This window comes from Melanostigma gelatinosum, assembly GCF_949748355.1.
Source record: "Melanostigma gelatinosum genome assembly, chromosome: 4".
Taxonomy (NCBI): Eukaryota; Metazoa; Chordata; class Actinopteri; order Perciformes; family Zoarcidae; genus Melanostigma; species Melanostigma gelatinosum.
The window spans coordinates 18,979,826-19,225,411 of record NC_136637.1 but is presented as its reverse complement, the minus strand read 5'-3'; the positions used below and the strand labels follow the sequence as shown (position 1 = coordinate 19,225,411).

The following is a 245,586-nucleotide window of genomic DNA, read 5'->3' as shown; positions in this document are numbered from 1 at the left end:
GATCGCTTAATTGACTTATTGATTCATGGTTGCAGCTCATATAGGTTTTCCAATCCAGCAAGCCAGTGAGTTAGAAAATATACATTCATAAACCAGTGAGCAGTCCCCATATTGTCTAATAACCTGGGAATGTGTGATTCCGGAGCAGAGAGATGTTAATGGTGTTGAGAGAACACAACAGGGCTCTTCGGGGAGCCGCATGTAAATCTCTTGGCTGATAAAAGAAGCAGACAAATAACAACATTCCTCCACAACAGACAGACACACAGGCTCATGTCCCCTGAAACAGAGTAAACAGGGGCTTCTTTGGCCTCGCGGATGGGGGACTGACAACACATAAAGCGGCTGATTCAGAGGAACTGGTAATGACTTGAACTTCGTCCAAAAAAAACCTAATTTGAAAAAGCTCCAGCGGTGACTATACAGGACTTATCCACCTACCTGAAGTTGTAGCTTCTCTTCCGCCTTCCTCCTCCTCCCCCCACCACAGGTAGGGTGGAGCTGTTTCTACCTGGACACCGGAGAGTGATTTAAAAAAAAGAATGGCGTTATAGTTGGACTTTGGAGTGCTCTCATCGACACGTATTGACCGTAAGTTCATCTTTGATAGTTTACGGTCGAATGAACACTTTATTAATCACATTGTTAAAGCTATTAAACAAGCTAACGTATCACAAAGGCTTCGGAGCGATGTCTTCTTTTTTTTGAACTGCCTTCGGCTCCGTTGTTGCTTCACGTGACGTTTAGAAAGCTTCCTTGTTTTAAAAGTAAAGTGTGTTTTTGTTTTTATGAATACTACTTAATGTTGATAACAGTGTAACGTTACGCCACTTACTTTGTTTTTACGTTCGTGGCGTTCTAACGTAAGCCAACATCAACCGTCGCTCGGTTTCTCAAAGTAAATGAACGTAACAAAATAAAATATTCGTCAAAAGTACATTTAATAAGAAACCCGTTTGTTACCGTTCATTAACTCGTACGGTTTATATTTGTTCAAAGGTCATTTCTGTGTCGAAACGTATCGGTTTCGATCAGCAGGTCGCGTTATGAGCCAGCCGCCCCGCTCAAACCGGGGACACCGGGAGAGAAAGGGGGAGAGAAACGGGGACCGCAGACAGGACCGAGACTCACGCGATGACAGACGTTCATCACCCGACAGGTGAGGTCACGTGCTGTTAGTAAATAACATCCTACCTGTGTCCTGAGTTCATACATACATTATTGTACAGTGTGTCATAAGTTCAGCCAATGTTCTCACATGCTAACTGTAGTTCACTGCGTCTTATATTATATATTATATTTAGTTTGTCAGATACCTCCTTGAATGTTGTCATTTGTTTTTGTGATTTATGAGTCCTGGCTGCTGTAACGCTGCAAATCTAACTAACAAAAGTATACAACAGCTTTTCTTACTATTAACTTCACCGATAATATTTAACATCGTAAAAGTCTGGCTTTAGCAATAAAATATTTTTCAAGTAAAATAAACCACTCAATTACAAATATATTTTTTTAATTGTGTTGTTCTCACAATGAAACAAAGCATGAAAAAGGTTCAGTTTTTCAGTGACACCAACAGCAGGCGGTAGATGACTTCCTCATGCATGTGTTTCTGTGCTCCAGGTCTTCGTCACGACCCCCATACTACCCCAGTGAGGCCGACTCCCCTCCCAGACATGCGCGGGAAGCCCCTCAAGTGGAGCACCACGAGTCCAAATGCACACACATTTGCTCCAGGAGAGGTGAGTCCGGATCCCGGTGGAAGTATCCGGCTTGGATCAAAGGAAAAGCTCCTCTAATAGAAGCCGCTGCGTCACAGGGCAGACCGTGGTTTCAGTCTCAGTTCAGCTCACACATGTCCCCACTTCTAGGAAAACTGGACGGACCGGTTTTCTGGTGTTTACAGGCCTCTTCTCTCAGAGTCATCGGCTGAGTAACTTTAATGAAGGAGAAAGCCGATAACCTGATATCTGAGTCTGTTAGATTAATCACATGCTCCTGACCGTTCATGTGCCAAAGTAACAAAAGAGTTGATCCTCCAGGAATGTTAACAACAGATTCAGGACATTCACACAGGAAGGAAGGACGGACGGACTCAACTATTAATTCCATAATAACCTTTTTTTGCATAATGCAATTAATTATAAAAGTAATCAATCATTGTGTCCCTGATTCTCAATGGGGTGCATGGACCCTTCAGGTCCTTTAAAGTCTAACAATTAGTTTACTGTATATATATACAACTTAATACGAGTATATTTTATTGTCTCTCTTTTGTTTTTCGCCCTTGTTTCTGTCTTTGTGTACACTGAAGGAACATCGTTTCTTTTGTACACTAAGTAGGCTGCTGTGTATAGAGAGAATAACAACAAACGGTGTCTTGATCAGATTGTCTGATCTTCTTCCTCACGCGTCTCTTGTGTCTCCCTTCAGGCATCGTGCTGATGTGCTCTGTGCTGACCAACGCCCTGGTCCTGATCTGCGTGGTCGCAGCTCAGATGGTGACTTCGGGAATGTCTTCCGCAAGCTTGGGCGGCTTTAACATCAACTCCAACTTCAACCTGCAGGGCACTGAGCTGCAGAGGGTGCGTCAGCTGGACAGTGAGTACAGCCAGATGAGGGCGCCAGGCATCTACGGCGGCATCCCCTTCAGCCTCACCATGGGGGTCCTCTCGCTGCTGTTCGTGGTCGCCGGGAACAAGCCGCCCCACCGCATGTCCCGGAGGCTTCTGTACGGAGCGCTGGTGTTTCAGGCGGCGGCCGCTGTGGTGTACGTGGTGGCCGTGGGGCTCTACCTCCAATTCGTCATCGGGGTCAACGCCACGGACGTGTGTCAGGAGCGCGAGAGGCTGTACGCCCGGAACGGCTACACCTGGATGAGCTGCGACGTGGGCGGGGCGGACGCCGCCGTGGCTCTGTTCGGGCTCATCACCGCCATCCTGTACACCGCCGGCACGGTGCTCACCTTCCAGACCATCCGGAGGGTGAGGAGCTACCTGCAGGAGCGGAAACGCAGAGAGGCAGAGAAGCAGCAGGCCCGGGCCAGCCCGCAGAGAGCCCCGCTGAGAGCTGACACCACCGCTGTGTGAGAGGTCACGGAACGGACACCAGATAAGATCCGTGTGCCGCAGCAGCCCAACGGCTCAACCCACAGCCGGGCGTAGCTCACTGTGGCTGCAGACCCTCAGAGCTTTCAGGGCTCCGTAGTATTCCATGACGATTATGTCAAAGATAGAAGAAACATTTGCTGCCCAACCATGTGTCCAGGTGAACGATAGTTTACTACACTCACACTCTAGTGAATGATGCTTATAGCTGCCTATTGGTTTTATATTTCTTTCACGCTTTTACACTCCACTGTGTCAAAAATCCAATACTCCACTCGTGGTTCTGATGAAGTTGCACGTCACTGGCTCTTTGAAGTGTCCGTGAATGTTTTTGTGGCTGGACCAGCTAACAACGAGCTTCCTCCTCTTTAGTTATGTGGGATCGTCAACGTTGGTCTCGGTGGAGCCAGGTAAACGTTTAGCTTACTCGTGATTCAGGTTCAGTCTGGGAGGAAGGTCATTTTCATGTTGGATTGGACCGAGTGCACTCAGGCAGGGATTTATGTAAATGTCTTTTAACATGTATAATTAATGTTTTAATCTCAAAGTTTGACTTTATAATGCACGTTTTTGTACAAGAATGTATCTACTCAAATTAAACCTCCATCAATGTGATTCTGTTTAACTGTTCCGTTTATGATTAACAGTGTGATGAACAAAACGACCTATAGGGAGCACCAGAACTCTGTGAAAGTCCTGCTGTCATGGTTGCGCTCTGGCGGCATCCTTCAGAGGACGCAGCCTTCATGGTCTGATCTAGAATCCCTGCTCAGGGGATAGATAGATAGATAGATAGATAGATCGATCTAAAAGATCTAAAGATCGATATGAAAAGAGAAACCATTATCAATAATGCTAACACAAGGATGCAAACTTAAAAGATTGACACATTTTACACAGCAGCATACACACAAATCATTTACATGTCTTATTGTGGGTTTAAATGAATAAAAGAAAAAGGTGACAGTCACAACTGTCATCTCTGTGACAGCAACAACAACAAATCAGAAGTGTATTGTCCTCTTAGTAAAAGTGTAGGATGAGAGCTAATGTAACCTCTGAATCTGGGAGCAGAAGGCTGCATTCGAAGGAGTCTTGGAAATGGGACCGCCTCGTGGCAGCCGCTGTGACGCAAGCGGTCTACAAATGCAGCCTCTGAAGGATGCAGCTGCTGGATTGGGACACAGCTTGTGCCCTCCAAAGGCTTCCTGCCAGCCATGACATCACCGCTCTACAAAAAACACCAAACATGATCTCAACTGTAGTGATTCTGAGCTTTTCTTGTGTCTTATGACATATTAAATTGACATGTTTTGGATGCTACATCATGCTTTGTACATCAAACAATCAATGAATTGAGATTATAACTGGTAGAGAAATCAATCATTGAATTATTTTAAGCCCTAATTTAATTTGACAACTACTGTCTTAATTGTTTGGTATATATAATGTCACAAAAGTGTAAAGGACATGCTCATCACCATTTCCTTAAACTCAAGGTGATGTCTCTAAATAACGTGTTTTGTCACCACCAGTCAAAATTCCCCCCAAAAAAGTCAGTTTACAATCACATAAAATAGCAGCAAGCAGTTCATGCTTCTCAATTGAGAAACTGGAATTAGTAAATGCTTGGCATTTTTTATTTTCTTTAAATATTACTTGAACAACTAATAGTTGCTGAAAATTCATGTTCCTTCAAACATGCAAAGTAAACCAGGCCAGGTCTTGGGATTATCCTGCATTGTTTTAAGAAAAATCATAAGTGACGTTTTAATGTCTTGTGCACCACAAACAAGATTCCGTCTAGAAAGCACACATTTGTAATTCTTGTCAAATAAAACCCAAACTATCTGCATGGCCAGATACCAAGATACGGTTGCATGAGAAACACATTGTGTGTGTGTGTGAATTAACTGTGTACTAAGCCTTTAAAAGCTCTTGACACAAACAAAACAGATGGCAAAATACAAGTACCCTCCCCCCCCCCCCCAATAATTCACAGTCAACATGTCGTTATCTGAAAACTTTAATTTATTATTTAGTAAAAGTAGCTCTTTTGTGCGATTTGGCATTAACAAGATGTCTGTAACACTGTTCTGAGAACATTCACTGAGCTGGTAGTCATTGTAGGATTCCCCCCCCCCAGCACCACTCTGCACTCTACTACTACCCTCCGAGAACAGAAACCTGGAATATCAGCCTTCTGAAATAATCATCTTTTCTCTCAGAGAATATTAGTACGCTTCAGTGACGAGGTCACTTTAAAGTATCAAACTCCTAGGAGTTAGTTTAACAGTCCCGCTAACTCCGACAACTGTAAAGGCCATCAGCCGCGACACACGGGAGAAATGTCTGCTACAACACAAAAACACACCGGTCCGTATCGCAAAGTACCATTTTACCATTTTACAGAGAATGCATCTCAACAGGCCAATGAAAAGCATTCAAAGTGCTTCTTTAAATGAAAGATATGGTCAAAATGAATTCGATGGGAAAGGTTGAATCAACATAAAGTGTTGTAAAAAATTGCATTGCGTTTCAAGGGGCATAGAGTCAACAGTAAAAAAATTAAGTGAACAACAAAAGAAAGCCATCCCAAAAACACAGCTTTTCTGGTCCAGAAGCATGTTCAGAAAAGTCTGAGGTGTTTTAGAGGGAGCGATACGACTTAATGCAGAGCATCAAGACGGACAGTCCAGATGACACCAGCTGTTGTAGAGGTGGAGCACAAGTTAAAGGGGTGTGACGAAATAGTCTGCAGGTTTCTGGTAGCTGTGTGCTGGCTGGTTGTGTGTTTGAATTTGCTGCTGCTGCTGCTGCTGCTGGATGATCTGCCGGACTTCCTCCTCCAGCTCTGGCGGGATGATGAGCTGGTCGTCGGGGTCCGGCTGGGCGGGAGCGTTGAAGTAGCCCCCCTGCTTCCTGACGGGGGCGTCGGCCGCCACCTCTATGAGGTCCTGGTTCCGTCCTTGGCAGGCCACGGAGCCGTTAGCTCGGGCCCTGCGGCCCAGAGTCCCCGACTGACCCTCCCCGCTGAGGCAGGGAGAGGAGGGAGGGACCGGGGAGGGAGACGGGGAGGAGAAGGGAAGAGGCGACGGCTCGTGGTGCGAGGCGACGGCGGCGGGGACGTACACGCTCGGTTGAGCGTGAGTGTGCGTTTGGGGCGCGGGGCAGTCGTGGCGGTGCAGACAGTGGACGTCGGCCTCCACCTCGACGCGGCTGCCGTTGGAGAAGACGCCAGCGATGGGCTCTTCGTCCTCGCTGTCGACCCCGTTGTCAGACAGGGCTCCGGAGAACTGTCTGTGGAAGCTCCCGCCTCCGCAGGCCGGTCTCCGCGTGCCGGCTCGCCTCAGAGGATTCAGGTGACACGCGAGGGGCTCGGTCTGAGGCGGCGGCTCCTCCGAGGACGCCGTCGATCCCACCTCGCTGCTCATCTCCGACGTGCTGAACTCGCTGCTCAGCTCGCTCGCTGTTCCCGATGAGGCCGGCGGCAGCGGCATGCCGGCGTCGCCGCTCGCCGGGTACGGGTGCGTGCTGGTGTGCGTGCCCGGGCCGGGACTGGGAGGGGGCGGCGGCGGCTCGCAGAAACAGCAGCAGTCCTCCGTGATGCTGAGCTGGACGACGACAGCGCTGAGGCTGTCGGAGCAGCCGTAGCTCTGAGCCAGAGTCACCAGCTTCTTGGCGGCGGCCAGAGCATCCGGTACGTTCCGGACCGCCTCCACCGCCTCGCTGGGAGACAACATGTCCCACAAGCCCCGGCTGCCCAAGAGGAAGAACTCGTCCTGCGGGGTGAGGGTCACCGTGGAGACGTGGGGTCTGGGGGTCACAGACGGGCACAGGAAGGAGTAACCCAGAATTCTGGTGGAGTCGGTTACGCCACTGACTTTGTTATCCTGTAGGAGAGTGAGATAAAGAGGCTGTTATCTGGCTTTGTTATGAGTCAATCTGCAAATCAATTAATCAACTCATCGTTTCAGCACTAGTGCACACAAATCACCATCAACAACACCTGGAACACGAGTTGGTCTTTACCTCGGTGATGATGGAGTTGTGCTGCCGGACCCTCTGGTACTCCGGCACCTCTTTGACGGTGTGTGTGGTGGAAAGTTGCATAGCTTTACCGTCGCGGCACAAAACAGCCTGGCACCTGCCGACGTTGGCGGCCTTCAGCGTGAAGCAGCCGCCGTGCTCGCCGGGAGCCACCGGGTCGTGTCTGATGTGACATAGAGCCGCTGAACCCCCCATCCTCTGACCCGCTGTGCCCAGTTTCCTGCAGGAGACCAAACACACAAAGACTCAGCAAAGGGAGCGTGTATGCTCGCCGTCACTGCGATGAGCCGCAGCAGCGTTTTCAGGAGGTGATTGTTTTACTCAAGCTGTGTGGTTTACCGCTGCATGGTGAGGAAAGTGTTGGTCATGTGATCCTCCTGCCTCTGGCCCCTGTGAAGCTCCTCTGCCAGCACGTCTCCCATGGTGCACTGCAGCAAGTAAGGCACCTCGACATTCTTGTCTCCGTCAAAAACTCCATACAGAGCTTCACGAATCCCACAGAAGCTGTCTAGAGCCAGAGCAGCCACACACAGCCTGAGAGCAACAACAACATCGTTATTCATGTGTAATGTAGCTTCATCTCATCCTGCCTGCTTGAGGTTAGTCTTAATTTAAATGTCTGAATGGTCCCAGCAGCTGCACGTCTGCAGCCGGTCCAGAATCCAGCAGCGGGTCTTCTGACCAACACTAGCTGCTAGAAACACGAGTGTAGTCCTGGAAGCACCGCAGGGGCTTTCACCACATTCTAAAAATGTGACATCTCGTTTATTACATTTCAAACCTTTGAGGTTTTGGTTCTCTTGTATATTTTCTGATCTTCAAACTCCATATTCTCAAAAACTGTTTTATCTGACAGATCAGCTGACTGGAAGTGTTTGAAGCTTTAACTGTTTAGCTGCAACGCCAAGGAGTCAAGTCAGCTGAGTCAGGGCTTTTTAACAAAACATTTGTTAAATGTAGATTCATATGAATTGGGATGTCTTTCATTTTGATTTATGCAGACTGACTTGTTTTTGACTCCAGAGGCCTCGGTGTAGCCGTGGCTCCAGACTGCAGGGGCCCCGTGGCTCTCGCTCACACACGGAGCAGAAGGGGATGGATCCACCCTGAAACATTTGATATTACTGCAAAGAGGAGAAATATAACAAAAAAAAGATCATGAGTCAATGAGTGAAATACATTTTCCACAGATTACTGATTATTATTGCTGATGCAGGATCTTTCAGGCTCATACTTGAGGAGCTCCAGGCTCTTGTGGTCCAGGTTGAGGCGAGGGTTGCCTGTGAGGTCCAGCTCCTGAAGCTTCTGAGGAAGCGTCTCCGGCAGAGTGAGCTCAGTCAGCTCGTTGCAGCTCAGGTCCACAAACTGAGGAAGCACAGCACAGAGAGAGAGAGAGACAGAGAGACAGAGGGTCAACTCACCTTGCTACATCACTACAAATTTGCATCAGACTCAGTGATGTTGTTTGTCCTTTTCTCAGCAGAATGCGCTGACTTTCCTCCTTTATTTCCCAAACTAATTGCACGACAGACTAACCTTGATCTCCGGCAGCTGCAGCACCTCGGGGAAGGCGTTGATGCAGTTGGAGTGGGCGGAGAGTGTGTGCATACGCTGACAGCTGAGGATGGTGGTGGGCACGGCCCTCAGTCTGTTGCCGCTCAGGTCCAGCTCCTCCAGCTGCTCCAGTCGGGCCAGTTTACTGCAGGGGGTGGAGGTACGGTTGTATCAGAGCACTGGCACTGCAGGCTGTATTTTTGGGAACCACATTTATCAAACTCATCCTCTCTCGTGACATAAACCTGATTCTGAAGGAAGGCATTTCACTTCTTCTTTTTTTTTTGCAAGCTCAGTTCATGTGCAGTCCTGCATTGTACCTGGCGGTGAAGGTCTGCAGCTGGTTGTAGGCCAGGTGAAGCACCCTGAGGTGGCTGTGTCCGGTCAGCAGAGGGACACACTTGTCTGTCAAGCTGTTATTGGTCACGTAGAGCTCCTCCAGGCTGCTGCAGCTGTCCTCCGATAGGCTGGCCGCAGGGAGGTTCTCCAGCTTATTGGCCGACACATTTAGGTATCTCAAGCTGTGATGAAATCCCAACAGAGAGGACAAACTTAGTACTTCAACAAACTACTTGACAAAAAGAACATTGCAGCTGGGATGGGGTGAAGTAGAGAAAGAAAGACGTGAAACACACGTGAAGAGACGAGAAATAAAGAAAGCGAAAGGAGAGGAAATAGACGTGCTGTGGAGTTGCACCTCTGTGCTTTGATGAACAGGTTGTGTGGGAGCTCAGTCAGATGGTTGTGTTGGAGGTCCAGGACCTCGAGCTGCGATCTCTCCAGCCTCTCAGCCAGCCGGCACACTTGGTTCCAGCCTGCCAGCAGCTTCCTCAGGCTCCCGCTGGACAGCAGCCTACACGACACACAAACATGCGTACTGTAAAGCTGTCGGTGTGAATGCTGATGAGGACAGTATTGTGTGTGTCCTTATGTTACAGCGACCCAACTTTAACTCCTATTCACTTTAAAGGTTCAACTCTTGAGGCACGGCTGGCTGGACAAGTGCATGACCTCGAGTTGGATGTACGTTGGTGCTTCATGTAGCCTGTAGCTGGACCACTGTCATCATACAGGTATGCTCTGTATGTGCAGCGTATTGCAGGTCAGCCCACTCGAAAATCACCTTTCCTCTTATAGAATTGTTGCACATCATAACCTTCACTGTTGTTAAAGTAATATGTTTCGCAGATTTTCATTGAAATAGATGTTTGTTGAGTCCATCGTGGAATGAGGTAACACATTGGTAATTGAGTCTATGGCCCACTGATTTATGTATTGCAATATTCATATATTTTGCAGTATTGTGAACTGGGTGCCTGTGGTGTCACTGTTAATGCAAACCTAACATTTACTGCTACAACTTCACATTAAAAGCATTTAACTGACAAAATAAAAGTGGACTTTTATTATGACGTAGTCACAGGAAATGGTCAGGGATGCATCGTTCTATCGTTCATCAGAAATGCGTCTACAAAGCGAGATGACGCTCATTGTTGTGACAGCGGATCAGTTTGAAACATTGCAGAGAGTAATGGAACAAGTAGGAGGAGCCACAGTGAGCTGTTAGATGAAGAGATGCATGGGACAAGCTCCTCAGGGAGGGAACACACTGCTTTTACTTGCACTGTTCAGTGTGCAACATACAATCAGATCAGGCCAATTGTTGCATGACTTCTTTATTAAAACAAAAATAGTTTGTTTTGGTAACCCAGTATTCTGGGACTTGTAGTATACAACTGTATTGCTGTCACCACCAGCAAATGAGGTGTTAACCACTTCATGTTGCACTACATTGCTGTGTACAATTTTTGTGAATTTCAATAGAGACAGCGCACAATTAAAAGTGATTGCACCAGAGTTAGCTCGAAGCTAATGTGCGTCTGTTGTTCCTGGGCAGGTAGACACAAAGAGAAAAGAGGAGCTAATGTTTTACTCACGTCTGAAAGCAGGCAAAGAAAGAACTTTGGCTACAAGAAGGCTCATCTTCTCCAAGCTTCATGTGTGTGAGATCGGCAGCTCTTTATAAGACGCCTTTAATAAATCTTTAATCATGTGCTATATGAGCCATTAAACTACTACATCCAAGCACCTGTCCACTTTCTTTTTATCTGAATTTGTGAAAAAGGTGTTTTTTGCGTTGCTTACTGTACAGGCAGCTCTGTAACAGAATTGTGGTTGATGTCCAACACCTCCAGTCTGCTGCTCTCACACACCCAGGCAGGGACACATCCCAGCTTGTTCCTTGAAGAAAAACAACACACAAAACAGTCAGCCTCCAGCGTACAACAAGCACATAGCCTTCTTATCCACGCAGTAAATAGGGCAGTGAGGTATTCATAGTCTTCATACCAGGACAAATCCAGAACAGACAGATTCTCTGGCACCGGCTGCACCTCCAGCAGCGTCAGCTCTACAAACACAGCATGCAGGATTCTTTACAATCTGCATCTGAATGTGTGTGTGTGTATATATATATATATATAGCTCCAGACATTATCTGTTAAACACACAGCACATAATGAATGTTCGTACCGTTGTGTGTGGCGTGCAGGCTCTTGAGGGCGTGGCCACTGACTCTGAGGAGGGAGAGTGTGTTTCTGTCGCAGCGGAGGAGCTCCAGCCTACAAAGACACCGAACATCCAGTTCCTGTAGCCCCGTGTCCCTCAGGTCCAGCTGGACGATGTGGACCAGCTGCTCCGAGTCTCCCACTGTCACCTTCTGAAGGCGGTTCAGCCTGTACAAGAGAAAGAATGAACATAAGGAGGCAAGAAGGAACTTTTTGAACTTGAATCATTTGGTTTCATTTTGGCTTCAGCATCTTGGGAGGTGTTCGATTACAGATGAGCTTTGTTCCAGTGTTATATCTAAACATGTCAAAGAGTCTGTGTGGATGTGTTTACCTGAGATCTATGTGGCGAGCAGGCAGCCACTGCAGTGCTGCCATATCCAGGACCGAGAGCTGGTTCCCTGCCAGACAGAGTCTCTCCAAGCCTCTGAGTTTCTCCAGGACGGGAGGGGCGCAGCTGAAACAGTTGAAGGACAAGCCGAGGTAGGTCAGGCCCTCCAGAGAGGCCAGCTCCACGGGCAGAGAAGCTAGGAAGTTACCGTCCAGGAGGAGAGTCTGGAGGCTGGACACAACAAGAGAAGAAAATATAAAAAACATGTCGAACATATAAACTGGACATAACCGCACACAATAAGTGCTTGACCCCAAATTCCCTGTTAATGCGGGGACAGCAACGGCATGACTCTGCACTCTGATCACCTCCGGGACAGGAGTCTGGTGCACAGCCAGTTGTTCACTTAACACAGTCAGGGATTCATCTGCACATTGAAAACAACTCCTGTCTGATGTCAGCAAAGTACAGCTCACTGAGGACACATTCCGCTCTTGGGCAAATACCTGTCATCCTCATTATCAACACCGTTATCATGAGTAGCTGAAGCCCAGAGGTCATCGTTTCTTTGGCTTTCAGCACACTTACTTGTGCATGGCTCCTACTTCAGCAGGCAGAGACGAGAGACGGTTTCCAGACAAGTTTAGCTCTGTGAGCGAGGTGATGTCGCACAGGGCCAGAGGGAAGTCTGACAGGGCGTTATTTGACAGACTGAGGCTTCTCAGTTTACAAAACCTAGAGAGAGTTAAAGGGGGGGGGGGTCAAGAAGAAAGGGGCAGAGAGAGAGGGATAAAGATATTAATCTCTCAGTGCTATAATAAGACTTGTCCTGAACTCTTTTAGTGACACAACATCGGCCTCATAAACAACGACGGGAGGACACATGGTCTCAAGGAAGCAGCACCATAGCACTCAAAGAACATGCTATTTAAAGCTAAATGTTTACACAACTAAAAGATTTCATCGTAGCAATGCAGCATGTGGTTTAGGTAGGTGTGTGTGTGTGTGTGTGTGTGTGTGTATCCAGTTCACAGAGGGGTCGGGGTGAAAGGCAGAGCCAGGCTCATGTCCTTCCCAGGGAGAGTCACAGGCACACCACCGGAAAAACACATTCCTCAAAACAGCGCCTGGGAAACGTGTGTTTATGGAGGAACAATGGCAGTGTATATACAGTATGAATCACCGCTGGCTGTCTTGGTGGTGCCCAGCAAACAATGTGGGCTTCGTAGATAACTGGGACACTTTCTGGGGAAAACCTGGTTTGCTTAGGAGGGACGGCATTCATCCTACTTTGGATGGAGCAGATCTCATCTCTGCAAATCTGACCCAGTTTCTGTATGGACCTGGTACATGACAACCCAGAGATCAGACCAGGAAGCAGAGTTGCAGTCTTACACACTCCTCTGAGCTTCCATTAGAGCAGTTACTTACGCAAAACCACATAGACTGTGTCTGCCCCACGGCCACTTAAATTAATTAAATAAAAAATAAACAATCGAGGAGTGAAACTAAATAACTTAATCCAAGTTAAAACTACCGCAACAGTACAACAAAATAGGATAATTAAATGTGGACTCTTAAATATCAGATCTTTGTCATCTAAAGCTGTACTAGTAAATGAGCTAATATCAGATCATCATATTGATTTATTTTGTCTTACTGAAACCTGGCTGAGTAATGATGAATATGTCAGCCTAAATGAATCAACTCCTCCAAGTCATATCAATACTCACATTCCTCGAGGCGCCGGCCGAGGAGGTGGAGTAGCAGCCATCTTTGACTCTAGACTATTATTAAACCCTAAACCTAAACTCGACTATAACTCATTTGAAAGCTTGGTTCTTAGTCTTTCACACCCAACCTGGAAAACAATACAGCCAGTTATATTTGTTATAGTGTACCGGGCCCCAGGTCCGTATTCTGAATTTTTATCGGAATTCTTTCAGTTTTTATCAAGTCTAGTCCTTAAAACAGAAAGTAATTATTGTAGGTGACTTTAATATTCATGTGGATGTCGAGAACAATAGCCTCAGTACTGCATTTATCTCATTTTTTAGATTCGATTGGTTTCTGTCAGAATGTACAGAAACCCACTCACTGTTTTAACCACACTCTCGACCTGGTTCTGACTTATGGCATGAACATAGAAGATTCAATAGTCTATCCACAGAACCCTCTTCTATCGGACCATTATCTAATAACCTTTGAATTCTTACTAACGGAGTGTACACCGTTAAGCAAGAGTTACTACACTAGATGTCTATCTGATGGTGCCGTAGCTCAATTTAAAGAAGCGATTCCGTCTGTATTTAACTCAATACCATGCTTCGATGTGACGGAGGACTCCTGTGATAACTTTAGTCCGACCCAGATTGATCATCTTGTCGACAGTGCTACAAGCTCACTGAGAAGGACACTAGACTCTATTGCTCCTTTAAAAAAGAAGTTGGTAAAACAAAGGAGGTTCGCTCCATGGTATAACCCTGAAACCCGCAAATTAAAGCAAACATCGCGAAAACTTGAAAGAACATGGCGTTCCACTAACTTGGAAGAATCTCGGTTACTCTGGCGAGACAGTCTTAAGACATATAAGAAGGCCCTCCGTAATGCCGGAGCAGCTTATTACTCATCGTTAATAGAGAAAAATAAGAACAACCCCAGGTTCCTCTTCAGCACTGTAGCCAGGCTGACAGAGAGTCACAGCTCTGTTGTGCCGAGTATCCCTATAGACCTCAGTAGCAATGACTTCATGAACTTCTTTAATGATAAAATTATAATTATTAGAGAGAACATTAATACAGGACACAACCACGACAGGAGGCAACACCTGGTCCAGGTGAGGGTTCCGGGACAAGAGGATGTCAAATGTGTACATATTGTAAAGCCCTCTGAGGCAAATTTGTAATTTTGGGCTGTACAAAAATAAATTGAATTGAATTGAATGGAGTTATTGTCATCAAGCAAACGTCTCGCTTCACCATAATCTTCCCTCGAGTGGCTACAAAGAAGCCAAAATGAGAGAGAGAGACATAAATTACTGCAAGTTAAATATTTGATCTAAACTTGTCATAAGCCTTGCACTTTTGAGCAACTAACATTTTAGCTAATAAGAATATACAGTATACGAGGTAAACATGTTCACCTAAATGCTACCAGCTAGTACTTACCTCAGCGCCATATTACGAGCACTTGACTTTAGGGGTTCACTGACTTTTTATTTAGCTAGAGAGCTTTTAAACTAGGATAATGCCACCAAAGATATATCTAGAAATACCACAAACATGACTCAGTTTTTAAGTCGAAACATAACTTCAGTCAACTCTTGCTACCATAGACGGCATTAATATGCAGAAACATGCAGACTTCATCTTTCAACGACAAGTCTCACCACCAAATGTGTATTGATCAGCCACTGAAAAACATCCCCAGCAAATATGCCATTCAAAGTGTATGACCTGTGTTTACAGATTTACATCTCTAGACTTATACTGCGCCTATAGTAGTGTTACTATGGTAAGGATGGCCTCTGATCAAAGTGAACAGGGTTACCCCGGTTTTGTACTTGGCGAGTCGTCGCCTCACGTTACGGCAGTCTTGAAAAGGAAGAAGTGAGCGGGGTGGGGTGGGGGGTGGTATTCAGTTGGTTGCGATCTGCAACTTCATCGCTAAATTCCACTAAATCCTACACACTGGCTCTTTAGGTATTTTGATGGGACACTTGTCTCTGAGCCGTTGACTAAAGCAAGTGAATAATGGGACAACCCCACTGACGATCTCTTGCACTGAAAATGAAGTTGCTAGACAAGACTGTGACATCAGCGACCCATTCAACAAGCACCTCTGTACGGTGGCTGGGCGTCAACTCCATCATCACCAGTGTAGCTCTCTTTTAATCATCCAAACCACACGGCCGCACACACATCATCTCTAAGTGATCTAAGCTGCTTCCTCTTTAGAGCATATGGTAGCTCCCTAAGACAGTCAAAACTACTGAGGGACATAATCAGAGATTAACAAAAAGGGAAAATTCTGCTTTCCATCTGCTGGCTCCTCCTACTGCCGTGTTCCTAAACACACAGGGTGGTGGTGGTGTTGGAGCAGTGAGTGAAAGTCACCTGGTGAGTGCTGGAACACCTTTGTGCAGGGACATGAAGTTGTTTTTGAGATTGAGGTGGGTAAGGTCCTGGCTGTAAAAGAGCTGAGCCGGCAGCTCCTCCAAGCTGCAGCACGACAGGTCGACTGAGTTCACCCTCTGGGAGGCAATCTGACAGAAAGGTGGGGGGGCAGTGACAGGACAACACGATGAGGAACGTGTTCTCACAAGAGGCGGTAAAGAAAGTGTAAAATCCTGCAAGATTCATGGAGATGAATCAATCTAAATTCTTTATTATGAAAGCAATGAGTCAACACTTTGAGTACCTTTGAGGCGGTCCTGTGCCAGCGGAGGTGCTCTGTGTACGAGTCGTAGCTGATGTAGTAGGTCTGACTCGGAGGACCAGCTGAGCTGAAAGCCAGACAGTGACTGTGTCTCCTCACGTCCTCCACCTGCTCAATAGGACGGATTTTAGTTTACTTGCAGCTTTGTCTAGCCTACTTGATGACTGAGAATTTAAAAAGGTGACACATTTCCCATCTCTGACCCTTTTTGTTTCCCCAAAAGTACATCCGAGTCCCGTACATCACATTCCAACTTTTGAGAACGCACACGCTGCCGTCCAGGTGTGATGCAAACACATAAGGGACAACGACAACCAACTGACAAATGAATTTACTCTATGACTATCCTGCACTGATTAAAAACCTAACAAACCCATTAACGAGATGTGTGTCAACTATTTCTTGGCTGATTCACTGATTCATTTTACATTACGGTGTTTGTATGGTTTGCACAAACAAGATACAGCATGTTAATTGGTGAGCTTTAGAGATGCTGGGAAATTAGCTTTGGTGAGAGCCAGGCTACCGGTTTAAGAGTTTCCACTGTTAATGCTAAGCTAACTGTCCAACTGCTCACGCTTCACATTCACTGTACAGATATGAGACAGTACAACTGTACATAATATTGGCTGTATAACAATAATACGGAGTTCTCTCTCAGTCCGAGTGGTTGAGCTGATGAACAGGTACTGAGCCAGAATACTAGCCAATCGAGTTTGAGACACGACAACACTTCAGAAAGTACCTTTCCTCCGATGAGAGGGAGGATGTGCATCTTGCCGGTGTGGGCGTGTTTCACAGACGACACGATGAGGCAGGTTCCACTCAGCGTCACCTGGCGCTTCGACCAGCGGTTCACCGGCAAAGCCAGCTTCCCTTTCCGCACGTTGAACACCCCAGAGATCTGCACACGCTCAGAACCACCCACACTCCGAGGCTTGCCTGGGGAGAGAGAGAGACAAAAACTTTGTTACATGAGAATAAAAGAGATGATCGTGAGTGCTGTGCTCATCATACACACTGTTTTGATTTTTAATAATGGCCTTTATGAACAAAAGAAAACGTTATTTTTAGCTGTCTGGGATTTTGTGAATCAACTCTCTCACACTGGGTTTCTCTTTCAGAAACTGAGCGCGACAGAGAGCTTTGTGGTTATGTAACCGAATTGTAGCGAATAGCCTGTGGGCTGAGAGTGTGAGCAGTCACTCAGGCATGAGTTGTTACATTTAACCCCTCGCTGTCACAAAAAGCAGCCACAGTTCAGTTACAGTCACAGGCTGAACCAGGGGATGGGCCAGAGGGAGTACGCATGTACGCACGCACGCACGCACTGAGAGGCCTGACATCAGATTAGCTGGTTATGTAATGTATTCTAACATCACTAACTAACTCCTCGGTTTGGATTAAGAGTTTCGTTTAGTTATTCTTTGATTTTAGACAGTATTCAATTGAGGCAAAGTTACTTTCTTCCTGTGGGAAGAATTAACATAGAAGAGTCTGTTCATTCTTGCTTATAAATTATATTCTCTCTGAACACGTTTCTCTTTTTGGAGAACGTCATGTGAGATAACCTCTCTGATTAGCGCAATTTTCCTGAATAAGATGCGCCGGTTAAAGTACAAACTCGCTGCCTAATATATGATTCCAAAATATCGATTTTAGGTCCTGGGTCCGGATCCAGACCGCGGCCCGCCAGTTAGAGACCCCTGCTCTCGGTTAATGGTACGTGTAGTGATCGTGTGTTTTTGTCTTCACAAAAAGGAGAAAATAAAAAAGTGTGAATGCTCTTTCAAGTAGATTTGAGACCGGTCAGTTTGAAACATTTCAAACAAGATTGAGAATGCAAGTTAAAATAACTTAGAATATATTCATTTTAGTAAATTTGATTTTCTGTTTCTTCCTCCAACATCCCGCCACATCTCTTTACCCTAACCGTATTAGCCGATGGTCTGACAAACAAGGTCAAAAACAATATTGAGTTGTGCTAATCCCATGAGAGATCAGAGCTGTTTTTCCATCCTCTTACCCTGCTCGTCAGCAAAACAGGATCTTTATCGATAACAACAACATCCACAGAAGAAGAGAAACAGAATCCACCCTGCCTCATGATTGGTGTGCCCAAAGAGCCCACCTGTTACCTCCAGATGTGTCTCCCTAGGCCTCCACACAGAGGGGTTGGGGTGGGTTTACAGGCAAAAACACTGGGTATTGTCCCACTGGGACAATTCAATACACTTGTTTAACAGTCTGACTGACCAAACACAATGACGGCACTCACGGGTACTCTGAAAATAGATGAACAATGAATGAGCAGAGACAGGCCGAGCGCAACTAAAGTGGCGTGGTGTAACTAACAGCTAATGGCTCAGTGGTGCGGTAGAGTAATTGGAAAGGAATGATAAAATAATAATGATGACAATATAAAATTGTTCAGATTGCCTCTTAAACATACAGTACATGCTTTGAGGATGATTCTTTATGGAATAAATCATCACCCACCTGTAAAAAAAATAAAATGTTTTGAATTTAGACTTTTATACAACTTTAGACTCACCAAAGTAGAAGCGTATCAGGCAACCAACTTCTGGATTCATCCCCTCCCCCTGCACCCTCCACGGGTCTTCAAATCCCAGATTAGTGAGGTACTCATTGAGTATCTGAAGAGGCCTCTCATCATCTCGCAGCCGCCGCACGGCTCCACCGTGCAGCTGGACGAAGAGGGCCGGTGTCGGACTAGCGATGACGGGCTCCGGCCATCCTCTGCTGCCCTCTGGGACCTCCGGGTCAGGCTGGGCGGACACTTGGCTGGACAGCGGCCGAGTCTGAGAGCTGCCGGGACATTTGGATGTAGGTTCGATTAAGTTGGGGGCCCCTACACCGTCACCAGCGTCCCCCAGTGCGGTTGTCACTTGGCTGGAAGCACTGCGGGGGTCCGCGGTGGACAGGCCCGCCTGCTGGTCTGCAGCACAGACACCGCCGGTTGGATGTGTTGGGGAGGAGGTGAGGTCCACTTCATCCGAGGAGCTCTCAAACGGGTCCGGTCCCTCTGTGGCGCTGTCACCGTTCGGACTCAACACCGAGGAGTCCGTACCCAAACCCAGTCCGTCACTGAGCGAGTCCTGGTGCTCCGTGCTCCTGGGTCCGCATGGGCTGAAGTCGTCACAGGTGCTGCTCTCCATATCTGAGCCGGAGTAGACCCCGTAACAGTCCGCCACACTGAGGCTCAAATCCACCCCAATGTCACTCAGGTAGACCTCCGATGAGGAGTTACTCGCGGTTTTATCATCCAACAAGTTAGAGGACAGTTTAGCATCAGTGTAATACGGTTTAATGTGTCCATTCTCCTCTGCTTTGGAGGTTTTGACATCCACGCTGATTTCATCAGAATGTCCATTGCTAGCTTTACAATTATCGTTTAAGTCAACTAAAGCGGCGGCTTTGCAGTTCATTCTCAACACGGCCCCAGCTTTGCTCCCCTCCAGCCTACTGGCCACCTCTGTAGCGGTGGTGTCCACTGTGCAGAGCACCGGTCGGGGGTAGGAGGGCGTGAGCCAGTCGTGGACGTGTATGCAGCCGCGCCGCGAGTCCGATCTAACCCAAGTCTTATCTGAGGCCTGGAGCTGCTTGGACTGCTTCTGCCGAAGAAAAGTCTTCCTGTCCAGGCTGAGGGTGCTCAGCGGCGAGGCGGAGGGTGCGGGACTGGCCGCCTCGGCGGAGGACACACCGGGTGAGCTGCTGGTCGGCGGAGCCCCCAGAGACAGATTCCGCTTGTGTCTCTGCCGTCTCTTGCTCAGCAAAGAGTTGACAGAAGCGGTGCTGTTGACAGACGTCAGGCTGTATATACTGGCCGTCTTAACGGCGGGAATGCTCATGTTTTTGGCCGCACTGCCGACAGCATTGGCCACTTGGTTCTGATAGATTCCGTTCCTTATCGCGATCTGGAGCAGGGAGGTGGCTGGGAGTCCCTTCCCAAAGAGTTTGGTCTCCGCGCCCCCACCGTCATCCTCCCCGAGTGAGGGTCTCTTTCCCGCAGACAGCGGTGTTAACGTTAATCCACTTGGCTTCGCGGGATTACTGTCACCACTAGAATCAAGTACCCCCTGTGGTGTTGAAGAAGTTGAAAGCGCTCCAGACTGGTTTTCCTTCACACTTTCCATCCTGATAGCTAGCAACGCCAGTTAGCGTCAGTTAGCTTGAACAGCCCGCAGGTGAATGCTAGCCCCCGTTAGCTCGCTCCACTGGCTCTGTTCTCCCTGGGTGTGTACGGCTCTACGTTAGCTTAGCATGCTAAAGTAGCGTGCGGTTTGTCCAAAAGAGTTGGTCCGCTACATCGTCCCATTTCGTAGAACACCCGTTAGCTCGCTCGAGGGAGCTAACCGGTTGGTCGACATTATAAAATGCTCTTTCTAGAGAAGGCGCGACTGCAACTGTACAGACCGATGAGAGAGTCAGCGGTACACCGCGGACAGGGCGGGTCTCATTGGATATGAATTATGACGCCTTTGCGTGCTCCCGAAAGCTCGGAATTTGTAACGCTGTGTACATGACAGAGGATCTGACTTCTCGACGTGGTTAAAGCATTGCTAAATAAAACCAAACAACTGTGAATATGCAAATTACCCGCAATGTGTATTATTTAGTCAAGAGCACAAGAACACCGACGGTAAATTAATAAGTTAGCCAGTAGTGGATGAAGTCGCCTACTCAGATCATTATTATATACAGACTATGCTCTGTACCCAGTGGTGGAATGTAATAGATTTAGCAAAAAGTGTTAGTAATTAGTAAAGTATATAGTTACTAATGCAGTCAAATGTAGCGAAGTCAAAAGTAGGCTACAACATTGTATTGTATAATACATATTTTGATATTCCAATAAATATAATAAACAGAAGATCCTTGTAGTCGCGAGAGGTAGTTCTGTCAACTACAGAAGCCACGAAGTACAAGCTTCATTGAGTTTGAAGGCAACATACAGTGCAGCTATACTTTATTATCTGGCTCCACCGGTCACATTTTAAGAGCATGTTTTTAAACCTAGACTGTGAGTATTGTTTAGTTTTATGATGTGATTATATGTATATGTCTCGAAAATGTATACAATTAAGCGTCCCCGACAACTCGCTGCATAGTTTATTTCTTGTCAATAAGACAACATAGAAGAGTTGTAGCTCGTCCTTTGGCGCCACCTAGTGTGGAAAAGGCCGTATCACGATGGATGGCGACCAGTAATAATTTAGAATCTGCTTATTATTTTACTCGTTACAAGTCAGTGGTGGAAGAAGTATTCAGATCCTTCACTTAAACATGCAAAGAGAAACCAGCTGCTTAAAGTTCAATATGTAAACCTGGAGAGGCTCACTCTATCCTGACAGACTCACCAGAGACTCTGGCCCTTTGGATGAATTTGCATTATGGTCGAACATATCTGATACAATCATTGATTATATGAAGTGCAGCCACAAGGTTTTTGATTTTGTGCCTTTTGTTTATGTGGGAGCTTTGTGTTTGTTTCAATAAAACTGTCTCTTTGGACACAATGAATCAATAAGGTTACAAGGATTGTATTTGTCATCGTACGACAGGGTTACACAACAACATTTAGATTGTAGTCCCAATTTGATACACGGGAAAGAAAAACAGCAAAAAACTATATTCTATATGGAGAATATATGTGCTTTGTTTACATTGCACTGCTACTTAGCACACTGATACAACACATCTTTGGTATGATTCAAAGTAGTTTCTCTGCCTTAATTAATGGATCAGGGGTTGGAGTGTCCTTGACATAAAACAGTTCATAAAATCTTTGTGTTTCTATGCTTCCATGGAGCACAGATAAAGTAGAGACCTCTCTGTTTATTCAGCCATATATGCTCATTGTTTTTAAGAGAGACGTGTCAGTGTGTTGTAACCGCCTTAGTCTTTGTCGATTTCTCATGCACATGCTGTCACATTGCAGTCCAACAGAGGGCAAAGTGCAAGCTGCACTGTGACTTTATAGTTCAGCCTGCTCTCTCTCTCTTGCTCTCTTTCTCCTCCTCCCTCCCCCTGTCAAGTCTCCACCTTGTTTTCTATACCAGTCAGACTTTCACTCACCAGGCGACATATTTGCTGTGAATTTCTTGTTTATTGCAACATCAGTAAAGGTAAGACCCCTTCCTGTTGTCTAAAATGTTTCTTTTTTGATTTAAAGTAATCAACAGCAATTGTTAATCCACTGAAGCTTCCCACTATTTCAGCATGGCCAGTTCACTGTTAATTCATGTGCGGCAAACTGGACATATTGCTTCTCCCTCCTTGAATGTTGACGGGCACTGATGCAAGTCCAAATCTGATTCTAGACCACCACTTTCAGTCAACAAAGGGGACATGTGACGGGTGGTAAATCTCTGGGGGATTATTGGTAAAAAGTGCCTCTCTGCAGATGCAGTACGAGGGGGAGATTAGCCTACTGACACATTAAGACACTGAGCCCCAGGAGACGTGTTTCCACTGGGATTCAGGCCATTTTAAGAGGCCATTTAATCTCGCAGTCTTAAAAGCCTACTTTTCTCAGGTCAAGTGAAAAACCCTGCCGGTGGGGATGTGATAATCCCATTTATTACTAATGCAAATGAACTTGCCTTGAATCAAGTGACATGGATTTGATACTAATTCGATGGACTTCTAATTGATTGAGATATCCTTGAAACAAGTCGAATAAAATTAAATGACATCATCCCGTTGGCGGATTTAAGTCAATGTATGAATTAACAAATAACTAAAAAGTCTATGTTGGGATCAAAGGAACTAAAGGGAGATTAGTTATGCTCTAATAAAAAGCCTTTAGGGAACGGGGGAAAGCAGAGACGGAGAGGATCTAAATGGAGAAGAAACTAGTGAATGACACAATCGCTGGTCACAGTGAGGTGTTGCTGTCAGCTTTCTGTTCTGGTATTCTGCTGACACTTTCTATTTCAAAGAATCTGTCGGTTGAACTACAGACACTCGGATGGCTCCATTCCTGCTGCATTTGAGAAGGCAGAGGATGTTTGTTATCCTGTCAAAAAAGAAAGAAACAAAGATGGCTCATCCATTTCAGAATGCCTTCCTTTAAAATGGGAAACAGAGACTATAATTAGAGTTCAAGCTCAAGGACATTGCTGAGCAGTTCTCCCTATAGCAACGTGTGTGTGTGTGTGTATATATATGTGTGGTTGAGTCACTCACTTCCATTTGTTTTTGGTTCCTCAGGCAGAGCTGACAAATTTAGATTGCAGCAAGTCTAAAAATGTTGAGAAAACAGAGCAGAAATACATCATTGGAGAGTAGTCAGTCATTAAGATTGTTTGCCTAACCCTGTCAACCGTTTCAGCCAGGACACGTCATACACGCTCAGACACAGAGTGAGGAGTACGTGTTTGTATCGTGTTTGTATTGGATCAGGTCTTTGTCATAGCACTTGTAATTGCTCTTTTTTAAGTCACTTTCTTTTTCTTATAAAACCAAAAGAAATAAGGGAACATGAAAAAGAAAAATAGCACAGTGATTCACTGCCTATTCCACAAAGAGTCGACCATTGTTTGTACGTTTTGGTGACATGGGGTACGCTACTGCATTTGTAACTTTAAAGGTACAAATTGGGGATATGAAATAGAGAGTTAGTACTTGTACAAGCTACTACCCCAGTGATGCGTATTTGTTCTCCAATATGTACACTTCTGATGTATGCCTCCTTCTGAGAATGTTGGTTACCTGCTCAGTTAAATGAAAGAAAAACTATTTAATTCAACTTAATTGTATGTCGTAAAAAAACCCCCTCTTCTTTGGAATTGGGATCAATAATTCGCTCCGTTCAGACCTCATGATCCTGTTCTGATGATGTCATGTTAAGTTTTAGACATTTGACCACCCTGACCATAGTACAAATGACACTATTTGGTTTAGTGTATACTCTGTCAGCGGCCAACATGATGAATCTGCCTACATGAAAGAATAACAGTGGAGCGGAACAGAAAAGGAGGTGCCAGGATTGAACCTGATCATTCATGCTGCAGTGGTTCCCAGTAGGTTATTCTTGTACCGTTGCTCTGGTGAAAACGGTTGTGTGTAATCGTGCTGGTCCATATCCGAAGACAAAGCCCAGAACTATGCACTCCATGGTTCACAGAGGAATACAGCAGGATATCACATTCTTTAGGACTTTAGGTCACATATGGTCAAAATAACAGTGACCTAAAGGTACTCTTAAGTGTGTGATGTCAATGTCAGGCCACATTTTCATATGGGGTTTTAAAGAACAGGTAGATTGTATGGATTATTCGATAATAATGTTCCCAGACAAATTTCCCAAAATGTCAAACTATTCCTTCAAGATTTTGGCCTTAATTTGTGTTAAAACAGTCACTTTGAGTTACTAATAATAACATTCATTTGCTAGCTGTATGTAAAATTCAGCTTTTCCTCACGTTGAAACAAGTTTCGCAAGAATGACTCAATTTGTATCAATGCTGTCGTTGATAAAATGATCAATTTTAAGGTCTTAGAAATCTTTCCAGCTCCTTTAACCTAATCACAGATAATAACCTTATCATGAGTAAAGAAGCAGAACTTAGTTCGTAGTTGGAACTTCATAGAAGTGATTTAGAGAATAACTTTGGAGATAGAGCCTCTCCCTTTGTTCTAATTATAGGACCGTCAATGCATAATACTAAAAATAAACCTTCAGGAAACATCAAAGTCATGTGAATAACTCACATTGTTATCAATCTACGGTCATGGTGTTGTGTCCTTATCACAGTCTGTGTTTTAGTTGATGGTGATGAGCAATGAGATTATCTGGTGTTTCTTCTGTGACTCATCGTCACCTCTGATCCGGTCACACGCCATAAAGAAGGTTTCCAGTGACTCAGCCTTTCGCTCAGTTCCTTGTTCTTTTGGCCTTGACCCCACTTTGTTTGAGCATCGCATCCCGTAAAAGTAGGATTACTAAGGCTGACCGGGTTTGAACTCGCGTACAGTATCTGTGTGGGCCAAAGATATTTAACATCTGCTGACCTGCAGAGAACATTCTCCCTTCCCCTGTGACTTTCATTCTTACACACCCTGCACGTCACTTCCCGTATAGGCTGCCCATATGACCGAGATCAGTCATGGAGGAACAGCAGCGAATCGATCTGACTTACATCACCGAACGCATCATCACCATTTTCTGCCCTCCTGGATGTCCAGAGAAGATCTACCTGCAGAACCTGCAGGAGATTATTCTCATGCTGCAGTCCAAGCATGGACACCACTACATGGTGAGCTGGAACACACACAAAGAGCTGGAAGAAACACTCAGATCCTGAGTAAAAATAGCAATACCACAGCGGAGAAGAATCACAGAATCAATATGTCTTGATTTGCAATTTCTTAATTTGTCCTTCCTCCTTCAGCTCATCAACCTCTCACAGAAAAACAAAACTCTCACCCAAATGAACCACAAGGTAATGATGCCAGTCCTGACTACCTATTTGAGAGGTAATGTGTTGAAGTGTATATGTGTGTGACAGTGTGTGTGGTTTGTCTGTCAGGTTTTGGACACAGGTTGGGTGGATCTCCTGGCCCCTGACCTGGATCACATCTTTAGCGTGTGCACGACAATGAAGAACTGGCTGCAAACACATCCGAAGCACGTCCTGGTGTTACACTGCAGGGTAACACGTCACTGGTTTCCTCTGCACACACTGACACTGACATCGTTTTTTAAAAATCAATCTATCGGTGAAAATGTTAAATTCATTCATCCTGATTCTGCGGTTGGACTCCACAGGGATGTAAAGGCCGGCTCGGAGTTCTGGTGGCTTCTTACATCCACTTCAGCAACATGTCAGCCAGGTAACACTGATGCCATGTGAATCCATTCAAATGGTGTGTGTGTGTGTGTGTGTGTGTGTGTGTGTGTGTGTGTGTGTGTGTGTCTCACCGGAGATGATGACGTAACCATTTACAATATGTAAATGATGTCACTGCTGACTAGTCTGCTACTAATCATCCAGATCTGTCAACATCAATATTGCATTTAAATTTGGCACAGATATTTGGGGTTCCCAAAGGATGAATGTGAAAGCGACTGTCTGTTGTTGGACATAGTGTATTTGCAGATCAAAGAGCGCTGACAGAACAATAGAGTGAACAGAGGCTGATTCACTGCACAACAGCCAAAGGGCAGGAACAGGACGGCTGATTGAGGAGACTTTGTACGAGACTGTTATTTGATTTTCGGGCCGGGATCCTGTTGCCGCTGGACACGAGCAAATTTATTGACTCTTGATTTACCTGCATGACAGAGTCTGGGCCTAGAAGACACAACATTTTTCACATTTTGGTGGAAAGCATTTTTGGAGCAAACATTACAGCCTTTGTGGTTGATGTGGCTGCATGTTTTCTATTTTATGGTTTAAATGTGAGTCATAAAAAGTTATTAACATCCTCTTTTGCATGTCTAAGCGTGGGATGATGGGATAGGTTAGTTCGACGCAAATCAATATCCACTGAAAATGCCGAATAAAGAGGAAGATGAGGTTGGTTTCTGCAGTGGTGGCGTGCTTGTGTACTGTTCATGGCTGACTCATTGATGACAAATGTCTGTGACCATTGTCCCTCTATGTGCTTGTGTGAGCGAGTGCAGGTATGCAAAGTTGTATACAACTGAGTGAAGTCTGATTGTCGGTTGGGGCTGACAGGTTTGAAAATTAAAACAAAATCTGAGCGGGACGTCTAAAAGATGTGAGTTTACCAGACTTGTAGCCCGCTGAGGGTAGTGGCTCAAGGCTACAGTAGCTGCTGCTGGGATAACACACACACACATCTCTGAGCTGTCAGACGTTGAGTTGCATTGTGGGTAATATATATTCATTTTTCAAGGAAGAAGAAAATGCAATGCAAAACAGATTTTCCCCAAATTTAAGCTGACATATTTGGTGCTCGAGATAATTCTGTGGTTGAGAAAACAATATCACCACAGGGTCTATTTCGTATGTTCTAGAGCTTTCAATCACACCACATGATCTTCATCTCTGTGGGTGTGGCTGCACAGCATGAGTTTTTGCTGAGTGGCCCACCAGAGGCAGGCATCTCAGAGATAGATATCTCAAAACCCTCGGCACATAAAAATAGATACGACTTAGATACGACTTCAGGTACGTTTAGGTGAACTGAGGAGTGTGAAATGCATCACCATCTGAATATATGCCTCTCTCTCAGTGCAGAACTTTCTCTCGACCACTTTGCCATGAGGAGGTTCTACAATGACAACCTCTCGGCTCTGATGACCCCCTCGCAAAAACGGTAAGAACAGGGTCTGTTGAGCAGGACCACTGCAGGTCAAAGGTGAGCTCTGGTTCAGGCCTCGGCCTCTGATCTTCGGTGTAGGCCGAGGAATCCGATGTGACTGTTGACCTCAGGGTGAAGGGTCACGAATCACCTGATTTATCCCCTTGTGAAATAGTTACTATAATAAAGCTACAATAAGGTATAAAACAAGGAGAATGACTCAATGAACACTTGTATCCAGTCACAACAGCATGAATGTGTTTCTCTGTGCTCTCCAGGTATGTGTGGATGCTGGGAAGCATGTTGAAGGGCGGACTGAGGATGTGTCCCTCGCCGTCTTTCCTCCTGTGTGTTGTTCTGCACGGTCTTCCCAAAATACGACCAGATGGAGGTAAGCAGATGTCTGAACTGAATATGAGGAAGCAAATAGCAGTAGCTGGCCATTGTACAAGCCCCCTACAGGGCATACACTGTATTCTTATTTACATCTTACTGAGGAAGAAAAAGGAAAGCTTAAAAGGTAAAACCTGTAACGTCCAAAAGTCGTCTAAATCAAGTCAAAGTCTCAAACAGCTCTGCTTTAATGACATGCTTCTTGAACAATGCTGAACATTTTCTTTCTCAAGTGAACGCCATCTTTTGTGATGAAAGTCTTCCTTTTCCCAGCATGTAGTCTGTTCCTGAGAGTCTACCAGAGTCTACAAGCTGTTTGCACATCAGCAGTCTAGTAAGAAACCACATCAGATCACATTGTAATCTCCTAACATGGCAGGATGTTATTCAGAACAGAATATAGTGTGTAATGTGTGTTTGTATCACTCTCAGCCATGTTAATGCAGCCCAGACAGACCGCCTCTACTTTGTGCTCCAGCCAGCTCAGCTGCTCAAAGGGGACATCATGGTGAGTGGCAATGTTTTCTTTCGATCCTTTAGGTTTATATGTAAAGGTATTGTTTTCTACTGCAGTATCAGGAACAAATTGTAAAATGTTTATTGTGAGGAACCATTAGAAGCCAACCTTGCAGAAATCCTATTTTACTTGCCTTTTTTGCGAATGTATCGATTATATTTCTGATGTATGTATTAAGGAAAATTAATATATATTTAAAAGAAAAGCTTGCCTATTGACAAATTTCACATTTTTTGGTTAAAAGACTTGGAATCAATTACGGTAGTTAGAAGTGTACCAAAAATCTGTCTCTTTCTTTCTATAATTTGCATCAAATTGCACAATTCTTTCAAGGACAATTCTTAGAAATTTTCCTAAATATCGGACCTGTAAAATTGTAAAGTCTTATATGTTTAAAATGTATTTAAAAAACATGACAAAATAAATCACAAATATTAAAGACATAAATACTCACAAATTCAAAATGAATAAAATAAAACATAGTTCAAACCTAAATTGACAGGCAGTGGTTATTTACTGGCCTCTTATTTCGCGTTAATGACGATGCAGCAGAAAGCAATTGTTCTCAGTGAATCTAATTAGAGCAGCACAAGACGTGTGTCATCTTCTGTCTGATTTCAGGTGGTTTGTTATGATAAAAACAGCCAGTCAGCCAGCCGTCAGGTCGTCTTCCGTCTCCAGTTTCATACGGGCCTCGTACTCGGACACGCCCTCACTTTCTGTAAGGCCGACCTGGACTGTGCCAGTGAAGGTATTTATAAGCTGCACACTGTTGTTTCAGCCACTATCACACTCTGCAGCAATATCCATCTCAATCAGTAACTAATAACTCCTTCAGTCTTCTTCCAATGTAAATAACACCTATCAGAACTAACCTTGGACCCTGTATCAGCTGTGCTGGTGTGCAGCTGTGAAATACGCATGGAAATAATGTCCAGTGTGCAAAGTTTAGTGTCCAGCTGTCTGATTTTGTTATTATTCCAGATGCCCGGTTCCCAGAAGATGGAAAAGTGGAGCTGTTGCTTTCCGACAGCCCTGAAAAGATTACAGGTACACTTCTTCTGAAGCAGTGAACTGAAGGCACCAGCACACACGGCTACAGTGAACTGGATAACAGAACCGTGAAAACATATGTCGGTGAAATGTGTTTCAGGAGTTTTTCAGAGGTTTTGCCAAGCTTTATTAATCCAGTATCCACTATATATTGGTCCAAGCTTTCATACTTTTATTGTTATTCAAAAGAAACACGATAGAAAGTCTACCGCTATAAGGCTCTGTTTAGCAGGTGTACACCATATGTACTATCTGAGCTCAGCGAGTTTGCTTGTTAACATTTAATAATTAGCATAGTACCCAAAAGACAGCTGAGGCTGATGGGGAATGTCATTGGTTTTTCAGGTATTTAGTCATCAATCAAAGCATTGGATAAATATTTTGACCTCATTGCGGCGCTATGGGAAAAGTCAGGGAAGCCGTTGTGATTCATCCTCTGGGGACAATGAATGTGTGAACCAAATGTCATGGAAATAGTTCTGATATTTGAATGGGGGTTAGAAACCGTGGGCCGACAGACCCGAAAAAATAAAGTTCTCCAGTAATTTAGGAGGTTTTGTTTATTCGCCTGTCATCTTGTCTGACCCCGTCGTTGGGAACCACTGCTCAAACTGACACATCCAAACACCTGGACACCCAGAACACACCCACACATGCACAAAAACCCCCCTCATCCACACACATGAATGAATGAATAACACAACCATCAAGTTTAACAAACAGTCACCCAGGTGGGGGCAGTGTTGGACATCGGGAGGAGGGCACGACAGCCAAACTGGCACTCAGCGCTCACAATCACACTCCTCGCCTCTCAACAGGAAGCAATATGAGGAGTTATCACACACACACATCTGACAGGAATTCTGACTGGAGATACTGTACACGCTAAAACACAGAGGCGGGCAAAACCAGGACACACACACACACACGCACATGCAAGACACCGACATTGAGCAAAACCAGAATTAAAGCTCACACTGTTTCTTAAATCAAACTTCAAATGAGCTCTGGTGTGTGCCGTTGCTGTTTAACTGACTCCTGACCAGGACTGCCTCTTTGTCTGCTGCTCTGTTTGTCATTTCCATGTGCAGGCAGAGAGCTGTGGGACAACGGACGCTGTGTGACGGTGGACTATGACACCTTAGACCCTTTGGTTCGACGAGATTCATACCAAGACACGGCTTCTCTTGAGACAGGTGAGCTGCATTCTAATGTTTTTATTCCTTTTCTTTCACTTTCTCTTCCTGTTGTTCTCGAGTCCCGTTGTGTTATTATTAGACACATTCGTCAGGATTCAACAGCAAAGCACTACCTTTGAAGACACAGCACATGATGGGAGGTAAATGAACGTGTCTGCTCTGCTCTTACACAATGGTGACCTTTACTCTGTTCCCATGGTGGCATTAGGTAAACTAGAATGCCAATCCAGGGCTGCTTCGTTTTGACTTTTAGAAGTTGTACCTCCTTCACCACTAATGATTTGGCCTCCATCAATTCCTGACAGGCTTGTCTGGTTCTTTAACTCTTAGGGCTCTCCTCGGTTGACGCTGCCTTTGGCGGCCAGAAAGGAGAGCGGTGAGAGTCAACTGAAACAGTACAACTGTGAGCCGGACTGACAAACACCGCTTTAACTACACACATGATTTCCAGTAAATGGTGTAAAACATGGAAAATCACGGGCATAGTCCTGCAATGATCCTCCTACTAATCTGTTTTTATACAATGGATCAAAAGTCTGCATGTAATGTAACATCAGTTGGTCTCAGAGTTGAGTCTGAACGAGAGAGAACTAGATCAGCTGAGAGCGCAGGCTTCCGCCAAGGCCATGCCCTATCTTGCACTGTTAATAAAAGTGAAAAAAAGAATTAGTTTCCACCCCGTGATTCGTATCCGCTCCACAGAAACAAACAAACAAAAAAACACATTCAGAAGGGCACAACCCCTTCAGTGAAAGAAATACATCAGTTAATGTATCTCCGGCTGCTCTCCAGAAGTCGTATTCCTCTGCGGGTGCAGATCCAGTCTGGGAGATGGTCTGTTTCGACTCTGGTCTTGGCTGTGGTCAGTGCTGTGGGTAATTGTCTGGTCAGCAGAGTGACAGTTTACAACTGTTGTGGTCATGACTGTTCCTGGGAATGGGCGTAAATGACGACTCAGCCAGACCAGACCCTTGTATTTGGAGGTGGCTGTTTGTCAAAGAGTTTCCATTTCGGTGGAATAACCGTTCGCACACACAGAAAAACACCAGCTCAAAAACACACATCCAGACAGCTGAAACAATCACTTAAAGCGGCGGTTGAGGTTTTAGTTCCAGCTGTTTTATGCCGCTGCTAAATCTGCTCTGCCAAGGCATGCCATTTAGATGGGCCGATCACTGGGGCAGAAATTCCCAAAAGTGGCACGCAAACGCACATTTACACACATGCTCACATGAACGCAAACACACACACATGACCATTACCTTTAACCGTCAGCACACACGCATGCAACATGAGCATAATGAGGGTGCCAGCAAGTTAGCAACGCAGCCAGTCGCAAGAATGTTGTTTTCAACCGCAGGTGGTTCTACTTTACCCTCTCAGCCCACTCACACCCCTCCCCTCCACTGCCCCTATCTCTCCATCTCCCCCATCTTCTTTTGCTCTCCTTTGCTTCTCTTCCCGTTCATCATGGTCTTCATTTTTTTCCAGCTGAAGCGTGTTGCTTTCAGGTTCAAGTTGCAGGTTGCAATTTGTCCAATCTGTCCCCTTCCCCCTTCTGCACACAAGTCTCTCCAGAGCCCGCCCCCATGTTTACATTCCCCTCTCCATATTTGGCCAGCTCAAGGTCCTTGTGCTTTGTGTTTCCCTTCTTGAAAGTGCATTGTGTGTGTGTGTGTGTGTGTGTGTGTGTGTGTGTGTGTGTGTGTGTGTGTGTGTGTGTGTGTGTGTGTGTGTGTGTGTGTGTGTGTGTTGCACACACTCTTCCACCGGTGTGCAGATATATGTGCTTCCATGCAGCCTGGTGAATGATCCACCCTTCGATTTCCTTCTATTGCTTTCCCTCTTCGACATGAAAATGCATGAGCGCACACCCTCTGCACAGCATTGCCTACCTGTGTCGGCCGGGACAGGATGCAGGGGGGAAAGAGGAGGAGGGATGAGGCAAAGCAAGGGTAATTCTGTAGTGACGGAGAAGGCGGGGATTGGTAGTGCAGGGACTGAGCAGGCGAGGAAGTAGTGACACGAGAGAGGGGAAAGAGAGAGGGGGGGGCGACACTGGGGGGCTGTTAGCACCTTAAGAGAAAGAATGTTCTTTCTTGTCTTCCTGTGGCAGCCTGAGAGGACGACAGCAGAGGAGCAAACTTCAACTAAGCTGGTCTGAATCTTCTTCAGCCTCCCTTTTTCCTCTTTCCGTCTGTCTCCTCATCCTTTTCATTCTGTCCTCGTCCTTGCCCCCTCTTTCAGCTTGTCATCTGTTTCTCTTTTCCTCTTTCTCTGACTCCGGAGGGAGGCTTCAGAGAGCATTTCCATCCTGTTTCTAGTCCACAGTGGGAACAGTGAAAGTTTACTGACGGACTGCTGGTGAGTAAGTGAGCTGCTTTTTGACGCTAGTTTGGTATTTTTCGACAAAAGTTCTTACACTCTTGGAGAAATTTACACAAAGTGTTTACCAGTGTGTGTGTGAGAGACCTAGGAGACCAGCTGTGAGGTTTTACCATGCATGTCTGGTATTTGAGTTTTATTGCCTCTCTGGACTTAAGAGCTGCTCATACAGCTCTGGTATGCTCTGTATGTATTGTTACGGTCACTGTACGAGGCACTCTTATCTCATTTGAATGTAACGACCTTTATCAGGAAAGGACTTGCTTGTTTAGTTCTAATACGCACTGTCTAGTACATTTAGCGGTGCAACTTCCTATAGTTTTCATTCAAGAAAAGTCTAAAACCAAAATGTATTCTGTTTCCTGTCATATTTGACAAAAAAAACAAACAGCAAATCTTTATAATTGTGAAGCAAGTACAAGGGAATGCTGGGCATTTTTCCATGAAAAAACGACTTCAATAATTGGTTCATTTGATTCATTTCTTTTGATGGAACAACTGATTAATCGATTGATTGTCCCAGGTCTAGTAGGTTTCCAACTTGCTGTAAGACTTAGAAATACACTCTCTTGTTGCACAAGACAGTTAAAGAGTATGTGTGTGTGTGTGTGTGTGTGTGTGTGTGTGTGTGTGCGCGCAATCAGCTCTATCTGACCTCAGGTACACGTCTATGATGGACGCGTCCTTTGCATGACACACACACACAGACAACTAAACACGCATGCATCCGTCAGCCTACACAAAGGGCCTCTGTGTTATCGACATGGAGTGTGTCTGAAGTGATGTCTGTGGTCTAACAGGTGGTGTTTGTGTGTGTGTGTGTGTGTGTGTGTGTCATGGTGAATCACATATAGTAGTGCAGGGATATATGTAGTAAGAGTATCTTCAATACAAAGGTGTTATTTGTGCTAAAGTTAAAAATGAGTTAGTTCGTCAAGATTTTACATTTAGCTTTGATCAACTCACTAAAATCTCCCCAATCAGTGTTCTCCGTGCAGCTCTGTTCACAGATTAGAGCGATAGGAGTTACAAAATGTTGATATGCTCCTTTGCTGTAGCTCACCTTCAGTTGTTACAGTGATGTCACAGCAATACGCTTTGTGATTTGTAAACATTTTGCCTTTAAGGCGACATACATGCACATAAACCACTAATTGGTGGAACTGCTGCATCCTACATCATTAAATATGAAATAGCAGTTTTGGGGGTTTTTTTGAGGTTGAAGACTCCCTGATTTCATCACGTCCTCCTCACATCTGACATCAAAGCGACACGCTTGCTTCTATAGGTCACCTTCTCATCTGTTTTCACTCTTCCGTCAACACATAAATCTTCTGCTGACCGCCGTCATTTTGTCTTCACAGCTCCACCTCACGTCCTGGACCCTGGAAATGGCAGTTTGTTTGCCAGAGTGAGGAAGAAGAGTAGTGAGGAAGGAGCGTCGTTCCGCCTGACCACCAGCAGCCCCAGCTGCAGTGACCGAGCACCTTCTGCCAGCAGTGACTCAGGCCTGTCTGTTGCGTCTCAGGGGTGGACCGGAGCCGGACGGAGCAGGGGGGCTGCACGGGACAAGTGTACCCAGGCAGGGAAGCTGCTCTCCGGGTTGGACTTTGAGATTGCTCAGCCTCTTCTGGAGGTCATGACTGAGCTTGCTGCGTCCAGCGGATGGGAGGGGGAGATGACTGGAGACGACTCTGAACTGGGACACGCTACCAATGGAGAGGCCTCGTCCAGCGAGAGGGAAACTGACATATTAGATGATGAGGACGACGTAGATGGCGTAGCACCTCCCGCTTCAGACATGCCGAGCTCAAGCAGCATCTGCTCCCTCTCCTCTGAGAACCTGCCTGAAACTCAGAGATCAGCCCACGCCGAGTACTCCACACACTCCTGGGTTCGGCAGCAGCAGATGGTTGACGTCGTCACTGACGCCTCCCTTCAAGTTGATGGGGAAGAGAGGTTGAGCCGGCTGAGAAAACAGAGGCCGCCGCCTCTGGTGGCTCCTAACACCCCACCTCGAGGACTCAGCAGCAGGGAAGCGGTGCAGAGGGGGCCGGCGAACGAGGATGGCGGGCACAACGTCACACAACACACAGATGTTACACGCGGCATACAGTCCGTTAGTACCGCACTCGCTTCATCTTGCCAAGATGAGGATTTGTCGTCGTTAACTACAGATATTGACGAGTCCATAGAGCAGCTGAACCTGCTGATTCTGGATCTGGACCCCACCTTTATTCCCGTTCCTACCAGCTGTGCCCCCCTGTCCCGCTCCGCCTCCCTCCACTCCAACGGCCTCAGCCACACGGGAAATACACATCTGTCAGGTAAGAGAGTGATAATGAGTGAAGCGTCACACCACAGAATAAAAATGCGAGTTTCAAACGATGCCGAGTCCTTATCTTGCCTAGCAGAATGGCTCTAGCGTTGGTGCTGTTGATCGGTTTGTCCACCAGGCTGAAATCTCCAACAACTATTGGGTGTATTACCACGAAATTTTGTACAGACAGTCATGGTTCCCAGATGATGAGTCCTACTGACGTTGGTGATCCTCTGACTTTTTCTATAGCGCCACCAGCAGGTTGACGGTTGGGTTTTGAGTGAAATTTCTCAACAACTCTTGGGTGGTTTGTCATGAAATCGGGTACACACATGATCCAATCTTTGGCTTCATGACGAAATACCTGCAGAACTACTGTCATTCCCATCCGCCTCAGCTGCACTTTGTGTACCTTGTATACCTGCTAAGCCTCAGCACATTAACATTGCTACATTAGCATTTAGCTCAAAGCCCTGCTGTGTTGAAGAGCGGACAGCGTGCAGTGGATGTTTACGAGGCTGATCAAACCTCAGCACTTATAGCCAACATTTTCTGTGTTGCTAAACACAGCTATCACTAAAAATGTACGTATTTTTGACCCTTTACCTTGGTTCAATATAACAGTACCTTTACACAGCTCTACTTAAAACATAGACATAAAACAGTCCACTGTAATACTGTGACTGGCTGAAATGCCACGCTAAAGAAAATACATGTGTGCCAACAAGCTGGCTGGCAGATGAAGCTTGTACGTTGGACGTGTTATATTGTGGCGCTCAGTACAGCCTGCACGTACAGAGAAACATTCATAACCCAGACCGAAGTACTGAAGCGCTGCCCGATTGTGGAAATCTACATCTGGGTTTGTTAAAGAACAGAAGGTGTGTTTGCTCGTGCGCACAGTGTTTGCTGAAAGGGTGGAAGCATGCGATTAAACAGTTAGTGAATATTCCTGCAATGTAACATGTGTTTGCCCTTCAATCCGTCTTATTGTGAATGGAAATGTACAGCGGTGGAAGAGAAGGTTACATAAGTGAAGTATGTGTGGAGAAGGAGCAATCTGACCTCTCACCTCAGTGAAGCTGTCATGAGCCCATAACATGAGAGAGCTCAAAGCAGATCTAGGTCCAGAATCAATCCACTGCATACCTTCTGATTAAACTATAACACAATAGTTAAAACCCTGACAAAGAACAGGAAGTTTTAATAGTGCAGGTCAACTATTTTGAACCTGGGATAAGGCAAACACGTTTAACATGTGTTCTGTATAACAGCAGCGGTCGGGGAGCCGTCGGGACTCTTAACTGTCGTAGTTCAGGATTTTAACATACTGGCCTATTCATCATTGAGACCTGCATGCCTGTTGCTTTCACAGCACATCAGGATAAAATTATTCCACCTTTTGTGACGCACCATGAAACCTAACAGACTTGTGGACGTCAAAAAAAAGAGCTGATTTTAAAATGATTCAGGCCCATCGGTCTGCAATCTGTCTGTCTGCCTCAAGGCCTCCGGATCAAGAAGCTAGAATGACCTCAACAACTTTGCCAGACTCTGTTGTGAAGCCTACAGACTGAAATTTACTATTACACAACATTGCCTAAAATAAATGCACCCGATTTCATTCTCTCCAGAATTGTCTCCAACACACCTGCTCATGCAATTCAGGCATTATGTAATTGGTTCATGATAGCCAAATACCTCATACCATACAGGCTACAATATAATCGGATGCAATTCAGATTTATTTCTATTATTTTCAACCTGCAGTCTGCCTGTATTGCTCATTCAGCTACAGAGCAACAGTTGTAATAACTGCGTGAACAAGTATCAATTCGACATGGAGCCAATAATGTGTGAACAGAGGGGGAAAGGTGTGTTTGGCTGTGCAGACAAATGATGACTTGATTACGACTCAAAAGTTTGGCACTTGGGACTTGATTTGGGACAGCTTTGTCAAGACCCGCGACTTACTTGCAAAACCTTTTAAAATCCTGAACCTGAACATGTCACAGTGATGATTCCCGTTTCCATGAGGTACGTCTGCCATCTTTGGCTCTCCATCACTGTTTCTTGTCCCCCCGCTGGCGCATACGGCAGATTTACTCCCTCTGATATCCACTGGGACGCAGCCAGGAGGAAGAGGCACATTTCTGGCGCGACCTCCACCCTTGATGTGACATCATCGCTTCCCGGCTCTTTGCATGCGGAGCAGCTGGTGCATCAAAGCTAACCCCGAGTGGGCCCGGTGGTTCTTATGGGAGCTCCTGACAGTCCAGAGCATCCGTGACAGCTCCTGCATCTTCAACCCCGCGGCCATGTGCCTCGCGGGGTTACATTACCGCTGACATTTAACCTCTGACCTGTTTTTTGTACAGCGCCAGGTCGATGAGAGGTCTGGTGGCTCTTCTCCCGATCATGGAATTTGAGCGCAGGAAACGGAGCATGTGTTTTTGTATGTATGTGGGTAGGCGAGTTTGAGAATCTCCCGAGGGCATGATTGAAGCACTACCACTAATATTTCACTGCTGAGTTACTGCAGCGGTTTGAAACGTGTGTTTTTCAAAGCCGTGTTTTGAGGCAGGAGTTTGTAAGTGATCAGGAATGCTTTTGAAGTTTTGACACAACACTTCGCTCTCCAGTGTGTCTGCATCGCGCGCTCCTTCCTCCTCTGTCTCTAATCTTTGGAGTTGAAGTCTTCAAAAGTGAATAGCCTCCTCACAAGTACAGCGGGTATCAAGTGATACTCGACACTGTACAAAAAAAAAAAAAAAAACACCCTCAGCTGGCCCTCTGGTGCAGAAGAGGAACCGGATTAGTTTCAGTTGGACTGGTATGCGAGCTTGAGATGCTCACAATGAAAGCGGAGTTCACAATGTTCCACATTGCTGTTTATAGTTGATATGCACAATTAAGCGTGGTCCCATATATGGTCGACCTCAATCGACCAGTGAGTTAAATGTTACGGTGTGTATTTGGTGTTTCCATAGTCTTCCAAGGTTGCGTTACAGTAACATTTGATCATTTCTGCAATATAACTTGTGTTCTAGCTGAGTACAAGAGCTGTCGAGAGTTTTACAAATTGTTCAGTGTTTCTAGCGTGATAACCTTCTAACTGCGCTACTCATGGCACAAGTAAACCAGCTACCAAGGCAAACGAAAAGTTCGTTCATTTTATGATTCTGGCTGTCAAGCTAAAAGAACTCAAGTGTTTCTTCCTTGCCTGATGATGGACTCTGAAAAGAGAACTGCGCCGATCGTCCGACAGATGTTTTTTTCCGACGACTCGCCATAATGTTCCACCATCTGGTCACAGTGAAGTCTTGTTTGGTCACACAGGGTCTGACCTGACGACAGGAGCTGCCCAGTGCCGTTTAGACGCTTTTGTCAGAGACAAACACGCTAACGCATGAACCACTGTCATCACCTTTAATTGCCATTTCCCAACAATGCGTCAGTGCTGTTTAATGCTGTGTTTGTGTTAGACCGAACTGTTTGCGGACATTTCATTTCATGGAAGAATGCATGACTGTGTTTGATTCGTTGGCTGATTATATTCCAGATTATAATCTGTCTGACTGTCTGGCTCTCCTTATCTGCCTCCCTCGCCCGCCCTCCCCTCTCTCGTTATCTCAGGTTGGAAGCAGCAGATGCAGGTCAGTGACGTGACGGACTACGATGGTCGCCATTCTCCAGGACGGAGGCGGGGTGGTGCTCAGAGCTTCAGAGGCTCGCCCGTCTGCACGCCCCCCTTCTCACCATCTCAGGTGATCCCAGTTCCTCGCAGACACTTTGACACAAATGTACTGTTTTCAGCAAGACAGCTGTTTTGAGAAAAAAAGCTGTTAAAATGTACACTATACCTGCTCAGCAGCAAACAGCAGAGAGACACAGTTAGAGACTCGCTGGTGAACATAGGGGAGCATTTAGCAGGAGTATGTGGAGACCAAACATATGTCTTGATTTTAAAAAATAAATAAAAAATGCATCGACGGGGGTTGATGGCTCTTGTAGCAGTCTGGAGCGCTGCTATCCGTCAGCTGCAGTTCCAAAAAGAGACGTAGAATGTCACATGCTAATTTACATACATGAGGAACTTGTATGATTGTTTTTTAAACTGTTTCTGTGCAATGTACTATGACACCTAAGAATCCTCACTTTAGATGTGTAGTTTCATGTGCAAATGTGAAAGATACCAAATTATCTTTTTGGTTATCTTGTAACAAGCAATATTTAGTTGGTAACTTTGCAATTGTTGCATGTCATTTTTTGGTTTATTAATGATGTTATTGCATCTCAAACTGCTGTTTGAATTCATGTGGATTTATTTACTTTTTTTATTGTTTCAGACTTATGCTTGAGCTTGTTTAACGTCGGTCTTGCATCGAATACAACGCCAATTTGGTCTTAATGTCTTGACTTGTCTTGAACTCCCAAAACTTCCAAAGACTGTGAATGTTATTGAACTACATAAAAGAAAAAGATGTATCACTTTAAAATCAGTTCAAATGTCTGTAAAGATTATGATGATGTAACTTTATCTGCATCTCTGTAGATGTTTCTTTTCCACCTTCCTCCCTCCCTCTTCTTTTTTTTTTGATGTTTCTGCTCTTGCACTCACTGAAGATACGGCTGGGTGGCATGAATGGCCAAACTGTTTACACCAAAATAGAGGCTGTAGCCACAGATCACAAGACTGATGTCTGCTGATGTGTGTGTGTGTGTGTGTGTGTGTGTGTGTGTGTGTGTGGGCTTCTTCGCCTGTAAGACTTACAAAAACATGTTTTTGACTTTTCCCCTTATTTTCTTTCTTACTTTCTTTTGTTCTGTTGTTCTTTTTTTAAAGCATGGACAGCTCTACAAAACCAACACTGTGGACTATCGGGGACAGACAGACAGCCCTGACATTGTCCCTGCTACTCCGTCCTTCCCAGTGTCTCCTCCGACGCCCTACGGTAAGAGATAAGGTCAGAATGGACACTTGATGCGTCTTGATGTGGGTGTGTCCTCAGTTTGGAATCTTGTCAGCGTCTGCCTTCTCTTCCCAGTGAAACATTTCTCAGAGTTGTCCCAGCTCAAGACTGGCGGGCAGTGGGACCAACACAGCTGGACACAAGGTACACTTCCCAGAGAGAGTGTGTGTGACCATATGCTGTACATGTATGTGTGTGTGTGTGTGTGTGACTGGCGAGACCATTAGAGTTTAAACGCTTGAGCTCCTGATTGCTGCCGGACAGGGTTCAAGGGCTGGCTGGAATGTCCTCTTGGCATAATTTACCATATACACACACACACACACACACACCTGTGTGTGTCTGTCCTTTGGCCTGTCCTTTGTTGGCTGGATGTGTATGTGGGCATGGCTCTGTTTGTGGTAAGTCGGGTCTGGCTTGAGGCAGACAGATGGCGTGTTTATTATTTTCAGGTTTGAGGTAAAAAGCGGTTGGATGAGTTGATAAAATGGATTGGGACATCCATGAAGGGACAGCTGATACTGGACTCTAATAATAGTTGACGGTAACAGAGGAAGAGACCACTGCAGGCAGGATGTCCACTCACTTCCTGTTCTGGGAGGAGAGGGGAGGGTCTTTTGTTACTGGGACATCCTGCCCGAGGAGATATGTACCACACAGCTGCAGAAGAAATTTACTGTGGTGTCAAAAAACACAAGCGTCTTTCAGCGGCTGTGTCTCATATCTGATCCGAGTGTCATGTGCTTTTGTGCTTTTACCGCAGAGGGAAAAAAGACAACATATGATGCGACAATAATTAGCACGGGGAGGGTGCTACTGTGGGAACACGACCAAAATCTTGGACAACAATGATTTCAACACTTTCTGTTGACTCATTCTGTTGTGAAGTATGAAAAGGATGGTAAATCTGAAGGACAAGCAAATCAGGTTTTCCATCTTTGTATCCTGACTTGACTGCCTGCCTTCACCTCAGCTAAAGGTTTGGAGGAGCTGCTGAACATAACTGGCCTCGGCAAAATAATGAAGCAGAAAACAACAACAAATACCAAGTTTCTCTACTTTAATAGTCCAAAACCAACAAAAACAAATGGCTAAAAGGAACAAAGTATTTCTAAATATGTGACCCTCTGCAAGGCGTCCAGGTGGGTGGGACGAAATACATGTATTCAGCAATATTTTGGCAACACTAGAATTAGTATTCACAACATTTGTTAAAGGTAGAACCACTATTTTATAATAACCTTTATAAATTATCACATGGAGGCATTGAGTCATGAAACGGAAGTAAATGCATCCTGTTAAAATGTTGATTTTGAAGAGATTTTGCTGATTGCTTGTCAACTGGATACTTTATAATGTACTCTACTATCACACACTGGATTCATAACATCATGGCAAACGTGCAGAATTCTGCAGTACAATTCAAAAGCAGCAGAGAGAGACTGAGTTCGACCCGAACGGAGCGATTGATGAGTTTATGACTGAATAAGTCTTTGCATTTTGACCATTTGTACATGTCGAATGCTGAATTATAAATGGTGTACAGAGCTGTGTTTAAGGTGTTCATTTCATTTTGATGTTGCGTGAGAAATTTGTCTTGCATCAGGACAAAAACAGAAACAGATGACAAAACAGACAAAAGTGATTTCATCGCATCGCACAGTTTTTTTTTAAAACTCAACCCAAGCCCTTTATTTTAAGGGTTGTTTATGTTTAGGATGTTAATCAAGTCAAGCTTGTTCTAATCTTAAAATTGAACGGCAAACATTTCAATATCAAATCTGTTTACTATCAGTTCACATCAAATATTGTGACCATAGCATATATTGTCATCCATTTATTGATAACAAAACCAAAGAACTACTCATGATGACATTTTGCTCTGTATTGCAGACGGATCAGTTGATTCTCTTAAAGGGCAGATCCGCCTGTTTATTGTAAACACCTTCGAACAGGCCGGATGGAGAAGGAGCTGATGAAAGAGTCATCATTCCTTGTGTACAGAAAAAACACACCAGATTCTTCAGACGAGAGTTTCCTGTTTCCCACGTTAAAGGCAGACGATTGTCTGGAAAACAATTCAGATTCCCCCATTTAAATTATTTGCACTTAATGTTAGTCATTACCGTGATCACAGTTTGACCCGAGGCTACTGTAATGTGGGCAGCAGCAGATAGCTCCAAAAACAACAGCGGAGCACTCAGCCAGCCCTGCTGAGCCCTTCAGCTGTGCTCATCACTGTTTTATCACCGGGCTAATCACATTCGGGGATCCTGGTATGTTACGTGCATGCTGTGAGGTTATCATACAGACATTTACAGAAGTACAGTGATCCAGGGAGGTACTGTTTGGGGGATTTTCAGTTAAAAATGTCTACACATCAGTGAAAAAGTCATTCATCTAGATTAAAACTAAATAAATTAAGATATGGATGTAAAAAATATGAATGCAGTGCATCTTTCAACACCAAAGAGGCGAAGAGAGAAAGAGAGAGATGCTGTTTATTTCAATAAGCAGCCTACACTTTATTGCTGAACATTTTACTAATCCTCTCTCCTGTGGATAAAACAGTGGACTTTTTCACTTAGTATCACTGCGGCCGGAAGAGAGGTTGATGAGAGCAGTAAGGCTGAAGCTAAACAGTAAATGTCACTATGAGCGACTCCTTTCACGTTACACATTTCATCCATGGTTAACGTAGAAATATTGATTGTTGTTGCTTTGAGTTGAATTTCTGCTCAAATTTGACAAGAGTTTACATAGAAGCATGGTTTCAAAAGCATTTCAGGATCTACATGTCAATGTAAATTAGGTCCTATCAACATTTTTACACCAAATTTCTCCCAGTTAGACCACCCAGGTGGCCTTTGACCTGCAAAATCACAAAGTCAGTCCTCACAGGGATTACTTAAATGCAGGAATGTGGCTGATGGGTGACACACATGTCATTTGAGAAACCAGTCTGCCTTTGGCTTGAAGATATTGTCGTTCTGACTTCATCTATTGGGTTTTAAAAGTATTTCATCGAAGAAAATTCTTTAACCAAAGACAGAAATGTAAATCAACAAAATCTTTCAGTGTACGTCAACAGACGGACTGCATGCTTTTTGTCTGTTCTATACTTTATACATCGCAAAGTCACGGCAGCATTTTGCCTTGCATCAACCCAAAGACGAACTCTGCTGCTGCCTCTGTACTTTCATTTCCTAGTGACGACAAAGCGCAGCCCTAAAATATTATATAATAACATTTCCTTTGTGTACTTGTGGCCGAATCAAAATAAACAGCGATAAATGCAGAAGCTCTCAGCCAGCGGACGCAGGTTTCGGCCAAAGGAATGTAGATGCTGTGATGAGCCGAGGCTTTAGCGAAGGCAGATGGTTGGTTCAGACAAACACTTGACTGTCTGAACCTCAGGGGTCAAAGGGCAGGAGAAAGTACTGGGGAGTGGGCAGAGAGGACAGGGGAAACCTCTCCTCCTCCTTCAGACGATTGGATTTGTTGTCAGTGATGAACGAGAGCGACGATACATCTTAAAGGTTTTCAGTGCTTCCCCCCCCGTTTCCGGTCTTTACGCCGAGCTACGCTAACCGGCTTCATACTGAACAGCCATATCGTGGTAATGTTCTTACATGAACGTGAATAAACGTACCCAAAATGTAAAAAAACGACTCCTTTAATAGAGGGACGAACACGAGACAGCAACGTACTCTTCAGTCACTGTCCTTTTCTCATGCTTTTTGAGGTTGTCACAGATGGACAGAGCTCATTTCCTGTGACACGGGACAGGTTAAAATAATGCACGCAGCACATGTCCCCCACTGACACACAAGTAAACTCAACACAATTCAATCAAGAGCTGTATGGTGCAATTTATGATGTGCTAAGATTAGACACATGGCAGGAGACATAGTCAGTGTGTGTCTGCATGCCTTTGTCTCTGTGTTTGTGGCGAGCAGATGGTGGGAGTGGACACACATGCCTTGACAGAGAGGCCATAGAGACACCCCCCCCCCCCCCCCCTCCCTCCCTCCCTCCCTACCCGACCACCACCACCACCACCTCCTCCTCTCTGGTCCATAAAAGGCCACATATGACCTCTGACCACTGGAGTCCATTCTGATTGGGGGAAAGTGCTTGCAGTGGCCCAGCAGGAACAATGCTCAGTGGTCAGTGAGAGGAAGAGGAGGGAGGGTATGTAGACATGCATGGAGGGGAGGGGGGGAGCAGTTCTCTACCTCTTGTCCCTCCCTCCATACAAACCCAGAAGTGAAGCTGTGTCACAACAAGCCGGGAACAAACGGGGAGCTTATTTTTCTTTTTCCATCTGGGGGAACGCAAGGATCCGGGCATGGCGGCGAAACGATCCAGCCACTGAAAAAAAAAAAAGACAAAAACTTCTACGAGTCGGGGCTCAGATTGCTTTCAGGAGAAAGAGGAGAGGAGGAGATTCTGGTAATAGGGAGAGTTTCATGCACACTGGGAGGCAAAACATACCAGACAGAGATAGAGACTTTGGAACAGGAAGGTGAAGGAGTGATCCTAAAACAGGAAACCGGCAAATAACGGGAGACTTCAGAGAGTGTCACACCATGACTGCGTCCCTCGGTACGTACGAGCATGCACATGTGTGTCAGAGAGCTTTGTCAGAGAGCGTTTATGAACTCTAACACCTTTTCCCTTCCTCCGTGCGTTCGACATTGTTTCTCCTTCTCTCAGCAGGATTTTTCTTCCTGTGTTCTCCTCGTTCTCTCTCCTGTTTATACAGCGTTATCTCTGTCTCTCCTGGGAATTTTAAGGAGGGTACACATGCACAGAAACACTTCACATCTCTCCTCCAGGCCGCTGGTATTTGCAGACAGCTTCTGGAATTCGTTTTTTTTGTCAGATGCCTTTTCTCTTTTCAAGAAACAACCCCCATCCAAACTTTGTCTCTCTGTCTCTTTGTGCATGAAAATACCTTTGTTGTGTGGCTCTGGACAGCTGTATGTATGCAGCCCCTCTGACGTCTCACACTCGGTGGGATGATGAGATGGTTTGTTCCACTGCATCGTTCATGATCTCATCCTCTTAAAGGCTATTTTGGACTCCAACGTGCAGCCATGGAAGACTGATGCATTGGTGGTTTACCATGGAGGCTTTCCCCCCCCCCTTTTTTTTCTGCAGAAGCCTTCAGAGGTTCAGCTGTTTTTTTTCTTCTTTTGTCGGGGTGCTTAATGCTTCCCACATCTCCCAGATATGTCACACGCGATAAAACTACATCTCGTTAAATGGTTCCAAAACGTTTGCAGTCATTTCATACAAAGAGAACATTGGAAGTCGAGCACATATTTTCCACGCGTGTTAAAACTGGAATGCTGGTGTGCTCGATGCCACCTATATGAAGTGAAATTTCTCGGCCTTTACAGCCCTCCAGAAGTCATGTGGTTTTGCAGAGAGCAAACTCAACTAGAGCAGAAACGATTAGTCGATTAATCAATCAACGCGAGCTTCCCATTTGTGAGGATTTGCTACCAGCTACACCTTGGACCTCAGAAAATTGGACAATATTTTACCTCTAATTTCCACCACAGCTTCTGGATATAACCTTGTAAATTGGCGATGATAATAATAGATCAAATTGCAACAATGTGCTCACTACATTTTCAAGTGATTTATTCCGATAAAGTGCAAGTGTAAACTAGGAGTTCTTCAGTCACTGCACACCAGGTCTTCATGCAAAAATGTCAAATTTGATGACAGGCAAGCATACAATGCAACATATATGAATCGATGAACACTGAATATTTACCTGGATTACCAAACTGTGCAGATCATTTCTCCATATCTTATGACATATTGTGGACCAAACAATTCTGGATGAATTCAGAAAATAACTGTCAGATTCATTGATAGTTCAGCCCCACAACAGGAACGTTTGTTGAAAGCAGATGGACAACAGTCGCTGCCACATGTGAGATTGGGGGAAATTAATAATTTCCTATGGGGGAAAAAAGTTATTAGGGAGCGCTGCTACGAGACGCTGTACAGACTGTCTGCTGTGTGAGAAACATTCGGCTTTCACAGGACTGCCGGGAAGGGCAAAAAAAAGGCCGGAATTTGAATCCACAAGGACGGAAAATGTTGACAACGCAGCGGAGAGAAGGCCAGTTCAGGGTGCAGAGACCAAAGTGTAAGAAGGAAACAAGGATTTTGTTTGCCGAGAGCGTTCCTCGACAAGTGGTCTGTGGTGTCACGAGCTCAGTCTGTGTGAGATGCACCAGAGCATCAGTGTTCCTACATGGAATGACTTAATGGTGTCTGGTATATCTACACTATACAGTAGATAACACCATGGCAACAAGACACAAAACTACGGGCAGTCTTGGATCTATACGCAGACTATGGGACATGCTCTCTCTAAGGAAAGCAGAGAAGTTAAGTATTTCACTTCTTTCCTTCAGCTAGACTTTGAGTTCATGTTAGTTGGCTTCTTGTTGGGAGGGGAGGCCATTTTGTTTTCTTGTGCCCTAACCAGTAGCAAGCAACGCTTTTATTTATTTCATATGTTTTTTTCAAATTTCAGTTGACATGGAATGATTAGTTGCTCGGAGCAGTTGAATGAATGTTATTCTGGAAGATTTAAGACATATTCAAAAGGATGAAAGAAACTTTTCTATACTTTGTGTTTGATATGCTTGTTGTCATTTTATGTCGCTATATTTTTAATGGATGTAGCTAGCTGACGATGATATTCTTAAATTCTGGTGTTTAAATATCTGTCAACAGCAGACTTAGTTGGATTCTTATTAATACATGAGGGATGTAGATGTTGATTTAGAGGTCTGGAGCCAGGAGAGCACTCTATATGATACCCTCTATCCTTAGACTTTTGATTTGCATACAAAATAACTCCCCCCAAAAACTTAACAGGGGTTGGCTATATGCATATTTGACAAATCCAATCAAAGCGATCAACAATCAAACAGGATGTTGCACAGAAACCAGTGCGACAGAGTACAGCTTTGTTATTGTGGATCACTGCTAGCGTCCAGCACTCTTTATGTATTAATGATCTATTTTGGATTGTTGACCGTATATCCTAAAGTAATATGGATGCACTTGCAGGTAAAGAAAGTAGCATAAAACACAGTGCTAGTGAAGTTTAGGAACCTGGAGTCAGTGTGACCCGATGGCATCAGAACTGTGGACAGCTCCCGGTAGACGCTGATATTGGTGTCTTGATTAAAACTAAAGCTGTGAAGACATGTTGTTATTTCATCAGCATGAAGTAGGTCACTACAACTTAAACTGTCAATACACAAGTTGTTTTGCTTTAACTTACCGTTATGAAGGAAATGTTGATTGCACAATGCAATGGCTGTAGAATAATGACACCATCAGCGTTCATATTGGTCCCCTATAAGCCTCGTTTTCAGTATGCTATTCTTTCTGCCACCGGATACGATCTCCCAGGAAATGAAGGCTGGATTTACATACATAAAGGGCGTGCATCAACCATTGCGCAACCAAAACAGGAATAGGATTTCACTTTTGTTTTTCCTGGTCACTGTCGGTGGCCATCCCCAACCAATGAGTATCCATGAAAGTTTCTTGCAGTTACCTCGCGCCAAGAGCGGAAAAATTGCAGACAGTGGAACAACCAAAGTGACTGTGGAAAACAAAATGCAGTGTATCCCTGTGTTGTTGGTAGTTTCTAAGATCTTAGGAAAACGGACAGCGATCCGGTTGTCTATGCAACAGTAATACCACGCTAGGGGGGTTTCCACTTTAAAATCTATTTTTTTGAAATACTATTGAAACAACAGATTAATGTCCGAGATGTCTAAACAACCTTTACTTTCCTCCCACATTTTGACAGCCCCCCGAACTCTGTGATACAGTTGAGCTACAGCTGAGCGTCGTCTGTAAAGATCTTTCAAGACCAACAAGTAATTCCTGCAACACGGCGGCATGTCATAACTACAGACGCGTTTGGACCCACCAGGAGAACTACTTATGATCCATGATCACTTCCCCAGATGGGTGAAAGCTGAGGAATTTCACTTCAGCTTCAAACCATGATCAAATATCGAGGACATTTTTTTGGAGTTAAGACTTCCCTTCAGATATGAAAAACACTGATATTCATTTTGAGCTATTGGAAAACTGAGCCTCCGTATCTTCACATATGATCCTAAACTCTGACAAGAGAGAGTCAGACATATTCTTCATCAGTCAACTTGTCTCTGACTGCGGTTTTCTTTCAAAACCGCCTTGACTGCCGTTACTCTTCACCCTGTTTCTCTCCCTCCACTCGTTGGTAGCGCTGTTATTCTTCACTCCCTCCTCGGCTAGCTCGTAACCTCAGCCTCTCCTCTGCCACCTCGCTAAGTCGATAAAGCTGTCCGTTAGCACGCCAAGAAAGAGCAGAGGAATCTGATTTACAGACGACCGCCTAATAGTTTGTCCACTTTTATAGGAAAATTCTGTTTCTGTATAGGAGGAGGAGGAGGAGGAGGAGGAGGAGGTAAGACACAGCAGGGTCTGAGGCTGATTGATTTTTACTGAAGGAGGGAGGGTCACTGGGCGACAACTGATCGCATTCTGATGCAGCACCAAGTGATACCAAGGAGAGAGCTGCACAACCTCTGGCAGAAATCACTCAATAGTCCTTAAAGCTCGACTAAAGCATTGTTTTATTATTATTATTAAAGGATCAGATCACTACCTGCTAAGGATCACAAGGAATTATCACAAACTCTGCAGCTCTACTGAGCTTTAAGCCTCTTTTAGCTCATCGTTTCTGGTCTTACAATCATTTACTGTGTAATTCAGTCACTCATCAAACCCACAGTGAACAGCAGACAGATTCAGTTAGCGACTAGCTGGTGAGGAAAGTGGAGCATTGAGCAGCTGCAGTCAGATGAATGCAGTTTTAAGACACTGGCTGAGGATATTGTTGATCACATATTAATTATAGGAATTCCTGCCATTTCATTTGTCAGCACCAGCTTTAGAGGTCAACACTGCAGCAACATTTATAATGTAAAAAGCAACGTTATTGTCAGTTCACATAATTAAAACAGTATCGTGATTGATCTGCCTCACAGAGTTTAGGTTTATATCCATGATTTTAATTTAACGTAGATTATCAAAAACAACTTAATATTTTAAAACCGACTCATTATTACTCAGCCAATATTTTTCAGTGGGCCGAAGGATCACAGCAGGTGTCTTCCTCCTCATTGTGTTCCTATTTCCTCTCAGAGTTGCTCTTTCGTTCCCTTTTCCCTTCGTCCCCCTGAGAAGCCGAAGCCTGTGATCGCTGTGAACAGCTGTAACATGCTGTAGACCTTCAGACATGTCAGCCTCAGTCTCTGTGTGTATGTGTGTGTGTGTGTATGTGTGTGTGTGTGTGCGTGCGTGTGTGTGTGTGTGTGTATGCATACAAAGTGCTTGCACTCACATTCCTGTGGTCAGCAGGGAGTCTGCGGACCCACTGTTGTTCTGCATAACTCCACATGCATCACTGTGTTTATGCATGTGTGTAGGCTCACCCTCCTGTCTAATGAGATGCTGCTCAGAGAGTAAATGTTTGGAAGAGAGAAGCGTTTCTTTGTCACAACACAACACAGGAGCTCCTCAGCTTCACCGGACGTGCGACGGCTGTATGTTTCTCTTCTTTCCTCTTCTCTTGTTTTTCTGTGCCTTGCCTTTCATACCATTCTGTTTATGCAACCACCTGCGTGGTCTGAGATGAGAAATATGAAGAGAAATATTAGCTCCAGATGACCTCACTGTGGTTTGATTGATTAATTGGATTATCTCCAGACAAAGCATGAAGGTATGCGCACAGTTTCAGTCTGAGCCATGTAACCGTTTCTCTCCACGATCAGGAAAGTGTGTGTGTGTGTTATGGGTTATGGGCGGGGGCTATTGGCTGGTGGAGGCTGGCAGGCGTGCCCACATGCGTCTGTGCCATCTGGAATTGGTTTTGCACAGTTCGACCCGAACTGAAGAGGCTTTTGTACTCACCCGGAGCTGCGCGAGGGAGGAGAAAACAATGGACAGAAAAACAGTTGAAAAAACAAAAACTTAAAAAAAAAGTTGAAGGCCAGAGCCGAGTATCACTCGGAATTGACCAAATACTGTGCCAATACAATACCTGACATTCAGTAACAACACCAAAAACATACTTGCTTCATGACGACATTAAACAAACCAGACTGAAATGTTAAATGTTGTCCAAACACAAGCAGCGGTACAAGTGCTTCGCCTACATGAAAAAAGCCAATAATTGCTAAATTTTAGATATAAGTCACAAACTGTATTTGTATGTATTTACTGGTTCATTTAATTAACTGGGACAGCATACATTAATAAACATTACTGGATTTCGCGCCAGTTATCCAAAAGTCCCTGACTGTCTGTCCACAAAAAAACTCAGCATCAGTCTCAGTTTCAGAGAATACCCCGAAATGACAAACTCCGTGTTTATGTCGGCATAAAGAAGCCGAAGCACAACATTCATGAAACAAATGAGAAGGTAGTGACTTTATTTCAGATCCAGACGAGAGCAAACACCAGAAACTGCTTTTCGTTTCCTGTCTGCAATTGACGTTAGTCTCTTATTACCACGACCGCCATCGCTCCCTAACCTCAAGTGTTAAGTGTCACCATGACGACGTAGCTCCACTAACGCTAATGAAGTACTTATTCTAACCCGAACAATTACCTTTGCCCAACCCTAGCCACGTTTTAATGCCTAACCCTGACCAAACCTTTAAATCACGGCATTGCAAGATCAGAAAACGGCAGTAAATGTGACTCTTTTGGAGACCCCGTCTGTTTGACACGAGGCTCACTGGGGGCTGTTCTCCTTCTCAGTCCTCTCTCCGAGTTTCTTCAGCTGAAAGTGAGTAGCTATGGATACTGTGCGGCGTGGATACAGGAGGTGAAAGGTGTATTAGGGTGTAATGACGACCAGCGGAGCCTCACAGAGCTCGAGTCTGGTCTGAGGTCAGGGGTCAGGGTGAGGCCAGCCATCGTTGCCACAGATTGGGCTCTTCTGTAATTAACTGGACGAGCTGCGGTGCAGCAGATGTGACAAACCACGGTGAGGACAGTCAGCCGTGGGAACGGAGAGAGACGAAGCTCGGCTGCTCTCTGAGAAACGTCCCAAGAGAGAGAGAAGCTGACAGGGACTGTGGGAATGTTTGAGGAATCCTCAGAGCATTCCCCTCATTTTGTGTTTGTTTTCTTCATGGAGCAACAACAACTCTAACTGTGGATTCTCTTATTTTCTGAGCAGCGCATGAGTCTGCGTGTCGGCGATGAGAGGTTTGGGTCCAATCAGAGGCAGGTCACAACATAACCAGCTCAGTGCTCTTGACCTTTAACCCCTAGGAGAGCGAGTTGAGTACTGAACTTGTGTGTGGTGTATTAGATGTTCCACTGGGAGTATCAGATGGCACCAAACCATCATAACTTTTTTTTTTTTTTTAAATAGACAATTATACATAGCAAAATGTATACTAACTGATACTGGTTACATATTCTTGAGCAAGTATTGCTCAATATATCAGTGATATATAGTGATATATAGTGATATATAGTGATATATATCAGTATATAACAGTGATAGGCGCAGTAATGAGATCCTTAACTTAAGTATAAGTATAGCAATATAAAAAATGTAAAACAAAAACTCCTCCTCAAGCAAAAGTATTGCAATCCAGATTCAAAAGCATGAAAGCGAGATATTGCTGCATATATAAGTGTTACATTACTAATGCATTAACATGTAAGTGGCCCAAGTAGAGCCAAATTCATGTTGAACCTTCAGCAATGGATAGTAATTAATACAACAATCAAATGTTTTGTACGTCAAACTTTTAATCTGTCATATACAGTAAGTAGTAACCGCGGGCAAATCAAATGAAACAAACGTGAATTAAATCAACGTTTTGAGTAAAAAGTACAAAAAAGTACTTGCCGAAATGTAGTCCTCCAAATCCTGAGTAAATGTACTTCCTCATGTTCAACAGTTATTATTAAACCAATTAATATATTGTGTGCTTCTATAATAAATACATTGATGAACTGACAGCCAGATAGACACTTAAGACACAAAACATAACTTTTAGTATGTTTAAAGAGTCCTGCTCGCAGTAGCTGCCAGCGAAGTCAGACCTGTGGATATCTGACACACCGCACATAATGTTGTCACTATAGAAATGAGTGTGGGGAACATCCAGCCGTGGGAAAGTCATGTTGAACCATAAACAATTAATCAGTGGTGGAGGAACTATTCAGATCCTTTGAAACTTAATTTCGTTGTATCTTTTTACGATGACAATAAACCTTATCCTTATCCTTATCGCGAAATAAAAGTAGCAACGGCAAAATGTAAGGATGATGGGCTAAAACTGACAGTGCCTGTTAATTGTCATCATAGTGGTTCAAATTCCACAACAATGAATCAAAAATCAATTGACACCCAGTGAACGTGGAGCTTTTGGGACCCGTGGGTCAGTTTTTATCACAGCTTGTGTGATTCTAAAAATCTAAATTGAACATTCATGCTCATCAATAAAATACTTTAAGTATTAAAAGTAGACATGCTTGTTAAGTAGAATGCCCCCTTTCAATATGCTGTATCACTACACAGGCAGGTAGTATTTCATAATATGAACGTGTAAACAGCATGTTTTAATTTCATAGTTGGTTGAGGTGGAGCGTATTTTAACTGCTTAATACTGTAAACTGTTAGTGCGTGTGCGTGTGTGTGTGTGTGTGTGTGTTGCCGGTGAATCGTGCGACACTCAAAGATTTTTCAAATTCATTAACAGCCCACGTGTGATTATATAATCCACTCGAAGACGATGCAGCTCGTCCAATATGATCGCAGACAAAGCTGAGTCCAAATCCGTCCATCTCAGAGTGCTTGAATGGAGGGAAGGAGCGGAAGAGAGAGGGGGGTGGGGGGGGGGGGGTGGAGAGCCGGCCGAACAAGGAGCCTCTTTATAATGATCGACTCTTTACACGGTGACTCATCGCACTTCACAGGCCCGTCCGTGGCCTGAGGAGGCCTGCCCTCGTGTTTGCTGAATGATACACTGTGTTGTCAGAATGTCATGTTTGGAGTGCTCTCCCCCCTACATCCCCCCCCCCCCACACACACACACACACACACACACACGCACGCACACACACACGCACACCTCTGCTCCTATTGTACGCTGTCAATCTCTGCTCTACCGTCATGATTATCATGATGCAGAGTACTGCCGCTGGAGTTTGTACAAGGTCTCCGAAGTAAGCTTAAACTAATTACAATGATCATGCCATGTCTGTGCTTCAATTACGAGGCCGTAGCAGCGGCACAGCTTAGCATAAAGAGTGAAGGTATAGTTGGAAACAGCTAGCCTAGCTCTTTCCAAAGATCTAATATATTCGCATAACAGTGCGTCCAGTGGTGGACTGGTTGTCTAAGGGGCAGGGGACAAGGGAAACAAGAAATACCGCTTTGTTGTCTTTGAGGGTTAGCGTCAAGTAAGCACTGTATTATTAGACGCGAATGATTCAGACTGATTAAAATGGCAATCTGAGGATATTACATTTTGATTTCTTCAGGTCTTGCTGAAACAAACACACTGACGTTTAGGAAAGAAATGCTGAGATTTAGAGAAATAACTCAACTAAAAAGTGGCAATGTTACGAGGAAACAGTCGCAATTTTGGTTAAAAAAAAGTCTTAGTACTGTGAAACTATGAAAGTGCATTGAAACTATTTACGTAGTAGTTATAGACAAGAAGTTGACATGAGATGACGCGGCAGGAAACTATGATGTAATAGATGAGGTTTGCAATATTTTAACCCTAACCCTAACTTTTCTGATTTGTAAAAATGTCCTGCTGCCAGGATTCATTACCTGAATAAATGAAGGTAAAAGAAACGGTCCAATTCTACTCTGCTGATACACGTTGATGGTTTTATAATCCAAACAAATGTCAGGTCCCAACGACAGAAGTACCAGTCGTGGGAGTAGTATCGGCAGTTATTATAGTTTATGGAACAAAGTAACTCAGTATGCCTGGTTCGTATTTGATATTTGAGAAGTGCGTGGGAAAAGAGTTTTGACGATTTGTTTTTTCTCGTGTGTCTTTTCCTCAGATTCCCGGAGTTTCCTGGACAGCATGAACCACGCCGGCGGCTCCACAGAGGGAGAGCTGTTCAGCTCAGAAGTGTCGGTCACTCCCGCTTCCTGTCAGAGGATCTTTGGCTCCATGTACTCCATGTCATCAGACATCAGCCCCCTCACACACACAGACAGGTACACGCATCCGGTCCGCTTCTGGTGTTCATACAACAGTGTGCCATGTAAGGGCTGGCTCATGGCGCCGCATGATGCGTCATAACAACAAGAAAGCATGGCCAAAATAATGTAAAAAGCCAAATGGGATGATTAATGTTCATCAATTTCCATTTTCAATGTCTTTGATACTAGACTTGTCATGCTTTTATTTGTCTTGTTCAAAATATTGACATATTTACGGATTATTTGGACCCTTGTGTGTCTTTCTGTCTCTCCTCCTCCCTACTTCTCTTCTGCAGCTCCACTCCTCCTCCTGTGTGGCATGACCGAACTCCAAACTCCCTGAACTCCCCGTATTCCCTCCAGCCCTCACCTCCCCTCTCCCTCAGCACTCCCAATGCCCACAGCTCTCCCCGGGGGGCTCTGAGAGGCGTGGGCGGAGGTTCGGGGGTCCGCAGGGAGACAGACAGCGCGGACTTGTCCTCGTTGTTGTTGGGGAACGGCGGCCTGGAGCACAGCCTGCTGGAGGCCATGGAGGGCCTCGGGAGTCTGAACCTCGGGGGATACGGGGGCCTCCCTCCACTGCTGCCTGAGAAGAGGAGAGGGGGCGAGGGGGGAGAGCTTGGCTCCCGCTCCCCGTCTCTTAGCGGGTTTTCCAGCCCTCACAGTGGCAGCAGTCTCAGCATCCCTTTCTCATCCTCCGTGACCCCCGACCCCTTCAGGGGACTCAGTGGGGCCCCGTCGCCTGGAGCAGGTATACTGTCACCGATTGTTGTCTCTCTGTCTCTGGCGTTCATTCATTCATTTCATTCCCTCTCTCTCTTAGAAACGTCCAGCTAACCTAAATGACACATTGAACACTGACCAAGTTATTACGGTTTGGCGATGTAAATCTGGCATTTTGAGAATAAAGTTGTACTTTCAAAAAAGTGATATTACGAGAATGAAGTCAATTTTACAAGCAATAGTCAGATGAGAGAAAGTCCTAATGCTATATGTTGAGAGCAAAGTCATGATATTACAAGAAATGTGTTTTAATATTCTGGGATAAAAACACGTAATATTTGAATTATAACTTATACTCCATCGTACTGCTTGCAGGATATTCTGTAGATTGTTCGTGGGTAACTGGCTCATTGTTTTTGTAATTACACGTTGAGTTTTTAAAATGTTCCGTTTTTTTAGAACCACAAACATTGCTTATATATAAACAGGGTTGAGTGATATTTGTCATTTGGGTGTACTGACCCTTGAACCGGTCCCTCTGACTTCATGTTCTCTGCCCTGTCTTGCCATATTTGGGCAAAAGCCAGTCTGAAACCTAACGCAGAGTCTTAATCTGTGTCTTGCAGACTTTGGCACTAAGCAGGACACTGTGAAGTTTGTTCAGGACACTTCCAAGTTCTGGTACAAGCCCGACATTTCAAGAGACCAAGGTAAATATTGGTGTTGGACAGGACAGGCCAGCCAAGCGGACACTTCCATACAGATAATACGCTCCTTGTGCAGTATGAACACGATGATTCTAACTTCAGCTTATCTCTGTTTTCCTCTTCCTGTTGACCTACTGAGCAGCCATCACAGTGCTAAAGGACAAAGAGCCGGGCTCGTTCATTGTCAGAGACAGCCATTCATTTCGCGGGGCGTACGGGTTGGCTATGAAGGTGGCCACGCCCCCTCCGTCCGTGTTACAACAGAGTAAGAAAGGTAGGCTGGCATTGTCCTCTGACAAAGTTTTTCCTGGATTTGATTCCTTTTTTACAGAAACTGTCTTCTATTGGGAGAAAACATATACAGCCTTTAGTGGTGATTTCTAAACACACGCGTGTGGTTTTTATAGATACAGAAATGATTTGTGAATTGATCAAAGGTCCAAACAGTTCTACCAACATGTCCAACACAAAAGAAAGCATCACACCTTTCACATTGCTCTTTTCAGTCACTCTACACGTTATACAATGTGATTTACCGTATTTCATTTTTGAAATTATTTTTTCTCTGAAATAGATTTCCTGAGCCACTGACATGAAGACGAAGGGATTCAATGTTGTCTTTCTTCATATACATTGCTTTTGTCATGAGTAAATTCCCAGAGGGTTTTACCTACCAGTCAGTAACAACATATCTCTGCAAATGAACCAAAATATACTGAAATATGCAGAACATCTTGTTTGTTTCTGCAGTGGGAGACCTGTCCAATGAGCTGGTGAGACACTTCCTCATAGAGTGCTCGCAGAAGGGAGTTCGTCTCAAGGGCTGCCCCAATGAGCCCTACTTTGGTGAGAAGACTGAGTCTTTACCGAGAGTCTTGAATCATTTATCACATTTGGTGACAGTTTAGCCAAAATCTAATCCTAAGAGTCATCGTAGTACAGCAGACATCTACGTGTATGTGATCATATCACCGCTTCATTGCATTATGAAGAATGAAAAAAACTCTGATACAATTCATGTTATTTAAGTTATTAAGTCATGTTATTACTCACTGTCAGCAGAGTTATAATGTGGTAGTTCCATCTGCTGCACTGCATCATGTTTTAAGAACCTCGCTCGTGTTTTCCAAAATGTTCATCTGCATGTCAGATAAATGCTGCTTTATTTTACAGGTCTGTAATTATCAGGAAGTTACTGACTTGTAAAACCAATAAGCGCTGAAGAGTAATATGAACACTATTTCCCTCTGAACTGGAGGAAAAGCAGAAAATTGCATCAAATACTAATTGTTAAAGTAAAGTACAAGAGAATTGTTGTACTGTTGGTGGAGTCAAACACTGAGCTGACATTGTGTCGCCCTCTACTGGGCAGCGTGATGAGGTGCAGCTGGCTTCCTTATGAATCGCATCCATCATGCATCTGGACAGTGAGGATCTTTGTGAAATGTTTATTTTTTTTTTATTTTTCCTGCCAGGAAGTCTGACAGCTCTGGTGTGTCAGCACTCCATCACCCCTCTGGCTCTGCCCTGTAAACTCATGCTGCCTGACAAAGGTGAGCAACAAGAGCCCTCGTGTCCGAACCAACAGCTGCAATCAACTTTGAATCGCAATTCCCAGCCCTACATGCGTGCGTGTGTGTGCATGCCTGGTTGAAATGGCTCGTTTGCATGCATAGGTGAAATGAGTGCGTTTCTCAGTCAGTTAACTCTCCGTGCGTCGTTGCCTACAGACCCGGTGGAGGAGCTCAATGACTCACCTGCACATACGGCAACCAATTCAGCAGCTGAGCTCCTCAAACAGGGAGCAGGTACGAATAAAACCAGTAGATGACAACTTTACATTTTCAGTTTGTGGTGAACTGCTCTTTTACTTTGTGTGATCCTTTGTGGTACTGTATGTAGCGTGTAACGTGTGGTACCTGGGCTCTGTGGAGCTGGAGTCTCTGACAGGACATCAGGCGGTTCAGAAGGCCACCACGCTGACCCTCTCCATGGACCCCCCTCCGGCGTCCACCGCCGTCCACTTCAAGGTGTCGGCGCAGGGGATCACGCTCACTGACAACCAGAGGAAGTGAGTGTGCAGACATTTAGAGTCCAAGCAGAGATAAGGGAGTGAATCCACGCGTTGACACAGGACTGTCTCCGTTTGTTCCTGCAGGTTGTTTTTCAGGAGACACTACGCGGTCAACACTGTCATCTTCTGTTCTCTGGACCCACAGGGCAGGAAGTGAGTATCATCTATTGTAGTTATTCATATTGACATTTAATTAAAAAGCACATCACCTCCTAGGCGGCACAGTACAGTACAGATGATTACCGGTTCTCTGTTTATCATTGGGCAACATTGATTTTTTCCTTCATGCGCAATTTGGGAAAGCACACTGTTGTTCCTTCATAACAATAAAGGAGATTTTAGATTGAAACCTCAGATCAGAGCCTATATTTTCAAACAACTGGAGGGCTTTATTGGTAGCAAAATACCACAAAAGGTCTCAGGAATCCTAATACTTATTGTATCATACATATTATATAAGATGGCTGCAAAAACAGTCCAAAATTGGGATAGTGTCTATTATTATCTGACAGGTTCTTGTCCTGCTACGGCCATATTTTTTGAAGGACTGTCTTTTATATTTGATGTAATATTAATGTCTATATGTGATGTATAATTATAAACCTTTGATGGCCAATAACAGTGTGATAACGTGTGTTATTCTGTCCCAAACAGATGGACGAGGGGCAGCGGTTCGACTGCAAAGTAAACGCCACCTTCATTGCTCGCTTCATCATGATTCATTATGACGCAATAAGTGTTTGAATCATAATTATTTTAACTTAACAACTAAAAAAGTTGATTGCATGAATTGCACATTCACACTGATACAACAGATTATGAGATAATCAGTCTATCTTAGTTTCCTGAATTGGCCAAGTTAGATGTTCAGAGTTTCAGCACAGATTTAGGAGGCCTCGAAATGATTCTCCATTTAAATATTAAACACCCTTTGCACAGTTGAAAGAGATTTCTTTGTTTCGTGAAGTAAGGCTGGGGTTAGCTTGAATTCATGTTAATGTCTATGCTGTAATGTTTTCATGGCACATTTGAAATTATTGCGAGAATTATTGCGAATCGGCAGTAGAGACATAAGAGATGGATATAATAGACATAATAGACATCATGGAAAAGTAAATTTAGTTGCAGGAGTCGTCTAAGAAATAGTTTTCCTGCCACAAAAACTTGTTTCTGTCAAAACGGAAACTACAAACCTTTTACGGTGACATTTTAAGCCGGCAAAGAGTGATACTCGAAGAAGTATCGCTTTAAGCAAGACACTGAACTTCTCCCTGCTCATGATTGTCAAATGGAGATAAGCTCTTGAATGAGCATTCCCGTCTGTCTCTGTCCCTTTCTTCCAGGATCTTTGGATTTGTAGCCAGGAAATCTCAGAGTGAGACTGAAAATATATGCCACCTGTTCGCTGAACACGACCCCGAGCAGCCGGCGAGCGCCATCGTCAACTTCGTCTCAAAAGTCATGATCGGGTCACATAAGAAGTGAGGAGAAGGACACTCACCGCAGAGTGAAGAGCCTGGACTGGGGATCAACTTCCAACCCCATCATTTTATAAATATGAGTGTGGATCCAAAAAACAACAACACACTCCAGCACCCTGGTCCTGTTGGTCCATCTGAACGGATACACTTGTGTGTTTTGTACTGACTGCACTAACGGATGCCGCCACCAGAGGGAGCCAAGATTGTCATGTAGAAAGTTAAACTCATCAGCAGGAGGCTTTAAAATAGATCCTTGGGATTTAAAAAAAATAAGACCCTTTCCTCCAGGGGATCTGGTATGAAAATCAGATTTCTACTAAATCAGACTGTATCTTCAAGCATCCTCTAAATGTACCGTATACTGACTTTGCTTTCTGCTGGCAGTCATAGCCAAAAAAACACATTTATTGATAAAACTTGGGAGAATATCTGATATTCTGCACATGAACATTCTTTTTCAGTTTGACTATAACTTTAAAAGCTTTTCATTTTGGTAACATGTGTGAATCAGGTATCAACATCACTTTTGTGCAAGCCACAGGCCCATGTTTGTTTGTTTGTTAATTAAAACAAAACCAATGATATCGTCACATGACAAAGCCAGTAATGTGGTCGCCTTGTACTTAAGATGGATTTACTGTGTTCTGTTTATAGTATTTATCCCTTTTTACAGATGTGACAGAAGTCTTTTTTACCCCCTAAATATACTTGTCATATATTTTTGTATATTAACACAGTGTACATTAGGTTTAAAGGCAGTGAACCTTAGAATTTACTTGTTTATTTCACATATTGTTGAAGTATTTCACATACCAGTAAGATACTACATAAGCTGCCCCACTCATACTTGTTGTATTACTAATACGGATGTCGATATGTTCCTTTTACACTAACTCAATACAGATTTATGCAGAGTTATTGTGCCATGAAAAACGTTATTCCGAGTGTCTCTAATAAGAGATCAAATACAGTCACTGTGAGAAATGTCACGATTAAATTCCACCTCACTGTTATTTCCTTTCACAGATTCCTCTGTTCATCACAGGCATCTTGATTTTCTGATTTGTAAATGAACGTTGATCATTTACCGAGGCATCTCTAATTCTGAGATAATATTAAAGCGTTGATGCGCCAAAGTCTCATAAAGAAAAAACATTTTCTGATTCACGCTCTGTGGTATCCATGCCTTGCAGACTGTTGTGTTTTCTTTGACTAGGTTTTGTTTTTATGATGAGCTTTTTTAATGTTGATTTAACAGATATGGTGGTGGTGACCCAACCCTCATGATTGCCACAATATCTGCAAATAAGTTAATATTGTCACAGTGACACACAAACAAAAAGCATGTTCGAAATTATTCAGGCAAAAAACAAAGTAAGGCTCAAAGCAACGTATACAAATGGTGATATTCACATGAAGAAGATTTGCTTTTGAGAAATCAATTTCTGCCAGAAATCTTCTTCCACTGTGGTATAATGGTATAATGGAGGAGAATGGCATTTGTTTTGTTTAAATTTGAATGACACAGTTTTCGAATGAAAAGATCAAAACCAACAATGTGCTAGTCTATCACTCAGAACTTACACTCTGTCTGTGGCTCTCAGGCCCAAGCCCACTCGCTGCTCTCGTGAGTATTTGGGGCAGCAGGACAGCGTATGTTGGATGGAGTCAAAACAAACTACCGTTCATGTGATGAAGGAACATGTCACCCAGTGCCACAGTGCGGCTCATTGATGGCTTTTTAGTATAGTTGCTAGACAACAATGGAGCCCTATGCCACAGAGGAAGATTTTATATCTGGCTTTGATGCACACACAATGCGTGTTGGCATTGTTGGTTGTGTTCTTTTCACTTGATTTGTTGACAATAAGTCATGTGAGTGTAAAACGAGTATTTCAAAACCTCGACAAATAACAGTAAAACGAGTTGCATGTCTTGATAAACTAGATGTGAGCAAATATGCTGTTTTGTGGTGAGCTGACACTTTAAAATCTAAAGTTGCAGTTTACAGTTTTGCTAATAGATGGCAGTAATCAGCCACCAAATTTCACACGTCATAATTAATCCAAGTACCGATTAGTTAAGCTCTCGCTAGACCGCACACAACTTGAAGGTATTTTGAAAACACTCTATTTTTGGATGGAATACTTACTTTAGATTTTTCAGTTCTTCTCTTCCTTACTCGCTTTTCTACTCACATCAGTTTTATACCAAGAAACAGTTGCAGATGGAGCTGAGCAGGTCCACACATGCAGGAAGAACCACCACTCTTGAATAAACTTGGCAATGTCAAAGAATAGCCAAGCTTGTGTGTGTGTGTGTGTTTGAGAAATCCGGGTGTGTGCACATGACAGGGACAAAAAGGTGGTTTAAACGCACGCCTGATAGGCCTCCAGGTGCCTCATAGACCTGCTGATCCATCTGTCGCCAGCCTCTCTGTGTGCTAGCTGAGGCTTTTAGACACCAGGTCATCAGATACCAGTTTTTGAACGAGGCTTTATTCAGGTTCCTGGTCTCTGTGGAGAGAGCTGAGGAACTGGAAGTGGGACAGATAGACGTGGGGACACATCCCAGTCATGCCCGGCCTGGAGAAAGAGGGACTGAATGAGGGGAGTAGAGGGGGGTGTAGGGATGGTGTCTGTGTGGGGGTTGGGGGTGATGGAGGTGGTGGTGGTGGTGGTGGAGGGGGGGAGGGTTGTCGGTGGATGACCTCACCATTACGGGAAACTTTCCCACAGCCTGCACACAAAGAAGGCCGTCAAAAGGTAAAAAGGATGAGAAAGAATAGAAATTTAACACAGTGTGTAAAAAAGGAGGCAAAGTGTGGAAGAGCGGTTAGTCAATGAGAAAGAGGCTCTTTCGGAGGGGGAGTCGTCTTCCCTTTTCAGCGATTCAGAGATTCTTCGGGGTTGACGGAAGCTTGGAAAGGCCTGAGAGACAATGTCTGCTCACAGCAGCAACTTTTAGTTTGGCTCCTGCCCTCTCTCTGCTGAGTCACCCGCCGCCATTTTATCCCGACGCTGCTTGCACTTCCTGCCGCACTTCCTGTCAGGCAGCCCACCGGCACCTGGCCGCCGCTGTTGCTGGACGACATCACATTCCTGGCATTGCGCGCTCCGAATGCTGTTTGGAAATCCAAAGTCCGGCTCCCGTTCGGGAATGCCTCCCTCACAGAGTCCCTCTCAGCCTCTGATCCCCGGCCTCCCCTCACTTTATTTGAGTTAGCTATTTAAAGCCTGTGCTAAGTGCGCTGCTGCTCCGGCTGCACAGGGGAGCAAACACACTAGAACCACAACGGCCCACAAATAATCCCTCTCCTATTTGTTATTTGGTGGGCTGAAGGGACACAGCCTGCGGGGCTGACTGCGAGTATGTAATTCACTTTTGGAGATAAGAAGATTTACAGCAGCATACAAATTAGTGCTGTCACTATTTACACTGTTTTTCATAGGTGGAAACATTTACTCAAGTATTTGAACTTCATGCAATACATTTCATATTCCAGTTCATTGAGCTAGTTGGCTACTTTATTACCGTTAAATTCTAAATGTGGAACTTTGACTTGTAATGGAGTATTTTTACACTGTGGTAATACTTTTCCTCAAGTAAACGTTCTGGGTCTTTTTCAAGGTTTGATACTTAAATACTAAATATACTGTATTATATACATATATTATACTACAGAGAAGAGCATCTTATATAGAACGTTTTTTGTTTTGTCTTATAACGTTTTAAAGCTGTTTTCAAAAATACCAATAATGAATTTAGGGGAAACGTGCATGGAACTGTACACAATATTTCTTGAATATTTACATGTGAACATTTATTTTGTAAATATTACATAGCTTCAATGACTTCAAAGAGTTGGAACAAGCTGATACAGAATAAGCTATGATGTATATTATACTGTCACATAGTAAGCCACAAAGAAGACAGCATTTTAAGAAGCTTCACCATTTATACATTTTCATTCATAACTTTTTATTCAAACTGTGTCATTTTTAATCTCTACGTCTCTACTTCTTTAACGAAAGTGCCTACAGTATTTGTTCAATATCTCTGTGTGTATTATATGTTACATCATTGACAAAATATGCTGTGAAATCATAGAAATTGAGATTTCCTTTGCTGTTTAGATCTTGTAACTCTTTCTTTAAATCTACCATTGAGCAGGGCTGCCATATGGCAATATTAGATCTGTAGAATTTTTGTGTCAATGCGATGAAAATTGAGGTATTTAGCCAAAGAAAACACTGACATATCACTGGTCCCTCTTGGTTACTACCCTACAATCCATGTTTCCCCTTAATGCACGAATACACCTGTATGTTAACTTGTATGAGCAGGAAATCAGCGTTACTCAGCATCAGCTTTTTCCAGATTTTTGATTTTGACTCTTCCAACGACAGCAAAGCATTAACGCACCACAGAAGTATGGTTCTAATACACCGCAGCATAAGAAACTCACACAGTTTGTGACACTTACCACACACACACACACACACACACACACTCACTCACTCACTCACACACTCACTTGCTCGCCAATAAAAATTTCTAGCCTACGTGCTCTCAGGCACATGCTGAAAGCAGTGCTTTTATGGCCGGCCTGTTCATTGCATTGTCTCTATAACTGACTGGAACACATTGTTTGACACACACACACACACACACGCACACACACACACGCACACACACACGCACACACACACACACACACACACACACAAAAGGCCTGGCTACTTGGGTATCAGCGTCAGTCTTAATGAACCTGTCTCCAGGGGGCGGGGCCGTGGCCGGGGTAATGTCCCACACAAAGAGCTCCCGCTGGGCCAGTGAGCCAACCAGAGGCCAACAGATTAACTTGAATTACATCAGCATCCCCACAATACACCTAATGAGGGAGGGATTATGTATGTATGTGTGTGTGTGTGAGTGTGTGTGTGTGTTGGCGCTCATGCTATTGCATCACTAATTAAATGCGATGACTCACTTTTGCTGATTCAGTGTGCAAGCAGCCGCGTTTTGGAGATCTTAGCAAACTAAAAACGGTCCTAATCATTCATTTTGTATTACTCTAACATTGGATTACATGACTTGGTGTGTTGTGAAAGGTGCTGCCCGTCGTCAAGAAGCCCCAAAGTATTATCTTCAACTCAGCTCTATGGAGCATCTTAGCATCGTTCAGATCAGTGTTTTAGGTTTTGTGGCAATTAATACAAGTTTAATATCCTGATAAAGCCACTACAGTACCCACTCAGCAGAAAACAGCTGGTGAACAAAGTATAGCATTTAGCGGAAATAAACCCAGATATTTCCCTCAGGAGTTGATAGAGACCAAAAACGGAGCTAAAAGAAAGTGAACATTAGACTTGCATTTGTCAGGTGGACACAAATACGACGCAAAATCAACGCAAGATTCACCGCATCAACTTCAATATTTATACTGATTCATTTTGTGTTTTCAGCTTGTTCAGCTGCCCCCTAGTGGTAAAAATAAAAAAGTCAGTAATGCAGCTTTAAAGATTCATTACAACTTGAGGGTTACCTTCATTATCCTCATTCCCACTGCGGACAATAAAAATAATGTTCTTACCAAGTGTATTTCTGAGAGGACATTATGACGAAGCTAAGAGGACGTCAGACAAGGAAAGCAACGTGATCTCATTACGTCTAATAACGACGCGGATGGGTTTACGTCGGAGTTTCTTGAAAGCTCGGCGCGTCTCATGTAGATGCTAAAGGGTGCTTTGTGCGACGGTATCAAGAAGCAGAGGGCCACTGCCCAAGCGAGGGTCTTTCATGATAGCATAAAGGTAAAATCATGAGCCAAACTGTCTTTTGTAAACATCATTGGTTGACCTTTGACCCCACACAGTTTTTTGGTGCATTGAGTGGATTCTTCTTACTCACTCTAAAACTAAAGTAAAGTGTAATTCCTCTTCAAGATGACAGAATTGACATGCTAGCGTGCTGTGTGAGTTTAGTTTTGAGTGAGGAAAGTCAGCAGAATGGTGTTTTTGTGTGTCTCTTTGTGCTGGTTCCTGCCTCTCTCCAGTGTTTTATTAGACCCGACGTACCTCTGGGTCACGTTTCAACTTTGTTTTTTTCCATCTTCAGTTTCAGCCTCATTCTTTCTTCTTTTCTCTTTTATTTGGATTTGTCTGTGCACTTAAAAACCTTACAGAATGTGGGAACAAAGTAGTGAGTCTACATGTGTCTCCTGTGGAGAAAGACACATGCTGCCTGTGCTGTTTGGCCCTCTGCATCCAACTCTCTCTTTTCCTCTTTCTCTCTTTGCCCCATCAGTATTCTCATTCAGCATTTCTACCTCGTGAGTTTTTTTGGATGCCATGACCCAGATTTCTTTCTGTCTGCTGTCAAGGAAAGAAAGCAGAGCCTAAAAAGGGGGGGCCGGGCCAGAGGGGGACTCTAGTCAAATCAACAAATAAAATCAATGGACTGATTAATTGAAGAAAGAAAAAGTAAGCAAACTCTGAGTGGAGGGAAAGATGGCGATGGACAAAATGAGAGGGGCAGACAGAAATAGAACAGGGTCGTTTGGGATGGCTGCACAGTTTAGAGAGCCTCCAGTATCTGTGCTCGCTGCCCCACATCTCTCCTGTCACACCCCTCAAATTTAACCAGGGGTTGCCCTGGGTAACGGGGGGGACGGGGGGGGACGAAAGGCATCCAACTGGCCCCACGAGCCTCGAGTGTCTGACCCCGATAATCGAGAAACATTACGTGACTGCAGTTTGTGTTGAGGAATGATGATCTCCTCAGTCAGATGAAGAACATGAGTTACTTTCCAATATTTCAATATTATGCTGTGATCTGACAAGAAATACCAGCCCGCTAATCGGCTGACCTGACGATATCTTCTTCCAATATCTTACAGGGAGAAATATAAACAATCATTTACAAATCTCTTTTTTTATTCACCACAAGAAGCCAAAGTGCTCTAATCATAAGCAGCCCACAAGAACATTGGCTCACTATAACGTAGTCTAAATTGCTTGAATTCTTATTTAATACAGGAACAGTCTCCTCTAAAATAAGTTAACCGGCATCAATAACATTTGATGCCAGCTTTCGGTATTTGACAGTTTTCTGTACTCTTTCCTAGACACACTTGGGTGCTTTTATCTGTGGCTAGATGTACAGATATGGCTTTTCTCCCTAGCGCTCAGTATAGTTAAGTTCCATTCTCACAGAGGTTCGCCTTTCTTTGGAAAGATTTTCATTTTAGTTCAGTTTTAGGGAGCTTTGCCGAACAATGTCAGTCAAAGCAAAGTCTGGACCAAGATCGCCTGAAAACGCATTTCAATCTTCTTCCGGGTGAATATAACTACAGTGCATTATACTGAGAACACAAAACAGACTGACTACACTATCTGTATCAAAGCATGGCCACATTTCACTGAATTAATCAGACATTTTGCTGTCTTTAAAATAATTGTTTCCATTTTCAAAAAGCTAATCCAACAGTTTCTTATGAAACGTTTTGAGTTATGTTGCACCACTTTCAATTCTATGGCTGTACCACGTCCCTCCTCACGTTGCAGTAGAGGCTGATTCCTCTGAGCGTCAGCTGATGCTCATACTCTGTAGGTTTCTCCTTATGTAACCATGGAGGAAAATCAGACGCAAGTTAAGTGCAGCATGATCTGTTCATTTGTTTAGATTTCCTCCTTAAATCCTAAAAGGCATCCAGTGTTACATGCTGGCAGGTAACCAAAATACCTCCCGAGAACACTAAAGTGATTGTTTGCCCATGTGACTCGATTTGCAAAGAGGCCGTGTAAACTGGTGCTTATGTCACAAATATAGGATTTCTAAATTTAGGCTGACCAGATTTAGTATTACTAAATTATCAAGACTGCAACCCCCTCTGACTCTAAATCAAGTCTCCTGAAGTAAAAATAGCTCGTCTGGATCTCACTTATTTTTGCAGCTAACTTAATAATCCTGCCTTGTGAGACGGGCCTCCGGCATTCAGATCAAAGAAAACAAACTACAGGCGTGTGAGCGTGTCCTTGTTCTGCTGTCAACTGCTCTGGAGTGTTGAGCTTACTGAGGTTTACCATGATAATTACCAGATGTGTTGCTGAAATGGCTAATTTGTCGAACAAAGTCTTATACGAGGCTACTGGATTAAACCTCATCTCTCTCCGACCCCTACTGAATCCACCTTCTAGTTTTTTAAAATCTGGAACAGCTAATTGTGTCAGACAGGACTGTCTCGCAGTCGTCTTACTTCACTCATTACTGAACAGAGGCGAGTTTTCAGGTCGAGCCCAGACAGTGTCAGTTGTCAGCAGGTCTGTCCCTTCGCTGCCGGCCCGGCCCTCCTCCTCCAGACTCCCTGGCTGTGTGTGCTGATGATGTCATGCTGCAGCGGGGGGTGGGTTTGGGGGTGTGTGGGTTTGGGGGTGTGTTTAGGGGTGTGTGTGGTGGAGGACGCGGGGGGGATAACAATGTCCGCTGAACCCTTGACCTGCTGGTCGTGACCTTCTAGCACAGAGTCACTAGCCGGGTGGAGCCTCCTTGCAGGAGCGGGGGCTGACCCCTCACGTGGCGACTAGCCTGCTGTTAGCATGAGCATGGGCTAAAGACCCGGGGTCTCAAACTCGAGGCCAGAAGGTCAGGGGTCAGACCCTGAACCAACACCTCGTTTTCTGAGCACCCACATACCTGCATACAAAGCCCAATCAACTGCATTTCTGCACAAAAAAACAACAAAAAAGCAAAACAGAAAAACAGAAAAACACAGGTAACCTGACGCACATTCACACACTTCCGCACATAGACTTATTCAAACACAAATACAAGTATGCATGCCCGCACACACAATCCCATCCAGGTAGGGTTACCTCTAACATAAACATCTACACCCAAAGAAAGCAAAACACCCTCTTGGGGACACATTCCTGGATCCTAAGCTCTGCCACAGTTAAGCGTCTTGTGTGACCGGGACACATGGGCCGAGGTTGGGCTAATTCAGCACCTGGGAACCCCTCCACTCTCTTCCTCCAACCCTGTCTAACTCCCTCTTTGGGAACAAACCCAGCCTTGTGCAACTCCCAACAATGTCAGTGACACTCTACACTGCCCCATTGCCACTAATTGTTAGCTCACAATGCTTCCTGGTATTGTGTTCAACAATGCCCACTCTGAATAGAGAGTCTAACCTACTTGTATTGTCGCTAATTGGTTTCTTGAGAGGAGTAGAAAATGGGGAGAGAAAGGGAGAGAGGAGATGTTGGTAATGGACTGCAGTTTCATTGGAGTCGCCAGTAAATAGAGTTCACAAAGGGCTTTGTGGGGTCGAGGGCCGAGGGTCGGAGGTGAAAACGAAGAGGTGCACCTGCACTCTCCACAGGCTGACAATGAGCTTATTCAGCCGCTCTGCCCAGCAAAACCATGGAGGACGGAGGTAGTGGCTGTCCCACAGCCCCGCGGAGACAACCAGACATATACACACTTAAACAGTCAGGGCAGAAAGAAAAGAGAGACAGAGGGAAGGGGGAGAGGGTGGGGGGAGAGGGTTGTTGAAAAAGACAGTATCTTTATATCTTAAAGAGAAGTAACTATTAATCTATTGTTCTGTTGAATACATATTTATATTCCTTTGTAAACTAATGACAGACCGGGAAGAAAAGAGAAGCGAAGTGTCCGAAACAGCAAAGGAGAAACAAAGACAGAAGAGAAAATGGAAAAATGGGAGTTTAAGAACTGATCGGAAAACAGAGGGACAAAAGAGATACAAAGGATAAGAGAAGAAAAGTACGAGGGAAGAAAATGGAGGAAGGAAAATGGAAACGTGTGCGAGTTCACTCGCTCGTGCATGAATTGGCAGGGCTATGAGAAAATGCGCATGCGTGCACAACAAAATTGTTGTGTTTGGATTTCAATGACCCCGCAAACGGATAAAAGGCTGATGTAGCACAGGGATTTTCAAAAAGGGTTTGGGGTGTTTTATAACCTTTTTGCTGTCTTTCGTTCATCCTCCATCGAAGTCCGTTTGCATTAATATACTTTCCTTTTCAGGGCGCTCTGCTCTCCTAAACGCCATTCAATGAACAACTATTTCTGGGACCATTAAATTAAGGCGGTTAGTACTATACACAATTTATATTGGTTGAACTATTCCTTTAAGGGTCAGAGGTATTTCTCAGGAGTCGGTGGAGAACAGAGTGAAAAGGAGCGTGAGTGTTGGACTTATGTTCATCAGGTGGACACAACCAACACGACGGGATGCTCTTTGTTTACTGGGTGCAAAAAAAAGGCAAAAGTTTGCTAACATTGTTATCCAAAACACTGTATGTTCTTCGGCCCACCAGAGTTGGCTGAGGTTGTTTGTCAGTGCTGATGCTCCTCCCAGATAATGTTAGTCTGAAGGTGACGGGGTGCGAAGCATTCAACAAATACAATCTCGAATATTAAGTCATTGAATCCAAAATGTTTGCGTTAACTAATACATCTAACTTGCCAAAGCCGATGTTAGCACTCGTAGAAGATTTGCAATTCTTCTGTGAATCATTTTTTCCACCCACCCCTATTGCTCAGGGGCTTGGGTAGTACATCACATCTTTCAAGTCATGACACTCACTTCCAAGTAAAGCCATAAGTCATCAAGGCTTTTTTAAATTTATTTTTTATTCTGTCAAGTCTGAAGTCATCAAATTTCTGACTTGAGTCAGATGCAGAAAGCTTTTGCCGGTAGCCAAAACACGAGCTGATAAACCTTGCAACATCGCTGCACAGCTCCACACCTTATAAGGACACAGAGCTCATAACCCTGAGTTTTCAATGCATTTAGGAAGGATCCTTTGTTGATAGGAATAAGTGAACTATTCTCCCTTAATGAGCTTATTTGTATTTCAAGCCGAATGTTTGGAACTCAGGGGACTAATAACAGGACAATATGTATTGTGTACTCATTCCCTGCTGGTTCATGTTCCTAATCTCAACCTCTGCCACTCATTTTCTCTCTTGTTTTCTTAGTCCATTTTTGGTATCTCTTCTCGTTCCCAAGCCCAGTTGTTCTGCATGTCTCGCTCTCAAGAATCTGCGCTAACTTTTAGAAACAACAGAATACTCTGTCTGTGTTTTTACTTCAATTTCACACAGATACACAAACCTACAAACATGCATGCCGAGAGAACACACACACGCACACTGAGACAAACTCCTGCGTTATATATATATATTGCCATGAAGTCCCAAGGCCATGCTTTTGTTTCCGTTGTAAATGTAAACAGGGTAAATGCAGCCACTGCTGACAGGGGAGTCCAGGTGGTGGGGACACTCCCAGAATGCAAAGCCTGCAGTGGTTACACTCGCAGGGCATATGTGTTACACCGCGTGTAATGTATCTGTGTCTGTGTGCGTGCGTTGTTGTAAGTTTGTCTGTGTGCGTGCATTGATGTGTGCTATGCAAATTGATACATTGTGAAAGTAACTAAGAACTCAGCATTTGACATGTGCATGAAAACATATCTATATGTCTGGGTCAGATCGTTGCGGAAGGCCACAGGAGCTGACACGCACCTCCACAAAGAAATGACTACCGGTACATGTGAGGGCAGTGGAGATACTACACAGAGCCCCAAAACACTTTTTCACGGGAGCTTGGGCTTCTTGTTTTCTCCTACGTGTTTCCAATTGATTCATAGATTGTTCATAGTGAAAACATGCAAGTTGAGGTTCTCTGCTTTAGTGACACAAGGGCTTTTTTACATACAAACAATAGTCTGGAAATATTGCTAATTATGTTATCCGTGGTTGTGGCGATTACAAGGCATCAGCAGAAATAGAGCCACTACCTAACAGTATTCTGCCAGTGCATTCTCATGCATTTGATTTTCTAACACAGTGTCTTGTTTTCTAACGTTTAATGTTTCGTGGTTTTTCAGTACCAGAAGGTTGCCGCTTGGCCAACTCATAATCCGATGAATCACTTTATTCAAATTGAGGATTTTGTGCAAGGACTTGGTATCTTATTATGGTGATGTTGGCGTAAAATATGATGACAAAGCTTCATTCATGAAGAACAGCTTTGAATGAGAAAAAAAAAGGCATTCAGTAGGCCTACAGCCCTAATTACAGTACAACGCAGATTCTTCTCTTCTTTTGATGTGAGCGGTGAGAGATTTCAGTGGAGTGGGGAGAAATCTGAGCTGAGCGCAGAGCGATATTAAGCGGAGCAGCCTGGAGCGGCTGTAAGCGGAGGAGCGGAGGCAACGAACAGCTCGGGGCGAGGAGAGGAAGTTCTCACCCCTCCACTCAGGTCGCCTTGTACCTCTGCAAAATACACACCAGCAACCTATCAAGCACGACAAAACACCGACTCCCGTTATTTCCGATGAAACCCCCCGTACACCAGCAGGTTGACAGTTACTTCAACTTGTATGGATACGCTGTCCTCTTCCCCAGCGTCAACACTCTCCAGAAAAGCAGCATTTTGATTGCATGTGCTCCCTGGGTTGGTGCATCCTGTTACTTGACTACTGCTTCCGTATCTGGCCAGTGTGTTTCGCAACACAGTCGATGGGTGTCGTGGATAAATGTGAGACGTTGACAAGTGAGACTCTGGTTCATGTGCCGTTTCTCACCATCATTTTCCTACCAGCAATTCATACTAACCCAGAATGCAATCGTCTTTGAACCAATTCGATTTAGATGCAGCCAGACATGAGGCACAGAGGTGGCAGATCAGAAAATGCTCACGTGAGTGGAAAAAGAATTAAGGATAGCCTTAGAAGGCACTGAGCAGCTAGCTTTATTGTCCGACAAGGACACACTGCAGAGAAGAGTAAAACAGGCTTTCAACCTGGCTCTTCAAATTGTTCACAACCCCCACTAGAAGATGTTGTGAAACAGAAGTACTGGATCCACAGAGAGAGAGAGAGATACAGTAGAGGAAATAAATGCAGCAAGAGTCGTTGAGGCAGGAGGGGGCAGGAAAAAAAGACAGATTGAAAAGAAGGGGGATGGGGGAAGGGAGTGCAGGGAGCAATACAGGGGGAATGGGTGAGGGGTAGGTTATGAGGTTGTAGGAGACCCAGTGCATGAGATAGGGAAAAAGAGTGGAAGAGAGGGAGAGAGAGAGAGAGAGAGAGAGAGAGAGAGAGAGAGAGAGAGAGAGAGAGAGGTGTTGGTGCTTTTTAAATAGCCTACGTGGAACACCAAATCCCCTCAGCAGCACAAATCAGCTGACTGACGGCCACTTGCCAAGGAGCGCTGAAGGTGGGGGTGGTTGGGAGAGCAGGGCTTATAACTCTCTCCACTGACACATTCGCCGTGCAGAGACAAGACGGAGCTTTACCCCTGTTGGCCCTGGAGAACTCTATCCTGTCTAAAGATAGACCTCCTGGTGCACTGGGGGAGGACCGGGCAGACCGGCACGGAAAGAAAGAATAAGGCAGATCAGCTGTCTTTCTCTGTCATTATTCATACCTTCACTTGACTTTGTAATCAGGCTGTGACGGTGCATTTTACTTTTGTATTCCCCTCGTGATAGTTTATCACTCACATTTTTCTTATTCCCATAAACGAAAAAATCCTGTCAAGTCATTTTTGTCAAATTTGTGCTTTGAGTAGGGTTGGGTATCGAACTTATCAAACAGAATACCTCTAACGCCGAGTATAGAAAACAAGTACTTAAAAAGGGTCCGATTCATAGTTTAGGTGTCATTGCAGAAAGATTTCAAACAACCTTTGGAACTCATCAGTTGACATACATTGTTTAAGACAGATATTTCTATTTTGCTGCTGTTCAAAAGAGAAGGTCCTGCTCTGCAAAAATGGCAATTCATTCCTCCACATATCCTTTCTCAGCCAATTATCTGTGTCTGGGTTGTGGTGGCAGGCAGCTTAAGGCCAGAAAAGAACCGTCTGTCCCATCACATCCAAAGGCAAACGTCTTTATAGCTGTTTCTGACGGCCACACTTGAAGACGGGGTATAGACTGCCATCATAGAGAGGGGAACGAAGCAATAATTGTTTGAATATGGCCACGCATTTTCAGCCCTCTCGGCTGGAGGACACAATCGCTGCTTGAAGTGAGCATGATGAAGAAATGTTGCGCTCCAATGACGCATGAAGTGTCAACCAATCCTATGTTTTTGTTCTGTTCGGTCTAAAACAATGCCAGTGCTAATTAACAAATAACTCTGTCAATGAGCGCTTGAGCAACACTTTGGTAAAGATGTAGCTATGTAGCTGGCCACGCACGGCCGTTTTGTACGGTGTTAAAACAGTCAAGTGTTCGCAAACAAATGGCACGTAACTCGAAAAACACAATGCACAAATGTTGCATTACCACCATCTACTGGAAAAGGCTAGTCTTCCCTTTACTGAACTTTACTTCACTACTTTACTGACTAAATGTTGTATGACACAATGGCGCCATGAAAAAAAAGTGGAGGTGAACAAATATATTTCCTTAGAAAAATGCTAAGTTGATGTAGAAATGAATGATGATATATGAGTTTTAAATTAGAGGCGCAGACACAGAATCACTCGGCATTCACTGAGCACTGAGGCTTTACTATAACATGTATCTTGACTCAAGTTTTATTGCCTACATCAAGCGCTTTTTGGTAGTTTGAGATCGCCTGAATTCTATGCCAGTTTAAAACATCCTACCAAGTCATTGTTGCTCATCCTGTTGGAAAATGAGTTTGTTTGATCCTAGTAATTACTTTGAACATCTTTTCTCAGTTTCCTGGACTGCAATCACAGGCCGTAGATATAGTCATATGTCTCCTGTGACGGTTTAGAAGAAAAATGATGATGAAATACCCTGAGGGATCGAAGATGGGTGACAAAGGGAGCGCTGAAAAGAGAGTGAACAGAGAGAAAAGGGCAATATATATATATATATATATTTGTTTCTCTTTTTCTCTCACTCTGTCTCCCTCTCTGCTGACGTCCAGCCAGTTTCCTGCTTTCCCAGAATAATGCACAGTTTATGAGGCAGGCAGAGGGCCACGCTTTAAAAACGGCACTGTCGTTTTAGACGTTGTTTGAACTCGCTCTCTCAGTCCCTGTCCCGCTCCGTCGCCCTCCTCCACTCTCCATGGCAGTTCGTGGCATTTGCGTGAATGCCTGTAATGGTCTGAGTACAGCGGATATGAGGAGGCAGGGAGGTGTTGTGTCAAAGTGGAACCGCCATTCAGTCACGGCGGACTTTTTCACATGTTTGGCCTCTTTTGCATTCCATTTTTAACCTCCCCCTTTCCCTCACTCCTTCACTTGGTAGAACTGTCACAGTCTCCTGCTCATCCCCCTCAGCTTGGCGTGAAAGGTGACCAACAAATTGTCACGCTCCACTCCAGAACTGTTCCCTTGAAACACAACTCTGAATACGAAAGTCTTCAGACAACCTCGGTCTCGTCTTACTCAGAGCCATCGCCTCAGTTGTCACCCTGCCGTCTTTCCCTTCTTTTCTTCACGGTCTCGCCTTTGTTGGGTGACTAACATCTTGGAGGATCTTGGTGGTATCTTGGTGGAAAAAATGCTTATCCGCCCTTAATGAATATCAGAGACGGGTGTGTCACATGTTTGTGATTCATATCCTCTGTTATCTCAAAGGCCTCCTTCAGCATTACACGAATCCCAAACACGATGAAGACAAATGCAAAGAAGGCTGGTCGGAGGTTTGGACAGGAACCTTTGCTTCAAGTTGACAAAGCTGATCCAGCAAAGATGTGAATGTGATAATTAATGTGAACTCTGCGAATCTAAAACATGTCATACTCAGATGTACATCCTAAAGGACTAGTGTGTTACTTGAAATCATTTTGGCTGTACTTAACTTCATCACACCTAATCACGGTACAGAAATCATGACGCAGACTTTTAACATTAAGTTGAATCATCCATCACAGTGAACATAAAAACTACATTTTAGTATGATGACATAACTGCAGACTTCTCAAATCACCCCGTACTTAAACTGTGTCATCATGAATCCATAAAGTAAATTGTTAATAGTATTTTCTTTTCAAAAGTGCAACGAGCTGCCAGTGCTTGCGCAATGACTCACTGGTGATAATTTGTATGCACCAGTGTTTCCCACAGAATTTTGTGAGAATGTGGTGTGTGGACCTCGGGCCCTCTCAGGGGGATTAAAATGTTGTGTATTTCAAAGCTAAATGCGTCAATCTGGTTCACTTTGAGAGCAAAATGAAGAGGCTAGATCCATGAAGAACGTTGTGCTCTTGAAAACAACGTTCTGATTTTGTAAACATTGTTGTTCTTTCGCAGTGGATTGCAGCAAAGTGCATTTAGAATAATCAAGTACCCGACTATATATATATGAGGTACTTGTAACTTCACTTTTTCCATTTTAGGTTATTTTATACTTCTACTCCACTACAGGGAAATAAGTACTTTTTACGTCACTACATTTATTGGACAACATAAGTGGATTCTTTATACAAAATATAAATCAACAAGTAACCTGTTGTGCATTGTTAAATAGTGTATAATTATTAAGTATATAAAGCAGTTAGCGCCAGCTTTAGCAGCTGCAACATTAAAGTGTTGAACACATTAATGGATCAATCATTTTAATACAATGATATAGTATACGTATAATATATCTCAATATATATAATGTCACACATACATATCATATATAATTCATGATAAGAATACATTATTGTGATATCGATGCTAATACGTTTGTGCCTTTCTTTAAGCAACACTTTGAAAGCAGGACTTTTACTTGTAACTGAGTATTTTCACACTGGCATTACTCGAGTAAAAGATCTCAGGACTTCTTCTACTACGGTGCTCTAATAAACAATTTAGTCGTTAACACATTTGTTGTAAAGATATGAATGGGCGTGGTCAATGGGTATGGTCAACGAGACGAGCTTGTTTCGAGAACGGCGGGTTGCCGACATCGCTGCAGATCCCTGACGCCCCATGACAGTCCCGCAAGGAGTACCGGCCCGACCCGCAGGGAGAGGGACGCCAGAGGTGCTGTGAAGCCGCTAACCACTTTCCCCGGGCGTTTACGAACCAAACTAAATGCATGCAGGTTGGCAGGCATTGCTGATTCACTTGCCTTAGGGCTAAGAAATCCAAAATAACTTAAAGCAGATTTAGCAGTCTGCTAAGTAATGTTTATACTGTACCATACAGGGAATGTCAAGTATTCATAATTTACAGTCGGCTAATTGATGTTTATACTGTTCCACACAAGGAATGTAAAGTATTCATAGTTTACAGTTGAAGATCTCAGACCCAGCCACTGTTCTAACAGCTTCTTTAGCTCAATGCAATTTCTTTCATCAGCCTTTCTGCAGACATGTTTCAGGGGTTTTCTCTCCAAATTCTAATTGAATTAATTCACTTCACCTCTTATTATGAGTTTGGAATCATCATGAAATAAGGTAAGAAGGTGTATTGTTATTGTCAAACTCGGTCTGAATCGGACAAGTGTGGTGATTGTATGCAGCGATTGGTCAGGTGTGCGGAGGTATGAAAACAAGGTTCAAACTCTCTCAAACTTTATTCTTTTCCAATCTTCACATTACTACTTCCATCCCTTTTTGTCACAAGTGCAACACCACGAATGCCTTTGAGGGAGAGATTGTCCGACTGTGTTCGCCACTATCCCAGGTGAAAAATAAATATGCTAAGTATATTTAATTTTTGCATACTTGAGCATACTTGAAGCCATAGTAATCATCAGTATACTTAAAGAGTGCTATTTTGGAACAACTTATTTTATACTTAATATATTTTAGTTGTGATTAAATAGTAGTTATGCACAATTTGAAGTGTATTTAGTATATTTTTGTGTGCTAAATTGGAACAACTTAATGTAAATAGGTGAAAGCGTGACTTTTGTATACTTTTTATATATTTGCAGAAAGTACAATTCTTTGATAGTATATTTGCAGTGTACTATTGAAAATGTCAGTATATTTTAAATACAAAAAAGTACTTTTTTTTCCGCCTGGGATCCCCATTTGAACAATCATCGTGTCTTGTCCCCACCTTCGAGTGTCATAATTCAGAACATGTATAAACACTTTTCCCTGCAGACGTGGTTGGCGGAACCCTTACGGACGTCCAATTGTATTAGATACAAACTAGTCATTTTCAAGCATACCCTATTTCTCAATACCTCTCGAGACACGGTGTTCCTAAAAGGCCACAAAAAACTTCCTCTTTCAAAATGTTGACCACAAAGTTGAACTTTAACCTTCCGCTCTCTCTACATTTAGCAGTTAAAGAGTAACAACTTGAAAACACGCTGGTACGGTCCTTCAGGCATATGACAAACGCTACAAATGACAGTCCAGGCATTCTCTCGCCGAAAACCCCACATGTAACACTTGAGAGGAATGAATGAATGAATTTTATTTGAATGCGTGCACTCTCATCTGAACGCACGCACACACACACACTCTCTCTCACACACACACACACACATGCACACGCACACACGCACACACACACACACCAGAATCAAAGCAGGTATGCATCACACATAAAGTGACTGCGTGGAATGACGTGTGAGAGGAAAGGCTGCAGTGTCCTGTCATCCTGCTGCGGAACATAATAAAATGCACTTTGATTACATTCCTCTGTGACCAGTCCTGTCCCACTTTCCATTCTGCTCGCCGCCAGCGAGTGTTTTATGCACAGCCGCACTGTTTTCATGATGCAGGGCAGCGATCTGGAGCCGGTGCGGGTGACTCACCCATGATGCATCCTTTTGATGTCCTGAGCCCGAGACCTCCCAACATTTTATGTCCCACCTGCCACTTACGTTAGAGGTGGGGGTGGTGGAGCAGAGAACAGAAGAGGAGCGGATGGGGGCATTCAAATAAAGACATGTAGAGACGGCTGCAGGATTAATGGGGACATGGACTGACTCCGTGTCCCCACTAACATGCGTTTAATGATCTGTGAATTATTGCATATATATGCTGAGGCGAGGGGGGGGGGGGTTTAACCCCTTCACGGCAACAGCCTAGGTAGTTCCTGTGTCTGTTAACATCGCGGAGGGGTTGCATCATCTTATCAAAGCTTAGAGCCCTCGTCCCGACTGTCCTCAGAGTGGGAGAACTGGAGCCACAAACTGGGAGACACACGGAGAGCCGGAGAGCTGGTATAATGCAACTAATGTTTTATTCTTTGCGGCAATGGTCTGTTTCATTACAATGATTAATTAATATCCCTTACTCTTTATTCATGTTTAGTACTGTTTGTTTTGGTTTGTGAAATATAGTCATGCTGCTATTTAGGCCAGGATGCCAACAGATCTCCAGACACCACCACAGTTCAATTTACGTTTACAGACATGAATGCGACTGTGAGCTACCTTTCCACCCTCTTCTCTTCCAGCCATTGTTTTCCATTCATTTGATTCAACATTATTTCTTCCTCCTTTATGATATTTTCTCCTTTAAAGTGTCTGTTTTGGCAGGACTCTCAAAAAAGAGATGTACATCTAAATAGTCAACAGGCAGTTATCTTTTTTATTTGTTTTTTTTATCTCTGTCCACGTTTCTTCTCCCTCTTCTTCATATCGTGTCTGTATTGGTTCATGTAACACCACTGTGATGGGCAGGACTCTCTCAAGAAAGATATCTAGTAGATCTCATTTGACCATCCTGGTTAACCAACAGTCAAATTGATCAAATGAACGAATACACGCACCACCACATATCAAGCTACATGATCTAAGACGCATGGTGACAGTTGGAACAGTGTTGCGCAGTCTGATGTGTTGCATTCTGGGGGACAGAAATGAGGAGGAAAATAAGACTGTTTTCTGTTCCATCAAGCTATCAGATGATTTGACCAAAATGAATTTCTTTTTAACCCTTTGACTGCACAGCTCAGGAGGCAGGGCTTCAGCCCAGCTGCACAGTCAGCCATTGGTTGTAGTACGATGATTAACAGACTGCACGGCTCAGCTGCGATTGGCTGCTGAAACCTCCTGATCTGTCTCCACCAGTCCCCTCCAGTCAGGTGACTGTGACCCGTTGCAAAATCAATGTTATCAATCTGTCCTCACAATCAGCAGGACCACCGCTAATAAGGAGTTGAAAATGTATCAGCGCAATAAATTGTTCCTCTTTCTCTCCTTTAGGAAAAAGCCTAATTTCACCTTCTGTTGCTTGTTTGCAGTTTATTGCAGATTTGATTTGATCATCAGGCAGTTTGGGGATCAAATGGGTTATGAGCCGTTTGTGTTTTGTTTACCTCTTGGCCGCATAAACATTGAATCATTATTGGATGGATATGATCATTACAAAGCACTGCTGAGGCATAAACTGCCGGTTTGTGATGTCGCTGGTTTCAACCTGTCTCACAAACGTAATCATATGACGTCCTTTCTCCTTTCTCTCATCTATTTTGTCAGCGAAATGAATCCTGAAGAAGCAAAAGTACCTTGTAAATAATGTTGTTTTGATGCAACCTGATGGGAAATGAACTCAATGACTTCTACCCGTTTGTGGTGGGGGTGTGTATCAATTTGTGTCTGTGCGCGTCTGGGTTATTGTGAAATGTCTTTTATCCCATCCTGACTCTGCAGGATTTGTGGTTTCTTGAGCAACGTAGACAATTATCTTTTAATCATTTATACATCTGTGTTTATCAAATCTGATCAATTGTTTATCCCCGTCTGCCCTGAGACACACACACACACACACACACACACACACACCGAAGACAAAGGTTGACCAAAAGTAGATCAAATGTCTCGTCTTCTGTTAAAAGCTGCACTTGAAGGCACTGCACAGACCACAACCAATGGCCCGCTGACTGCTGATGTTCCCACAGATGTGTCTGTCTTTGTAATCCAAAAAAAAGATGTGAAACTTTTTCAAACCTCAATGAATAAGTTTAAAATGATTATTCAAGATTAGGTTTGATAAAAAAAACTTGAAACTTTTGGTTTATAGTTTTCTTTGTATTTCTCAGCCCCTGTTCTTTATGCTGACGGAAAAAGAGATAAAATGCCAGAGGGACAAAATAGAAACCACACAAAATGAGTACATCAGCAAGTGGTGAGGGCTAGCTAAGGCAATGTCGTCAGAGACACCCGCAGGGACTTCAAGTGACGGTCGACAGACGCTCAGACGACGGGCTCTCAGATGCATAGCAGTTGAACAAATCACACACACACACACACACACACACACTCTCTCTCTCTATTTGCGCGTGCGTTCTGTTGACGTTGCAGCTCTGCCTCTTGGTGTGAACGGCCTGGCTCCAACGCACCATGTACTTTTGCGGCAGATGGCGGCACTTTCAAGTTAATGAGGCCATGTACTGCCTGATTCATGTACTCTGAAATACATGTTGCAGGGACGAGAGCAGGGTGTCATTAGAAATCACTTGGCTGGGACACCCAAAACAGCAAGGTATTCTTACTCTTATTCATCCGCACAGAGAGGGAAAGAGAGGCAGACAAAGGCAAAGGAAGACAGGAAGAAGGCAAGGAGAGTAGCAGGAGCAGTGAGAGGGGGCGAGGGGTGTAAAAAAAGTGTGAACTCTCCTGCTCCTTTATGACCTGTTAAAATCACTCAGTGAGCATTCAGGGTCAGTGAGGACGAAGGAGGGAGTGGAATCTGTTCTTTCTCCGCTCGGCGGGGACCAGTTTCAGGCTTGACTAACTCTTTGGCTCCCCACTGAGCCAATCTATATGCTCTTTCTTCTGCCCCTTGCATCTGCTTCTGAAAGTGCGTCAAAGCCAATCACTATGTTTGTTTCAGATATCATTGACCTCTGTGTGCGCGAGCGAATCCGTGCGTGTTTGGAAGGCAAAAACCTCCGGCCGTTTTTCTCATGCACCGACCGTTCAGCATCGCACCCAAACCGCACTGCAGAGTCTCTCTGGGAACGCGCAGCGTTTCTGTCCAATGAGTGCTGCGCTGCATGCAGCTCCAGAGTTCTAATTATGCTCAGTTTGAAAGCACAGACACCCCCATGTCAAAGGCAGGCTCTATAAATCACACACAGTCATGAGTGGGAAAATATGCTTTTTTTCTCTTCTTTCGAGGGCTTAGCAATACAATTAAGCCATGACAAATAAAAGCAATAAACTATTTATTGTCTCGGGGGTAGAAATGGTTACATCTCTCCACACAGACAGGAATGGCATTTACGCAAAGAAATTGGCTGTAAACGCTTTTTATTTGAAACCCGGGATATAATTATAAACCTGTGTCTTTCCAAGAAAGAATATGTATGTGTGTGTGTGTGTGTGCGTGCGTGCGTGTGTGTGTGTGTAAGTGTGCGCGACAGCGTGTTTTCTTCTCTCTCTCTCTCTCTCTCTCTCTCTCTCTCACACACTCACTGTCTCGTCTTCATTATGCCAAGTAGCTCCCAAATATTTTGTGTCAGAAATAAAGTTCACATGAGGAATTTCACAGGTGGTCGCGGCAAAAAATACATTAGACTATATGGTCAGGAAATATGAATCTGACATGCACCAGTTGTTCAGCACGAAAATAAGCAATCGGGTTTTCTGACGGCAAAGGAGTTATTTTTGTGTCACCTCAGCTGCAAGTGCATTTGTAATTATTAACTTTATTTGGCATTCTTTTAATGCAATGGACAATTTTACTTACTTTCTTAGGTTTTAAGATCTTTCAAGTCAGCTCTGATGAATTGCAAGTCGCTCAAAGTGTAATGTGCGCGTACATATGCACATTTCACATAATGTGGAAGGTGATAGCTGACACTAGGCATTTGACTTCAGTATTGCTTTGTCATCCTGGTCTTCTCTCTTCTTTACATATGCACAAGTTGCTCTTCATTCAATTGCGTTTATTACAGGGTAGCATCTCAAGGTGTGTTTGCTGTGCCCAGTGGCCAATAGATTTTAAATCTTTTTGAAGTGCAACCTGTAAAAACAAGGTGTTGCCGTAAGGCTCTCGGTGCTTCAAAGTGTCGGAAATTCAGTTTCAAAGAGGCTGAAATTGGATGTCGGGGTGCGTTCTGCCAGTTTCATGCACCATTCTTCACAATTGTATGTTACGCCTACTACACAGACACCTTATTAATAACAGGGATAATGGTTAAGTGTATGATTTGGACGTGTCTTGTACGTGTTGTACGATTTAGTTTGTTGGAAGCACATTGAGGCCTCGAGGATTGTACCTTAAGCTATACTTTTCGACGAAGAACACTGCACTGACAATAAACGACTATGATACATTTAATGCCATATATTAAAAGTAAATAATCATTTTAAATACTAAATGAAATCTAAATATTGTTTGATATCAAAAAGAATATCCTTATCTGCTTTGAAGTTTCTTTTGCAATGACAGTGTCACGGTCAGTGGACTTGTGAACAACACGTTGTGGTACTGATAGTTGATGTTTATGTGTGATCTTGGGAGGTGAAATGTCAGCATGAGTGGGCACAAAAATGTCCGCTATATCAGCTCACTTTCAACGGCACAAAAGGCAGACCACAAATCAGACAAATCTTTTTCAGATGTCACATACACATGACCTCAGATTCACTTTAACTACAAACTGCCAAGTGGGGAAAGAAGGTTCATGTCCATCTCCCCGTGGCAATTACCAACAGGATAAGCTGGATGTTCTGTGGTGTTAGGTACAGTATCTTCCAGACTGTTCTCTTTTTGTGAAACAATTCACTGTCACGCTTCTCTGCTGTCTTTGTACTGACAGTTTTGCTGCTACTTTTCATATACCTCCATCTGAAATCTCTTCAGTTTCCTCAATGTTTGTGTCTATATCGGCCGACAGACCTCGCTGTCAGCGGCTCTGCAGCCTTTTAACCCAGTGCAGGTGGAAACACAACCTAGAAGAGGCAGCTCTTCAGCGCCATGTTGGCCCATGGGGTTAAATTGCTTTCACTCCTGGCATCTGTATTATTGCTCCCTCTTCCCCCAGACTCCCCACAAATCAGATGATATGATGCTCACACTGCCCTTCCTCCCCCCCCCCCCCCCCCTATCATCCCTCATGCCGCCGGACTCCCAGACTTCCCGGCACTGTGAGAGGACCGGGATGTGCATGACTTACGCAAGATTAATCTGCCGTTTGATGGAAAACGTGTTGTTCTCAAGGTCTCTCGCAGGGGAGACAGATTTAAAAGCTGGAGTGAGATTACATTTTCATTCTTCTCTGTTTTTCCACTGCTGAAAGAGGAGCACTGTGTATTTACTTTACCAACCTACTTTACTGCAAGCCCCACCCCCGCCACCACCAACACCACCACCACTACCACTACCACACCACTGCCGCCTCACTCAGCCTCTCTGCTAAGCGATAAACAGGGGGTGCCATTAAATGCTCCCCCCACATACCCTCAATCTCCTGAACAATCTGCAGAGCTGAACATGCCCTTTACAGAATCACTGATGTAAGGAGCACAGTTAGGCTTCATGTCTTTCAGCATGCAGGAAGCACATATACGTTGGATAATTTAAAGGAACAATCTACTAAAAACACATGTTCAAGAGTCAAACACCCACCAAAAGGCTGTTCTGAAAAGATCCCACTGCTCTTTTATCATTCAGCTCGGTATGCTCGTTGGTTAAACGCAGTATGCGCCAACATATATACTGTATGTACAATATACTATATTTGGCATTTTTCACCAAAGTATAGCTCAACCAAAGTAAGCAAGTTCAATGACTAACCTTGAAAGTGACAAAGCAGAAGCTGTGTTTAGCAATTTTTGGCAAAAATATAAGTTTTTGGAATATATTGGGCATTTTTTTCCAATTTTTTAAAATGACTAAATCTGAGGCAACAAAGTTTTCTAATCCACAAAGGGTGGTCATTGGATGCTCAAAACTACCGGATTTGTTTTTGAATTTGTTGATCAGCAGAAAACAAACCGACCAACCAATTTTGATAATCTTATCAAGCATAAATAGAATAGAACAGAATTTATATTATCTTGATCCCTTTAAGGGGGAATTTTTCTCTGCATTTGACCCATCCCTGTATATAGGGAGTAGTGGGCTGCCAATGACAGGCGGAGCCAGGGCTTCAGTGTATTGCTCAGGTACACTTCGACACGTGACACGTCCCAGTTGGGGATCGAACTGCTGACCCAGACGACCTCTTAACCCAGTGCGCCACAGTCGCTCCCTAAATACTAAACATGTGCTGGCTTGTGCTTCTCAAATGAGAGTTCTGCTGCTTTAGGCTGTTGTGCTGAGAATAATATCATATGTGTAGAGTTTGTGCTGTAAGTTGGGTAAAACAAGCAATAACAGGCTCTTGCAACTTGTTATGGGCATCGATCGTATATGTATTGTTGTAACAGCAGGGTCCGATAAGTTGGGCTCCATACACCATCTTACATGTCGAACATCATGGCCACACCTCAATTTTCCTATACAGCCTGTCAGCGCTTCCACATGTATGCCGTGGAAGCCATCCATTAGGCCACAGCTATGGTGCTGCTCAGAGCAGCTGCTAGCCGGCTAAGTGCAGCAGCAAAGACGCGTTTTGGTTGAAGGGCTCCACATCGCGAGCTAATCAGTCACCCGCAATCCAAACAGCACGTCAGGCACGCAGGTTTAGCAGGCGGCGGGGTTCAGCCAGAGCCACTCTGCAGCTGGTGTGCAGGGACATGCTGCCTTTTAGCCCATTCTGGCACACACCTGCTCAATGTCAGGTCAGGCTCCAACATGTGTCAAGATATACAGGGGTTACATTCATACATAATCGGCTGTACTCTGGCCTTTTTGGCACAACTCTCTGCAGCGCTATAACACCTGTCCTTTTATCTTTTCAATCCATAAGCTCCCTTTGCTTTCCATCATCTCTCTGTAATAAACACTTTTTTACATTACATTACATTTATTTAGCTGTCAATTTTAACCAAAGCAACTTACAAATAAGTGCATTAAACCACGTGGATACATCCCAAAATTGCAAGAATCATGAAACAATACAATACCAGGCAAATAGAGACATTTAAATAATTTACGATGTATTTACACAATAAAGGGTCACTTCACGAAAATTCCCCCCGAAATAAAACTACATATTGGTTTTGGGACATTTGTTTGAAGAGCTGTTTTTAGGGCTTCTGGGGGTGAGTCAATGTCAAGTCACAAGTACTTGGTGTGAAGTCACCAGCAAATGTCTTTTAGGTCTTTGAGTACTGATCATTACATTTGTTTTCATTCTTCTGTGTGTTATTACTGCTTGTGTTGTGTTTTTAGCCACTTGAAGAAATGATTTAGTTGTTATGGTGAGTGTGTGGGCAAACTGTTCCCTACTTACACATCTAGCAGACATGGAGTAACATTAGCATTCATTTGAAGTCATGTTTCTGGCCACGTGATGAATGTAAATTGAACAGTCAATCTGCTATAAAACCCTGTTTTGGTCCCAACTCCTGAGGGAAATATCTGGTTCTTACTATCGGTTCACCAACAAGTTGTTAAAGGTGATGAACATCAATAGAGCAGCAAACAAATATTTGCTATGTAAAGATAAAATGGATTAATGTCTACCTGAGAAGAGAATGAAGTCACTCTCCCTCTGTGTGTTGTTATCAGAGCTTTTCTGGGATTTGGCTGCACAGCTGGGACGTATATGCTTTTAGTGCATGTTAGTGCATCTGATGCGCCCCACTAGTTAGCTCATGGCCGCCCTCTGCACTGCTCTCATATGGTGGTTACAGCTGGTAATGCCGTCCCAACTGACAGTCGTTACGGAAGCGTAGCACCCACCCTCCAGTTCCGCCTCAGGTAAACAGGGTTAGCTCTGTCATCACGTTTGACGCTGTTTGAACCAACCGGCTGGTTGTCGCCATGTTGAGAGCCTTTGAGAGGCAACGATATGCTCCCATTATGCCATCTTGCACCTTTAACTTTGAGTGTTTGTCATTTGGTGCTTGAAAGGCAGCGTAGAGTTGGTGAGAGTGGACCAGAACGGGTAAAATTGTGGGCCAAAAAAAAAAGCAGAATTCTGTAAAAATGAACGGCGGTTATACATTTCACATTGGAAGTAGTAATTTCATCCATTGTTGATATTGACATATTGATTAAAGCAGCTATAAGAAAGAAGAAGAAGCATTCCTTTATTAGTCCCACAGTGGGGAAATTATTCTCTGCATTTGACCCATCCCTGTATATATAGGGAGCAGTGGGCTGCCAATGACAGGCGCCCGGGGAGCAGTTAGGGGTACAGTGTCTTGCTCAGGGACACTTCGACACAGGACACGGTGCAGCCGAGGATTGAACCGGTGACCTTTCGGTTGGCGGACAACCCTCTCTACCCAGTAAACCACGGTCGCCACCAAAGTCTGACTCTTTATAATGAGTGCAAGTGCCTGTCTGTGAGATGTATGCCACTACCCCAACACAGGATCTATTGCCACATGAAGAACATTCCCAGCTCCCCGGATGTAACATCACATGTTGCATGGTCGGTGCAAGGCTCACCACTCCAAGATCCAAGCTTAGACACCTCTCTGTGTCTCTCTCCCGCACTGTGTCATGCTCTTCTTCCTGCAGTCTTTTTAAAATCCCAATCCCAATGCATTCCCTTAAAAATCAGGTCTATCCTATTCTTGTGTATTCTATTCCAACCACCATTACCTGGGGAAAGCGACAGCAAATGGATGGATGGATCTATTCTAGTCTGTTTGAAGAGGACCTACACTGCTGGCCTTCTCCTGCTGCCGACCTGTGGTTACAGTGAGACTTTGTGAGAGTTAAGTTTAAGATTGCAATCCTCTTAGTGAGGACTTTGCAGGGAAACACTCTGATCCCGTCCACGCTGCAGGGCCGAATGTCTTCTAGAAAGCGCGGAGGAGTGTCTGAAGTTGTTGTGCCTGGTGAGCGGCGAGCCTGAAGACTTCTGAGTGGCGCTAGCTATGTGCGTCAAGACAGGAAGGGGAAACTGATCCTCTTAGCAGCCTGGAATTGGCCCACTCTCAGGAAAGTGTCACTTGAGTTGGTCAACTTGAGAGCGCCAGGCGAGATTGTCTTGCCTTGTATCTCCTTCCCGTAGCAGCCTCCTCCCTCCACCCGGCCAGCAGTGGGAGGACTGCGGACCTAAAGACAGATGGCGAATGCAAGCTCATGACTGTGATCTTTCTTCAGAATGCTGCTAAGTATGGCGTACCTGGCCTCTAGGCACGAGTTCAATCCAAGATGCCACACTGCCTGTTTGACCAATTAGAGGGAGCCTCTGCTGGGTAGGACTCAGACCTCCTGCTGAGAGCTGCCAGGCATATCTAACTGTAGCCCAAACAAACCGCACAGACTTCCCCACAAATACATTATAACACATAAGCCCAAACTTTTCGCTTCTCTTTGCTCCCACATGCAGCTGTCTTGATTAAAAACCGAGTCAACTTTTTTCTTTTCCCTCTTCACTTTTTCTAGCTCTACAAATTCCTCTTTCTGTCTTCCTCTGCTCACCTCCAGATGTTTCCTTAACCTTGTCATAAAGACAGTGACAGAGAGCAGTCAGGCTATGTTTATTATTTTAATTTATTGAAAACAGATATAACAGAGTTCATTGCTTTAGAGCAGCCCCCACTACAGCAATCAATAAAGAGCGGCCGGCATTTAATAGATTTCAATAAAAGCTGAACCATTATCTCTAGAAAAAGGGTGAAAACTGAACTTGCTGTATGAGTCTCACATGTTATCACGAGAACACTTTCTGGAATATTTACTCAAAGTCCTGTGTAAGTCCTGTGCTTTCCAAGAAAGTACACACGCAAGTCCCTATGATGGCCGTGGAAAATGCGGAAACTTTCAGGTTTATTCAAGTTGGAAAACACATAAAAACTGAACAGGGCTGCATTGACACAGTTGTTTACCTGCTTCATATCCACAAAAAAACCTAAAGGCAAATTCTAACCATTACCGACACAGTTACAACAACTATAGGCCTTGAACTTTCTGGAAAAAATGATTCTGTCAGTCTTAACCTCTAAACAGCCAAATGAATGGGGTCTGAGGATGGTGGTTAACGAGGCAGATGTTTACCACCCAAGTTGGCCTCCTACAAATGGTTTTATCCAAATCTACTTTACTACTAGCACCAAAAGAAAAGAAAAGGCAATTTTAAGTATTAGGGGGTAATGCTAGATGTCAATTGTGATTATGATGGAACTAGCAGATTTCCAACATCCATAAATGAACACCTCTATTTCTGTACTGCATGTTCACCAGATTTTACTACATGCATACAGTCTTGTTGTTTAAAGGCCCCAAAACATCTCAGATGCAACTACAGTATCAGCCTTCAGTAACGAACACAGATCTTCATGTTCCCCCATGACGGACGAGGCCTGTCCTCGCTGTCAGCGCCCCGGGTGAGTTAAGGAGCACCAAATGATTTTCCCCAACACAAAGTGGCAGAACATATTATTTATGTTTTTTTCCCCCCGTAAGCCACAGTCTACATCATTCAGCTAAAATACATTTGAATCGTTCTCCTGATAGGAAAAGCAAGCCAAGTGTGTCCAACAACAGCAGTGAGACACAAAGCAGACTATCTTGAAACATTTGGGCTGCGTTATGAGGATGTTTACCAGGTTGAAATGGATTGATAAGAAAGACCTTTTGTTTGGCTGCTTCATGGAATGTTCAATTCATTTCAAATCTGTCGGCGCCCTTGGAATGTGCGGAAATATTTTTTAAAGAAAACATATGAAGAAGAACACTTGTTCACAGTAAACATCCGTCAAAGTTTACAGAGCCACTTCCTTCAAATCCGTCTTCTACTACCGTAATTACTGTAGTTTTGCACACAGTATTCCTGTGAGCTTCCTTTTCGTGATATCACCGTGTTCCGAAATCTCTGTAATAATTACTCATCACTGACAAAAACTGGACAAAAATCTCAACTCAATATCCACTTACTGGCTTTTTTCTTGGGTTTACAACCTCTTGTCAGCGTGTTCATCAGCAGATGGAGTTTGCTCAGCTGTCTCTTTGGTCTCACTTAGGCCACTTGATGACAACTAAGCTTTTTCTATGAGAACAGAGCAAGCTTTTTGAAAAAAAAAACATTTTTCTTTTGTAATTTTCTGTCAGGTGACTCGCAGATTGACCAACTTAGAATTTCCACCCTCACACTGACTTAACCCTTACATACTGTTCATATTGAATGCCTTCACAGTATGGTTCGGGTCAATTGTGACCCAGACCAAGAATTCCCTCATAGTAAGTGTCTATACCAAATTTTAAACGATAGATCTATTTAGGATGTCTAAATAGCCTATTTCTCGTTGATAAATGTATGATTAATCCTTAAAAAATGTTTCAGAGCGCAGGGAGAGTGTATTTTTCAACATTCGTTTTTGGGGAAAAACATCTACTGTTACACATAATCATGTCCTGTTTTACATAAGACATAAAAACATAAAAGCCACAATGACTTAAATATATTGTAATGAATTTGAAAATGGCATGAACATTCTGGAACTGTTGGAATTCATAATACAACCATATTTAATCATTGCAACCATTAAACGCTGTCCCCACTGCTATATCATAAGAAATCATGAATATCAATATTATTTCAACATTTACCATTTAGAAGACACAACATTACATAATAAAATGCTTATTATAAACGAGTCAATGATCAGTCAGTGATCAGAGCTTTCTTCCACGTTGTCTTCCTGCTCTGACACATCCTCCGAATCACTATCAACCTCCTCATCTTGTAAGAACAGATCAAGGGCCTGTTGCACACTAAATCTTGCTGTCATGTCAGTCACTGAAATGGCAGCTCAGGTACCTTTATAATGTCACTTTAGGAGAAGTCATCAATTTTCAGGCTAAAAGAATGACGTTTAGGGTATTTTTACTGCTGTCAAATGTCAAAACGGGTCAAATTTGACCATAACAGTATATAACGGTTAAGAACTGTAACTCTGACGGTGAAAAACACCAAGACAGGACCCACTTTAAGCACACCGTGGACCAACTGTATCGCGCATTGTTGTAAAATTGAAAGTTGTCCAACTGAAAAAACACAAAATAACTGTCGACATGATTCATGGTGCAAGGCATGTCAACGTTTCTTTGAATAAAGGGATATGCTGGTCATAACGTGGTCAGCTAGTGCTGATGGTATAGCTCACATATGAATAAAGCATATGTTGACAGCAAGACAATTTACTGCTCAATTCACTTGTGAAGGAAGGAAACAAATAAATCTGTCTAGATCCTTTCGTTCCCACAAAACCTCAAATTATAAAGTGCATTGTGCCAGTGTTACTGAGGACCGTCATTGACTTTGGGTTTCCAATTAATGATTTACTGCCTGAAATGTGCTGCATTGTGGGAATGCTCGGAAGAGGAATGTTGACTGGGACGAAGGAGAGATTAATAACTAGAGAGAATATGAGTTACCTTGACAGGGAGAAGACAGAGAGGGTGAAAGAAAAAAGGTGCATATGCAAAATGAAGACAAGATTGTTGAGTAAGACAAATAGCATCTCTTATTGCAGTTCGCTGAGACTGCAACATAGACGGGTTGAACATGTGCCAGCAGTTGTCTGATCTTTTTATTGTACCCAAACTGTCCTGAGGCAAATTGCAGGATGCCAATGGATGTGCAGAACAAGGTGAATGTTATGTTGCGTCGCCATTGGTTGACTTTCTTCTGCATTGCATGATATCTGATCAGGCAAAAATGAACTTGAGAATGTTATATCCATTTGGCTGTTTATATATTGTCTGAAGACTGGTTTAACAGCTATCTTCAGCCAGGCAAACAATAACAGCACATTAGGATTAACCCTGTCCCCTTTATGGTATGACAAAATAAACTCTATCTGTATATCCTACTGTATTCACACAAAGGCGGCAGTTTCCCAAAACTGTCTTTTTGCTGAATTAGTTTAAACGGTAAGGTGCTTCAGGTAAATCATACCCTGGACGGATGGGCAGACAATAAACAAGCCAAAGGTCAGAAGATGAATATTTCAGAGATGAAAAAATGCAGGAATAGAAAAAAAGTCATCTAATCTTAGCTGGAGACGTTTTCTTGCTATTCTGGGGGTGTTTCATTACCCGTTGCTTGTTTTTCATAATGCAGTCTCAACACTTTTCCTGCTTCTGTGGTGGAAATCACACAATGGCCAATACTGATTGCTTTATTTTCTCAGTGTGTACCCCCCTCTCGCGTTTGTTATTGCAGAACAGGAGGATATGCTGGACAGGGGGGCGATGCTGAGCCGGCAGAATCTGAGCTTTTTTTTTTCTAATAATTTGAAATCCTGTGGGGGGCCATTCAGGAGAAAGGTGCAGGCTCGCCGATGGGACTCATGGGAGAGGAGAGTGTGTGTGTGTGGGGGGGGGCAAAGTGCCAGATCACCAGGTCTGCTCAGTGTATGTGAAAGGTAAGCACTGCCTCTGAAAACTACTTGGGCAAAAGGGTCAGGTATGCGGTCTGGCCGGCATGTGCGCAGTTAGCTGTAGCTGGTGTTCTGACTGACATGTGCATCTGAACAGCTTCTACAGCCCAGAGCAGTAACGAAAAACCACACAAGTCATATGCAAAAAAAATCAGTGTTTTTGTGGGTTAACATGGAGGCCACCTACACATCTGCCCAGAGGAATGTTTTATCAGTATTGCATGTGGGGGGGTACTACCAATGGCATTCACTCACATACCTTTGATGTCAGCAGGGGATGTGGCCAGTGGTGTGGAACCTCCACAGGTTTGGGAACAGTCAACACAGAGGAAATCTTCCCTGGTGCAGCATATGTATCTTCTGGTGGAAATCTGTGCACCTTTTCTGTAACATAACATAAGATATCAATACTGAGAGTGAAGATAACCCAACACAGTCATTCTGCCATCTGCACAGTGGCGGCTGGTGGAAAATGTTCTAGGTAGGGCCATCCTATCAATTTCAGCAAACATCCCAGTATGATTTAATGCAAAACTAAATGTAAGTATCAAACACGCATTATTACTTGGCAGTTAAATATTCAACATGTATTCCAACACGAAAACAATCAGTAAATAACACTTATATAATATAACATGTTCATTCATTGAGATGCCCCTATGGACCTTGTTATAGGAGGTAAAGATCAGGAGAAGTAAACATGAAGTGTAATTATGAATACTGATGTTAAATGAAGCTATGATGAGTTTTCACTGTTAATTTAACATCTCTGTTACATGTTGATGCCTCCATGACCAAGTTAAGCAGATGAGACTGAGGACAGCTATGTAGAAGAAAAGATGTTCACTTTGTCTGATATGTAGCTTGACAGAGTTCTCCATGTGAGTCCTGGTGTTCTCATGTTTCCTTACCTCCTCATCCCTCACTCCCGTAACTGTCCGTGCTGGATCCGTCCCCGTTGTTTTAAAAAGCTAAATAAATTATTAGCATGACGTCATCCAGCTAGCCAAACCTGTCTGGTGTACAGCTATACAGAAGCTTCGCATGTACTGCTTCCCTTTCCCGCGAGTCTGCTGTCTGATTGTGAGGTCAGGCTGATCTGATATCAGCTCTTTGGCTGCAGAATCTCCGCCAAAGTTCTCCTCTCAAACGGGGGTTGGAGGAGGAGTGCTTGCGCTGGCGCGGGCGCCTGTAGAGACTTCTCCTGACGAGAACGCGCAGCTGTGGGCCAGATCGTTCTGGCCCACAGCTGAATCAGTTTGAGGGCGCTGATTGGCTAAATTGTATGTCACTCATTTATATCTTGAATAAGCAATTGGCTAAACTGCTTCATAGACCCGCCTCTTTTGGGCCAAAACGATCAGGCCCCCCAAGCTGCGCGTTCTCAGAGTGTCGTGCACACAGACAGAGAGCACGAGCAGAGAGCACACAGGCGGAGAGGACGAGCAGGAAAAGCATATATTTTGCGCAGATATCATATTTTACACACATTACTGGGTACATTCCATAGTTCAAAAACAAATATTGACAATTTGTATAATTTATGATTATTACAAAAAAAAATTGTATTCTTTTTTTTTTGTGTGGCTCATGGTGGGGCCATGCCCCATGGCCCTCTATTGACCAGCAGCCACTGCATCTGCAGCTACCCAATGCCTGCCTGTCTTTTAACAAGAGGCCAATTAACGGATGGAAACAAACACCTTTGCTGTTATGCCAGAGCATGAAAGATGATCGCCCTCAGTAAATTATTATATGGGTTTAAAAGAGTTGAGCGTTTTAGCAGCTCTCTCTCTCTCTCTCTCTCTCTCTCTCTCTCTCTCTCTCTCTCTCTCTCTCTCTCTCTCTCTCTCTCTCTCTCTCTCTCTCTCTCTCTCTCTCTCTCTCTCTCTCCTGACTGGATGTAGCGGTCCCTCATATCGGGGCTCTCCGTTTACATTATTCATACGGAGGAGGGTGTGACTTGTTGGCTCTTTTTCCGCCTGTATAAAATGAGAAGTTCGCGTAAAACAAAATACAGATGGAGAAGGCTAGCTGGCTCGCTGTGTCACAGAAAGTCCCCTTAAGCCGACGCGACAACTCACATACTGTCCCTTTGTGACCAGCTTAATCCGCAGAATGCCCGGTCTCTGCGTGCTCTGTCTCGCCGCCGCACTGGCTGCGTTCAGCGGGCTCGCCGGCACCGTGGGGCCGGTGGTCCGATGCGAGCCTTGCGACGCCGGGGCGCTCCTGCAGTGCAAGCCGCTGCCGAAGGACTGCGCCGAGCGTGTTAGGGAGCCCGGCTGTGGCTGCTGCATGACGTGCGCTCTCGGCGAGGGACTGGCGTGTGGAGTGTACACGGCGCGCTGTGGCTCCAGCTTGACCTGCCAGCACCAGCCCGGGGAGAGCCGACCCCTGCAAGCTCTGTTGGAGGGACGGGGAGTGTGCTCCGGCGCCGCGTCCAAAAAACTCAACGGCATTCTCATACCGGTGCCAAAACAAGGTAAAACGCGCTGTTATTATTTGCGCTTTTCACGGTTTGTTGACAATCGTGTTCCTTTTATTGTGCGTGTTGTTGTTGTTGTTATTTAGTGCATTTGACAGGCGCTCTCCCCATGAGGTGTTTCTCTGTGTTGACCAGGTCTCGGGTGTTCCCTGCTCATGGAAAAAAAAACGATTAAGTGCGTTGTATTGATTGTGGATGAGATAATGATCGTTAGACTGATCTACTGAAGATATTAAGGCACAAGTAAATATGTGCAAAGTGTTTTCAGTGTTTTTTTTTTGCAGCATGCCACAATGAATAACACAATTTTAGTCGTGGGCTTTTTAGAAGGGGGTCTTGACATTGCACAGTGATGGTGCGTTTGTCCAAGTTAAACAAGTCCCAAAGGCTCCTGAAAGTTTGAGTGGATAACGCCTGCTTGGGTTGGAGGTTTACGCAGCAATTCATCTTTTCTTTCCCACCAGGCGGACACTTTTTTTTCCATGTGCGCACATCTTGAGACCATCATGCTTAAATTGGCAAATTAAAATTAGGGAATTAAAAGATTGTCGTTTTGCAGATTGTTTGTTTTAAGAAAAGCAACACTGCTCATTCTCACTAACACACACACACACGCACACACACACACACACACACACACACGCACACAGCCTGGCTCCCTCAAACCAATAGTTAAGGAATGCCACATGTAAGTATACAGTATTTAGCTGAGGCTGAGCGCAGACCATGTCCTTGTCTTCTGTGATGTCCTTATTTTCCTTCAAGTAAAGCTCATGGATTTTTGTACACAGCATGAAAATATGTGCTGCTGCTTTTCCTGATCCAGGATGTGGGCTACAACATGTCAGGTGTGTGGCAAAGGGGGGGGGGGGGGGGGGGGGGGTTATCATTTCTCTGAGTTGCAGCATCCAAGACACACTGAAAGACAGAGTGCACTCTCAAGTAATTACCAACGAGACCAAACTGCATATTTAACATTGCATGCCACCCGGCCAATATTGAAGGACCTTGTATCTGCATGGTGTGTGAATGGATGCATGCTGCTCACACTGGTGAAACGGCACACATGCCACCTACATGTGAATACACACTGTTGTGTGTTTAGGCACTGCTGACGTCAGGCCTCCAGGAGCCTCATGTGTGTTTTCTTCTTCCTGGTTATTTGGTTTGGCCAAAGTAATGTGTGGTGTGCAAGCACTCAACAGTCACATTGTCATACACACACAGACATGCTTATGCATCCACCAGCGGGTACACACACTTACTTTTTTACTTCCTGTCACTTAGCCTGTATATTTCTCTCTTTACTGCTTTCCCTCTCTTTCTGTCATTTTATATAAACTTATTTATATTTGCAGCATCTGTCTAACAGCAGTGAGGCAGGTATAAATGCATGCTTATTTCCAGTATCTCCACTGTTGGAGATGGGGGGGGGGGGGGGGGGGGGATGTTGGAAATGATCCTAAGCGCCCCTGTTGGTCAGAGTGTGTAAGTGCAGCCCAGTGGTTCCACCACCATCAGTCCCCATGGAGCTCCAGAGCAGCCTCTCCTCACCGCAGTTTGTGCAGTTTACCCCTGTCCCATTACACAAACAAATTGCGTAATGTGTTTATCTAAAACGTCCCAGACGTTCTTGAAAGGTTATATAAAAGTGTATATTGACAATAAAAATGAATGCTTGGTGGAATCTTAAATAAGGGCTCAATATTTCTGTCCCTGGTTATGGACATTTATGGACATTTTTGCAGGGTTCAGAAAAAAACATGTGGAGGCTATATCAGGTCAAAGATCACTGTTGGTTTCTGGAGCTTTCTTGTTCCAGTTGATGTTGTTGTTGTTGACATCCATGTTGTTATTCTAAGTTCTGGGGAGCCTGGGAGACTGTGGAGCCCAATCACGTCACTAATTGATCAGGTGGTCACGGAGAAAGGGTGGGCTGCCAGCCTGCCTGCCCACACGAGCTACACCCCTGCATGCCCGTCCGCCGCCCTCACCGCAGCTCTCAAACACAAAATCTGCTTTGAGTTAACGTTTTAAAACTGTTTGGGTGGGTGTGAGCCGCTGCATGTGTGTTCCCATCGTCCCTCTGCCTCCTCGGGACGTCTCCAAACTCAGTTAGCACTTCTAACTGCGGCCCCGTGGCGGCATGGCTGACCGGGTGGCACATGGCGGGTAGTTTGGTTCTCTCCTATATTAGGGAGGAGTGTTTGGAGCCCCCTCCTCTCTTCCTTTCGGTCAGATGGTGCCCACTCTGTCTTTAACGATTTGACTGGAATCTTTGCCAGCACCACAGGCTATTAATATATCTGCTCCCTCGTCTCCCACTTTACCTCTTACTGCCCTAACCTCTTCCTCTTTTAGTCCCAATACCCGTTTCCCCTTCCCTACACCGACACTGCACAGCATGTTCTTCTTTACAGCAAAGAGTCTTGCTTACACTCAGTTTGTCTCTGTGACTATCTCTTGGTCTGCATGCTGTGGAAATTTGAGGATATGAAATCGTCATGTTTCTGTTTATTACTTGGCTTCAGTTCTGGCTCCAAACAGCCCACAAGGCAATGAGCTAACTTTGTTTCGTCTCTTTTAAACAGGCCTCTCTTAGGCAGTCAAGACATCTCTGTTGGATTAAGAAGAGCAGACACTGCTGACATTAAAATGTTTCACCAGAGTACTTAAGTAAAATCCTAGCTCAGAAGTAAATTAAGGGAAAAATGTATGACGATATTTAGGAGCTGATTCCCTGTTTTTGCACCACATAGAGTTTTATGGTAAGATATCATTATAAGCTTTAAAGGGAAAATTTGCCACCTTTTATATGGATATCAAATCCTTGTTAGAATGCAGTTCATTGAAGTAACCAATTCTTCAGTGCGTGCTATATTTACCGCAAAAGCTGGTGTTCTTTCTGCATCCAGCGCCGCCATTTGACGTAGTTGGAGGCAAGGAAGAACGACATTGTTTTAGCTGACTCGGAGGTTCAGCCAATGGGGATCCTCCGGACGTCAGTCGCTCACGCACAAGCATAGCGGCATTTAGGTACTGCTGGCGAATGTATTGCTTCAATTTGCCACATTAATGATTGGTCAGCCACAAAACGGTTGCACATTCTACCTTTAAGGTTGTTTGAAATCTCATTTTAGGATTTGTGTGACCATTTTTTTAATCAATGAAATTAAAAATAAGGGCAATTTCATGCTTTTACTCCATCAAGGCAACTTCGGACCAGGTCACTTGTCAAGCCGAGACGATTAGCCTGCAGAGTCTGTTTTAAACACAGATTCAGATTCATAGAACCTTTATTATTTTTCAATTCAGGTTACAGTACAGTGATTTTTATTATCTGGGTTTTCATTTCGACACAAAACACTTTTTTACTGCTATAAATGGTGCAAGAACAGAGACTCAGCCACCAAATTTCATGATGTATGTATGTATTATCTTCTACGAGTCGGATGTTAACCTCAGCATTGTTCAGTAAGAATGAAACATCTTAAACAGACCGTTTATGATCTGAAAACTGATGACTCACCTTTACCCCTTTAGAGAACGCTGGACACCAGGTAGAAGGCTGTGCCAACGTGACCGCGACGGTGCCAGTGTTGCCCGGTGTGGCGACCGCGAAGGGCGGGCACAGTCGGGGGTCGATGGACACCAGGCCCGCTCTGCACAACAAGCTGATCCAGAAAGATCAGAACAGGAAGACCCAGAGCTACAAGGTGGAATCGGTGTCAGGAGGAGCCAATATGGACATGCACAACTTCTCCCTGGAGAACAAGAGGGAGATTGAGTATGTAAGTTACACCCAGCGGCAATGAGAAGTCTATGAAAAGAGTTAAAACGGTAAAGGCAGAGGCATTAAGACAGCTGTATGACTCTGAAATTAAAAGAAATGGCCAGCTGGATATTTTGTCTTGGCTTAAAGCCGTTAGCTTGTTAGCTATTTATTCCTCAAGCTTCTTTGTATTTTGTTTAAATTATTTACCATTGGACAAATTTGATATTGTTGGCCTTTTCGAAGACAGACATTGTTAACAATGTCATTGAGCAACAAAACTATTTTAGCTTTTTATACAGGACATTTACCTTTGGACAAAGTAACATTTTAATCTAATGAAGTGGCCATTTGAAAACATACCCAGGGAGAGGAATAGAACCAGAGAGGCTAAAATGTTCTTTTGTTAGCTAGTAAGTGCTAATGTTAGCTACCTTGTATTGTGCACGCAATATTTAACGTATGACAAATTCAAACTTGAAAACAATAGTGTTTCAAAAATGTACATTATGAACCACACATAACCGCTGAAAAGGAAAGTTTCACAAAGAGTGACTAAAAACTGCAAGTCAGCTAGCGTTAATTTAAAGTGTTAGCTTTCATTTAAAGTATTTAGGCCTGTTCAGACTGAAGTCTATCCACTAAGGTTCCCCAGTGCAGCGTCGTGGTTGTGTCTTGTCAGGATACTTTCACTGAGACGTCACTGAAATGACATGAATTGATGATGTATTGCAGAGTAATTAGCTACATGTACCGAGCTGTGTCTTTGAATTACAAAATAAATGTAATTATTGTCAGTTCCTGTAAATTTCGGCTTCTAATCAAAATGTTGGTGATTACAAAGGGATGACATCATGTTCTTTTTTGTAAAGTAATCAGGGGCACAATTTTTCAAGGCCATCTTACAACAATTGTCAGGTGCCCCTATAAACGTTGAAACAAACAGGCATACTAGTCTCTTTATCATCTATTTTATTCTTAATTACCACCAACCTCCTTTCACTAGGCATCAGCACCATATGCCTTGGAGAGACAGCAGCCTGCAACTTATTCATTCAATTCCTACGAAACGACAAGAAGTCAGGGGAGAGAGATGGGGAACGACTTGCAACAAAGGTCCACCTTGAGCAAACTGCAGTAGACAATTTGAATTGTCACAGTCGAAAAAGCGCAGGTGCAAACAATAAAATCAATCAGTTGCTTTGATGTCAGGGTATTGATCATGCTGGTCTTTGTCACTCTCACTGGAGCACTTAAAGAGAACGGAGGAATCGCTGGTGTTATTAGTAACACCTGTGCTATTCCTACTATGTCTGCTGGCCATTTGTTGGAATCGAAACACCTACAGACTGCGAGCTCTCCATGGCACATGGTTGCAGTTTGCAAGAATGCATATCACTGTCAACACGTGGTGTGTTTGCAGCCTCGAGCATGTGCAGGAAAACACAAGACACAAACACTACGGGGAATCTCTCAACAAAACTTTGCTTTGCAGAGCAATTTGTGGTTAAACACTCCACAGGCTTTTAGGTTATCTACTGTGATTTAAACAACATATTTTTGGTTGTATTCTATCAAACATTTTGTGTGACAAGGTACCAATTTTTTACCAGAAAGTTGACATCTCATTTTCGGACCCTCAGTGGGATCATTCATCACAGCAACTGGATGCTGTTCACACAAGCAAAAACATTTAAATTTTCCAAAAATAGCAGTTTTGGGGACTTAAAAAAGCCGCTCAAGACATTCAAATGATTCAATTTTGATGTGTTGTTGCAGCCATGAAATATATGGCCATCCACGATTTTAATATATCTCTTTATTTAAGTATCAATGAGCTCAAAGGTTGTGTTTGACCAAGCAGAAACCAAAAATATGCTATCATACAGTGTGCATGGGGGGGGGGAGGAAGTTAATGGGACATTCAGGGCTCAGGAAGTTGACTTTTATAGACTCGTATGTTCACCATGAACTTATAACTATAATTGCATGGACACTCCTCATGTTCCTCATGTCCGTGATTGTGTTGGGATGAGTGCGTAACACTGGCTGTGTTTGTCGTGTTGCTAGGGTCCGTGTCGGCGGGAGATGGAGAGCATCCTGAGCGGACTTAAAATCAGCAATGTGCTCAATCCGAGGGGCTTCCGCATACCCAACTGTGACAGAAAGGGCTTCTACAAGAAAAAACAGGTGAATGGCTCTCCACTCTGTTTCATCTCTCTCTTTCTGTCACACACTTAAACACACACACACACACCTGCGGACATGCAAAAAGACCCACCGCATGCCTGAACACTTCCAAAGAATCCTCTCCGACTCATCCCACCCACCCACACATGCCCAATCCCCCCCCCTTTTTTTTTCTTGTCTTTTTTTTTTTTGCAGCTCGGGTTGCCTTGACAGCCACATCAACACTATATTATCAGAATGGCTAATAACCATGTATTACTCCGGTAAATGCACTGCAGCCGTCTGACTCATGCCTCACAGGAAATGAAGTCGGTCAGGTGTGTTTGTGGGTGTGTGGTGTGGGAGAGTGTGGGGGGTAGGGATGTAAGAATGTGGTCTGGGAGTGTGTGTGGCACGGTAGATGTGGCGGCAGGGGAGTGTATGTATGGTGCTTGTTTGATGGCGGTAGTTTTGGTGAGGGTGTGTAGGTGTGGGGTGCTGTTGGTGAGGTAAAGAAAAACAAACAGGCTACACACTGGTTTAGTTTTTCTTGTCAGTGGTACAGCAGACTCAGGGCCACCCATAGCCTGCTCATTTGTAAGATGGGGGGGTAAAAAAACAAGGAAGCTAAACTTCATTTGGACGAGTCCGGCGGCTGATGTGCTGACCTTCAGGGGAGGGAGCGGTGAGGCTGGGAAGGCTGAGGATAGATGGAAGCTGCGGTGGGGCATTGTTGAGACACACGGCATGTCAAATAAATACCACCATCCCATTTCCTGAGGTTGGGAGCCTTATCGGAGGGATTCCACAGAGCGAGAGCCCGTTCTGGGAAATGCATGAGTCACCAAAAAAACAAGCCACAAGAACCATGCGTCAGAGACCAACTCGAGCCATAACAGACACACACACACATACACAACAAAATCATCCTCTCAGATTCCCACCTCACTCTTTCAAAGTCTCCAAAGTCAGGTTTCATCGTTACTTTCATCAGACACTTCGTCGTTCTTTTCCCGGATTCCATCAACAAATACCGACCAGGAAAGCGTCAGCTCTGGTCTAAGTGTGTGTGTGTGTGTGTGTGTGTGTGTGTGTAAATGTGTGTGTGCAGCAGTGTGCCAGCCCTTGTCGCCCTTTTCTCAGCGGGCCGGTGGGGTGCAGGGTGTTGTGTTAGATTCATCCGAGGGGATGTGCCTTCACGGTGTGTTGCAGAGATTTATGACCGGAAACACAGCGAAGAGGAGACCGTGTGAACCGTCTAGGGTGACAATACTGTGAAAAGAAGGGAGCAAGGGGGGGAGGAGGTGGGAGGGGGGGAGGGGTGAAGGACTAAGCAGAGGAAATAGGGGCATAACCATACACATGATACACAGGCTGCCTTCGTATCTCAAAGTGATATTCCACCCGAAATCTTTTAATATCAAATGCTTACGAACTGTTGAAAGGTGGCTGGTAAGAGCTGGTAGTTTTATCTTTCATTTTCCAACAAATAGTGCCAGCAATCAAACAGGGAACTAACACACCCTTTTTAACCAAGTCGTTCCAGGAAAGAAGGATCCATTGTCAAATAAGAACTATACATAAGTCCCTTTTGTGCATTCCTTATAACGGATTAGAAAACAGTCGATAACTGTGACGGCTCGCACACAAAGAAACAACAACATGCAGGCATTGTGTGAGAATTGCAGATGCGGAAAATCTTTCTCTTGTTTTTTGGCTGTAGTCAAGAATCCAGCTACATTGCTATTGTTTCAATCCCATCCCGGTGACACAAGCAACAAGCACTTCTTGCTTTTACTTTGAATGAATACAGATGTTTTTGCAGCAGTTTTTTCTTGTTTTATCAGGGATACTTGACCAGTATGTGATATTAAGTAGTACTGCAGACTCCACTGCAAAGTACTCACTGCGGAGAGGGGATTCATATTCAGAAAAAAAGGTCCAGAGTTCCTAATGAGCATCTTGGATTCCTGGAAGAGAAAAGCATCTGAGGTCGGATTAGATTCATGTTGGTTACAACGTATACTCAATTGGTGATACGTTTTCACAGCAGAAGAAAATGATCACGGAAATATTTGCTCCCTTACGGTCCACTCCACATACAATGCTCAGTATGTTGCAAACACACTGTGCTCTGCCAAAGTATGGCTGTACACACACTGCTGTCATTTGTCACTCGTCACATTTGGCACTTGTGACTCATTGAATGTACTGAGCAAACGGGTGGATTGTGAGAAAGCGGAATCTACATTAAGGATAACGTTTTTTTTTAATAAAAACACACTTTTTTTAAGACTACAGAGGGTGAGTCTTGATACTGGAAGGATTGATTAGGGGGTGGAATCTTGTTTTAAGGGTCTGCTATCACAAGGAAAAGAAGTCACAGGCATGCATGTGTGTGGTTTTCAGTGTACATGTTGATGGTAATATGAGTGCCCTAGCAGTGGAGGAGAAGGTTGAGCAGGGTAAGCCCTACCTCGCCTACGGAGAAACCTATTTTTAGCAGCAGTTCTATGAATTAGCCCAGTATCCCAGTTCAGGCCACGCATGCCCAACACTGACCCACTCATTACACCCCTCAAAGTCTCACACTCACTTTTCCTCTCTCTCTCGCTCTCTCTCCCTGTCACTCTGTCTGTCTCTCTCTCTCTCTCTTATTCATCATTTCACCCACCCATCATTACCCCCATTGTGCCCTTCCCTACAGTCATCCACCCGTCTTTTGTTCTGCCTGCCCGCTCCATCATTCGGTCCATCCTGCCCTTCCGCCCACCTGGCTTTTTCCTTCCTTGTTTGGCCACGAATCACCCCGCAGAGGGTTTGTGAATGGGACGACAGTGTCTGTGTCTCTCTGTGTGCTCTTTCAGAGTTAAGTGTGTGTGTGTTGAGAGGAAGAGGAGGAGGAGGAAGAGTCAGTGGGTTAAGGATGTGAGCCAGGTGCCTGCGTACCCTTATCCCTCCTCCCCCACTGTGTCCCGACAGTGCCAGGCCCATAAGGACTGACTAATTGAGCGTGACTCAGAAGGATCTGTGGAAACGTACACACCGACCACAATGGCTTTATAATAATGGGCCAACCTTCAGGGACCCAGACATCTATTTTCACTCTGTCTCTCGCTCTCTCTCTCTCTCTCTCTCTCGTTCCGTTCCCTCCCTGGATTTCGAATCCACCTCGCCTTCCTTCTCACTTGGGGATGTGCACGTCTTTTTTTGTTTTTTTTTGTTTGCCAAGGCTGTTGCATAATACTCATATTTTTCATTACCAATGCCAATGCGGTACCTGAGTTACAGTGCTGATAACAAAATTACAATTTATTAGAATATAAATATGTTTTCTACCAAACCCTTCTTCTTCAATGCATCAGTGTACAATGTCTTAACACAGGCAACTTAAATAACAGAAGTGATGATTGAGATCAGGAAGAATTAAGTTATGACCAAACATTTAATGTCAACTTGTGATAATGTTCACATACAGACATATACAGAAGTATTAAGGTTTGATACCCCATCGTGATTTGGTTAAGGCTTCAGATAATACTCACTTTCATTGTTGACTGATGCTTGAATCCAGATTATACCTTCTGGCTGCAATGATTCATATAAAGTAAACATCGTAATCTGACAATGTCCACAATGGGTTTGCACTGTGTCATCTGTGTGAACATCATTGTGTAAAAATCTGTATACGTTATGTCTCAAAGATATCAAAAACAGGGCCTGTCACAAGTCAGCGGATCAGTTATTGATGTCTTCGAATAGTTTTTTGTCCTTATTTGAGAAACCCAAAGGTATTCAATTTAGAATACTATGAAATGGAGCAAATTAACTTACATTAGAGATGCTTTATCTTGCAAATAATTGGAAATTGGTATTTTAAGCTCAGGAATGACTTTGGTGGTCATCAGATTTGCCATTGATTAAGTTTCTAGAATCTTTGCAAAGTCTTTCATCACATTCATTCATAACGTCTATATTGATTTTTTTAGGCTTCTATTTTAAAGTTTGTGTGGCCTCCATTCTTCTAAAACTATTCACTGGGACTCTCATGAAACTATTTATCAGAGAACGCAATATCCTGTAGCTACTCCCAATGCACTTACACACACACGCACACAGATGCACCCTCTTACACCAATACATATGCGTGCGCCCCTATACACACACATTGCATTTTATGAGCTTGTGTTTATCCTGTGGTCAGACTAGGCTCTTGTAAATGTCCGTAGAGCCCTGCGGCGCTGCTATTAGTTATAAAGACCGGCATCACAAGAGCACACATTCATGCGGACAACACACGCGCATACACGCCCCATAAAGGTGCCATTATGTGTGTGTGTGTGTGTGTGGGGCGGATGAAATGGGCTTTTTTAGTTACGGCCATGTGGACCACGCAGGGCCAGTGTCAGGGCTGTAAGGCTCAGAATGCTTGGATCAGTGAGCACCTTGAGGGCATACTCCTCCAAAAACTGGGTTTATTCTACTCGTCTCACTGTGCTTCACGGAGGCCACTTAATGGTAGTCAGATTCAAGATGGATGCAGCAAATTCCAAAAGCAACCCAGTTTCATAGAAAAAGAAACAAATATCCATAGAAAATGTTCTGTTTACCGCCATGAGTCAAAGCAACAGGTGGCGAGTGTCGATGAGTAGTCCTTTAGGTGACCAGGAGTAGTTTGTGTTTGAAAGGAAACAAGTGTGGAAACAATGTTTACAACAAAGGGTAGAAAAAACTTCTATCAGTCATTGTCAAGTGACAGCCAGTCCTCAGCAAACGTTTGGCTGAGGACTGGCTCAGCCAACGTCTTGTGTGTGTGTGTGTGTGTGTGTGTGTGTGTGTGTGTGTGTGTGTGTGTGTGTGTGTGTGGATTCAAGCCGTAAAGAAAGGATTGCTTGAGATGACTGCTAATAGTTCTCAGATGAAAGAGAGACTGAGCGGAAATTCAAAGGTAGCCAAGCAACAGGGGAATGCACATTTTGCTCTTCCTCTCCCTTCCGCCTCTCCTTTGGCTTTTCAACCCTCACACACACACACACACATTCACACACACATTCACCCGCACACACCAAGCACATACAGGACTCCATCATCATTAACCAGAGCAGAGGAACACAATGTTAAGCTCCTCTCCCCAGTCGCGTCCACTGGGTCGAGGCCGAAATAGAAGTTGGCCGCAGACTCAGACGATGGCACCCTGAGGCGTAATGGAGGGAGGAGAGGAGAGAGAGAGAAAGAAAAAAGAGTGAGACACAAGAGGAGGACGAGGAGGAAGAGAGGAAGGAGGAAAACCGAAAAGAATCTCTCGATGGTGTTAGTGCGTGAGAATGGGGCGTGTTTGGCTGCGTACTTGCCCCTAGACTGCTGCGGTAGTTGTTGGCGAGGTATTTTAATTGGCCTCTGTCTCTATAAAGCTGCCTTTGATCATGCACTCAGGCTGCACGTGGATGTCGAAGACGCCGGAAACAGACACCTGGTCACACTCTAAATGCTGTCGGGTCTGTCTGCCTCTGCATCGCTGCGCAGCCGCCTGCAATGCAGTCCGTAAATATTACAATCGTTTTGTTTTTGCCATTTTGGGAAATATCCCCAAAGGGAGTTAACAGGAGTGCAGGAGTGCAGGGGTTCTCCGCCTTTTGTAACTTAAGGCCCACTTCTGATTTTTAAAAGATTTCCGTGGACCACCTTCCCAAATACATGAGAAAGTAAAACATAACGTGATAAAGAGAAAAAAGAAAACCTGGCTGTTAATATGTGTTATGATTCTCTCAGCTTACCGTCGCTACCTGCCATTATGAATGAAAATTTATTGTATTCAGGGTAATATTTCCTCCCCACACAATAAGCCTAGAATAAGCTCTTCATACCTACACAGAGAGTGGGTCCTCTTCACGGAGTCCGCCCTCGAAAACTGTTCCATTTTGTGCCCTCGGGCACATAAGTTCGTCAACAGTGGCAAAACAAGTTTGTCTCTACCTGATGATTGGAGCGGTGATATTCAAACATAACTCCCTTGATTCCAGTCTTCATGCTAAGCTAGGCTAGTAGTCTCCCGGCTACAGCTCCATAGCTAACGTACAGACATAAGAGTGGTATCGATCTTCTGACGCAACTCTTGGAAAGAATGGGAATAAACATTTAGAATCGATGTCGACTGTTGGGTGAAGATGCAACACAGTTGCAGTCGCCAATGTTGAAGTCATCAATATAAGCCGACACACCAGTGGCGTCTTGACACGTAACCGCAAGTTATCACGTGTCGGTATAAACCAACGTCCTAATTCCCAGTGTCAATGTTCAGCAGCTCTTCGAAAAAAAAGCAGCTGTTTCATCACACTTGCTCCCCAACTCATCACATCTTGGCTGGTGCTAGATGATGCAACGCTGCCTGTGTGTTTTGCACTTGTGCAAACATTGTTGTGCTACTTCCGAGCTGGTTTGTGGTCTGATTCACACCTCCTCCTGTCCACAAGGAGAATTCTCCTTGAGCATAACACTGAACCACATTGCTACCAATGTATGGAAATGAGAAAATGTAAATAACGCGTTGTGGACAAAAGCCTCTTTAAATCAATGTCAGTGTATCAGGGTTATTTTAAGCTTTTGAAGGTACAGTGTGTGACATTTAGGGCAATTAAGTGGCAGAAAATGGGAGACCATATTCATAATAACTGTGTTTTCATTGGTGTATAATCACCTGAAACTAAGAATCGTTGTGTTTTCGTGAGCCTATAAGCCCTTCATATCTACACAGAGAGTGGGTTCTCTTCACGGAGTCCGCCCTGTTGCACCGCCATGTTTCTAGCCCAGAACGGACAAACCAAACATTGGCAAAAGCCTTTTGCGTTTTTACACGACCTGAAGGCCACCGTACATCTCCGACATCCTTGACAAGTGACGGGTGAGAGGAGAGGTGATCAGTTGGATGCAATCTGCAACCTCCCCACTAGATGTCACTAAATCCTACACACACAACTCCTTTTAACAAAGGACCAGTGCCGTTTGTTAGCCTTCGACAGTCTTGATGCTATATGGATGTGCACTCCTTCCGAATACCTCTCTTCTTACCGTCCCTGGCAGCTATTGGGTTCCCTTCATTTCTCTGCAGTTTGCATTAGTTTAGTCAGGGTTAGATTGTCATTGTACTGTAGATTAAGTTAAGATTCATGTGAAAAGTCTGCATTCAAAAAAAATATGGTGTAACTTACACACAAATAAATGTAGACCGCAAGTGTTGTATCGATTGTAGATTCAACAGTCTGCTGATTCATTTTCATATTGTACAGAAATGGATGGTGACCAATGGCTACCTGTGAGGCAAGTGGTTGACAGTAAATCCACTGGTTTTGTCATTTTCACCGTCAAAGTAAGCAGCTGAACCTCATAGCCGCTGTTTCAATTGAAATCCAGTGTTCTGGTGTACAGAGAAAAGTATATATATTTATGGACTGCCTCCTGTGGGACATCTGATGTTACTGCATATGTGTGTGTGTGTGTGTGTGTGTGTGTGTGTGTGTGTGTGTGTGTGTGTGTGTGTGTGTGTGTGTGTGTGTGTGTGTGTGTGTGTGTGTGTGTGTGTGTGTGCGCGTGTGTGTGCTGGTGGGGGGTATGTATATGTACAGTAGATACAAATCTTGTTTGTGTGCGCCTACATGTTTGCTGATGTGTGTTGATGTGCGCTCGTGCACGCGCAGGCCATAATCACCTCCAGATGATTTCTAGTTTTTGCCAGTTTCCCAGAATAGCAGCGCTGGTTTCCTTGCAGCCCTCCAACCTTGGCCTTGGCAAATACTTTAGCAACTCCATGTTTACCTTCACACTCCTTCACTCTCACTCACTCAGTGAGTTCCTCATTCCCTGCCCCTCTCTATCAAAAACAATCTGCTTTTTCATCGTTTGCCCCCACTGGTCAGGAGCACGTTAGCCTGATCGATAAACAGCTCACAGGGGGGACAAACTCAACGGCATGCTGGTTGCACGTTGGGCGCCTGTGCGATACTCCCCTGCTCTGGTCGTGATACATTTATCCTCGTCTTTCACAAGGCGAGCAGCTGCATTATGCAGTGTTTCTGTCTCTGATAGTTACAGCACATAAAAGCTGAGAGGCAGCTCCAGACAACAGGGCATTCCTCTCCGTGATCAATGGTGTTTTGTCTTATTAGAGTTCTGCTGAGGCATGACTCGGCCTCCTGACAACCATCCAAAACCTAAAAGCCAACAAAGAGAGATAGAGTCTTATTAAAATAAACACACATGCACGTTGAGGGTTGTGTTGATAAAGCTGTGTCAGGGCAACTCCTCACCTTGGAAACGTTAATCTGTTTAGAGACAAAGCGATAAGTCCTCCGCTACTTTCCAGTCTTTTCTTCCGTCGGCCTCTAAAACTAAGGATGGAAGTCAGAGCTTGTCGAGTGATGTCTGTTGCAAACCGTTTTTCTTTTTCGAAGTCTGTACATGTTCATCTCTGCATAGCGTTTGGTAAAAGCAAACAATGGGCATATACTGATTCTTTTTTCCCGACCTGTTTTCGCAGTGCCGTCCATCCAAAGGCAGGAGGCGGGGCTACTGCTGGTGCGTGGACAAATACGGGCAGCCTCTGCCCGGCTACGACGGCAAGGAGCGGGGCGAGACGCAGTGCTACAACCTGGAGAGCAAATGAGGGGATGAAGGGATGACGAGTGGATGGAGAGAGGAAGACAGAGGATGGGGCGGGGGAAGAAGGTAGAAAGACAGAGAGAGAGAGCCTACTTTGCCCTTGCATGTAGTTTTATGTAAACATTTGAAGGGGCTCTGGGCCTTTTATTTCAGGTCCGATTTCTGTGGGCGAGTTCGGTAGAGAGCAATGGGGAGGGGAGGGAAAAGGGGTGGAGCACAGCCTCGGCGGACGGCCGAGTCTCCTGTCCATCACAGATATCTGTCCTGTGCTTAGGGAACCTTTATCCTTTCTTCATAACAAAACAAAACAAAAACAATTAAGCTGAAAGCTGAGCGAGAAGGGGAAGAAAGAGAGAATCCTACCATCTGCACTATTCTTTTCGAGAGAGAGGAAGGAGGGACTTTTCCACTCACTTTAAAGGACTTGTTTGTGACTGTGACCACCGCCGTTTCTATTGTGTGTGTCTGTCTGTGAGTGAGTAACCGAGAGTCTGTGTGTGTCTTAATGTGTGAGCACTTGTATACCATACTTGTGCACAGCTGCATGTCTGTGCAAGATGGTGCGCTTTCCCAAAAAGTGTTTATTTGTGTAAATACTGTAAGTCACTAAGCTCAGTTTAGAGTTATCAGACTGCCCATCCCCGGCCCCTGCTCCATTAAAAACAATGCAGAAAAAGTAACCGCTCTCTGGCTCGGGGTCCATTTTGAATTGAAGGATTGTGGGATGGCAGGACTTTTGCTTCTTATCCAGCGCCAACGGCCCTCCCTGCTGCCTCTGGCTTGTCCCTCGCCCTGCCATAGGGAAGGGGATGGAGGCCAACCATGCAGTTACAGTGCCTTAAAAACCGACCTTTTCATCCCTCCCCTCCCCGTCACCCCCTGTAGTCTTCCAATAAAGGAATACTTCACTGAAAATCTACCTTTTGAGTCTCAAATACAGATTGGATCATGAAGCAAACGTGAAATGGCAATTCAGTCAGACTATCAGGCCTCCGAAATATGGCTGAAGGCACAGCTTTGTCGCTAGAACAGTTAGCTGTTTATGTTTGCAGTGTAGTTGCGATTGACAGACAGCTGAAGAGCTAACTGTGCTAGCAACAAAGAGAAGTTGTGTATTTGGCCATAATTTGGCGACAATACGAATGTACGGAAAGTGGAGAGGTGGCTAATGCTGCTGCAGTGGTTTGAGGAGTTTCCATGGACATTTCTATCCTTTTCTGTTACTCTGGGTTTCCAATAGAGTCCACTGTAACTTCTAACTGCTGTGAATCTCCAGTGTTGACAACTCAAAGGATAGATTGTTGGTGGAGTATTATTACAAGGCGATCACATGCCGCCCTGCAGTCCAGGTTAGTTTAGATTTGTCTGTCTTCTGTCTCTTTCCCAAAACTATTCCTGTCCACATCCATGTCCCTGTTCCACTTGAATCCTGCTATCCTGCGTCCTCATCCCCGTCCTTGTCCGCTCCGGTCCTCCAATCCTACATGTCTTTACCCCCTGTCTAAAACGTTGTCCTCATCTGTGTGCCTGATCCCGTCCCTGTCTCCAACCCACTAAACCGCGCTGTTAGTCCCCACTCCAGCACCCTTCCCAGCCTCTGGTCCTTTTTCCTGTCAGTGGTGCAACCTGGTGTAGCCTTGTTAGAACGGGACAAGCCCGTTGTGACCGGCCCGCCCTGCAGCAGGTGCCAGCTGCCCCTATGCTTCATGCGCCCAAGCACAAGCACTTAAAGCACTTTAGCTGCGCCGCTACTCATCAATGCATGCAGTTAAAGACAATTGGACCTGTCTGCATCTGCATACCTGTCCTCAGAGGTAATGTCAGATGAAACATTGTGATACTGTAAGAAAACAATAATAACCCAGGGAGGAGGGGGAAATAACAACGAAGCTACACCAGGACTTCTGACACCAAGCTTAGCGAACAGCCCCTCAGAAATTTTCCATTCAATGCAACTGTTTTCTTTTTTGTTGTTGTTGTTTTTGTTTCTTTGAAAAAATGCTTGTATGATCATATGCCAACAAATCTCCACAAGGTGGACACAGCACCAAATATGCATTCACACTAGTGGTCGGGGGTCTGAGGGAGGTTCTCCCCGAGGAGCTTCCTGCCCGATGCTCTCCCACATCCTGTGTAAAGACTTGAAAAGTGGAGAGAGTGCTGATAAAGAATGCTTGCCCAGCAGCTTGGTAGCATGAAAATCGGCTGTACACGTCCTTTAATATTGAGCAGCAACTTACAACCAACCTGTTGGTGCTTTATCCCATCTATTCAAAGACTTGATGTACGGGGAGGAGCATACATACAAATATGTTTAAGCTATTCCCTCCCTCATATTTGTAAGTGTGACTTTTTATATATTATTATTATTGTTATTATTTCCTGGCCAGCTATGTGGTCTGACTATACATCATGTACAGTACTTAAAAAATACAATTATTTATCTAAGAAAAAATTATAAACTGATCCAAACTAGGTTTTCTTATGAACAATTTAGTGACTCACCGATTGCACAGCAAGTGTATTTGATTCAGTGTATTTTGGGGAATATAATCACTAATGAATGTTTTTTTTTTTTTGTTTTTTTTAAATGAACCGTTTCCTTCTGTTGCTCAGCAGAGTCATTTGTAAGCTCCGTGCCCAACAGGCGAGTTTCAGCCTCGGGTAAAATCTGTGTCAGTCAGGCACTCAGGTCTCTGGTCATCTTAGTTCACTGCTACTTAAGGCCGGTGAACCTCTCACCTCTTAATAAGTCACTTCTCTCCATGCACACCCAGCCATCCCGCCTCGGTCTGCAGAGCCACGGTCACACTTCTGTAACGTCACTTTTTATTTTCTATCATTCTTTTTCCCCTGCTGGTCATGCTAAGAATCTCTGTTCACGGGTCAATGTATCTTGTTTTTCGTTTCATGTTTATCCTTCAAAGAGGATTTTTTTTATTTTTTATTATTCAAACTTTTCATGATACTTAACTAGAAATCACACCGCTATTACTTTCTCTGAGAAATGAAATGATTTTGATTCAAAATATGATTTGTATTTAATGTCTTTTTTTTTTTTTTAATAAAAAGTGAACACATTTTAAGATGCTGTCCCTGATGTTTGTTTCTGTGTCATCCGAGACTTTTTTTTAAAATATCACTGGGAAGAATGAGGTCTGTGCTGTCACCAATAGGACGGTCATCTCAGCTTCATTTCTGCAGGCGATCGGGACTCTTGAAGTCCTTGAATGCAATCGGGCTCCCCTCAGTCTTGGAATGTGTCAATAAGGATAAAGCAAAGGTTCAATTTGTGAAGAATAAAAATAAATCTGGTGGTGCCGGGCAGGCTGGCAGTGGGCACAAGAGGTTGAGGCGAATTCCTGTGCCCGACCAAGGCAAACAGAGAGCAGGTCAAAAGGCAGCGTGGAGCCTTGTCTAAAGTTAGACAAGGACCTCCACTTTAGATCCCCGTGATAACACTGCACACAAGCACGCCGAATATAGAAAATGTGGTGCAGGGGTGCATCTACACACAGACTTTCATAATGTCCTGATGAGGCTGTTATGATTCTGATGTTTTGCCACCTATGGATGTTTGTGCACAAAGTAAACCTGTCTGAGGTGAAAGAGAGGCCAGGGGCGCACAGCTGAGGTTAATGTTTTTATGAAATATATCACCTTTTTTTCTTCTTACATTACATCTCAATTCCAACAGTTTACATACACACGTGAGCAGTTTTTCACTTTGGAATAGACTCGCACAAACAATAATTCTTTCTCCAACAGCAGCATGTAGATGAAGAGCAAAGGCGTCCCACGGCCTGGTTCGCAGAGGGACTCGCTCTTTGTGGTCATGTGTTCTCGGTCAGAGAGAACAGCAACATGTAAAATAAACTAGCAAGTCTTTTTTGACAGATACCGTACAGCGACACAACTTACAGCAGACACATGAATATTGGAGGTAGGTTAATGTAGAAATACCCGTCTGAGAGGCGGCGCAGGGAGGCACTGCCTGTCATGCAAACTGCAACCCCATGGAACCATGGGAAATGTTTTCTGAGTACTATTTAAGGATTCCCGACTGAGAGTTTTGCATTCACTGACAAGAGCTGATCATGTGTCAAATCAACAACAACAACAAAAACATGGCAGCAAGGTGAAAATGAATCATAAAAACAACATTTAGAAATATTTCTAAATGACATTTGGTAACTCAGTGCTTTTGTTCTTGCTTGGTTCATCACAAACCAAACCTCCAGACAACTCCTTAAGGGTAGAGCAAGCTCAACTCATTAGTGGAGTTACTCAGAGCCAAGATACAGATGTACACTTTATACACCCATACTAAATAATAATATAATAATAACAATAAGGCAAAAAAAACGATATAAATACTCGTAAAATAATTACAAATAACAAATAAAATGAAATAAAGTTGAAATAAATAAGGCTGAAGAGTAGAAGTGTATGCATCAATATTAAAATCTTCTTTTCAGAAAAACAAAAATAGATATTTTTTTCTCTTTGGGACGGGTGTTTGAAGAGGAGGGGGGTTGGGGATCAGGGTATAGCTGGGACCCGAAGCCCCGCAATGACAGTGTACCTGAATTAAACACCACCATGGACAAGATCAATAAATAAACAGCTATCAAAAAAGGAAAAATCAGTGGCTTAGTTCTTCTTTTTTTTTTTTTTTTTTTTGTAGCTCTAACTCAGCGGTTGGTCTCTTTAAGTTAAGGGCACTCGGCATCTGCAGCCAGGTCAGTCGAACCTAAAATCTTCTTGCCGTTCCAGGGGTTCACACACCAGCATCGACCCCTCTGTCCGTCCAGAGAGGACTCGCACTGCAGAAGAAAAAGAAACAGGACATCATTTTATTCAGCTGCTTGAATTTTTCATTTCATATGTCATACACACATGGCAATGCAGCACTACCAAGAGTATGTAACATCACACTAAACGAAACACACACTTAAAACACCCTGCCTGCAACACACACTCACTCACACACTTTTAATACTGTGGTTGATACAAATCTTGGCTCACACACACACACACACAATTTGGTGAGATTATCTCATGCTGAGTGGAGTTATGAATCCAACACACACTTTAGCTAAAGATAAGTACCTGTTTGGGTTTGTAAAGCCCGTGTTTGTCACAGTTGGGGAGGTAGAATCTGGTTAATTTGTCCCCTAATTTCTGCTGAGATTTGGCAATCTTGTCCAAGGCTCTCTGCAGCTCAACATGACAGGGCCCCTGTAGAGAGGACGCAGGGGAAAGAAGGGTTTAACTGGGCTCTGTAGCCGACACACAGCATTAATATTGAACACTGCTTCATCATCAGCAAGCACGTGGGCTGGCATCAATATAAAACGTATAACAACAAGCATCCCCCATTCTCTGTCTCCCCCATCATCGACTTCAACGGCACGCGAGCTCCCCCTAGTGGTGCACGAGTCCCCTCCCCAAACCTCCCCAAAACTTTTAGTAACATACACACCGGGGGATTTCATAGATTCCAGACAATGATAGGCTACTGGTACAGCGTTTTTTGAGGGGGTCTCACCTGTTCGACCAGTTTCCTGCCGATGGAGATGAGTTTGGCTTTCATGCTCTCCTGAGCGTCAGCAGCAGCCCTCGGGTCGTAAGGCTGACTGTGGCCGGGTAGGTAGAGGCTGGAGCCGGGGTCCGACGCGATGGCTGCGTTCTCCATCTCGGCCTCTGGCTCTCCCTGATCTTGAGAGAGACATTGAATGAATGTAAAGCGGAAGTAACTGTAATTATACTTGTATATTTTTTTGGGGGGGGGGGGGGGGGGGGGTTGCAAGAATGAGGATTTGCTGGATGTATAAATGTAGAGCTTTATAGGCCTACCTTGTGTCTGGGGCTCGGGGGTCGGCTCAGACTCAGTGCTCACCGTGCACACGGCCTGTCCGCGGGTGAGGGAGTGCAGCGGCCGGGTGTCGCCGGGTCTCGGGGTGCACCTCAGTCCGGAGCCGCACGGCGACGTGTAGATCCCGCACAGCTCCTCAGCCTTCAGGGCGCAGGCGAGGCAGCATCCACAGCCGGGTTCCCGCAACACCTCGGCGCATTCGGGCGCCACTTCTGGACACTGGCTCAGCTTCTCCGGAGAACACGGGGCGCATCGGATCGGCTCTGGCCCCACCACCGGGGACCCCAGCGTCCCTGTGGACAGCACGGAGCACAGCGCTGCCACCGCGACGTGCCTCAAAGATAATCCACCCATGGGCAACATAGTGAGCTGGAAACTAAATGTAGAATATAAAATGTAGAGCAAGGCAGAGAGGATAATCAAAGGTGGAAGCCGCTTCTTGCTCAGTTCTGCCTTTCGTTTGATTTTTGGGGAAATGTCTAACTGTGCGTTGCGCGCAGCCGTATTTATAGCCGGGTCGTCTGTGAGTGTTTGACGCATCGGCGTTATGAATGATTTCTGGAAAGAAGGTGTGATGATACGACGGGCTCCGATTGGCCAGCCAATGTCCGGTCATGCAGCTAATTTGAATACAACAATCACGTCAATATTTATTTGGAACAGGCAGCGCTTGCACGTATCGCGGTGAGTGACGACACCAGTGTTTGATGTTGCAATCAATGACCACCCCCCCTTTTCTTCTCACGCTGGTGCTACGCTTAACTACTTTACCTCACGCTGCCACTCTCTCTCGTAGCCTAACCACAGAGGCAGTGCGTTTCTTTCTCATTGTTTGTTTTAGTTGAAGATATTCCAATATGACGTCACACAGTTGCTGATTTTAATCGATTTCAAATGTGAAACAGTTCCGTGTTTTCTGCTCTGACACGACTCCTCTCGCGAGGAACAACGCTGCACAACGGTTTCTTTATTAATTGTCCTTCCCGTACTTCTTACACAACTTGGAAGTAAACTGGTGATGAGCGCACATTACGCACGCCCACGCTGCGCGTGGAGAGCGAACCAACGGTTCCAATTTGGCACGGGAAAGCACCCGTGTATTGCAGAGGGACAATAAAACCGACTTTTTAGGAATAGCTGCGCAAATGAGGCTCTCCGTTTACGTCACTGAGTCAGGGGGCTGGGGACTCTGGCATGTGATCCCTCTGTCCCTTTGCGCGCGCACGGAAGCCGGTTTTTGGGCTCAGTCCACGAGATTTCCCGTTGTAATTACCCGTTTCCTGGGATGATTATAGGGCCACGCTTTGAATGGGGGCTGTGCAGACATGTCCACAGACACGTCCCGCTGCCTTGCCACTCTCTATGGGGCTTTGATCACGCTTGGAACAACACGCGCGTTTTCACGGCTTGCTGCAAGGCATATTTCGTGTGCTGTCACCGCTGAACCCAGGCGGGCATGTTGTAGTGTTCCCTTCATTTGAAAAAGGACACCGAAAACTCAGAGCAAATCCCTCCTTCAATCCACCCTCTCTTCATTCGTATATTGTATCAATTTTCACATTGTACCTCGACTTTTTTCTGATGCAATGGGCTGCATTGTGCGAACATGCAATTGCGTTATAGTATTGCATCATCTGTCAACTGGCGCCAACGGTCACTCTCACGTGATGCTCAGATGCAAAGCCCCGGGCTATATAATGCTTATATGATGTGGCATGAGAGCGTTTTATATCCCCCCCCCCCCCCCCCCCCCCCCATGTACATGCTGACATCTTCCTTAAGGTATATTCAATCAGACTATGGCCGATTACAAACCGTGCTGGACAATAATTACGTTCAGGTACTTAGTTTAACTTGAGTATTCCCATTTTCTGCCACTTAGTAATTCTATTTCACTACAATTCAGGGGGGAATATATTGCACTTCACATGTATATGCCAGCACCACTTAGACTAGTTACTTTATAGATTCCTGATTTCCATAAAATATCTAATCAATTGATAAAACATGTATGAAATGGAAATACTCAACGGAAGTATAGAATGTGTTCACTACGTCTACAGGTTACTAAAAGCAGTCATAACATGTTTAAAGGGCAGTCTGTGTTTTTTCCTTGTTGTTTTTTACCAAATCAACTACAGATCAGTTCCAAACATTTCTAGTGTAACATAAAAAAAAGTTTGCAGGAAACATAACTCACTTTTGGTTCGTAGGTTTGTCTGCAGAAATATTGTATGCATCATTTCCCCCAAACTCACTCTGATGTAGCCTGTTTGACACTCAAATGTAGAATAAAGTTCTGTGGGTTTAAACACAGTTTGGCTTCACAGCAGGCAGAGTTTGTAAAGACTGGCCTGAGGGACACTGAGGATAAAGGGATTTGTTGTGTCCATTCTTTCAATCACTCATGTGATGTGTGCACATGTGCGACTAAATACAGAATGTCCTACAGGATGTTCCAATGTTTATTTTTTCTCACTCTCACTGAACAGGAAGTCTTTTAATGCATAACTCAATGTCCCCATTCTCGCTATGACAACTGCGGGAGGAAAAGGTACTTCTGTTTCACAGACAGTGCCGCAGGAAGTATTTAGGTACTTTACTTGAGTAAAAGTGGCACTACATCAGTGTTAAAATACTCCATTACAAGTTAAGGTCGGCCAAAGACTGCATTCAAAATACTCATGAAATTAAAGTATGGAAGTATTGTCAGAAAAATGTAAAGATTTCAAAGTACTCGTAATGCAGCATATATAACATATATATGTAGCCATGAAAATACTCAATAAAAGTACCTGTAAGTCCTATTTAGGTTCGGAACAGTACTTGAGTAAATGTAGTAGGTTAATTACATTCCACCATTACGCTCTGTAGTCTGCATACTTTCACTTTTATGTAGTTAAATGTATATTGCAGTACCCACGAGTAAAACATTACTTTGTATTGTGTCACCGCTACTCTTCTTAAGTAAAGAATCCAAAATACTTGTTTCACCACTGCTAATTCCATTAACATGTTAAAAGTTTAAGTTTTACAACTTTCAAACATTTCCTGATGTGCATGCACATCTGTTTCAGTCTGTCCTCAGTTGAACTGTGAAAGTGGACTCCTAGGAGCTGCAACGTGGATTGGGCAATACATTGTTTTGTCATTTCACGCAGATCTTCAACTGTACTTTACATAGATTTACCTCCTTAACCCTCCTTGTAAGGCCTCCACTCATGCGTGAAGCTTGTCTGCAGTATCTTGTGATATGACCTCATATGGCTGACTGGCTGCTGCTGTAAAGCACAGCATGGGATCGTCTGGGATGTAAAGACAGAGAGGCATGAGGGATTAAACGTGTGAAGTATTCTCATGGAACCGCAACATGTGGTTTCTGGCAGTTGTTGTTTGTTTGAGCTGTCAGATGAGAGAGGCAGAGTGGTCAAACAGAACACAGTTATCTCAGGTCAGGAACAGACCTACTGGATCAAGACCCCGGCACAAAAAGCAAAGCCCTCGAATGGTTGGTGTTTGGGAGAGCGATGATAAGGGGGCGGGGAGAGTTCCCATCTCTTTCAGATGTCACATGATGGAGATCAAACAGGGCTTGGCATTGAACGTCCCAAGACTGGAATGTTTGTCCTTGACAAGAGCACCGGGAAAAACAGTATTGTTGTCTCAGGAGCTGCTCAACCCACACACACACAAATACACACCCTTCAGGTTCCAAACCTGATCTAAACCTTGCCCTTGAGAGGGCGTCAAAAGGTGAGCAGACAGATGAGCTCAGAAAAACAGTTCTTTGAAGTCACACCCACAGAAAGAATGCATATCTGTGTGAATACCAGAGGCCGACACCCAGAGGCTCTCTGGGGTTCGGGTATGTACGTATGTACTTCCGTCACTCGGAAGGTGAGGTTCAACTTCTCGTATTACACCTTACTCAACGCACTCATGTGTAGTACTAGAGAGGTTATCAAACACGTCTCACAACCGGGACAGAGGGACGAGGATATAAACGCAGACAATCAGACAAGACACGAACACTTATGTTGTTGACTAAAGCAAACAAAGGGAAGCTTACAGTCAGGTAGGTAGATGTACAGGTACAGGGTCAAGGGTCAAGGTTTCAGGCACAGCTAGGTACAACTTCAGGTTCCGGTTCAGGTACAGGTTCATGTTCAGGCACAAAGGCAAAGGTACACTTTCAGGTTCAGGTTCAGGTACAGGTACAGGTTCAGGTACAGGTACAGAACCTGCATGAAACAACAATAACAATCTGACTGAGGAAAATGGGCTGGCATGCACTGTACTGACTAATGAGGGAAATGGAGAACAGGTGAGCAGGGGAAAGATCAGGTTATGGGAATGGCAGGACAGGAGGTGAATGCAGGGCAGCAGGGAGTGGCTCGATGCGGGAGACAGATGACTGCGACAGGTGGAAAAGTGTGTCGTCTCTGGTCCCGGGACACGTCCGTGGCGTGGTCTGGATAACCAGTGTCCTCTTCCAGGGCTGAGACTCAGCAGCCAGGAATGTGATGTGAGTGGGCACAGTGACGCTAATCCGCTGCAAAGTTGTTCTTTTTCTTCTCCTTCTCACAAGATGTCCTGAATCGGAAAATCCATGTCTTGTTAAACAGGCTGCGCATATCATAGAACGAGGTCTGGGAGAAAAACACTAAAACAGAGCGGGGGTCCGTCATGGCGTCTTGGGACACTGCACTGCTTTAATATAGCGACTGGGGATATGGATTTAATGCTGGACCGCAGCGTCTTGGCGTGTTGTATGATGGTTCACACGTGTGTTTGTGTGTGTGTTTCGGTGGGTTTTTCGAATAAGTGTATATATTTGTGAGCTTGTGACTGCACTTGTGTGTGGGAAACCCAGGAAATCCAGGCTCCCATGCGCCAGCATCCATTGTGTGGAGTTTCCTCCTCTCTCTCTCTCTCTCTCTCTCTCTCTCTCTCGCTCTCTCTCTCTCTCTGTGTGTGTGTGTGTGTGTGTTTAGCTGCAGTGCTTCCCTCTCTCGTTGTGGCTCTAATGAGAGGTAGAAGGAAGTCCGAGCCAGAGGATTGCACTTGGCAAAGTTAACTGGAAACAATCTCATGAATGGGTCAGGGGAGCTGTGTTGGAAGGATTTTCCAGAATTGTGTCCCCATGCAGGAGAATGGAGTTTTCCATCCAAACTCACTGTTGCTTTACTCCCTCCCTCCTCCTTTTCCCCATTTCCGTCCATCAACTGTGTGTCTGAAGATCCTTTCTTCGTTTACAATAGAGCAGTCTGTCCAGCACATCCACATCAAAGGATGCTGTGCAGTAAATAAAGGCTGGGAGATCATATACAGTCAGGGAGTGTGACAGTGGCCACCCCTGTAATGTTGCCTGGATTGACTGCCCTTCACTTTCAACTGCATTGTGCCCCAGAGATCCAGATAATTGTGCAGCATGGACTTACACTACATGCAGGAGGACTGTATTTTTTCGACTGAAGAGTACATTTTGTCCACAGATCCGAACCGGCCAAGACAGCATCATGAGAAGCTGGAGGCAAAATTATACAAAACAAAACCAAATACGGCGACAGATAAAACGATAATAAAATAGTTTTATTATTAGGAATAGAAAGGAGTCATTTGTCGAACGGCTGTCCACATTGCAATGGCTGAGCCGGCGGCTAGCAGCTAAAACAACGGTAACAGTGCTGACGGAGCGAACGGTGTTTATCCTGAGGGGGCACCTGAGGGTTACGCGATGACGCCGTTGTACAGAGCTGCTGCAATTCGTTGTATCATTACACAGCAAATAGTTGTTTGCTTCTATATTGATGCTCTGAATAGAACCTTAAGCCAATTACCAAGTATTTATAAGAAATAAAAGCTTAAATTGTCCTCCCGTGAATCGTGAGAACATCCACAATGTCTGCAGGCTTCCTCCTTGCGTTAGAAAATCACATCAGCTTTGTTTTGTCTGCATTCAACACAAGCTGGAGTCGAGTGAGCTGAGACTGTCAAATATTAAAAAGGCATATACTGCAGTTTATGAAGCGCATCCAAGAATAATGATTCTTTAGTTTGGGCTCCTCAGAGCGTTGACACAAATGTTTGCAAAAAGGAACTGGCATATCATTTTTTCAACACCACAAATTCCACTTGCCTCCATTGTATTGGGATGGAGGCAGACATCTCAAAACCTGGAAAAATAAACCCCAAAAGCATCTGTGTGGCGAGATTCCAGCAGGGCTCAGAGGAGAAATATGTATTTCTGTAATTGTAGCAATGGGACGTAGCATATCTGTCTGCAGATGTCAGTCTGTAGGTCAAAGCTGTGTTGATCTGTTTTTCACAGGATTGAGTTCATGTCAGGTCGTCGTGATCCGCTTTGTTTCGGGAGGTTATTATGACATTTTCCGAGTTCATTGACCCTGTGTGTATCTGTGTTGATGTGCTGATAGGGAAAACACAACTACAAGACAGAGAAAAACACTCTTGCACTGGGGAAATCCTTGATGAGGAACATTCTCATGGGAGGATGTTTTTTTTATCAACTAATCAGAGGGGAGCAGTTTGTGTTTTGGGCATTTGTTGGAGACATTTTGTTTCTCACTTTTTGCAGAAAACTCTGTTTTGACACAAAAGTTCTTTGAAGAACATTTCCAGTTCTGTACACTGAAAGCAGTTGAGCGCTTAATCCTTGCATATGGATTTGATCAAATCTAGAAAGCAATCCTTCAGGATGAATCATGTGCATTAACCCTTAAACTGATGTGCTCTGCGCCTGGCAGTGTGATGGCTGTGGGAGACTTAATGACCAAATCTTTCCACCGTTCTGAAGCTTGTTTTGAGTGGCAGAATTGTCTTCTCCTCCTCTTTCCTAGCTTTCTCAATCACCACGCGACCCATCAGATTTATCTTGCGACCCATACTGGGTCCTGCCCTCCAGTTTGGGAACCACTGATCCAGGGCATCTTTATTTTCATGGCGAGAAGGTACTGTTTGTTCTCAGGTGAATGCTGCAGATGGAATATACATGTTTGATGTTGAGCTGAATGTTTGGCCGGTTTGGCCTCGCTCACACACTAAAATGCACTCACTTAAACACGGACACCAACAGAGATAAACAAACATGCATGCAGCTGAAAAGCATACACAAGGTTATATACACACACACTGTAAGCAGCGGGCTTGTGCCCCCCCCCCCCCCCCCCCGCTCCCAGGGTCCAACTTCCAGTCGAGGTTTACAGTAAAGGATGTTATGACACACAGGGTTGCATTGGGTAAGCAGTGTGAGTCAAAACCCGTTGACGAGAGTCCCGACAGTCTGCGTCACTGCTCCGATTCCCACTCGGCAGCACCTGACTCCAGCTGCTGATACCACAGCTGTAAACCAGGCCATAAAAAAGGTCGGTTCCCACTCACTTCTATCAGAGTGTGTCATTGGCACTCCTGAGCCAGGCGTGTCTGTTCGTAGTATGTGTGTGTGTGTGTGTGTGTGTGTGTGTTAACCATCTGCTGGCTGTAAATGTCTCAGTTATCAACTTAAAGCAGAGTATTGACGTCCTCTGAAGTGATTAAACGCAACCAGCATGGATCACAAAGCCGATAGAGGAAGGAGGAGGCCGGTCGGCTGGTTCATCATTTACTCGTTGAAAAACACGACCCCGATGTTTTTTTGCGTCAGGGCACGATCTTGTTGTGTTGCCATGACAATCTGTCACTCATTATGCACTGCATGCCACAGCCCTCCCAGCTGCTTCACTCTACACGCACACACACAAACACACCAGCAGCAAACACACACACACACATTTTCACATCGCTGATGAGTGTTTGGAAGTCGGTTCTTCCTGTGACAGGACTTGAAACATCCCGACACACAAACAGACACAATGATAAGGCCCCACGTTTGTTTTGCTTTCTTTTTCCTTCTAAAAACACCCAGTTAGATTGTTAGAGTCCTCTGTTGTGTGTGTGTGTGGGGGGGACATATACAGAAACATGTATAACCCACACAGAGGTCCGGACACCTTTCTCACACTCAAGACTGTCCTTGAGGAGGACAAAGAATTGCAGAACTGATTAGTAACTTTGAGCCAATGCTTTGAATATTTAGGGGGGCCTCTTCATTTTATGCTGCTCTGTCCTTTTTTCCATCCATCACCTATCTCCCAACAGACAGAGATGCCTTGCACGTGCACGTGAGGTTGAAGGGCTGCAAGTGTTGGAGTGCTTAGTGGTTGAGTTTTTGAGCAATGTATGCGCTGTTTTGTCCTTGATTTCACAAAGTGCTGTCCCACTCACACACTCAGACACTAGCAGTGATGTGACAGGTGACGTCAATTAACTGGGGCAGTCCAGAGCAGGAAATCCACAGGTGTGATTAATTACATGAATGATTGCCCCAATGAGCCGACTGCAGCCGTGATTAATATTATTGATTGCACCTTGACTTACTTTAATGGAAATATCCTTCAGTGCTGAAATGGGTTTTAAACTCTTTACAAACTTGCGTTGTTTGGTCAGGCTTTGTTTAAACTTTGTTGTTTAAACAGCTGCTCTGTTCCAGCTGCTCTGTTTTATTACACGACTGTTGTCTGGATAAGCTTGATGGGATTACTTTCACTTCCTCTGGGTTTTATTATGTTGTTATTATTTATTCAAAAAATGTTGTCATATCTTGTAGACTTTTGCAGTTGTAAATTCGTCTCCACTAAAAAGTATTTTTTATAAATTTGCATTTCTGCATGAATTGTTTTTTTATGTTGCGTGTCACTTTCAACTTTGTATTGAAGCAAACATTAATCTTTTTCGCTTTTCTTTCTGTATTATGTAATGTAGTAGTTACATAGTAGTACTATATACACAAAGTGTATTAGTATTATTATGAAATTATGAATTGAAGATTTATTGATAATAAAAAAAACGAAACTTACTTACAGCCTGCACTCTATTAAAGGAGGCTACATGTGTTTGTTTTCTACTCAACACCTGTCTAACATTGAATTTAACAACAACTCAACATTCTTTCCACAGTGAACTTATCGAGCCCTGAATATCAGAAATGGGAGGCTGACACAGTAGTGGTCTTTGTTATCTGCACATATCGTACAGTATTTGCTCTCCATACACACACACACACACACACACACACACACACTGTCATGTTTTTCTGGTAGCAGACACGTCCATAACACGCTCGTGAAACACTCATAACACGCTCGTGCATGAGGCTCCTTCTGAAAAACAGGCTGACATTGACCCCGATGTTGCTTCAAACAGCTACTCTGTTTTTCAACTGTTGCTCAATGTTTCTCAATGAGTTTGATGGCCTCTCCATATGCACTGTACAGGTGTGTGTGTGGGTGTGTGTGTGTGTGTGTGTGTGTGTTGGTGAAAAAGAGCACACGAAGAGCGCTTTTTACTCCAGGAGACACGTCCCCGCTGGCTTTATTTTTATAATCATGATACGTCCATATCATTGCAGTGCAAACACTTAGTATAAAATATCGTCTTTAACAAAATGTACATTCACATAAAACATCTCAATAAATACATCTTCAACAAAAGAACTTGACAAATATCGGATCATTCGCATATATCTCTGAAAAAGACTCTACAATGTACAATAATAGCAAGTAGTACCTACATATAACAATTGAAACCCGTATCATACAGTATGAAAATATCCAATTTACAGGAAAACATATTGTACATAACTCCTTTCTATCAACTTTCCAAAAACTGTTTAAAGCAAGTGTATAAAAATCCTCATTTTTAATCTCTTAGAAACTCAAAGTAAGCATCAAAGCTACTACATAGACTTTAAATCTATTTTAAATATGATAAGAAGTACAACTACATTATTTCAGTCAGGTTATGGTGTCCAAATAAATCTCTCCACACTTGCCATCATTTGATCATTGAGTTACAAAACTGTTAAAGAACAACTCACACAGTAAAAACACAGGCATTCATCAAAAGGAAAATCCACAATAACCGTATAGCCACACATTCGGTTGTGCTGCAGCTCAACACCAACACGTTTGATATGTTTATGAAAATAGGTTGGCACATTTGAAAACCTGCTACCTGTTGACTACAGCAGGAGCGGGGAGGAGGAGGGAACCCCGGCCTGATGTCAAACCGTCCTGAAAAAGCCCTCGAAAAAAAGATTCACACGCCAAGCTCATGAAGAAGACACGGGTCAAAAAAGCACCTTACATTCAAGAGGACCGCTACCGTTAGCACATGCATGAGGACTACGTTAAAATAGAGTCACTGTGTGTCCGCTGCTCGGCCTGTATGAATGTTTAATCAAAGCATGCATGTAAGAGCCACAGGCTTGCAGGCAGTGCATGCTAGAACAGAGTAGAGGAGAGTTAATGGCTGTGGTAAGCCGTACTGTGAGTAGCATGCTATACCATGAAATAAATCATCTGATTTTGTATGAGGAAGCCAGACACGGAGGTTTGGGTGTCTCCTCATAAACAGCAGTTTTCTTCTCCCGACCAAAGCAGCTTTTATTCATAAAAATAGTAGAACAGAATATCTTAACAATAGAAAATATTTCTTAAGAAACACGCACGCAGAAAAAAAGTTTTTTTTCCATTTTTAAATAGAATTCCACGAGGAAGGAATCACACTCGCACAATTACAGAAAATAAGTTTTTCTAAGTCATGCTTCAACTCCACGGAGATACGGACTGGTGTGGCTAGCTATGCACACTCTATTGGCTACATACACTATCAGGTCAAAATAGGGTCCAGCTGGTTTCATGCAAGGGGCCGAGATAGAAGACAAACCGCTTTATTGCTACACTTTGACGAGGAAGAATCTGGAAGTCAAGCATCACAGGGAAACAGACAGCAAACAAGATTGAAATGCAGCAGTGGCATCATGCACTTAAAGACACTGAGCGGCTCGGCTCAGGGATTCAAGAGATAACCTCATGTGCCGTCGGAGGATTAAAGTGAAGGGGCATAAACGTCCAGGTAATGATTGAAGGCCCTGTCATATTTTTGGCAAGTTGATACCGTTAACTGCCAGTTACAATTATACATTTGGCTTCATCCACTGTAAGAACACATATCTCTCGGACAACAATGCCGCTGTAATTCAACTGAATTGGTGTCCAATAAATCAAGAAAGAATCTAAAAGGCAACAAAAACGATGGCAAGAAAGTCATTGTGAGGAGTGGTCGCTAAGGCAACAGCACTGATTTGTTTTTTTTACTGAGAGAAAACGGTTGTTAAAGGAATGTCTGAATGTGGTTGTTGCGTGCTACACTATAACACGAAAACAGTGCAATTGTTTGTTATATTGATGTTGATTTAGTTATTTGTAGTTGTGGAAACAGTTTTGGGAGTCGCCTTGGCCTTTGATTGGTTACAGAGCAACGTGGCTAAAGCGTCCTGTACCCTGTTCACCCTGTGAAACAACAAACAGGGCTCCAGTATGGAGGGAGAGTCCGATTGAGGCCCCCCTCAGACTCCGGTCCTGAACGCAGTCCGGGCCCGAGTCCAGGTCTCCCGTCGGTCAGTGTCTCCGCTGCCTCCCGCAGACAGTAGGTCGGCTCTACGTTTTCCTCTTGTAATAAACTTTCCGCTACTGCTGTCACCTTCACGCTCCATTTTTTTGTTTTCCACTATCCCCACCGAGACGGCATCCGTCACACCGTTGCCATGGGGACAGTGGGCAGGTACCTGGTGGTGCTGCTGGAGGTGGTTGGTTTGGCCGTGCTCAGGCTCGGGGTCCTGCTGGTAGCGTAGGTAGTCACGGTGGGGGCGGGGCTGAGCCTGGTGCACACGCTGCCCTGGGTGAATGCGCTGGACCGGCGCTCGGCGTTGCCGGACTGGTGCTGGATTTGAGACAGCCTGCTGCCATGCCTGCGCCCCTCCAGGAAGTACGTAAGCATCTGACCTTTGCCCTTCACGCTGACCTGGCCTCGGCAGACAAAGTCGTAGTGGTCTGTGATGAGACGATGGACGTCTTCTGTCACCTGAAGAAGAAAGATTTTGGGGCGTGGTTTCTCTGTGTTTCTCATGATGTTTTACAGATGTCAGTCCTTCATATTAGGAGACTCAAATAAGCTGCATTGATTTCATATAAAATAGTGTACAGAAGGACTTGAAATTGTCATGTTGCCTACCATATTCATTTTCTTTCTGAGAGTACGATAAGAAGATAGCCCTCTTATGTCTGTTTGCTAAATATAAAGCTACAGCCATGAGACGTTAGCTTAGCATAAAGACTGGAAACAGGGGGAAACAGCTAGCCTAGCTCTGGCCAATGTATCGTGTTTGTACGGACACAGAAATCCCTAAAACCACAATTTTTTTTCTTTTTCTGTTTGGTTGTCTTTCTGTTTTGAAACTGATTCTAATCTCTATCAAACTTTTTCCTGCGGGAAGTAAAGAAGAAGGCAGCGGACTGCTGTACTGCACCTGTATCTTTCCTGGTACTCCAGTGCTGTCCATCCTGCTGGCTACGTTCACTGTGTTTCCCCAGATGTCATACTGAGGTCTTCTGGCTCCAATGACTCCTGCCACCACTGGCCCCACATTGATACCTGGACACATGAACAAAACTCACCCAGAGTTAATCAAAAATGAACGTACGAGTCTATGCTAACTTTTACTCTCAGGAGGGTCTCCTAGTGTAGTTAAAATGATACGACATTTGAAAACTCCTTTCAAAGCACTCAGTGGTGTTTTCGAGACAAAGTAGGCATATAACAATTTGTTGCTTTGTGTTTCTGTAAACAAGTTTTGAAACAATGGAGAAAAAAAAGTGTTCCATGCTCTCTCAGTGAGATCACAGTAAACTCCTCTAATTTGCATCTGTTTTTAATCATCCAATATACATTTTTGGGCTATTTTGTCATTAAAAACTGAAAACATTGAGCCGTGTTGCTCCTAGCATGAGGAGCAAATACAGCTTTCGGTGACGACTTTGTGTGAGCTCAATTTGACCGAGTGCATTTGGCATTTATCTTCACTATTCTTTGTTCATTACTAAATCACATGCAGGTTAACACAAAGGAACGTTTTTAATGACAAATAACAAATATGTGTATTGTGTAAAATTGATGCACACCCAGATTCATGTGTTGGGAGACTGATTCTTTTTTCTTTTTGGTATCAATCCTATTGATGCTCAAAACAAGACGAAGCATCGGAAGCCCACTTCTACTGCATCTCCATGGCAGCCGCTGTATTCTAAGCCTGTCTTTAGTATTGAGAAATAAGTGAGTTACATCACTGTAACGACATGTCATTAAGAATCAATGGTATTGCTTCATCTTCACGGCCACAGTTCTACAGGTTTAGGAGGTTGGACAGCAGCAAGGCACATGCAGACGAAGTGAAACTCGGCCAAACTTTGTTTTTCTGCACTTACTGGAAATCCAGCACTACGCAGATTATCAAACGTTGCGTTTCTGCAACAGGGGTTCAGCCAAGAACGCAAACACATGCAGTTTTTGCACATGGAGCCCCACAGTCTGCAGACAGGATGCCACTATGTACACCAGGCTACGCTGGGATTAAACAAGGGCTCCTGTTGCAGGCTCCCCACAGGATACCCAACACAATGGAACCCAGAACGTTAGGGCTCGCTGTGACGAGCTTCCTGGAGGGAACACTCTCCGAGTGATGCATTTCCTCCCAAACTTACCGGCAATGAGCGACAGTGGTGTCCAGTACAACAGGTCCTCGCTCCAACGCCAATGTTTATACAGACCATTGTGTGCATGTGTGTGTCTTTCACTCACCTACTCTCAGGACAAAGTCATTGTAAGACTGGTAGTTGATGGCATCCAGGACGTCAAACATATCGATGGCAAAATCTGCCACTGTGCATACATGTGAGGTGATGGACTTCTTCGCCTGTGAATCAGAAAAACAGACAAATATCAGGAAAACACAGATGAATGCTCAAACAAGCATGCTTACATCCAAGTTAAGAAGGGTTATTACCCCTTCAGTTCTGTTTCCCTGATGGGATTTTACACATTATCATCTTCGGCCGCCACAAAAGCGCACACCAGGGTTTTCCCCAAAAGTCAAACCACCTGTTAAGTTTAAATGGAGTTTTGCAGGCGTTGCAGAAAGGGCTCTTTTGTTTGTCAGCTTTGCAGGATTTAAAGAAACTTTATCAATGCAGAATATGCTGAGCCACAGAAGCCGTTAATCCCTCGCAGAGGATTTGTTGAGTGAAACGTGACAGCATTCTAAATATCTAAAATAGCTACCTGCAAATATTAGGCCTCTCAAAACCGCCGCTTGCATTCTGAACTGTTTCAAAATGCGCTAATACCCTGCAAACACACAGGATCAAAAATAGCTCCTGCATGTGTACCTTGGAGGCAGTTGTAGGAACCAGCCCTACTGCAGCCATGTATGTACTCCCAATAGTCTTGATTTTCTCAATTTCCCTGTAGCAGTCTTTGTCCATCAGCTGGAGGGGTGAAAAAAGAGAAGAAAAAGGGGATGAAAACAGGAGGAAAGCATTAGTACAGTAACACATTTCAAATCAAATTGCAGTAAATTGTCAGTTTAAGTTTGTATATATTATAGGTTGGGTTTAGCAAACAAATCCAAATGCAATTTGAAATGGACTATTTTAGGGTGTTTGAGTAAATTGATGCTTGATGTTGTTGATGATAGATTCAAGCAGGCCAAAAGTCATCTGTAAGTAATTCCTGATTTGCAAGAACTTTCCCAACCGCAACCATCGCTTATTATATAGCATCAATAAACACAGTGTCATTTAAAGCCATGGCCACAATGTCATCTTTGAAAATGACGTTATGGTCATATTGCACCGGAGCGTCCCCCCAAATTCTCCCATGGCAGAGCAAGCAGACATAAAAGCTGCAGGAAAATAAAATCGATATATGAAAACTGCAGATTTACGATGCAACACAAAATGTACTCACCTCATCAAAGTCAGCGATGATCTCATTGAGCAGCCTGAGGCACTCAACGCCCATGTTGTTCCCGTCCAGCTCAATGTAGAAGTCGTTGAAGTTGGCGATGGAGGCGAACAGCACTCCAACCTGAGCGTAGGACTGGTAGTATAGGTCCTGGGGGGGGGGGGGGGGGGGGGGGGGAGAAGTTAAATCAAAGCTGGACTGCACTATACTGTGGGGAAATTACAAGGCATTAAAGGATCTAATTTATATTTTGGTCAAGTTCTGAGATATGTGTCTTTGAAATGTCTGCCTTCACACCAGTACAATGGAGGCGAAGAGGCCCTCTTTTAATCCGCAGACCTCACTGTGAACAGTTTTCATATGAACTACACTTTCCACTGAGGAAATAGTCCACTTAAAAAACGGACAACACTGTGTGCTGTGGATTATCCAGCCTAACAGGGAAACTGTTTATGAAAGGATGCATTGATGTTGCATTTTTTTCATTTCATTTTTCAGTGCTGTGAGCATCACAAATACAGAGTACAGAGTCAGTGCTTGTGTTGTTCTTTGCCCATATGATTTTTGCCCATGTGAGTACCTATACTCCTTATTGCACACTATTGACTCCTGCTGAACACCTCCAAGTGACATTTAATTTGCTTTCAATAATGGAAAATAAATTCCAGAAAGACTGCCTCTAAATGCCTTTAGAGGCAGTCTTTCCCATTGTATATTCTCTTTCGGCCTGTTAATAATGTAATGTAGTTAGTCATTAGTTTAATTACCAGCAACGTAGTTTTGTTTTCACCTTGTGAGCCTGTGTGTGTGTATCATCATGCCAAAATGTGGTCCTGGAGACACCCACTGTAGCAAGAAGTACCACAGAAGCAGTTTTGAGTACATTACCACCCGTTTATATTTCTCTCTGTCTGTCTGTGGACAGATTTTGTCACCACAACACCATCACAAATCCTGCAAGATGCAGTCACACAACTTCACAGGTGTGCGATTGGAAGATCAGCAGTTCGATCCGTAGCTCCTCCTGTCTGCATGTCAAAGTCCTTGGGCGAGATCCTGAACCACAACAATTCCAGCGAAGGCTGTGCCATTGGTGTGTGAGTGAGAGTGTATGAGCATTAGATTGGATCCTGGTGGGCAGGTGGCACCTTGGTAGGTGGCATTCTGTCGCAATTGAGATCAAAATGAAGGTCGAGTTTGAAGATGGGTGTGGTCCAAGCAAGGGGGCCGAGTAGGAGGGCAGGAAGCGGGGAAGGGGCCATCGGTGTGATCCTTCGCAAGATTGTCTCTGGTTATAAAAAAGGCTTGTATTATTTCGCCATATATTGTGCACCCAAGTTCCAACTGTGACACGGTAAACTCCTTGTGAATTTACATGATTCAAGATTCAAGAGAGGTTCAATGTTATGTTGTTTCTGACAGCAAAATCGCAGTTGTATTACCAATCAAAGTGCAAAGTCATTCGGAAATATAAAACAACATAAAACTACCAAAGACGACCTTTTGGGTTGCAGTTCACATACTGACTGAGGTTGTGTATGTAAAGGGCACAGAAAACCAGCACGTTTGCATGTTCCCAATGCTGCAAAACTGTTTTTAAATCGCTACGTTGGAGCGGTGAAACTTTGAATTCCAGGCAGAAGAGTCCCACTGCGCTGTGTTATGAATACAGTATACGGGTGAACTTTAGCCCAGAGGAAAGAGAGGAAGCCTTTCTATACACTGTAGCTCCGAGGGGTCACCAATGTGCCGCGAACATACTTCCTGCCCCCAGTGTGTACTAGTATCAGCCTCAGATGATCCCTGCACCGTCTGATGCGCAGCCCGCTGATTGTTAAAGGATAAGACCGCTGCTACTTTTTTCTTATTTTTAGCAAATCCCATGACAAGACCAAAATCAACAATGAATTGAACCGACTTACCAACACTGACTGCGAGGCCAAAGCCTTTATGGCTTATGCCTCCGTGCTAAAGAGCTCCGCTGTCGTTCAAAGAGATGTTGAAAACACACCATACTGTTGCAACTGGGTAACATATTCTTCGATAATGATGATTGTGTCCATTGTACTTTCTTCCTGCAGCTCGTCGGTGTTAGCATGGAGCCATGTCTCAGTGACGTCTGCTTAATAAAAGGCAGTTCTGGAGATATACAATAATAATTGCACTGACGAAACATGTCATCCAGTGCATAAAGTATTGCTCTTTCATGTATTTTTGACTAATAAGGGACTCATAGGACTCAGATGCACTTGTTGATATAATCGGTGGCTCTACAGGGGTCACAGTCAGCTGTGAGAAAAGAACTCTGGATGATGTCATTGTAATGTCATCAGGGCTATTTTAGGATGGGATTGTAGACTTTACATTTTCAACAGAAGAGTGACAAACATAAGGGCATGGAGTTTCAGGAACATGGACATTTACCAGGCAAAGTAGCTGTTCGGGGGCATTTTGGTAAATGCAGGATCCTGTATTTTCAGAGACTCGATATGTTCTTGCAGTTTTTAAACTCATTATGCAACGATTTCCCATGATTTTTTAAATTATGCTGAAGAATGCTGAACCCCCTGCTTTTGTATCTATTTCAAAAGGTAAAAGCAGACTCGATAATATAAACCGTAGGAGATAAGAAAGGAAACGCTGCATTTTTAAACTTTTAACATCAGAATGTGAGTTTGCTTCCACTTTGTTGCCCCTTGACATTCATTTGAAAATGTCTCCTGAAAGGAATTATCAATCTATTTTTATTTGGCACAAATCTACTGGTTATGGGCCATACTTAATGTTTCCGTCCATGTTGTATGTATAGACTTTACATGTTAAATTTGGATACGGCCATTGCACCTAAAAATGTCACGACAACAAGTATGCAGCGTAACAAATATGGACACTGTTTAGTGTTTACGAACCAAACTCGTTCTGTTGAGGGGCTATACATTCCCTGAGAGGATGTACGTTTTCATCACTTCCTGAGAAAGGGAGGAGGGGGCTGAGGAAGGAACACAGACCAGTGGAGGGGATGTTCATCAATCAGTGGACACAGACAGACAAGGGCTCACACTTCCACTTCAACATCGCAACACACGGTCAGATCAAGCAGTACCGTAGTCCTAAACAGCTGGGATACTTCCCACGTGAAGACCCCAACCCTTGGAGGGCATTTCTTTGGGATATGGGAAGCCTGTAACCTGCTCCAGTTTCAATCAGCAAAATATCTACTTATCCTTCTGCATCATTCCCTAAAAGACCTGAACCATAAAGCTCATTAGATGGTGATATTAGATTTCCTACTAACCAATAAGCACAAATTTGGTGGTTCATGCTTTTAAAGACCCCTTGATGTGTGGCTCACAGTGCTAATGGCTAAATTGAAAAAGTGAAAAGTTGAAAAGTGACACATTTTTGGTTTCACTGCTGTATGATCTGGCAGTATAAATTGTCTTTAAAATCAGCGGCAGTATGTGCAAAACCAGCGGTAATGAGACTGAAAAGGTGGGACTAATTAAAAATAATGATCTGCATGGGTTGTCCCTGTAACAGCCGTGTCAGCTGCTGATTTACTCATGCATGTCGTTACTGTTTGCAGAACTTTATCATCCCTGAGATGCAGACAAACGACACGTTTAGCTGCAGCTGCTGCAGAAGTCTGAGGAGAAACACTTGCTCCATCTCATTTCCCGAAGAGGGGAATTACACCAAATCCAGCTCTGTTTGCCTGAAGAAATGTGTTGTCGAATATGCCATATACTTTTCATGTAGGGATAGAAGATGTATTGTATCATTCAGCAGAACTTTATCGCAACTACTGGAAAACAAAAACTGGAGCACAGTAACTCTATCAGGCCCTGTAAAATATTGATATCTTTTCTGGTCGGGTTTAGTGCTTGAAAGTGAGTTGAACATACTTGGATTCCAGTATGTAATGTCTCATTATTATAAAATGTTACAATATTGCTGTAATATTAGTATTGAATGTTTAAATTAATCCTTGTTTATTTTAGTTATTTTTCTTAATCGATCATACAGAAACATAAAATAATTTGCAGCTACTTATATTATATTACATATCATTTCATTTCACATCTATTTTTTTATCAGTTTTTGCTGTGAAATCAGATGCCCTGAAGTACACATAACTGTTGAAACAACAGAAGTAGTCAATGTGTAATTAGGGCTTGCTTCACATTGAAATATTGTCATTTTAATGCTGAAACAACGTTTACACTGTTGGTCACCTAAACCAGTGTTTCCATTGCGGAGCCAGGATCTCCCAATGGGTCATACGATGCGTTTAATGGGTCATGAGTAAAATAATTTCAGTTTTCAGACTTTTCACTTATATGTGTTTTTCTTCTTGTGTGCAACTGTTTTGAACTGCTCGCAACAGGACATCGCTCCAGTCAATGATCTTGACCTGTAAATCGCCAAACTAGCACTTCCTGGGTGTATTAGGAAAGACTGGAAAGTCTTTGCTGGTTTCAGAGGCCTTAACTGCCTTTTAGTGTGACGATCCATGTTGGACGGGCCTGGACTTGTCTGTGGATGCTCACCATGTTCCTGGGGTTCGACATGAGGAAGTGCTGAGCCACATGAGCCGGCAGCAGGTTGAAGAGGATCCTCTTGTTGTCCAGCTTCACCTTCTCCATGTCCCCTCGCTCCTCCTCCGCCTGGATCAGCAGTTAACACAACACACAGGTGGAGAAGGAGAGGTGAGTCCTTACAGAGCGACAAGGATGTAGATCCAACATGAAACTGATGATCTACCGTCCAAATACAATGGACCTTTATTGTCCCACAGCTCAGAGGAAGATGCACTTGCTTATCCTTATCACTAGAGGGAGATAATGATTTTCAAACAAGGCAAATGTTCACTGTCATTCTTAAAATAGACATGATCCACACAAGACTGTTGCTGCAAACACACACACACACACACATTCAATTCCATTGAATCTCAAAATTGTTTTGAACAGCTGACAGTACAGTGACAAAAGTTCAACCGTTTCCATCGCAAAACCACATGGTTCTCTCGTGCCTGTATCTCCTTCGTTTAGCTGAATTTCTTTGGTTAAATTTTTATTAGGTGATTATAAAAAATCTAAAATCTAAATAAATGAATCCATGAAAAAAGACAAAAGGACCAACAAAACGTTGCACAGTTTGATGTAGTCAGTTCCTAAATACAAACGTGTTCACCCAGTGGGGGATTTAAAAAATAAATCCTCATACCAACTACTTATGTGTACAAACACTCACAAGATCTAAATCAATGCTGCAATGACTAAATATTATACTGGTCGACATTTTCTTGAAACAAGAAAATGAAAAATAAAGAATGATGACACTTGAGTTGTAAGCTGTAGACAGGAAGAGCTGAATCTCAAATGAACAACTCTACAATTAACAGCCAACCTGCCCTACGTCCTGAGCTACTGCCATCCTCTAAATATGACTTCATGACCCATTTACAGACAAACATGATACTTGATCAGAAGAATATCTGCCGAGCACAAGAACGACAAAATGTACACACGCAAAGCCGTATGCACACATGAGCAGTAACAGGTGTGCTACGTGTTCATACAAACACACCTGTGTTGCCCAGAGATAGTCGAGCCGCAGCTTCAGGTCCAGCTGTCTTGAATGCAGAGCGAGAGCTCCGGAAAACAGCAAGGCAGCCAACACAGGATCATAACCCCGCGAGTGGAGAAACCCTCCTCTGGAAGACACAGAGAAACAAAATGGGCTGTTTGCTTTTTTTTTTTAATTCCCTTAAATTTCTACAACAACATTGGACCACAAATACACACATATATTCCACATCAAACTACACATCGCGTGCAGCTCAGTCTTACCCCACGGCTTGGCGATAGCCACTGGTCTCCATGACGACGGTGTAGGTGACAGAGAGGAGGAGGAGGAGGAGGATCTTGAGGAGCGAGGAGACTCGGACGTAGGGGACAAGAGTGAGGGTGCCGGCCACGCAGGACAGCAGGGAGTACGCCATGTTGGTACAAGCTCTGTCCGCTGCTGTGCTGTTGGAGTCTGCGAGGAGGTCCTCAACTGAGAGGCTGGAGTTCGTCCCAACTCTCTCCCAAGGAACACATCCCACCTGGGGGGGGTGCGAGATGAGAACGAAGCGGGTTACTTAGGAGGACAACCACACAACCACGGATATATGTAAACTTTAAACAGTCGGAAACTGTTCATGATGATGTAATGAACTGGTAAAGTTACACAGCACGGTACGCTATGCTGAAGAGGTGGATTTAATGTCATAATAATGAAAATGTGTCCTAACTGAACCTGGGAGAGCTTAGTGCTGAAACGATAATCAAGCTACAAAATGAGTCGATAACTAAGTAACTGTTTGTATCACAAGTTATGATACAAGACTAAAAAACAGTATCACGTAGCCTGTGTAACATACCACTGGTTGGACAAAACTAGAACTGGAGGTGTCACTTTGGGCTCTGGGTAATTGTGACGACAATTTTCACAATTTTCTCTATTTTCACAAACCAAACAATCAATCAATTGATGGAAAAAATAATCAGCAGATGAATGCATGAGTAATAATAATGAAATGACATAATCTAGCCTAAAATAGTATCACAATGACAGGGGCCAACAAGCTGTCGGCTCACAGAGCTGCTAGCCTGGCATGCATTTATTTGGGTTTTTGACCGTTTCTTTCACAAAACAAGCTGTTTAAGGCATCTCTTCAGGCTCGGGTTCATCTGGTTCATCATTGCCATTTTGTATACTTCATTCATCAAATAAAAAACATGCAATGATTAGATTAACCGATAATGAAAATTATAAAAAGGCTGTGGGATCATTTCTTCACTACATCCTTTGCTTGATACTTCATGTATTTTTACACCTACGTTAGTCCACACATCCACACAAAGACACACGTCAGAGGCTGACCGAGTCCTGGGACCGACGCTGACACCAACCACTTTGCGTTTGAAATATTTGAATGGGTATTTTACGCTTGAACAATGCATGTTTTATTCTTCTGAGACTCTGCAGCACCATCTGCTCCGGCTGTGACTCTGCCAACTCATGTAGTGCAGAGACTTGAAATGGCAATGAAATGATGGCACTGTTTCCAACTCTGCATTATGTACTAAATTGTTTCGTCACCATTATTTTCATACAGGCCTTTCAGCCATTGTATGGTGATATCAATAGTTTTAATGTTTACCATTTACAAGCAATTAATAAATGATTTGGAACGCGTTGACAATGCCCGCTGATATCCCAGGCTTTCGTGATATTCTGGTTTTGGATCATATTAACGATATAACGTTTACATAAAACATAAAGAAACCTGTTTTTTTCATATCACTGCATGCATGACTCCTAATGGGTTTCTGATCATCTACAATGGTGCGGACATGTCTTTGATTGAGATCGATATGAGCCGAACACAATGAATAAGGTAACACATGTTTTATATGCACTATGAATAGTTGTAAAGCAACATACCAGTATCTTTCAATCAATCAATCATGCTTCTTTTGTTTAAGTATATCTTCATCTGACACAAAAAAGCCATGACTTAAGGTTCACATTACATTCTCTGGAGCTTTCGACTGTGTCTTGTGATCTTCCTCAGAGACTTGCATTTGACATCATATTACTAAGGGCACAACTTAGCAAGCGGCATCCACTCAGGAAGACCATGAGACGTGGTTGAAAGCCACAGAAAAAGTTAAATCTAACTTGAGTAAAGGTCAGTCTTGAACTTTCACAATCCATATTTATTTTTACCTTTTTATTGTCTCGTCACTGTAGCGTGCTTTGATTTGATTTTTTAATCATGTTGTTCTTCACAAATAATCTTGAATTTAAGTAAATGTTATATACTGTACATATGAAAACTTAAATCTTACCACACAGGCCTGGGTAACAGAGTAGGTGAGCAGAACGAGGAACACACACAGCACTGTTCGGATCTGGATGGTGAGGCAGCCCGGTTGGCACTAAAACCGGAGGAAAGAGTAGGGGGGGGGGGGGGGGTAAATGAAGTACACGTTTATCTGCCTCAATAGCATTTTGGACACATCATTAGCCAGGAGTGGAAATGAAATGAGCGCATTGTGTGGTGTGGCACATTATGTGCAGGCCCATTAGAGGAGACGCTTAAAGGATATGATGACAGCTCAATGTAGCATGATACCACGGTGTCACATGGAGAGCATGAACGTGATGCCAAAGCATAGAGAAGATGTCACAGTCACGCCAACCTGACTGGCAAGTATACAGTGGTGGAAGAAGTAAGAAGTAAGCAGTGTGACTGAAGTAAGGGTAGCGATACCACAGTGTAGAATACTTTGTTATAAGGAAAAGTCCTGAATTTAGTTTGTATGTGGCTGTGTACTTATTTCGTATTTTCATCATATTGTGCATTTTGTATAAAGGCTCATTTCATAATAAAGTGTTTTATACGATTATAACTATTAAGGCATTAATGTGTACTTCATTTTAATTGCAGCTGGTGAAGGATGAGCTAATTGTACTACTACTATTCTATTTTATAATAATACATCATCATTTATAGATTACATTTAAATAATGTAATAAATGTAATATATTTCATTTAGTGTTGTAATGTGGCAACTCTAATCTAATCTGGACTCAAAGGTCTACTGACTACATTTTCAAGGGCTTTTAACTTTTTGAGTTCAGAATATTTTGTCACATAAAGTTTTTGTGATTTTGAACAGACACACAATTTTTGTTTAAGAGTCTAAATGCTTTGTTTCGTGTAATGTAGTCCAGAGACGATTAGTCAATCAATATATAAGTCGGTTTACAAAAAAACTATGGAAAACTAATTGTTTGAGTGATTCCTCAAGCAAAAATGCTAAACATTCACTCGTTCTAGCTTGTCAGACTCAGAATTGTAGACTCTTCAATCGATAAAGTAAATGAACTTGAGTTGCAGCCCCAGTGTAATGTTATCTTCCTGGTGGGAGCTACAATACTCATGTATGTGTGAGTAAACTACATTTCTGGCAACGTGTCAGCATCCACTACTGATGCACTGACTGGCTTCTTTGTTGTCAATGTACGAGTGTATTTTCTTCTCTTTAACCATTGAGAGCATCTGTTTTGCCACTCCGCTGTGTCAAAGAGGGCGGCATCATGTGAACAAGGTGGCAGCCAAGAGTCACGTTTCCGAGCAGCATCCTGTAGGAGGAGGTCTGGGAGTCTTACCTGAACACTGGTGAGATGCAGGTACATGACACAGGCCACGTGGAAACACACACAGAGCAGCAGCAGCAATAGCACCAGCATCCCCCTGAGAGAGGAGAGGAGAGACCAGAGTGAGAAGGGCTTTCCCACTTCTCCACTGACTGCTGTGAAAACACCTTCCTTGTATTATTGTCTCACTACACACTAGCGAGATCGATCCAATTACGCTGCAGGAACGGAGAAACTGCAAATGGGGAAATGTGTGTGTGTGTGTGTGTGTGTGTGTTTGTGTTTGTGTTTGTGTGTGTACGTACTGTGGAATCATGAGCAAATAGATAAGGCCAAACAGAGCAGCGAGGATCAGAGAGAGAACCACCGCACTGATGAAATGGTCGTCGTACACCTGGTGGTACTAAAGGACAAAACGGAGAGAAAATGTCAACATAAGAAGCATTCACCCATCCGAACTGTCATATGTTTATCTACGGTAGAAGCAGGAGCAAACATCCTTTCCCGTGGTGAAGTGTGACATTGTGCACGACCAATTTCTTCAGTCGTAGAGTGTGGTTGTGCGCTCCACGGTATTTGCGTTAGGGCTGCAGCAAATGTGCATGAGGGGGGTCTTTGGAAGACATTTGCATAAAAGTTAACGTCAATCATGACCGTCTTAAATGGTCTTAGATTTCGAGGCAATTCATCCATCCCTTGGTTGTCAAGATATTTACAACGGACCGACGAACTGACTAAAGAATTACCTTTCCTGGAGCCATGTGCAGGGACAATGAGAAATGATAAAGTCAGCAGGACCAAGCACGTGTTGTGCTGGATCGAACAAGACATTAGGGTTATTGTATTTATCTATGAGTTCAGATCTCACAGCAAAGCCCTAGAAGTTATTCTTTATTTGTGCAAGAGATTAAAGCTTTTATTGCAGCAAATAACATTTAATAAATATAGATTAATCCGCTGGATGTGAAATGATCTAACGTTCCCATCAGATCTAGAATTATGATGTGTGCTTTGATCTATATTTCTGGGACAACGAACGTGTCATGAACTATGACTATGAAAGATGTTTTTAATGGTAGTTGCGTGGGAGCAAATAAACACAAATTTGAGTTTTAAGTTGTTTTCCGCTGGTGGCATTTCTTTTTCCTGAAGGGAGAGACTTCTGAAATCTGTTTAAAATGAGTTTTTACTGTGTAGGCATTTCATTTGTCTGCTACCAGTTTGAATGTCTAGATTACACAAAGACAAAGACATACTGACACACACACACACACACACAGACACACACACACACACACAAACCCAGCCCTCTTCTGTGTCTCCTTTATGGGTCTACCCACGCACACACAGGAGAAAGATATCAGGTGTGCCGCTCAGACCTTCCCAAATCATTATCTGCACCCCCTCCTGAGAAGGTGGGTGGATTCCTCATACACACGCACACACACACACACACACACACACACACACACACACACACACATACATCACAGACAAGAGGCGTGGGAGAGAGGGAGAAAGGGGAGAAATTAGAAATTAGAGACTGTGTATGGTGTTTGTGAGAGAAGAAGTTGGGGGGAGGGGGGTGCAGTCACGAAGCAGGTTACGTTCTGTGTGATGAGGAAAGTACATATTTGTTACATTTTGTAAACATGAATTCACGTTCTCAAGGCTTCTCTGCAGATGTTCCGGGTGTGTGTGTGCGTCCTCACCCTGCGCTCCCTGTCTCTGCTCCTGTAGAACAGGGTGATGTAGTTGAGGTCTGTTGTCTCGGACTCAGTCTGCCGCGCTTCGATGAGCCGCCCGATGTAGCGGTTGACTCGTGTTCCCGGGGATTGCTGCACGGCCGCGGCCGAGAAGGACGTCCGACTCCTCATCTTCTCTGACGCAGTCCGCAGGGCTCTCCGCTGTCAGACACCGAGAAGACAACCCAATAAGTCTCCGCAGAGGCGAGGCCTGTCTGATGTGTGGAAGTTGACCCGTGTCGTGAGGCATACCAATTCAGGGTGTTGTGAGGTCAGCATTTTATCACTGTGATATTTTGTCATAACTTTACAAAGACATCAGAGGGAACAAGATGAAAAGCCTGCAGCCACGCCGGGCTGGTCCTGTGAGACTATGAAGCGCTTTATACACCCAAAAATATATATAAATAGTTTGATCACATATGGACAGAAACATTTAAACCTCCTTACCATAAGTGGGTTGGAAAAAATTTGTCTTTGGAGGGTTAGGATTTAAAAGTGTAAGTTTATTATAGTGCTTTGAAAACACAAATAGCAGCAGGTGGCTATACAAATACACTAATGGAAACATATGTACACAATATATATCAACCTTTTCCACTGACGATATTTTGATAATTGTGACAAGTCACAGTAACAAAAGCACAGATGTAAATTAAGGATGGCTAATTACTGGCTACAATCACGTATAAAACATTGCCTGTAATTGCATGGTGAAAAGGAGAAAGCCTAATAAAAGAGTCTAAATCAATCCAATCTGTAAAGCAAGAATATAAAAATATGTTTAAATAATTACAGGCTCAGCCAATCTGAAGTTTTCAGGTGAAAAAAAAAGGAAAAGTAACCCAATCATGTGATTCAGTCGTTAAAACACCAGGGTTGAAAGATCTAATCAGCCATAACTGATAAGATTTTAAATTAGATTTTATAGTGGACAGGGGGCTAGTGCAAGGAGGCAAGAATGTGTGCATGAATGGTGTCTTTCGGTAAGTCTGCACAGATGTTTATCAGTATCGTTCTGCACAAATTGTTGTCTGGGAGATTCCAGAATACCACATTTCTGTTATCAGGATAATCGTGCACGGACAACTTTCCTTTGGAGCGGATGCAGATGTCCTGTAAATTAAATTGTAATTTAGCTACCTAAAATATGCCCAAATGGCTCTGACACAGACTCTTAACTGCAAAAGCACAGGTGTAATTAATCATATTAATGATGGTTCTGTTCCATTTATGTGTCCCAGTAAGCAGCCAGCATGACCAGCAGAGCCCTGACTGGTAAACCTAAATAGACAGCAGGACATGATTCATTTCACCTGTGTATGAGGGCTCAGTCACACTGAGAAGTCTCTGAATGAAGACAGTGCAATGGACAACTCAGTTCGCCTTTTTTAAATGTTTATAACATTGTTTGGAACTAAGTGGGGAAAGCACACTAGCAGTATAGTAGCTGGCATCAGTATGTTACACTTCCCAGCAGCTTAGCCTTGCATTATTTCGAGGTCCTTTTCCCCACACAGTGTGTAAGTGTACAGTATACCATATGTTGGTTTTTAAATAAGCTGTACCTTGTCAGCCTCAGGTGTTTTTTAGACTGAGCGAATGCTAAAAGGCTAGCAAGTCAACATGCCTACAGTTAGCATGCGGCATTTACCATGTACCATTTGATTCTAGCACGTTAGCTTGGTGTAATGCTAATGTTTCGTTAGCATGTATCATATTTAGCAAATTAGTAAAGTAGATAATGTTTAGAAAAAAAACGTTTTAGTTGGCTTGTTACCATGTTACAGTAAGATAAGCCCATACTTTAACATGGGCAAATCTAGAATGTCACACTAACCTGGTAACATGCTGTACAATTTGAATTAATTCGTGAACAAGAGGACATTTTTATATTTCTCAGTTAGAAAGGTCTAATTTACAATCTGAATGAAGTATGAACTTGCCAGCTGCTAATTCAATTTAATACGAAAGTCATAGCAAACTGAAGTTCCAAGCAGTAATTATTGAGAAAATCAAATGTAGGCAGATTCCACTGTGGTTTGATTTGTATTGTGCATTTAACAGTAATTGAGTTTTTGATGGAGTTGGCATAAGTCATGTGGATGCGTCCTGGGGAGATGCCTTTCATTAATCTCAGTTGTCATGACACATGATTAAACTAATACAATAAGGCTCAAGTCGAAAATAACCATAATTATCTGTGCAGCAAACTGTAAAGAGCGGCACACTAGAAGTATAAAAAGTGCATTATTTATAATTTTTGTCTGTATGGGTGTGTTTTGCGTTTTTAAATGACCTGTAACTACTTACTTGTTATTCATATTTAATGTCATGTTTGCCAAGTTTTAGAAGTTTCTCTTTTTTCCGAGAATGTTGTGTGTGGGAGGAAGGTTTTATTTTTGTGGATGGTTTACTTTTTTCTATTTCAAAACTAGTGCAGTGCCCGTTCTGCTGATTGCTTGACCTCCGGTATTGCTGCTCGCCGCTTTCTCGAGAACCGTTCATCCAAACAACTTCACACTCGACACTGCACCTCAGCAATAGACACGGCAAGTGTGAAGTTTGTCGTATGAATGGTCGTCAAGAAACTCAAAGGACAGACAGATAGAGACTCCTTCTATTTTAGTTAGATGAATAAAAAACATAAAGGATGGTATGCAACAGATACATACGGCGAGCCTTTTTGAAACATCATACAGCATGTTATTATACGTGCGTTATCTGTCACAAAGCAGGCGCATACTGTACGCTGTACTTATTTATAGTTAAAGTCGTTACTGGAGCTATTATTAGAGCGGTTGCCAGTCAGTTCTCTGTCTCACTTATAGGCGTTTGACAGCTGCAGTACAGTATCATAAATAGAATGTGAAAATGTCTTCAAATTTACATCCGCTACGACAAAGTGAAATTGAAAACAGCTCACTTAATCAGCCAGCTGCACTGGAAGTGATGCAGAGGTTGTAACATAATTACTGTTCTGATCTTAGATACTGCACATCAATCTCAACAGCTAATTGAGACTCATTTTCATCTGTCAAGGTTGAAGGTGATTCTTGTAAAAATGCAAATGTTCCCGGTGCAGTTTTCAACTGCGGATTTGTAAACACAATGAATAATTGCATCTCATTGGTTGATTTTTTGGCTCACTGTAGGTTCACTAAAAAAATGAAGACTGCAGAATGCATAGCATGCACATGCAGCATTTAGAGGCACCTATAGTGTGCACAGGGGTTGAAGGATGCAAATGATTATTTGTGATATGAAATACGAACAAAAATATATATTCACATGCAATTGATGGAGAAAGGATTTTGGAGAATCTAGCAGAAGTGTCTAAGTCTTAAGAAGCACCTACACCACATGTATGCCATACAGCTGTGCAGTCTTGCCCCATGGAAACAGGTTTCACTTTCAACAACTACACCATGATGAGTAATATTCTTTTTGCCGAAATAATTATCCCTGTCGTAAATTCCACTGTGTCACAATGCTAGGATTTTGGCTACTCGGATAATCATGTAACAATGTGGCTAATGCTATTAGAGGCGATGATACAGGCTGTGGGTGATTACCAGTCATCGTGAAACCTCATCAGAATCATGAAGTACTAATGCCTGGCCAAGCTCACACAGTTGGGCGGATTATGGCTAGCAGGCTATTTCTGACAGGCAGACCCTGTGAGTCCACGACACCAATCATCGACCACCAAACATCGATAGACTGAGGAACAAACCAGCGGCACTGTGACTGACTCGAAGCGAGCAAATATACTCAAGAAGATGATGAACGACACGTGAACAAGCTCAAATGAATGCTCATATACACATGCACATATTAGCTCCACGTGTACACACACACACTCAGCCAGTGCTCAACAGTTGCTCATGATATCTATTGCACTGGTTTTCTTTTCAACAAGTAGTTGCAGGCATACTGTAGGATATATGATGCTGCAAAATCGAGAAATTAGGAATCCAAGCAGGATTTCACTCCATCACAAATGGACACACAAACCCATGAAAAGGATTTCTCTTACTACGTATACCCAGATCTATTTCTATCTATTCTGCACAGTAGTGTTCCACACATGCATGCAAATATAAAAAAGTGAGGATTTTCTATGAGGTACAGACTCTGTACCTGTTAAATACCTTGTCGTCATCGTCGCAGTTCATGACGTTGGAGAAGGGGATCTCGGCCTTGAACATCTTCCTACAGTGCATCAGCTGCACCAGCAGGTAGCACACCGTCTTGAACTTCATCCGCTTGGCTGGTTTGATGTCTGACAGAATAAGACCGGGAAAGATCTGGAAGTGAGGAGACGGAGATAATGAGATGAACAGGAATACATTTGGAACAACCTAGATGTTGAGAGGCACGGGAAACATTTTAAGGTTTTATTTTGCTCCTGGTTACGTATATTATCTCCTTACACACTGGAAACAGTTCTTCATTCAAGGCCGAAAACTATGTTTCCCACTCTCTGAATCAGCCTCCCCCATGTTTAGAGTATGTGCACTGTCTTTCATAAAACATTTCAACTTAAAATATAAAACTTTGAATTGAACCATCATAATGTAATGAGACAGAATTGTCTCATTCACGGAAATACAGTAGGCCTGAGTGGGATTTTTACAGTAAAATGTGAGTGTGCATCTTTAGAAAAACCTGTATACGTCATGTGTTTATTTGTGTGTTATTTGTGTGTCCGCCTACATCAGAGGATTAACTGTTATAACACTGATAGATGTGTCACCTCTGGAGCAAGAGAGAGAACGCAAAAAAGAAGATGATATGGCGTACTTTGCGTCTGTGTGATGGCACGATGAAAAACGTCTCTATGTTATGTTTCTGAAGGAAGGCGTGTCTCTCGTGGCCGAAGCCCGGCTCCACCTCGTAGTCTCCGTTCAAACACTCCAGGGTGGTCCTTGTGATGTGCACCTTGCTGAGAGCACAAGAAGAGCAGAGGACGCAGGGCAGTTAGTGAGAGAAGTCTGACTCTAAGGTCTCAAATCATGATCACCCTCATTATTTTCAGCAGCATAATTCTTCAGAGCAAAGAAATCGTCATCCCAACGACTCATTTAATCTGATAACGAGTCCTAAACTTCCTTTGAAACGGGACCAAATTGAGCCAAAATGAGGTGACCTCATTTCATTGCTTTTTAAATGCAAATCAGCTAATTAATGTACATGAGTTTTACTGAATGAAGTATTCATTTAATACGAGTGGACTTTTTTATTTTAAGCTGCTGTCCTTTAAAAAACCTAAAAAAATTCACCCCAATAACCTTCTAAGACTGAATATGAGATAAGGTGACAATTTTATCCTTATCTATTATTAAAAAATCACATAAAAAGAGCATAACCAGCAATGAATTAATCCTACTAACACATATAGCATCTGTAGCCAAAGCCTAACAGAGCTTATATCTCTGTGCCATTCAACTTCACCGCTGTTAGAGAACCTGTGCCACTGCATTTGGATAACATATTCCTTTTTGCATGCGCAAGTGCTCTCTCTCTCTCTCTCTCTCTCTCTCTCTCTCTCTCGCTAATGATTATTAACGTATTGCTGATATAATTCGGTATCAGCTGACAACAAGAAATTGCAGTACAGAAATGCCAAATCATCAAACAATAATCAGGTGCCGATAAGAACATTGTTTGCTTCCTGTAATCATTCCCCCTGTTCGTACTGTCCGTTAAAAGATCCATAACGAATGTGCATCCAAAATAAGAGACAAAATCCAAAGTCCTCCTTCTATGAAACAATATATTGGAAAATTCAGCCCAAGCTCAATGATATCTACCGTCTGATGTATACTGGATTTTTGTAACGCACTAGATTCAGACTTCTATATCTCATAATTAGGTGAAAAGATCTGATAATTATTTCATAATAACAAAAGTCAGGATTATGACATCCTTACTACATCCATGTTTAACTCTTCGTACAAACTACAAACATCTGTATCTGAAAACAATCTCATAATTATATGAGACAAATCTCACTGCAATTAGATAGAAATCTAGTAATTATCAAATCATAACAGAGATGATATCATAATACAGATTCATAATTACAAGATAATGTATCCAGTTTGTTTTCCTTTGGTAAATGCAATGTGCTTCTTCTGTAAAGTAGTTTTTGAAAACATATGTCAGGCTGTGGGTAAATGGACAATACCAATACAGCTCAATTCATTTTAGTTGTTTGTGTTTTCAGTAGATTTGTTATATATTTGGTGAATCAATAATAAAGTCAGGCTTATACTTTATGCTGGACATATTGACAAGTCTATGGAAAAACATGTAGTATTGCTGTATGCATTTGTTATTACTGTGATTAGATTCACACATTATAAGTCTGTATTCTATTTTTGTTGCTGGGATGCTGTGTGTGTGTGTGCGTGTGTGTGTGTGTTCGTTTGCACTGTGACTGCTCAGAGTCCAGTTTCAGCGGGTGTAAGAGTCAGCACTGACCCAGGCAGCCCTCCAGCCTCCATCTCATTTGCCAGCGTGACATCGTTTGACCAGACGTCATACTGCCATTTCCTGAGGCCCAGAACACCACACAACACCCGACCAGTGTGCAGACCAACACGCATGTTCAGATCCACCTCTGTCGCCTCCACCACCGACCTGCAGGGGGGATGAGGGGAATCAAAATTGAATCTCTCAAGCTGAAAGAAGGCCGAGACAATTTTACTTGCAGCGTGGTTTATTCATCTTTCTCTGTTTGGTTGTTTGTCAGCAGGATGTCAAACATCTTTGCACGTTTCCACGTTCTTGGTGAACATTTAGGCAATGGATCAAAGAACAAGTATTAGTTTAAGGGTGCTGCTCTGACACCAGGTGTGCATCCAAGAACGTGTGAGAATCCAGGTCACCGTCAGATGGAGGGTCCACTGCCTTGGCCACAACCTCGTAATGAGCTGTTATTAAGAGGTCGTGGACATTTCATATATTTATGTAAGATCACGTTTTTACTGCAAACCTAATTACACTTCCGTCAGCCTCAATTGTAATTGCTATTTTGTACTAATTAGAAAACGTTTGCATGCTTACACACTAAACTAAGATGGTGAACATAATAAACATCATACCTGCTCTCTCTAAGTAGTTTCTGGTTTCCTTTTCTTCTTCAAAAGGCCTTAAAACTCTTTACTATGTGGGAGAAAAGCTCAAATTTGTTAAGTCAAGGTAGCAGCTCTGGTTTACTGACTCTATATTTGCTGACTCTATAACGCATCCTCAAAATGAAACCATTCTGCATGCATGTACGCGTGCAGACCACCTTCAACTCCCCTTGTTGTGGTGCACAGGGGGTAGAGCGGGACTCCTCCTCTCCAGTAAGTCCCCACACAAAGCTCCACATCACCAGTGAAAGGTCAGCCACCATGTTTGTGTATATGTTTACAGGGTGGCGGAAAAGAAAATTTGGTCTGCGCATCAGGCTTAAGAAGGGATGTTACACACACACACACACACGCGCACACACACGCATAGAGACAGAGGGAAGAGTGTGTAAGGCAGCACCTGTCTTCTGAGATAAAGGACTCCTACAGCAGCCTCCATCCACTCAGAGCAGCAGGGAAATAACATGACAGGCAAAGACTCACACAAGGGAATGAGGGTGTGTGTGTGTGTGTGTGTGTGTGTGTGTGTGTGTGTGTCAACATGCAGCTGGGCGGTTGGGGGTAAGCATGTGTGATTGCAAATTTGTCACAAGTTGAATTTGTCTCAGCTTTGTCTCAGCAACAATTATCTGTTGTCAATATTAAGATTTACATGGATGTCTCCATGAGTGCTTTGTTGTGTCCAAACATTCATGACTGTGAGCCTCTCAAAGAGGGCGTGCATGAAGCAATGCTGCACTTTTTATTACAATGAGCAAATTAGCAACTGTTTTTGTGCTCATCCAAATATCTTACCATAAGTTCACAAATAGTGTTTAGATTTACTTTATTACATTTCTCATCAGTTCAGTATGACGTAAACTTCCATCAGTTTCATTTTTGAACATAGATTACTCATAATTGTCAGTGTTGGAAAGTAACTCAGTACTTTTATTCAAGTACTGTACAGTTTTGAGGTTAATTGTGTGTTTTCATTTTAATTAACATTCAATTGATAACTTTAGTAACTAAAGTTTAGTTACTAGTTACTTTGCAGATTCCGATATATGGTACAAAATAGAATCAACAAAGAGACGACGACGTAGTATTGTGGAAAAATCGAACTCTTTTGATTCCCATGGAGAAACAAGCTCTCCATCAGTATATGAAATAATTGAAATTAGCTCCATCTTTACCAGCTGCAACATTAAAGTGATGAACACATTAATGCATAATCATAACCTAATGATATGATATACATTATTCTGAAATGGGCCATTCTACTTTGGGGACTTCACAGTATTCTGATGCCAGTACTTTGATGCTTTTACTCAAGTAAACATTTGAATGTATGACCTTTACTTGTAACATAGTATTTCCACACTGTGCTGTTACTACTTCTACTGAAAGGTTCTTCAGGTTCTCAGAGCATTAATATAGCATCAACTATCTGCAATATGAAGCTATAGTGGAGTCATGTTCTACTTGAGCAGAGAATGAAGTTGCGCTCCCTCTCTGTGTGTTGTAGTCCAAGCTCCTGTAGTGCCGGCCCGGCTGCGCGTGCCTGTTAGTGCCCAGATGTTGTAGAGAAGACGTGGGTGTGTGTGTTTATGTTGGTGTGGGTTATGTTGACTCACGCAATTGTGTCAATCATGTCCAGACCCATCTCCACACAGCAGTGGGCGTGGTCTGCCTTGGGTTGGGTCAGGCCTGACACACAGTAGTAACAGTCCCCCAGGATCTTTATCCGCCTGCAGTGATTCTCCTGCAGACGGACACAGAGAAAGACACGGACAGATGATGATTTGAAACAACGTTCCGGAGTCCACCAGATGGACTATGTTAGTTGGAATGAGGGAATAGCCACTCTTTTTTTTCTGATCATTCATTCATTCATTCGACTAATTAGCATGCTAACACACAAAGCTAAGATGTCGGCCATGGTTAAAAATGATACCTGCATAACAGAAGCATGTTACCATTGCCATTGTGAGCATGTTAGCAATATGCTATTAGCATTTAGCTAAAAGCAGCATTGTGCCACTAGCATAGCTGAACTCCTGAGTCTTGTTTTAAACAGTCGACCTAATAGTCCGTCATAGATTGTAGGATCCAATTCTCTGGCTTTGGATTTGGATCTGGATCGCAATTTTTATAGAGTTTTAATGCCTTGCCACAAGTCACTTATTATCACAGGACCATTGCGATTTCAAACCCATGCTGCTGATGAAAAGCAAAACTTGATGACTCCAAATAGTTTCTCTTGGGAAAGAAGCAAAAGTTTGAAATCATGACGCAGACCATTTTTACAGCTGAAAGTTGGTCATGCTTGAGATTAAGAAATGTTGTACTTTTACGAGATCTAACTGTACAGCAACTGCGTGGATGCATCTCTACTCATGCAAATCCGATGTGTGTGCTTGTGCAACCATGTTTGTGCAACCATGTGTATGTTTGCATTTGAGGCCAACTCTAATTGTTCTAACATGCTCTTGAAGTAGAATCCCGCCCACACATTCCCAGACAGATCAGCTATTTGTCACAGTGCACATTGTGCACAACCTCTGCAACGAAGACAAAAACACCAATACACACACACACACACACACACACACCTTTACAACACCTAAACACATAAACAAACATACCTGCAGAAATAATACCCAAACAGCAGCATGGTTACATGCAAACATACAGTACAGGTATTTTGGTTTTGTTGTACACACACAGGGTTTCCATTTGGCGCTGTATCACAGTCATCAGAAAATCGTAATGGTAGACCCCACAAAGCTTAGCCTGCAGGTAGCCTCTGAGAGACAAATACACACACACACACACACACACACACACACACACACACACACACACAAACAAATACAGAGGATTCAAGACAACTGCAGGGTTAGAGGCGGAGATGAGACGGGCGCTCTGGTTTTCTACTCATGGGAGCAGAAAGATGCTGGCGTGGGAGGATATGAGGATTCAGAACGTGGATGATTATCCCAGCGCTAGGAAGAAAAATGTGTGTGTGTGCGTGTGTGCGTGTGTGCGTGCGTTTGTTTGCATGTGTGTGCGTAAACAGAAATGAGAGAGAAATGATCATGCCATGTCTCAGGAGAAAGGTATCTGTGTGCGTTTTTGGAGACACATTTGGGTTTTTGGAGCAGCTAATAGGTGACGTTTTGCCAAATTCGGGGAAAAATCTGTGTCATCAATTTAGCTTGATTCATTAAGCCAGGTATATGCCAGGTATATGCCAGGTATGGTTGAGTTAGTTTGAGCCTCCTTGGAATAAATGTGTTGTGTAGCATACAGCAGTCAGACGGGCTCAGTAGCTGTGACAGAGCCGGTTTAAAAGTGAATTTCTCCCTCGCTAACAAGACAGGGTATAGATCTCAATTAGGATGCAGCTGCAGCTACACACACACACACGCGCACGCACACACACACACATGCACACAATATATCCTCATCACAGGAGTTCCATATAATGGCTTTCAGAGAGCTGGCGCACTGATAGCAAGCCACATATCACTTTGTATCTTGCTCCCCCCCCCCCCTTCTGTCTCTCTCACCCCACGTTAAGCCATGACTTATTGCTGAGATGCAGAATGAACTCAAGAGTGATAATCCTGCTGATCATGTGACTTTTTTGTGTGCATGTGTGTGTGTGTGTGTGCATGTCTGAAGAGAGGGTAGACTGTGTAAAGCGATATCTTGGCGTGGTAGAAGAAGAGGATAGACGAGTGGCATGCTGAGCGTTTAGTGCGAATGGGGTGTAACCAAAAATGATTACATCATTGTGAATTTAATGAAACACTGTTGTGCTTAAACAGTTAAAAGATGTTTTAAAGTTGCTTAACATCAGCAATTCGTCCTTAAAATTGTAAATATAATAAACTGTCATAATTTACATAAATATGCAAATAAACAAATAACTCAAACTCCAAATCTGTTGTAACAAAAGAAAGGGAAACGTCAGCCGTGTCAGTACTGTTTTGGCAATTTCGGGGGCAGAAGAACTCCACAGCTAGCTGTTAAACACACATCCATGACATACAATTGCTTTAAAAAGTTGTTGTGGTCAACATGCTCGCAAGTAATTGCTGTACCATTTTACAAATCCAGAATTCCAAAATTTGGTCATTTTTAAAGATGAATTCATCTACGTTTGGCCACAAGGGGGCAAAAACACATCAAAATAAACTGACGGTTAACATCCAAAAGTATCATCTCACTGGAGTTGTGTCTCTGTTTCCACCGGATGAATTAAGTCCAATATTCACTGTGCTTTTAGCTCTGGTTTGTTCTCCACCAACTCCTGAGGAAACATCTCTTCAGCCGCTAAATGGTCCATTTTCTTGATCAGCTAGTTTGTCTGTTTGCTGTTGGGCAGGTCGTCTACAGTGGGATATCAGAGTTTGTTAACTGCTGATGCTGTTAACAAGGTTGCTGAGAGCGCTCGAGACTGAACCATAAATGTGCAGTAAAATCTAAATGTGGAGCTAAAAGATGCTAAAAGTGAATTTATTATTTATAATTTAGATATAGCTAAATATTGTTTCTAGAGCAGCAACAATTATTTATTAATTATAATTATAATTGTAATTTTCACTTCCCCTGGTTCACTTCACAACAGAGGCTGCTCGCGCTATTTGCGTGTCTGTGTTTGTGTCTATTGTGTTCGTATAGTCGGAGAAGCTCAGCACGACAGAGAGAGCTGAGCTTATAATAAATGACATAAAAAAATGTAAAAGTACGAATAAAAAGCACCCTAACGTCGGGGCTTATCAATACTACCAATACTACGTTCTTTAATTATCCCTGCCTTCCAATAATGTAAATTGTGTCCATTCTGGGCTACTGTAGAAACATGCCGGTGCAAGATGGCGGACTCCGTGGAAGAAGACCCGCTCCCTACGTAGCTATGAATGGCTTTTCTAACGAAAACATAACGATTCTTATAGTCTCAGGTGATTATACACTTATTACAACATAGTTATGCATGTTATATTCATAACTATCATCCTTCAACATATGACAACCTGTTATGATCACGCTTACACACTTGACTGTAGGTCACCCGATGATAAAAGCTGAGCCAACGCCATCTGCTGATGAAAACCGTGAGATATGGTAGAAAGTATCGACAAATATTCTGCTTATTATTATTTGCTGCACCTTGTTGGTTATTTAAATGTATGTGTATGCGTTGAGGTAGTCTTAGGCCGAGTGTGCTGCCAAACTATGATGATAAAACTATGTGTGTAGGTGTATATGTGTGTGTGTGTGTGTGTGTGTGTGTGTGTGTGTGTGTGTGTGTGTGTGTGTGTGTGTGTGTGTGTGTGTGTGTGTGTGTGTCTCATGCAGTGTTAATATTATCACCTAATCTTGTTTCCCGGAGAACAACGCTACACAGGCTAACTGACACAAAGTGCACTGTGTGTGCTACCATACACACTCTCTCTCTCTGTCTTTATCAAGCGCAGTCGTCCCAATAGTGCTCTCTCTCACACACACACACACACAGAAACACTCCACCTCCTCAGCCGTTATCTCCCCTCTGTCCAAAAATCGTTTCACTCATCTCTCCCGCTGTTCCAATTCCTTCTCCTTCTTGACCTTCATCTCCTCCTCCTCCTCCTCCTCCTCCTCATTATCAGTCAGCCTCTCCAGGTTTACTTTCACTATAGATCAATATATGTCTTTGCATAATAAATAAGCTCCAGGGCTAAATGATACATTTCATTTTCTTGGAGGCTCTTTGTGTTGCAGAGAAACAGGCTGACCAACAGTTTGGTGTCACTTGCCGCCAGCCTGCCTCCTCACTGTGATGGCTCAGTGACAACTTCATAACAGAAGCTGTGATTTCAATGGATCTACTTTCTTTGTAAGTTGCTCCCTGTTGTACACTAAACTCACTGAAACCAAGACCGAATACACTAGAAATTGCCGATATAATATATATCAGTATCAGCGTATTCATCAGCTGGTAAGTTATTTATCTGATAACTTATTTGTTGTTGTATGCACCTTCCAACAATGGAAACAAAGGAAAAATTATAATTTAAGACATTAAGTACAAAAATATGTTTATGTTTTTTTGTTAACATTATGACATACTGTGTTCATCAAAGAACATGAATTCTTTAATACAGTTGAAGCTGCTATAATCTATATTTTTGGTGCACTAGACAGAATGATTATGTGTAATGTGAAAGGGTCGCTCAACTCTGCAGTCCACTTCAACTCACAGTTGCACATCTACAGTTTCGGTTCAGTCTTATCGCTGTCAGCATTCTCCTTTCTGGCATGAATAAGTACTCTAAACCCACTGTCCGCTACCTGTTCTGCACTATCTGGTAAACATAGAGGTTAAAGAGCCAGATATTTCCCTCCAAACACAGAGCTAAAAGGAGAATAAATATTGGACTTACATTCATCCGGTGGACACAAACATGACTCTAAATAAATGTCCCATGTCACTGCGTCTGCCGAATATGTAAATAGGCAATTGTTGGCTAATTATTCGCCATATACACTTTATAAGGTGATACTTTGTTGAGCTTGTAAAGCTGCTTTAAAGTTTAAGAATATTACATTAAAGGGGACGTATCGTAATTTTCAGGTTTATGCTTGTATTTTGGATTTCTACAAGAACTTGTTTACATGCTTTAAAGTTTTGAACAAAAAAACATTATTTTTCTCATACTGTCTGTCTGAATATACATGTATTCAAACTCTGTCCGACATGTTCTGCTTTAGTGCCTGTCTCTTTAAGCCCCCCTCCCGAAAAAGCCCAGTCTGCCCTGATTGGCTCGCCAGAAAAATATGGCGCCCCTTTGCAAAGGTGGTCCTCAAGTTTTGGTTGGAGGTACTCCGATGGAGTGCGATTGATTCTAATGAACCTGCATGCGACATAGAAAGCGGAGCCAAATATAAAAGGCCGATTTCGTCATGTTTTCTGATCTGAGTAGCCCACAAAACTGTGGCTGGGTTGTCACACTACGCACTAATTTGGGTCTGTGCACAAGCATTGAAAAAAGTTTTTAATTATATGTCACCTTTAAACATGACTGTGTTGTGATGACCACCTGTATATGGGTATATACTGTATAAACACCAATTATAGGAGATCCATCAATTGTTCCTGAGGATCATTTATTCCCTCCAACATTTTCCTTATGAAGCAAATGAACTGAGGGGTAACAGTGAGGGTAAGGGAGAGCACTTACTGTAGCCAGTTCATCAAACTTCCCGAAGAGTTCGTTGAGCAGTTTGACCAGTTCCTGAGCAGTACACTGAGAAGCCAAGCTGGTGAAGCCCACAATGTCTGCAAACAGGATGCTGTCAGAAGAGAGAGAGACAAATTAGAATCTGATGTGAAGAGCTCAATTTGTCCTGACAGCTGATTTCCTTGTGTTCTTCAGGAAGGAAACACTCTTCAACTGTCAAAACACTGACAAAGTAAATTCTACATAGGCAGAGAGGGCATGTTGACGACACAAACAAGTATTTAAAATACCCACAGATCACACCGCAGCAGACATTTGCTAATAATAATCAGATGTGAAGCAAGAGCACCATAATCCAATCCCTGATAAGTGAAAGCATCTTTTAGGCCAACCGCTAAATCAATTACAGAGCTAAATGCCTGCTGCTGGCTAGCTGCTGTAATGGGGATGAAGAAGGCGTTGAACGATATTTAGCCCCTCGTTCATTTGCTGAGAGGCCAGATGGCAACAAGGTGTTATGGATCTTATTGACTCTCAGTCCAAAATAAATCACTGCCTCCAGTCGAGTAAAGGCATCACTGTGTAGAGCTGTGTGTAGAGCTGTGTGTAGAGCTGTGTGTAGGGCTGTGTGTAGAGCTGTGTGTAGAGCTGTGTGTAGAGCTGTGTGTAGAGCTGTGTGTAGGGCTGTGTGTAGAGCTGTGTGTAGAGCTGTGTGTAGAGCTGTGTGTAGGGCTGTGTGTAGGGCTGTGTGTAGGGCTGTGTGTAGGGCTGTGTGTAGGGCTGTGTGTAGAGCTGTGTGTAGGGCTGTGTGTAGGGCTGTGTGTAGGGCTGTGTGTAGAGCTGTGTGTAGAGCTGTGTGTAGAGCTGTGTGTAGAGCTGTGTGTAGGGCTGTGTGTAGGGCTGTGTGTAGGGCTGTGTGTAGGGCTGTGTGTAGGGCTGTGTGTAGAGCTGTGTGTAGGGCTGTGTGTAGGGCTGTGTGTAGGGCTGTGTGGAGAGCTGTGTGTAGAGCTGTGTGTAGGGCTGTGTGTAGGGCTGTGTGTAGAGCTGTGTGTAGAGCTGTGTGTAGAGCTGTGTGTAGGGCTGTGTGTAGAGCTGTGTGTAGGGCTGTGTGTAGAGCTGTGTGTAGAGCTGTGTGTAGGGCTGTGTGTAGGGCTGTGTGTAGGGCTGTGTATGATTAACAAATATGTCTGGCTGATATGAGACCAAAACAACACTTTTTTGATGAGTTACTCAGATATTTTCCCGAGAAAACTGTTAATTTCACTAAAATTGTCTATTCGAAAAAATATGTATATGATTTTGTGGTCATGAATTTTTAACTCAATGTTCCACTCAACGTCAATTAGTTTTTTCAAAAGCTGTTGTCAATCACTGAAAAAGAACATGAGAAGCGGTTGAAAGCTCTTGAAAAAGCGGACCTTCAATTCGTCAATTTTTGTTTTGTTTGCGTATACTGTGGATACTATGTGATCCCAACTCCGCGACGCATGATGGATGTAGCAGTGCAGTGCCCAGGATTTATGAAGAGGTGAAAAAACGTGTCAAAAAATCGCTCCCCCATCGTACCACCTCCATACAATCTGACTTATTTTGCAACCGGAGGAGTCGCCCCCTGCAGTTCAGTAGAGAGAATGCAAGTTGTAAGACACGTTCACATTGGCTTAACTCGGCAGAACCTGAGGTTGCCGCCTGGCAATGCCTCAACAACAATTTGAATGAAAACCACAATATTTTGTACAGACATTTATGGCCTCCAATGGATCAATTGTAATCACTTCGGTGATCCATTAACTTTTCATCTAATGCCATCATCAGGTCAGACTATTAATAAGACCAGTACATTAGTTTATGACCAAATACTTGCAATGGCATGCTAATGGCATCCCCATCAGCTCTTCTGTTACTATACCTCTGTTTTAGTGCCAGTTAGCAAATATTGGCATGCTATGCTCGTGTTTTATTGTGAGAACAGTCTCGCTAAATGTTGTCCAAACCCCAGCAACCGCACATGAAGTTTGTCTCAATAATATAGCCTAACAATGGAAATAAAACCTCAAAGAATATGTAAACAAGGTGACCAGACATTCATTGCCAGCTTTCAGTACTTGACACTTTTTGATACTCGTGAAAGCATTCATTTCTGAGATGTAATAACCAGCAGAGCATAAAGAGGGCCTTTCCTCTGCATTTGAGAATGAGTTGCTTTGATCTTTTTGGCAGCTCAATATAGTTGCTCAGAAGCCTGATGTATGCAAAGCCGGGATCACGACAGCTGCTCGACAGAAGAGCTCCGTTGTGTGATTTGTCTTTGAATGGCGCTGTTCTGCAGGTCGTGCTGGTGGGTGAGGAAGAGAAGGCGAGAGGAGGGCAGGGTGGGGGGGGGGGGCGGCGGTGGAGAGGGAGAGCATTGCAGTGGCAGAGTTAAATAGGTATGGGATCAAACGTTCTCGGGGCCACATCAAAGGGGGGCCAGATCAGGGAGATGTCATGCCCCATGCTCAGCGAACTAATGGTGACATTTTTTTTGTGTGTTTTTTTTCTACCCCCACGTGTTAACGGGTTCATGTGTGTCTGTTTGTAGCAGCTCCCTGGAGACGGGCGGGAGCTGGCTCGCTGGGTGCAGCAGCGTGACGTTTGGCCGTACGTCAGTTCAGCAGCAAGGCGGGTGAACGAGCGGTGGTGTTCCCGAGCTGTGTGGGAGCCGAGCGGACAGATAGACGGAGAGAGACGGAGAGTGGAGAGGACTGTCTCTTGACAGGAGTGCTGTTGACATGCTACCTAGCCCTCCACTCCCACACTCAGCAGCACTGATACAGCTCTCCATTTCTCTTTCCTGACTCGTTGGAACGTAATCAGCTCAAAGTCGGGCCAGGTTCTCACGCTCTGTCATATTTTCCTCATTACAAGTGCAATAGAGGTGGCTGCTGAAAAGGCTGATGGAATTTACAGGGATAGGGCAGCACAACTTCTTGTTTCAATTGTTTTCACTGTGAATTGTCTTCAGCAAATCAACTAATTAATGTGTTGTTTGTTATATCAAATGTTTTTTAAATATTTCTCAGTTCTCAGACCCAAAGGGGATGTCTTCAAATAGCTTTTTGTTGTGCAATGAGCATTCAAAAACCCAAAGAGATACAACTTACTGTACAGCAAAACTAGAACCTGTGAATGTTTGCTGTTTTTTATGCAAAATCAAATCTCCCAGCAAAATGTATTAATAATTAGCAGTTGTTTTCATCATCAAGTGGTCGATTAGTTAATGATTAGTCAACTAATTGTTTTGTCTTATATAGTGAAAAAATGCGGATCAAGGTTTTCCAACTCCAAAAATAACGTCTTCAAATTGCATGTTTTGTCTGATCAACAGTCCAAAACCCTAAGATATTCAACAACGACATAAAACGGAGAGACCTTGCATTTGACGTGCTGGAAACAGCAAGTTTGTTCTATAGTTGAGTTTACATGCTGTCAACTTCTGCCTGCTGCGACCAAAAACGATGCCATGAATGCGAGGAGAGTGAACCAGAACTAAGTTACAACTGAACTGCTGAACAGCGAGCTGGAACCAAAAGCTCCATTCAGACCTTGTTACCTCCACCAAGGAGGTTATATTTCCGGTTCGGTTTGTTGGTTTGTTCGTCTGATTGACGGATTACGGAAAGACGACTGGCCTGATTGTCATTAGACTTGGTGGAAGGGTGTAGCATGGGCCAATGACCAACCCAATACATTGTGGAGCGGATTGGAATCACAGGACGAATACACGCATTATTTTACTAATGATCTCCGCTCTCCGAGTGCTCTTCCAGTTCTCTGTAGATTCATCAAGCGACCCCCTGTCACGTTGTCATTTCATACATTGTTATTATAGAAATATCAATTGCAGCTTTAAATGTGTTATTAGAGTTTGGTTAAGCCACGAAGCTGCTTCTGCTCAATATTTACCTATATTTCAAATATATACCTGAATGACTGTATGAGAGACAAAGAGAGAGAGGGAGAGGAGTGTATGTGCGCGTGTGTCTGTGAGTCTGTGTGTTTATCAACATCACTAATTGGCTCAATCGCGAACACCTGTGTGCCTGAAGCCATTTGAAAATATTCTCCATAGAGATCCTATTGAAAAAATAAAAAGCTTAATAATTCAAAAAGTATAAGGTTAGAAATATGAAACGTCATAGCACCCCTCTGGTGAAAGAGCTGAACATTTTAATAGTTGAACGGTTTCTGTAGCTTAAAAAATAAAGGAGGAGAAGCGGTGCGACGGAAGAAATAGAAGAAGTTGAATAAAGATTCTTTATTGTTTCTTTATTGTTTCTTTATTGTTGGAATGCTTAACAGCATTCCAACAATTACACTGATACTAAGTGAACCTTGAGTTAAGAAAATCGCTGGTGGTGGCAACAGTGCGTTGTCCGTTTTCTCTTTCTACCCTTTAGGTATTTTGATTGCATAGCTGCATTAATGACAAACTTGAATTGGTCTCCTTGGCGTCACAGCAGGTGAGTTTTGGATCAAAACACTCTGACCCCTCCGCACGCCTCTGCTGCCCACAGTTGCCATGACACCTCCGTACCTGACATTGTCATGACGTTGGATGTAGATCTTGTGAAAGATCCGTTCAGGCGGCTTCAGGAAGTCCTCCTTCATCTCCATGGCAACATTCCTGGGCAGAAGGCTCATGAGCAGACGTTCCTGAGGAGTGTGTGTGTGTGTGGGGCGGGGGGGTTAAAACAGAAGAAAAGGCATCGTGAGGACTTTTAACTGGGAGGACACGAATGTATATACTGTGTGTTTGTATTCATGCAGCTGTAAGCACACAAATATGAACAATCTGCTCTTTGCTCAGACGCAAACAGAATTCCAATATGACTGAAAATTTTAATTTCTTATTTTATCAAATATTTTGATGATCCGTAACGAGATAGGATTATTTTTCAAGCTCGCGCATCAGCAAGTTGTTTTTTTGTGTGAGTGAATCGACTCAGTTGCAGCAGCACAGAGTACTCTTGAATACTCTTGAACTTCTCGCAGGATGTCAAACGATTATGAATGCACAATGAATCATCAGGCGTCTCTGCTGAGTAGCTGTTGAGAGGCAGGTTATAAAAGCAGCCGGGGCTCTCCTGTGTCTCCCTCCAGCACTGTTTCACATTAGACATCGATTCACACAGCTGCTTCTGACCCGTGAGTAAAAAACTAAACTAGAAACAGCCATCACACTTCCCTGTTGGAGGCTGTGTGTGGAAGTGGGTTTGTCCATATGTGCTCATGTCAGGTGTAAAAGTAATGATAACCAAAGTGTGAAGGTGTGGTTGTTTTATTGAAATGATTTATCTCTGCTTTATTAATCTCTTCCATTCTTCCTCCCTAAACGTGTTCTAATTCCCATTTCTCTGATCCGCCCTCGGCTTAATTCCCCGTGTGCTCCGTTTGACTATACGACTCTCCTCACAGTGGTTTATTAATGAACCACTGGCTCACTTTCTCTCATTTTAAAAATCCAGATTCCCTGTCCTCAGGATCCATTAAGCTTACTATTAAACTGAGAAGTCAATTTACCACCTAGACGCCCAGCACGCAGCCTACAGATGGTGAAGAATCAATACAACCTATAGATCCAACTCAAAACCCGAGCAACAGCCGAGTGACAACCAGAGACCTGCGGATTTGAATCTCACTGCTCAAACATGTTTGAGCAGTGAGATTCAAATCCGGGCCGTTTGTTGGTGGTCACATAAACAGCAGCCTGGATGCAGGATGTTGGCTGGCTGTTGATGGATGCCAATCAGGGGGTCTGTGTGTGTTCCACTCACCCAGATACACTGCAACCTTTATTGGAGTGGGTGGGGGGGGGGGGACCAAGAAAGCAATCTGCTTGTGTAATTACCTGTCAGAAGGGAGCCTGTTACTGCTGCGGAAAACACAGCATATCATCAACTAATCTACAAAGCACAGCTGCTATGCCTGCATGTGCGCTCACCAGTGTTGTGTATACCAAAGGTGAGACGTGTATAGAGGCATATTACATACATCGGATGATTCATTCTCTGTCTAACAACTGGTGTAGGTTGGTTTCGTACCGGGTGGGGAGGTGCGGGTCATAACAAAGTGTTTCTGTGTGTTAAAGTTGCCTGATTGTTCTTTTGTTAAGTAGGTGCGCGCACAGGGGGGTGGAACGTGTGGTGCTGGTGCATGTGCCACAGTAATTGTTCCTTCCTTAAATAGCCGCTGTCATAGTTACTGCGTGCCTGTGGGAAGGTTGTTAGAATACATTGGCATCTGAAACCTTTGAAAAAAAGCTAAAAAAAAACCACTTCTCGAGAGACTGTGAAGATCTCATGAACATATGCCCTCAAGGCGAGGTTAAATGTGTGCACACATCATCGTCTTGCTGTCTGTTGTCTATCTATCTGTGCATGTTCGTGTGTTTGTGCAAGTTCACCTGCTTCTCATTTTCATCCTCCAGTTTCAGCCTCTCCTCGATGGAGTTGCGGGCTTGCAGGAAGACTTTCCTCTGGGTGCGCTCGGTGAGAATCCTCACAAACACCCCGGACAAGTTGACGCTGGTGAACAGCACCGCGTTGGCCACCAGCTGCACACAAACAAGAACAGACATGCCAAACAAAGCTGGCAGCATCTACATCCTGCATGTGAGCCTGAGGGAACACACATGTCCATATGTGCATCTCTGTGTGCAATCATACATCCTGGCTGGATTAGACTTCACAATCCTTGAGTAATCCATAGGAAGGATTAAATGGCGAACCTCCAGGTCGGCACATTGATTACAACATGAATCGCACTGCGGGTGTGACTTAAAGACACAATAGCCATACAGTGGAAATGGCTACCAGAATAAGTAACTTCAATACGTCACAGCAAGATGGATGACACACCACATCATTAACTTATAGGACTTCACTCCGGTTCACACTAAAGCAAAACCGAAATAAGGATAAACTTCCACAGATAGTGCTCCCAACCAAAGGATCTGGATTCATGCAAAGGGGACGCAGAATAAACCTGAGGGGTCATGAAAGGATTAACAGCGGGGGAAACCATATCTCTGTTACACAGAAGGATGTTGCAGTTTTCAGGTCTTCAAAGCTCAAATATAGAAAACCATACCCTTTGGTTGAACTAGGCGCATTTGTTGATTAACACGCTGCTGAACCACTGATTTAGTTCATTTTTCTTACTTTTTTCTAATTTACATTTTCATTTTGTGGATTACTTGATTATGGTACATTTTAAGACACCAAAATGTCAAACAAAGCAATTTGAGAAGGAAGAATTGGTCTTTGGTGGAACTGGTCACTGTCCAATTCAACTTGTAACCTGAGGAGGGGATGCAAGTAGACATAGGGGTTACTAGCCAAAACGGTTGGGAACTACGGTTTTATAGGACCAGAAATATCAAGATATTACATAACTCAGAAACTATTTTGAACCATATTTGTAAAAAGAAAACACTAAAAAAAACACTAAAATTATTACTTAAACCGACAATATGGGGCACAAGGAGCAGTCAATAATAAGCACTAAGTTGTGTATGCGGATCCTGTTTCAGCACCGGCAGCTGGACAGCTCCTCGTCTGCTTCATTACTGAGGTGCGCTAAAGGGAAACTCTCTGCTCGCTTCCAATTGTACACCTATCTGCAGCTGATATCGATCACTGGGGGCGTTTTATTTTAACCTTTTCTTCTCCAGGGGAAAGTCGGATGAGTCAGCATGTTGTTTAGCTTCACCACTTCCTACATTTACTCGGAGCTCATACTGTGGTCTTCACTGGAGAAGTTGCTCAGTCTCTTGGGCTGTAGTTTTTGAGTGAACGGGTGACTCAACCAGCTGTTCGATAAGTTGACACATTAAGTGAAAGAACCGTATAAGGCATAAGTCAATAAAGTTGAGTGACTTATTAAGAGCTGGACCAGGATGCATGGTGCAGCACTTACCGGTCTCCACAGCTTCTGTTTCATTCCCGTGAACGACGTCGCTATGACAATGAAGTGAGACGTGGCCAGCATCAGCCCGAACAAAACGGCAAGCAGCGTCCGCACCGGCAGCAGCACGTAAGCCACGAGGGTGACCAGCATGAGCTGCCACACGCCTTGCTCAGGGGCAGCGGCGCTCAGCGGCTCCGAAGTACCGAGCGCCAGCGGGAACGGACAGCAGAGCAGCGCAAAGGTGAAGCTGAACAGCAGGGCCAGCTTCGCTATTTGCTGCAGTTGCGTCACCTGTAGGTACTTGACGTTGGTGACGATGAACAGCGACAGGAACACCACGCAATGCACCGGGTAGGAGCCCTTGGACAGGGTGAGACGCGGACTGGACAGCAGCTCCACCAGCGAAAGTGACGACGCAGCCACGATGAGCACCGCCAGCGCTTTGAGGGTGGCGGTCTGCTCCAGCTTCAGGTTGTAGGTCTGGAAGAGAGTCTCAAGCTCCTGGCTGTTGAACTCGTCCTCGCAGGTTATGGCGCCCAGGCGTGCGCCGGCCGGGCAGTGACCCTTCCTCCGCCGGGTCTTGGCTGTTTCGGAAGGCACCTCCTCCATGTTCCGGCCATTCATGAAGGGGGGACGGCGCACGACCCCTTCAACTTTTCGGTTCCTGACATCCGTTCGGGAATCGAACCGGCACCCTCTCCCAGTTCATGCGTCCTGGATGTCCGAGGGTCGGGCTCGGTGTCAGAGGGGGAGAGGGTGGCAGCGGAGGGAACAGAGCAACGCGCGCCCTATCCACAGGTTGACGATTGTTGGTGTGTCGTCAGAAAAGTAGCCCGACCAATGTGCATCACGTCTCTCTCTCTCTCTCTCTCTCTCTCTCTCTCTCTCTCTCTCTCTCTCTCTCTCTCTCTCTCTCTCTCTCGGACCACCTGCGGTGCCTCACACAGGGTTACTGGAAGGATCAAGCGCTTGTAAGATGATAATCAAAATAGCTCACCACGAGACTCGGCGAGGACTGCTCAAACTCATTTGGCAATATTTTTCCTGATTTACTTTGTCTCCTTCTCTCGCGCACGTACACACACACACGCACACACACACACACACACAGTGACTATTATACTCTGTGCCCTTCTCCCGCTTTAATTCGCTTCAGTGAAATGTCAGTGGTTGGGTGAAGACAGAAGCAACACAGCGCTGGTGATTTCCCCTCACAGTGTCTGCAGTCAGTGCTGATTTTCCCCGCTAAAAATAGCCCATCTGCACCGGTGGATGGTCCAATATAGCAACAATTTGGTCTTTCCTGCATTTCTTCCCCTCATATATTGTATTGCAAAGTCAAGTGCTCATTTCGCGCAGAGAATTAACAGAAAAAACCCGAAGAGAGGGATCGTATATAATCGGGAGGCTAAAAATAGCCCTCTTCCCGAATTAACAAGGAAAATGTATAAGTAATGGCGTGCATCTTAAATTGTAATGCACCATTGTTATGATTGAGGGCATGTTTTGTGCATATTTTACTATTGTGTGTGTGCATTTGTGCATATACTGTGTGTATTTATTTGCAATATGTAGGTTTGACTTTGAGTTGTAACTTGAAAACCCACGCAGATCTAAATCCGGTCGTTGCAAAACAAATACGAATAGAAAAAGGACACATTAGTGTTATGAACAGAACTGTGGAATAAAGTATGGGAAGTGAACTAAGGTTGAATATTCTGCAAAATAGTGGAAGCTGCAGTACAAAAAGGCAATAATTGACATGAAGAAAAGTAAAAGAAAAAAAACAAGCATCTTAAGAATACAATGATATCCCAAAATGTGCTTGTATCAAAATGGAGATGAGTCATGCAAAATGGGTTGTGTTTATCATGTTCTGGTCATTGAATATGAGTTTAATTCAAAATTAAGAAGTTGTAGAACAAACACGAACAAAATAAAGAACTGCTTCAATAAAAAAAACATAATAAATATAAACAATCAATATAAAAAGAATGAATGTCAGCAAAATAGCATAAATTACAGTAGCAGAATTACATCATCATCATTGGAAATGCAGAGGAAAAGGCTGCATGAGATTAGAACATCAAAAGGGAGAACATTTTAGTTGTAGTGTAAACTAATTGGTAATATTTACAGCAGAGGTCTTTGGATATCACATTAGCTCACCTGAGTACAACTCATATACAATGGGAAGGGAGTAGCACATGGCCCCAGATTTGGTGTGTGCTGGTAATCTGATTTAATAATAAGGAAACATGCATTAGGATCAGTGGAATTTAGAGCATAAATAGGATTGAGGAATTGCCTCCAAATGGCTCTCAACACGGCTAAGCCGGCAGCGTACAGGGCCAACAGCAGGAACAGTGCAAACAACGGCAACAGTGCTGAGAGAGCTAACAGTGTTTACCTATAGCTGGGAATTGGATCGTGGGTGTTACGCGTCCGTGATCAAGGACCTGTAGAATCTGTCTGTTTGATTGATTGGGAAAAATAGACAATAATTCACATATTAATACAATCCTTTATCAGTATGTGTTTAACATAATTGACTCCTTCTCACAGCTTAACATAAATAATGTTTTGCTGGCCTGACCCATGACCTTGCTTTTTGTTGTCACGCTTGTCTCAGATCGCTAAAACCTCTGAGGAAGTCATCAATGAAGAAGTCAATGTGAAGCCGGAAAAAAAAGTCTCTCCATGCGCACAGTCAATTACTATGTGGTCAATATGCACTATCGCCCAGCGTGTTTGGAATCAATAGGGTGCAGAGACGAGATCAAGAAGAAAGACGTTCTGAGCCCTATACGTGAGGGTAGACCAATACGATTTCTTCTAATGGTGAGAAGAGCTCACCCGCTCTCTTTCTAAATTCCCTGCACTGTCATATTCAGTCTGAAGATGTCAAGCTCAAAGCTTGTGTAGAAATTTCTCCGTGGACTTACATGCCATTGAATATGGTTGATAAGCTGCAAAGATATGTCTCTTCTAGAATGCAATTTCTGTTCAATTTTTTGTATTTAGCATTTCTAAGCACAACAATGAATAAGTCTAGGACAGAATCATCAGCTGAGGCTTTTAAGCACCTCTAAAAACAAGTCATAGTCTTGCTTTAACCGACTTCATCACTTTTGTAAATTGTAGATTGAACTCACTGACTTGCGTGTTTTTACTCAATAGGTCTACAAGTGTTGCATCTGCCATTGACGTTGTCTTCTCTCCTGTAAATTGTTGTCATAGAGAATAACATTCCTTTTTTCATGTTGCTCTATAAATAAACCTCAAGCAGCTACAGGTTGTTTTGAAGCATCAAATCCAGCATTATTTTCCATCTTAAATCCCCACTGGCGCCGTTCAAAAGTGTCTCATCCTTCCTGTTCAGCGTCTTATCCATAAAGTGAAGTGATACAGCAGCCAGGCAGCGCAACACAAACAACGCTGGCTCCATTTCTCTCTCTCCTGAAGTAAGTGACAGCTGCAGATTTTCGGACCATCACTCCCTCCAGGATGCCTTGACAGTCCCCCGTTGCCATGGCAACAGAGGCAGTAAGGCTAACAGTTGTGACTGATATGCTACTGAGGTGTTTCCCAATCTGACACCCTGGCTCTCTCCCTCTCTCTCTCTCTCCTCTGTCTTCTCTCTCTGACTTTCTTTCAGGTGGTTTGAGATGATGAGTGCAGCTGATGAGTTTGCATCTGTCTGCGCCACGGTGACACAGCGCCCTGCCCTGCCGGCTCATTGCGCTCACTGACATTTCTCCGAATTGAGGCCCTGACATCGTGGACGGGGTGCTGTGCAGATGAAAGCTTCAGAGGTGACGGCCGAAACCACACAAAACCTTTTCCACCAGCCATGCAAAAACACAGAAGGTGGGTGAGTGGAGGAGGGGGAAGGGGGGAGAGATGCAGTGGTAGCTGTGTGTGGTACGGGGATGTGTGCGCGGGTACCGTGTGTAGAGCGAGTAAATCCATAAATGTATAATGAACTTTGAAAACGTCAGACCAAGTCTAGCACCGCCTCAAACCGGGTGACCCTGAGATTGCAGCTTTGATTTTGATTTGACAGGCGCCCCGCTCTCGTAATCATAGCCAGGTGATTTGCTGCTCATGGACCCAGTGTGTGTGTGTGTGTGTGTGTGTGTGTGTGTGTGTGTGTGTGTGTGTGCGTGCGCGCGTGTGATGGCAGCCAGTTGGCAGGGAGACACAAAGACAGATAAATGGGAGCTTAGTAGACTGGGATCTTCAGCACATTCATGAATAGGAGCCCTCTGTCGAGGCTGGGGAAGCTGCTGCAGTGTTGTTTGCATTCATGAATAAACCTGCTTGCTGTCATTCATACAAACATAATTAGCTCCATGCCTCTCTTGTGGAGGACAGGAATAGATGAACACAGAAACCAGCTCTCATGCACAAACTGATATTCATACAGCCACTAAAAGACCTTGTGAACCGCATTGTCCGCATAATCGCTGTGCAAAGCTAAATGGATTCATTCCCAAGTCTTTACATGATGTTAACATGCATGCATAACAATGCTACAATAGGGGGTCAAAAGGAGAAGCGAATGAACAAAACCTTTAAATCAAACACCTCTGCACCTCTGTGTGCACAACAGCCAGCATATTGTACGTATGCATCCATATGCGCAAGAGGAGAAATGAAAAAGATGAGGGAGACACAAAATGAGTCTTCAGCAGTAGGCTGTGTGTTAAAGTGTGCAAATGTGTGTGTATTTGTGTGTGTGTGTGTGTGTGTGGCCTCTTGAGTTGCAGTGTGTGTGTGGGAGTGCTATTGAGAGATATTTTTAATTCTGTGTCAGCTCCTCTCATCTCTCCCTGCAGGAGATGTTGGAGGGAAGCTGAAAAACATTTCCAATGCAACTATCATTTAAATATATACACACGCACACACACACACACACACACACACCCACACACACACACACACACACACACACACACACACAAACTCGCACAAAACACATGCAGTGTCAGAACTCTTTGATATGGCACCAGTTGCGTCTTTGAAAGTTATAAAAAGCCTGCCAGATTGTCGGTGTTTTTCATGAATTTCCCTTGGAGCGCTTGTGAGGGAATTGTTCATGAACGCGATTAAAATATGAATGTGATCCTGCATGGATACGATTTCTAACGAATGATAACATCTTCCTGTCATGTCATAAAAAACACTTGAATCTGACACTGAAAGTAATAAAAGATTAAAAAGACTGTTCCTCGACAACAAATAAACAATTGCTGGTCTTTAGTTTGAAAGGAAAAGGAAGCTTTTAATTCTTCCGACACCTCAGTGATAAATAATACTCCACCATACGGTAGATGATGACAGTAATATTTCCCTGTGGAGCAGCAGTCGTCAACCTAATGGCTTTCTTCCATGCCACTGCTTTTAGGAGTGTGTTAAGTCCCTGTGTACTGCAAAGTATAGGATTAAAGTCGTCCTAGTGGAATACAGCGCAGGATTTCTCTCAAGTAAAAGAGGGTAAGCGGGTTTTGCTGACACTCTTATTCCTAGTGAAGCCTGTGAACAAATAACACGTCACACAGCAGGTTGCATCCTGAGTTGATGTAGCCACCCTCAGCATGAAAGATGCTCTATTTCTATTTTTCGACCCAGGCATGACAGATTTACAGATATTTAAACTCTAGATGTACACGTAAATAGATAGACCGTATGCTTCAAGCCTCTCTTGATGGACCAGCACATTGTTGGAGGTGAGTTCCGGAAAGATTAAAATGATTCAGTAGAAATGTAGTGATATAAATATATACTCCAGGCTGCAGAAAACACCTCTACACCACATTGCAGTCCATACGTATTAAATATTATAGTATTGAATCATGTCACGGTTTTCCTCATCAGAAAAACTGCAGATGCTCTATCGCCGCAAAAGCTCTCAAGGTGCTTTCAGCCACGCAACGACACAAATGTTATGTATCTTAAGTGGGCAACCAGTGGTGGAAATTAACTAATTACATTTACTCAAGCACTGTATGGAGGTACGATTTTGATAAAGTTGTACTTTACTTGAGGATTGTACTTCTACTGCACTACCTTTCAGAGGGAAATATTGTGCTTCTTACTCCTCTTGTTTTACTCTAATCTGATCTAAAGAGCTTTAGTTACTAGTTGCTTTTCAGATTAAAATGTTACACTGAAAACCTCAAGTAGAATATTGTTAAGGGTTGAACTACTAACTAGTAGGTGTAGATCGTAAATTATAAATGATCATTTATGATACGGTAGAATTTCAATAACAGGTGCCATTGATCTGCTGCCCAATAGATACTTGTTGCTTTCACTGAAGTAACATTTTAAATGCAGGGCTTTTACTTGTAACATAGTACTTTTACAGTGTGATATTGATGTTTTACTAAATGCTTCTTCTTCCTCCTGTCCTACACATGTCCGGTACCACACACTTCAGTTTGCTTCTATCCACCGGCTCTAATCTTATCACAGTGGGGTGCATCATGAAACAGAGGACATGATTAGCAATATGCTGCGCCAGAACAGATGATCAGACTTTGAAGTTGATGTTGATCCAAAACTATTAATGTTAATTGTTTGTTCACAGCCGGTGGAGAGTTACTCCAGATACCAGTCAAATTAGCTCATTTCCTTTATTTGAAGTGGTTTATGTGGTTGCCATATCACAACGAGTTTGACCACCATCGTCTCAGATGGCAGTGGGAAATAGTTATGTAGTTATAATAGTTGTTAGCATATCCGTGAGAGCAGTGCTGCTGACCTGGGCGACATGGCTGCCATCACATCTATGTTACTACTCACTGTAACTCTGTTGGGGGTTTAAATGGACTGATAGGGAAGGCAGAATGCTTTTTTTAAGATCGAGCGGTGGAGTGAGATGTAATTTTGTAATTGAGTGAAACTTCACTGTTCACTGCAGCTGTATTTTTGATGTCTTATAAACCCATGAGGGTTGAGCATGTTATGTGCATGACACAAAAATAAAGATATCTATCCATCTATCTATCCGGCTTGGGAAAATATCATTCTGACACTAAAACATACGGACTTCGACCAAAATTAGAATTTTCAGATTTACAGGATACACCACTAAGCTACAGAATGATCATCCTGACAACGTGTCTCTAAAAGCAGGCTCAGAAGAATTGATAAAAGAGAGAAGACTGGAATGAAGGTTCCCGCTCTAAACGATGTGATGTTGACACAAGTTAGAAGCATTTCTCTTGTGCTACCTGTTCTGCGAGTGCGGTTCAATAGTTTCATTATTTTCAGATGAGGGAATAGCAGGTGGTCAGTCTGATCAATGCAGGAGCCGGGGCCGCGAGACAGAGATACCCTTAGTGGCCGCGGTCTGGGGTCGACTTCACAATCAACCTGACACATCAAATATTCAGCACTGGCTCGGTGACACTCTGAAAAAGCCAGGGACAGAATCACAAATCACCAGGAGCTGTGTGTGTGTGCGTGCGTGTGCGTGTGTGTGTGTGTGTGTGTGCGTGTGTGTGTGCGTGTGTGTGCGTATGTGTGTGTGTGTGTATGTGTGTGCGTTTCGCACTCCCCTCAACAGATTATAGCTCTACACATCAACTATTAAAGCGCTGGTGTGAATTATTGATCCCAATCAATGTTTGCAGATCAGAGCTCTCAGCTGGCTGAGGAGGAGCTAATGAGTCGGGGCTAAATGGATAGATGTGGAGCCCCGGATACACTCCTGTTGTAGAGGTGCTGAGGATTAACTCTGCGATTCTCATCAAGACATGTTACAAGCTGACCAGCATCAGATTCATTTCATATATATTGTATTTTATCAGAATGAATCCCAATCTGTGAGAGCTTGCAATTGTTTTTCAAATTCTCAAAAGCTTTTCCACAAAAGACGGTCAAACTGGAAGATTGCTTGCCAATTTCACGGCTGTATTTTCAATTAAATAACCCAATTTAGAACCACGTTTATGAGGCAAAAAATAAAAATATTCATGAGATGTTGCAACTCGTCGAGTGTAATTATACCAAACTGGGCTGGGTAACACATGCAAAACCATCTCTATAGTGTTTCAGGGTCAGTACTTCCATATTGGAACAACAGCAGTCCCCAATACAGCAAGACAAATGCATGTCTCACTGTTTACCCAATCTGAGCAAAACACCCTCACAAAAACAAAAGCTGAAAGTCAGCAGCTTCTCTCCTCAGTCATTGTATGTGACGCAGAAGTCAGAGCGTCTTTAGCTTCTGCAGTGTGTATTTCTTACGGCCAAACTCAACATTTGATATTTAAATAAAATCCCTTGCGTTTGATTGAACCGCTAAAGAGTGGGCAGGCTTAAGCGTTATTTATGGCTGCCGCATCCGCGAGTGTCGCGCGTTTCCGCACGGCCAAAGTGACGTCACACCATGAGACACGGCCATTGACGGGGGTTTCCGTCCTGCAGGCTTTTTGCCTGTCCGTGCACATCAAAAATGTTCGAACTCAGGAGACGCGGATGAACAAAGACAATGGAGAACTTTGAGGAGCTTTGAGAATGTCTGTTTGCGGCAAGGAGAAACCCGCTCAGGAACTTCATGTTAATCCATTGACAAAGGTTCCCTTGAATGAATTAGACCTCAGCCACGTTTTTTGGCCACCGATATCCCGAACACACACTTCCACCTATCCCTCCATAGCTCTCTTAGCTGTGTGGTTTTATATGACTGGTGTGGCTTGCTAATCACCCAAAGTCTCACTTGATTCGATGATTTTTAAGAAATACCCCAGAGTAGGCTACAGTATAAATCATTAAACATTTGAAATATTTTGCAGACAGAAGGCAGGGATTTGATGGGTCTGGTACAGGCTTTTTGATGTATATTTAGCATATAACAAGAGATAAATGAACACAGGAAACTGGGAACGTGTATTTTCCATTTCACTTCGACCTAATTTCAAATCCAATATACCAAAAGACAGAGCCAACACCATGAACTCTCTCCCCAAAAACATCCGAGATTGCACTGACCTTTCCACATTCAAATCACAAATCAAAACTCACCTGTTCAAAACTGCTTTTAATGTGTGACTATTATTGTGTACTCTGTTTTTAGTGTATTGTTTTTATATATGATGATCTTAATGTAAAGTGTCTTTGAGTGTCAAGAAAAGCGCTCTATAAATAAAATGAATTATTATTATTATTATAAAAAATATGTCACTGTCCAAATACTGCACTGTACTCTGTCTGTTTTTCTTGCTCACACACACACACACACACATACACACACACACACACACACACACACACACACACACACACACATACACACACACACACACACACACACATACACATACACACACTCACAGCAGCTGTGAGCCCCACATCTGATTATGTTATTGACACTTGGCAGGAAACACAAGTGGAAGCGTGCCTCATCTGAGTGTAAAATACACAGAGGACGAGGCTTCTCCATCACATTAAATGACATAACTTTTAGATCACGGCTGCTTTACTGCGTGCAGGGAACAAAGCTGACAGATTACAGTTGAGCCTCGCAATCCATTAATCCGTTTGTTTATGTACTAGAACTGTTAATGCAGCGTGCTGGTTTGCCAACCTTAGTTGTGCCTGAGCGTCTCTAAACCCCCGGGGTCTGTGCTACATGATGATTAGCATTTACATAATGAGCTAAATGTTAGCTGCTGCCTTTAACTGCTACTTCTCAGCTGTAGGGGCCGAGCTGACCTCCACAGAAACAAACTGGAGGGCTTAGGAAGGGGGACAATGTTAAAATAAAATGATGGAAATCTACAAAAGAAATTCTATAATATTACATGTTTTGTGTTTTTCAAATACTGTGTCGTGCTATTCTATACGTGTTTTATTGTCAACAAAAAACACAATACCCAAAGCAACAGTAAATACTCCTACTAGCAAGTAGCCTATTGTGTGTGTATCAAAGCCTGATATATCTTCTTCCTCCGTGCTGTAGAGCTCCATTGTTGTGCAAAAACATTATAAACTCATCGCTGAGACGCACTTTTGCACTGGGGGACATGTTACTCGTCACCATGAACACACACATACATTTACAGTTGTCCTTTTCTTTCTGTATATCATCAAGCATTGTCTCTAACAAATAAACAAAGAATAATCAATACATGGGTGATGTCTCTCACAGGCCAGTGCCGAGGATTTTACAAATACCGAGGTTGGCAGTCCAAGTTCCCCGAGCCCCACCACCTCAGAAAAGATTTGGTAATGGCCACCAAGACGTCAGTCGTTTTTGCACATGAATTTATTCATTTAATTGATCAATGTTCTGTGAAATGTAATCTCATTACCTGGTGGTTCTAATGCTGCTTCACATTCTAGTAGAGAAATGCTGAATCAAGTGGCTTTATATTTATTCATTAGCTTATTGGCCAACAATCAAAGTTACAGATAATGGGATTAAAAGATATCATAACGAAAATTCAAAACCCAATTTGTAGCTGGTGTGGAAGAAAAACCCGTCCTCTGGAATAGAGTGTGGTGTTTGAAAGCTCGAGGATAAACGAGTAAGTGGACCTTGAGTTTAGATTTTCTTTACCTTTTTTTGACAGACATTTTGGGAAATACACAAATTTTCTTTCAAGTTGAAGGTTCGATAACAAACAATTGACACCATTCCAATGTCTGTATGCTAAATATGAAGCTACAGCCCAGTAGCTGGTTATCTTAGCTTAGCATAAAGAGTAGAAAACAATTAGACTGGTTCTGTCATAGGTAGTAAAACATGCCTACCAGGACCTCTAAAACATAATAAATAACACGTTATATCCTGTTTGTTAAATCTGTACAAAAATCAAAGTGTAAAAATAAATACATTTTGATGGGGGGGGGGGGGGGGTTATGGACTATTTCTTGGACGGGACCAGTTGCCAGGCAACCAGCGGAGACTCTGGGAAGTTACTGATCATCATGAAGAAATCCGGCACAGAATACATTGTACGGATTAAGCAAACAAGATATAACTTAAAAATAACGGCTGCTGGCTCCAAACTATTAACTCCACTTTGAGAGTGGTATCAAGAAAGCCGATAAGCGCATCTGTGCCACACTGTTCCTTTAAACTCCCCACAATTCAAAGAAAACAAAATGCACAGTGTCATCAGGTCAATGGTTTGTCATTTGACAAAAATCACCATCATCTCCTCTAAACAAGACACTAATTCTCTGGCACTTCCTCGTCCTCCTCCTCCTCTCAATCTGTCTTCTCAAAACACAGACAGCTTGCCTGACCGCCTGGAATACACATTCGGATCTGCTTGTCACCTCACATCTCCCTCGTCTTTGTCTTCCCTCCTCTCCGCCTCTATCTGTCTTGCTCTGTTCCTTATAATCTCTCTATCTGTCCATCTCGACCCCTTCTATATGCGAGCACGCTGGCCGATAGAGATGTCCTGCTTTTAATTCTTCAGCAAAGGGACGACCGAGAGCAGGAGAAACAAAAGGGGGGGGGGGGGGGGCTCTAAATCTAAAGAGTTGGGGCTCTAAATGTAAACAGTGGCACGCAGAGCAGCTTAAGAGGGCTATAAATAGAGCGACCGAGCAAGAAAGGGAGCAAGCAAGAGAGCGAGAGAGTGAGAAAGCTTTGCTTACGGAATAAAAATTGCTCCCGACAGTCAGGGATTAGTGCTTCCCTGGAGGATGTTCACTCCAAAGCCCAATCTGGGGTGATTGGGAAGAGTACCAGCCTCAGTCATCTTAATTCAGTTAAATCCTGCCCAACAGGCAAGCAATAGACAACGTAGATGCATGTTCGCGTGCGATCATACAGACATATACATCCAGCACACATACATGTTTAGCCGGCAGTAATAGAAAGTGAAGCAGGGTGACTGGGGGGTGTCAGTTTGAGGGGGAAAAAGGAGAATATAGAAATAGAAATATGGTGCACACTAGTAACTGGTGCCGATGTAAAGCTGTGTGTGTTTTGGTAATTGTAAGATACACACAAAAATGCTGCCATGTATGTACATTCACACACACACACACACACACACACACACACACACACACACCGCTGTGAGCCTCATTACCAGCAGATTACTCAGCACCTGATCCTGCTAAGCTTGTTAAACAACACTGTTCTGCAGCAAACACACACACACACACACACACACACACACACACAGAGTGAGGTGCTAAGAATAACTATTGTAGTACAAAACAAAACAATAGGGGAACAGTGTTACCAATAAAAAATGGCTGACGTTCACATGTTGTCACTGTCCAGTGGACAATGTACGCTACATTTGATCATTTTCAAAGCAGCCTTCATCAGTATTTAGCCACTCGGGGAAGAAACATTTTAAAACCGGCTGACAGATACACTGCCGGGTTTAGACTGCACAGCAGCAGCCCATTAACACAACTTGTTGTTGGTCCTGTCAGGTGGAACATAAAAGTTAGTCTCGTGTTACTGAACAATGGCAGAGACAGAGCTGCTTAAAATTGAATCGAAAGACAAGCAGCCCTGACATAATATCACCTTATTAAGTTGTTTTGGCAGACGGTTGCCTACTTTTAAAGAAGACACAAAGCAACATTGTCAAACCATTGGAGTCTGTTTGTGTCTAACTTATGAATATAAGTCCAATATTCACTCTCCTTTTAGCTCTGGTTTGGTCTCCACCAACTCCCGAGAAAAGGAATCTGACCGTTAAGCTGCTACATGCTCCGTTTTCTTGACCAGCTGGTTTCTAACTGTGTCTTCGGTTTGGTGCTGAGCAGATAGTGTACAATAGGTTTATCAGAGCTTGTTTAGTGAAAACACTGAGACTGAAGAGACTTTAAATGTGCCGTAAAACCCAAACTATGAGCTTTAAGAGGCTAAAAAGGAAGCCAATATATCCTCAGCCCTTCATTATTACTAATCAAACCCTATAAAAGCCTTTTGGATCATCTGACAAAGCTTTAATAAGGTTTTTTGTCGATGAAAGGTTTTGGAGATAAATGTCTGTGTGCACAAGTGTACGTGCAGAGGCCCATGCACCACTTTACTGCCAGCAGTGTGAGAAATGATGTGGGAAGTGTGTATACAGTAACAGTGCTTCAGGCTTCCCTCTGCTGAGGCGCTACACACATCTTAGTTCCCACAGTAACACATTAACACTCAACTCTACCATGGTGGAGCCAGTAAACAGAATACGTGTGTGTGTGTGTGTGTGTGTGTGTGTGTGTGTGTGTGTGTGTGTGTGTGTGTGTGTGTGTGTGTGCTCCCAAGCTTCAATCTTTATGGGGAACAATCTGATTGTGAGACATTTTCTGTAAATTAGGACCGCTTTGCAAAGTGAAGACATGCAAAACAATGTTTGGAAATTGAGGACATTTTGGAACCTACAGGGACATTAGTGAAAAAAGAGGACGTTTTGCAAAATGTTGAAATAGTGGGGACATTTTGACAACTTCTCTGGTCCTCACCTCTTCAAAATGCCGGTTTGGGGGTAAATAATTGTTCAGGTTAGTACAACAGTGTATTAAGTGGAAGGTCCTGACAATCACAAACATGTTTTCATACACACATTTAAGAACAAATGTGTGTGTATGAATATTTGCCGATAAGTTGTGCACTCGACTTCACTTCATTTTATATTTCACTTTATCCTATATTCCACTTTATTGTATATTTTACTTCAGCTTATATTTTCTGTAAATTTTCGGTGAATTTCTGTAAAAGTGTTTGTACTTTGCATTGCCGATTGTTGTTGATTGTTGTTATATGTTGCGCACCTCCCGTCATGTCAAATTCCTTGTATGTTCAACATACAATGCCAATAAACGGTTTCTGATTCTGATGATAGTTGCATGTACACAAACATTAAGACGCTCACTGATCACTTTCCTTGAGGCTAATTCTTACATGAAACTGTAACTGTAAAGTTTTCAAAGTGATGAATAACGATTCAGGATGACAACTTCCTCAAACTTTGTGTCTGTGCCGAAACACAAGGTTCTCACAGGAAGAGAAGAAACACACTGCAGGTCCTCTGGCTAGAGTTTTATTTTCTCCCCAGAAGGAAGAAAGTATAAATCTCCTTGAGTGTGAATTAAAAATCAATAGCGCTGAGAGTTGCAGGTATATGTTGGTGGATGGGCGTCTGTGGAATCAAAGTTGATTCACTTTCACAGTTTGCCAAACGAATGAATCAAATATGATGCTCCAGTTTGAGAGGAAGGGGGGAACGATTCTCTCATCAGGTTCTGTCAGCCGAACGAAAAGTTGTGGGGAGACAAATTATTCACACACACACGCACTCACATACTTTACATTTAATCAAGTTGCTCCATGAGGCAACCCATGGTCTTGGCACAAGCTACGTCCTTGGCTGTGTGGAAAAATGAACATCTACATGTATTAAAATTGGACAGAAATTCTCCGTGCAGTCATTTGCTTTTTAAATACGCCACTATATATACCGATTTCCACAACTTTATTCATGACCCACCGTGACTTTGCTTCTTATTATTTTCTCTCCTTTTAACGACCCCAACGGCGACAGAAATACAGAAAGCCAAACATGCAGCCTGAGGTGATAATTCTGAACAAATACGAATGAAATATTTTCAAATGTTTGCACAAAATAAAGCTGACAAACTTCTTGGAAATCAGCTACACTGCCTCCATCCTACAAGTCATACAGCCACTCGCAGACACACGGACAAACACAAGCCCCCTGCCAGTCACATGCTGACAGGCTCATAAAGCTGGTGGTGCGGTGTGAACCGTACTGACGTGGTTGCTGGTTTCACACTGACACAGTGACGGACAGATTTACCGTAACCTCACAACGGCTTCTCTTCATTGCAACACTTGTTTTAACCCCCCACCGTGGTGTACATCTGTGACTGACTGACTGACTGACATATGGGGAAGAAGTATTCAGGTCCTTCACTTAAAGCCCCTATGTGACACATATACATACTGTATATATATATATATATATATATATATATATATATATATATACTGTATATACATATATTCATTGGAGACCTCATGCTTTAGTAGGTGAGACGAAGAAGTCCAAATAATGAGACTGAAAAAAGTTGAGACCAGCTCCACTTTGATTTGATGTGCGATAGTTTTTAGCTTCATGTGACTGGCTTCCTTTTCAAATGTAGAAATGTTGCTGTCACTCTGAGTGTGAACACAGCATTACACCTCATTGTATTGTACCCAAACCTATGGCCCTGTTTCAGCATCAAATACATCACATTAAGAGAGAGGCAATGTATAGGACCTTTAAGTTAAATACAGTATAAATAGATTGAACAGCTAAACGTGGCCTAAAGAGAGGTCTCATTGTGAGCAAATATTGTTTCATCCCTTTTTTTATTGTTAGAGACAATATCAAAGCGTGGTTGAAGCATAAAACTGGAAACTGGTTCTCCTCACTGCTTTGACAACTTTTTGAGGTGATCTAATTATAAATGGTTGTTTGAACAAACCAAAATGGACCCTTGGTGCAATGTCACAACTGGAAACAATGATAACTCCGTTTGCAGCGTTTTCAATTCAAGCTTCGGGATACAAACATACAGACATTCACTAAATTCTCGCACTACAAACTAAACTAATGAAGGAAAGATTTTGACATTTGGACCTATTTTTTTCCTGAGAGTTAAATGAGAAGATTGATACCATACTCATATCTGTAAGAATCACAATTTGTGTTTTTCAGGGGTGATGCATGGGACTTTTCCTTTAAAATGTAAACAACCTCCCAAAATGGCAACAATTGCACGTGAATAGGCTTCTTCAGGCTGATGAGGGCGGTGTGTTTATAGGATAAAGAACTCGTATTTTTGATCCATTACACTCTGACCTACATTTTTCCTTTGCTTTTCCTTTTCACCTTATTGCTGTCTCTCTCTTATAGCCTCTCGCTCTCTGACAGGCCTATCTGGCACTACAACTCAGATTGGTGTGAAATCGACCGCCTAACAGCCGGGAAATTGGCTCTGTTATTTTTGGAGCAGAGTAATGTTGGACTGTCGGACCATCATCCTCTCTCTAATGAGCAGGTGATGGAGGCGTCTCAAACATCGCACACATATGGCAGATGTACAGATGAGAGCGGAGACGGAAAACAGCTCTCAAACGGTGAATGAGGGAACTTAGAAAAGAAAGAGTGAGATGGTGCGATAAGACGCTTATATGAATATCTCCATCAGATTAGCCGAATATTAACAACCTCTTCTGACAAATGAGCGTGTACAGAGCTCGACTCGGTCTGTGCACAGTGTGCGTTTGTGCTGAGATGATGGAGGTCAGGGAGGGTGGTGGTGGCTGAGGAGAGATGTGTCAGGAACAATACCATCTTTAGCCAAAGCCCAACACGGTCTACATCAGAGAAGCTAGAGAGCAGTGGTTCCCAAGCTTGATTTTAAGTCTGATGTTTTGTTGACCTCCCTATGCAGACTTTCGTACTCTTAAGTACCGTATATTATGATGGTGATACTTTTGTCCTTTTACTTGAGTGAGGTTTTGAATGCAGGACTTTTACTTGCGTTGCTAGTAAGAGTTCAGAGTACTTCTTCCACCACTGGTGCTGTGCAGTCAGTCAGCCGATCGTAGCTGGTCATGATTTGGTCGTTGTGGCACTGAAAATATATACAGATCATCACATCAACTTCTAATCCTATGTGTTTATTTTTCTCTCTGTTGATATTCTATATTACCAAATCATGATTTATGTTTTGTTCGACTGAGGTGAGCTTCACAGTCTTTCCTTACAGTCCTTGACTCCTTATAAAGGACGGCACCATAACGCACAAGAACACAGCTCTGGACTCAGCATGCGCAGTACGTGTTGATGTTGAGAGAAGAAGAAGACTCCTTCTACACTACTACCATCACCAGTATTAAAGGTTGATCCTTTCTGATTCAGAACGTTTATTCTAATTATTCTATTTATTCTAGATACATGCATGCATGCACGGATTCTGAGGACGCTCTGCAGGGACACTCTTCCGTTTGTACGAGGATACATTTATTCATTTCACAGGAATATGCCGTTTCAATCATCTCTGAGCCTTAACATACATGAAACAAATCCCTCATCTCCTCCTGACTGGCTGCGGGAATGCAGTGTCACTGGTTTCCCTGGTTTAACTGCAGCTTACTCATGCCCACTGGAAGGCATCAAACACAGTATTCATGACGGTTCATAAATTCACACAACACTAAATTGAAACACATAAACACACACACACACAGCCCAAATCCCAGGCAGAGCCCACAGATCCTTTGGAAGGTATTGAGTGAATCTACTTCTCTCTCCCATCTGGAGGTGCATTAGCTTACGCAGCAGTAGCTAAACACTGCCCCCTACCGCCTGACAATCAGCATTCACTCAATGCAAAGGGAGTGATAAAGTCAGCCTATATGTGATGTATCAGAATCAGTCATGTATGCGTTCTCATACAGGGAATTTGACTCTGGTTTACACATTGCTCTCAACGTACATACATGGAATTTAATATTTAATCCATTGTCCATATGCACTTCATTCTTCTCACTACCTTCTATACAGAGCACAGTTAATCATTCTGCAATGGCTCATGGACAAGTTTCACTGTTATAACTCTTCAACTCTTCGGTGTTTGCAGCAGTCGGCACAGAGCACTGGTGTGATTTGGCATCATTGCGATATCTGTTACAATGTTACACAGTCACTGTTAAAAAGGAAAGAAATCATTCAAAGAAATTAAATCATTCAAATCTGTCACCGTCTCTTCATTAAAGACAGAAGGCACGAAGACAAACTGCATCAACTTAAAATAAATCTGTGTGTAACTGTTAATAATTTAGTCTCGTAACACGTCATTGTATGTTTTATCCGTGTTGGCTTGAACAAGCGATTTCTCTTTTGTCCTTACTTTTCACGAACCCCATCACAACACTGTTCATTACATTCAACCCATTATGTTTGGTATCCTCCAGTACCAGACAGTCTGGTCTGAGTGCAGCTGATGTCCAGGACTCATGTTTGTTCGGTCTCGTGGCGTTCCAGCGCGGGGGGTAGCGTGGTCCCGCAGGGGCCGTGGAAGTGGAACCTGAAACACAAAGAGAAAAGAAATGTTGTGTATGCTGTCGACGTGACACAAATTAGTGAAGATTAACGATGCACGCGTACCGAGTGTGCGGCAGTAAAATGACACATACTTGAAGCGCATGGTGGCCGGTGTGTTTTCCATGTTGAATTCGGCCACTGGGACACCTCTGGCTGCCACCTGAGGAGCAAACATGGCTGCTGGATACACGATGGATGAAGTGCCAACCTGTGGAGTGAGATTTGAATTGAAAATGTAAATAAATGAGTAAATAATTTGACGCCTTACTTTAATGCATATCCTGTGGCATTTGCACACTCCAGTCGATGTTTTGCACATGCCATCCTCTTCGTGTTGAACATTGAACAGCTCGTTATCTTTAAACAAATATATTTTACATATTTGTTATTTAAATTTTCCTTTTTATATGTGTGGTTCTGAGGATGCAGTACTTGATTATTTTTTCTTCTTCTCTTGCTACGTTTAATGTGACTGTTTTGCATCAAAAAACCAGGGCTAATAACTTTATTCTGACTTTGAATAGCACAAACTTTTAAAAAGGACCAATGAGTGATGGTAAAAGAACAGAAAGCTTCAAAAGAGAATATGAAGTAATCGAAGTATTTTTGCACTTCATGATTTGGGTTGGGAAACTGCACATACAAAACAAACACACACACACACACACAGATACACGCACCACCAGACAGAGGTCACAGCTGTCCAACACTTTCTCTGCGCGTGTGAGGATGTCTGAGTCCAGAGTCTCTCCAAACCAAACCACAGCTGGTCTCAGGAGACCGTGACAGCCTTCGTGATCACACCTGAAACACACACAGACAGACACACACACACACACACACACACACACACACACACACACACACACACACACACACACACACACACACACACACACACACACACACACACACACACACACACACACACACACACACACACACACACACACACACACACACACTTTGTCAAAACGAATAACCTCAATTGAAAAGAGCAGTGCACTAAAAGAGAACACGAGTGTGTGACTTACCTGGGCAGCTGCTGAGCTGGGATCTGGGCATCATTTGTGTCTGGGTCCGGAGCTCTGAGGAGGCAGTTTGGATAAAGACGTTAGATGACTCTACAATGCACAATCACACCCCCAATCAGATGAGTGACGGCGTGACATTTAAGTTTGGTCACAGATTTTCCTTGTCAACGCGTCATCAGGTGTCATTTAGCTGCTGACATCTGACAGACTGAAACAGGCTTTTTCTCCTCTGGCATTTTGTGCTCAAATGAATATGATCAATATCTCATTCTTTACTGTTTTATAATACTTATTTTTGATCTTGTTTTCTTACTGTCTCTTGTTTGCACTATCCTCTATGCTGCTGTAATCCTGTAGATTTCCCCACTGCGGGACTAATAAAGGATTATCTTATCTCTTCAAACACATTTGCATTGTGACTCTACCAGGGCTTGTACGTTGTGTTGTTAGTGTGTGTGTGTGTGTGTGTGTGTGCCTAAAACTTGCCCCACCCTTGTCGTTTCTTGTCCTCATTTCTGTACAGTTCATTTTTGCATTAGTTTAGGCAGCATGTTTTCCTGCCAGTGTTCTTTAGCTTTGACATTTTTGTTAAATCTGTTTAAATGAACCCCTTAATGATCCAAATTCCTTTCTTTTAGTTTATTCCTTGCATGTGCTTCCCATATTTGTTATGGTCTCGGAGCCGCGCCATGACACCACATTGTCGAGGTAGAACAGTCCAATTCACCCAGCGACGCCAGATGACGCTCTTACCCTTTGCCCTCCAGAGCGGCACAGATGGGGCTCTTGTAATTGGCCGCTTCATGACCACAGCTCATACAGCGGGTTTTAAACAGGCTTCCTGGATTAACAATACAAGAGTTAATACTGTATGTTAGTGCTGAAACAAATAGTCAATGGATTAGTCGGAAGACTATTCAAACAACTGATTCATTGTTTTGTGTAATATATCAAATAGAAATATACCAAATATGTACAAGTCCCAGTTTCTCCAGTCTGGAGATGTACATTTATAATAATCATAAAAACCTAATTTATAAACATTTCCTACTTATATGACATTTTATGGACTAACCAATTAATTAACTGTTGAAAAATAATCAGCGGATCAATCGGTAATGAAAATAATCAAGTGTGCAGATGGAAGGACAAATAATTATTCTCTCAATTAGGGCCTATAAAATGTATAAATATGGTGATAAGTGCCCATCAGCTTGCTGTGAAATTTGTGATACCATCAAATTTCCTGTTTCGTCTGACCAACAAGGAAGCAAATCTTCAAAATTTAGAAGCTAGAGAAAACAAATGTTTTGGCATTTTTGCTTGAAAACTTACTTTGTGTTCTTTGTCGAGTACTCGAATAGTTACGAGTAGCTTACTAGATCCATGCTGGCATTTAGTGTATTCTACTTGCCGTGGAGTTCCAGGAGGTTTTTGGATCCGGCGCGGCGGTGGAGCTCGTCGATGTTTTGAGTGATGACTGTAACCGTACGTCCCTGTTTGCTCAGTCGCTCCTCACACTCCGCGATGGCCAAGTGGGCCGGGTTGGGATTTTTTGTGAGCATGACCTCGCGGCGGTAATGGTAAAACTCCCAAACACGCGAGGGATTCCTGGAGAAGGCCTCTGGGGTGGCAAGTTTCTAAAAGATCAAAACGTGAAAAAAAAGGCCATTAATACTGACAAAAGTCAGTGAAATTATGAGCATTAAGCTCCTTTTTGTTGTTGTAAATTGAGACTATAAACTCCAACACTGTCAATAGAACAGCACCAGTGCTGTCGTATTGAAAGTCATTATACTGCCAGGTGTTTATACCACAATCAAATGAACGTAGTTGAACTACATAGCAGAAACACCTCTCATTGTAATACAAATACAGTTCAGTAATATAACAATATGCTTGCATACCTGTGCTTGCCATTTTCTCCAGTAGCCTCCTGCTCCTCTGAAGGTGGGGACTCCACTCTCTGCACTCACCCCTGCTCCGGTGATGATGGCTATGTTCTTGGCCTCGGAGAAAATCTCCCTGAGTGCTGCCAGGTCTGCAGATAAACATGTCCACACACCCACACACACACACACAAAACGAGATAAAAATGAAGGCTCATGAATTTGTGGATGACTAATATAATAATTGCTCATCAGGATAAGGAAATAACAGAAGCAGGGACTACCTGAACTGGGTCTGGCCATGTCTTTCAGGTGGGCATGCAGAAGAGATTTGCCCCTACAGAACTGGCGCACAATCATTGGCTTTATGCTACGAGGGAAGAAAAATATGACATTCTTCACAACGTAAACAACTGTGTTTAAGACCTGGGGATAGCTTGCAGTGTGGTGGTCTATGCTCCCAGGAGGGTCAGTGCAGCGCTATAGAGCTAAATGATCACCTGAGTTAACATAAACAAGCACAGAGCTAGCCTGTGTTTCGGTTCATTTTGCGACCGTGTTAACTGGCGACTTCATGGTAGTTGTTCACTAGGACATAAGCAAGGGAATTAGTGTGATTCATTTAGTGGTGCAGTCATATTACGATAGTTTTCCTGAACAATAACAATCGGCTTCCATTAATCGTAGTTAGCTTTAACTGAGTCTGTCGTTAGCAGCCTGTCAGCAGGTTAAAGTGAAGTTAGCTAGCACATTAACAAGTTAGCGCTGGTGTCCAAAGAAACAGCAACGACCTCACCAGCGTCACATTAGGTTGTGAAGAGCATTAACGTAGCGTGTCCATAGACGCATGTATGTAACGTTAGATCTGTGGCTCGCTGACGTTACCTGGAGCCTGGACCGTCAGCTGGAGGAAGCAGGAACTCAGTCGGTGTTTTCTGTCAAACACCAGCTCAGCTGCTGTGCTTAGTGGGTTGGTTTGGCTGTGATAAAGTGAGCGAGGTAAAGAACAAGTATTACAAAATGTAGATAAGACCAGCAGAGGGAGCATTTGTACTACAGTGGTGTTGTTTACTGTATGCGTATTCGTGTGGTACTGGCCCTTTAAGAGACGTCACCGTGGTTAGAAAATACAGCTTCTTGTTCTTTTGAACTATTTCTGGTTATAACAACGAGCTACGTAACCAACATTTTTATTTATTTGATGGGGTGCCTTATTTACTTATGTCCATACTCGTCTCTTTTACTTTTTTTTTAGTAACGAAGCAATACTAAAGTCTAGAAATACTCAGTTTCGAGTAAAATGTCTGCATTCCAAATGTTGCTTAAGTACAAAACAATAAAAGCACTGGCCCATTTCAGAATAATGTTTATGAGCGTATTGATTATCATTTTTGATGCATTAATAAGTACATTAATGTTGCAGCTGGTAAAGGTGTGGCTTATTTTTACAATTTATATTGCCAAGTAGTTCATCAATTTCACCATCGGACCATTTTAGTCTTATCTGAACTGATGGTGTTACATAAGTTATTCAGTGATCATATTTTGTATTGAATCCACAAAATAACAAAAGTAATCGAACACATGTAGTCGAGTAAAAGTACAATATTGCCCCCTGCAGCAGAAAATGGAAAGTAAAATAAAGAAATTGTCTACTTAGTAAATGTATATTACAATTTGCTAATGTTCATAGCTGCCAATAATGAAACAGTCCAAATTTACTTTCCTGTCCCTCTGTTGTGCTTTCTTACTGAAATAATAGTGCACCATTGAACCCACTGACAAACATTTTATTTTCCTTCCTCCACTAGAGTTCAGCATTGGCTTAATCGGGTTTGAAGCACAACGTTAACATCACAATATATTGTGATGTTTTTACTATAATAACCCTGTTTTTGCCTGAGATTAACATATTGATTACTTGATGTGGTGGCAATATATCCCATTGCAGTGTTACAGCAGCCAGGTCACACATACAAATGAGGCAGATAAGAATAATATATATGATTCGGTTGACAAGAGACTTTGCTAACACGATATCCATTTCATTGTTGCAATACTCAAGTGCTATTTCAATTGGGTAAGGTGGTGCCAAAACCAAAAGATTGCATCCTTTTCTGCAATTTAGGGAATATTTAATCATGATCTTCGTGTTTATGACTAAAAGTGATTTAAATGCCTATTTTTTATGTGTAATGTAGTTCATGTGAACCTGAAGATAAATGCTACAATAAATGATTATTTACATTATCAATTTATGTGTGGATTATTGTTGTGTGATGAATCTGTCAAATGTTCTGTTGATTACATGTCAAATTGATAAATGCTATCACAAGTTCGATCCCCAACGTGTCATTTTCAAACTGCTTCTTTTGTTCAACAAATAGTCTGAAATCCAAATATATTAGTTGCAAATATATAAATCAGAGAAAAGAAACAAATCATAACATTTAAGAAACCTGATTGTTTTTTGCCTGATGAATGCAATTTTAATCAATTACCAGCCTTGCTGTTTATTCATTTTCTGTCAGTGGATTAAATTAAGCATTGACACAGGAGAGTTAAATCGAGGGATTGGTGTGAACTATTGCTTTTCATTGGCCACTGTGTTCTTAACGTGGAGTTAGAACTTGAGCTGGTGGAACTGATTGACATGCAAATAAAGGAACAGAAGCTCATTAATCCTACCATCTCGCTCTCTCTCTCTCTCTCTCTCTCTCTCTCTCTCTCTCTCTCTCTCTCTCTCTCACACACACTCTCTCCCCCCCCCCCCCCCCCCTCCCACCCTCCATCCCCATCACAATAGCCAGCCCCCCTCCCCCCCCGCCCTCCCACACCGTCTGCCCGGGCCGGTGCACGAGTGGCTGCTGCGGGGCCGAATCTCTCGCAGTCCCGCCGGTCTCCCCAGTGGACGCTACCAGGCCGGCCGAACATGGCGGCGGCCCCGGAGGAGGAGGTAGACCGCAGACCGATCCGGAGGGTCCGGTCCAAGAGTGACACGCCTTACATCAACGAGGCGAGGATCTCTCTGCACCTGGAGACAGGTATGGCAGCCGGCCGGTGTCACGGATTGCTCATACCGCTTCATGTCTGGGTGTGTGTTTGCAGCCTCCAACAGGGGAATCGGCGCTCGCTGCGGGAGAGATTGCCTTGTCGTTTTAGCGGTAGTTCCCACGCACCAGCATGACTTTGGGCTTTCATTGTGCAGCTCCGACGGTACCCATGGTGCTCAGCTGCACATGGGATGGTAACCATCCCATGTGCAGCGGGAATGCATTTCCATGAGCGGGAATGCATTTCCCACATTAGGCTGGCTTTTATTCCAAATATGTGAAACACGGTCTGCAAGGCACGGCTTGGGATGGGGAACTTAATTATGCCCACAGGGCGAATGATTGCTTTTTTTTGCTCCAACCAGACTCCGCCTCTGGCTGTTTATTTAAATTGTAGAATATTTAGCTTTTTGGAGAATGGGGCTGAGGAATGGATGCTCCGGCATGCGGAGTCCACGTCAGATGCGGTGGCATAATCCCAGTGTGTGTGTGTGTGTGTGTGTGTGTGTGTGTGTGTGTGTGTGTGTGTGTGTGTGTGTGTGTGTGTGTGTGTGTGTGTGTTGTGTGTGCACGAGAACAGGGGAGATAAGTTACTGTTTCCTTTGTTGCCATGGTCACGATGGTGCGCTGGCACGAAGCCTGGATTATCAACCTCATGGTGCGAATTGGCATCTTAATGTTCATTTGTGTGTCTTCTTTATTTTAGAATAAAATCGTTCTCCTGTGAAAATCCCTCCTCGTCCCTGAGGGAGGCTGCTTTAATACCACATCAGTGCGGAGCTGTCCACTCCCCCTCGGTGCTGAAATGCCACCGAGCAGAATATAGGCGATCAGAGTCCGGAAGGATTTGCACACAATTGGCATGCCTCTATTGGTGATCATCCACATTACAGGGCTTTCTTTCTTTTTTTCTTTTTTTAAAAATTGTGTTCGACCCTCCCCCAGAATTTTCCGATGTGACAAATCCCAGTCACATGGTGCACTGGCAGTCTAGGCTCGACTCAAGGCCACATTTTCAATTTCGGACAGATGACAACGGTAGAAAATTTCCCTGCCCGGCTGTTGTTCTGCTTTGTCTTTATTCCCCACCACTGTGTTCTTAAAAACACACAGCCTCCAATACCTGGGTCAGTAATTGCCATACATAAAGGCTCTATGCTGATTTAGCACTGCTATTCTAATGCAAAGGTTAGTGAGTAAAACAACATGTGGTGGATCTGGTTTTATTGCATACCATTGTTTTTCGCCTCAAGCAAAGGTGAGATATTTATGAAAATAAACAGCCTTACATAAATCTTGATGAGATCAGGAGCTATCCCCCTTTTTTTAGCCTGATCAGACCTTTATGACTCATGGTGCTCCGACCCACCTACTCATAATCTCTCTCAGCTGCCCTCTCTCTGGCCCTCAACAGTCTTCCTCTCCATTTTGTTCCCCATTTTGTTTCCCGTTAAACGCAGCACCTCCTCTTAGCGGGATTATCCGAGCTGAGCCGATATGAGCAACACTGTTATTTCTTGGAGCTTTGTGTCAGGCTTTCCATCAGGCATGGCTTGAATCTGAAGTTGGTGGAGGTGGAGGAGGGGGGAGGGGGAGGGGGGAGGGGCAGGGGGGTGCTACTGCTCGTGGCTATTAGCTGAAAACAGAGCGGGCAGACTGCAGCTGCATGAGACTGGTGTGGCTTCATCAGGAATCCAGCAGGCACTGCCAGCTGCAGCAGGATATTGGTCTTCACACCTTTTTCTTGAACCATGAAGCATTCCTGTTTCTCTTTCCTGCCCCCCCCCCCCCCCAAACAAAAATGCTTTGTTCTAATCTCATATATCTTTCAGCCATCTGCCCACCCACTCGCCTGCTTCCCATTTACTTCACGTTTGTGTGTTTAGCTGCTGTGATTTTGCATAAATCCAGGCCACTCTTTTCTTTGATGTGATGTGTGCCACAATTCATATGTGACAAATATCCAATCATGCCATCTTCAGTGTGCATGCATGGTATGCATGCTTGCCCAGTGTACACGAGTGTGTGAGTGTGTGTGTGTGAGTGTGTGAGTGTGTGTGTGTGTGTGTGTGTGTGTGTGTTTGTGTGTGGGAGGCTGAATGGATATGAGTATTGGATTTAGTAGAATCATCACTCTGCTCTTGTTGTGCTCTTGGCCTCCATTGACCTGATTTGTCAGTATTAGAAACAGTTCGGGGAGAATACATACGAAACATAAAACATGAATGTACTCACAGATCTTGAAGTCTGCTGAATCTAATGTGCAGAGCAACTTGAACATGTAGCCTTCACAATTACCCTTAAGTGGCTTTGTAGTAGACACAGTTTACGTATCCCACATACATTCTTTATCTACTTGTTCTGTCACTTCATTGGAGCATTATTTTGAACATTTTACTGAGTCAAATATGTATAATTAGCTCTAAAACAATTATAAAAGGAGGAGGTCTTGGTGAATGAATGGCTCAAAATAGAATGTGACTTAGATGTGCCAGATTGCTTTTCATTTCCCAACATGTTTCTCTTTCTTCACCAGCTACTCTCGTCTCTAACTTTTTTCCGTCCAGTGTTTGTAGCTGGGCAGGTAGTACGGAAGTTGTATGCTGAAAACAGCTGCTAGAAACAAAGCTGAGGTCTGCTGTAAAACCAAAACAAAAAGCTAAAAGAGGCTAAAAAGCTCTGTAGAGCTCAGAGTTGAGTGAAAATAGTCTGTGGGTTTGACACTACAAGGGACCCCTTTCATATTCTGCAGTTATTTGACTCAATGTTAGTGTAAAGATACAGATTAATGTAGTAGTGCAGTAAGGGTTTGAGCAATGATTGTCAAGTACAACATGCAGTTGTAAGAATGTACCTACCGGGTCGATCATAGTTGAGGAAGTTAATAAGAGTAATCTTAAGTTGAAAACCTTTACAAATTTTCTTTTTTTAAAGTTTACAGATTTTATGCCAATTAATGAGACCAGATCCATTTCAAAGCCTGGCATTCCTGTTGCTTGAGCCCGTCCGAAGCCCAGGCAGCACCGCTCTGCTCCAGCAATGTAAATCCAGGTCAGCCCGCTTAGAGCTTAGTCCTTCTCACAAAGACCAAGACGCAGGCATTACCACGCTCTCATTCAAACACATAAAGCTCTAATAAAGACCCGAATGAGCGAGAAGGAGAGGTCTTAAATGAGAGGAGGTGGAGGAGCAGGAATTGTCTGAGGCTGGCACGGTGAAAAAGAAACTGTTGGCTGTCGTCCACAGAATGTGGTGGGAAAGGTGCTCCCACTATCTGAGTGATACTCTTTTGTCTCTCTCTCATGCACATACGTCAACACTGCTATCTCCATACATTAGCCGGGCCATGAGCAGCAGAATGGTGGGACTACCTGTGCCACACAGAATACAAAGGAGGACGAGTGAGAGCTTTAAATGCAGAGGAGTACTTCCTGCCTCGCTGCCGCCAACCAAACGTACAAAAAAAACCCTCACTCTTCCTCCACTGGGACGCAGGTTCATCCATTCAGCTCAGACAAGCTAATCATTGTGCTGCGAGAGAAAACCTGAAGGCGTCTGACCCAGAAATAGTGGGAAGGTCTCTTGGCTGGTTTGGTGTCATAGTACAGAATAAGAAAGTGCAATGAGGGCATATTTTAGGTCATGGGGAGATTCACAGTGTCTGTAACTTGTTTGGTTTATCTTCTAGCCCTTTTCCTAGGAAGTATTGTTTCTTATTTATGATTTGGTTGTACCCACTTTCCCTCTCCTTCTTCTCGTAACTTGTTTGCATTTCGTGTAATATATACCACTATATATGGTAATGGTGCACTGGATTTCCAGCCGTTGTGAAGAAAATCAGGGCACTTTACCGATTTGTGCAAACAGGAAAGGATACAAAGTATCTGCTTACGGACTGACAGTCAAATCAATCACGTTTCCTTGTAAACAAAGTTTCTGTTCACATTCAGTGTTACTTGTGTACCCATTAAATGCACTACATCTGCCCTTGAGATGTAACAAATGGGTTGAATACATTTCTTAAATTATTTAAGCTGATTTGACTCTTTTAAAATCTGCCTTGTTTACATACAAGGTTACAAGGTTTTTAATTGTCATTGCACGACAGGATTGCACAACGGAATTTAGATTGTAGTCCCACTTTGCTACATAGGAAAGAAAACAAACAATAACGACAAAAGATATATATATAATATATAATATATGGAGGGTGGAGGATGAATTAAAGAGTCTCACAGCCAGAGGAAAGAAGCTGTTTTGAAGTCTGGTGGTTCAGCAGCTGATACTTCTGTATCTCTTTCCAGACGGCGGCAGGGTAAACAGGTTGTGGCGGGTTTCCCCTTTTAAATGTCCCCTCAGCTCTCCGCAGGCCCCTCTTCTCCCCAATATCACTGATGCTCAGGTGATAGGTGTCAATGATGTTCTGGGTGGTTTTTATCCCCCGCTGTAGAGCCCTCCTGTCCTGTACCGTACACGTCCCATGCCAGTTTGTATTGTTTGCAGTCAGGATGCTTTCTATTGCACCTCCGTAAAGATAGTTAACATCCATGTTAACTGGTCTTCTTCTTCCCTTCCCTTGTTGGCACATTGCTGTGTTTCCTGACATCTTGTTGATGTTGAAACAAAATGGGGGTCCACACAGTCAAGGTTTTCCCAGAGGTGTCTTATCACCTTTTGTTATTTGTTTAAATGTTTTTTGCAGCGTCTCTTGTTCCTCTGTGCATTGCATTGTGGGAAATATCTTAATGATTAGCACACTCATAATTTAAGCTCTTTGATATGCGTTGACCTTTGTGAGTATATTAAATATTGGAACCACTTTATAAGGCATCCTTACAAAAGGGTTAACTTGTTGTAATCAATGGTTGTTTTCGTGATTAATAAATCGATACTGATGCTTTAGAGATTAGCAATAAACTAGTATGGTAATGTAAGAACAGCTGCTGTTACTTTTGCCTTAATTGTGTCACTTCCCATAAAGTTCTTCCTCAGTAGTATTTCGAATAGAACTGGGTCACAGTTTCAGTGATCTTTGTTTGCCTGAACGTATTTTGACAGGCTTTAGACAGCGTGTCTGGTCTTGTTGCATTCATCACCCACATGTCAGTGAGGGCAGCAGTGAGAAGTGATACCAACAGAGGACATATTTCCAGTTGATTACATTATAAGTCTCACTTATGTATATGCATCGCTCCCTGGATGAGTGTACGAAGATCGTGTTTTTGTGATGAAATTTTATTGTTTTAAATATATTTTAAAAAGTTAAAGTGATGGCACAGCATCAATACTGTCATGTCAATGACGTAACCATGGAAAGGACTTTCTTAGTGTGGGTTTCCTCTCCTTCATCTTTGTCAGTTACAAAAGTAATTGTGCATGGTGCATGCCGTCATCTCTAGTTCTTAATCCCTTAATGGTTGCCTACTGTGTTGTACTCCTCTTTGTTTTGCAGCCAGTGTGTGAGCCTCTCTTTGATATTTGTCCCCCCTGTGGTCGTTTTAAGTCTGCCCCCCTTTGTGGTTCATCCCTGGGCACTTCAGCTGTGGGGTATAGCTGCAGGAGTTGTTCTCAGGCAGAGAAAGAAATACACACGAACCAAACCACAAAATGCAGGCAGAGACAGAAGACACATCAGCGGTGTTGCAGTGTTTAAGGTTCATTTATTTATTTCCTAAAGTAAGCTGTCTGTATTGGTGAAGGCCACCTATCAAAACAGTTGAGCTGCATACAGGAAACAGAGAGAGGGAGAAGAGAGGAGTGACTCATATCCCACTGATATGCCAAGTTTCACATTCACACATTTACAGGGAGGTACACACAAACATAAACACACACAATGCTCCCACAGGCTCTGCTGTTCTGTCACTTTGTATTAATTCAGTACATAGAGGGGGGGGGGGGGGTGCTGAGGCTTTTGAGCAATGGATGGTATCGAGAGAGAGAGAGAGGAGAGCAAGAAACTGTAGGAAGAAGAGAAAACATTGAACTTGTAGACGTCCTTCGTCCTTCTTCATCCCATCACACCTTATTTAACACTGTTCCTGTGTGTTTGCTGCTGCATTGATGTCAACACTGTTTTATACGAAACCAGACGCATAAGATCAGTTTGTATGAAAACCCTCAAACAGTTTTGGAGATTTTCACATTTTAAATTAGACGAATAATAATAATCCCAAATCAGAAACTTGCATCAAAGGGCTTTACAATTCGTACAATACATGACACCATCTGTCCTTTCACCCTAATTTGGATTTAAAAAAAAAGAAAATGTACAAAAGGAAGAGCTATAGAGGACGGATCCCTCTTTCCATGGCTCTCCTGCCTCAGGATGGGCAGTTGTTTGTACACATACAGTTCATCAATTACTCATGTGACTTTACAAGATAAATATATAAAGTGCAATAAATACAATATATACACACCTGTTTTCTATTTACTTTTTTTTTTACAAATTACAATGCCATCTGAACAAATCATTGGATGACAAAAGTTTGAATCCCCTTTTTTTTGGTATAAAATAGTAAAATAGTAAAGTGACAACTTTACTCTTTTCAAAATGACACTGAAGACACAAAACCCCAAATCCTGATGGTTGTAGTTCAACCACCATCTGCTGTGTGTGTGTGTGTGTGTGTGTGTGTGTGTGTGTGTGTGTGTGTGTGTGTGTGTGTGTGTGTGTGTGTGTGTGTGTGTGTGTGTGTGAGAGGAAAAGCTCTAAAAAGATCTTTGGATGAATGCGCTATTTAAATGCAGTAAATGCAGTATGAAGGACTGAATTTAAGTCCAAGGCACTATTTTGTAAAGTCAGTCTTAGAAATAAAGGACAAGTCCACTGATTTAATAAATAATGTTTTTTTATGTCTGACCGCTGACTATTTCATCAAGGATATCTCGCCGGGATTCATAAGAGATGGTGTTAATGTGTTGATGTTTAGAAGGTACAAGGTTTGTTTACATGTTTTTATTCAGGTAACACAACTAAAGCTGACAGAAAAAAGAAAAGAGTTTAGATCTGGTCATAAATAAAAAAGTGCTGGACTTGGTGCTGGTGGTGCTCGAGGAAAAAGTCAGAAGATCACCAAAGTCTTCAGGATTCCTCCTCAGTGCACCATGGGTATCTGTACTGAATGTAATGACTATCCCTCCAGTAGTTGAGTTCAACAGCGTAGACATTTCAGTCTGCACCAACGTGGTGGAGCCAACAAATATAACACAACCTGCATAATGAGTATCTTTACAGCTGATGCTCTAGCAAAAGCAGAAATGAATATATGTTCTTGGCAAAATGTGCTCACATCAAATATCGAAATACTTCCTGTGAGTTAAGTGTAGACCGATCAATGCTATTCTATGTCCCTTCTGTGTGTAATGTGAATCCTACCTGTCGTCCTATACCACCTTGGCTCCCAGGCCCATGAGACAACCCATAGGTGTCAGCCTGTGTGAGAGAGTGAGACTATGGATTTATTGATGAGCCCTACATCACCAGTGCTCTATTCTCACCCCCCCCCCCCCTCCTCATTAGAGAAACAAGAGTGAAAGGCTGGTATGACTCAGGCCAGTCTTCAGAATAAGACCCAGAGAATAGAGGACATTCCTCTGCATTGAGTACTTTTACTTTTAATCCCTTAAATGCATTTTGCTGATTATATTCACATACCTTTACTTTCGTAACATTTTCAATGCAGGACTTTTACAATGTGGTATTTTTTCTTTTCATTAATGTAAGGATCTGAATGCTTCCTCCAGCACTGCCTGTAAGTGAGAGGAAAACCCGGTGGCCTGATGGTTATTTAAAGGAGGAGGGCTCGTTCCAGACAGGAGGCTTGTTCACTCAACGCTTCTCCTTTCATCTTGTGATACAAAAGCTTGTACTTGGCTTGAATTTGATAGCCTTCATGACTCATCGTCTGCAGCGAGGAAAACGCAGCTTATGCTTTTGATCTTAGTGTTATAAAAGACATGAACATCAATCACACACATTGTACAATGAGTGAAATGATTAAAAAAAATGAAATTCCCTCAAACACACAAGATTCAGGCTTTGTATGCTTGTGCACCACAGCTCAACAAATTCATTTCAGCCTTATCACTTGTGAGTGAGCGCTACCTGCTGGTTGAGATTCGTAACAACAACCTGTGACCCTTTGTTGGCCTCCACAGAACACAACAGTCTCTCTCATAAGCATGTCGACTTCAAACGTTTCCTGTTTTTTAAAAGACTTTCAAAATTGAATATACTTTTATCCCTCAAGAATTTTGAAGCTATTATCCAAGCTTTTTTTAAACTTCTATTTTCATAGCATTTCAGATTTAGCAGAGAACAGGAGATGCCTGACGAAACATTTCATCGCATTGGAATCCCTTAGAGTGAAGACAATGATCGTTGCAAAAATGCATTAATCAGTTATTACTTAATTCATTCAGGATAACAACCCGATTTCATCAACTGCATGTTTCACTCTGGTCTTTCTCTATTTTCTACATTTAAAGTTTGAGATTGATTTTAAGATCCTTTTGATTTACTTTCAACACTCACATATGGGCTTGTGACCTCTTGAGCTTTTAATCCCAGATGGGTGAAATCTCAGTCAAATCTTAATGTTTTAAAATCTGTAACTTTTAAAAATCTTATTTGTGTCAATTTTTTGATAATATTATTTTGTATTTGTTTACTTACATGAAGCACTTTTTTGAGAAGTTCTATATTATAAGGAGTTGAGCTGGTTTATGTAATAAATAATAGTAGGAAGTTAAAATAACCAGAATTCAGAATGATGTACAATGTCCATAGCCTTTGTTTTGTGAGTAAAAAAAAGTAAAGAAGATGAAGATGAAGAAGATGAAGATATTTTGTTTGTACACACTGATTAACAAAAATCCAGAGTAGTGTTAGATTGTGGACTTTGTTGAAATAAAATTATCCACGTTTGCTAATATATATCTCCTTGCAAATAAAGTTGTGTGTCACACGTTTTAATAGTTTGAATTATCAACTAATTAAAGTATAAGCAGCTGCTCCCGAGTGCTAGATTGTAGTTGTCACACCAAAAATGAATTCATAGCAATGCTAATAGAAGTGCAGACTTTTATTTAAATTTTGCAGTTTCACAGGACAACAAAGTAAGTGGTGTGGCAGTATAGACCTCCACAGCACATGCTCTTCTGTGTTTATTCTTACCATGTAACTAATGTCTCCTGCTGTTTGGCATTGTATTTAACCCCAGAACAATCTTCGTTCATTTGTTTCAGTGTCACTGTAGCTATTTTCTCAGTAGGTTTGCGTATTTCCAGTTCAGACTGTTATTGCGCGCTCAACGTGCTTTTATTTTGTAAGTTGAGGCCGGAAGTAGTAGTAGTAGTCGGTTTTATGGCGGCTGACGACTTGTTAGTAGTGGACAGACCGGCAAACCAGTTGAAATCCTCCTCCAGGCCAGAGGGTCCAGCCCATGCAAGTGTAAGGTCTTGCCCTGCAGCCCAAGTCAAACATGGCGGTGCGTGGAGGCGACGTGATGCGTTCGCGGTCCGGGTCCGGATCTGCCACCGACTACCCATCTTTAGCAGCGCCCGTGTCCGAGCAGCAGAAACCGGGAAAGAGGAGGAGAGCTTTCTGCCTGACTGGGATGAAGTCCCGCCACTGCTCCGTCAAACAGCCCCAGCAGCAGCAGCAGCCCGCCGCACACAACAACAACAACGTGCCGTTCACGATCGACTGCCAGATCGGCAAAGAGATCAAACATATCTGCAGCAACTGCCGGGGAGCCGAGCCGCTGGACGGTGAGATGTCACGGTTTATTTTCGACGGGGGGAAGAGGAGGGGTGTTCTCTTCTCTTTTTGAATATATTCACATTCAAATATATTCACTTTACTATTATATAAAAAGCAAGTATTCACAATTTAGAGGCTGAAATGTGGTATTTTTTTCTTGTAAGATGACACAAACTTTTATTAGATTATCAATATTGCTGCCAATTTGTTTTCCGTCAATCGACAAATCAGTTGATGGACTCTTTGTTGCAGCACCAGTGTCATCACGCTCGCAGCATCTTCTGCTGCCCTGACCAGCTGGTTGTAAAATGTGTCCAATCAATCAACTTGATTTCATTTGAAAATCTCTCCGCAGGTCAGTACAGTCATGAAGAAGATTGCTAAAAGTGTACTGTTGGGTCAAGCTCCAGAGATGTGACCAGTATAAACTCCCATAAAAACAAATACACCCAGTCGATTTTAAATGTCTTATTCAATCAAGACCTGAATTGGGGCTGCAACTAATTGCTGTTGACATTATTTAGTCCATAAATTGAGTTCTGTGAAAATGGGCAGTTCCCAGACCTAAAGGTGACGTCTTCTAATTGCTTGTTTTGTCTGAAAACACTTCAAATCCCAAAGATTTTTAAGTAGATATGATGTGGAAAAGAAGCAAAACATCACATCTATGAATTTCTGACATTTTTGCTTGATGAATTAGTTTAATATACAGTTACAAAAATTGCCTCAAACATTTGTTCTCTTCAGCTTATCAATTGAGTAAGTGTTTTGGCGCCGGTATATTGTCGTACTCGAGACCACGGAATTTCTTAGTCGACCGATAAACACTGCATGTGTTTGATGAACTGACAAGTTGATTTACTTGAACAATCTATCCAACTGTTTTCCACGACAGCTCGGTACAGACATTCAGACGGATGTTTGATTCATTCTTTATTCATTAGCTGTCCCAGAACTCGCTGTTCTGAGCTTGTTGTTGAGTCAGTCAGTGTTTTGACGAGGCAGCGGTAAGAAAAAACACACCCGGGGTCACTGCGAGTCTGAGCCCTCTGACTCACTGCTGGGGGGGGGGGGGGGGACCAGCAGGGACTCAAGGAGGACTCAAAAACATGGCCCCTCAAAACCAGGATGTAAGGAAACGTTCACCTCAGGAATAAAAAACACGGTATCTCCTCACCCTAGAGGAATCAACACATGCGTCATAATTTGTGTGTTTTATGGTCACGCAAACTAAAAATACTTAGTTTTTGTCAATGATTTTCTTTGCTTTGCTGATGTTCTCACCAGGGTGCTACACAGATCTGCCACAAGGACAGCTGAGGAGAGGAGGTGGGGGGGATTGGATGTTGTTGTTGTTGTTGTTGTTGAAAAAGGGCCTCTCGGTGGTGGCTGCTGAGCCGATACAGAGCTGAACTGACATCCGTCTTGTAACAAGTCCACCTCAAGGCTGACGTCTCCTCCTGTCTGCACCTGTTTACTGGTTCACACTGATTTGTTTTTCCTCCCTAACCACTGACGTACTGTTCAGCTTGTATTTGTGGTCATGATTTGACCAAACATCCAGTGCCATGCTTTCAGCACTTGACAGATGTTGATACACATTTTGGTCTGTACCAAAAAAGTATTGAGATTCATGCAGGCATAGTCGTGCTTTAGTCTGGTTGCTGTTGTTGACTACGTTTGTTCTGTTCGTCAGCAGGATTAACAGATTTCATGAATGCATTTCACATGAGAAAAGGCTCCCTGATCTGCCTGCAAGAACATATATTTTCACATGAACATTATTCTATTCTTCTGTTGTATATCTGTCTGTGTATCAGTGTCTGCTGGTGCTTGTGTGTGTTTACATCCACGACTGCCGGGCGGCTGAAATGTTGACTTCCTGTCTTTTATATATTCATGGCCTCTGGGTGAAGCCTCATGTCCTCGTTCCGTAGAGTCCTTCTTGTACAGCAGCATGTTGTGTGGACTGGAACAAGGTGTACTATCGAATGAGAAACTGGTGCACGCTGTATAGAAACAGCCTCCAGCAGGACTTCTTTCAAACAACTCTCTATCGGGCCAAGAGCTACAGTTCACAGTCAGTGAGTGCGCTCCATGTGAAAGTCCTTTACATGTTGAGCCTGTCGTCGCCTTTCGCAAAACATTTTAAAATCAACATTGTAATATTTAACAATCACTAACCTCTAAATTCAGAATGACTACACATGTAGAACTGGTAGAAAATGAACTGTAGCTAAAAGATTTAAGATTTCATTCACGGTGTTTGAACATGTTTAAGTGTACTTCGGTTTATTGTGACAAATGAGGAGTCGTGGGGCCAGTTCATTTCATCAGCGAATCATTTTGTCAAAAACACATTTCTGGAAGTGCTGGTTACCTGCCCGTTGATGACCTTGTTGCTCCCGTTGTGTTTTCCAGCCGAGGAAGTGGAGAGGTTGACGGCGATGCGCTCTGACTCGCTGGTTCCGGGCACACACACGCCTCCCATTCGGCGGCGGAGCAAATTCGCCTCCCTGGGACGTCTATTCAAGCCCTGGAAATGGAGGAAGAAGAAGAGTGAAAAGTTCAAGCAGACCTCTGCCGGTAAGAACCGAAACACTGCGTCACATTATCACCCAGCTCCCCACCTCTCCCTCCCTGTAGGGGGAGGGGGGGTGAGGTAGATAAATGTCTCCCTGTGGCACCTAGCAACAGCAGCATTGATGAATGGAGCTGCAGAGCAGAGGGTGATATAGGGCCTGCAGCAAAGATATACCATCTATGATTATGATTATGGTTATGGTTATGTAAGGCTGGTAAAGCATCGGGAGGCTTTAATTCAATTTATTTAAATAGCACATTATAAAACAACAATTGTTGACAAATACCTTCACAGAGAAGTCAGGAATAAAATTAGATTCATGAAAGAAAATATTCCTAAAAAGAAATTCTAGAACTAAGAAAAGAACATTTTGAATGCAGGACTTTTATTTTGGTGTTTCTCAGTGTGGTAGTACTGCTTTTACTTTAAGTACATGATCTTCTCAGAAAAGGAAGAATCTAGAGTCTGGAAGAAATCCAGCCAAGTGCTTGTCGTCGTCAATTTCCACAATTTCCATTTGATTTACCCGCTTCAAACACTATCACTAAAAGCTGTTAATTACAGTGTTCATCAGAGATGCAAACACAACAGCGCGGGAGTGAAGGTGATTCACGATTACTGCAGCAACAGAACCGCTTTAAATGCTTAATGGTCCCTATTTCACAGTGAATGAACTCGACGTTAGCCCTAGTATCTGAGGAAATGTGGGTGTCGGTACATAATAGGTTCTCCGCTACAATCTGCACTCGCTAGTAAACTGAAATGAAAGACGGCGTCATATTTTGACGGAGAAATCGAAGCTGTTGTTGATCCTCAGCTGGCTGAATGGTTTCACATCTTGTTCTTACTGAGAGACGCAAACGCGCCGCAGAGGGGTGAAGAGAGACTTCCTGCAGCCAAGTGTTCTCCCAGCTGTCACAGCAAGGTTGCTTCCTTTCTCTGTATGCAAATAAAACACAATATACCGGCCTTCATTTTACAGCACACAGGTAGAAACGCAGCGCGAGCACCGTGCGTTACTGCTGGTGCATTAAGTCATGTGGGAATTCATGGATTCAGAGAAGGTTACCATGCTTTCTTAAAAGCAAACTGCAATTGTTTTATTGTTCAGCTAATTAGCTGCAAACATGATGTGTTTTTTGGTTCCACACCTCCATCATTCCACTCTCTCTCTCTCTCTGTGGATCAGCTAGCTGGTGGTGAAACCTGTTCGTCGCTCAGGGGCTCAGTCACATGTTATTCCTGGTAGCAGTGAGTCCAAACAAACATCTGCTGCAGCTGACACATTCATCGACACTAATGACGCAGTAGAAGGATCCAGTGCACGGGTGGTCTTTCGAAGTGTTGTTGTTGTTGTTGTTGTGGTTGTAGATTCAACGTCATGTCTTTTCTCCCTCAGTGCTGGAGAGGAAGATGTCCACTCGCCAGAGCAGAGAGGAGCTCATCAAGAAAGGAGTGCTGCAGGAGGTTTATGAGAAAGGTGTGGGGCAAGAAAACAAAGGTGATCAATGCGGGGCTAAAATATCAAATGATGAAACGAAGCAGTTCATCAGCAAAATGATTAGCTTCTTTATTCATTTCGATTTTGTCATTTTAATCAAGTAAAAGTACTCTTAATAGATTGATTGGTCACTGGTGCTTTCAGTCTGTTACTGTGTCCGGCAATAAGGAAGCGCTGTGATTGATGTCGGAGTCTTGATGATACAATCAAGCATAAAAAAAAAAAGATTGATTCATGATTCTTTTTTTTTCTGATGTAATGCAAAACAGGGGAACATATTAAGCATCAATTTGGTTATTTTACACATAATTTTTGCATAAATGAGCCATATTATAAATAGATCATGATCAATGCAATTTCTGCACCTCTCTGTGGCTGTGGTAACTTAACTCGATAGGCATGTGTTATTTATTTATTACATTTTATAGAGAAAATCTGTTATTTATTCGTTGAAAGTTGTTATATATTTATTAAGGACTGGCTCGTGGAGCTCTGGCTGCAACATTGCCTCCTCTGCCTTAGAATTCCAAGCTGTCTTTCATTTACCTATTTCTGACTTCCTTCCTCCCGTCGTCATCTTTTTCCTCTCTCTCTCTCTCTGTGTGTGTATAGCCGGCTCTTCCTCGGCTGTACTCCAGGAGGTGAAGATGGAGAACGGGCGTTCTCCGGTGCTCGGCTCCGGCCTGTCAGAGTCTGAAGGTACTGAGCTGATGGAAGGAGCGGCTGCAGCTGTAGGTAGGCAGCAGAGCCTCGGGCACCATTGTTGCCTCATCTCTCGTCTCGTATTGTAGCGTCTGACTGTTTTTTATTTCCGTGTCTCTGATCCTCAGGCTCTCTGGAGTTTCAGATGCCCAAAGAGGGTGCGTGTCAACAGGACCATGCCCAGAAATCCATGAAGAAGTCCACCGCGTGTCCGGCTGACTGCGCTGAATCGACACTCTCCAGACCTCCCACGTTACACAAACAACCTCCTGCGCTGGCACCCAAGCCCTTACACAGGCTACCTAATCACTTTGCAGGTAAATGTGTCTTTTGTGCACATTTATAGATGCGTGTGTGACTCTGTGTATACATGTCTGATCTTTTCACGTCCCCCTGCCCCGTGCAGACGGCGCCCCAGTGAAGTTGCCGTTTATGTCTTCGAAGTTATCTCCTCCTCTACCTCCAAAGAAGCTCATGATCTCCATACCTGCAGGGAGCATGGAACCCTCTTCACTCGCCTTCCAGAAGTACCCCCCTCCCAGCCATGCTCCGATGGGCGGGCACTCCCTGCAGTACAGGGTGCTACCCCTCCACCCCCCCCGCCGAATCATAGAGGAGCTCAACAAGACCCTCGCCCTTACTATGCAGAGGTTTGAGAGGTATGGGACAGTGGAAGTACTGATACTGAGCTCAGATCTCAAACTATTCAACAGAATTAGTTTTTACTTTCTTTTTTTTGTTGTTTTAGGCTTGGTTTTTTGCATACATTTTTTTTTTTATATTATGGAGACAGATTCTAGTACATAGATCCAGTAAAAATAAAGAAGTAAATTATTAAATCGGGAAAACATGTCACACGTGGTACTACTACAGGATCACATAGTCATAAAGGAGTATGAATTTATTTACACCTATCTTCCAATTTAATGTAAGCCCAGAACCGGTCCCCAGAGAGGCACCCCTTCATCCTGATCCCCAGTTATTCTACTGAGCACACATCCGTGAGGGAACAAGGATGGACAACATAGTGGGATAGCATCTTTGGAGGACTTTTCTAGTTTTACACTGTTCTGATGCTTTTCTTTGCCTTCTCCACACTGACGTTTAAGGCCGATGATAGATGCGCAAACACAAATGATTCACCCGTGTCGCGCTCTCACACAGCTGCTGTTATTTCACAACCTCATGCGGCATTGAGCATACCCGTCTGACCTTTGCCCTTTCCCTCCAACCTGCAGCTCCATGATGCACGCCGCGGCGCCCGCGGTGATGATCGAGTGCGACAACGACAAAGAGAACCTCTCGAACGAGGCGGACTACGAGGACCTGCCTGAGGAGGAGGAGGAGGAGGAGGAAGAGGAGGAGGAGGAGGAGGAAGATGATGACGAGGCGGATGAAGATGATGATGATGATACATTGTTTACAAGTAGGCGTTTTTTCCCTTCTCCGTGTCGTGTTTTTCAATCTGTATCATTAAACAGTTGCCTGCTGTTATTAATTACCATGTACGGTGCGGGCATACATGTTTCCATATCGTTATATAAGAAGTCTCACATGGCTTGAAGCTGCGATTTGAATGTGAAATGTGTGCCAAGACTGCTTTCTAAAGATTTCTCACCAACAGAAAATAAGGTCAGTTAACAATTTAAATGTTAACAATTAAAAAAAAAAAATGAAAGGTGCAGAAAAAGTATATTGTTTAGCTGCTAGGGCGCAGAAAACGGGCAATGCCATTTTTCTAGCTGCTAAATGCTTCAATGTGTTGACCAGCTAGGCGCTAACTGTGCCTTTTCTGCTGCTGGTGGTGGGCAGGTAGGGTACAGTGGATTAATCAAAGCTTGTTTGCTTGAAGCTGCTGCTGGAAAAACTGACTAAATCAGAGAGTAAATGTGCTGTGAAACCAAAAATAAGTGGCAAAAAAGCATCACAAAGCTGCAGCGTTGGTGGGAATTCTCTCTGGACTTGTCACTGCCCACAACCTCCTTAACATTACAATCATTTCATTCATCGTTCACAAAACAATTTAAATCAGTGGATCATTACAAGATGAGTTGAAATAAATTCAATCAATAAAGACACAAAACGGAATTACTGTGGTATAGTTGATGCGAGTGCCTCCGCTGACGTTTACGTCGTATTACAATGTTATGATGAATATTAAACTTCAGGGAAAACAAACACAAGGGTGTGCAAACTGTTCATATCATTATCTGGAATCGAAATGGATCACGAGACGGAGATACTTCTCTGCCTCGTAGCCTTTGGGGAAACCTTGAAATGTAAACAATAAAATGGAATGAATAAAGAACAGCGATGATGAATAACCAAAACAATGTTAGTAGTGGAGACAAATCTACAGGAGCTGCTTATGAACAGCTTGTGAAGTGAGTATCAACGCACCACATCCATTTTGCTTCTTGTACATTGTAGGCACACTGGCGATGAAGATTTTACGAAAGGACTCTCTGGCCATCAAGCTGAGTAACCGTCCATCGAAGAGTGAGCTGGAGGACAAAAACATCCTGCCGATGCAGTCCAACGTAGAGAGATTCGAGTCTCGACAACAGACGGCTACCAAACTGACCAGGTGAGTCTCTGGATTGCCGGAGATTCTACAGCCACTGAGCCACTGGTATATGAGGTACCACACACGTCATCACACACACACACACACGTACAGACGCAGTCACCCTCGCAGTGCTTTAACACACGTTAGCTGTGATAGATGTGACCTGGCTGCTCCAGGGAGCAGATGATGGATTATGAGTCATAATCGAGGGAGGAAGGTGGAGAGGAGAGAGATTAAAGTTGAGGAGCAGAAAATAGAAAATGGAGTACAGTATGTGGTGTGAGTGTTTAACAAGTTTCTGATAGGTGCAGTATACAGTGTACAGTATTATTACAGTGTTCGGAAGATATTCAAACACTCACTTAAAACCACAGTTGCATACATTGGTAAATACTGTCCAGAGATGCAGCTAATGATTTTAAACATTTTTTTAATTGATTACTTCATTGTTATTTAGGCGATTGAGTCAACGGCCGACAGCAGAGGAACTGGAGCAGAGGAACATACTCAAACGTCAGTAACTTACATACGGTAAGAGAAAGAAATCGATATATATTAATAATCCCTGTGTGTGATCACGCTGTCTTTCTCCTACCGTCCAGCTCGAAACGATCTGGAGGAGCAGGAGGAGAAGAGGGAGATCATAAGACATTTGTCCAAAAAGGTAAGACAGAGAGGTGGCGATGGACAGAGGGTCTTCACATCCGTGTTCATATATATATATATATTTATATATGTCAGTGACACTTCTCCTTTCCTGCACCCTGTAGCTCAGCCAGAGGCCCACAGTAGAGGCGCTAAGGGAGGCAAAGATCCTCATTCGCTTCAGTGACTATGTGGAGGTCGCTGAGGCTCAGGACTACGACAGGAGAGCAGACAAGCCATGGACTCGGCTAACAGCTGCTGATAAGGTTAACAAACACGCAAGAACATATCCAAACAATGCTTCCCTAACTCTGGATTAAAGTAGTTTGTACATATATACTGTATGCTGTGTGTTGATACGTGTTTCTTTGTGTGTTGTTCAGGCTGCCATCAGGAAGGAGTTGAATGAGTTTAAGAGCACAGAGATGGAGGTGCATGAGTCGAGCCGTCATTTTACCAGGTAAGGCTATATGCTGACGGGGTATATGCAGAAATTCTGACATATTATAGTATGACCTTTTCTGATTAACTATACTGTGACTTTTTTTCGACATACCATACGATGACTTTCATGGCATACTATAGTATGTTTTTATGACTTTTCATGGTATACGATACTTAATTTATGATACTTTATATAGCACACTATACTATGAATGTTAATGACACTTTTTATGGCATATTATATTCTGACTTTTAAGACGTACTATTGCTTTTTAATGACATTTTTTACACCTATATGGCATAGAATAGGAGTTTTGAAAGGACTACAATATGAATATTTTATGACACTTGTGATGGCATACCATACTATTACTTTTTTATGAAACTTTTCATGCCATACTGTACTATGTCTTAAAAAGTCCCAGGATAGCATGTCATAGTATAGTATGTTGAAGAAAGTCATAGTATAGTGTCTCGAAAAAAGACACAAATAAGTCAGTGTAGTATGTCTAAAAAAGTTTTAAAAAAGTCATATTTTAGTGTGTCCAAAACTGTCATCGTATAACATGTCAAAATAAATCATAAAAACTCCTAGTACAGTATGTCCAAAAAAGTCATAGTATAGTGTGTCGAAAAAAATCATAAAAAGTATTGGTATAGTACAGCGGTTCCCAAACATTTTAGGCCGCGCACCCCCTTCTACATCCCGACCGGGTTCGCGCGACCAATGATAGAACAGTTTGCTCGCGCGTGGCGTTAGTTTACAATATTTAGTCCGCTGTTAAATGTTGCAGTGTGAACACAAACCGAACAAAGGGGAAACTGCAACATTGTATCATATTAATCCCTGAATCAGAACAAAGCAAACGAACTGAAGGTGTGAAAACGCCCTGAAACACTGCAACAAAGTTTCAATAACTTTCAGTTACACAAGGCGTCACTTTTAAAGAGCAATCAGGATGGCGAGCACACATGCACAGGCTCAGATTATCACATTTAACTTACAATTAATGAGCGACTTATGTAGCCAGGATGTCTTCGGACAAAGCATCGATGCGGCGCGACACAGTGTTGTTGGACACCGGGATCATGCACAACTTGTTTGCTTCTTTCTCCCCAATCATACATTCCACCATCTCTCTGGCAGCTGGCAAGCACACGTCTTCAGTGATTGTGTGCGGTAGCCCCTTTCTCGCTATTCTGTAACCAGATATGAAGCCCGTAGTGCGTCATTTATAGACCCAACACATGAATGAGACTGCAGTTGTTTTTGGCTGTTTTGTAACTCCTCCAATTTCGATTTAAAATATGTAAGGGGCTTTTGACTTGCACTGGCATGCTTGGTGTTCAGGTGGCGACGTAAATAAGAGCTTCAGACTGTTAGCCAGAACCTCACTGCACACCACGCACTGTGGCTTTGGGGAATCTGCGTTGCCAATCCAAGTGAAGCCCAGACACAGATACTTTTCATCATATTTCCTCTTTTTTTTCCCAGTCTGATGCTCACCCTCGTTTCCTCTTTTTTCACCTTGACTCCGCGATGGGCCGATGTGCTCCCGATTTGTCTGTGCTATCCCTTCCTCCTTTTCGGTCATCCAACTCCCGTGTGACTCCCGTTCGACTCCCGTTCTACTCCCGTTCGACTCCCGCTCGACTCCCGCTCGACTGCCGCTCGACCAGCTTTCACCGTTCAGCCAGTTTAGCATATTTGCATGAATGTTGCTGAATGCATGAAGATCGCTGTTAGCTGCACAAGCTAGGCTGGCTAGTGTGTACGACTGGCGGCAGGCGGCAAGACTGCCGGAAGGAGCTCAAGTGCATTTATTAAATTGTACGTTTTTAATTTTAAATCTTACAAAGGGGATTTTTATAATTCATGTTTTTATTTTGTGAAAAATCCCACTTTTTAAATACAAATTAATTTTTTTTTAAATATTTAATATTATGACACCATCAGACGCCATTACACTTTTCCTCTCGCGCACCCCCAGGGGTGCACGCACCACACTTTGGGAATCCCTGGTATAGTAGATGGAAAAGTCATATTATATAGTATGTCGAAAAAAATCAAAAATTGTCAAATTATAGTATGTGGGAAAAAAAGTTTTGGTATAGTAGATGAAAAAAAGTCATGACTATTCTCCTCATAATCGGAGTCTTCATTAGCTTTTAAAATACTGGCAGCATTCGGCCAAAAGTTGAAAAAATTCATGGTATAGTATCTTTAAAAAAGGCATTAAAAAGTCATAGTACAGTATGTCGAAAAAAGTAAAAAAAATATACTATGTCGACAACATTCATAACAAATCTTAGGATAGTATGTTGAATAAATTCATAGTATATTTAAAAGTCATAGTGTAGTATGTCGAAAACATTCATAAAAAGTCAGTCGAAAAAAGTTTTATATAAGTCATAGTCTAGTTAGTACTTTATCGAAAACAAATCGTAAAAAGTCATACAATAGTATGTTGAAAAAGTCATATTATAGTATGACAAATACGTCCTAATAAGTCCTAAAATAACTCATAGTATAGAATGTCGGAAGGACTCCAAAATGTCACAATATAGTATGTCACAAAAAACATCTCATGAAGTCGAGGAATAATATGTCATGAAGAAATAGTTTCAAGTTGAACAAATACAGTACAGCAGTCATTGGCCATGGGAATCTGACACCTGAGGTTCCACGTAACACTGTTCATTAAATATGTATTTTCAAAAAAGGAAATCACTTAAGTAAAAGCAAAAAGAAAATCTTACACAGTCTAACTGAAAATGTAGGGCTAAAATATAAGTAATATATATTCGTCATTGGCAATATTGCAAATAAATAAAGTGAATATAAACAGGAATTTGGTAAATGTATATCCACAATGAGAAACGCACAAACAGCAGTTTTCACCATCCTTCTTAAAGCCTTACGGATGAGATCAGTGCAACTGTCATACCAGGCGGTGATATAGCTCTTTATAGTAGAAAGAGACAAAAACGACTGAGTTGATAAAAAGGAAGGACAGACATACAGAGAATACTTCCATCTTAGTTGGATGGTGTAAAAGCACCCTAACAGCATTTCAATAAAGTTCCTCACGTTCTCTCTGTTGCTGTGGTTTCTCACTGCAGGTTTCATAGGCCGTGAGATGGGTCAGTCAGACAATCGGCCGTGCTTTTATACTCTTCACGACGAGCCTGAGGCGGTCCGACCGCTACCTGCTGCCCTCACACTGCTGCCCTCCCCAGCATCTACTTCAAACTGACGGAGTGGACGTGAACACAACCCGTGTGCTGCGGCCGTGACAGGAAACATGAGCGAACACTTTTACAAATGGATTCAACTCTGATCTGGCGTCTCTCCCCTCAGGGGAGATTTTACAGACTTCTTAATATTCAAACACTTTTCTTTTCCCTTAAGCTGAAGAGGCATTTGTTTACTTTGCAGCACTTTGTTTTTGAACACCGCTTTAGTCGCACAGAATCTGTGCCAACTTCGAGGAGGTGAAGATGGGACTTTATTTTACACGGGGATTGTTTTCTTGCCTTTCACAATGTTCTTACTGTCCTCGCTCAACTGGACTTTCTCTTTCCGTCGGGGGTTTCTTGTGTTGGCAGTTTTATTCCACAGATGACGTCTCAATGATCGCTTCTTAATTTGCCAGAGGAATCAAAATGGCAGCTGAATCTCAAGCCAAAATGACCTAAAGTCCTAAAATGCTCTCTGCAAGCCAGTAACAGTGAGAATTTAGCTCGCCTACCACATACACAACTGAGCAATAATTTCAGATTTTTTTTTCATTTGCACATCTGTATCTGGGCTGCATTCAGGAGCTCAAAACACTTTTCAGATCTTCATTTTGAAGCACAGCAAGACGCGATCGTGAATGCATCTCAGAGTGACTGCTGTTGAGCGTTCAGTAACCCACCATGTCACTGTGCCTCCACTATTGTTTACAGGGATTTCAAAGTTGCCAAATTATCTGGAGACACAGCAAAAGGTTGCCGAACCCTCTGCAAAAGTACACAGTAGACTTTTTTTTGCACTTCATATTTTTTTTTTTTATCATCAGAGATTAATCTTTGGTGGTACAACATATGAAATTGGACACTACTTTTTTATTGTTTCCAGTAATAAACCGTAGTTTTGACCACACTATTGAAAGAACTGATCTGTTGTGTGTGTTATGACTGTGTCTGATTAAGCGTGTGTATGTACAAGCGTCGGTATCATTACCGTCTCTTGTACGTTTAAAAATGTTTTGAAAGAAATGTACTCAGAATTATAAGACTTGTACATAGCAAAGAAAGTAAGCAAGACTTTTCAAATGTTTTTTGTAAAGCCGAAAAACTGCATGTGGGTATTAATTTATTGTGAGTCTTCTATGATGTTTCTTAAAGAAAGAAACGTATTAAACAATAAGTTCATGCGTCCTCGTCTTTGTCCAACAGATTGTTTTGCATCCACTCTGCATAGCAGCTGTTTTCAGTCTGTTCATCACATTCTTTGGGGGAAAGCTGAGAGTCAAAGAGAGCATTGGCTCCAAAGTCCTCGGAGTTATTGAAAGTAGCCCATGTTGACTTCTCCGCTCAGTCCTGCAGAGACTCATCCAGAATGTAAGGTGAGATGCATCCTGGGAGAGCATCTCACCTCTAGGCCCACATTTGCGTTGTGTGGGGAGCTCCATGTTGACTATACAGCGTGCATTGGAGTGCCACAATATTTGTGCCACAGCTCGATAGCTTTAGTCACAATTGCATCCGTGTTTTCCTGCGGTATCTGGAAGGGAAACGTCATTGTGAGCTTTTACAAAAGGAAAAACAATACTTCTGTTTGGTGGACCGCAACGTAATGATGTGCTGCTGTTTGCTCACATTGCACAGAAACCTGACCACGCCTTCAGGCCGGGTGATTCCCAGCAACATGATCTTGTAGCTCAGCAGAATCTCCAGGGCCACAAACACCAGGATTTTACAGGACCCACTGATGACCTTGTCCCACACCCTAAAAAAACCAAAAAGGCATTCGTGTGAACACACCTAGAAGCCACGTCACACGGTAGCACGCGCAGGTTGGATGAGATTACATAATGTTGCTTTCCTACCAACGTGTTCTCAACGGTTGAATAAAGTTAATTTGATTAGCACGTTTGGTTCATACTCAAGTCTGCTGAGGATAAACTAAGACTGACTGTGCCCTTGCTGTATGTTGGCTTAGTGAGAGTGTGCCGCTATAATAGTCAGGTTTGTGCCAGGAACCAGACACTGACCTTTGCAGGCTGGATTCGGGAAGGCAACCGGCGAAGCAGCGTTTGAACCAGAGGCTGTAAGGCAGCTGAGCCAGGGCTCCAGTGTTCTTCAGATGCTTCAGCAGTCGAGGTTCCTCCTGACTCAGATAATGCTCCAGGCTCTTCGGCTACACCAAGACGAAAGAGGTGGAGACAACAAGTCTTTAGTCACACTGACGTACATAAAAAGAAATAATGGGATCCAAATTCCTTAGTTTGTCATTTCAATTCTGGCATTTTATGACCTAAAGGTACACCTCTTGATTTGTACATTTCTCGTCACAGAGTGCCATGATGCATGTTTAAACCTACACCAGGACTATAAAAAGATAATTACATTTTAAATGGAGTGTAAGTCCTGAAAACTTGACTTGCCACACAAAGCCGTCAATTCATTTTGCTTTACAAAAGCAAAATACGACCAATTTTAAAAAATAAACATTTCAACTTGCACTTTACATGCTGTTGCCCTGGAAAACAATATAATAATTGATGGAAGCAGTGACATGATATATTTAGTTTTTACTCTATGATGAATTCAGATTTTTTTGGGAATCAATTTGCTTTGGAGTATGATGAAAAATGAGCATGAGGTCCGCAAACCGGGAATTATGAGAGCTTTGTTTGAACCAGTATCGGAACACGAGTCTATGCATGATCCAGTGTTACCGTATCATATATTTTATATGCTCATTTAGGCAACACAGGAACATGTGCCACAACACAATCCCTGCATCCTAACCGGTCAGTACACACGCTCACTCCTTAGCTACTTTCATCATCTGCTCCTGAAAGAACGATTGCTGCGTTCAAAATCAATGATGGAAGAAGCTAATGAGTGAGCCATCTTGCTTCTTTCTGATCTCTGTGGAGAGCTGCACATGTGCAGTAGTGACTGGGCAGGTGCTAGCGGAGAGGGTAATGTCAGCAGTTTGCAAATATGGAAAATCTGTCAAACTAAACAATTAAATAAAGTTCTATGGCTTTCATTCTCTGCTGTTCATGTTTTACAAAGAGTTTAACCTGAGCCAGGCCATACAACAATGATATCACATCCATACAGGGCGAGAAGTATACATCTCTATCATCCACCGATGAAGGCCAAAAGATGCAGCTGAAACTTTAGAAGACATTCCAGTCAGACGACCTTATGCTGAGAACTTTCAATCAAACTAAATCAATAACTGTGCAACACTTACAAGGTGGGGTATTGAGTCCCCAAACTTTGTGTGGAACTGATTGACGAAACACTTGATCAGCCAATAGCAGTCGATGGGATCATCTACGATCTCCTCCATGGCTCGACTGACGGAGAGGAAGTCCTCGTTCTCTTCATCCTGAAACAACACATTCATATCAAGCATTACAACATTAAAGAATAAAGGAAGCAAAGAGAAATCCAACTATTTTTAACCTGAAGAAGGCGGCGAACATTCCCAGAACATACCCAATCACAATAATCACTCATTAAAAATCATGAGCTGTAGTGTGTCTCATATCTCAATAAATGATTTGATCAACTATTTATTCTTTAACTGTACTTTGACCATCAAAGTTTAAGAGATTTATATTATTTCAAAATAAACAATTACATTCAGACATGAATCACACTATTAAAAAAAGAAAAGACTAGATTTATAATCATTTTCGGAATAGTCAAAGGTCTATTACATTTGAGTAATTGTCAGGCATTTTTGGGGGGGAGGCTGTGGCTCAAGAGGGGAGAAGAGCATGTCGTCCTTGAATCACAAGGTTGGCAGTTTGATCCCAGGCTCCTCCTGTCTGCATACTGACGCGTCCTTGACGGTGACACTGGGCATTTTACAGAGGCTGCACATGTGCTGAATGCTTAGGATGGGTTAAATGCAGAGGTTGAATTAAACTACGTTGTGCTATAAGTATTTTTTTTAGGCTGATACATAGTTTCAAAGACAGAACACAGCTGTTGCACAGAAGGCAGACATAGTCGGGGTGATTTGGACACATTCCCACTGCCAAATGTAAGTCTGTGCGGTTTCCCCGTTTAATGACAGCACTGCTTAGTGGGTTATTGATGTGGAACTGAAACAAAAAGGGTTTTATGTGGTAAAGATTGTAAGTGATGGCCGAACATAAACCTCAACATCACATGCTTCATTTTCCACTCAGGCTCCAGAATTCTTAATGAAAAGTGTGGCGCTTGTGGTTTGCCATTTTAATGAGACTTTTGTCATTTGATGGTACCAGAACCTTTAACATACAGATGTGTATGTTTAAAAAAACAAAAAAACAATCAGACTATGCTCACATTACTATTACATTTGGGGTTGAATCAGTATCATAATTCCCACTGTATTGTCTAATTAGTTCTGCATTAGACCATCAGCTGAGCATCTAAAACACAGCGGTCATGTCAAATCCTGTGTGGATGGTTGAGCACAATCTTGGACTTTTTTACCCATATACAATCTGAATGTTTTTCTCATGTTTTCTCGATTCTCAAACACGACTATCTTACCGGGGCTGAGATCTCAGAGCACCGTGGGAGCACCTGGCTCTCCAGCTGGAACATGCGCAGGTAGACATGGGTGCAGGGAGTGGAAGAGTTGACGTATCTCATCACCTCCAGAGCCTCCAGGATGTCTTGGTACTGCTCTTTCCTGTAGCCTCCCACCATAGTGTGAGAGTCACTGTGGGGCGGTAGCATTCCTGCAGAAACAGGAGAGTTTGTTTGGGAACATCACTTTATGCACAGATCACATTTGATTATTTTACATGCACCTTTGGAAATGCAAGCCATGACAGTAATATATGTGATATGTATGTGTGTGTCTTACCCAACAACACCTTCCACACATGCATCCTGTACATAGAGGGGAGGGGGAACCTCTGACTGAAGGTGCTCAGCTTTTCTAGATCTATTAGAATGGTGAAAACATTGGTACAAGAACAAGAAAACTCCAGCAACCAACCACACATACATTTAGAGATGATCTTGAAGCAGTTGCGGGAATAACAATCCGTGGTGAACTACAACCTATTGTAGTTTGTTGTTGATACCTGTTGAATGTACTGTCTGTATGATGTGTCTTATTAACATCACTGATGGTGCATACTCATGTGACAACCTCCAATACTGTTCCTAAACCATTGTCATTCAGTATGTAAGCTGTGTTTAGATAGAAATGCTGGTAAATAGGAATCGTTACCTACCCAGAGGATTATCCTTGAGCAGGATTTCCAGAGACTTCTTCTCCTCCACTCCTCTGAAGCCCACTTTCTCATAATATGAAGAGCGAAAGTTTCTTTGAGGGTCGTCAGCCATACCTGGTCAAATACCGTTAGTGAGTGGTTAAACATGACATTAGTTGTGGCATACAGAGGCAACAAAATAAAGATCCTCAAACGACTAAAACAAGACCACAGCACATTTAATCTGTTTCTTAAGTGTATTTATATTAAGACTCAGTGGTAGAACATAAGTACAAATTTGATTTACATGAAACTCTTTCCATGACACGTTGTACTTCTACTCCACTACATTTCAGAGGGAAATAGTGTTTTTTACAGCACTGCATGTATAAGTCAGCTTTAGTACCTAGTTACTTTACAAAATAAGATATTTTGCATACAAAGCAAAAACATTTCATAGTCCCAGTTAAGTTGTTCTGCTTTTTCGGTCAATTGTTATCTTGAATTCCAAAACCAAGCACTGTGAAGGTGGCACTTTGGGCAATTTCTCAACATTTTCAGAAGTTTTAGATATCAAACAATCTACTTATTAATCAAGAAAACAATAAGCAGATGAATCCATAGTAAAAATAATCATTAGTTGCAGTCCTTTAAAACAAGCTCCGACTTAACCAACTGAAAATCTAAATTTATTTTCACATAAATGCATGAGCAGTACAAGTTAATCTTTTTTTGTTTGTTTACAGTGTACCTTTTATTACCTTTAAGTACAATTTCCTCATATTTACCCAAGTAACCTTCACTAAAATGCGTTTTTAAATGCAGGATATTTACTTGTAACGGAGTAACGTTAGTTGTTAACAGTGTGTTAAAACTAACACTACTGATACTTTCTAAGCGGATCTGATAACGTCCTCCAACACTGTTAAGAGAAGATGGTTTTATTTGACGTTATATCTCACGTTGCATTAACGTTAACGTTACAGAAATGACTTTGCACCCAGCTATCGTTAATTTGTGTAGAATAGCATGTTAGAAGCATACTCTGAGACAAATCCTTCGTCAAGCAATTGTTAAGTGTGAGGCGCAGTGTAGCATTTCGTTTTAGTACATTGTAAAGCTTGTAGTTTAGTTGTAAATGTTATTTAAATTGAATTAGCACTCCTACCTTATACAGGTGTTTCACGCCAACTGAATTACATTTGCTGTAAGCTAGTTAGCTAACTTCATAACGTCAGCTACAGAGCCCAACACGTACGAAGCGTTTGTAACGGTAGCTTTAACAACGCGACCACTCGATTAATTGGCATTTAGGTGGACGTTATCGTTGCATTGTGGTGAAAAACCACACAAATTCACGTTTCCGTTCATTACCGTTGTTGTTATCGAAATACTTCCGGGTAGCGTTCAAGACCTCTGGGGTATCGCACATGCGCAGTGTGGTGAAGTAGCAGCGTTGAAGGGTTAGCTACATTTATAGGGTTACAGCAGCCCCTCCTATGTGTTATACCTCAGTGATATGACGCGTGACATCGGCCTGATCCCAATCGGACTCACGGATTTCGAGGCACGCTAACGCAAAGTCCGTGAGGGTTTGGGGTTTGAGACTTAAGGGGGGACATTGGGATTGGGCCATCTCCTGGGGTACATCCCAAGTCTCTTAACTACATCCCCGTTTCCCTCACTTGCGTCCTTTCCTTGCGTCTTGGTCCCTCCCACCAGGGATGCATGGAGGAAACCATGCGAGGAGAGAGGAACGAGGAAATATGTTTTAAGAGACATGAGACGTCCTTTCCTCAGTTGCGTTACGTGAAGCCACATCTGTTTCTGATGACGGAGGATCAGCTGTCAGTCGGCTTTACAGCTGGAGAGACTTTTGATAGGTTTGTGTCTGTTCACATGATCACTGTACTTAATAATAGTAACTAATAACTAGTGATGGTGAGATGAAGCCTCATGAGGCATCGAACCACTTCAGCCAATTGGTTCGAGAAAGGGTTCATTTCTCGAAGCTTCATGTGCACACGAAACCACCTACTGGCCAAGTGTATAATCACAGGCAGCTGTATCTGAACCACATAATGTGATGCATTGAATTTTTGTGTCTGTTATGGCTGTTGGGAATGACTATGAATTACAAAAATGTATGACCAAATAATTTCTGTACATAAATTGTCACACGTGCATAATAAAATATGTTTTGAATGTATTCGGTGTGTGTACATTTTCCCAAAATGGTAGTATCATATGATTTGGCAGGTTGTGTAATAATGTTATGTCACTTTAGGAAAATGGCATGGGCTTAAGCAGGCAGAGGACAGTGAAAGTGCTTGTGGAACTAGGAAGCGGGGACTGAATATGCTTGTGTAACTTATCAAATCAAAGTGTTCCCACACAGGGGAAATCCTCCTCTTCCTAGCTGGCTCCATCTTATCACCTATCCTTCTCTCCTCACTCTCCTAACTCTCTCGCTAAACTCTCCAAACTATATAAACGCTATCCAAACTCTCAACTGACCGCAACTCTCAACCCACATTTTGAATGGAGCCTGAGGGGTTTATATTGCTGTCAAACCACTTCCCGAAGCAGTCACGTGGTACAGCCGCGCAGCGAGGCTTCGGGCGTCATCATTTTTGGCTCCTCCCCTAAATGAAGCAAGCCTCGATACGCGCTTCGAGGAAACGCCCCCTCCATTACTCGACACACGCTTCGAAGCGTCGGCACATCTCGTAACATCACTACTAATAACTAATGAAGACACACAGTAATCACCACTGTAGAGGTGTTTCTCTCTGTAGTCTGTGAACAAATTGTGTTCTGTGTTCTTACCTGTCAAGCTCAGGATCCATTTCTACCAGCGGAATGCGATCGTCTTTTTTATGAATTATTTGCGTCTGTACGTTTTGAAATTGTGACTGTGGCGTCATTATTAAGTAACCCAGAATATGATTATTGTTTCTCTTAAATGATACAACTCATCAAACACTCAGGAATGATGTAAAAAGTGTTTTGTCTCTCCAGCTCTCTCTGACTTGAATTGTATTCATAATAAAGGTTATTGAGGGAAATATCAGTTCATGAAAACACAAATCTTTCTAATAAATGAAGAAAGTTGTTTGTGGTCCTTTTGTTGTTCAGACTACAATGAACATTTATTTAAACCAGATGCCTGGAAGTCAGTTCTCGTGGTTCCTCGCTCAAGGCTCCTCCGAGGTCCCTCCTCCCTCCTCCCTCCTCGCTCCTCCGAGCTAAATAAGAGCTTTGGGACGGCCGTCAATATGGCTGCGCAGAACAACTTCCGGTTCAAGCGAGGATCGAGGAAATGAGAATTAAGAGACTTGGGATGTACCCCTCATTTAACCTATGCTTTTAACTCTCCTGTTGTCTTTTATCTTGACGGTTGGCAAACGACGATTTAGTGCTCTACCGCCACCAACTGGTATGGAGGATGGATCAGAACGCTATTACAATATAAAAATACAATCATATTATTTAGTCATATATGTCTAATATACTGATATAGTAATGTATAACACAAATTGTGTGAGTTCTTTGTAGAATATCTGTTCTTCTGAGATTTTGTATTAAATGCCTACTTTGTTCCACATATTTCTGATGATATATCATATATTATGTTTCTCCTGCCCACAGTAATCACATCTACCTCATGTTGAAAAAGCATAAGCATTTGTGACCAATACTTTACTTCAATATACTTCTGTGTTAAGGCAAGGCAAGTAAGGTAAAATATTTAAAAGAAGAAAGCATTTTATAAATAGATATATATATATATTTAAATTTGAACTATTAGTTCTGACTTGACCAAACTAAAACATTGTATGTGAAACCCTGCTGTGTAATAAACGTATTTCTGATGTAACTATGACAAGTGTGCATGAAAACTGACCATGAATAAGAACAGTCATCAATCCATATGAGAAAAATACTGAATCTTTTTTATTTTTGATTGATGATTGAACTGTTACAAAACAGCTGATTCAGTACATACAAAAATAATACTTAAGCCAATGTATATAACCAAACCCTGCATCCCATCCCTCACAAAACAGGCATTTCAGATGAAAAATAAATTTAAACATAAGACCATTTTGTTACCAATGCAAAGCTTAAAAATAATTGCATGTAAGAAAGATTTGGAAAAAAATATTTGTATTATGTCTATGAAATCTATAAGAAATCTAAGGCAACTTAAGGGAACAAACAATTATATCAATATCCACTTTGAAGAATACCATAAAATGTCTCCCATTAATACCGTAGTCCATTTTCACAAAAATGTCTTGGTGATGTTTATTATCACAATCATTTGAACTATAAAATTATAAAAGCGTAGCATAGCAACACAAAGCTAAAATCAAAAAAAAGCCTGAAGAGCATTATCCTCGAAGTACATTATCTTTTAGTTTTTCTCCTCATATTCAACACATCAGTTGTTTTCTCAACAATCCCTATACGGTTAACAGATTCTGATTCATTTCAAAGAAAAGAGTATGAATGTGCAGGATCTTTCTTGATTTATTTGATGGAGCTGAATGAGGAGGTGGTGAGGCTAGTGCGACTGTGGTGAGAAGTTGATGAAGAGGTGGGGCAGCCTAGGTCCACACTGCTCCTGCGGGAGCTTTGTCTTGAGCCACTCCTGGAGCCGCTGGTGGATCCTGGGGCAGAGAGATTGTAGGGACTGCTGATCCCTCTGGAAGAGACAGATGATGCCTGGAGCATTTTTAACCCATTGTTTCCCTCCACCAGACAATTGTCAAGAGCCTCCTTGTAGGATATCCTAAGTTTGCTCTTGGGGCAAGTTAGGTTCTTTGTGTGGTGTCTGACGTCTTGGAGCTTCTGGGCTGCTCTCTCATCCAGCCAGCCCATTTTCACAGCGTCTTCTATGGTTCTTCTACAGCCCATTTCTGGGTCATAAAGCCCCCCAGTTACATACTGGAACTCCAGGAACCTATGCCCAGCCTCATATGGCAGCCACATCTCCTTCATGGCTTGAGCAGCAGACATCTTCGTCCTGGTTTTGACATCCTCAAAGCCAAAGAAGGCTTTCTGGGCAGGCTTAAGCTTAGAGGCCATGTCGGCAGTTATTATGCCAAGGCGGGTGGCCTCTTGGATGCTGTGTCTATGGCCATTTGTGGGATCAATAATTCCCCCTGTGCAGGCCTGAGCCTCCAGCAGTCTCTGAGCAGTGATGGAATCCACCAGACCACGATTTAGAGCTTCAGTGATGGATATCTTCTCTATAGTGTCTGAGTCAAAGATGGCACCTACAGGTTCCTGGTCACCTACTGTTTCAACAGGAGTGGCCAGAGAGATACATACGCTGGATATACCCCGAAAGGAGTCAGGTGAGTCTTGATCTACACTGCTGGTTGAGGTGCTTCGTTCTGTGACAGTTGTAGTTCTTGTTGTTGTCATCTTGGCTAAGGTAGGTGATATGGGTCTTGACAGGGCTGATGAGGATGGAACTGAGGCTGATGAAGTTCTTAAAGTTGATGATGTCACTGAAGATTTACCAGGGGATGCTGATGTTATTGATGATGTTCTTGATGATGATGTCACTGAATTTGTACCTGCGGCTGCTGACGATCTTGAAGCTGATGATGAGGATACTGATGATGATCCATATTTGGTCTTGTTGCTGATAATATCTGCAAATTCATTAAGGTTGATGATATGCGATTGGTAATTATCTAGATCTGATTGATCAATTACTCCCTTTTCAAGCAGCTCGGTAATATCATACTGTTTTCCAGTCTTCTTGTCATTGATAACAAATCGTGTGGAACCATCTGGAGCAGTGATAGTGATCTCTTCCCATTCACACTCCTGCTCGGAGAGCTCCAGGAAGGTTTCGTAGTCAATAAACCCCTTGTCATACGCTTCACGTATTGTCATCTCTTTATTCGTCTCTGGGTCTACAATTATCACTCTCCTCCTTCTCCGAGTGTTCTTCAGAGTCGACTCTCGATTTGTCTTGTCCATGATAGGCAAAAGTATGAGGCCAGATTTCTTATCTGTGATACAGCGTTTCTTAAGCTCCAGATAAGTTAGGTTGTCCTCTGTGTTGGGATCAAAGAAACCCTTAGCATCACCATTCTGATCATTCAGGATCTTGTTCATTTCCTTATCAAAGTAACCTCTCTTGTAGGCTACGTTCACATCAATACGATGGCTATGTTCAGGATCAATTATACCACCGCTGGCAATCTGGGCCTCTAGTAGACAGATGCCATGACCTCTCTCCACTAGACCTCTCTCTATGGCCTGAAAGAGGGAGATAACCTTGTCTGCACCAGGCACTCTGTAGCCAGTCACAGCCATCTCTGCTGATAGCAGTTTGTCTTTAAACTCTGGCCCAAACAGTCTTTTATTGTAGGCATCACTAACAGTCAGGTAATGGTTGTTGACAGGATCAACTATAAAACCTGAGGCGGCCTGGGCCTCCAGCAGTTCCAGAGTGGTCCCAGGTTCCAACAGTCCATCTTTCATGGCCTGATAGATTGGCATCACCTTATCACTGTCCTCATCAAAAACCCCTGCTATGCAGGTGGAGCCTCTCAGGTAGGCGCGCAGGCGGTCTTCAATGTCAGGGCTCGTCAATCTGCCCTCCCTCAATTGGTCCATGTCTGATTGGTTTAAAAGGTTTGCATCCACTAGATCTATGACCGACACCTGGCCCCTGAGCCCCTGGACAGTTATTGGCTTTTTAGGTTCAGGGAGAAGCAAAAGACCTGTTTTTGGATCTGCTTTGCATTTTTTCTTCAGATATACATAGGTAGTTGCTTGTTGGGTGTCTGGGTCCAGATAACACTTAGGATACTGATTCAGGCCCTGATATAGGTCCTCATCTATGAGATCCCTATCCATAGCAATGTCTTTGGGTAGAAATATACTGAGGGCAGGGTCAAAAATACCCCCTACAGACTCTTGAGCCTGAAGTATACGTAGAGCTGTGTCCTTGTCAATTAATCCCTTCTTCATGGCCTGGCCTGCTGACAGGAGCTTGCCAGTATTTGGGTCTTTGTAACCTATAACAGCAGCTTCAGCAGCATACAACTTTGATTCATCCTCCTTATCCAGGACTCCTCTGGCACATGCTTCCTTTACAGTCAGTTTATGATTAGTTTTGGGGTCAAGGATGTTGCCAGTGGCTGCCTGAGCTTCCAGTAGCATGTCAGCACTGTCAGAAGACATCATTTTCTGTTTTTTGGCCTCTGTAAAAGACATTTTCCCTAAAGGTCCAGCTGCCACACCAGCAATTGATCCTGTCCCCTTCAGAAAAACCTTCATATCCACAGACACCTCTGGGACAGTTTTCTCTCCCTTCAATAGCTGGTTAAATGTTGGCTTGTCCAGGACCCCACAATCAAGCAATTGTTGTGCTGTGACGGTTTTACGGACACCATCAAAGAGTAGTTTGGAGGGGTCAAACTTTTCAGAGACTGGCAAAAGTTGTAGGCTTGCTTGAGACTCCATTTTGCATCTTCCTTGCAAATCCCTATAGGTGGCATCACGCTCAGTTTCTGGGTCAATATAACAAGCAGGGCCCTGGTTCAGAGCACGACGGTGGTCTTCATCCAAAAGGTTGCGCTTGATAGCTATATCTTTGGGAAGAAACACGCTGAGATTGGGATCTACAATTCCTCCCACAGACTCCTGGGCCTGAAGCAGGCGTAGCCCAGTCTTCCTGTCAATTAATCCCTTCTTCATTGCCTCAAACACTGAGAGAAGCTTGGCTGAGCTAGGATCCTTGAAGCCCACAGCAGCAGCCTCTGCTGTCAATAATCTGTCTCGATCCCTAATGTCCACCAATCCTCTGGCACATGCCTCCTCTACTGTCAGCTTCTGATTCGTTTTAGGGTCAATGATGTAGCCTGTGGCAGCCTGGGCTTCTAGTAGCAAATATGCACTATCTTCAGGCAGGAGCAACTGTTTCTTGGCTTCTGAGAAAGACATTTTTCCTTCCCGTCCAGCTACCACCCCAGCAATGGCTCCAGTCCCGTTAAGATAGACTGTCTTTTCCTTAGAAACTGCTGAAACAGTTTTCTCCCCTTTAACTAGTTGGTCAAATGTTGTCTTGTCGAGGACTCCACATTCAAACAACTGCAGTGCTGAGACTGGCTTGCGGATTCCCTCAAACATCAGTTTTGAAGGGTCGTTCCTCTCTGTGATTGGTAGAAGTATCAGGCCTGTGTGAGACTCTGTTTTGCTTCTCCTCTTTAAAGTCCCATAGCTGGTATCACGCTCAGCGTCTGGGTCAATATAACACTCAGGACTCTGGTTAAGAGCATGACAGAGGTCGTCATCCAAAAGGTTACGTTTGATAGCTGTATCTTTGGGGAGGAACACGCTGAGATTGGGATCTAGAATGCCTCCAGCAGACTCCTGGGCCTGCAGCAGGCGTAGCCCAGTCTTCCTGTCAATCAATCCCTTCTTCATTGCCTCAAACACTGAGAGAGGCTTAGCTGTGTTAGGATCCCGGTATCCCACAGCAGCGGCTTCTGCTGCCAAAAGTCTATCTCGATCTCTATTGTCCACCACACTTCTTGCACATGCTTCCTCTACTGTCAGCTTCTGATTGGTTGTGGGGTCAATGATGTGTCCTGTGGCAGCCTGAGCATCGAGTAGCAAATCTGCACTTTCTGGGGACATGCGCATCTGTTTCTTGGCCTCTGATAAAGACATTTTCCCTAAAGGTCCAGCTGCCACACCACCAATTGATCCTGTCCCCTTTAGAAAGACCTTCTTGTCCAGAGACACCTCTGCGACAGTTTTCTCTCCCTTCATTAGTTGGTTGAATATTGGTTTGTCCAGGACCCCACAATCAAGCAACTGCTGTGCTGTTACTTGCTTACGAACACCATCAAAGATCAATTTGGAAGGGTGAAGCTTCTCAGTGATTGGCAAAAGAAGCAGACCTGTATGAGGTTCTGTCTTGCATCTTTTTTTCAATGCTTCATAGCTGGTATCACGCTCAGTTTCTGGATCACGGTAACACTCAGGACTCTGGTTTAGAGCGTGACGGAGGTTTTCATCCAAAAGATTGCGCTTGATGGCTGTATCTTTGGGGAGGAACACACTGAGATTGGGATCTAGAATGCCCCCCACAGACTCCTGGGCCTGCAGCATGCGTAGCCCAGTCTTCCTGTCAATTAGTCCCTTTTTCATAGCCTCAGACACTGACAGAGGCTTGGCTGAGCTAGAATCCTTGTATCCCACAGCAGCAGCTTCCGCTGCCAATAATCTGTCTCTATCCTTAATGTCCACCACTCCTCTGGCACATGCCTCCTCTACAGTTAGCTTCTGATTGTTTCTGGGGTCAATTATGTGACCTGTGGCAGCCTGGGCTTCCAGTAGCAAATCGGCAATATCTTCAGGCAGGAGCAACTGTTTCTTGGCTTCTGATAAAGACATTTTGCCTTGACTCCCAGCTACAACCCCAGCAATAGGACCAGTCCCCTTCAGATTAACGTATTTGTCAACAGACACTTCTGGGACATTTTGCTTCCCCTTTTCTAGATCTATAAATGTTGGCTTGTCCAGGACACCACAATCAAGCAGCTGCTTGGCTGTGATAGGTTTCCGAACACCATCAAAGACAAGTTTGGAGGGGTCTATCTTCTCAGGGACAGGAAGAAGCAGAAGGCCTGTGTGTAGCTCTACCTTACATCTCCTCTTCATTGAGGTATAGGTTACGCCATCCTTTCTTTCTGGGTCCAGATAGAGCTCAGGTCTCCGATTCAGAGCACTATATATGTCATCATTAATTAGGTTACGCTCAATGGCTGTGTCTTTGGGAAGGAACACACTGAGTACAGGATCTAGAATGCCCCCCACAGACTCCTGGGCTTGAAGCAGACGCAGTGTTGTGTTCTTGTCAATCAGTCCTTTCTTCATGGCCTGAAATACTGAAAGGGGTTTGCTTTTGCCAGGATCAAGATATCCTACAGCTGCAGCTTCTGCTGCTAGCAACCTCTCTCTGTCATCTTCATCAACCACACCTTGATCACATGCCTCTTCAACTGTCAACTTCTGATTAGTTCTGGGGTCAATGATGTGCCCTGTGGCAGCCTGAGCATCCAGTAGCAGGTCAACGCTATCAGGAGGTAGCAGATTCTCTTTCTTTGCTTCTGTGAATGTCATTTTGAATATGGGTCCTTCAATATACCCTGGACCTTTCAGACCTACAATTACCACCCCAGCTATTGGGCCTGTCCCTTTGAGACTGACTTTTTTGTCGATAGACACATCAGGGACAGTCTTGTGCCCCTTCACAAGCTGGCTGAATGTTGGTTTGTCCAAAACACCACATTCGAGCAACTGGTTTGCTGTGACTGTCTTACGGACTCCGTCAAAAACCAGAGTGGAGGAATCCAAGGTCGGGGGCTCCCTAACTCTCATCAGCTCCGTTTCCATTGTTTTTCTGACAACAGCTACCTCTTGCATTTCTTTCTGCATGGCTGACAGCCTACTTTTAGAAGTCTCATCAAGCTCCCTGAGTTCCCTCATCAGCTTCTCTATCTCACTTTTCAAAGACTTATTTTCCTTCTCCAGACGTTCCTTGCCCGTGTCATTTTCCCGTATCAGGCCCTGCTTACTATCATACTGATCCTTCCAGTAAGCTAAATCTCTCTTAACCCTCTCGTTCTCCTCCTGCCTATTGCGAAGCTCAGAGTCTTGGGACAATTTCATGTGACTGAGTTGCTCTTCTAGCCTTTGGTAGCGATCTTTGTCCTTTGCAGAAAAAAAGAAGGAAAAAAGCAGAGAAACAAAATGTTAGTCAACTCAGAAAAACATTGATGCATTTACTGTGTATCACAAGAACCATATGCTTGTTTTCTGCAATTTACATCACAGTATACAAGCATATAATCAAGGACAGGTTTGGATCTAAATAATTAAATCAGAAATGATCATGCTACTATCAAAATGAACTGCACCTAAATTTGGACTGGTGCTAGTAAATGTTAATGGTAAATTTAAATGCTATCAAGGAGGACAGCACACATACTTGCTCTATATATTTTTTCGAGAAACAGAACAGTGAAAGCGGGTAAACCGTTTGGCTTCATGGAAGCAGGGCTGATGATGTAAATTTAATGTTTTGTTTTTGCTGTAGCGCCGGCCTTTTTGTCCTGCATCTGTATTCATTTAAAATGTGGCAAAATAGACTTAACCAAAAAATGTCACAGTGTTAAATGGACAACAATTTAACCAACATCAGTTTGATTATAAATATAGTCAAAACATATAAAGAGCTGTGTGCCTTCTAACAAAATATAAAAAAACAACTTAGTTTGCGATATATCATGCACACTAATTCCCTTCAGAAAAATATGAAAACAAGATAATGTCTAAGACAATTATCCAGTCGGAAAAAAACACAATATTTAAAAATCAATAGATTTTCTTTGTGAAATCAACCTTCCCAATCCTAAAGCAGACCCACTATTTTGACTATTACTTTGTACACATTGAATTAGTTACTGTCCACATTCTGTAAATTGCCAAAACAGCACAAATAAATAATGTCAATATATGAGTGCCAATATTGATTGACTGGTCTAAAATGGCATGAATAGTTGCTTCCAATACTGTCAAATTAATTCGATATTTCACATGTATACCAGTGCCATTTTACAAGTTGGCAAAATGTGTCTTAAAGATCATCAAGATGCTACAATAATATGACAAATAACAATCAAACTGTACCAGACCATCAGAGGACCAGCGGTAATGATTTCATTGATTATGTTGATCACTCTGGGAAAGATGGAAAGGCAAAAAAGCATGCAGACTGCACATCTTTGCACAGTGTGGGCAGAGAGACCGTTGGTTGGGGAGGCACATATTATATTTGCATGCAAGGGATTGACATGCAAGTTTATTCAAACACATAGAGCAATATGTGTTCAAATCAGAGTAACCAAGTTGGAGGCATCTATAGGGGATCTAGAGGTGTTCCAGCGTGCAGGCAAAAGATTGGCTCAAGACACTAATAGCTACTTGATTGATCCAAATTAGGACTTGGATTTGGAAAGACAAGACTAGTCAAGGACTTAGTGCCAAACTTCCATGTACCTCGGTGGCCTGCTTTTGTATTTTCTCAGTCTCCAGCTTGAGTTTCTCCCTCTCCGATGAGAGCTCTGAGACCAGGTTGCGGTAATCTATATTGCTCCTCTCACTGGCTTGCAGCTGCAGCTCCAGACCCGAAATCTGGGAGGAGAGCTCATCGTCACTTCCCTGTTTGGATCTCAAGAGTTCCTCTTTATCATGTTGTGTTGCCCTTAGTTTCTCCTCCAGCCTCAGCCTCTCTTTGGTCTGGGTTTCTGTCATCTCCTTCAGCCTTTGAAGCTCAACAGAGTTCTCGTTCAGTGCTTTACTCTTCTCCTCTATAGTTCTGTAAAGGCCCCCATGTCTTAAGTTTGCCTCTTTGCCTCTGGCCTGCTCCTGGAGAAGTTGTTGCTGCAGGGCCTTCAGCTCGGCGTTTAGCTGTGTTATGTGCTCTGCAGAGGTCTTGTTTTGTCTCGAGCTTCTTTCCATCTCTTTCTGCAACCTAAGACGCTCTTCCTCCCCTCTCTTTTCTGACGTGCTGGCATGTTCTTGGCTCAGGCGTAGAGTGGTAATGGTGTTGATGTAGTCTGTCATGGTCATGGTGTTGTTTTCCAGCTCTGTTTCTACCTGCCTTCTTCTGGATACTTCCTCTTGGTTAGCCTTTCTCAGATTCTCCACTTGGCTTTCTAGCCCATCTCTCACAGCCTGAAGGCCCTTCATTCGTCCCTGTAACATGCTCATGTTCTGCTCTACTCTGCTTTGCTCCCTGCTCTCCCTCTCCAGTTCCAAACGCATCTCCTGAAGCTCCTCCTCGCACTCCCCCAGCTGGGTAGCAGCCGTTGATGAACTGGTTAGCTTCACCTGCAGCTGGGCCAAAGTCTGTTCAAGCACACTTTGTCCTTCCTCTATAGTTCTCCTCCTGCGGGTCTCCTCCTCCAGACTATGTGTAATGTAGGCCAGCTCCTCACTCTTGTCCTGCAGACTTTTCATGACTTGAGCCAGCTCCTCTGTATATTGGCTGCTTTCCTCATCTATCTGCCCCAACAGCACCTCCACTTGACTTTCCAGTTCTCTCCTCCTGCGCCCTTCCTCTGTGATGACAGCATGCTGACTGTGAGCTTCTTCCTCTGCCCTCATCCTATGTTCTTCAGCCAGGCTCATAGACATCCTGAGCCTCCTGAGTTCCTCCTCCAGATTCCTTCTCTCTGCCTCGATCCTGTCCTTCTGCAGCTGGATATCAGCTGTATTCTCCTCCCTCTGGGCTGCCAGCCTCTGGATATCTGTGCGGCTGACGTGGATCTGGGATTCATAGCTGAGCTTTAAGTTATTGATCTCCGTACTGAATTGGCTCCTTACCTTTGACATCTCCTTTTGTAGCTCCTTGATCCTCGCTGCCTCCTCAGCCAACTGCCGCTTCAGCTTTTCAAGCTCGTGGTCCTTATCTGCAACACTCTTTTCCACCTCCATCTTGGACCAGCTGACTGTCTCCAGCTCCTTCTGCCTCTTCCTCAGCACCAACTCGTACTCCTCCTGTTGCGTAGCGTAGCGTTCCTCTGCCAGCCTCCTCTTCCTCTTTTCTTCTTCAAGCAAGTAGTTGGCACGTGCCACCTCATCATTGAGGTCTGCCAGACTGTCATTGGTGGCACTGCACTGCAGCGCATTGGTTTGCTTCACCTCCTGCATTGACAGCAGCCTGTCCTGTGAGCTGGACAACTCCAGCCGGTAACGGGAAAGAGCATCTTCCAGAGATTTGTTCTTAGAGTTGTGGTCTTGCATGTTGTCCCTCAACTGCCGGAGTTCTTCTTCTAACAGGTCAATCCTGGTGTTACGAATCTGAAAGCAAGATGAAACAAAGGTAATTGCAGAGGTAGTTCTAAGAACTTTAATCAAGTACATTTGAATGCACTTATTATAAAAACACTTCACCACACTGTACTTGGATGATTGATTCAAATGGGTTTAACTGATTCATAAAAACACTCAACATCCAAAGAATATCCAAAGCTTCTTTAGGCCTGCATTATTGGTATTCTGGCCACTTGGGGGTCAGTGCAACAAGCTGTAAACACAACGCTGACATGACATAACTAGGGCTGATATGTTGTTACAAAGAATTTGCCAATTAACACATCGACCAGTCATGGAGCAAGGATACATTTAGCTTGAGGCAAGTCCAATATTCAACTTCTGAGTAAATATATATATTTCCTTAGTTTCTAAATGCGCCAAAGTTTTCACCAGCTTGTCTCTAACTTTGTCCGTCTTCCATTTGGTACAGGGCGGGTAGTGTACAGTGGGTTTATCAGAGCTGCTTTGCTGAAACAGGTGCCTACTGCACCTGGAAACAGGAATGATGTGAGTGGTGACGATGAACTAAAACAGTATGGTTGTAGGTTGTGAAACCAAATCAATTAAAAATAAAGATACTGAAGTGTGTAAAAACGTGGAAATTCCAACACTAAAAGGGGTTATTTTAAAGGAACAGTGTGTTGCATTTATGGGGATCTATTGGCAGAAATAGGTTATGACATTAATAATTATGTTTTCGTTAGTGTAAAATCACCTGAAAATAAGAATTGTTTTTGTTACCTTACCCAAACAAAAATGTGAAAGAACACAAAGCATGCACAAATATTCAAAGAACTACAAAATACAACATCAGTACCTTGAGCTCCTCCATGTTTTTGAGCAGCTCTCCCAGGAATATGTAGTAGTCACCAGAATGGGTGAACAACTCCATGTAACGGGTTTGTAGTTGTGTAGCCTGAGACAAAGACAAGGCAAAGATAAATTTAGATAACACGTCAATGAACTTCACTGATTCATAGAAATGTAACCGATCATTTACCTTAACATACAAGCATAAACGGGAACAATTTTCAAATATTTGTGGGTCACCATATGTTAAAAGTAGCTTCAGTGTTTTAATGAGACAATTTGGTTTTATTACTTCCAGATTAAGATCCATCGACGGTGACTTCAACATTGTCCTTTTGATCGGGATGTTGAGCAAAGTCTCTAAACCAGAGGTGTAAGAGGCCAGGTCTGTTTCATAGTCCTGTAAAACAGACAAAGTCATGAAATTAATTATTTTAATGAGTTTGAAGGCAGTATTGTATGTAGGCCTCCTTACCTTGATAGCATTCACACAGGCCTCATTGTCCTTCAGCACTCTCTCTACTGTCTCCCTCTTCACTTTGATTTCTGAGTTCAGGGCCTTGAGAAGACAATAATATAAAGATGTCAGATGAGTTAAAAACACATGGACATAAAGCAAATGAATCAATAGAAATGAAGGGCTGAGCAGGAAACCTTCTGTTTGTCAATATGATCTATCAGTGCTGGGATGCTCTCTATCTTGGTGGCCTGCAGGGCGTCGTGTTTTTTCTTTGTGGCATCAATCCATCCAATAAGGGAGGTGCTGGTTTGCTTGTAGTGCTGCAGCTGAGGCTGATACAACTCCAAATCCTGGACTCTGAGCAAGAAAGAGAACAAATTCATAATAAAGCAACATATCGTCAGCGTGTTTTACAGTATAAACTATTGATTAATGTGAGACACAGAGAGAAAGACTGAGAGAGTAGCACGTGCACGCCAGTGTAAAAGGGTTGTGCTGTGTTGAGGGCTGTAATCAATTTACATGTTTTTAATGAATCAATCAATTGTTGCCCATCACAAGTTCCCTGTGCACAAAATGCAACCTTACAATTGTTTACTCAAGCAGCAGTCCTTTTTCCTCTTACATAAACAACATACATTCAACCCATGCATGAGCATTCAAGAGCCGTATAGGACTCACAAATCTGTGCTAAATTGGCAAGCACCAATCCTGTGAAGCACGCCAACTTTCACAATCTGTGTGTGAACGGGCCGCAGACCCCTTGTGTAAAACAGATATCTGAAAGAGAGGCAGACATACCTTGTGTCAATCTGCCCTTGGATTCGTCTCCAGCGGTCTGACAGCAGGTTCACCTGGTCAGTGTATTTGTTCAGCATCATGTCACACCTGTGGAAGGGCCCGCCCACCTGGCTGTTCCAGTGGCTGGCCTTGGCCAACTCCGCCTCCATGGAGGCCAGAACATTCTTCTTTTGATCGAGCTCTGCTTTAATATTCTAAACACCAAACAAAACACGGGAGACACCAGTCAAATGTGACATCCGTGACAAGTTATCAATATGTTTTTAAAGAATCGTGGCATTCAGAAATGCAACACATTGGGACTCTTCAGCTTTTTTCACATCAGTTTTCTTAATTTAAACTGATGGGTGACCACTCAGCCAAGCAGTAATACGCAGTGGTTGTCTGTCCAAGCAATGATCATTTGTTACTCGTACAATACATGTAAAACGTTAACTGAAGCGCAGAAATATCTTCCAATATAAAATATAAGCAACATAAAAAAATATTCTGTGAAAATATAATATGTCCTATAAAATACCTTCAGGGCCAACAGGTAATCCTCCACTTCACTGTGCGACAGAGAGGTGGTCTCTTTCTCTGTCAGTCTTGCCTCGTGAACTTTCACTATGTCTTCAGCTCGTGCCACACTCTCCAGCATGTCCCTTAGAGCCTGCAGCCTGATAGAGAGGAAGAAATGATGTGAGAAGACATTTATTGATAGTGTGAGATCGATGAGTGTTTTTCTTTACATTTGTTGGCTTAGTAATGTGTGAGAAAAGCGATGGAACTTTTAATACTCTAACAAAAGGACATCTGCTGGAGAAAACAATTTAGATCTATGATCTAGTTGTGTGTATAAAATGTAATCTCAGGTTGTTCTTGCCAATGAGTTCTTGATCTCAATAAGACTTCTGGAATAATCAAAGCTAAAAAACCAACAGTTTGCTTGCGGAGGCTTACCGCTGCAGGTAAGCTGAGGAGCTGCTCTCCAGACTGCCCAGTCTTTGGTCAATAACTCCAATCTCACTGCGGAGGAACTGGGCTTTATCAGAATCATTCATGCCCTCCAGCTCCATCAAGATACGCTCCTTCAGACGCAAGTACTCCGCATGCATCGATTGAACATCACGCTGCACCGTCTGCAGGGAAACCCACAAGTACAGTTATTGCAATGAATATGTAATGAGAATAAGATTTGTTTTCAATACTGCATGCTTGTCTTTTTTTTGGATTCATGAGTTTTCGTGTCTACCTCTAACTGAGAGAAGTTGAGGCCACAGTCGTGCATCCCGTCGTCTCCGAAGCAGATGTGAACGTGCTGACTCAGTGTGTCCTCGGCGCCCTCCAACCTGATTCTGAGCGCATGCAGCTCAGATAAGCTGCGGGAGGAGGAGGACGAAGAGGAGGAGGAGTAGGCAGGAGCGGCAGAAGTAGAAACCACCTTCACCTTCTTCACCACCTTGGTCTCTTTATCAATTCTTTTCACTTTTTTTATCTCCGCTCTTCGTCTTTCTTCTTCCAGCCTCCTGGCCTCCTCTTCACGCCTCCTGGCCTCCTCTTCAAGCCTCCAGGTCTCCTCTTCGCGCCTCCTGGCCTCCTCTTCGAGCCTCCAGGTCTCCTCTTCAGTTGCTTGCTGCTCGGCTGCTTGCTGTACTTCTATTTGTTTTATTCATAATAGTTGGAGGAAAATATGATTCTATGTTCATACAGTGGTTCTAAACAATAGTCAACACCAATATAGAAATTGGGCAACATTGGTGGTAAAGGTGATTAACAAAATAATTGAATTTCTGTTTTATCAATGAACTTACATTTCTGTTTCACTGATCAAGTAATAAAAACATGCACACTAAATTATAATTCTAGTCACCAAAAAATAACTCTTGTCTTTTTACTGATTTGATTTCCATTCAATGATTCATCTTTTAATTACAACAATAAAAGTACACATCGACACCTGCAAATCAAAATATAAATTGGGGTGTGAGGTTTATATTTTGGGGAATACTGACTGTAATTAGGCAGCTGCACCACGATCAGATCATAGTGGGCCTGAGCTCCGGTGAACTGGTTCTCAATGCTTCTCTTGTCCTCATCAGCAAACATCTGGGAGCCGTAGCTGCTCAGTTTGAACTCCTCGTAGTGAGTCTCCAGACTCTTGATAAGTTGACGGTATGCCTCAGGACGCATGCTGGACACCTGAACACACACACACACACACACAGACACAAACATTAAGTTTGACTTACGTCTAACCAACATCAGAAACCAAAAGGTAAGTAAAAGGACTCCATTTAAAACATTCCCATGATACTACTTGTATGCATCTGTTTGGAAACTTTCCATTCTGTTGAATAGCTGGAAAACAACAGAGGCTGACCTCAGAGAGCTTACTCATCACTTACCATGGACACGGTGAGGGAGTTGATTTTGTTGATATCCAAGAGGCAGTACTGCCAGGCGATGAGACTCTTAATATTGATGTACAGCTGATTCCAGATTGACAGGATGGCCTCATAGTACTGCTCGTTCCTTGGGAAAACACAGAGACAACATTTCAAACTTAACCTCAAAACAACAAGGGTTTTTTGTATCTTCGTCTCAGCCACAACAAACCCTTTTTGCATCTTACTTGTTGGCCATACTGACACTGAGTGGGTTGGGAGGTGGTACGATCAGGCACACAGAGGGCACCAACATATCAAGTCCTCCGGGGCCCGTAACGTCCCACTTGCTGCGTTGACTGTTGTCCTTCAGGATGGCCTCATTTTCCTTACAGATCACCCTCTGTGGAGTCCAATAAAAACCAAATGTCATCACCAAATAAATAAACAAACAGAATCAAATCTGGCTCCACAAGAAAAGTCTGAGAAAGTTTTAAAGGTTTAAAAATGTATGCGTGTGCAAATAGGTGTGTGCCAGGACGAGAACACATTGGCAAGCGGTTCCAGCAGGTGATTGGCACGTATTGATGATGACTCCCTACATAAAGAGTGAAGACGGCATCTGCTTTGGTTTCTTTAGTCTGACTAGGCTCTCAGTATGTTAATCCAAATCAGTTAATAAACTAAAATGTTTTGTTTTCTGTGATCCATGTCCATGGTTGATTGGTGAAATGGGAAAGATGGGGTTTATTCATGTTGTGTCTTGGTCACCGCTAGACCGGGCATAACGATATGAATTTATTACCAACGGTGTGTATATGTGACGTGATGCTTGAAAACTGACCTGGTCTTGTTTGAAGTCACACAGGGCTTTGACAATGACGGGGCTGTTGCTCTTCTCCTCAGGGTTTCTGGGTTTCAGTCTCACAATGCTCTTGGACTTACTGACCAGATGTCTAACCTGCATCTTGTTTTCCATAATCTTCTCCTTCTCCCTCTGGAGACAATAATACAAATCAAGATTCAAACCCAAGAATAATATTGATAATAATAATGCGGATCAACAATAATAATTAGAAACTGTAGCTGATTCAAACTGAAGACAATGAAAAAAATCAAAAGGTTGAAACTTGAACACATAATTACAAACGGTTAGAAGGTGAACACAATTGCAACAGGACAAAACAGCTTACTGCAGTGAAAAGACCAAAATAATTGTGAGTGGTGAGTTTTGACCAACTACAGACATTCTGACATTATAGGAGAAATAATTAGAAAAGAAGCTGCTGTACCTCCAGTCCCCCGAGGAGCTCCATTAGGTTCTCCAGTGAAGTGTTCTTGTCACAGATGAACATCCTACGGACCGTCTCATGTTCCTTCTGCAGACCGCTGTACGTCTCATTGGCCTCTTTGAAGAACTGCGATACATCGAAGACATCATCAGGAACGCATTATGTGGTTTCTACAGTGATATTTTGACATTAAGTCCGTTAAAATGAAAAAAACAGCGAGACCATCATATGCTAAAATCATTGATGACAACAGATGAGAGGTGTCAGGATCCAAATGATGATTGATGATGATTTTTAATACCATGGAAAGATATGTGAGTGTTTTTACACGCTCCACTGTGTTGACAAGCTGCTCGCTAACTTTGTCTGTCTGCCATTTGGTGCTGGGCAGGTACTTTATCAGAGCTTGTTTGCTGAAAACGACAGCAATGAGAGTGAGACTGTGGCATCACTATGAGTAGCACCCTTTACTTCACACATTTAATCATTTAATCAATTGTAAATACATAAATATGTATGAAGAGTGGCTTTAAGTTGTATGTTCTTTTCATGTAACCTGGTTGTAAGCTGCGTTCTCCTTCAGATGAATATCAATGCACTTGGTGATTTGAAGAAGCCAACTCCACTGCGTCTGCAGAGTGTCCCTGTAGGCCTGCAAAAACACAGACAAAGAAAATAGAAACATTGAAGATGAAGCTCCCGCTTGTAAATGCATGTAAACACTGTCTGGTGATGGAGGGATCGGTCCACACCTCGATCTTGTCTGAAGCTGGATGTTTGTTCTTCAGGAGGTTATCCACTTTGGTTTTCAGCTTATTCAGGTCCTTCTCTTTGTCCTCCAGGGCACTCATCAGTTTCTGTTACACAAGAGGAGGTTTAGTAATCACAGGGGATGCAAAAACATCAGGATGCAGTTGGAGGAACACTCTGTGGCGTCCCTTTAAGTGGATGACTGACTACAACTGCCAAAAATCAAATGTATCACAGATGAATGCTCCTTTATGAGATGCAGATTAACTTCATAGAAAGACATTAGTGTATTTCAGACACACAGGATTGCCAAGAATGTTAAGCAACTAGAAAGAAGCTCTTAAAAAACTTGGAATCAATCAAGGATTTCTGGAGTGTCAAGGCATCCGAATGAACCCAATCCTCCCATTTTTCCAATTGGACTTTTGATCCTTTAAACGCTTGACTTACTGAGTAGCTCTCCTGCTTGCGGGGGATGTACTGGTCGACATTCTTGTCTCCCCAGTCAAACATCAGCTCCTCCTCCTCCTTGTCGTTCACCCACATGATCTCTTTGGACATATCCTGAATGATGTGCTTGAGCTCTTGCAGCTGCTCGGTCCGTCCATTTGACATTTGCTAGCAAGGGAGACGAGAGTATGTTTCAATACAACAATTCACCTGAAAATACGCACCACACGTGGTGATTAGCTAACATAGTATTGTTTTTGCTTTCACCTGCAGACTATCCCATTCCTGATCCAGAGCGTGAGCATTGCCCTTGTCTCCTTTCTTATTCTGCGGGAAGATAATCAACCTCAGTTAGTGGAACACACTCTCAAGAAGTTATGTAAAAATACAGCAGCCTGTGGAGCTGGAAACATGGGAGCGTTTACCAGGCAGGGGGGTCTCACAAAAAGATGCTACTGAGGCGCAACATTGGATATTTAGGATCCAGTCATTTTGTAGGTTGAATCATACTCGGGACTAAAAGTAAGTATATCTTGGCCTTTGCTGCTTCAATTACTTCTTCTATAATCTGTCTCTTGTTAGACCCCAAGCTATACACTAAACAGTAAACCACTGAAGTGCCAATATATCAACTAGTACCCATTTAAGTGTTTTCTCTGATATGTATATATATATATATATATATATATATATATATATATATATATATATATATATAAGTAAAATGAATTGACTTCTGTTGCAACCATAATAAATTTGGCATTGTTTCATCCCAGCGGCAATGATAAATGTGCAGACTGAACCCACCAGGTCGTCTCTGGCTCGGTCCACCTCGGTGCTCCTCTGGATGGAGCTGTGAAAGTTCTGGTGCTTGTTGAGCTGCTGCTCGATGGCGGCAACATCTTCTCCCCAGGAAGCGGTTTCAATCAGACGCTGAAACGCAAACAAATGATATTTGAGCAGCAGAAACAAACTTGTGCAGCAAAAACACGCTTACTTTAAGTTAATTTTGCGGCAGACTGCAAAACCTTTTTTGCAGCCCAGATGGGGAGTTTATTAAAGTGTCTTTCAAACATTACACTGCTACACACTTAATCTCACCAGCAGGTGGTGGCAGAGAAACAAGTTCGATTTTTGTTCTCTTTTTGTGAATTCACCAAAAACATCTCAGGAATCTACCAGAATAAAATTGGTCTGAGAGTTGATGACAAGACAAAGCCTTCTTTGATTGTCTATTTCCCTGCAGTACATCCCAAAAACTTGGGAATGACCTCTTGTGTGTTCTTGTTTTTCTTTCAATTCCTCATAAATGAACGGGAAACATAATTGCCACGAGCTTTACCATCTCAATCCAGTGTCTCTGACAACTCATAGCGGAAAACAGCTTTCATGTCTCAACTCTTGTGTGCACGGTATTCTGGTTTAATGGGATCTGTCAGTCAGTTTCAACACTGCTTATTCCTTTTTCTTTCAGTGAAACTACATTTAAAATCTAGCTTTTGAGTGTGGAGGAACTTGAAAAGGCAATAGAATCCACAATAGAAATGTAAACAAAAGGGGTATCATAAAAATACAGAACCTGTTCAGTCAGAGGTGAATAAACAAACTGCATATGGTCATTAATCATGATCAGGATCATCTTAGTTCTTGAATTTAGAACTTCATGCCAAATATTTCTTGTCAGCACTTGACTGACTGTCTGGGTTAGGCATGCTGTGTGTGTGTGTGTGTGTGTGTGTGCGTGTGTGTGTGTGTGTGTGTGTGTGTGTGTGTGTGTGTGTGTGTGTGTGTGTGCGCGTGTGTGTGCGTGCGTGCGTGCGTGCGCACCTTATGCTGTCCAATCCAGGCCATAGCATCTTGGAAGCTCCTTCCAGGCTCCTCCCAGCCTCCGGAGCTCCCTCTGGTGCTCCTCCTCCTCTGCAGGGAGCCGGTCATGGCCATGTGGACCCCCTTCAGCTGGTCTCTATACGTCTCCACACTACGGATCAGGATAAGAGAAAGACTTGTATGTAAATCACTTCAGATACAGATAAACAGAAATCATAAGAAGGAGAGAGAAAGGGATAAGTCTTCCTTACGTCCTGACTACGTTGTCATTGGGCAGTCCCATTTTTCTCATGTCCATCGCGCAGTTCTTCAGCTGGTCAATGGTCTCTTTGGCCAGCATCATGTAGTGCTCTGCATCACTGGCACTGCCCTGCAAGGCATGAACAAAGCATTCATGGTGGTGTACAAAATCACTGTGCAGAAAGACAAATGCCAAATATGCATCCACTCCTACTTCTACGTTGAAATGTGCAAAATGTTGGATTTTTCTATTTTTAAACTGATAAAGGACCAAAAAGTGTCACTTTTATACAATTTATTCAGTGTCTACCAACCGAAAGTATCCGACAGCGGGTTCCTTCTCATTTATTTTCCTATTACCTGTCATTAAAAACTTTATGTCGGGCAAAAACTTTGTTGATGTTATTTTCTGGGATATGACATCGTCTTTGCTTCCTTTAACAAACATTTTCGCTTTACACCGACTTTGTTGACATGACGAAAAATGTCAAAGTCATGGAGAAAAACTCCATGAGAAATCTGACCTCCTTGAAAATGGATAATTTCATGACTTTTGAAAGGAAGTAATTAGAGGAAATATTCACGACAGTATTTTACACATTTCATTCAACTAAGAGCCAGCGATGTCAGCTAATACATCACACAACCACTTCATCAACGCATGCAACGATGGGTTTTGCACTTCTAGTGAACTTTGCAGAAAAGCACACAAAAATGCACAAAAAGAGTATGTGTGTGTGTGTGTGTGTGTGTCTGCTGTAAATGTAAAGCGGTGACAAGTATTCACAGGCAGATGAAATATGGCTCAAGGGGGTTTGGCTCTAAAAACTGAGCCTGCAGAGAAATAAACAAAATTCTTCTATTATGAGTCTATGAGTGTGACAGTAAAGGCTCAGTCATCCAGTTACGATAAAATATCATTTCTGTCAATCTTTCTGCATCAAGTGAAGCTGCAACACAATCCTTTTACTTTTGAAATAAAGACTAGAAGAATGAGACAGGCTTGTATTTGCCGCACTGAAGGAAAAGAGGCATTAGCAGCTTTACAAAACAAAGCATGACTCACATTCTGAAGGGCGTATTCGGCTGTCTTCAGGTACTCCTGGCACTGGGCCTGCAGGATCATGGTTTGCTGCTGGATGGAACTTGAGCCACTGCAGGGAGCAGCGAAGTAAACTCATGACCACAAAGCTAATTACGATAATAAAGGCATATACATCACAATATCACAGTTTAGACCAGTGCTTCCCTACTTATCAGTTGTGAGCAGTTTTCTCCAAAGAGATTTGACTTGTAAAGCAATATGAGCTGGGCTTAGTTCATACATGACACAATAATAAAAGCTTCATTATCATCGTCATATGCAGTATAGGCTTAAGTTGGTGTCGTTCACAACATAAGCATGACATAAACAACAATGTAATAAGGGTGTTTCATCAAAAAGGTCACCCTTTCTAAATAAAGTCAGATGTATCTCTGGCATTTCTGTACCACAACTTCTTGTTACTCATCAGCCGCTATTTGTACCAACAACAATATATTACACAGCAAAACTTCCCTAAAACTAACGCACACTTCCACAAAACAAAAAAATGCTGGATGCAAAAACGGCAACGAACAAAGATCAAAACAGCCGCACACGTATTTCCTTTGCACCAAATGTATTTTGTGCGCTTTTGGTAGTAGCTCAAATCGGCTGACATACCAGCCCAGTCGGTTTATTGGTCTAGTTCTAGTCGTTGCTGAATAATTGTGCGGATTTTTCGTTGAGAAAACACCACAGACACCACTTTTCTATTCAGAAGGCCTACACAAATACCTGGTAATAAACATCAGCAAAATCCATGACATAAAATTTGTAAGAAATTATCAAACCCAGGAACTAATCAACATCTTGTCCGCCAGATATACCCACTCTGCCCTTTTCTAAAGTACCACAGTGGCATATTTCCCCTGTGGGTGGCAGTGCGGAAGGTCTGAAACTGGCACAAGCTGTTGCAGTGGAGGGAACTAAGCAGTTCAGTGTGAGCTATAGATCAAACAAAGCTGCTCTACAGCGATACGCTGATTCTAAAAGAATCTGCAAAACAGCAGCTTACGTCATCATTAAGACATGTATTCTAGTGCAGCTTGGTTTTGTTATCACTGTGTAGGCGATATAGGTCAGGTGGTAACTCCTTGAACAAACAAACTATGAATGCACACCAGCCAAATTCTTCGAGAAAATAACTCTTATTAAGTAACAAACTACTGCAAATATGCATTTGTTTGGTAAACGTGTTTGAGCTGCAATTGCCTGGGCTTTTATTTTATTTTAGCTGAAGGACTATTATGTCTACACACGTTGTGCAGGGCCGAAATAAACACTGGGATAAAACAGGCGGTCATGATTAATATTTGATAGCAAACAGCAGCTCTCCAGGCTGGCATGCATCCTCCCTGCAGCGAGGGCCCCTAGTTTACAGAAACAGGCAACAGATGGCTGCGAGGAGAGCGCAGATGAAAGAGTTGTAAAGTTAACCAGAAAATGAAGCCATACCTCATTCCGCCTCCCATTCCGCTCATCATTCCGCTCGTCATTTCGCCTGACATTCCGCTCATCATTCCGCCTCCCGTACCGCTCATCATTCCGCCTCCCGTACCGCTCATCATTCCGCCTGACATTCCGCTCATCATTCCGCCTCCCGTACCGCTCATCATTCCGCCTGACATTCCGCTCATCATTCCGCCTCCCGTACCGCTCATCATTCCGCCTCCCTTACTGCTCATCCTTCCGCCTGACATTCCGCTCATCATTCCGCCTCCGGTACCGCTCATCCTTCCGCCTGACATTCCGCTCGTCATTCCGCCTCCCATGCCGCCTCCCATGCCGCCTCCCATGCCGCCTCCAGAGGACTTTGAAAAGCTGTTGGTGTTGTATCCGTCCAAGTAGGGATCGTATCCATTACCGCCTCCGTGCACGACCTCGCTTCGTGCGTAATAGGTGGCCCCCCCTCCGGTCAAGTCGCCTTTGGACCCGACCCTGCGGGACACGTTCAAGCCCTTTTGGGAGCCGTACATACTCATTCTGACACGGAAACTGCAGCCAAAGCGACTCTGCGGAATCTACCGTGGGAACTCAGCAGGCAGGTAGTCTCTCTGTCCACCTGTCAGCCCGGTCCCCTCGGTGCGACTGCGACTGCGGAGCAGGGGAGGGTTGTTTTGGGACGCTGGTGGCCACACCTCTTTGTCATTCCCCAACTTGCTGAGCCAAAAACAATTCTCCCCGTGCCACTCCCCTTCAAACTCAGCTGGAGGCAGAGAGCGTGTTTGTGCTGTTATATCTTTGTAAGGACCAATTTGACTTTCAAAGTGAGGCCATCTTTGAAAGGTTGGGATCATTTTTTTAAATTCAGGAGACAGTTTGGAAAAGTCGAGACATTTTTGAAAGGTAAAAATATTTTTGCAAAGTGTAGATTTTTGGTTATTTGGAGTGGATCGTTTTGACAGTTTTGGAAAGTAAGGACATATGGCCTGGTTCATACTTCAAACGGCTGTTTGAGGGTTAATAATTGGTTTTACGTTTAAGGTTAGAATGAGGTTCACATTCATGTGGTTAGGGTGGGGTCAGGCAGGTAGTGGTTTGGGTAAGGACCTGTAATGTGTCCTCACAAGTATACAATTGGAAAATGTGTGTGTGCCCCACAAATTGTGTTTTCAAGTAAAGCTAAACTAAGTGCATTGATCATTCACAAAAATCAAATGAAATAAATAAAGACAACAACATAAAATGCAAACATTTTCTTTGAAACCTTGAAATATCATATGCTTTACAACATATGCACAATTTGTATTTGTAGGCCATTTCTCACATATTGTGATATTTTAAAACACCTTGCAATATACCGGTATACATTCTGCAATATCTCTTCAAAGGCACAATGACTTTTTGAGGGTTTTTCCTCAAAAACAATGTATTGACTCTATCCTCTTAATTACTAGACGTGTGTGTTTTTGTCTGTATTTAGAGACCTGGTCCTCTGCCTGTATTTTCTTATTTTTCTGTATTGGGTGTCAACCTCAATAAAATGTCATAACCAGCTGCCAGATCGTAAACGCGTTTTAAAGAGGAAGATATTGAAACTGGTAGACATGTTGTGCTAACAAACACAACGTTGACAAACTGACAAATCCTGCTCATTGTGCCTTTAAGTGACTCCTGTAAAGGTCAAAGAGCTTCAGGGTAAAGTAATGCAATGTCATGTGATGCACCCATCTGACAGGTGATGCATCCAATTAGAAACAACCCCCAAGGTGCATCTCTCTTCTCCCCCATCTTTTCAAACTGTTATCGTTACTTTACACACCCTCCTCATTCACTGTCTTTCTGTCTCTTACTGAAAAAAACTCTCTCTGTCAATCAAACACACACACACACACACACACACACTACTTAAACACTTGGCTACAGCCAATGGGTGGAACTAACAGGAAAAACAAGTTTGACAGCTGCTCTTGAATGACAGCAAAGTCGGTTGAATTTTATGAACACAGTCTGACGACTTTTCAAATAGAATTAATGGAAAAGAACAAACTTATGAAAACCTCTCTGCCCCCTAATCACCATGTAATAGCAGCATCAGGAATATGTCTTATGTCAAGGAATACCAATGTTTCCTAACTTTGCAAATTCACACCGTGATGTGCAGATCAGTTTGAGCTTCAATGCAATTCCGTACATACAGTCAATCGAGCTCCATCTTTTTGTTTTGTTATTTTTAGGGGTGCAAATCCATCATGAATTGATTTAATGTCCTTGAACAGCTGTCGAGTTCTGACAGAGATCATTGCATTGTTTGATCAACAGTCGTCGTTTGTCTTCAGGCACCGTGACCTTCTATATGCTGAATGTGAGCCGGCAGAGTGAAAGATCTCAGGCAAACATTGCTGAGAAATTTGTTGAGTTGTCAAGTAACCGCCGTATAGACTTCAGAGTAGTATTACACAAGTGTGACACACGCACACGCACACGGAATATTATCTACAACGACCATAACCGTTTTTGTACCAGGCCGTGGAGATGTTTATTTCTGCTGTAAAGTTGGGAATTTTAACGTGGGGGTCTGGGGGGATCGACTCACTTTGGAGCCAGCATCAAGTGGCCATTTGATGAATTTCAGGTTTTCATTTCTCAGCATCGGAGGTTGCCGCTTAGCCTCACGTGCACTTGTGGTCGGCCCTGGCTATGCTACTTCATTCTCTGCTCCGACACACATTTCTCGACAATAACTTTACATAGCACCTTCAATTACCAAATACTTGCAATACTAATGACATTGCATCATCGCCAGCTGTACTTTTTGCCACGGGCTCATTCGAATTTCAACAACAAACTCAGGGTAAACATGGTAAATATCATACCTGCTGAAAATCAGCATGCTAGCATTGTCATTGTGGGTATGTTAGCATGCTGAGGTTAGCATTGTGCTCAAAGTGTCACCAGGGTGTTGCTGCCTCACAGAGCTGCTCGTTTTTTTTCTTCGCATGAGATCAATACCTCTTTTTATGAGTTTGTTTTTGCCTGTAACTAACTAGCACGCATTGCACCGAATTAACAATTTCCAGAAGTAAGAAAAGCAAACAGAGAAAGGAAAGTCAGACTGCACAAAGTAAGCTGATTCCAAATGGTGTTTTTGCAGATGTGGAGTCAAGACTAATCATGTCTTACGCCTTATAAGTATGTCTTGGCACGGTACCTCGCCTGCAGGTTAGCATTTCCTTTGGACTATGTATTGATATGGGCCACTGCCACAAATGATAATGACAATAACAGTAAAAATAAGAGCATATCTTTGTCAAGAGCTTGGACCAAGTAGGCCCATCCTTACACTCTCCCACCAAATAAACTCAGCTATTGAGGAATGTAGCATGTGTGTGTTTGTGTGTAAGACTGTAGGATTGGGAGTTATGTGTACGAGCATGCAAGCATGAACGCAAGAAAGAGAAGCAGGAACGGGTATATCAGAGGGCTATTTTGCTGTTTATGATTTATTGCAAACAGCTGTTTCATTTGCATAATTGCAGACTTGGTTTGGATGACTGGGTGCAGAAGAATTTGTACCCATCTTATTCTGGGACTTGCCAATGAATCCAGCAGCTCTGTACTTTTATTACTATCGACTTCGTATTGGAGCTCTCGTGTGCTCGCTGTGAGTGATTCATTAGGATAATAAACTGCTCTAACATTTTTTTCAGGGAAAAAAAAGGTCACCTCACCACAGTGTTAATCCCCGAATGGCATTCAAGAACACGTCTTTGCTTGTACATAAGCTCACACAGATACACACCTTTTGCCAAAACAGCATTCCAGCGCTGGTCCTCCTTATTTTTCAAAGGTACACATTGTTACCCCATTTGCTGCTCTGAACGTTTTGGTGTCATTTAAAATGATAGATGTATAGAACTTTGAATTAAGACCTTGCATGGGCACGTTTTAGTTGGTTCAGCTCAGGGCACAAACTAAATTATCACAGAGGAGGGAGATTGTTATACTCTAATGCAGCGGTTCCCAAACTTTTTAGGCCGCGCACCCCCTTCTACATCCCGACCGGGTTCGCGCACCCCCCCCCCCCTTAATAAAAAAAAAAAAAAAGAAGAAGCAACAGAGCCTTTTAAGCCTTCATAGCCGCATAAGAATCGGACCAATGAGTGAACAGTTTGCTCGCGCGTGGCATTTGTTTACAAGATTTAGTCCGCTGTTAAATGTTGCAGTGTGAACACAAACCGAACAAAGGAGCAACTGCAACAAAGCAAACGAACTGAAGGTGTGAAAACGCCCTGAAACACTGCAACAAAGTTTCAATAACTTTCAGTGACACAAGGCGTCACTTTTAAAGAGCAATACGGATGCGAGCACACACGCACAGGCTCAGAGGCAGATTATCACATTTCATTTACAATTAATGACCGACTAATGAAGCCAGGATGTCTTCGCACAAAGCATCGATGCGGCGACACAGTGTTGTTGGACACCGGGATCATGTCCAACTTTTTTGCTTCTTTCCCCCCAATCATACATTCCACCATCTCTCTGGCAGCTGGCAAGCTCACGTCTTCAGTGATTGTGTGCGGTAGCCCCTTTCTCGCTATTCTGTAACCAGATATGAAGCCCGTAGTGCGTCATTTATAGACCAACACATGAATGAGACTCCAGTTGTTTTTGGCTGTTTTGTAACTCCTCCAATTTCGATATTAAAATATGTAAGGGGCTTTTGACTTGCACTGGCATGCTTGGTGTTCAGGTGGCGACGTAAATAAGAGCTTCAGACTGTTAGCCAGAACCTCACTGCACACCACGCACTGTGGCTTTGGGGAATCTGCGTTGCCAATCCAAGTGAAGCCCAGACACAGATACTTTTCATCATATTTCCTCTTTTTTTCCCAGTCTGCGCCGTCTCATCTTCCTCTGACTCTGGCTCGATTTCTTCTCCCGGTCTCTCCCCAACGCACCTCTCCGTTCCCCTCGCCTCCGATTCCTCTCTCTCTCTCTGTCCCTCTCCTCTTTTACGACTGATAGCTTCAGATGTCCCACCTGACAGTTTTTAAATTAAAATTAAATTTTTTTTAAATATTTAATATTATTACACCATCAGACCGCCATTACACTTTTCCTCTCGCGCACCCCCTAGAGGCAGCTCGCGCACCCCCAGGGGTGCGCGCACCCCACTTTGGGAATCCCTGCTCTAATGCATGCTTAATCTAATGCATGCATGCTTTTAAACACTGAATAACACATTTACTGTATGTATGTCTTTTTTATCCTCTGGTTCAAATCATTTTAGGGTGTGTTTCTGCGGCGTGGTCCCATTTTTCTCCCCCTCTCCCATCTCCTTTCATTCCGGATTCCTAGAGACAAGATAAGGCTTGCACACTTCAATAGGTTTCTAAAAGCTGCCGGAAAGGAGGTCTCTTATTTGACTGGCTAAGGGAACTATTGACCTTAAAAATCTTGAATTGTTATTTAATCCAGCACTAAAATTCAATAAACAGGTATATTAAGTTCCGAATCAGTCCACAAGCATGCACCTCCTTTAAGGAATAGTATGTCACAACACAATGACTGAACTGATAAGAAATAAAGAACACACAAACATATATTTCTGTTACACAAATATGTTTATATATATGTATAAGTATATTTTTACCTCTTCGGGTCTCTAGAAATCCTCCAAATGAAACAATTGCGGAAGAGAGAAACTTCATCTCCCCTCGTGGGCAAATGCAAATAAATAAATTTGGATGATGTTGTGTTAAAAGTGTGAAAAATGTGCATCACCAACATATCAACTCTAAGTGAAATAAGAAAAACTGCTTCCCCCTTGTGATGATGCTTGTTGTCCCCATATATCCCAATGTTGTTTTTTGGTGATCTAGATTGAGACGTATTATAATTTCTTCAACCTGTAATCAAAAGTAACACTTAATCCTTTAGTTTAACTGAAAAAGCATTCGATTTGAAGATACATGGATTTCACTGGACAGCAAGGATATTCAGCAAATAAAGTTGACACTCAGACATTTTACTAAAGAAAAACTAACAACACCACAGTGTGGAAATACTTTGTTACAAGTAAAAGTCCTGCATTCAAAAAAACAGCATCAAATTATACTTTGATACAACATGTCGTGGAAGTTGAAGTAATAAGTAGCAGAAAATGGAAACACTGAAGTAAAGTACAAGTACCTCAAAACTGTAGTTAAGTACAGTACTTGAGCAAATGTACTTACTTTCCACCACTGACATGAAGTTATAGCATCACGGGTCAATTAAGGTCAGCCTCGGAGTAGTGTGCATGCTTTGGAACAATATTACACAGTCCAAAATGTCACTGAGTACACCTTTACTTGTCCTCTCTGAGCCGTTATCACCTTTTCAGATT

The 245,586-nt window shown here is 43.2% G+C and overlaps 10 protein-coding genes and 1 long non-coding RNA gene across 13 annotated transcripts; 4 read left to right on the top strand and 7 right to left on the bottom strand.

The window, feature by feature from the left end:
- Positions 1–512: 512 nt before the first annotated feature.
- Positions 513–3,722, top strand: LOC306775996 (MARVEL domain-containing protein 3). Its single transcript, XM_079266589.1, has 4 exons — positions 513–591; positions 1,000–1,159; positions 1,624–1,742; positions 2,434–3,722. The coding sequence occupies exons 2-4, from the start codon at positions 1,047–1,049 to the stop codon at positions 3,087–3,089; spliced, it is 888 nt and encodes a 295-aa protein (XP_079122715.1). The 5' UTR covers positions 513–591; positions 1,000–1,046; the 3' UTR covers positions 3,090–3,722.
- A 1,455-nt stretch (positions 3,723–5,177) lies between these two features.
- LOC306777022 (PH domain leucine-rich repeat protein phosphatase 1-like) lies at positions 5,178–20,338 on the bottom strand. Its single transcript, XM_079267959.1, has 17 exons — positions 18,601–20,338; positions 16,792–16,988; positions 16,029–16,154; positions 15,725–15,873; positions 12,198–12,344; positions 11,613–11,840; positions 11,244–11,446; positions 11,061–11,121; positions 10,857–10,952; positions 9,409–9,564; positions 9,032–9,232; positions 8,694–8,856; positions 8,392–8,522; positions 8,165–8,281; positions 7,497–7,691; positions 7,140–7,377; positions 5,178–7,000 (listed from the first exon to the last, which is right to left on the bottom strand). The coding sequence occupies exons 1-17, from the start codon at positions 20,201–20,203 to the stop codon at positions 5,840–5,842; spliced, it is 5,172 nt and encodes a 1,723-aa protein (XP_079124085.1). The 5' UTR covers positions 20,204–20,338; the 3' UTR covers positions 5,178–5,839.
- A 4,842-nt stretch (positions 20,339–25,180) lies between these two features.
- tns3.2 (tensin 3, tandem duplicate 2) lies at positions 25,181–60,730 on the top strand (the record flags this gene model as incomplete). Its single annotated transcript, XM_079267407.1, has 26 exons — positions 25,181–25,330; positions 25,466–25,516; positions 25,604–25,726; positions 25,843–25,907; positions 27,276–27,359; positions 27,623–27,735; positions 28,011–28,071; positions 28,170–28,245; positions 28,876–29,005; positions 29,239–29,304; positions 30,399–30,503; positions 34,256–35,218; positions 38,848–38,978; positions 40,058–40,166; positions 40,260–40,328; positions 54,342–54,501; positions 54,783–55,237; positions 55,836–55,919; positions 56,059–56,190; positions 56,667–56,762; positions 57,392–57,469; positions 57,647–57,724; positions 57,819–57,987; positions 58,075–58,143; positions 58,645–58,674; positions 59,334–60,730. The coding sequence occupies 26 exons, from the start codon at positions 25,181–25,183 to the stop codon at positions 59,473–59,475; spliced, it is 3,789 nt and encodes a 1,262-aa protein (XP_079123533.1). The 3' UTR covers positions 59,476–60,730.
- Positions 60,731–62,057: 1,327 nt separating this feature from the next.
- Positions 62,058–94,072, bottom strand: LOC306776646. Its single transcript, XR_013771925.1, has 3 exons — positions 93,942–94,072; positions 92,117–92,241; positions 62,058–62,210 (listed from the first exon to the last, which is right to left on the bottom strand). It is a non-coding gene; the product is annotated as an uncharacterized lncRNA (long non-coding RNA).
- igfbp3 (insulin-like growth factor binding protein 3) lies at positions 93,930–108,951 on the top strand. Its single transcript, XM_079267408.1, has 4 exons — positions 93,930–94,339; positions 97,886–98,133; positions 100,185–100,304; positions 108,814–108,951. The coding sequence occupies exons 1-4, from the start codon at positions 93,976–93,978 to the stop codon at positions 108,937–108,939; spliced, it is 858 nt and encodes a 285-aa protein (XP_079123534.1). The 5' UTR covers positions 93,930–93,975; the 3' UTR covers positions 108,940–108,951.
- Positions 108,952–112,485: 3,534 nt separating this feature from the next.
- On the bottom strand, positions 112,486–115,353 carry igfbp1a (insulin-like growth factor binding protein 1a; the record flags this gene model as incomplete). The annotated part of the gene is made up of 4 exons (XM_079267795.1): positions 112,486–113,761; positions 114,048–114,176; positions 114,487–114,656; positions 114,795–115,353. The coding sequence occupies 4 exons, from the start codon at positions 115,351–115,353 to the stop codon at positions 113,651–113,653; spliced, it is 969 nt and encodes a 322-aa protein (XP_079123921.1). The 3' UTR covers positions 112,486–113,650.
- An 11,112-nt stretch (positions 115,354–126,465) lies between these two features.
- Positions 126,466–163,629, bottom strand: adcy1a (adenylate cyclase 1a; the record flags this gene model as incomplete). Of its 2 annotated transcripts, XM_079267041.1 has the most annotated exons (20): positions 126,466–126,795; positions 127,241–127,365; positions 128,569–128,683; positions 129,156–129,254; positions 129,736–129,882; positions 134,283–134,399; positions 135,325–135,451; positions 135,588–135,844; positions 137,637–137,726; positions 138,964–139,048; positions 139,257–139,354; positions 140,664–140,858; positions 144,851–145,006; positions 145,503–145,640; positions 147,182–147,344; positions 149,458–149,585; positions 155,056–155,167; positions 159,632–159,750; positions 161,501–161,650; positions 163,015–163,629. In XM_079267041.1, the coding sequence occupies 20 exons, from the start codon at positions 163,627–163,629 to the stop codon at positions 126,466–126,468; spliced, it is 3,366 nt and encodes a 1,121-aa protein (XP_079123167.1). The 2 variants fall into 2 exon arrangements, with proteins under 2 accessions (XP_079123167.1, XP_079123168.1); XM_079267042.1 differs by lacking the exon at positions 134,283–134,399.
- Positions 163,630–180,073: 16,444 nt separating this feature from the next.
- sirt5 (sirtuin 5) lies at positions 180,074–185,014 on the bottom strand. The gene is made up of 9 exons (XM_079266793.1): positions 184,918–185,014; positions 184,317–184,402; positions 184,051–184,184; positions 183,554–183,783; positions 182,897–182,980; positions 182,144–182,197; positions 181,790–181,913; positions 181,202–181,317; positions 180,074–181,092 (listed from the first exon to the last, which is right to left on the bottom strand). Exons 2-9 carry the CDS (start codon positions 184,390–184,392, stop codon positions 181,020–181,022), a joined length of 891 nt encoding a protein of 296 aa, XP_079122919.1. The 5' UTR covers positions 184,393–184,402; positions 184,918–185,014; the 3' UTR covers positions 180,074–181,019.
- Positions 185,015–196,713: 11,699 nt separating this feature from the next.
- On the top strand, positions 196,714–208,539 carry phactr1 (phosphatase and actin regulator 1). The gene is made up of 13 exons (XM_079266845.1): positions 196,714–196,862; positions 199,276–199,440; positions 200,838–200,918; positions 201,552–201,674; positions 201,770–201,958; positions 202,048–202,300; positions 202,880–203,067; positions 204,072–204,228; positions 204,668–204,723; positions 204,813–204,874; positions 204,981–205,121; positions 205,239–205,315; positions 208,423–208,539. Exons 2-13 carry the CDS (start codon positions 199,302–199,304, stop codon positions 208,436–208,438), a joined length of 1,482 nt encoding a protein of 493 aa, XP_079122971.1. The 5' UTR covers positions 196,714–196,862; positions 199,276–199,301; the 3' UTR covers positions 208,439–208,539.
- Positions 208,540–209,373: 834 nt separating this feature from the next.
- Positions 209,374–215,381, bottom strand: tbc1d7 (TBC1 domain family, member 7). Of its 2 annotated transcripts, none has more exons than XM_079266847.1 (8): positions 215,260–215,381; positions 213,771–213,884; positions 213,395–213,475; positions 213,076–213,266; positions 211,778–211,915; positions 210,561–210,706; positions 210,166–210,295; positions 209,374–210,070 (listed from the first exon to the last, which is right to left on the bottom strand). In XM_079266847.1, exons 2-8 carry the CDS (start codon positions 213,880–213,882, stop codon positions 209,984–209,986), a joined length of 885 nt encoding a protein of 294 aa, XP_079122973.1. In that variant the 5' UTR covers positions 213,883–213,884; positions 215,260–215,381; the 3' UTR covers positions 209,374–209,983. The 2 variants fall into 2 exon arrangements, with proteins under 2 accessions (XP_079122973.1, XP_079122972.1); XM_079266846.1 differs by lacking the exon at positions 215,260–215,381 and adding an exon at positions 214,918–215,125 and having other exon boundaries at positions 209,379–210,070.
- A 2,303-nt stretch (positions 215,382–217,684) lies between these two features.
- On the bottom strand, positions 217,685–239,826 carry dspb (desmoplakin b). The gene is made up of 24 exons (XM_079267091.1): positions 239,208–239,826; positions 237,735–237,822; positions 236,680–236,798; positions 236,429–236,579; positions 235,409–235,534; positions 234,869–234,928; positions 234,602–234,769; positions 234,154–234,258; positions 233,958–234,053; positions 233,402–233,527; positions 232,954–233,106; positions 232,358–232,512; positions 232,131–232,257; positions 231,738–231,924; positions 230,978–231,381; positions 230,686–230,864; positions 230,264–230,402; positions 229,744–229,937; positions 229,137–229,299; positions 228,958–229,041; positions 228,775–228,882; positions 228,490–228,588; positions 227,181–227,657; positions 217,685–224,504 (listed from the first exon to the last, which is right to left on the bottom strand). Exons 1-24 carry the CDS (start codon positions 239,732–239,734, stop codon positions 218,286–218,288), a joined length of 10,254 nt encoding a protein of 3,417 aa, XP_079123217.1. The 5' UTR covers positions 239,735–239,826; the 3' UTR covers positions 217,685–218,285.
- Between the last annotated feature and the right edge of the window lie 5,760 nt (positions 239,827–245,586).

Coding starts and splice junctions, on each gene's coding strand:
- tbc1d7 (XM_079266847.1), bottom strand. CDS start 213,882: ATGGCTGACGACCCTCAAAGAAACTTTCGCTCTTCATATTATGAGAAA. Junction 213,267..213,394: donor TGTGTGGAAGGTGTTGTTGG/GTAAGACACACA, acceptor CTGTTTCTGCAG/GAATGCTACCGCCCCACAGT. Junction 211,916..213,075: donor GCTCTGAGATCTCAGCCCCG/GTAAGATAGTCG, acceptor GTGTTGTTTCAG/GATGAAGAGAACGAGGACTT.
- sirt5 (XM_079266793.1), bottom strand. CDS start 184,392: ATGATTGTGCGCCAGTTCTGTAGGGGCAAATCTCTTCTGCATGCCCAC. Junction 183,784..184,050: donor GGAGAAAATGGCAAGCACAG/GTATGCAAGCAT, acceptor TTGATCTTTTAG/AAACTTGCCACCCCAGAGGC. Junction 181,914..182,143: donor CCAGCTCAGCAGCTGCCCAG/GTAAGTCACACA, acceptor TGTGTGTTTCAG/GTGTGATCACGAAGGCTGTC.
- phactr1 (XM_079266845.1), top strand. CDS start 199,302: ATGCGCTCTGACTCGCTGGTTCCGGGCACACACACGCCTCCCATTCGG. Junction 204,875..204,980: donor TAAGACATTTGTCCAAAAAG/GTAAGACAGAGA, acceptor TGCACCCTGTAG/CTCAGCCAGAGGCCCACAGT. Junction 205,122..205,238: donor GGCTAACAGCTGCTGATAAG/GTTAACAAACAC, acceptor TGTGTTGTTCAG/GCTGCCATCAGGAAGGAGTT.
- dspb (XM_079267091.1), bottom strand. CDS start 239,734: ATGAGTATGTACGGCTCCCAAAAGGGCTTGAACGTGTCCCGCAGGGTC. Junction 229,300..229,743: donor CAAGGGCAGATTGACACAAG/GTATGTCTGCCT, acceptor TTTCTTGCTCAG/AGTCCAGGATTTGGAGTTGT. Junction 224,505..227,180: donor TACAAAAGGAGATGTCAAAG/GTAAGGAGCCAA, acceptor TTTTCTGCAAAG/GACAAAGATCGCTACCAAAG.
- LOC306775996 (XM_079266589.1), top strand. CDS start 1,047: ATGAGCCAGCCGCCCCGCTCAAACCGGGGACACCGGGAGAGAAAGGGG. Junction 1,160..1,623: donor AGACGTTCATCACCCGACAG/GTGAGGTCACGT, acceptor TCTGTGCTCCAG/GTCTTCGTCACGACCCCCAT. Junction 1,743..2,433: donor ACACATTTGCTCCAGGAGAG/GTGAGTCCGGAT, acceptor GTCTCCCTTCAG/GCATCGTGCTGATGTGCTCT.
- LOC306777022 (XM_079267959.1), bottom strand. CDS start 20,203: ATGGAAAGTGTGAAGGAAAACCAGTCTGGAGCGCTTTCAACTTCTTCA. Junction 12,345..15,724: donor GGTGTTCCAGCACTCACCAG/GTGACTTTCACT, acceptor AACTCTCTCTAG/GTTTTGTAAACTGAGAAGCC. Junction 8,857..9,031: donor CTGCAGACCTTCACCGCCAG/GTACAATGCAGG, acceptor CACCCCCTGCAG/TAAACTGGCCCGACTGGAGC.
- igfbp3 (XM_079267408.1), top strand. CDS start 93,976: ATGCCCGGTCTCTGCGTGCTCTGTCTCGCCGCCGCACTGGCTGCGTTC. Junction 94,340..97,885: donor CATACCGGTGCCAAAACAAG/GTAAAACGCGCT, acceptor TTACCCCTTTAG/AGAACGCTGGACACCAGGTA. Junction 98,134..100,184: donor ACAAGAGGGAGATTGAGTAT/GTAAGTTACACC, acceptor TCGTGTTGCTAG/GGTCCGTGTCGGCGGGAGAT.